Genomic DNA, 288,358 nt, shown 5'->3' with positions numbered 1-288,358 from the left:
TCCACTAAAACTCTAAAGACAACAAGGGTAGACGAAACAGGGGAAAATGGCTTAGCTTTCGATGAACTCCAAATGTGCACACGGCCTAAAGCTCCAGAGAAGACGAGGTACTGCTCCTGCTAAGCTTCACAAGTAGAAATGAATATAACCGGCGACACCCTCTCAGACACACCAGGTATATATACATCCAGGCCAGAGAGCAAATTAGCAAGAGAGAGGTCGCGCTCGGTCCTAAAGACAGCCTCCTATTGTTGCGCTCACGCCCGTACTGACTGGTGTGAGCGTGGTTAGTGGTCCCACTGAGCCATGAACCGACGGGTGACTGGAAGGGCGTGACTAGGGGCCTCGCCAGATCAGACCACGAACACATGGCAGCTTAATCGATTCCGTGGTCCGAGGAGGGAGGTGGCCCAGGTGCTATTCCAGGTCAGACCCCGGTCACAGCTGTTGACCCACACCGGGGAATGTAGGAAAGGGCTGGCACGGCTGATATGCAGACAGATGGGTACTGGCAGGTACGGCTGGTATGCAGACAGGCGGGTACTGACAGGCACGGCTGGTATGCAGACAGGAGGGTACTGGCCGGCACAGCCGGTATGTAGACAGGAGGGTACTCGTAGGCACGGACGGTATGCAGACAGGTGGGTACTGGCAGGCATGGCCGGTATGCAGACAGGTGGGTACTGGCAGGCACGGCCGGTATGCAGACAGGCGGGTACTGGCAAGTAGGAACACAGGCTGGATAGGGATCAGGGATACAGGAACAGAGCCGCAGGTGCGGTGAACAAGTAGAGCAGAACCACAGGTGCGGAAGGACAAGCAGAGCAGCGCGAAACTGCAGGTGCGGAGGACAAGCAGAGCAGAGCGAAACTGCAGGTGCGGAGGTTAAGCAGATCAGAGCGAAACTGCAGGTGCGGAGGACAAGCAGAGCAGAGCGAAACCGCAGGTGCTGAGGACAAGCACAGCAGAGCGAAACCGCAGGTGCGGAGGACAAGCAGAGCAGAGCGAAACCGCAGGTGCGGAGGACAAGCAAAGCAGAGCGAAACCGCAGGTGCGGAGGACAAGCAAAGCAGAGCGAAACCGCAGGTGCGGAGGACAAGCAGAGCAGAGCGAAACCGCAGGTGCGGAGGACAAGCAGAGCAGGGCGAAATCGCATGTGCGGAGGACAAGCAGAGCAGAGCGAAACCGCAGGTGCAGAGGACAAGCAGAGCGAAACCGCATGAGCGGAGGACAAGCAGAGCAGAGCGAAACCGCAGGTGTGGAGGACAAGCGAGGCAGAACAGAGCAGAGCATAACTGCAGAGCAGCAGGTGCAGGCAGACAGGACATGGATCTGTTCACATGGAACAGACTGGGAAACACAGGAAGATAGCTAGAACACAGGAGGTAGATACGGAGGCAGGGAAATGGGAAAAGCAGAACCAGATACACACAAGGTACTTGCAATGAAGTAGCGAGTGGACACAAAACTCACAAACAGAAGTACAGAGACAACAAGTTGGAGTTAGGTGCAGGTTCAGACACTGCAGGAAAAGGAACGGATCGGACATAGAGACAAACATGTAACGGGCTAGGATACAGTTCAGACAGGAGCTGAACCCGGAACAAGATACAGGAACGAGCCTGGGTACTCAGCCCCCAGGGTGGCGGAAACAGACTAGAAGTCACAGATACAGGTAACGGGCCTGGGTACTCAGCCCCCAGGGTGGCGGAAACAGACAAGATACAGGAGAGGACCTGGCATCTCAGTTGCAAGGAATGCACTGAAAGAAAGTGTTGCTCAGGCCCCTCCTACTGGGTGGAGGGGGTTTAAGTATCCAGTGACTCACAGCAATAGGATGGGGACGCATTAGGACTGCGCACACTGTTACTTTAAGAATCAGGAAGTAACAGGGCCGCCACCCTAAGCAATCAGAAACATGCACACAGCAAGTAATGGAGCAAAGTGTGCAGCCTGGACTGATAGGTAAGTTGGCGGTCTTGCATGGTGGGAGATGGTAAGCCATGCCAGCCCGCCGCCAGGGATGTTACAGTACCGCCCCCCCCTTTACGCCCCCTCTTCTTCAAGCCTGCAAGGATTTTCTGCAGAGAATTTGGAGGCCAATTCTTCTCTTCAAGAAGATTACCTCATCTGTCCACTAGAGGGAACGAGGCTGGTCTCACCATCTTGGTGACTAGGATGCTTCCTCCCATAGAGCCATCCTCAGCATGAGATGAAGTGGGTGAAGTACCAGGAACAGCACACAGGAAAGTCTTTCTCCATTTGTTAATATTGGGTAGCATCCCAAAGGATTCACGGGATAACTGGAGATCCTCCACCGGGTTGGAAGGGTGCAGAGACTCGGGGGTAACCACCGCCTTGACATACACTTTGCCAAGCTTACTGGATGAAATTGGCGAAGTAATAGGTACAGGGTGTAGGAAAGTTTCTCTCCATTTGTTAACTGGTAGCACCCCGGAGGATTCAAGAGACAACTGGAGGTCCTCCGTCTGGTTGGAGGGGTACAGAGACTTGGAGGTAGCCACCGCCTTGATGGACTTATTGCCAGATTTATTAGAGATGGAGAAACCTTGCTTTGGGACCATCTTCAGTCTGGTTTCTGAAATGACATGTCTGCGAGGTGGGCCGGTACCTGAAGCCAGATCATTGGTACAATCGTCGAGACTGTGTGGGGACATTGCCTCCGCTTCCCTTCCTTCGGAGACTTCAGCGCACAGTGAGTCAGCGACTAGCAGATCTGGTGAAGAAGAAGACATTGCTGACTGTCCTGAAGATATGGGGACTGGACACCCCTTGTACCTCAGCAGTCCCCCAGGAAACACCATGCAGGATCTCCAGACCTGAGTGGGCACAAGATCTCTCGGCTCTGGATGACCTGTGGGTAAACCAGACAGCACCTGGAATGTGAACTTCTTCATGTGTAATGCTCCAATCTGGAGCTTAATTTGTACAGACATATTTTGACTGTTTCTGAGTAGGGCTCGTCCCTCCACTGACAATGCCCAGACCGGATTCTGGAGTTGTCGGACGGGAATCAGACACCGACTCTTCAAGGCTTTAAGCCCAAAAATTTCAGTTAATCTGAGGCCTTCACTTGCCATGGAGACAGTCATGGTCATCTGTGGAGAGGAAACACTAACGCCAAGGGCAGCCTCTCCTACAGGCCTAATGTGTTGGGACACTCCAACCTTCACTGGACAAAGACCGTCAGGGTGACCCCAACAACCGCAGCGGGTCCGCAATCCGATTTTATGACTGAGTTCCCGCCTCTGCTTCGCCTGACGAACATGGTCAACCTTCATGGATTCTGTGCGGATAGCTGCCTCTACAGGCTGGGGAACAGGAGGTCTTTGGGAGGACAGAACCTGATGTGACGCTTTACCTCTACGCCTTGCACGTCTGGACTGCCTCTTGAGGTTGGGAAGAGAAGTATTCTGCGGAGCATTGTCATCATGTGTGGATTCTGCGTGGGCAGCAGCCTCTTCAGGCTGGGGAACTGGTGGGCTACCTACACGCATTACCCATCGGGACTGCTCCAGGATATTGGGAAGGTAAGCTTTAGCATAAGCTTCAGGGATAGGGTCATCGAAGAAAGGCCACCAGGAAGGCCTGCAGGTCAGAGATGATAGGATCCCATGCTTCCCATTGGGGGTGATCCAATTCAAGGCATCACCCGCTAGGTAGGACATCAGAAATGCTACTTTAACCCGATCGGTGGGAAAATAGTAAGCATAGAATTTGAAATGCAGCATGCATTGCTCCACAAATGCACAGCTTTGTTTTGGATCCCCATTGTACCGTGTGTACAGGTAACGGACCTGGATACTTAGCCCCCAGGGTGGCAGAAACAGACAAGATACAGGACAGGACCTGGCAACTCAGTTGCAAGGAATGCACTGAAAGAAAGTGTTGCTCAGGCACCTCCTACTGGGTGGAGGGGGTTTAAGTATCCAGTGACTCACAGCAATAGGCTGGGGACGCATTTGGACTGTGCACACTGTAACTTTAAGAATCAGGAAGTAACAGGGCCACCGCCCTAAGCAATCAGACAAGAGACATGCACACAGCAAGTAATGGAGCAAAGTGTGCAGCCTGGACTGATAGTTATGTTGGCGGTCTTGCATGACGGGAGATGGTAAGCCATGCCAGCCCGCCGCCAGGGATGTTACACCTATCTAAGCAGTTGTCTGCAATGTCAAATGTGGAGATCTCCTGCAACCCACTGCAGGGCAACTGTCTATCACCTCTGACACACCCGTGACACTGACTTTGATAAGTGACTTTGACATCTGACTTTGATATCGTCAAACATCAGTGTTGATTGATGAGCCTCATAACAGCCTTCGAGAACGAGGAAGGCAGAACCATATTTCAGTACCGATTTTATGAATGCATTTGTGGCACCCCAGGGGTCTGGTTACCACAGTAATAGAAATATTACGTCTGAGAGCAGGTGGGAGGTTTCTCTGGTCAGGAGCCCTAAGCATGCAACACCGCCCGCCCAGACCTGGGAGGGGAGGAATCTGCACTTATAAACTGGGTCTGGGGTGGGATTAGGAGAGAGAGTCCCAGACAGAGACGCAGTCTGGTCTGGAGGACAGCAGACACAGGGAAAGGAAGAACCAGGAGCTCTGTAGGAGGAGGAGTGAGTGCCAGGGGCTGGAAGCCAGATAGCTCGCCCTGGCTGGAGACACTAATACCGGACACGGAGTCCGAAGCTGTGGGGACATCAAGGTCCAGCAGCTGAATCCAACCGGCAGGGGATTCCAGGTCCTCTGGCCATAGAAGCCCGGAGGCACAGTCACAAGCAAGAGACCAGCACCGCCGTCGTGGAGCAGAGGCTAACAGAAGGCCCCAAGTCACCGGCCATACGGGTGAGCACCACACGGTATACTCAGGGACGTGGGCTACTTCTACCCGCATACAGCAAGGTAGCCAGGAAAGAGTGCAGATAGACGGGGAGGCCTACAACTCCACCTGGCCAGGGGAGATCCTACCAGCTCACAGACTGACCAGGCCCCTACTGCTAACCAGTACTCCCGGGAGGGTCTGCCTTATAACACCAGTAAAGACCCTGAACGGCACTGCACGGACTCTGAATTATTCCTGCTGCGCTCGTGCACCATCACTCCCATCATTCACACTAACTGCCCTGAGGCTGTACTCCTCCCGTGGGGAGTCATCCCATTCTTAGCTGCACACACAACACCGGCCTCAGCGGTCTGCCTTGCAGCGGCGGTCCCCACTGACCGCAATCCACGGGTGGCGTAGTCGGACTATCATCATACCAAAAACCCTGACTCTGATTTGACCACCCTGGGCACAGACCGGGTCAGCGCCGCTTCCGGGTTCCCCACAGGCCCAGGGGGCGCGTCAACTTTGGCGTAGTCGGCAGGATTCAAACCAACCAGCCCCAACGGGTATTGCGTGCCTGAAAAAAGACTTTTGCACTTACCTGAGAGAAGTTTCCCGCCGTCCGGAGCCGTTTCCCGCCATCGGACGCCATCTTGGGTCGTTTCCCGCCGTCTTCTGCCGTCTTCCCGCCATCCGCAGCTGCTTCCCGCCATCGGACGCCATCTTCAGGACGCCGCACGGGAAGAAGAGGGGCGTGGACACCGAAAGCGCACGAGATCCGAAGCTCCGCCCCACGCACTGACGCTGCGTAAGGTCCTGGAAGGGAGGAAGAGCGGCGCTGACGTCACAGGAGCGCGACGCAAGGTCCTCGACCCCGACGATCGACTGCGGAGCCGCGGCCTACGGAAGAAGAGCATCGCAAGGTAGGCCACAGTCTACTAGGGGGGAAGGAGGATGTCAAACACCGAGGGGAGCTCCACCGCCACACCGGCCGCCAGCGCAACCGCTGCTGCGGTCATGCCATTCACCATGCCCTATATCCCGGGGGCAACCTGGCTACCCCAGTACTCAGAGGAGTCACATACCCTAAGTGACTTTAGGGAAAGACTGGATAGCCTCTTCCAGGTATACCCCCTCACGGAAGAACAAAAAGTGAGCATCCTGGTGGTCCAGTTAATCGGGGCAGCCCAAAGGGAGGTAAAGTCCTGGCCACTTGGGAGGAAGAGGACTGTCAGAGAAATACTAGCCCGGCTGAAAGACACATTTGATACCCGCACCTCAGCCGAAATAAAGCTCAGATTTTAAGGGTGCAAACAAAGGGCACATGAAAGTATAAGAGACTATGCTCTAAACCTACAAGAGGCCCTGAGAGCCATTAAGCAGGCAGACCCTGACAGCGTGGGGAATGAAGACAAGCTGTTGACCGAACAATTTATTGAGGGTCTACTGTGCAATGCCCACCGAACTCAGTTGCGGGCAATGGCCTTACAGGACCCTGACCTGGACTTTGCACAGTTCAAGGACAGAGCAATCCGGGTGCTCTGAGAACCGGCACCAGGTGGCGCTGTGACCCACAGGCGCCCTGCTATCACTTATCACCAGGACGCGGCGCCCTTGTCTGCAGGGCCTGTGGGAGCTGATGCGCAGGCTTTGAACAATAACCCGGCTACAGACCTGCACCATCAGGTCCAAGAGCTGACTACGAGCGTTGCCGCGCTAACCAGAACTGTGCAGTCTTTACAGGTCTCTTCACCAGAAAAGATCCAGCTGGCATCCGGACCGGAGGACGTCCCGTGGCGCCGACTGAGGAGGACCCCACCAGCCAGAGGAAGACCCAGCGACCGATACAAAGAGGACGGACAACCCATCTGCCGCTGCTGCAATCAACCCGGACATATGGCAAGGTACTGTCATTTAAACGGGCACAACCTGGGGTAGAGGGCCAACCCCCAGGCATAAGATCATCAGGCCCATCGAGCTGGCGTGACAAATACGTAGGGGGACGTCCGGTCTTGCCTGTGGTACTGGATGGCATTCCTATAAGTGCCCTACTAGACACTGGGTCACAGGTGACTACCATCCCGTACGTGCTCTTCAAGCGGTACTGGAATGACTCGGACATAACCCGCTACCCAGATGACGACCTGAGCATTATCGCCAGCAATGGTCAGCCCGTGCCACAGATAGGATTTAAAGAGGTGACCATCAAGGTCGGTAAGGTTGAACTGCCGGCACAAGGACTGATCATTGTGGACACTGATCGTCGCGAGAGTCACCCAAAAATAACCCTAGGTACTAACATAATCGAAAACTGTCTTGCAGAGGTGATTCTTATTTTGCAACAGGTTGCCAAGAACGCCAGTTCCAGCCAGCAGCGTGTCCTCCAAAAAGAGATCCGGGCACTGATGAAACGGCAACAGGTGGAACTATCTGGTGGTGAGATTGGTAGCGTGAGAATGTGTGACCCGTTCCCTATTGCCATGCCCCCGAAAAGTGAGATGATGATTTGGTGCCGGGCAGCTATTGGTCTAAGAGGTAGAGACTACCAAGCAATGGTAAAACCCGTCTACTCAGACAGTAGGCCCACCATTTTGACAGCACGGGGGGTGGTCGATGTACGCCATGGGAGGGTGTCCGTCCGCATCATAAATATCGGGGAGAGAGAAGTATACCTGCCCCGGTATGCCACGCTAGCCAAATTGTTCACCATCAACCAGAACTCTGTACAGGCCGTGGAACCCTTGCCTCCATCTCAACCAGAGGAAGGTAACGGCTCTAAGAAACCAATGGAGGACTGGTGTCAGCAACTGCATTTGGGTACTGACTCCACTCCCTCACACCAAAAACAAGGAGTCTATCGGGTGGTTCAAGAGTACGAGAGAGTGTTTAGTAAACACCCGCTGGACTTCGGGCGAGTGAAGGGGGTAGAACATCACATCCCCACGGGAGACCATCCTCCCATAAAGGAGAGATACCGACCCATACCCCCTGCACACTATCAACACGCCAAGGGGATGCTAAAAGACATGAAAGAGGCTGGGGTAATTAGGGACAGCTGTAGCCCCTGGGCAGCTCCACTAGTCCTAGTGAAAAAGAAAGACAACACCATGAGAATGTGTGTAGACTACAGGAAGGTCAACCGTATCACACACAAAGATGCGCACCCGTTACCAAGGATAGAAGAGTCCTTAGCTGCATTAAAATCTGCTAACTTCTTCTCTACTTTGGATCTCACTAGCGGGTACTGGCAGGTTCCTGTAGCAGAGGCGGACCAGGAGAAGACCGCATTCACCACCCCGATGGGACTCAGTGAATTTAACTGTATGCCGTTCGGGCTCTGCAATGCACCAGGAAACTTCCAACGGTTGATGGAATGCTGTCTGGGACACCGGAACTTCGAGACGGTCCTACTGTACCTGGACGATGTCATCGTCTATTCCAAGACCTATGAGGACCATCTGGAACACCTGGCAGAAGTGTTTGAAGCCCTGGCGAGCTATGGCCTAAAGGTAAAACCCTCAAAGTGTCATCTACTGAAGCCAAAGGTACAGTACCTGGGACACGTGGTGAGAGCTGACGGAGTGGCTCCCGACCCTAAAAAGATCACCGTGATTAAGGACTGGCCAACACCATCCAGCATAAAGGAAGTGCGGCAGTTCCTCGGGTTGGTAGGCTACTACCGAAGATTCATTCCTGGTTTTACCAAGAAGGCAGCTCCTATGCAGGACCTCCTGATACGCCAGTCCAGGAAGGCCAAAAACCAGAAGCCACCCTTCAAATGGGAAAAGCTGGAAGAGGAGTCCTTCCGCCAGCTGAAGATGGCCCTCACGGGGGATGAAATCCTGGCGTACCCTGATTACAGCCAGCCCTTTATCCTCCACACGGACGCAAGCAACATCGGGCTAGGAGCCGTACTGTCACAGATACAGCAGGAGAGAGAGCGGGTAATTGCTTACTCCAGCCGAAAACTGCGACCCACGGAAAGAAACCCTGAGAATTACAGCTCGTTCAAGCTAAAATTCTTGGCAGTGGTGTGGGCGGTAAGCGAACATTTTAAGCATTACCTTGCCTCTTCCAGGTTCACCGTGTACACGGACAACAACCCGTTGACACACCTGGACACTGCAAGACTGGGTGCCCTGGAGCAGAGATGGATGGCCCGCCTGTCCAATTAGGAGTTTACGATCAAATACCGGGCAGGACGCTCCAATACCAACGCGAACGCCCTGTCCAGGATGCCAAACCTACCGGACGGAGGGGAAGATCCAGAAGAACTGGAAGAGGTCGAACTCCCTGCGTTCCACCATCATGGGATTACCCAGTATTCCCACCGTGTGAGGGGCCAGCGATCCGCTACGTTCAACCCCTTACCCCACTACAACTGGGCGGAGACGCAAGACAGTGACCCCGCAGTCCGTCTGGTGAAGGAGATGCTGACCCAGGCTGACGCCCGCCTGGACCCAGATGCTCCGGAAGAGACCAAGCAACTGTGGACGGAGAAAAGCAGACTGTTTCTCTACAAGGAGAAGTTGTGCCGCAGAATGGTCAATTCCCGGACACATGAACTGATCTGGCAGGTTGTGGTGCCGAGACGGGACGCAGCTATGGTGCTGGAGGCCTACCACAATGGGGCAGGGCACTTTGGTTGGAAGAAGCTGGAGTTCCTGCTGCGTGAACGGTTCTACTGGATAGGCATGAGAGGAGCCATTGAGAGATGGTGTAGAGACCGTGGCCCGTGCAATCTAAGAAGGAGGGACCGTGCCAGCCAGAGGACTCCCCTGCAGCCCATCCTCACCAGGCAGCCGCTGGAACTGGTCGCTCTGGACCATGTTAAACTGGCTCCATGCAGAAGCCGGTATGTCTACGCCCTAACCATCATGGATCACTACTCCCGGTTCCTGGTGGTGGTCCCTGTCAAAGACTTGACGGCTCAGACAGCAGCCAGAGCCTTCCAGCTGCACTTCTGCCGCCCACACGGGTACCCGGACCAAGTGCTGACGGACCAAGGACCAGCCTTCGAAGCGGAGGTCTTCCAGGAGTTCTGCAACCTGTATGGCTGCAAGAAGAAAAGAACAACGCCCTATCACCCCCAAACCAATGGACTCTGCGAGAAGATGAACCAGGTGGTGATAGATCTGCTAAAAACATTGCCCCTGCCTCAGTCTGTGGCCTGAGAAACTGCCCGATCTGGTGGACCTGTATAACCACATCCCGGTAGGTTCCACCAACTGTACCCCGGCTTACCTAATGCGAGCAAGACCTGGTAAGCTGCCTGTTGACCTGGATATGGGAGTCCTGACACCCCAGGACACCTCGCCAGAGGCAGACTGGGATACAGAACGGCAGCAGCAGTACTGGAAAGTACAGGAGAGCGTCGAGCGAAGTCTCTGTCAATCAAGAGAAAGGCAGGAGAGGACTTATAACCAATATGCTCCCGCTGTTCCCCCTGGTACCTGGAGAGCAGGTCTTGAAAAGAAAAGCCACAATAAACCAAAGGTGTACGTCATCAGCAAGGATGGAGGAGAGACCACAGCCACTGTCTCCAGAGACCACCGGAAAAAGTGCCCCGAGAAGTTGCAAAGCACGGATGAGGATCAGGAAGACCCTCAACCCATAGAGGAAAAGGAGGAAATGATCAGCACCGTACTCAGAGACTTTCCTCGGTCCTGGACACAAGTAAACAATGCTATCGTGGTGCCCGTCCTCACCTTTCTCCAGCCAGCCTCTCAAGTGCCTACAGAAGACCAGGTAGAGCTGGAAGAGCAGCCGGCCCAGGAGGCAGACGAGTCCACACCAGCAGCGCAGGAGGATCAACCCTCTGCTAGTAGTGAGCCTGCCGTGCCCCTTGTGAGCCAAAGAGTACGCAGACAGCTGCCCAGCTTACCCATAACACCTCCTACACCCTGTAGTCCAGGACCAGTTAGTGAGCTCCGTAGGTCCACTAGAGTCACTAGAGGTCAGATGCCCGCTCGCTGGAGAATGTAAAGTAATGCACTGTAAATTTACCTGTTTCTTGAAAATGTTTACGGTTTTTGTTGTTGCCTGTTATTAATTATGTTTCTCAGTTACCCTGCAGATTTCTATGGACTAACAGGTTATGTACGCTGGATAACCGGAACAATTCTTGTAGATCGTTGCACATTGTGCCTCTTGCGAAGACGGCCGCGGAAGAGAAAACCTGTCTGGCGTGGCCTCCTTGCGGCCCAAAGTAGCTAGCTTCAGCCTTGCAGCCACGCCCAAGGCCAACGCAAGGGGTTTTCTTTGGACAGGTCCCCTACCTCGCTTAAGACTTCACCTTGGGTGACATGGACGCCCTCTTGTTTCACAAACTTCACCTTGGGTGATATGGACACCCGGTTACGGAAACTGCGTGACCACAAAATGTACTTTTTTCATGTTGACTTGTTATTGTTATACCATTGAATTTATGTTTCTTTAAAAATGTGTTTAGTCCCGGAGTACTAAATTTTACTAGGGGGGAATGTGGCACCCCAGGGGTCTGGTTACCACAGTAATAGAAATATTACGTCTGAGAGCAGGTGGGAGGTTTCTCTGGTCAGGAGCCCTAAGCATGCAACACCGCCCGCCCAGACCTGGGAGGAGAGGAATCTGCCCTTATAAACTGGGTCTGGGGCGGGATTAGGAGAGAGAGTCCCAGACAGAGACGCAGTCTGGTCTGGAGGACAGCAGACACAGGGAAAGGAAGAACCAGGAGCTCTGTAGGAGCAGGAGTGAGTGCCAGGGGCTGGAAGCCAGATAGCTCGCCCTGGCAGGAGACACTAATACCGGACACGGAGTCCGAAGCTGTGGGGACATCCAGGTCCAGCAGCAGAATCCAACCGGCAGGAGATTCCATGTCCTCTGGCCATAGAAGCCCGGAGGCACGGTCACAAGCAAGGGACCAGCACCGCCGTCGTGGAGCGGAGGCTAACAGAAGGCCCCAAGTCACCGGCCATATGGGTGAGCACCACACGGTATACTCAGGGACGTGGGCTACTTCTACCCGCATACAGCAAGGTAGCCAGGAAAGAGTGCAGATAGGCGGGGAGGCCTACAACTCCACCTGGCCAGGGGAGATCCTACTTGCTCACAGACTGACCAGGCCCCTACTGCTAACCAGTACTCCCGGGAGGGTCTGCCTTATAACACCAGTAAAGACCCTGAACTGCACTGCACAGACTCTGAGTTATTCCTGCTGTGCTCGTGCACCATCACTCCCATCATTCACACTAACTGCCCTGAGGCTGTACTCCTCCCGTGGGGAGTCATCCCATTCTTAGCTGCACACACAACACCGGCCTCAGCGGTCTGCCTTGCAGCGGCGGTCCCCACTGACCGCAATCCACGGGTGGCGTAGTCGGACTATCATCATACCAATAACCCTGCCTCTGATTTGACCACCCTGGGCACGGACCGGGTCAGCGCCACGAGGACTACAACCCCCAGCATTCATCCTAAAAAGGCCCTCTTCCGGGTTTCCCACAGGCCCAGGGGGCGCGTCAACTTTAAAATAAAAAATTATGCAACTTACTAAGTAGTAAATATTGAAAATCTACTACTGTACAGCTCCTTTGTATATTTATATGTCGCCATGGCTACAGACTACAAACATATGCTTTTTGTAGTCAGATTTAGGTTACTAGACACCAACAGTGTTCATCCTGCTCAGTCTGTGTTGGGTCCCCATAGTTTATAACCTGTCACAAAGCGCATGCCAGGCATATGTGTATATGAACTGAGTATGTGTCCAGCTCCAAATTTTAAAAGATTGGTAAATTCAAGGGGGCTATACAACTTGGATAATGGCCTTCTATTCTAAGGTTCCTGCAAAAATAGAGGATCACATCATATCTTGCATATAAGTGTCACAGAAATCACTTGTGATCTGCAAAACTAGACAAAGTGTTCAGTTCACCTGCAGTGCCTCAGCAGGGCATATGAGGAATTACATTGTGAATATTTATATTCACAGAAAGTAGAGGATGAGTTACTGATCGTTGGGGTTTGTCCCCTTGAACTCTCAGCGATCCCAAGAATAGCCCCAAACTGAATGGAGAAGAGATGTGCATATGCAGAATCCGCTCCATTCATTATTTATGGGACTGCTGAGCACAGCCCTAGATTATTTATCAGTCCCATACGCAATGAATGTAGCTGAGGCCGTGCAAGCATACATATGCTCCATTGAGGATAAAAAAAAACCTACAAAAGACAAAAAATATATCTCATACCCTACCATCATTATATATAAATGTAAAGCAAAGTTGCATAATAAATATAGGGTACTTAGTGAACTATTTTTGATCAAAAAAAGTATACAAGCCGTCCCACCAGCGGCAAGGTGACCCTAAATTGGGACGGTACCTATACTGTCTATATTAAAAACCTTACTGTATATCAAAGTTGAAGTAATGCATATAAAAGGGTAGACAAATAGGACCGGGTCCCAACTCCAGACCACCCAGGCCCGTGGTAAGCTACATATATACTAATCAGCTCAACAAAGGGCATGCCACACCCTTAAATTGCACAGAATGCAAACTAGACAAGAAACCAAGAAATGTGAACTGAGGTCTAAGATGGAACACATGCAAGTAATAGGAGCATGTTCACACTAGCAAAAAGAAGCAAAACCTACAAAAGACAAAAAATATATCTCATACCCTACCATCATTATATATAAATGTAAAGCAAAGTTGCATAATAAATATAGGGTACTTAGTGAACTATTTTTGATCAAAAAAAGTATACAAGCCGTCCCACCAGCGGCAAGGTGACCCTAAATTGGGACGGTACCTATACTGTCTATATTAAAAACCTTACTGTATATCAAAGTTGAAGTAATGCATATAAAAGGGTAGACAAATAGGACCGGGTCCCAACTCCAGACCACCCAGGCCCGTGGTAAGATACATATATACTAATCAGCTCAACAAAGGGGATGCCACACCCTTAAATTGCACAGAATGCAAACTAGACAAGAAACCAAGCAATGTGAACTGAGGTCTAAGATGGAACACATGCAAGTAATAGGAGCATGTTCACACTAGCAAAAAGAAGCAAAACCTACAAAAGACAAAAAATATATCTCATACCCTACCATCATTATATATAAATGTAAAGCAAAGTTGCATAATAAATAAAGGGTACTTAGTGAACTATTTTTGATCAAAAAAAGTATACAAGCCGTCCCACCAGCGGCAAGGTGACCCTAAATTGGGACGGTACCTATACTGTCTATATTAAAAACCTTACTGTATATCAAAGTTGAAGTAATGCATATAAAAGGGTAGACAAATAGGACCGGGTCCCAACTCCAGACCACCCAGGCCCGTGGTAAGCTACATATATACTAATCAGCTCAACAAAGGGGATGCCACACCCTTAAATTGCACAGAATGCAAACTAGACAAGAAACCAAGCAATGTGAACTGAGGTCTAAGATGGAACACATGCAAGTAATAGGAGCATGTTCACACTAGCAAAAAGAAGCAAAACCTACAAAAGACAAAAAATATATCTCATACCCTACCATCATTATATATAAATGTAAAGCAAAGTTGCATAATAAATAAAGGGTACTTAGTGAACTATTTTTGATCAAAAAAAGTATACAAGCCGTCCCACCAGCGGCAAGGTGACCCTAAATTGGGACGGTACCTATACTGTCTATATTAAAAACCTTACTGTATATCAAAGTTGAAGTAATGCATATAAAAGGTTAGACAAATAGGACCGGGTCCCAACTCCAGACCACCCAGGCCCGTGGTAAGCTACATATATACTAATCAGCTCAACAAAGGGGATGCCACACCCTTAAATTGCACAGAATGCAAACAAGACAAAAAACCAAGCAATGTGAACTGAGGTCTAAGATGGTAGACATGCAAGAAATAGGAGCATGTTCACACTAGCAAAAAGAAGCAAAACCTACAAAAGACAAAAAATATATCTCATACCCTACCATCATTATATATAAATGTAAAGCAAAGTTGCATAATAAATATAGGGTACTTAGTGAACTATTTTTGATCAAAAAAAGTATACAAGCCGTCCCACCAGCGGCAAGGTGACCCTAAATTGGGACGGTACCTATACTGTCTATATTAAAAACCTTACTGTTTATCAAAGTTGAAGTAATGCATATAAAAGGGTAGACAAATAGGACCGGGTCCCAACTCCAGACCACCCAGGCCCGTGGTAAGCTACATATATACTAATCAGCCCCCCATAGTTTATAACCTGTCACAAAGCGCATGCCAGGCATATGTGTATATGAACTGAGTATGTGTCCAGCTCCAAATTTTAAAAGATTGGTAAATTCAAGGGGGTTATACAACTTGAATAATGTCCTTCTATTTAAAGGTACCTGCAAAAATAGAGGATCACATCATATCTTGCATATAAGTGTCACAGAAATCACTTGTGATCTGCAAAACTAGACAGAAAGTGTTCAGTTCACCTGCAGTGCCTCTGCAGGGCATATGAGGAATTACATTGTGAATATTTATATTCACAGAAAGTAGAGGATGAGTTACTGATCGTTGGGGTTTGTCCCCTTGAACTCTCAGCGATCCCAAGAATAGCCCCAAACTGAATGGAGAAGAGATGTGCATATGCAGAATCCGCTCCATTCATTATTTATGGGACTGCTGAGCACAGCCCTAGATTATTTATCAGTCCCATACGCAATGAATGTAGCTGAGGCCGTGCAAGCATACATATGCTCCATTGAGGATAAGACTACAGATATGGATTGATTCCAAAAGGTCAGAGACCGAGCAATCAGCTTGACTTTTTCGAGAACTTTTTTGGGGGTATTTGGTGCTGGAGTCAATAATTGGACTCCTCCATTCACTGCAGGTTGGGCACCTGTCAGCAACGACTAGCAAACATTATGTGTACAGTTGAGCCAAAAGGTCACCAACCAAAGTCCTGCGAACCTCCTCCAATCTTCTAGCATCCCAGGCACTTCTTCTGATTGGTAGCTCCAGGACGACACGTGTGGTTTGCTACGCAAAGACAACGTTGCACCAGGTCTGCAATTCAGAGGAGATGCCATTGATTCCCGTAGTTGGGAAGAGTTTCGGAGGGGTCCCATTGGCCATCACAGACTACCAATGTGGCTGCTGGACCAGGGTGAATCTTTATGATCATCTCTAACTATCTGTGCTTGACCCTGCAGTTCTACATGTCGTCATGCCGTAACATACTCACCCTATGGTGCTCACACTCTTCTTGATCATTGCCCTCTTTATCTAATCGGTACACCAATGGAGAATCATGCATTTTGTGGAAAAAGTTTAACAAAGTTTTTTAATTTTTTTTTTTGTGATTGTTGGTATTGGCTGGGGAATCCCTAAGTTTTGTATATGAAAATGTGTACACTCCTTAATAACTACTGTTTGAAAGTCTGGGGCCATTCCTATGGAAAACGTAGTTGTCCCCATCACGAGATAAAAACTGATAAGTGCTCTGGAAATTGGGGCAAAGTATTTTTCCTATGTAAAGAAAACTTGCCATGACCTGTTCGTCTCTTCCTTGCAAGACAATGTGAGATATGGGATAATGCAACAGAGATCTCTCAGGTTGTCGGTCTCCTGTGCAGGTTACAACAAAGGAAATGATTAGTGAATCATGAGCCTGACATGGTCACTTAGGCGAGGAATTCATATTGTTTATTAGAATTGTGAATGACAGCATTTGAGCAAGTAAACCGAAAGTGCCACTTTTCTTGAAGTTCGTAAGAATTTAAAGCAGAAAAACCTGCTGCTATTTACAACGATAACTCCGAAGTATGTGATTTCCATTATGGTTGTAAATAGCAGCAGGTTTACAGTGTCCATTTTAGGACATGATCAGATATCAAAGTCAAACATCAGAATAATGCCAGTTTGAGGCCAAATACCCTGTATGAGAACTGACTTTTTAAACATCTGACTGTCACTCCAGGTGTAAGTGCAACACAGGGGGAAAAGGGAGAGGGAGCCCAGACACTAGGGAAAGGGGGAAGTGGAGACCTCCTAGCCTAGTCTAGCGTCACCCTGTCTCAACTAACGTCCCTATATTGCCTCTTCAGCTATCGCTGATTGTGTGCCTCGCCCTACTTTCTCTGGCGCAAGGCTACAGCTAGGGATGGAAGGAGATGAGCACTAGTCAACCTCCACTAAAACTCTAATGACAACAAGGGTAGATGAAACAGGGGAAAATGGCTTAGCTTTCGATGAACTCCAAATGTGCACACGGCCTAAAGCTCCAGAGAGGATGAGGTACTGCTCCTGCTAAGCTTCAGAAGTAGAAATGAATATAACTGGCGATGCCCTCTCAGACACACCAGGTATATATACACCCAGGCCAGAGAGCAAATTAGCAAGAGAGGTAGTCGCTCGGTCCTAAAGACAGCCTCCTATCTAAGCAGCTGTCTGCAATGCCAAATGTGGAGATCACCTGCAACCCACTGCAGGGCAACTGTCTGTTACCTCTGACACACCCGTGACACTGACTTTGATAAGTGACTTTGACATCTGACTTTTATATGTGACTTTGATATGTGATTTTGACAAGTGACATTGACAAGTGACTTTAACAACTGATAATAATAATAATAATAATAAAGTCACTGTTCACTGCTGGGACTTGAACCCAAAGCTCTATGTCTAGAAGCCATAGCACTTACCATTGAGCTCTACACTCAGTTGAAGAAATCAGTTTTTGGCTATGTGCCCACGATGCAGAAATGCTCCGGATTTTTCCTGAGCGGTGCTGCATCTCCCCTGGCAGAAAAAAAGCATGCGGATTGTACATGCGGATTGTACATGTGGATTGTACATGCGTTTTTCCTGCCAGGGACATGCGGATGTGAAGCGTTCTTCACTTGCATTTCCGCATGCGGATTGACAAGCGCTTTCCAAGCAATTAGCATCACTTGGAAAGTGCTTGACAACTTGGTCACACTATATAAATCCATGCAACTGGCATGGATTTATATAGTGTGATCGTAAAGAATGTTTAAAAATAAAAAAATAAATCTATACTTACCTTCCGATGGCCCCCGCAGTCTTGCTTCCCTCTGTTCTCCCTTGTCGGCAGATCGCGGTACACTGAAGGACCTGCCGACGTCAGCATCGCGTGACCCGTCACATGACTATGACGTCAGCTCAGGTCCTCCAGTCCATCGCGAGCTGCCGGCAAGCGAAGACAAGCACACCGCGGGCCATCAGAAGGTAAGTATAACATTTATTTTTTATTTTATTCTTTTTTTCACAGTTTCTATGGTACCCGGGTCCGGAGGAAAGTCTCCTCTCCTCCACACCTGGGTACCATCCGCACATTGGAACGCATGGAATGCGCATCTACATATACAGTGATGCGTAATCCATGCGTTCTAATGCAAGTTAATGGCGGCGAAAACACAGCGCTTCTGCAAAATAATTGGTAGTGCTGCGGTTTTTTACGCAATGTTAATCCACAGTGGAAATTTCCGCAGCATGTGCACAGCACATGCGAATTATCATTGGGGAACATGGCAGACCTTCTACCAAGCGTTTTTTAAGCGTTTCTGCAGCGCTTTTACTGCTGTGGAAACGCTTAAAAAACTCATCGTGGCACACAGCCTTTCTTGGCTTATGAGATCAACCATGAAAATACTCAGGGTGTCTAAAAGTCATTGTGATTCTGATGTTTGAAGAAAGTCAGATATCAGACTCACATATCAAAGTCACACATCATTTGAATTTGGCTTGGAGGAGATATGTGTGAATGTCCCAATGAGTTTCAGACAGGTTTGCACTGAAAATCACATAACCAAATAGAACACCTAGGTTTCTTCAACTGAGTGTATAGCTCAATGGTAAGTGCTCTGGCTTCTAGACAGAGTTTTGAGTTCAAATCCCAGCAGCGAATAGTGACTTTTTTATTATTATTATCATCATCAGTTGTAAAAGTCACATGTCAGTCACTTGTCAAAGTCACTTATCAAAGATATGTCCCATAAGATAAGTCCCAGCAGTGAACAGTGACTTTATTACTATTATCAGTTGTAAAAGTTACATGTCAAAGTCAGATATCAAAGTCAGATATCAAAGTCGCCTAGCAAAGTCAAATGTCAAAGTCAGCTATCAAAGTCAGTTCTCAGACAGTGTATTTAGCTTCAAACTGGCATTATTCTGATGTTTGACTTTGATATCTGATCATGTCCTAAAATAGACACTAAGTAACAACTTTCTGCCACTATTTGCATGTCAGTTACTTAACATGTAAGGGTATTTTTTTAAGGTTTTGCATGCTAAGGGGTTGGAAACCACAGTAGGATCACAGGTTATAGACTACCTTGGAGCCAAAGATCGGAACTGGGACATGTTCACTATTTTAATGCTGCAAAGGATTTTCTGTACAAAAATGGAAAATCTGCAGAAGTCCTGGTATAATTGAATTTACCCTTAGAATTCCCATATCTCCACTTTGATTCCTACTAATGAGTATACATACATATATTCAGATTTGTTCAATTTTACATTTACAATTCAAATCTTCATGTTTTGTTCGACAATTCTTCTAGAAAACGTGTTAAAATCACCGGCAGAAGTCATTTGTGAAGAGAACTCTTCCCACCGGTTATTCACTGGTTAATTGCTCTTTGGCCTTTCATGAGAATAACATTGAATATTTGGAGATTGTTGATCTGACCAAGCATTTCCTTCAGCAGCTTGAGGAGGTTGACTCTGAAGTCTTACTGGTTTCTCATCATTTGCCATTGACGCTTCATGTAGAGTTGGACTGAATTGATCCATCATCATTGTCGTTGGTTTGACGCAAGTACTTCTCCTGTACTTGTCCACTATTTTTACAATACCATCCACAGTTCGTTCCTTAGATGCTGCAATCCGTGTGGCACAGTCCAGAAATGTAAACTTATTTACCAGTGCCTTTAACATGGCTGGTGGAAGACTTAAATCCTTAACTCCCATCACCAATCGGTATGCCTGCTCGAATTTTCTAGAAAATTCCCATGGGTCATCTTGTGGTGTCACCTTAAGCTCTTCCAATATATCAATTCCAAAATCATCTTCTCCAGTGACCAGGAAAGCAAGGGCTTTAAGACGATCTTGCCCATCACCCCAATGATCATCTCTAGACCAAAACCCAAGTCCACCAGCTGGTCTAGAAACAGGAGATACCAAACGCACAGACATCGTAGATGGCAGCCACAATTTCATCATCAAGCAGGATTCCCATGGACCCAAGTTATGCTGGGAGCACGTATCTTCAAATAAAGACATGTTTGAGAAGGGATCCTTGTTGGGGTCATATTTGGAGAAGTTCGGCAAAAGATGTACAAGTGTACTAGTTGGGTTCTCTCTAGAATGTGTTTCTCTCTCTTGAGGGTAGAGCCTCGGCTGGACAAATGTTGTTGACTTTAACACTTGACTATTGCCTTTACTACCCAAAGTCTCTTTATTATCCAACTCTTCATTATAAACATAAGGCTCATTAAAAGGTTGCTTACCTGTCACCATCTTCGATGGATAACTAGCCATCGATAACAAGTACTCAATCATTTTGCCTCTTCTGTCATAATTGTCCTCCAGGAGTTTCAATTTAGACTTACTGAGCCCACAGCCCTCACATACGTCCTCACTAGATGTTTGATTCACTGAAGGTCTTGAATCTTCTTTTTGAGCTTTGACTTCGTTCTGAAACACGGTCAACATTTTCATGATGTTGGATATACTTTTGCCGTTGGATTTAGGAAAGCATGTTTTATGACCTTCTAGTCTTTCGTTAGCAGCTTCACACTGTTGCCACAGAGAGTCCCAGACTTTATGTAATGGTTGACCTTTAGGCACATTAAAATTTAATTTACTTTCATTTGCATGTTGGTATATGGCATCCATACTCACAGAATGGCTGTTGCTCCGAAAACAAAAACTGAGTGACCCAGGAGAACCTTCTTGATGGCTTCACTGTCTCTTCCACCACAAGCAAAATTGTAAAGTCCTTGCGTCTGATGGAAGTAGAGGGTTCAATTATCTAGGAGTCTTTTCTTTTTTAGAAAAAAATGGAAGAAAACATATAAATCCAAGAGTCACTGTAGAGGCTTTCTTGTAGATAGAGGACACTCAGCTAAGCAAGCCCTGGACAATAAAGTTTGCAGCACAGTAACATCAGATGATATAGCTGGTTGTTTGTGCTTCTAGTGACTAAGAAAGTATTAAACTTCAATCATGACAATTAAAATTCTACAAATGCATAACAACATGTAGCAGAGCCAACGTGACTAGTAGACACAGGCAACTTCTTCTAGAAGGGTGGTCTATGTAGGAAGAAAAAGAATATACAAAGAGTATGAGAAAAATACAAATCTGCTCTACAGCATGTGGTCTTTAGGGCTTCATATATATTAGATAGCTGTGGGCCCAACTTACACATACATATGCAAAATGGATCAGGTGCTGAAATTCAATATGTCCTTCTTTCCCCAATATTATCTGTCAAGAATAGGGTCTACGTATTCGTACATATTAAAGGGACATCTTATTATGATGAAATAGTTGGGTTCAGCAAATGTAAATCTCATGGCTTTTGAGTTATGATAGGTAGATAGAGAGATAGAAAGGATAGACAGAGAGAGAGAGATCAGGTTCTGGCAGTGGCTCTCACAAAAAGAACACCCCGCGAAACGGCTCACCCAAACCCGGCCCACACATAACAGCCCACCTAAACCCGGCCCCCACGAAATAGCCCACCCAAACCCGGCCCCCACGAAATAGCCCACCCAAACCCGGCCCCCACGAAATAGCCCACCCAAACCCGGCCCCCACGAAATAGCCCACCCAAACCCGGCCCCCACGAAATAGCCCACCCAAACCCGGCCCCCACGAAATAGCCCACCCAAACTCGGCCCCCATGAAATAGCCTACCCAAACCCAGCCCCCACGAAATAGCCCATCCAAACCCGGCCCCCAGGAAATAGCCCACTCAATCCCGGCCCCCAAGACATAGCCCCCCCAAATGCGGCCCCAACGAAACAGACTAGCCAAACCCGGCCCCCACGAAATAGCTTAACCAAACCCGGCCCCCACAAAACAGCTTACCCAAACCCAGCTCCCACAAAACAGCTCACCCAAACCCGGCCCCTACAAAACATGCCATCCAAACCCAGCCCTACAAAACAGCCCATCCAAACCTGCCCCCCACAAGACAGCTTACTCAAACCCGGCCCCCACGAAACAGCCCATCAAAACCAGATACCACGATACAGGCCACCTAAGCTCAGTCCCATAAAACAGCCCACTCAAACCAGGCCCATATTAACAGCCCACTCCAACTCAGCCCCACGAAACAGCCCACCCCATTCCTGCCCCGCGAAGAAGCCCACCCAATCCCGGCCCCACGAAACATCTCACCCCATCCCGGCCCCGTGAAACAGCCCACCCAAACCCTACACCACAAAACAGCTCATCCAAAATAGGTCCCTACCCCCCAAAAGGTTCAACCACACCCACACTGACTCAAACACCAACCACAGCAGCCTGACAAAAGCTGAAATCAGTAAATTGGTAGACGTGGAGCCAGCGAGGTATGTCAATGACTGGAGGAACCATATCATCACCTCACAGAAACTGACCATTTACCAAAGTCTGCACAGGCGCAATGGACTGGTCCCATATCTGGAGAAACTCCCGGCCCCCTAAGACCGCTGGATTCTGAGCCGGTACAGACTCCGTGCCCACAGTCTAGTCATCGAATCCAACCAGCACAGACAGACATCCAAGCCCAGGAAGGACATACTGTACCCACATTTTGGCCTGAAGACCCCTGATGTCACTCTGCACCAAATACTGAACAGTGAGTTACACTCACTTCAGGAGACTCTGCAAGCAGAGATCTTGACAACAGTGAGACATTAGAAAGTTGCAGGACTTTTCTTTATACAATTATGGCACTTTAGTGTATAATAAACCAGCAAATATCTATATATAATTTGACGCCGCCTTTAGCAAGCGACTTGTTTGTCTGGTATAGTCAGCCAGCAATTATTATATGAATGGGAATCAGGTGAGTCACACCGGTGATGTGTGAGACATGGCACATGTATGGATAAGCTGGAAGGAACGACAAGGTTAGGAGCGAGCGCACATTGTTAATCAATGTGACCATTTACATTGTAATTCAGAAAACAGTTTATATATACAGAGTTCTAGCCATATTTTTCACATATAGAAACTCATACAATATAAGTCTATGGGTCCATAAAAATCATAGACAACACAAGGATGGCATCAGGGTACAGTCAGTGTGCTGCCCTGGACTGGCCTGTAAGATCTGGAGAAGATCTGTATGGAGGAGGGGGCCAATATCCCTGCTGCAGTGAGTGCAAACCTGGTCAACAACTACAGGAAACGTCTGACCTCTGTAAAGGTTTCTGTACCAAATATTAAGTTTTGTTTTTCTATTGTATAAAATACTTATTTCATGCAATAAAATGCTAATTAATTATGTAAAAATCATACAATGTGATTTTCTGGATTTTACTTTTAGATTCTGTCTCTCACAGGTGAAGTGTATGTGTCACCCTGGCCTGGATGCCACAAGTGTAATTAAAGCTGTGTCTGAGAGCAAGGGGGAGGTTCTCTAGTCAGGGGAACATTAGCATGCAATGCCTCCTGTCTCAGGCCAGTAGGGGGAGCTGGCTGCCCCTATAAAAGCTGGTACTGGGGGCAGGGTTAGTGAGAACTTGATGGCCTGTCTCAGCACTGAGACTTGTCCCAGAGCAGAGCAGGGACAGACAGTTTTGTATTGCACCTAAGAGGAAGTGTGGCAGGAGGAGAGCCACAAGCCAGAGACAAGAGGCGAGGAGAGCCTGTCTTGGCAGATAAAAGACTTACTTTACCAGACTTTGGTGTCTGAGGCTGGAAGGATTCCACATCCCCCAGCGGATAACCAGTTCGCAAGGGACTGTATATTCCTTGGCCTAAGAAGCCTGGAGGCCCTGCCACAACCGAAGGGACCAGTAAAGCCGTACAAGGCTGGGAGCAGAAAGGAACCCACGTCGCAGGCCATAAAGGCGAGAATACACGGAGAGCTCGGAAGCGTGGGCTGTTATCCTATAAGGAGGAGATAGTCAGAAGGAGCGCAGAAAGCATGGTAGGCCTACACCCTCACCCTGACCAGGGCCAATTTCCCCTTTGCTCTCAGACATCCAGGTCCCCTCCTAGCCGGGACTGTTTATGGGTCAGTTTACCTGTTTTAGTAAAGACCCTGGACTGCACTATCGGCACCGGGACTCTCACTACCATCACTCCCACCATCCACCACACCACACTGCCCTGGGGCCGCACTCTTCCCGTGGGGAGTCACACCATCCCAGCTGCATATATCATCAGCCCCAGCGGTCTGCCCTGCAGCGGCGGTTCCTAATGACTGCAAATCCACGGGTGGCGTAGTCGGACATAATCAATAGCACATAACGGACTACCACTGGCCTGACCACCCTGAGCCACGGAACCGGGTTGCCACTACTACCCCCATCGCTCCCTATTGCCCGGATCCGAGTGCCCCACGGCCCAGGGGGCGAATCAGCTTTGGCGTAGTCGGCAGGATTTCGTGCCCGCAACCACCGGGTACTGCGTGCCTGAAAAAGACTTTTGTAACTTACCTGTGGCGAAGTTTCCCGCCGTCCGGAGTCGTTTCCCGCCATCCAGAGCCGATTCCCGCCATCAGACGCCATCTTGGACTGTTTCCCGCCATCTTCTGCCGTCTTCCCGCCATCCGCAGCTGCTTCCCGCCATCGGATGCCATCTTCAGGACGCCGCGCGGGAAGAAGAGGGGCGTGGACGTCAAAACCGCGCGAGATCCGAAGCTCCGCCCCACGCACCGACGCTGCGCAAGGTCCTGGAAGGGAGAGAGAGCAACGCTGACGTCATCAGGACGCGACGCAAGGTCCTCGTCCAGAGCAGCAACAGCGGAGCCGCGGCCTACAGAAGAGGATCGTCGGAAGGTAGGCCACGCTTAACTAGGGGGGAGGAAGATGTCGGACACAGAGGCGCCCACTACCACCAACGCAGCTGCAGCAGCAGTGATGCCCTTTTCCCTGCCCTACATCCCTGGAGCGGCCTGGCTGCCCAAGTACTCAGGGGAGCCCCATGCCCTAACTGACTTTAAGGAAAGGCTGTACAGTTTGTTCCAAGTCTACCCCCTGACAGAGGAACAGAAGGTCAGCATACTAACAGGGCAGTTAACTGGCGCAGCCCAAAGGGAGGTAAAATCATGGCCCACTGAGGAGAAAAGGACTGTGAAGGGTATTCTGGCCCCGCTGCGGGGTACCTTTGACACACGTACCTCCGCTGAGATTAAAATGAGGTTCTATGGATGTAAGCAGCGGGCACAGGACAGCATCAGAGACTATGCCCTAAATTTGCAGGAAGCCTTGAGGGCTATTCAACAAACTGACCCTGGCAGTGTGCAGGAAACGGATAAGCTGCTAACAGAACAATTCATAGAAGGTCTGCTGTCTAGCGCCCACAGGGCCCAACTGCGCCTCATGTTCTTTCAGAACCCCGACCTGACCTTTGCCCAATTTAAGGACAGGGCCATAAGGGTGCTCCGTGAATCCGCAACCAGTGGTGCTATAAACTCCCGGCGCCCTGCTATCACCTACCACCAGGAGGCGGCGCCCTCCTCTATGGACCCCGTGGGGGCTGATGCACAGGCCCTGAACCAAGCCCCGTCGAAAGACCTGCACCACCAAGTCCAGGAGCTGACCAGGAGCGTCGCGGCGTTGACCAGGATCGTCCAGGCGTTGCAAGTGGACCCGTCAAGACCCATCGAGCTGGCTTCAAGTCCGGAGGATGTCCCGTGGCGTCGACAGAGGAGGATCCCGTCGTTCCGAGGGAGGCCCACAGACCGCTACGCAGAGGATGGACAGCCCATTTGCCGTCGATGCAACCAGCCCGGACACATTTCCAGGTACTGTAATTTAAACGGGTCCAACCTGGGGCAGAGGGCCAACCCCCAGGCATAAGATCACCAGGCCCTTACAAATGGCGTAATAAGTACGTTGGGGGGTGCCCGGTTTTACCCGTGGTGCTGGACGGTATCCCCATGAGCGCCTTGCTGGATACTGGGTCGCAAGTAACCACTATCCCTTATGTACTTTTTAAGCAGTATTGGACTGATGCTGATATCACACGGTATCCAGACAGTAACTTGAGCATCATCGCCAGTAATGGCTTACCCGTGCCGCAGATGGGGTTCAAGGAGATGACCATTAAAATTGGTAAAGTTGAACTGCCGGCACAGGGAGTAATTATTGTGGACATTGACCGTCGTGAAAGTCACCCTAAAATAACTGTGGGTACTAATGTAATTGAAAATTGTCTTTCAGAGGTAATTGTAATTCTACAACAGGTGACGGTGAATGCTAGTTCCAGCCAACAGAGAGTCCTCAACAAGGAGATAAAAGCCCTGATGAGACGGCAGCAGGTAGAACTGTCTGGTGGTGAGATCGGTAGCGTAAGAATGAGTGACCCATTCCCCATTTCCATGCCTCCCAAAAGTGAAATGATGATCTGGTGTCGGACTGCAATCGGGTTGAGAGGTAGAGACTACCAAGCCATGGTAGAACCCGTGTACTCAGACAGCAGGCCCACCATTTTGACAGCCCGGGGGGTGGTTGATGTCCGTCATGGGAGGGTGCCCGTCCGCATCCTCAACATTGGGGAGAGGGAAGTACACTTACCCAGGTACGCTACACTCGCCAAACTTTTTTTTGTCGAACACAAAGCTATCAGGGCCGTGGAACCCTTGCCTCCATCTCCACAGGCGGAGGGTAATGGCTCCCAGAAACAAAAAGAGGACTGGTGCCAGAAACTCCATGTGGGTGCTGACTCCACTCCCCTGCACCAAAAACAAGGAGTCTACCGGGTGATAAAGGAGTACGAGAGAGTCTTTAGTAAGCACCCGCTAGACTTCGGCAGAGTAAAGGGGATAGAACACCACATCCCCACAGGGAGCCACCCACCAATAAAAGAGAGATACAGGCCTGTACCCCCTGCACACTACCAGAACGCAAAGGGCATGCTAAGAGAGATGAAAGAAGCTGGGGTCATTAGAGACAGCTGTAGCCCCTGGGCAGCCCCCTTGGTTCTGGTCAAAAAGAAAGACGGCACCATGAGAATGTGCGTGGACTATAGACAAATCAACCGTATCACCCACAAAGACGCATATCCGCTGCCTAGAATAGAGGAGTCTTTAGCCGCACTAAAATCAGCTAACTTCTTTTCTACTTTGGACCTTACTAGCGGGTACTGGCAGGTTCCTGTGGCACAGGCTGACAAGGAGAAGACCGCCTTCACCACCCCGATGGGACTGAGTGAGTTCAACTGTATGCCTTTCGGGCTCTGCAACGCACCAGGGACCTTCCAGCGGCTGATGGAATGCTGTCTAGGGCACCGAAACTTCGAGACGGTCCTCCTTTACCTGGACGACGTGATCGTCTATTCGAAGACCTACGAGGACCATCTCAAGCACCTGGCTGAGGTGTTCGAAGCCCTGGCAGGCTATGGCCTGAAGGTGAAACCATCGAAGTGTCACCTGCTGAAACCAAAGGTCCAGTACCTAGTGCACGTGGTAAGCGCGGAAGCAGTAGCCCCCGAACCTGACAAGGTCATGGCAATCAAGAGCTGGCCAGGCCCCTCGAACATCAAAGAGGTGAGACAGTTTCTCGGGTTGGTAGGCTACTACCGAAGGTTCATCCCCGGGTTCACTAAGATGGCAGTTCCTATGCAGGACCTCCTGATCGGACAGTCTAAGTCCAGAAGTCAAAAGCCACCCTTCAAGTGGGATAAACTGGAAGAGGAGTCCTTCCGCCAGCTAAAGATGGCTCTCACATGGGACGAGATCCTGGCCTACCCTGATTATGGCCAGCCTTTCATTCTCCACACAGACGCCAGTAATGTGGGGCTGGGAGCCGTACTGTCCCAAACCCAACAGGGCAGAGAAAGGGTGATCGCTTACGCCAGCCGGAAGCTGAGGCCCACCGAGAGGAACCCGGAGAATTACAGCTCCTTCAAGCTAGAATTCTTGGCGGTGGTGTGGGCCGTGACGGAACGCTTCAAGCATTACCTGGCCTCCGCAAAGTTCACCGTGTACACGGACAACAACCCGTTGACACACCTGGACAATGCAAGACTGGGTGCCCTAGAACAGCGGTGGATGGCCCGTCTCCCCAACTATGACTTCGTGATCAAGTACCGGGCCGGCAAAACCAATGCCAACGCGGACGCCCTATCAAGGATGCCTCACTTACCTGAAGGTGACGAAGACCCAGAAGAGCTGGAGGAGGTAGAACTCCCCGCGTTTCACCGGTATGGAGCCGCTCAATACTCTCACCGCGTGAAGGAGGAGGATCTAACCACTGTGATGATCAATCCCCTACCTCACTACAGCTGGGCCGAGACCCAAGATAGTGACCCTGCAGTCCGCCTGGTGAAAGATCTGCTGACCCGGGAAGACGCCCGCTTAGATCCAGATGCCCCAGAGGATGCCAAGCAGCTATGGAAGGAGAAGAGCAAGCTGTTCCTCTACGAAGGCAAGTTGTGCAGAAGGATTGTCAACCACCGGACGCACGAGCTGACCTGGCAAGTCGTGGTCCCAAGGCGGGATGCAGCTATGGTCCTGGGAGCTTACCATGACAGAGCGGGGCACTTCGGTTGGAAGAAACTGGAGTTCCTGCTAAGAGGAAGGTTCTTTTGGGTCGGCATGAGAGGAGCTGTAGAAAAATGGTGCAGAGACTGTGGCCCTTGTCACCTGAGGAGGAAGGACCGCACCAGCCAGAAGACACCCTTGAGGCCCATCGTCACCACGCAGCCTCTTGAGCTGGTAGCTCTGGACCACGTCAAATTGGCTCCAAGCCGGTCTGGATACATCTATGCCCTGACAATCGTGGACCACTATTCCCGTTTTCTAGTGGTGGTCCCGGTAAAGGATTTGACAGCCCAAACAGCGGCCAGAGCCTTCCAGCAATACTTCTGCCGTCCACACGGGTATCCGGAACAGGTCCTGACAGACCAGGGTCCAGCGTTTGAAGCTGAAATCTTCCAGGAGTTCTGCAACCTCTATGGCTGTAAGAAGATTCGTACAACGCCTTACCACCCCCAAACTAACGGGATGTGTGAGAAGATGAACAACATAGTCATTGATCTCCTGAAGACGTTGCCCCTGGAGGAACGCAGCCTGTGGCCAGAAAAACTGCCGGACCTGATAGACCTATACAACAATATCCCGGTGAATGCTACAAACTGCACCCCAGCTTACCTGATGCGAGCTAGACCAGGTAAGCTGCCTGTAGACCTGGAGATAGGAGTCCTAATACCTGAGGACACCTCCCCGGATGCGGACTGGGATACGGAAAGGCAACTGCAGTACAAGAAGGTACAGGAGAGTGGGGAGAAGAGCCTGGCCCAGGTGAGAGAGAGGCAAGAAAAACTCTTCAATCAACACGCCCCTGCTGGTCCCCTAGAATCTGGTGAGCAAGTCCTGAAGCGGAAGAGAAGGCTACATAAGTTGGACGACCAGTGGGAAAGGGAACCCTACACCGTACTGCAGTCTGACCACGACAACCCAAAGGTGTGCGTAATCACCAAGGACAGAGGAGAAACCACTAGTGTCATCTCCAGAGACCACCTCAAAAGGTGCCCCGAGCAACTCCGTAGTGCAGAAGGGGATCAGAGTGACCTTGAACCCGCAGAGGACAAGGAAGAAATGATCAGCACCGTTCTCGGAGAGTTCCCTCAGTCCTGGACTCGCATAAATGATGCCATAGTGGTACCCGTCCTGCATTTCCTGCAACCGGCACAGCAACAACCAACACCAGAGCCGGAAGGTGAAGAGGAGCAAGCGGTTCCAGAGGCAGAAGAGCCTGTACCAGCAGCCCAGGAGAGTCAACCCTCTGCTGACAGTGAGCCTGCCATGCCTGCGGTAAGCCAAAGAACCTGCAGACAGCTGCCTGCCCTACCTGTCCACCCAGCTGGTAGCTGTACCCCTAACGCTAGTGGGGAAAGCCAGGTTGGTCCACCACCAGACAGTGGGCTACGTAGATCAACCAGGAGCACAAAGGGACAGATACCCGCTCGCTGGAAAATATAGGGTGCACTAACTGTAAATAACCCTGTTGCCAAATGTTGAAATGTTTGCAAAGTTACATGCTTGTTTGGTAATTCTGTGTTTCAGTTTCTTGCAGTTACCGTAAGGACTCAAAGGTTATGGACTTTTTATAACCGGGACCTTGTATGGACTGCGTTCGGAGCCTAACCCAGGAATGAACTAAGACTGTGAAGGACTTGGGGTAGGACAGACCCCCACGTGGTTAAGGCTCCCCGTTGTGCTGGTGATATGGACACCTGGTCACAGACCACACTGTGACCTTAAGAACTCAATCTGTGCGTCTTTTGTCTATTAATGTTTTATAGTTATGCATATTGTCTTTGTGTATTGTTTAGTCCCGGAGTACTAAATTTCACTAGGGGGGAATGTGTCACCCTGGCCTGGATGCCACAAGTGTAATTAAAGCTGTGTCTGAGAGCAAGGGGGAGGTTCTCTAGTCAGGGGAACATTAGCATGCAATGCCTCCTGTCTCAGGCCAGTAGGGGGAGCTGGCTGCCCCTATAAAAGCTGGTACTGGGGGCAGGGTTAGTGAGAACTTGATGGCCTGTCTCAGCACTGAGACTTGTCCCAGAGCAGAGCAGGGACAGACAGTTTTGTATTGCACCTAAGAGGAAGTGTGGTAGGAGGAGAGCCACAAGCCAGAGACAAGAGGCGAAGAGAGCCTGTCTTGGCAGATAAAAGACTTACTTTACCAGACTTTGGTGTCTGAGGCTGGAAGGATTCCACATCCCCCAGCGGATAACCAGTTTGCAAGGGACTGTATATTCCTTGGCCTAAGAAGCCTGGAGGCCCTGCCACAACCGAAGGGACCAGTAAAGCCGTACAAGGCTGGGAGCAGAAAGGAACCCACGTCGCAGGCCATACAGGCGAGAATACACGGAGAGCTCGGAAGCGTGGGCTGTTATCCTATAAGGAGGAGATAGTCAGAAGGAGCGCAGAAAGCATGGTAGGCCTACACCCTCACCCTGACCAGGGCCAATTTCCTCGTTGCTCTCAGACATCCAGGTCCCCTCCTAGCCGGGACTGTTTATGGGTCAGTTTACCTGTTTTAGTAAAGACCCTGGACTGCAACTTGTTGTCTGTGTGCTCCTTGCTCCTCCAGCACTATCGGCACCGGGACTCTCACTACCATCACTCCCACCATCCACCACACTGCCCTGGGGCCGCACACTTCCCGTGGGGAGTCACACCATCCCAGCTGCATATATCATCAGCCCCAGCGGTCTGCCCTGCAGCGGCGGTTCCTAATGACCGCAAATCCACGGGTGGCGTAGTCGGACATAATCAATAGCACATAATGGACTACCACTGGCCTGACCACCCTGAGCCACGGAACCGGGTTGCCACTACTACCCCCATCGCTCCCTATTGCCCGGATCCGAGTGCCCCACGGCCCAGGGGGCGAGTCATGCACCTACGATAAAAATTACAGATCTCTCCATTCTTTGTAGGTGGAAAAACATGCAAAATCGGCAGTGGATTAAATACTCATTTTCCTTGTAATTTTATGATATATATATATATATTCTATACACACACAGTAATATATGTATATGTGACTTCACTAAATCTGAGTGACTTGGTGATGTTGGAAAACAATTTCATACTCAAATAGGTGAATTTACTTTAATTGAGGCCATGTGGCCCATCTAGAATCAGCAGGAAATGTCTTCCATATGTCCAGGACATAGTTAATTGAAGTATAATATGGAGGGAAGTTAGGGCTTTTCTAAAGCAATTTTATTTGTCGGCATCCCAAATAATTACAATAAAATATTTATTCACATGTAAAGTCACATATCAAAAAAAAAAAAATTAATGCCAAGATGGCAGAAAAAAAAATAGTCCCGAAAGCAAATGAAAAGAGCATTCTTGTCGGAGTCACCTCCAGTAAATGGAGCCAGAACATCACAGCTCTATACCCTGTTCCAATTTACTGCAAATCAAATCCTATTCTCTTTAATAGGAGATGATTTTCAGTAACCTTCAGAGGGCACTTAACAGTGTACGGGAGCTGGAGTATTCTGGCTATAGCTTGAGCTGATCAGTAGGGGGCGCCGGGTGTCGGAACTCCACTAATCTGATATTGAAAACCTATTGTTATACTTACTATAATTTTTTTAAATATCATTAATCATTATAGAGATTGAAACTGTATAACCTTAGGTTATAGAACTATAGTTTTACCAAAAAGCACATAGTGTGACTGTAAAGTTACTAACATAACAAATGTTATCTTTGTGATCTACAATTACAGTCAAGATTGAATTTTCGAGAAGTGCGCAGAAACTGTAAACAGGACCTGCGGAACTCAGTATTCTTAAGAATTCTATGTATAGCCTGCTACAACAACAGGTTTCAACTGCCTTTAACATATGGATATTAAGTATGTTAGCCACACTTTGTATTGCCTATATAAACTTGATCGAAATGTCTTAGCGCCAGACAACCTGATGACCATTCACTTGTCTCCTTGCTAGCAACAAAATAAACCTTGCTAAGAATTCAGATGTCTCCAGTCTTCCATTGATAAAGGGAAAATTCTCCTGACACCTATCCTAAGGATACATAATTGAAGAGAAGAGAAATTGATCTGTAGTGCCTGGCAGCAGTCACTAAACAGCATATGGAGTTTTGATGTTCTGGCTCAAGACACTGGAGGTTACACCGATCTGACATTGTATAGGTCATCAATAGAAAAGTAGTCGAGAACCCCTTTAATTTTTAAGCACGATTGTACCATGTAATTTCATACTGATAAATGTCTTGTATTTTTTGTGTCTTATGGTCTACATTGGATGGGCAAAACCCAACCCAAGATTGAATCTCTTCATAAGGAAGCAACAGCAATAAACTTAGAGGCTAATTTTAAAGTACCCCTCTTTGCTGTCGCCTGTCAGCTGTAAGTGTGGCGCCCTGCTGTGCATTGGTGCCACAGATCCTAGAGGGGTGCATGGACGGATTCCTCCACAAGAGGCCCTCACAGCATACACACACCTCCACCTTCCACCTCAGACCACCAGAGGGAGCCCGTCAGGGATATAAATAGGGAAGGTGGAGCTAGGCAGTCGAGTCTAGAGAACAGTTTCCTCAGGGGACAGAGGTAGTTCCAGTCCCTCTAGAGAGAGTTCAGACTCAGGGAGCTCAGACTAGTGAGCCAACGGCGTGCCGACGCCATAAGAGCGGTGAAGAGTAGCGAGGCCTACTGCCAGTGTGAAGCCTAGTGAGGGCCCCGAGCGGCCGAAGGCAAGTGTAGTAAGCGAGCTACATAGGAGGCAGAGGAGCTTAGCCAGCTCACCCCAAGACCATATACCGGACACCGGGTCCGTGTCTGCAAGGATCTCTAGGACCAGCAGAAACAACCGGAACCCCTGGTGAACTACATGTCCCAGGAACCCCAGAAGCTGACCGTTATCCCAGGGTCAGGAATCACAGCGGCCCAAGAAACAAGGGAGTGTGATCTCCAACAGAAGGCCCTACCACCAGGTCAGCCGGTGCAAGACAGAGACCAAGTTAGGCCTAGCTCCAGGCAGGTCATAAACTTATCAGAAAAAGGCAAGAAACAGGAGGCCCCACACCCACTCACTGGGGAGAGTCCTGAAATGCACCCTTCACCCTACAGTACCCTGGATCGTGCCTGAAACACCACCAGTAAAGGTACTCAAGTGAACTATCGTGAGTGTGCCTATTCTTCTCCTGACCCAGCTGGGTCCCCTCTGTCCTGCATCCATTTTCCTACGCTGCCCTGAGGCCCCGCTCCACCTGTGAGGAGCTGCACCAACTAAGCTGCCTGATCACCGGCCTCAGAGGACTGTAGCAGCACTGGTAATCCTCACCAGACACCACGGGTGGTGTCACGAACTTTTCCTATCCCATACACCTTTCCCTCATTATCCCTTGCTTTCAAGAGTGACCCCCAAAACTATCAGCCAGGCCCGGGCGCCGAGTCATCCCCATCCCCTGGGGGCGTCATCTCTTCCTGGCGTCACAAACAGGATTCCGTGCCCGCTGCAACGACGGAGTGTTGTGCCCGTTGCCACCGGGTACTGTGCGCCTTTAATCAAAAACTGTGTATTTTAACTGTGGCGAAGATTGCCGCCCTTGTTGTGCCGCCGAGCGGGAAGAAGGGCGTAACCACGGGAAACTGAGAGGCGTACCTGCTAAAGCGCGCGAAGCCCCAGACACGCCCCATGCCTCGACGTCAAACCAGGAAGCGCCAGATCCTGGAAGGAGCCCCGTTGAGCGCTCTGACGTAGGACGCAAGCGACGCAAGGTCCTGAAGGAAGACCGTCACCCGCGGAGCTGCGGCCTACCGGAAAAAAGAAAAGAAGGTAGGCCACAGTTCGCTAGGGGGGCGCCAGAATGTCCAAAGAACAGCACAATGCCGGAGTACCGGTTAACCGCCCTGCTGTTCAACCTGCGCTCGGCGCCGAGCAGGCTGAAGCAGCCGCTCCACCAGCAGGGCTTGTAACCCCTGTCATACCCATGGCCCTACCGTACATCCCTGGAGAGAAGTGGCTCCCCAGTACAGCGGCAAACCAGATACCCTGTCTGGATTCAAAAGGAAAATATGCGGTATACTGGACATGTACTCTATGACAGGCAAACAAAGAGCCGCTGTTGTATTGGGACAATTGACTGGTGCTGCAGAGCGAGAAGTAGAAACCTGGTCGGCCGCAGACCAGGAGTCAGTGTCCGCAATCTTTAAAAAGTTACAGACTGTCTTTGAGAATCGTACTGAGACAGACCTCTGGATGAGGTTCTACAACTGCTCTCAGCAACCGGAGGACAGTGTTCGGGACTATGCCTGGCATTTACAAGGGGCCCTGCGAGCTCTGAAACAGGTTAGTCCAACCAGCATCGATAATGAAAATAAAATGCTGAAGGAACAGTTTATCCGGGGACTGAGGTCTCAAGAGGAGAGCAGGACTGTGCGTTGGTGGTCCCTGGATCATCCAGATGCCACCTTTGACACCCTTAAGGACATGGCTATAAAAGGAAGCAACTGCTATCCAATGTTACCAGGGTGGGGCCACCCCAATGCCTGCAGCATCCACCTTTTCCCCGGTGGCTGCTGAAGCCAAGGTGCAAGCAACGTCCCCTAGTGAGCTGGACAGCCTGCGCTCTGAAGTGCGTCAGTTGAGCAAAACCCTGACCACTGTATTGAGTGCCCTGCAGCTGCGGACGGAGCCCGAGGCAGAAGGAAGGATCCTGCTAGCCGACAGCCCTGAGGATGTCCCCTGGATGAGAAGGAGGAGGAGGATAACGCCACCCCCTAGGAGGACCAGCGACCAACGCCGCCCGCCGAGGGACCCTGTCTGCCACCGCTGCCACAAGACAGGTCACGGCGTCCACCGCCGTCCACACTCCCGTACTACGCAGATCGACACATAGCACACGAGGTCAGACCCCTGTCAGATACAGAGAGTAAAGAAGGAAACTGACAGTGTAGATAGTTGCCCCTGGGGCATTATATTGTGTATTTTCATGTATATGTATTTATTAACTTGTGTTTTGCCTTATAATGGACAATCTAAGTGAAATAGACACTTTCCCTTGTTGCCTCTAACTGCCCGTCAGGGTACATACAGAACTTTGTGGCTGAGGACTATGTGCAGCCCAAAAACTTTTGCTGTAAATAATTGCACTCCCTGGAGTGCCCCTTTAGGTGACCTCAGAAGAAAAACCTGTCTGGTGTGACACTAACGGAGGTCCGACTCAGGATCACCATGCCCTGCAGCCACCCCAGGTTCTACGTTGAGGGTTTTGGGCAGGTCCCTCAAGCTACCAAGTACTCTAACCTGTAAGATGGACATCCTGTCGGGGAACCTCACCGGAAGAGACTTGAATTCTGGGGTTGCTTATTGAAATGTTTATATCTATTTATTATTTATAATGTTTTATATGTAACGTTTAAGCCAAGTGCCTCCAATAAAGGGAAGAGTTATTATTGTTGTTATAAAAAGTACTTCAGTCCGGGAGTACTGAGCTTTGCTAGGGGGGAATGTGGCGCCCTGCTGTGCATTGGTGCCACAGATCCTAGAGGGGTGCATGGACGGATTCTGACACAAGAGGCCCTCACAGCATACACACACCTCCACCTTCCACCTTAGACCACCAGAGGGAGCCTGTCAGGGATATAAATAGGGAAGGTGGAGCTAGGCAGTCGAGTCTAGAGAACAGTTTCCTCAGGGGACAGAGGGAGTTTCAGTCCCTCTAGAGAGAGTTCAGACTCAGGGAGCTCAGACTAGTGATCCAACGGCGTGCCGACGCCATAAAAGCGGTGAAGAGTAGCGAGGTCTACTGCCAGTGTGAAGCCTAGTGAGGGCCCCGAGCGGCCGAAGGCAAGTGGAGTAAGCGACCATATACTGGACACTGGGTCCGTGTCTGCAAGGATCTCTAGGACCAGCAGAAACAACCGGAACCCCTGGTGAACTACATCTCCCAGGAACCCCAGAAGCTGACCGTTATCCCAGGGTCAGGAATCACAGCGGCCCAAGAAACAAGGGAGTGTGATCTCCAACAGAAGGCCCTACCACCAGGTCAGCCGGTGCAAGACAGAGACCAAGTTAGGCCTAGCTCCAGGCAGGTCATAAACTTATCAGAAAAAGGCAAGAAACAGGAGGCCCCACACCCACTCACTGGGGAGAGTCCTGAAATGCACCCTTCACCCTACAGTACCCTGGATCGTGCCTGAAACACCACCAGTAAAGGTACTGAAGTGAACTATCGTGAGTGTGCCTATTCTTCTCCTGACCCGGCTGGGTCCCCTCTGTCCTGCATCCCTTTTCCTACGCTGCCTTGAGGCCTCGCTCCACCTGTGGGGAGCCGCACAAACTAAGCTGCCTGACCACCGGCCTCAGAGGACTGTAGCAGCGCTGGTGATCCTCACCAGACACCACGGGTGGCGTCACAAACTTTTCCTATCCCATACACCTTTCCCCCATTATCCCTTGCTTTTAAGAGTGACCCCAGGGTACGGGCCTGGGAGCCGGCCACCGCGACATCCCCCAAAACTAACAGCCAGGCCCGGGCGCCGAGTCGTCCCCATCCCCTGGAAGCGTCATGAGTAGGGCTTCCACAGACCAGCTCAGCCACTTCAACCTATCAGGTCCCAGGGGAACCATGGCCTTCAAACTTTAACCCCCGTACAAAGATTTGGGCTTAAGTATGGGGCCTGGGTTGAGTCCATGGAGTAGCTGCTGGTTGATGAAGTAGGATGGCAGGGAATGGCCAAGTCACCAGGAGGTAGAGATAAGGGAAAAAATAGTGAAGCAGAAGAATAGTTGGAAAACAAGCAGAGGTCAGAAACAGGAATCTATACAACCACATCACAACAGAGGTGTGAACCAGGTAAAGCAGAACTGATAACTGGCAATGGTAGACAGGGATTCAGGATTTCATAGAGTGGCCTGCCCAGGGCTCAAAGTAGATCGTTAATACAAGAACCAAAGATAGAAATTAACCCCCATGCTCCCTGCCTGAACGACACCACGAGTCCCAGAGATTTAAACAAGACTGTTGTGTTGTCATTCCGTGTTGCCCATTATAAAGGTGCAGTTTCGCCCTGCAACAGTAGTGGAAGCAAAAGGGGCAGGTACCAACAAGATGGATGTTACAGTAATGATTGACAATATTTCAAAGACATAACTAGCCATCCCTCTTACCCAGGTCAAATATTCAATTCACTGTCCCAGCATGGTCAAGGTAGTAAAGTGGCTAGTTGGCCCTTCCATTGACACAAAACAACTGGGTACATTTTCCTATTGGAAAAGTTAACCAGATGCCCAAAGCAACCAAGTAGGTTCTAGCTCTCATTTTTAGAAGCCCCTTTTCTAAATAATAAGGGTGCCCAAAAAAGGCCGATTACAGGTTGTTCTTCTGCTAGAATCCCCAGTGATCGGCTGAGAACTGTGAGACCACAGGGGAAATGGAGCATTACATCATGTCCAACTGGTTGTCTGTGAAATGCAGGGTGGGACCTCCAGAGCGAGAGACGCTCTTTGCAGCCACTCACCTGTGTAGATAATAGATGAGTGTCCTGAAGAAAGGAATTGTTCCATTGTTAACTCAGAATACCCCAATTGGATGTTTCAAATTAAGTTTTCTAATCCAGATTTAGGTGTAGGGAATTAATAGTCTCAGTGGTCAGGGACTGAAAAAGTGATTTTCCAATTTGTGGAAGAGATCTCACATCACGGCTCGAAACCCTACAGATTCTCATAAAGAAAGAGCCACAGCATTCTGTATGGATTACCCGAAAATCATGGGTCCTTCCCTTCAGAAATCAACAGGGTCACAAATTTCCAAATTAACTCTTGGTTTGCTTTCTTGACTTATTAGAAGATTACTTTTAGCAGGAGTGTAATTATTTCTGCTCCATAGTAATTTCCGAGAATCTTAAACTTCTCATATTCCAAACAGCAGCCGAACAATTGTGGTTTTCTGGCTCCAGAATTACAATTAGGGGATTATGGAGAGTAGATGTATTTTCTAAACAATTATCCAACTGAAGCTAAGGTTACATAATGAGGAACGTAATGTAAGGTCATAGTAATATCAATGAGAAGTTATAACAGGCAGGTATTATTTCAGACACATTTGTAGAGAAAGACACAAATTATTTACTCCTTGTAAATAATTATCCAGAAAACACTTCTCTTAAAATGAGTTGTCCAGGACTTTCACATTGATGGTCTAACCCTCCAATGTGACCTGACCTGCAGTACCATTGAACGGACACTACATAGTGAATGGAGCTGTGGTGTTCCAGCGCCATTCACTGGTTATTTATGGCTTCTGTGGGACTTGGTAACAGCTGATCGGTGGAGGTACTGCCAGGTGTTGGACCTCCACACCTATTTGGCATTGATGACCTATCCTATGGGCTCGTACAGACGACCATATTTTCGGTCCGAGTGCGATCTGACAAAACATTGGATCACAGTCAGACCAATCTTATTCTATGGGGCTGTGCACATGATTGATTTTTTCCCCTCGGACTGAATCTGTCCGAGGAAAAAAATTGCAGCGAACTTGATTTGCATCCCACTTGGCCATGCAAGTCAATGAGTCCCTGAAAAAAAATATTAGACTGCAATCGGACGACTTCCGAGTATGGTCTGATTTTACAGAATGACAGAATGGAGAAGATGGAGAATTTTTTTTTCCCCATCATCTCCTAATCCAAGAAACTCTGTGACAGCACGGGCTCACCTGAACAGATTACAGTCATATCTCCCGAAACAAACTTCATACACAGAAGAGGCCCGATCCCACCAGTCTCGGTATCCCCTTCAGCCTGAGCTCCAGCAGCTCCCAGTGCCAAACAGAAGTGTTCAACTCCGGGCACAGTTTACACTGAATAGGCTGCAGCTCCCACCCGTTTCTCTGCAGCTCCCACAAACAGAATGCTTAGCTTTCCAAGCTGACCCATGCCTTCTCCATACAGAGAAAGACCCTGGCATGTCTCTCTCAGCTACAGATCACATTTTGGCTGGTCCCTCACCAGCAGTACACTCGACTCTGCTCCATCCAGAAGACTGACACACCTAATGAACACTGGACCCAGATTTAGTAAAAAGCTAGGCAGGTGCATCTAATCAAATCTTGCAGAGCTAGGACTTAATTCTGTCCTACCTGGCTCTGCTACATATCCCCTTCTTCCCATATCTGGGGGCTGGGCACCATCTGCTAACACACAGCGCCTACAGGACTCTGCTTCCTACAGATTATATGCAATGTTCTTCCACCTGCACATCATGCACACAGGCTCTGCCGCCTGCACATCACGCACACAGGTCTAAGAGGGTGGTGCCAAAAAAATGTCTGATTCCTTAGTCAATGTTCCACAGCACTCGCAATCAAATGCTGACATCTGCAGGCTGGACTGGGCAGACAGGATGGAGAGAATGTTCCCCGAGGGAAGAGATTGAAGGGGGCGCTGGGTCAGGTGACCGCTATGGCACAGTTGATAGATATGAAAGACCGGGGTGGCGAAATGGGGTGTAGTTGGCGCCTATATAGGAGGAGAGGATGCGCGCACAGTAGGATGGATTCACAGCCATCACTGCAGTAGAGATTACTGAGAGTGATCTGACCCCAGGGAAGGCTAGACTTCGTAGGTCAAGCACCGAAGATCATACTTCACCGGTCAAGCTGTGAAGTCCATGCTCTGCCAGGCACACCCTGCCATCTAGACTTCGCAGGTCAAGCCCTGAAGATCTGACCCTGTTCAAAGAAAAGAGAAATACCTGTTGTGTTTAAGAGAAGTTCCTGGGGCGTTACTTCCAGCACATACGGTACAGAGGGTGGGACAAAGATGGCAAGGGTGGCAAGTATAGTGTGTATCACATCACTCACTTATCTAAGAATTACGGCCTAGCGTGAAATACAGGTGACCCCCATTAGAGCCAGGATAACAAAACCAAAGACAAAAGTGAAAGTTGAATTGAAATCACATTCGATCTCTTTTCTGTATTCTTATAGGGCTATAACATATTGTATAGATCTAGTTCCTGTTAATCACAGTACCGCATTTATCTGTACGTGTATATACACTGCTCAAAAAAATAAAGGGAACACTTAAACAACAGAATATAACTCCAAGTAAATCAAACTTCTGTGAAATCAAACTGTCCACTTAGGAAGCAACACTGATTGACAATCAATTTCACATGCTGTTGTGCAAATGGAATAGACAATAGATGGAAATTATTGGCAATTATCAAGACACCCTCAATAAAGGAGTGGTTCTGCAGGTGGGGACCACAGACCACATCTCAGTACCAATACTTTCTGGCTGATGTTTTGGTCACTTTTGAATGTTGGCTGTGCTTTCACACTCGTGGTAGCATGAGACGGACTCTACAACACACAGAAGTTGTTCAGGTAGTGCAACTCATCCAGGATGGCACATCAATGCGAGCTGTGGCAAGAAGGTTTGCTGTGTCTGTTAGCTTAGTGTCCAGAGGCTGGAGGCACTACCAGGAGACAGGCCAGTACACCAGGAGACGTGGAAGGTGCCGTAGGAGGGCAACAACTCAGCAGCAGGACCGCTACCTCCGCCTTTGTGCAAGGAGGAACAGGAGAAGTTGACGCGCCCCCAGGGCAATGGGGTACTCAGCAGCCGGGCCTATGGATGCTGGGGGGGTATATGTCACAGTGGCTGGCCCGGTCCGTGGCCCAGGGCGGTCAACCAAAAAGGGGATTGTAACTTGGATAGAAAATAAAAATAAAGTAAATAGTTTGTGACGCCACCTGTGGTACCGGGTAATGTTTACCAGCGCTGCTGCAGACCTCCGGGGTGTGATGGGATGGCAGCTGAGGTGTTTCTGCTCCCCACAGGTGGAGCGGGCCCCCAGGGCAGTGTGGAGTTTGATCGTGGGTGGTGCTGGGATTTGTAGTGCAGGTGGTAGTGGTGGCGCAGTTGAAATAATGGATGGAGGCAGTGTGGTGCAGTCATCCGAGTCTTTACTCACAGTTCTCATGTACGTTCCACTGATACACTGCGCGGGTGCCAGCCTCCCACGTCACGCTGCGTTCACTAGACCGGGGATTCAGCTCTTCCTCAGGTAGGTTAGGAGCACCTGACGGAACCCCGCTTTCTTTATGTTCCTCTCTAGACCAACTTCACGCTGGGTCTTCTTCCTCCTGCCCTGCGCTTCCCCACTCACAGTCCCGCTCGGGTGCTCTGAAGTCCCTCTGGGGAACTTGGAGTTCCCGGACCTGCTTGACCCTCACGGAGACTAAGATGAGGCTGTGGCAACTGCACTATAAAAGCCAGAAGCCTCTGGTTTTTCCAGCCGAGACCTGGAGTAACACGGCTGATTCAGGGCCGGTCCCCTTCTTGCGGCCTGATCCCTCTATCTTCTGACAGATTCGGGGCGTACGGGTGCCGTCCTGCACTTGCCGTACCCCCTGGGATCCCTTTAATAGAACGGAGCCTTCCTCCTCTGCTCCCCTCCTGGGTCTCTAGCACTAGGCCCCACTTGTGGGGCAGAGCTCCTAAAGAGACCCTGCTCCCAGACTGTCTTCACTCTCTCCTCTCATTGACTGCTCTCCTGCCACCCTAAGATGGCTTCCCTTTATATACCTCCTTCTATGGTGCTCCCCTACTCTACTTCCTCCACCCACACCCAATACTGGTGCCCCCTACCTTTGGGTTCCCCCCACTCTAGCCAGGGACAGGCTCAGCACTGTGCACATGCATCTTGCCCTTCCTGCCGGCCTGGAGCAGTGTAGTGTTGGATGCAGGTGTTCAGGTTCCCGGCAGCACTCCCTCCTTACCTGAGAGAAGGGGATACCACACCTCTGGGTGAGGTGCATTACTTCTGTGGTGACTGAACCCTCAGGGGCACCACAGGAGCACTGCCAGAGCCCTGCAAAATGACCTCCAGCAGGCCAAAAATGTGCATGTGTCTGCACAAACGGTTAGAAATCGACTCCATGAGGGTGGTATAAAGGCCCGACGTCCACAGATGGGGATTGTGCTCACAGCCCAACACCGTGCAGGATGCTTGGCATTTGCCACTAGAGATGAGCGGTGTTCGACTCGAACTGTTCGCCAATCTCAAATTCGAGCTGTTTTGGGCGGTGTTCGAGTCGTTAGACGAACTCGAACGATTTGCAAAAAATTCGGCTGTTTGAGGTTATGTTCAATAACTGTGCACCAAAAGCGTATCTGGATTTTTTCACAGTAATACTGTTAATCAATGTTAATAGACAGTTTCAGTGTAGAGTGGGCGGGGGGAGGGGCAGGGGATGGATCTCTGCAGAAATAATGCTGATCTCCATTTTTTTTTTCTTTCCCGCATTTACAGTGGGGAGGTGCAGTCTGTCAGCCTATCAGCAGCACACACACACACAGCAAAGTGCTTTTTTTCACACAAGCAAGGGCATGTGTCATTGGCTGTGTATGTCACATGTCCTTGCCCTATAAGACCCAGCCATTTTCCCCGTCGCCACCATTTTCTCACTGCTGCAGTTGAGTGTTAGACGGCACCGCTGCTGCTGTGGGCGCTATACAGTATAACTGTGTGAATTGCGAGCGAATTTCCAGTTACATAGAGAGATAGGTTTAGGCAGTTCATAGCACTTTTTGCCAGGCAGGTCTGTGCCAGTGCTGTGCAAGTGTTTTTCACAGCATTTGGTGAAATGTAGCTCAGCCAATCCTTTTGGGCCTGTAGCAGTGTCTGTTAGTCATTGGAGTAGCCTATCTGTGTTGCAAGCTACACCACCTGTGTATCTAATACCAATTTTTTACTGCATCTAAGCCAGACAATCCTTTTGGGCCTGTAGCAGTGTCTGGTAGTCAGTGGAATAGCCCATCTGAAGCAAGCTACACCACCTGTGTATTAAATAACAATTTTTTACTGCATCTAACCCAGTAAATCCTTTTGGGCATAGTAGCAGTGTCTCGTAGTCAGTGGAGTAGCCCACTTGTGAAGGAAGCTACACCGCCTGTGTATCTAATTCTAATTTTTTACTGCATCTAACCCAGGAAATCTTTTTGGGCCTAGTAGCAGTGTCTGGTAGTCAGCGGAGTAGCCCACCTGTGAAGGAAGCTACACCGCCTGTTTGTCTAATTCTAATTTTTTACTGCATCTAACCCAGGAAATCTTTTTTGGGCCTAGTAGCAGTGTCTGGTAGTCAGCGGAGTAGCCCACCTGTGAAGGAAGTTACACCGCTTGTGTATCTAATTCTAATTTTTTACTGCATCTAACCCAGGAAATCTTTTTGGGCCTAGTAGCAGTGTCTGGTAGTCAGCGGAGTAGCCCACCTGTGAAGGAAGCTACACCGCCTGTTTGTCTAATTCTAATTTTTACTGCATCTAACCCAGGAAATCTTTTTGGGCCTAGTAGCAGTGTCTGGTAGTCAGTGGAGTAGCCCATCTGAAGCAAGCTACACCACCTGTGTATTAAATAACAATTTTTTACTGCATCTAACCCAGTAAATCCTTTTGGGCATAGTAGCAGTGTCTCGTAGTCAGTGGAGTAGCCCACCTGTGAAGGAAGCTACACCGCCTGTGTATCTAATTCTAATTTTTTACTGCATCTAACCCAGGAAATCTTTTTGGGCCTAGTAGAAGTGTCTGGTAGTCAGCGGAGTAGCCCACCTGTGAAGGAAACTACACCGCCTGTGTATCTAATTCTAATTTTTTACTGCATCTAACCCAGGAAATCTTTTTGGGCCTAGTAGCAGTGTCTGGTAGTCAGCGGAGTAGCCCACCTGTGAAGGAAGTTACACCGCTTGTGTATCTAATTCTAACTTTTTACTGCATCTAACCCAGGAAATCTTTTTGGGCCTAGTAGCAGTGTCTGGTAGTCAGCGGAGTAGCCCACCTGTGAAGGAAGCTACACCGCCTGTTTGTCTAATTCTAATTTTTTACTGCATCTAACCCAGGAAATCTTTTTGGGCCTAGTAGCAGTGTCTGGTAGTCAGTGGAGTAGCCCATCTGAAGCAAGCTACACCACCTGTGTATTAAATAACAATTTTTTACTGCATCTAACCCAGTAAATCCTTTTGGGCATAGTAGCAGTGTCTCGTAGTCAGTGGAGTAGCCCACCTGTGAAGGAAGCTACACCGCCTGTGTATCTAATTCAAATTTTTTACTGCATCTAACCCATGAAATCTTTTGGGCCTAGTAAAAGTGTCTGGTAGTCAGCGGAGTAGCCCACCTGTGAAGGAAGCTACACCGCCTGTGTATCTAATTCTAATTTTTTACTGCATCTAACCCAGGAAATCTTTTTGGGCCTAGTAGAAGTGTCTGGTAGTCAGCGGAGTAGCCCACCTGTGAAGGAAGCTACACCGCCTGTGTATCTAATTCTAATTTTTTACTGCATCTAACCCAGGAAATATTTTTGGGCCTCGTAGCAGTGTCTGGTAGTCAGCGGAGTAGCCCACCTGTGAAGGAATCTACACCGCCTGTGTATCTAATTCTTTTTTTTTACTGCATCTAACCCAGGAAATCTTTTTGGGCCTAGTAGCAGTGTCTGGTAGTCAGCGGAGTAGCCCACCTGTGAAGGAAGTTACACCGCTTGTGTATCTAATTCTAATTTTTTACTGCATCTAACCCAGGAAATCTTTTTGGGCCTAGTAGCAGTGTCTGGTAGTCAGCGGAGTAGCCCACCTGTGAAGGAATCTACACCGCCTGTGTATCTAATTCTATTTTTTTACTGCATCTAACCCAGGAAATCTTTTTGGGCCTAGTAGCAGTGTCTGGTAGTCAGCGGAGTAGACCACCTGTGAGGGAAGCTACACCGCATGTGTGTCTAATTCTAATTTTTTACTGCATCTAACCCAGGAAATCCTTTTGGGCCTAGTAGCAGTGTCTGGTAGTCAGTGGAGTAGCCCATCTGAAGCAAGCTACACCACCTGTGTATCTAATAACAATTTTTTACTGCATCTAACCCAGTAAATCCTTTTGGGCATAGTAGCAGTGTCTTGTAGTCAGCGGAGTAGCCCACCTGTGAAGGAAGCTACACCGCCTGTGTATCTAATTCTAATTTTTTACTGGATCTAACCCAGGAAATATTTTTGGGCCTAGCAGCAGTGTCTGCTAGTCAGCGGAGTAGCCCACCTGTTAAGCAAGCTACACCACCTGTGCTTTGGACACTTAATTTTTTCAAAGGAAATGCTTCGGGCCCCCTGGACACTCAGTCAAGAGCATCGGGGAGGCGCCCCAAGGCAAATGGGCTGGGACTGGTGGTAGCTCGCCTTGCGGCGGACCGCCAAGCTCAATCTTTATAAAAGCTTTTTAACTGCAGCAGCTTTAGTGGACGCTACTGGAGCTGGAATTACCGCAGCTGCTGGCACCAGACTTGCCCTCCATTAGATCCTTGTAAAAGGATTTAAAGTGTACTCATTCAAATTACAGAGCCAATTTAAATTACAGAGCTTAGACCTGCCTCCACCGTGGGGGGTCTCGACCCACCAGCGAACAGGCACCAGTATTGGGAGAGGGGGGCTGGCCGTCAGGGTCCACCGTGGCTCTGGCACAAACCCGGCGACACGGAGGTCGCACGGGCAGGAACGGCCTGGCCGTGTCGGCTTCGCACTCCAGCGTAGTCCCTCTGCCCGCTCGCGCCCGTAACCTCAAAGGGATGCGCAAGCAGCTTTTCTTCCCAGGGCTGTTCCCCGCCCAGCAGGAACGTGGGGGAGCTCAGGTCGGCCTTCCACCATACTCCCTTACCTCCCTCGCCCTCTTTCCTTCTTCCATTCTCCATCTAACCCCTTGGCTCTATGGTGTCCACTCTCCCTCCAGGTCTCTCCTTCTCACAGGTGGACTACTGCGTGTATTCACACGCGGCGAATCTTTTGGGCCCAGGCATAAGAAGTCGTCGAGGTAATGGATAATATGTGCCTCCTTAGAAACGTCCATGACGACCCATTCGAGGAAGCAACTAAACGCCTCAAATAGTGAGCAGGATCTGGAGCACCCCATGGGCAAACAGCGATCTATATAGTATGCTCCTTCCCAGAAGCAACCCAATAGGTGGACACTATTCGGAGGCACAGGTAGTAAGTAACCGGAAAGCAGCATCATTGTCTGTTTTGGCCATTAGGGTGACCCTTCCCAACTTCTTGACCAGCCTGATTGCCTTGTCAAAGGAGGTACAGTATATACTACTGTACTTGGTTCCGCGTCGATGTTGTTGTTTACTGACCTGCCCCTTGGATATGACAGATGATGGATTAGTCCGAATGTATTGGGTTCCGTTTTTGGCACGACTCCCAACGGGGATACCACTACGTCTTGTAAGTAAAGTGTTCTGAATGGAACCGCCATTCTACCTAAAGATATTTCTTTTTTTAATTTTCTTGTCACGACGTCTGGGTGTTGGTAGGCTGATTTTAGATTTTTACTTCAGCCTTTCTTGATTTTAGAAGGGCATGACATGCCTATATCTGTGTCTCCTCCTCCTTTTACTCCTCCACCTCTTTTCTTTTGGCATGACTATATGCACTTGTCACTTTTCCATGTGTTAGTTGTGTCTTCTGAGCAGTTTGTCAGCTTTTGGACACCTTTGAAGGTGTTTTCTATGTGTTTCTATGTGTTTTTGTTTGCCTGCCATTGGTTTTAACGGTGTTCGACGAACCGAACCGAACCCGAACACTACGGGGGTGGCTCAACACTATTTGCCACAGAACACCAGGATTGGCAAAGTCGCCACTGGTGCCCTGTGCTCTTCACAAATGAAAGCAGGTTCACACTGAGCACATGTGACAGACGTGACAGAGTCTGGAGACGCCGTGGAGAGCAACCTGCTGGCTGCAACATCCTTCAGCATGACTGGTTTGGTAGTGGGTCAGTAATGGTGTGGGGTGGCATTTCTTTAGAGGGCCGCACAGCCCTCTATGTGCTTGCCAGAGGTAGCCTGACTGCCATTAGGTACCGAGATGAGATCCTCAGACGCCTTGTGAGACCATATGCTGGTGCGTTGGCCCTGGGTTCCTACTAATGCAGGACAATGCCAGACCTCATGTGGCTGGAGTTCCTGCAAGATGAAGGCATTGAAGCTATGGACTGGCCCACCAGTTCCCCAGAACTGAAAACGATTGGGCACATCTGGGACATCATGTCTCGCTCCATCCACTCACATTGCACCACAGACTGTCAAGGAGTTGGCGGATGCTTTAGTCCAGGCCTGGGAGGAGATCCCACAGGAGACCATCCGCAACCTCATCAGGAGCGTGCCCAGGCGTTGTAGGGAGGTCATACAGGCACGTGGAGGCCACACACAATACTGAGCCTCATTTTGACTTGTTTTAATGACATTACATCAAAGTTGGATCAGTCTGTAGTGTGTTTTTCCATTTTAATTTTGGGGGTGACTCCAAATCCAGGCCTCCATTGGTTAATAAATTTGATTTCCATTGATGATTTTTGTGCGATTTTGTTGTCAGCACATTCAACTTTGTACAGAACAAAGTATTCAATGAGAATATTTCATTAATTCAGATCTAGGATGTGGTATTTGAGTGTTCCCTTTATTTTTTTGAGCAGTGTATTTGTGTCACCCTGACCTGGATGCCACAAGTGTAATTAAAGCTGTGTCTGAGAGCAAGGGGGAGATTCTCTAGTCAGGGGAACATTAGCATGCAATGCCTCCTGTCTCAGGCCAGTAGGGGGAGCTGGCTGCCCCTATAAAAGCTGGTACTGAGGGCAGGGTTAGAGAGAACTTGATGGCCTGTCTCAGCATTGAGACTTGTCCCAGAGCAGAGCAGGGAAAGACAGTTGCACTGCACCTAAGAGGAAGTGTGGCAGGAGGAGAGCCACAAGCCAGAGACAAGAGGCGAAGAGAGCCTGTCTTGGCAGAAAGAGGACTTCATTTACCAGACTTTGGTGTCTGAGGCTGGAAGGATTCCACATCCCCCAGCAGAGAACCAGTCCGCAAGGGACTGTATATTCCTTGGCCTAAGAAGCCTGGAGGCTCTGCCACAACCAAATGGACCAGTAAAGCCGTACAAGGCTGGGAGCAGAAAGGAACCCACGTCACAGGCCATACAGGCGAGAATACACAGAAAGCTCGGAAACGTGGGCTGTTACCCTATAACGAGGAGATAGCCAGAAGGAGCGCAGAAAGCACAGTAGGCCTACACCCTCACCCTGACCAGGGCCAATTTCCCCGTTGCTCTCAGACATCCAGGTCCCCTCCTAGCTGGGACTGTTTATGGGTCAGTTTACCTGTTTCAGTAAAGACCCTGGACTGCAACCTATTGCCTGTGTGCTCCTTCGCGCCTCCAGCACTACCGGTACTGGGACTCTCACCACCATCACTCCCACCATCCACTACACTGCCCTGGGGCCACACTCTTCCCGTGGGGAGTCACACCATCCCAGCTGCACACCTCATCAGCCCCAGCGGTCTGCCTTGCAGCGGCGGTACCTAATGACCGCAAATCCACGGGTGGCGTAGTCGGACATTATCAATAGCACATAACGGACTACCACTGGCCTGACCACCCTGAGCCACGGAACCGGGTTGCCACTACTACTCCCAACGTTTCCCTAATTGCCCGGATCCGAGTGCCCCACGGCCCAGGGGGGCGAGTCATATTTACTTGGGTAGTTTGTTCTCAGAGCTAGTCAAATACAAAGTATTGTTTAAATATTGCTGACTCCTCACACAGGCAATACTGTTTTGGTCCAAACATGTGCAATTTTTTTGCGTTCCACTAAATTGCAAAGCACTAAAACAAACTCAGACATAAATACCTAGCCTTGTTCAGGCGCTAACTAAACAGAACAGACCCTGGCTACTCATACACGGCAGAGCTAGTCCCAGCCCAATCAAACAAAACAGCTATTGTCTATAGAAACCACTAAATACTTATGGTTCTCTGCACACTTCTCAGAGAGGGATTCTGTACTGTCTCTCTTTTCATCTTCAAGACACATCCAGTCTGGTCTGCTTCCCTGAGCTGATTTCTCTAAGATGCATGGGAGAAGGTCATGTGGCCAGATGAGACCAAAATAGAACTTTTTGGTAACAACTCCTCTCGCCGTGTTTGGAGGAAGAAGAAGGATGAGTACAACCCCAAAAACACTGTTTCAACTGTGAAGCATGGTGGGGGAAACATCATACTTTGGGAGGTGGTTTTCTGCAAATGGGACAGTACCACTGCACTGTATTGAAGGGAGGATTGATAGGGTCATGTATTATGAGATTTTGGCCCACGACCTCCTTCCCTCAGTAAGAGCATTGAAGATGGGTCGTGGCTGGGTCCTCCAGCAGGACAATGACCTGAAACACACAGCCAGGGCAACTAATGAGTGGCTTCCCAAGAAGCATTTCAAGGTCCTGAAAGATCTGGGGAAGATCTGTATGGAGGTGTGTGCCAAAATCCCTGCTGCAGTCTATTCAAACATGGTCAAGAACTACAGGAAAAGTCTGATCTTTAAAATATACACACACACGCATACATGCATATACATACAGTACAGACCAAAAGTTTGGACACACCTCATTTAAAGATAGTCACTGGAAATGGTTTTCACTTCACAGGTGTGCCCTGTCAGGTTTAATAAGTGTGATTTCTTGCCTTATAAATGAGGTTGGGACCATCAGTTGTGTCACACAGAGTTCTAGCAGCAGACACATCTCTACAACAACTGTTAAGAGGAGACTTTGTGCAGCAGGCCTTTATGGTAAAATAGCTGCTAGGAAACCACTGCTAAGGACAGGCAACAAGCAGAAGAGACTTGTTTGGGCTAAAGAACACAAGGAATGGACATTAGACCAGTGGAAATCTGTGCTTTGGTCTGATGAGTCCAAATTTGAGATCTTTGGTTCCAACCACCGTGTCTGTGCGCGACGCAGAAAAGGTGAACAGATGGACTCTACATGCCTGGTTCCCACCGTGAAGCATGGAGGAGGAGGTGTGATGGTGTGGGGGTGCTTTGCTGGTGACACTGTTGGGGATTTATTCAAAATTGAAGGCATACTGAACCAGCATGGCTACCACAGCATCTTGCAGCGGAATGCTATTCCATCCGGTTTGCGTTTAGTTGGACCGTCATTTATTTTTCAACAGGACAATGACCCCTAACACACCTCCAGGCTGCGGAAGAGCTATTTGACCAAGAAAGAGAGTGATGGGGTGCTACACCAGATGACCTGGCCTCCACAGTCACCAGACCTGAACCCAATCGAGATGGTTTGGGGTGAGCTGGACCGCAGAGTGAAGGCAAAAGGGCCAACAAGTGCTAAGCATCTCTGGGAACTCCTTCAAGATTGTTGTAAGACCATTTCCAGTGACTACCTCTTGAAGCTCATCAAGAGAATGCAAAGAGTGTGCAAAACAGTCATCAAAGCAAAATGTGGCTACTTTGAAGAACCTAGAATATAAGACATATTTTCAGTTGTTTCACACTTTTTTGTTAAGCATATAATTCCACATGTGTTAATTCATAGTTTTGATGCCTTCAGTGTGAATGTACAATTTTCATAGTCATGAAAATACAGAAAAATCTTTAAATGAGAAGGTGTGTCCAAACTTTTGGTCTGTACTGTATATACAAATAGCTCTTCCGCAGCCTGGAGGTCTGTTAGGGGTCATTGTCCTGTTGAAAAATAAATGATGGTCCAACTACACGCAAACTGGATGGAATAGCATGCCGCTGCAAGATGCTGTGGTAGCCATGCTGGTTCAGTATGCCTTCAATTTTGAATAAATCCCCAACAGTGTCACCAGCAAAGCACCCCCACACCATAACACCTCCTCTTCCATGCTTCACGGTGGGAACCAGGCATGTAGAGTCCATCCGTTCACCTTTTCTGCGTTTCATAAAGACACGGTGGTTGGAACCAAAGATCTCAAATTTGGACTCATCAGACCAAAGCACAGATTTCCACTGGTCTAATGTTCATTCCTTGTGTTCTTTAGCCCAAACAAGTCTCTTCTGCTTGTTGCCTGTCCTTAGCAGTGGTTTCCTAGCAGCTATTTTACCATGAAGGCCAGCTGCACAAAGTCTCCTCTTAACAGTTGTTGTAGAGATGTGTCTGCTGCTAGAACTATGTGTGGCATTGACGTGGTCTCTAATCTGAGCTGATGTTAACCTGCGATTTCTGAGGCTGGTGACTCGGATAAAGTTATCCTCAGAAGCAGAGGTGACTCTTGGTCTTCCTTTCCTTAGGCGGTCCTCATGTGAGCCAGTTTCTTTGTAGCGCTTGATGGTTTTTGCAACTGCACTTGGGGACACTTTCAAAGTTTTCCCAATTTTTCGCACTGACTGATCTTCATTTCTTAAAGTAATGATGGCCACTCGTTTTTTCTTTACTTAGCTCCTTTTTTCTTCCATAATACAAATTCTAACAGTCTATTCAGTAGGACTATCAGCTGTGTATCCACCAGACTTCTGCACAACACAACTGATGGACCCAACCTCATTTATAAGGCAAGAAATCCCACTTATTAGACCTGACAGGGCACACCTGTGAAGTGAAAACCATTTCCGGTGACTACCTCTTGAAGCTCATCAAGAGAAAGCCAAGAGTGAGCAAAGCAGTCATCAAAGCAAAAAGTGGCTACTTTGAAGAACCTAGAATATAAGACATATTTTCAGTTGTTTCACACTTTTTTGTTAAGTATATAATTCTACATGTGTTAATTCATAGTTTTGATGCCTTCCGTGTGAGTGTACAATTTTCAAAGTCATGAAAATACAGAAATATCTTTAAATGAGAAGGTGTGTCCAAACTTTTGATCTGTACTGTATATACACTGCTTAAAAAAATAAAGGGAACACTGAAATAACACATCCTAGATCTGAATTAATGAAATATTCTCATTGAATACTTTGTTCTGTACAAAGTTGAATGTGCTGACAACAAAATCACACAAAAATCATCAATGGAAATCAAATTTATTAACCAATGGAGGCCTGGATTTGGAGTCACCCCCAAAATTAAAGTGGAAAAACACTACAGGCAGATCCACCTTTGATGTAATGTCCTTAAAACAAGTCAAAATGAGGCTCAGTATTGTGTGTGGCCTCCACGTGCCTGTATGACCTCCCTACAATGCCTGGCCATGCTACTGATGAGGTTGCGGATGGTCTCCTGTGGGATCTCCTCCAAGACCTGGACTAAAGCATCCGCCAACTCCTGGACAGTCTGTGGTGCAACGTGACATTGGTGGATGGAGCGGGACATGATGTCCCAGATGTGCTCAATCGGATTCAGGTCTGGGGAATGGGCGGGCCAGTCCATGGCTTCAATGCCTTCATCTTGCAGGAACTGTTGACACACTCCAGCCACATGAGGTCTGGCATTGTCCTGCATTAGGAGGAACCCAGGGCCAACCACACCAGCATATGGTCTCACAAGGGGTCTGAGGATCTCATCTCGATACGTAATGGCAGTCAGGCTACCTCTTGCGAGCACATGGAGGGCTGTGCGGCCCTCCAAAGAAATGCCACCCCACACCATTACTGACCCACTGCCAAACCGGTCATGCTGAAGGATGTTGCAAGCAGAAGATCGCTCTCCATGGCGTCTCCAGACTCTGTCACGTCTGTCACATGTGCTCAGTGTGAACCTGCTTTCATCTGTGAAGAGCACAGGGCGCCAGTGGCAACATTGTCAATCCTGGTGTTCTGTGGCAAATTCCAAGCGTCCTGCACGGTGTTGGGCTGTGAGCACAACCCCCATCTGTGGACGTTGGGCCCATATACCACCCTCATGGAGTCGGTTTCTAACCGTTTGTGCAGACACATGCACATTTGTACCCTGCTGGAGGTCATTTTACAGGGCTCTGGCTTTGCTCCTCCTGTTCCTCCTTGCACAAAGGCGGAGGTAGCGGTCCTGCTGCTGGGTTGTTGCCCTCCTACGGCCCCCTCCACGTCTCCTGGTGTGCTGGCCTGTCTCCTGGTAGTGCCTCCAGCCTCTGGACACTATGCTGACAAACACAGCAAACCTTCTTGCCACAGCTCGCATTGATGTGCCATCCTGAATGAACTGCACTACCTGAGCAACTTCTGTGGGTTGTAGAGTCCGTCTCATGCTACCACGAGTGTGAAAGCACAACCAACATTCAAAAGTGACCAAAACATCAGCCAGAAAGCATTGGTACTGAGATGTGGTCTGTGGTCCCCACCTGCAGAACCACTCCTTTATTGAGTTTGTCTTGATAATTGCCAATAATTTCCATCTATTGTCTATTCCATGTGCACAACAGGATGTGAAATTGATTGTCAATCAATGTTGCTTCCTAAGTGGACAGTTTGATTTCACAGAAGTTTGAATTACTTGGAGTTATATTCTGTTGTTTAAGTGTTCCCTTTATTTTTTTGAGCAGCGTATACTTATTTTTTGATATATATTACATATACAGTGCTGCTCACCGTTATCGGTACCCCTTCATTTTTTCATAGACTGTACAATATCTTCAGAAATAAATGGGAATGTACCAAAGTTATATCCTCAGGATTTTTTAATTAGTGTGATGTAAGGTGTGTGTGTGATATACCTTACCTCTTATGTGCTCACTAACTTGGTATGTCTGTATGCTGACCACTGCGTGACCCTTAACACTTTTCTTTCTTTATGACCAGCCTGTTTTATTTTGCTTATGTTATATCCTGCATCTGGCCCAATTTGTAATTATCTGATAAAGATGGGTCGAAGGCCTCTCCTCTCTGCTTAACACCTGAATGCATTTGCTAATTGCTAGCATGTATATTGTGAGCACTCAGTCTGCTGACGTAGTCTGCCAGTGTGTATCACCAAGTGTGGATCATACAAGTGTGGCATTGAATTAGACCTGAATTGAACCTGAAGGGAACCGAAGGAGACTGGATACCCAGTCAAAGTAAACAATGTTCCTGTTTGTTTTCATTCTCTCCCTTATAGCCCTCAACTTTCTACTAATCTCCCTAATCCCTACACCAAGTAATGAACTCTTCATCTCTCCCTCCATCCTCTCCATTCATCTTATCTCCTCCTCAGAACTATTCCTCAACATACAACCCTTTGTCTCCAAACACAGACAGTCACCTCATGCCATCTCCTCCTCCCACCTGCTAACATTTTCCTTGCTCCTTCTGACTACTGGTGATATCTCTCCAAATTCTAGCCATCCTCAACACATCTCCACAGTCACTTCCACCTCCTATCCACGATCTATCACAAACTCTCGCAACCTCTTGAACCTGATATCCATCCACCCAGCCCCCGCTTGCCCAGTCATACTAACAGGAGCTCTATGGAACGCTCGTTGCGTCTGCAACAAACTTTCCTTCCTCAGCATCACCAAAACCTGGCTCATCTCCTCTTCCCACAATTGCATACAAGATTTCTCCCGTGCATCCCCCCTACTCTGAAACACTCTACCCCAACACATCAGACTCTCACCTACCATGGAAACCTTCAAAAGGAACCTGAAGACCAACCTCTTCAGACAAATAAACAACCTGCAGTAATCCTCGCTCCACCACACTGCTGCACGATCAGCTGTACCCTCACCTACTGTATCCTCAACCATCCCTTGTAGATTGTGAGCCCTCACTGGCAGGGTCCTTTCTCCTCCTGTACCAGTCGCTGACTTATATTCTTCAAGATTATTGTAATTGTTTTTGCTATGTATACACCTTTCACATGTAAAGCGCCATGGAATAAATGGCGCTATAATAATAAATAATAATAATTTGTGGTCCAAAGTAATACAACAATAAAACATTGTTTTTCAACTTCCATGTTGCAATTTCAAAGAAGAAATAGAATAAACGGAATGTGCAGCAATAAAGACGCCCCTAATTAATACTTGGTTGCACACCCTTTGCCATTGCTGACAGCCTCCAATCGTTTCTTGTAGCCATCTATAAGCTTCTTGCACTTCTCAGCTGGAATTTTCTCCCACTCTTCCTTTGCAGTTTGTTCAAGCTCTTGAATGTCTGCAGGGTTCTTTTTCCCAAAGGCAGATTTCAGCTCACCTCAAAGATTTTCTTTGAGATTGAGGTCAGGACTCATTGTTGGCCATTTTAAAACAGTCCATTTTTCTTTTTCAACCATTCCTGTGTACTTTTGGATGCGTGCTTTGGGTCATTGTCTTGCTGGAGGACCCATGATCTTCGACTCAAACCAAGTTTTCTTCACTGGGTAGGGCATTTCGCTCTAAAATCTCTTGACAATTCTCTGATTTCATGATTCCTGTGATGCAGTCAAGGCCTCCAGTACCAGACGCAGCAAAGCAACCCCACAGCATTTTGGATTCTCCACCATGCTTAACTGTTGGTAAGGTGTTCTTTTCCCTATAAGCTTCATTGTGCCATCTATAAACACACTGTTGCTTTGCATTGCCCAAAAGCTCTATTTTTGCTTCATCTGTCCACAGAACATTTTCCCAAAAGGATTGTGGTTTGTCAAAGTACTGTTTGGCAAAGATCAGTCGTTCCTTTATATGTCTTTTCTTTAGCAATGGTTTCTTCCTTGGCCTTCACCCATAAAGCTCTGCTTGGTTTAGTGTGCTGTGAATAGTACTTGTTGAAACCATGACCCCATTATGTTCCAGGTTGGCCTTCAGGTCTTTGGATGTTTGATGTGATATTTTTTCCACCATTCACACCAACCTTCGAAGACATCTGTTGTCAATTTTCCTCTTTCCCCTATGTTCAGGGAGGTTCTTGACAGTTCCATGCTTGTCAAACTTCTTAATAACATTGTGCACTGTTGAAACTGGGATACGAAGGTCTTTGGAGATGGCCTTATACCCTTTGGAAGTCTTCTGTTTGCTAATAATAGCAGTTCTGATATCCTCAGACAGCTCCTTTGTCTTCACCATTGTGACAAAGGAACAGGGCCTAACATGTGGCTTTTTAAAACACTGTAGTCATCATTCATTGGCTAGTTCATGGCACATGGGCACCGAAAATTAATCACAGGTGAATCTCTTTTTGTGATTTACCACAGGTGAGTCAAAATGTGTTTCCATGCTAAATGAATGTAAACGGTGCCAATACCAGTGCACAGCAAGCTTTAGGTTTTTCTATTTTTCCCTCCCATTGTTTTTGGTTTTAAATTATTGTTTATCATTTGCTCTTTTGTGTTTAACACGAATGCTCTATACAAAAAACTGTCATTTGACTCATTTTTTTCAGGAGATATTCCACATTATGTACTTAAACTTCATGGGTGCCAATAATGATGAGCAGGACTGTATTAATGTTTCAGACATACTACATACAAGTGCTTCTCACTAAATTAGAATATCATCAAAAAGTTAATTTATTTCAGTTCTTCAATACAAAAAGTGAAAGTCAAATATTATATACAGTCATTACACACAGAGTGATCTATTTCAAGTGTTTATTTCTGTTAATGTTGATGATTATGGCTTACAGCCAATGAAAACACAAAAGTCATTATCTCAGTGAATTAGAATAATTAACAAAAACACCAGCAAAGACTTCTGATGCGTTTAAAAAGGTCCCTTAGTCTGTTTCAGTAGGCTCCACAATCATGGGGAACACTGCTGACTTGATAGATGTTCAGAGGCAGTCATTGACACACCCCACAAGGAGGGTAAGCCACCTTGTGGGGTGTAAGGTCATTGTTAAAGAAGCTGGCTGTTCACAGTGTGCTGTATCCAAGCATATTAATGGAAAGTTGAGTGGAAGGAAAAAGTGTGGTAGAAAAAGGTGCACAAGCAACCGGGATAACCGCAGCCTTGAAAGGATTGTTAAGAAAAGGGCATTCAAAAATTTGGGGGGAGATTCACAAGGAGTGGACTGCTGCTTGAGTCATTGCTTCAAGAGCCACCACACACAAACGTATCCAGGACATGGGCTACAAGTGTCACATTCCTTGTGTCAAGCCACTCATGACCAATAGACAACGCCAGAAGCGTCTTACCTGGGCCAAGGAGAAAAAGACCTGTACTGTTGCTCAGTGGTCCAAGGTGTTGTTTTCAGATGAAAGTAAATTTTGCATTTCATTTGGAAATCAAGGTCCCAGAGTCTAGAGGAAGAGAGGAGAGGCCACAATCCAAGCTGCTGGAGGTCTAGTGTGAAGTTTCCTCAATCTGATGGTTTGGGGAGCCATGTCATCTGCTGGTGTAGGTCCACTGTGTTTTATCAAGACCAAAGTCAGGAAATTTTAGAGCTTCATGCTTCCCTCTGCCCACAAGCTTTATGGAGATGGAAATGTCATTCTCCAGCAGGACTTGTCCCCTGTCCACACTGCCAAAAGTACCAATACCTGGTTTACACACAACAGTAACACTGTGCTTGATTGGCCAGCAAACTCGCCTGACCTTAACCCCATAGAGAATCTATTATAGAGAATCTATGGGGTATTGTCAAGAGGAAGATGAGAGACACCAGACCCAACAATGCAGACGAGCTGAAGGCTGCTATCAAAGCAACCTGGGCTTCCATAACACCTCAGCAGTGTCACAGGCTGATCGCCTCCATGTCACATTGCCGCATTGATGCAGTAATTGATACAAAAGGAGCCCCGACCAAGTATTGAGGGCATTTACTGAACATACATTTCAGTAGGACAACATTTCAGATTTTAAAAACATTTTTCAAGCTGTTATAAAGTATTCTAATTTACTGAGATAATGAGTTTTGTGTTTTCATTGGCTGTAAGCCATAATCAACATTAACAGAAATAAACACTTGAAATAGATCACTCTGTAATGACTCTATATAATATAGGAGTTTTACTTTTTGTATTGAAGAACTAAAATAAAATAATTTTTTGATGATATTCTAATTTTGTGAGAAGCACCTGTATATAATGGCTAAGTATGTATGTTGAATGGAGCAAAGAGAAAATTGTCTTCCAGACATCTCAGGGACCAGCTAATCTTTCAAGAGAAAAAAATGATCAGACATATTGAAATCCAACAGCCCAATCTTTTTATATACATATATGTTTATGTTTTTTATTAGTAATAATTATTATTTTCAAACAAACACTACCAGACCTGCATTATTGGAAGAAATGTCACAAAACGTTTCCGTTCACTGCACAGGTTCTAACTCACATCCTTCTTTTATAAGTTTTGTGGAGCAGAAAAAAAGACGCAGTGAAGGTTTCCCTCAACCATCTTCAAAGAAGGTTGAAAAAAAAACCCTTAAACATGCCATCAAAGGTAAGAGGAGGGGAGTAGACCACAGAGAGGAAAACCAGATGCTGAGCAATGAGTAGGGGGCTGTGTAGAGGCTGAAGGTGGGAGTAGACATGAGTGAGGGGGACTGGCAGCTTCACAATTGATGCATCATTGTTTGGATCCCTTCCCAGATGTTATTGAGTGGTTCCCTATAGCAAGACCAAGTTTAATACCGTCTTCAGACTTGTCATAAAGCGCCTTCGCCTGGAGACATGACTGCACAACAAGTGAGTATTTGACCTCTGGGTTTAACTTTGTCCTGTGTGCAGATGATAGAAGACAGGTGGACAGGAGTCTTCTCCAACATGAGGTGGTCCTAGGCTTGGAAACCTATGATGGGTGGTACGGATTGAGTCTGGTGTATTTTATTGCATGAGCTTTACTAGACGGTATAAAGGTTGAGGATACCATTTTTCCTCCCGAATTCTAGCCACATTTTATCAGCATGTTCTTGGTGTGATCTCTACTTGTTGTCTTAGGTTTCCTCCAAGCGTTTCACGTAACCTCCTTTGCATTTACTAGCAAACTGAAAGACATTCCCATAAAAGTGACCCATGTCATTTCCACTGGGAAATAGACTGGTGAGAAAATAAGTCTCTCCGGGTTTGTAGGGAGGAAAATGATCTCCTAGGAAGCTTCGCTGTAGTTGATGGAATGTGGAGATTAGAAGAAACCAGTAGTAAGAGGTTGTGCAATCCCACATCAGAGGGGTCCAGTGAGGGAAGCTAAGCTTGTAAAATGCATCCAATCCCACCCACCCCACCCCCCCCCCGTTACATAATTACCACCCCACCCCCGTTACATAATTACCACCCCAATATTACTGGACGCACATTTTGATTTGCACTTTTGTGTTGCACCTCTTCAAGACTTTTTTTTTTCTTTTTTTTCTGTGACTTTAGTGTGAAATAATCTCCACTATTTCCATCATGACACATTCTCATGTAAAACGAGCATAATTTGCTCCATGTTTAGACAGGCAGATTTTCGTCTGGAATTAAGCATTAGAGAAAAACATTAAAATTGATGTCAATGTTAAAAATCAAGAACAGATAATGTGCTCTGCCAGTGATCAATTATGTGCCCGGACTCCTTTAAACACAATTTTTTGCTTTTTTTTCCTGTATTATACTCCAGAGCTGCACTCACTATTCTGCTGTTGGAGCCACTGTGTACCTACATTACATTACTGATCCTGTACTGATCCTGAGTTACATCCTGTATTATACTCCAGAGCTGCACACACTATTCTGCTGGTGCAGTCACTGTGTACATACATTACATTACTGATCCTGGGTTACATCCTGTATTATACTCCAGAGCTGCACTCACTATTCTGCTGGTGCAGTCACTGTGTACATACATTACATTACTGATCCTGGGTTACATCCTGTATTATACTCCAGAGCTGCACTCACTATTCTGCTGGTGCAGTCACTGTGTACATACATTACATTACTGATCCTGGGTTACATCCTGTATTATACTCCAGAGCTGCACTCACTATTCTGCTGGTGCAGTCACTGTGTACATACATTAAATTACTGATCCTGGGTTACATCCTGTATTATACTCCAGAGCTGCACTCACTATTCTGCTGTTGGAGCCACTGTACCTACATTACATTACTGATCCTGTACTGATCCTGAGTTACATCCTGTATTATACTCCAGAGCTGCACACACTATTCTGCTGGTGCAGTCACTGTGTACATACATTACATTACTGATCCTGAGTTACATCCTGTATTATACTCCAGAGCTGCACTCACTATTCTGCTGGTGCAGTCACTGTGTACATACATTACATTACTGATCCTGAGTTACATCCTGTATTATACTCCAGAGCTGCACTCACTATTCTACTGGTGCAGTCACTGTGTACATACATTACATTACTGATCCTGAGTTACATCCTGTATTATACTCCAGAGCTGCACACACTATTCTGCTGGTGCAGTCACTGTGTACATACATTACATTACTGATCCTGAGTTACATGCTGTATTATACTCCAGAGCTGCACTCACTATTCTGCTGGTGCAGTCACTGTGTACATACATTACATTACTGATCCTGTACTGATCCTGAGTTACATCCTGTATTATGCTCCAGAGCTGCACTCACTATTCTGCTGGTGCAGTCACTGTGTACATACATTACATTACTGATCCTGAGTTACATCCTGTATTATACTCCAGAGCTGCTCTCACTATTCTACTGGTGGAGTCACTGTGTATGACGCGCCCCCTGGGCCGGTGTTGTGCTGCTGTGCAGGGAAACCCGGAACCGGGCCTGTTGTAGAATGCTGGGGGTTGTAGTCTCCGTGTGGCGGTGACCCGGTCCGTGCCCAGGGTGGTCAAACCAGTGGCAGTCTATTTGTATTGGAATAAGTGTCCGACTACGCCACCCGTGGATTGCGGTCAGTGGGGACCGCCGCTGCGCTGCAGACCGCTGAGGCTGATGTTGTTTGCGCAGCCGAGTATGGGATGACCCCCCACGGGAGAAGTATTGCCTCAGGGCAGCTAATGTGGAAGATGATGGGAGTGATGGTGCGAGGGTCCCAGTGCTAATGGTGCAGGAGCGGCAAGGAATCACAGAGACGTGAGGTGCAGTTCAGGGTCTTTACTGATGGTACAAGGCAGACCCTCCCGGGAGTACTGGCTAGTATAAGGGGCCTGGTCAGTCTGCGAGCAAGCAGGAGTTCCCCTGGCCAGGTGGAGTTGTAGGCCTCCCCGTTTATCTGCACTCTTCCTGGCTACCTTGCTGTCAGCGGTTACAAGTAGCCCACGTCCCTGAGTATACCGTGTAGTGCTCACCCGTTTGGCTGGTGACTTGGGGCCTTCTGTTAGCCTCCGCTCCTGGATGGCGGTGCTGGTCCCTTCTTTGTGACTGAGCCTCCGGGCTTCTATGGCCAGAGGACCTGGAATCCCCTGCCGGCTGGTTTCTGCTGCTGGGTGTATATCAGTCCCCACAGCCTCGGACTCCTGTGTCCGGTTTTAGTGTCCTCAGCCAGGGCGAGCTATATCTCTGCTCACAGCCCCTGGCCTTCTGCCTCTGCTCCTACAGAGCTCCTGTTCTTGCTTTCCCTCTCCAGGCTCTGACTCTGTCTGCTCTAATCCCGCCCCAGACCCAGTTTAAAAGGGCAGATTCCTCCCCTCCCAGGTCTGGGCGGACCGTGTTGCATGTTTAGGGATCCTGACCAGAGAAACCTCCCACTTGCTCTCAGACATAATATCACTATTACTGTGGCAACCAGACCCCTGGGGTGTCACATTCCCCCCTAGTAAATTTTAGTACTCCGGGACTAAACACATTTTTTTAAAGAAACATAAATACAAGGTATAACAATAACAAGACAACATATTTACAAGAAGCTTTAGTCTGTAGAGGTCACGGCGCTTCCGTGACCGGGTGTCCATATCACCCAACAAGGCGAAGTCTTGGCACAGAATAGGGGACCTGTCCAAAGCAAACCCCTTGCGTTGTCCTTGGGCGTGGCTGCAAGGGTAGACTAACTACTTTGGGCCGCAAGGAGGCCACGCCAGACAGGTTTTCTCTTCCGCTGCCGTCTTCACAAGAGGCACCAAGGTGCAACTATCTACAAAACTGTTCCGGTTATCCAGTGTCCATAACCTGTTAGTCCAAATAAATCTGCAGGGTAACTGAGAAACATAATTAGTAACAGGCAACAAACATAAACCATAAACATTTTTCAATAAACAGTCAACTTTACAGTGCATTGGTTTAGATTCTCCAGCGAGCGGGCATCTGACCTCTAGTGACTCTAGTGGACCTACGGAGCTCACTAACTGGTTCTGCACTACAGGGTGTAGGAGGTGTTATGGGCAAGCTGGGCAGCTTTCTGTGCACTCTTTGGCTCACTAGGGGCACGGCAGGCTCACTAATAGCAGAGGGTTGATCCTCCTGTACTGCTGGTGTGGACTCTTCTGCCTCTTGGGCCGGCTGCTCTTCCAGCTCTACCAGTTCCTCTGTAGGCACTTGCGGGGCTGGCTGGAGAAAGGTGAGGATGGGTACTACGACAGCGCCGTTTACTTGTGTCCAAGTCCGGGGGAAGTCTCCGAGTACGGTACTGATCATTTCTTCCCTTTCCTCTGCGGGTTGAGGGTTTTCTTGATCTTCTTCCGGGCTTTGCAGCTGCTCGGGACACTTCTTCAGGTGGTCTCTGGAGACAATGGCTGTGGTTTCTCCTCCATCCTTACTGATTACGCAGATTTTTGGGTTCTCATGGCTTGATGGCAGTACGGTGTACGGGTCCTTCTCCCACTGGTCGTCCAACTTGTGGAGCCGCCTCTTCCTCTTCAAGACCTGCTCTCCAGGTACCAGGGGAACAGCGGGAGCATACTGGTTATAAGCCTTCTCTTGCCTTTCTCTAGCTTGAGACAGACTTCGCTCGACGCTCTCCTGTACTTTCCGATACTGCTGCTGCCGTTCTGTATCCCAGTCTGCCTCTGGCGAGGTGTCCTCAGGCGTCAGGACTCCCATATCCAGGTCAATAGGCAGCTTACCAGGTCTTGCTCTCATTAGGTAAGCCGGGGTACAGTTGGTGGAACCTACAGGGATGTGGTTATACAGGTCCACCAGATCGGGCAGTTTCTCAGGCCACAGACTGCGTTCTTCCAGGGGCAATGTTTTCAGCAGATCTATCACTACCTGGTTCATCTTCTCGCAGAGTCCATTGGTTTGAGGGTGATAGGGCGTTGTTCTTATCTTCTTGCAGCCATACAGGTTGCAGAACTCCTGGAAGACCTCCGCTTCAAAGGCTGGTCCTTGGTCTGTCAGCACTTGGTCCGGGTACCCGTGTGGACGGCAGAAGTGCTGCTGGAAGGCTCTAGCTGCTGTTTGAGCCGTTAAGTCCTTGACCGGGACCACCACCAGGAACCGGGAGTAATGATCCACGATTGTGAGGGCGTAGACATACCCAGATCTGCTTGGAGACAGTTTCACATGGTCCAGGGCTACCAGTTCCAGTGGCTGTCTGGTGATGATGGGCTGCAGGGGAGTCTTCTGGCTGGCACGGTCTTTTCTTCTCAGGTGGCACGGGCCACAGTCTCTGCACCACCTCTCGATGGCTCCTCTCATGCCTACCCAGTAGAACCGTTCACGCAACAAGAACTCTAGCTTCTTCCATCCGAAGTGTCCTGATCCGTTGTGGTATGCCTCCAGAACCATAGCCGCGTCTCGTCTTGGGACCACTACCTGCCAGGTCAACTCATGTGTTCGAGAGTTAACCATTCTCCGGCACAGCTTCTCCCTGTAGAGGAACAGCTTACTTTTCTCCTTCCACAGTCGCTTGGTCTCCTCCGGAGCGTCTGGGTCAAGACTGGCATCGGCCTGGGTCAGCATTTCCTTCACCAAATGGACTGCGGGATCACTGTCTTGCGTCTCCGCCCAGTTGTAGTGGGGCAAGGGATTGAACGTCACGGAGCGCCTGTCCTTCACACGGTGGGAATACAGGGTAATCCCATGACGGTGGAACGCAGGGAGCTCAACTTCTTCCAGATCTTCTGGATCTTCCCCTACGTCCGGTAAGTTCGGCATTCTAGACAGGGCATCCATGTTGGCATTTGAGCGTCCTGCCCGGTATTTGATGGTGAATTCAAAATTGGACAGGCGGGCCATCCATCTCTGTTCCAGGGCACCGAGCCTTGCAGTGTCCAGGTGTGTCAACGGGTTGTTATCCGTGTACACGGTGAATTTGGAGGAGGCAAGGTAATGCTTGAAACGTTCGGTCACTGCCCACACTACTGCCAGGAACTCCAGCTTGAATGAGCTATAATTCTCAGGGTTCCTCTCCGTGGGCCGTAGCTTTCGGCTGGCGTAAGCGATTACCCGTTCTTTCCCTTGCTGGATCTGGGACAGTACGGCTCCTAGCCCGATGTTGCTTGCGTCCGTGTGGAGGATAAAGGGCTGGCTGTAGTCTGGATATGCCAGGATTTCATCCCCCGTGAGGGCCATCTTCAGCTGGCAAAAGGACTCCTCTTCCAGCTTTTCCCACCTGAAGGGCGGCTTCTGGTTTTTGGCTTTCCGAGATTGACCTATCAGGAGGTCCTGCATAGGGGCTGCCATTTTGGTGAAACCAGGAATGAATCTTCGGTAGTAGCCTACCAACCCGAGGAACTGCCGCACTTCCTTTATGCTGGAGGGTCTTGGCCAGTCCTTAATCACGGTGATCTTATCAGGGTCAGGAGCCACTCCGTCAGCACTCACCACGTGTCCCAGGTATTGCACCTTTGGTTTCAGGAGGTGACACTTGGAGGGTTTCACCTTTAGGCCGTAGTTTGCCAGAGCTTCGAACACTTCTGCCAGGTGTTTCAGGTGGTCCTCGTAGGTCTTGGAATAGACGATGACATCGTCCAGGTATAACAGGACCGTCTCGAAGTTCCGGTGTCCCAGACAGCATTCCATCAACCGTTGGAAGGTTCCTGGTGCGTTGCAGAGCCCGAACGCCATGCAGTTAAATTCACTGAGACCCATCGGGGTGGTGAATGCGGTCTTCTCCCGGTCCGCCTCTGCTACAGGAACCTGCCAGTACCCGCTAGTGAGATCCAAAGTAGAGAAGAAGTTAGCAGATTTTAATGCAGCTAAGGACTCTACTATCCTTGGTAATGGGTACGCATCTTTGTGTGTGATACGGTTGACCTTCCTGTAGTCTACACACATTCTCATAGTGTTGTCTTTCTTTTTCACTAAGACTAGTGGAGCTGCCCAGGGGCTACAGCTGTCCCTGATTACCCCAGCCTCCTTCATGTCTCTAAGCATCCCCTTGGCGTGTTGGTAGTGTGCCGGGGGTACGGGTCGGTATCTCTCCTTTATGGGAGGATGGTCTCCCGTGGGGATGTGGTGTTCTACCCCCTTTACTCGCCCGAAGTCTAGCGGGTGTTTACTAAACACTCTCTCGTACTCTCGAACCACCCGATAGACTCCCTGTTTCTGGTGTGAGGGAGTGGAGTCAGTACCTAAATGCAGTTGCTGACACCAGTCCTCCATTGGTTTCTTAGAGCCGTTACCTTCCTCTGGTTGAGATGGAGGCAAGGGTTCCACGGCCTGTACAGAGTTCTGGTTTATGGTGAACAATTTGGCTAGCGTGGCATACCGGGGCAGGTGTACTTCTCTCTCCCCGATATTTATGATGCGAACGGGCACCCTCCCATGGCGTACATCGACCACCCCCCGTGCTGTCAAAATGGTGGGCCTACTGTCTGAGTAGACGGGTTCTACCATTGCTTGGTAGTCTCTACCTCTTAGACCAATAGCTGCCCGGCACCAAATCATCATCTCACTTTTTGGGGGCATGGCAATAGGGAAAGGGTCACACATTCTCACGCTACCTATCTCACCACCAGATAGTTCCACCTGTTGCCGCTTCATCAGTGCCCGGATCTCTTTTTGGAGCACACGCTGCTGGCCGGAACTGGCGTTCTTGGCAACCTGCTGTAAAATGAGAATCACCTCTGCAAGACAATTTTCAATCACATTAGTTCCCAAGGTTATTCTAGGGTGACTCTCATGACGGTCTATGTCCACTATTATCAGTCCTTGTGCCGCCAGTTCGACTTTACCGATCTTAATGGTCACCTTTTTGAATCCCACCTGCGGCACGGGCTGACCATTGCTGGCGATGATACTCAGGTCGTCATCTGGGTAGCGGGTTATGTCCGAGTCATTCCAGTACTATTTAAAGAGCACGTACGGGATGGTGGTCACCTGTGACCCAGTGTCTAGTAGGGCACTCATAGGAATGCCATCCAGTACCACAGGCAAGATTGGACGTCCCCCTACGTATTTATCACGCCAGTTTGATGGGCCTGATGGTCTTATGCCTGGGGGTTGGCCCTCTACCCCAGGTTGTGCCCGTTTAAATGACAGTACCTTGCCACATGTCCGGGTTGATTGCAGCGGCGGCAGATGGGTCGTCCGTCCTCGTTGTATCTGTCGCTGAGTCTTCCTCTTGCCGGTGGGGTCCTCCTCAGTCGGCGCCACGGGACGTCCTCCGGTCCGGATGCCAGCTGGATCTTTCCTGGAGAAGAGACCTGTAAAGACTGCACAGTTCTGGTTAGCGCGGCAACGCTCTTAGTCAGCTCTTGGACCTGATGGTGCAGGTCTGTAGCCGGGTCACTGTTTAAAGCCTGCGCATCAGCTCCCACAGGCCCTGCAGACAAGGGCGCCGTCTCCTGGTGGTAAGTGATAGCAGGGCGCCTGTGGGTCACAGCGCCACCTGGTGCCGGTTCTCGGAGCACCCGGATGGCTCTGTCCTTGAACTGTGCAAAGTCCAGGTCAGGGTCCTGTAAGGCCATTGCCCGCAACTGGGTTCGGTGGGCATTGCATAGTAGACCCTCAATAAATTGTTCAGTCAACAGCTTATCTTCATTTCCCACGCTGTCAGGGTCTGCCTGCTTAATGGCTCTCAGGGCCTCTTGTAGGTTTAGAGCATAGTCTCTTATACTCTCATGTGCCCGTTGTTTGCACCCATAAAATCTTAGTTTTATTTCGGCTGAGGTGCGGGTGTCAAATGTGTCTTTCAGCCGGGTTAGTATGTCTCTGACAGTCCTCTTCCTCCCAAGTGGCCAGGACTTTACCTCCCTTTGGGCTGCCCCGATTAATTGGGCCACCAGGATGCTCACTTTTTGCTCTTCTGTGAGGGGGTACACCTGGAAGAGGCTATCCAGTCTTTCTCTAAAGTCATTTAGAGTATGTGACTCCCCTGACTACTGGGGTAGCCAGGTTGCCCCCGGGATATAGGGCATGGTGAATGGCATGACTGCTGCAGCGGTTGCGCTGGCGGTGGCTGTGGCAGTGGAGCTCCCCTCGGTATCCGGCATCCTCCTCCCCCCTAGTGGACCGTGGCCTACCTTGCGATGCTCTTCTTCCGTAGGCCGCGGCTCCGCAGTCGATCGTCGGGGTTGAGGACCTGGCGTCGCGCTCCGATGACGTCAGCGTCGCTCTTCCTCCCTTCCAGGACCTTGCGCAGCGTCAGAGCGTGGGGCGGAGCTTCGGATCTCGCGCGCTTTCGGCGTCCACGCCCCTCTTCTTCCCGTGCGGCGTCCCGAAGATGGCGTCCGAAGGCGGGAAGCAGCTGCGGATGGCGGGAAGAAGGCAGAAGACGGCGGGAAACGGTCCAAGATGGCGTCTGATGGCGGGAATCAGCTCCGGATGGCGGGAAACGACTCCGGATGGCGGGAAACTTCACCACAGGTAAGTATAAAAGTCTCTTTTTCAGGCACGCAGTACCCGGTGGTTGCGGGCACGAAATCCTGCCGACTACGCCAAAGTTGACGCTGTGTTGTGCTGCTGTGCAGGGAAACCCGGAACCGGGCCTGTTGTAGAATGCTGGGTGTTTTAGTCTCCGTGTGGCAGTGACCCGGTCCGTGCCCAGGGTGGTGAAACCAGTGGCAGTCTATTTGTATTGTAATAAGTGTCCGACTACGCCACCCGTGGATTGCGGTCAGTGGAGACCGCCGCTGCGCTGCAGACCGCTGAGGCTGATGTTGTTTGCGCAGCCGAGTATGGGATGACCCCCCACGGGAGAAGTATTGCCTCAGGGCAGCTAATGTGGAAGATGATGGGAGTGATGGTGCGAGGGTCCCATTGCTAATGGTGCAGGAGCGGCAAGGAATCACAGAGACGTGAGGTGCAGTTCAGGGTCTTTACTGATGGTACAAGGCAGACCCTCCCGGGAGTACTGGCTAGTATAAGGGGCCTGGTCAGTCTGCGAGCAAGCAGGAGTTCCCCTGGCCAGGTGGAGTTGTAGGCCTCCCCGTTTATCTGCACTCTTCCTGGCTACCTTGCTGTCAGCGGTTACAAGTAGCCCACGTCCCTGAGTATACCGTGTGGTGCTCACCCGTTTGGCTGGTGACTTGGGGCCTTCTGTTAGCCTCCGCTCCTGGATGGCGGTGCTGGTCCCTTCTTTGTGACTGAGCCTCCGGGCTTCTATGGCCAGAGGACCTGGAATCCCCTGCCGGCTGGTTTCTGCTGCTGGGTGTATATCAGCCCCACAGCCTCGGACTCCTGTGTCCGGTTTTAGTGTCCTCAGCCAGGGCGAGCTATATCTCTGCTCACAGCCCCTGGCCTTCTGCCTCTGCTCCTACAGAGCTCCTGTTCTTGCTTTCCCTCTCCAGGCTCTGACTCTGTCTGCTCTAATCCCGCCCCAGACCCAGTTTAAAAGGGCAGATTCCTCCCCTCCCAGGTCTGGGCGGACCGTGTTGCATGTTTAGGGATCCTCACCAGAGAAACCTCCCACTTGCTCTCAAACATAATATCTCTATTACTGTGGCAACCAGACCCCTGGGGTGTCACATGTACATACATTACATTACTGATCCTGAGTTACATCCTGTATTATACTCCAGAGCTGCACTAACTATTCTGCTGGTGCAGTCACTGTGTACATACATTACTGATCCTGAGTTACATCCTGCATTATACTCCAGAGCTGCACTCACTATTCTGCTGGTGCAGTCACTGTGTACATACATTACTGATCCTGAGTTACATCCTGCATTATACTCCAGAGCTGCACTCACTATTCTGCTGGTGCAGTCACTGTGTACATACATTACATTACTGATCCTGAGTCACATCCTGTATTATACTCCAGAGCTGCACTCACTATTCTACTGGTGCAGTCACTGTGTAAATACATTACATTACTGATCCTGAGTTACATCCTGTGTTACATCCTGTATTATACTCCAGAGCTGCACTCACAATTCTGCTGGTGCAGTCACTGTGTACATACATTACTGATCCTGAGTTACATACTGTATTATACTCCAGAGCTGCACTCACTATTCTGCTGGTGCAGTCACTGTGTACAAACATTACATTACTGATCCTGAGTTACATCCTGTATTATACTCCAGAGCTGCACTCACTATTCTGCTGGTGCAGTCACTGTGTACATACATTACATTACTGATCCTGAGTTACATCCTGTATTATACTCCAGAGCTGCACTCACTATTCTGCTGGTGCAGTCACTGTGTAAATACATTACATTACTGATCCTTAGTTACATCCTGTGTTACATCCTGTATTATACTCCAGAGCTGCACTCACTATTCTGCTGGTGCAGTCACTGTGTACATACATTACATTACTGATCCTGAGTTACATCCTGTGTTGCATCCTGTATTATACTCCAGAGCTGCACTCACTATCCTGCTGGTGCAGTCACTGTGTACATACATTACATTACTGATCCTGAGTTACATCCTGTATTATACTTCAGAGCTGCACTCACTATTCTGCTGATGCACTGTGTACATACAGTACAGACCAAAAGTTTGGACACACCTTCCCATTTAAAGATTTTTCTGTATTTTCATGACTATGAAAATTGTACATTCACACTGAAGGCATCAAAACTATGAATTAACACATGTGGAATTATATACTTAACAAAAAAGTGTGATACAACTGAAAATATGTCTTATATTCTAGGTTCTTCAAGGTAGCCACCTTTTGCTTTGATGACTGCTTTGCACACTCTTGACATTCTCTTGATGAGCTTCAAGAGGTACTCACCGGAAATGGTTTTCACTTCACAGGTGTGCCCTGTAAGGTTTAATAAGTGGGATTTCTTGCCTTATAAATGGGATTGGGACCATCAGCTGTGTTGTGCAGAAGTCAGGTGGATACACAGCTGATAGTCCTACTGAATAGACTGTTAGAATTTGTATTATGGCAAGAAAAAAGCAGCTCAGTAAAGAAAAACGAGTGGCCATCATTACTTTAAGAAATGAAGGTCAGTCAGTCCGAAAAATTGGGCAAACTTGGAAAGTGTCCCCAAGTGCAGTTACAAACACTATCAAGTGCTACAAAGAAACTGGCTCACATGAGGAAAGGAAGACCAAGAGTCAACTCCGCTTCTGAGGATAAGTTTATCTGAGTCACCAGCCTCAGAAATCGCAGGTTAACAGCAGCTTAGATTAGAGACCAGGTCAATGCCACACAGAGTTCTAGTAGCAGACACATCTCTTCCACAACTGTTAAGAGGATACTTTGTGCATCAGGCCTTCATGGTAAAATAGCTGCTAGGAAACCACTGCTAAGGACAGGCAACAAGCAGAAGAGACTTGTTTGGGCTAAAGAACACAAGGAATGGACATTAGACCAGTGGAAATCTGTACTTTGGTCTGATGAATCCAAATTTGAGATCTTTGGTTCCAACCACCGTGTCTTTGTGCGACACAGAAAAGGTGAACAGATGGACTCTACATGCCTGGTTCCCACCGTGAAGCATGGGGGAGGAGGTGTGATGGTGTGGGGGTACTTTGCTGGTGACACTGTTGGGGATTTATTCAAAATTGAAGGCATACTGAACCAGCATGGCTACCACAGCATCTTGCAGCGGCATGCTATTCCATCCGGTTTGCGTTTAGTTGGACCATCATTTATTTTTCAACAGGACAATGACCTCAAGCACACCTCCAGGCTGTGTAAGGGCTATTTGACCAAGAGGGAGAGTGATGGGGTGCTACGCCAGATAACCTGGCCTCCACAGTCACCAGACCTGAACCATATCGAGATGGTTTGGGGTGAGCTGGACCGCAGAGTGAAGGCAAAAGGGCCAACAAGTGCTAAGCATCTCTGGGAACTCCTTCAAGATTGTTGGAAGACCATTTCCGGTGACTACCTCTTGAAGCTCATCAAGAGAATGCCAAGAGTGTGCAAAGCAGTCATCAAAGCAAAGGGTGGCTACTTTGAAGAACCTAGAATATAAGACATATTTTCAGTTGTTTCACACTTTTTTTTAAGTATATAATTCCACATGTGTTAATTCATAGTTTTGATGCCTTCAGTGTGAATGTACAATTTTCATAGTCATGAAAATACAGAAAAATCTTTAAATGAGAAGGTGTGTCCAAACTTTTGGTCTGTACTGTATATTACGTTACTGATCCTGTACTGATCCTTAGTTACATCCTCTATTATACTCCAGAGCTGCACTCACTATTCTGCTGGTGCAGTCACTGTGTACATACATTACTGATCTTGAGTTACATCCTTCATTATACTCCAGAGCTGCACTAACTATTCTGCTGGTGCAGTCACTGTGTACATACATTAAATTACTTATCCTGAGTTTCATCCTGTATTATACTCCAGAGCTGCACTCACTATTCTGCTGGTGCAGTCACTGTGTACATACATTACATTACTAATCCTGTACTGATCCTGAGTTACATCCTGTATTATACTCCAGAGATGCACTCACTATTCTGCTGGTGCAGTCACTGTGTACATACATTACATTACTGATCCTGTACTGATTCTGAGTTACATCCTGTATTATACTCCAGAGCTGCACTCACTATTCTGCTGGTGCAGTCACTGTGTACATACATTACATTACTGATCCTGTACTGATCCGGAGTTACATCCTGTATTATACTCCAGAGCTGCACTCACTATTCTGCTGGTGCAGTCACTGTGTACATACATTACATTACTGATCCTGTACTGATCCTGAGTTACATCCTGTATTATACTCCAGAGCTGCACTCACTATTCTGCTGGTGCAGTCACTGTGCACATACATTACATTACTGATCCTGTACTGATCCTGAGTTACATCCTGTATTATACTCCAGAGCTGCACTCACTATTCTGCTGGTGCAGTCACTGTGTACATACATTACATTACTGATCCTGTACTGATCCTGAGTTACATCCTGTATTATTCTCCAGAGCTGCACTCACTATTCTGCTGGTGCAGTCACTGTGTACATACATTACATTACTGATCCTGTACTGATCCTGAGTTACATCCTGTATTATACTCCAGAGCTGCACTCACTATTCTGCTGGTGCAGTCACTGTGTACATACATTACATTACTGATCCTGTACTGATCCTCAGTTATATGCTGTATTATTCTCCAGAGCTGCACTCACTATTCTTCTGCTGCAGTCACTGTGTCCATACATTACATTACTGATCCTGAGTTACATCCTGTATTATACTCCAGAGCTGCACTCACTATTCTGCTGGTGCAGTCACTGTGCACATACATTACATTACTGATCCTGCACTGATCCTGAATTACATCCTGTATTGCACTCCAGAGCTGCAGTCACTATTCTGCTGGTGCAGTCACTGTGTACATACATTACATTACTGATCCTGTACTGATCCTGAGTTACATCCTGTATTATTCTCCAGAGCTGCACTCACTATTCTGCTGGTGCAGTCACTGTGTACATACATTACATTACTGATCCTGAGTTACCTCCTGTATTATACTCCAGAGCTGCACTCACTATTCTGCTGGTGCAGTCACTGTGTACATATATTACATTACTGATCCTGAGTTACATCCTGTATTATACTCCAGAGCTGCACTCACTATTCTGCTGGTGCAGTCACTGTGTACATACATTACATTACTTATCCTGTACTGATCCTGAGTTACATCCTGTACTATACTCCAGAGCTGCATTCACTATTCTGCTGGTGCAGTCACTGTGTACATACATTACATTACTGATCCTGAGTTACATCCTGTATTATTCTCCAGAGCTGCACTCACTATTCTGCTGGTGCAGTCACTGTGTACATACATTACATTACTGATCCTGTACTGATCCTGAGTTACATCCTGTATTATACTCCAGAGCTGCACTCACTATTCTGCTGGTGCAGTCACTGTGCACATACATTACATTACTGATCCTGTACTGATCCTGAGTTACATCCTGTATTATTCTCCAGAGCTGCACTCACTATTCTGCTTGTGCAGTCACTGTGTACATACATTACATTACTGATCCTGTACTGATCCTGAGTTACATCCTGTATTATACTCCAGAGCTGCACTCACTATTCTGCTGGTGCAGTCACTGTGTACATACATTACATTACTGATCCTGTACTGATCATCAGTTATATCCTGTATTATTCTCCAGAGCAGCACTCACTATTCTTCTGGTGCAGTCACTGTGTACATACATTACTGATCCTGAGTTACATCCTGTATTATACTCCAGAGCTGCACTCACTATTCTGCTGGTGCAGTCACTGTGTACATACATTACATTACTGATCCTGTACTGATCCTGAGTTACATCCTGTATTATACTCCAGAGCTGCACTCACTATTCTGCTGGTGCAGTCACTGTGTACATACATTACATTACTGATCCTGTACTGATCCGGAGTTACATCCTGTATTATACTCCAGAGCTGCACTCACTATTCTGCTGGTGCAGTCACTGTGTACATACATTACATTACTGATCCTGTACTGATACTGAGTTACATCCTGTATTATTCTCCAGAGCTGCACTCACTATTCTGCTGGTGCAGTCACTGTGTACATACATTACATTACTGATCCTGTACTGATCCTGAGTTACATCCTGTATTATACTCCAGAGCTGCACTCACTATTCTGCTGGTGCAGTCACTGTGTACATACATTACATTACTGATCCTGTACTGATCCTGAGTTACCTCCTGTATTATACTCCAGAGCTGCACTCACTATTCTGCTGGTGCAGTCACTGTGTACATACATTACATTACTGATCCTGAGTTACATCCTGTATTATACTCCAGAGCTGCACTCACTATTCTGCTGGTGCAGTCACTGTGTACATACATTACATTACTTATCCTGTACTGATCCTGAGTTACATCCTGTACTATACTCCAGAGCTGCATTCACTATTCTGCTGGTGCAGTCACTGTGTACATACATTACATTACTGATCCTGAGTTACATCCTGTATTATTCTCCAGAGCTGCACTCACTATTCTGCTGGTGCAGTCACTGTGTACATACATTACATTACTGATCCTGTACTGATCCTGAGTTACATCCTGTATTATACTCCAGAGCTGCACTCACTATTCTGCTGGTGCAGTCACTGTGCACATACATTACATTACTGATCCTGTACTGATCCTGAGTTACATCCTGTATTATTCTCCAGAGCTGCACTCACTATTCTGCTTGTGCAGTCACTGTGTACATACATTACATTACTGATCCTGTACTGATCCTGAGTTACATCCTGTATTATACTCCAGAGCTGCACTCACTATTCTGCTGGTGCAGTCACTGTGTACATACATTACATTACTGATCCTGTACTGATCATCAGTTATATCCTGTATTATTCTCCAGAGCAGCACTCACTATTCTTCTGGTGCAGTCACTGTGTACATACATTACTGATCCTGAGTTACATCCTGTATTATACTCCAGAGCTGCACTCACTATTCTGCTGGTGCAGTCACTGTGTACATACATTACATTACTGATCCTGTACTGATCCTGAGTTACATCCTGTATTATACTCCAGAGCTGCACTCACTATTCTGCTGGTGCAGTCACTGTGTACATACATTACATTACTGATCCTGTACTGATCCGGAGTTACATCCTGTATTATACTCCAGAGCTGCACTCACTATTCTGCTGGTGCAGTCACTGTGTACATACATTACATTACTGATCCTGTACTGATCCTGAGTTACATCCTGTATTATACTCCAGAGCTGCACTCACTATTCTGCTGGTGCAGTCACTGTGCACATACATTACATTACTGATCCTGTACTGATCCTGAGTTACATCCTGTATTATACTCCAGAGCTGCACTCACTATTCTGCTGGTGTAGTCACTGTGTACATACATTACATTACTGATCCTGTACTGATCCTGAGTTACATCCTGTATTATTCTCCAGAGCTGCACTCACTATTCTGCTGGTGCAGTCACTGTGTACATACATTACATTACTGATCCTGTACTGATCCTGAGTTACATCCTGTATTATACTCCAGAGCTGCACTCACTATTCTGCTGGTGCAGTCACTGTGTACATACATTACATTACTGATCCTGAGTTACATCCTGTATTATACTCCAGAGTTGCACTCACTATTCTGCTGGTGCAGTCACTGTGTACATACATTACATTACTGATCCTGTACTGATCCTCAGTTATATGCTGTATTATTCTCCAGAGCTGCACTCACTATTCTTCTGCTGCAGTCACTGTGTCCATACATTACATTACTGATCCTGAGTTACATCCTGTATTATACTCCAGAGCTGCACTCACTATTCTGCTGGTGCAGTCACTGTGCACATACATTACATTACTGATCCTGCACTGATCCTGAGTTACATCCTGTATTATACTCCAGAGCTGCACTCACTATTCTGCTGGTGCAGTCACTGTGTACATACATTACATTACTGATCCTGTACTGATCCTGAGTTACATCCTGTATTATTCTCCAGAGCTGCACTCACTATTCTGCTGGTGCAGTCACTGTGTACATACATTACATTACTGATCCTGAGTTACCTCCTGTATTATACTCCAGAGCTGCACTCACTATTCTGCTGGTGCAGTCACTGTGTACATACATTACATTACTGATCCTGAGTTACATCCTGTATCATACTCCAGAGCTGCACTCACTATTCTGCTGGTGCAGTCACTGTGTACATACATTACATTACTTATCCTGTACTGATCCTGAGTTACATCCTGTACTATACTCCAGAGCTGCACTCACTATTCTGCTGGTGCAGTCACTGTGTACATACATTACATTACTGATCCTGAGTTACATCCTGTATTATTCTCCAGAGCTGCACTCACTATTCTGCTGGTGCAGTCACTGTGTACATACATTACATTACTGATCCTGTACTGATCCTGAGTTACATCCTGTATTATACTCCAGAGCTGCACTCACTATTCTGCTGGTGCAGTCACTGTGCACATACATTACATTACTGATCCTGTACTGATCCTGAGTTACATCCTGTATTATTCTCCAGAGCTGCACTCACTATTCTGCTTGTGCAGTCACTGTGTACATACATTACATTACTGATCCTGTACTGATCCTGAGTTACATCCTGTATTATTCTCCAGAGCTGCACTCACTATTCTGCTTGTGCAGTCACTGTGTACATACATTACATTACTGATCCTGTACTGATCCTGAGTTACATCCTGTATCATACTCCAGAGCTGCACTCACTATTCTGCTGGTGCAGTCACTGTGTACATACATTACATTACTTATCCTGTACTGATCCTGAGTTACATCCTGTACTATACTCCAGAGCTGCACTCACTATTCTGCTGGTGCAGTCACTGTGTACATACATTACATTACTGATCCTGAGTTACATCCTGTATTATTCTCCAGAGCTGCACTCACTATTCTGCTGGTGCAGTCACTGTGTACATACATTACATTACTGATCCTGTACTGATCCTGAGTTACATCCTGTATTATACTCCAGAGCTGCACTCACTATTCTGCTGGTGCAGTCACTGTGCACATACATTACATTACTGATCCTGTACTGATCCTGAGTTACATCCTGTATTATTCTCCAGAGCTGCACTCACTATTCTGCTTGTGCAGTCACTGTGTACATACATTACATTACTGATCCTGTACTGATCCTGAGTTACATCCTGTATTATACTCCAGAGCTGCACTCACTATTCTGCTGGTGCAGTCACTGTGTACATACATTACATTACTGATCCTGTACTGATCATCAGTTATATCCTGTATTATTCTCCAGAGCAGCACTCACTATTCTTCTGGTGCAGTCACTGTGTACATACATTACATTACTGATCCTGAGTTACATCCTGTATTATACTCCAGAGCTGCACTCACTATTCTGCTGGTGCAGTCACTGTGTACATACATTACATTACTGATCCTGAGTTACATCCTGTATTATTCTCCAGAGCTGCACTCACTATTCTGCTGGTGCAGTCACTGTGTACATACATTACATTACTGATCCTGAGTTACATCTTGTATTATACTCCAGAGCTGCACTCACTATTCCGCTGGTGCAGTCACTGTGTACATACATTACATTACTGATCCTGAGTTACATCCTGTATTATACTCCAGAGCTGCACTCACTATTCTGCTGGTGCAGTCACTGTGTACATACATTACATTACTGATCCTGAGTTACAGCCTGTATTATTCTCCAGAGCTGCATTCACTATTTAGCATTTTTTATTGGAAAATATTCCTGTTCACCTTCTCATGCTCATTTGGCTCATTATGCATGTATCTTGAATGGAGGAAAGTGAAACATTTTCTTCCAGATACCCCTGGAGCAACCTTATCTTCCAAGAGAACAAAAGAATCAGGCATATTGAAGTCCAACAGCCCAATCTTTTTGCCAGAACACCTGTAAGGGGAGAGTCGGGATACCTTGACGCACACGAGATTGTCAGCTGGTCCTGCCATATTCAGTTTGACCAACATTGACCCATACTTGTCATTACTTTTGGAAAAAATGGGGGTGCACCCGAACTTTCAAAAGAGTTGGCACATTTTTCCATGGCGCGGCTGTAGAAGAGGCGTGGCAGGAGCGTGGCTCTGGGGATAAAAATTCTGCTGTCCCCTCTTTAATCTGTGATCACCTTTAGATTTTCTTGCATCACATTACAATGCAGTGAGAATATTTCCCAGAAAACAAATCACAAGAATTATGCTTTGTGCAGATATTTAGCAAACAAGAAGTGCTGGCAGATTGTAGTTGTGAAGCCAGCAGAATTTTGATTGCAGCTCTGAATTATAATGCAAACTATACAAGATAAACACATTACATTTACAGAACAAGACTAGTTTTACACGGATGTTAAATGCAACTAGCATCCATACCATACACACCATACACCCAGAACCTTCTGCTACACCATACTCATCTTAGATCACCATAGGGCTGTATGAGGGTCCAAATTTGGGTTATTGGAGCCACGATACTTCTGGGTGTAGCGTCCACGATATGGGCCCAAAATGCTTCTGTGTGAAAAATTAACTTTTTTTTGGGTCGATCAATGCTTTTTAAAAGTTATACATTTTCCATTAAAGGCATGTACCGCAGAGGGGGTCTGGTACTAAGGGGTGTAAACTATGTGGTGGCCCTAATGGGCCATCAGTGTGGGTAGACTCCATCTTCGTCTCTCAAGTAAACAATGTATTGGTGAAGGTTTTGGAAAGTTTTTGTCTCTGTTATTTGTGTAGGAAAAATTGTAGTCTTGCGTGCGCACTGCACTTTGTTCTCAAATATGGACAAGAGCCAAAATTATTTGGGGGCTTTTTAAAAATTCTTTTTGGTATATGCATTAGCTTAAAATACTTTATCCAACGTCATCTAGAATCTTAGTTCCTACATTGAAAGGGCTATGAAACCATTCAGGGCTACTTTCACACGGTGTTTGATCACATACGTCAAAAGGTGCCCACAGGTTCCCCATTGGCCAATTGGAGAGCAAAAAAGTGCACGTCCAAACTCAAGAACTTCCTTCAATGTCATCTTCTTCTGGCATGTTCTTAAAATAAATCCCAATAACTTTTATGGATACAAGAGCATCGCCTTTAATAGGCAGGTTGTACAATCCATAGTATTATTATTTCATGGTTAAAAGCACATTTATCAATGCGGGGGTCTTTAAGGGTCTGAAGAGAAGATACTTTTTCTGCTCCATCCTGCTGAGAGGTGCAGTCCTTCCCAGCTTGTCGAATGTTACCTATGTGTCATAAATCATCGAACAGTCAACTCTTGTCAACCATTGAATTCTGTTCTAAAACTCCGCATTTTTTCACCAAATTTTTGACCACAAATCCCGGACCAATCACATGTTTCGTGACTAGTGTTGAGCGATACCTTCCGATATCAGGAAATATCGTATCGGATTGGATCGGGCCGATACCCAAAAAGTATCGGATATCGCCAATTCCGATACCGGAAACCAATGCAAGTCAATGGGACACAAATATCGGAATGAAAATAAACCCTTTCTTTCCTTGTAGGTTAATTCTACATGAAGGAAAACAACTAAGAATAATGTAGAATGTATTACGCGAAAAGCCGGCAATTCATCAGCGGCATACACCGGTACCCGACAATTTACAACAGAAAGAATAGAGCATCACACATAGATTAGATAGATAGAAACATGTCAGTCACATATATATGAAGTACAGTGACAGTGTTGCTTACTGTACTTGTCATTTAGTGTAAAGGATTTATAAAAAAAAAAATATTAGTGTTTTCGTGCACCGTCTCTTTAAAAAAGCCGGCCGGCAATTCAGCAGCGGTACCCGACAATTTACAACAGAAATAATAGAGCATCACACATAGATTAGATAGATAGAAACATGTCAGTCACATATATATGAAGTACAGTGACAGTGTTGATTACTGTACTTGTCATTTAGTGTTAAAATAAAGGATTTATTTTAAAAAAAATTGGCGTAGGGTTCCCCGTAATTTTAGGCTCTAGCGGAGGTTAAGCAGACGGCTGGGGCAGATGTTTGAAGCCTGGTAAGGGGGTAATACCCACGGAGCTTCCCAGGCTACTAATATCAGTCCCCAGCGGAATACCTAGCCTTTACTAGCTATTAAAATGGGGGACCCCCTCAAAAAAATGACGTGGGGTCCCCCCTAATTTAATAGCTAGCAAAGGCTAGGCAGACAGCTGGGGGCTGATATTAATAGCCCAGGAAGGGTGCCATGAATATTGGCCCCCTCCCAGGCTAGAAACACCAGCCGTCAGCCGCCCCAGAAATGGCGCATCCATAGGATGTGCCAATTCTGGCACTTAGCCTCGCTCTTCCCACTGCCCTGTAGCGGTGGCAGTGGGGTAATAGGGCTGGGGTTGATGTCAGCTTATAATGCCAGCTGACATCAAGCCCAGGTTAGTAATGGAGAGGCGTCTATAAGACACCCCCATTGCTAACCCCATAGTCAAAGTTAAAAAAAAACACAAACACCCAGAATAAAGTCCTTTAATTGAAATAAACACACAATTCTTTATTGTTCTAAATTAAACCATACTTACCGTCACGCCCATTCCAGATGAAGCCAACGATCTCCTGCAATAAAAGAAAAATAATAAAGCAACCTCATCCTTACCTTTCCATGGTTCCCACGACAGCTCCAGCTCTGCTACATCGAGATGACAGGCTGGACCGCAGCAGAACGCTGCCATCCAGCCTGTCATCCCGCAGACACTGAGAAGCGTAGGCATGCTTGCGCTCCTCAGTGTCTCGCTGTGACGGCATAAAGATGAGCCGAGGTCATGTCCAATGAACTCAGCTCACCTCATGCACGTCACTGACAGCGTGGGAAAATTCTTCTGCACTCAGCGCTTCAGCGTGAGAATTTTCCCACGCTGTCAGTGACGTGCATGAGGTGAGTTCATGTCCAATGAACTCAGCTGACCTCATGCACGTCACTGACAGCGTGGGAGAATTCTCACGCTGAAGCGCTGAGTGCAGGAGAATTTTCCCACGCTGTCAGTGACGTGCATGAGGTGAGCCGAGTTCATTGGACATGACCTCGGCTCATCTTTATGCCATCACAGCGAGACACTGAGGAGCGCAAGCATGCCTGCGCTTCTCAGTGTCTGCGGGATGACAGGCTGGATGGCAGCGTTCTGCTGCGATCCAGCCTGTCATCTTGATGTAGCAGAGCTGAAGCTGTCCTGGGAACCATGGAAAGGTAAGGATGAGGTTGCTTTATTATTTTTCTTTTATTGCAGGAGATCGTTGGCTTCAGCTGGAATGGGCGTGATGGTAAGTATGGTTTAATTTAGAACAATAAAGAATTGTGTGTTTATTTCAATTAAAGGACTTTTTTCTGGGTGTTGTGTTTTTTTTAAATACTTTACTAGAAATTCATGGTGGTCATGTCTAATATTGGCGTGACCCCATGAATTTCGGGATTAGGGCCAGCTGATAATGCCAAGCTGGCCCTAACCCCTTTATTACCCAGTGAGCCACAGCACCAGGGCCCTGGATGAGTTGGGTATAGCGCCAGAAGATGGCGCTTCTATGAACGCGCCATTTTCCGGAGTGGCTGCAGGCTGCAATTTGCAGCGCGGGTGGCCCAGAAGGCTTGGGCCTCCCAGCGCTGCGAATTCCAGCCCCCAGCTGCCTAGTTGTACCTGGCTGGACACAAAAACAGGGCGAAGCCCCACGTCAATTTTTTTTTAATTATTTCATGAAATAATAATAAAAAAAGGGCTTCCCTATATTGTTGTGTCCGGCCAGGTACAAATAGGCAGCTGGGAGTTGGGGGCAGCCCGCTCCTGGATTCTGTATCTGGCTGGCATACAAAAATATGGCAAAGCCCACGTCAAAATTTTTTGGGAAAAATTAATTAAAAAATAAATAATAATTCAGGGACTGCATCTTTATTAACTCCTCAAGTGTCATTTAGTGTTAAAATAAAGGATTTATTAAAAATAAAATTGGCGTGGGATCCCCCATAATTTTAGGCTCTAGCGGAGGTTAAGCAGACAGCTGGGGCAGATGTTTGAGGCCTGGGAAGGGGGTAATACCCAAGGAGCTTCCCAGGCTACTAATATCAGCCCCCAGCTGAATACCTACCCTTTACTAGCTGTTAAAATGGTAGACCCCCCCAAAAAATGACGTGGGGTCCCCCCTATTTTAATAGCTAGCAAAGGCTAGGCAGACAGCTGGGGACTGATATTAATAGCCCAGGAAGGGTGCCATGAATATTGGCCCCCTCCCAGGCTAGAAACACCAGCCGTCAACCGCCCCAGAAATGGCGCATCCATAGGATGCGCCAATTCTGGCACTTAGCCTCGCTCTTCCACGCTGCCCTGGTGCGGTGGCAGGGGGTAATAGTGGTGGGGTTCATGTTAGCGCCAGCTGCCATGAAGCCCAGGTTAGTAATGATGGGCGTCTATAAGACACCCCCATTACTAACCTACAAAGTGTTAAAAAGAAAAAAACACACTACACCCAGAAAAAAAAATTTTATTTGAAATAAAACACACCATTTTATTTAATTCTTAGTTTACTAAAAAAAAAATAGTTACCTGTCCACGTTCCTGCGCTGATCTCCCATGCACAGCTGTCACATTTGGAGATGTGACAGCTGTCATGGCTGCTGTAAGCTCACACTGCCGGGAACACGTCCGCTCCCGGCAGCGGGAGCCACTGACTGAGGTCACCGGAGTGCATTCAGGCAGCGCAACTCCGGAGATCCCCTTTACGGCACTGCTGTACCGTGGGAATTTCTCACGGTACAGCGGGGCCGTAAAACAGCTAACCGGAGCAGCGCTGCCTGAACTCCAGCGAACCCGCTTATGCAATGACGGGGCTGCTTTACGGCCCCGTCATTCTAGCGGCGGCAGCGGTTCAGAGCGGTCACATTCTATGTGGCTGCTCTAAACTGGAGATCATCGTGGGACACTCGTGGACTACTACGGAGGGGTAAGGATAAGGTTGTGGCTTATTATTTTATATTTTATTACAGGAGATCGATGGCTTCGGGGAATTAGGTGTCTAGGTGAGTATAGGTGTAGTTTTTTATTTTTTACTTTATTTTAGGTGGCGATTGGCGGGGACAGGTAATGTATAAACTAATTTATTGTAGGTAACCACTGGCCACCAATGACATGTATTTAAAATTTATTGGGGACCATGGGGCAGTTTAAATAGCAGGATCAGGCTGATGGGAAATACTGCTCCCATCGAGCTGATCCTGCTGGCACGAGTGGACGGGGCACAGACATAGGCCGATGGGAGTAGTAGTGTCACATCGGCCTATGTTTGCCTGCACGCACACACCCGCACACATCGCACAGACACCGCACACACCCGCAGACATCGCACAGACACCGCGCACACCCGCAGACATCGCACAGACACCGCGCACACCCGCAGACATCGCACAGACACCGCGCACACCCGCACACATCGCACAGACACCCACACACACTAATCATGACGGGTCTGGGAGGTGAGGCTGACCTGTGCGACCGTGGGAAAGTTCATGTGAGTTCATGCAATGCAGTCAAGCATGAACTCACATGAACCCTCCGAGGGCACCGCGGCTACTTCAAATGAACAGCTGATCGGCATCACCTGATACCTCAGCTGTTCATTTGAAATAACCGGCGGGAAAGCGCAGCACAGAACGAGAAAGCCGGCGGTGAAGTCTTTTCACTGCCGGCTTCCCCGCCCGGGTCCTTCGCTCCCCGCTCCTTGGTGCTGCGCTCTCCCCCCGGTCCTAACTTACGATCGGGATGGGAGGTGGCGAGGGGAGCGGAGGATCGGGGTGGGAGGCTGCGGGGAAGCAGTATGGGGCTGTGTGATTGTTTAAAAGCTGGCGGCTTTTTACCGCCCGCCGGCTTTTAAACAATCAGGAGAATTCTCTCACGCTGGGATGGCATTCTGATGACAGGCTGGATCGCAGCTGAGCGCTGCCATCCAGCTTGTCATCCTTCAGAGACACTGCAGAGCGCAGGCATTATGGGAACTTCCGATTCCGGTAATCGATATTGTAAAAGTATCGGAATTAAGTATCGGAATTCCGATACCGCGAATATCGGCCAATACCCGATATTTCAGTATGGGAATGCTCAACACTATAATCGTGACCTTAAATTTTTTTTCCCCATTTTCACAGTTGGATAGATGGATATTGTTGGATAGTGCTTGTAAAAACAAGCACTTTTGCGTTTTACTGCTTATTAAAATTTGCAGCCGTTCTTGAGATATTAACACTTTTGTTTTGAGTTTGTTGCCTAGGAGACCGACTACCGCTGCTGTGGTCGGTCTCCAAGACAACGAGCTGTACATAAAAGAAAAGTGAATATTTCAAAAACAGCTGAGAATTTTAACAAGCAGTAAATGGCAAAAGTGCTTGTATTTACGAGCCCTATCCAACAATACCCATTTATGAAAATGGGTATAACGGTATTATAAATGGATATGATGGGGTTAGTTTGGCTCATGATTGTGACTATAATACAGACAAAGAAATATGGCCACTATACCCGCGTGAATATGATAGATGATAAATATATGATCACTGGGAATTTAAAAAACTGGAGTCTCAATTTTCCTGCGCAAATTGTGGTAGTAGTGAGCATGTGCAACAGTGAATGGTGAGTGGCTGCACATGCTCACTACCATTATTCACAAAGGAGACCCCTATTTGTGACTTATGAGGGATGGACCATCAATGATCATACAGTTATATCCTATCCTGTGGATTGGTGATATATGTTGTCAGTAGGACGACCCCTTGGCTGTGTATCATTGGGGTGACTTGTATAGACAGGTGGACCACTGTGACTCATAACGCTTCAGCCAGACCCTTACAGCTCCATCCCATAAAGATTACCATTCAAATAAAAACAAGGGCCAGTTCTTCTTTTAGACAATTTTGAAAAATGATTCAGATTCGGCCACATTTGTATTGATCTTGTACTGATGAATGAGAGAACCTTTCCCCGAGCAATGGGGTAGGAGAATGACCATTGTGAAGACACAGAAGTGCAGGCCCCCTATCTGGGAAACTTCAGTGAATTAGGCCATTGTCTCCTATAATGACCCTGCTGGTAGTCACTTCTCTTTGAATGATCCAGGATTCGAATAAAGGAACGGACATCCCACTAGCTCAGAGTTATGTCTGCCCGATGCTGCCCGCCCTAATCCTTTCATTACTCCAGAGATTTTTATGAAGCCTCTCCCATAAGTCACTCATTAATTTCTAAGATCTTGAAGAATTTACCTTCTGCGATTCGAGGAGGTCCAGGAACGAGCAGACAACACGGGCATCAAATGACAAGTCATCGATTTTGTTACAGAGAGCCTTGTTAGCACAGGATTACATTAAAAAAACTGTTGGGTGGAATGGCACGTTTCCCGCCCCCATCACGTTCCCTTTTTCTGATCGCAGGCAAACAGCATTTATTAATAGTGTTTTAAAACACTTGAATGTGCCAGTCCGTAAAAATAGCAAAAATTGTGCCAAATTATCAAATTGGAACTATGAGCCATAATTACAGTACAAAATCTCTTCCTATGGCACCTCATGTCTGAAGGTGGAGGACCTGTACGCCAAATTTTAGATCAACGATGGTGCACATCTATCAAATTGGTATGCAGTAGACACTTTTTTTATGTTTACTTTTTTGCTCCAATTCTTCTAAATGACTGCCATGGTTCAAAAACTTTGCGCAAAATCAAAAATTCTCCTTGTGCCTTTCTAGAGCAAAAATTTGCTAGAATGTTGCATATGCAAATTGTCTCTTCAGAGAGAAAAGGACTAGAACTCTAGTGCTACCTATTTGAAGCAGCGATCCTAAAAGTCAATATCGACTCTTTAACGAGCCTTGCAATATGACTTAGGATAAAAGCCAAATCAGAAACTCAATTTTCAGACACGGTGATTCGGGATATTGCTCCTCGTCAGTACAAAGTATGAGATCTGCTTTGGCTCAGTGAGAGGCTTTGGACTGGGTCTAAGGGGTAACGTTTCTCCTTGTGGAGAGTGACAAGTCAAGCCTGGCATGTCAGAGTGAGAGACTTATAAACCATGAAATGCTCCTCTGGGAAATTAAATATAACTATATATTTAATTTCCCAGAGGAGCATTTCATGACTTATAAGTCTCATCATTCTGACATGCCAGGCTTGGCTTGGTGCTCTCCGCAAGGAGAAAAGTTACCCCTTAGACCATAGAATGTCGCAAAAATTTCAGGCATACATAAAAGGTTTAAGGGGCAATATTTCTCCTTGCAGAGAGTGCCAAGCCAGTGTAAGGAGATTTATAGGCCATGTAATGCTCCACTGGGAATTTAAATATGGAAATAGTCTCTTCAGAAGGAAGAGGACTTGATCTCTGGCACCAACTATCAGATGTAGTAATCTGAAAAGTTAATATAGACCCTTTAACGAGCCTTACCACATGACTTAGGATAAGAAGCCAAACCAAAATCTCTGTTTGCAGGCACGGGTTTCGGGGTGTTGCTCCATCTCAGTGCAAAGCAGAAGGTTTTATTTGGTTAGGTGAGAAGCATCTGACTGGGGGTAAAAAGGGTCTTGTGGCCTACAAGTCTACTTACACCAGTTTGGCACTCTCTGCCAGAAGAAAAGTTCCTCCCTTAGACCAAAAGTCAGACACCTCTCACCTAGCCAAATTAAACCTCCTGCTTCGCACTGTAGAGGAGCAACACCCTGAAACACGTGTCGGCAAATGGAGTTTACAGTTTGCCTTCTTATCCTAAGTCATGGGGATTGCTCTTTAAAGTGTGAATATTGGCTTTTAAGATTGTTACATCCAATAAGCAGCGCCAGAGTTCAAGTCCTCTTCCTTACGAAGAGGTTATTTGCAGGTGAACATAAATTCACTCGAGGTGGTTTGATTCATAAGAAAATACTATAATAGTGCCCTACTAACCTCCTCTTTCCCTCTATGGCTGCTGTGGCCTCATCAGGCGCTAAGTCACCAAGTACAAACTTTGCAGAACTCCCAAACTTTGACTCCTCAGTTGCAAGGTGGTCGGGTCACGTTGGGCGTAGTAATTTCCAAAATTGGAGATCACTGCTGTATGGTTTGGACCCTGCTGCTTGGACAATAACCAATATACACTATGTCAACTGCCATATTGGATATATATGATGCTGCTTTTTACGTCTATATTGAGGATTCCAAAATCACCAATAAATCGCTGCGTTTCTATGTTTTTGCAGATGCAAATGACTTACCCGGTCACGGTGCAACCTCAAGTGGTGCAGGTATACACCAATTCCACCCCATTTGCCAGTCAGTGGTCTTCTGATGTCATGGAATGTTGTAAGGATATTGGAGTCTGTAAGTACGACCATTCTTCAACCTACGTTATATATAAAAAAAAATCAGCCCTAATTGATAAAGACTAAAATGATTTTACAATGTAGATTAGTGGCAATAATTCATTTATGGCCCTATAAAACTTGATTCCGAGCTGGTTTACAACATCTGCTCAGCTAGGAGCCATTCATTCAGCGTGGTTCCAAAATAATGATTGAGACATCTGTCATTTTTCTTGGGTCTGAAAGAAACTTACTAAATGATGTGAAACGTCCTGATTATGGGCTCCTTCAGACTCTCCCTTGACGGATGATGTTTAGGGTCAGAGGGATCGGGTAGTTGGAATTTCAACAATCCGATCCTTTTGGTTTTAGAGGAGATAAGTTGCTACGTGACGAGTTTGGCGCTGGCTTTCTCCCCATTGAAAACACATGAACACTTGGTTGGGCTGAACGCTCATGGTAGGGGTTGAGAGAGGTAGCCTTCTGCCACATGAATATTCGTGACTTGTGTTTATCCAACTTTTGGCTACCTGGTGGCATCTGACAGTAATTCTCGGACCAATTTAATGCAGTGAAAAACAGTTTAATTGTATAGAGGTCGCACATGGCCAATACTGGATTCTATGGAGGCAAAATCATCTACACCTTGCAACCTGTAACCAAAAATCCATCTACCTTGGATTTTCTCCAGTCTCATCATAGCTGGTCACTAGTCACAATGCAACCCCATCAGAAGATGCAAAGCTACATTCCAATCTTCATATCATGCTGCCCATTTCCAGGTAGTCCTAGCCCTATGAATCTGAGTGCACAAAGCCTCCTTATGTTGATGGGTGGGATATATCATGGTGGGCACTATCTGAGCTGTTAGATCAAAACCATTGCAATGAAGGTGAGTCAGGTTTTTTTTGTGTCCTCCAGGTCTATGTGGAACATTTTGCCCTCTCATCTTGGCTTGCAAAGTGGCCTCGGATTTTGGAGAGTGCTGTTGTCTGCCCCTGGTAGGGGGCACTATGCTTGCCATACGTACCGGTATGAGAGAACGGTATCACATCCCGGTGAGCATCCTACTATTATAGTTCTCTTCCTTCTATTGTATCTTGCAACTTCCATTTTATGTTTGTATTACAGCTTTTAGAACTTTCACCTTGTCCCCGACATGTTGGTATTACAAACTGGGCAGTGCAGTTGCGTACAATGCCGGAGGATATCATGCATGTATAAGGGGGTGGTGCGCAGAAAATGTCCTTAGTCAATGGTCCACAGCACTCGCAATCAAATGACGCCATCTACTGGCTGGACTGGACAATCAGGAACTGAAGGATGGAGAGAGCATTCCCAGAGGGAAGAGATTGAAGGGGGCGCTGGGTCAGGTGACAGCTGTGGCGCAGTTGTTAAATATAAAAGGCTGGGATAGTTGAAGTGGGAGGGCAGTTGTCATCCATTTATGATACGGAGAGGACACGTGAGCAGCGGGATGGAATAATGGTCATCACAGCAGTAGAGATTACTGAGAGCAATCGTACCCCAGGGAAGGCCAGATTTAGTAGGTCAAGTCTAGAAGACCAGACTTCAGTGGTCAAGTCTCGAAGACCAGATTTTGCCATTCAAAGCCTACAGTCCAGACTTCGCAGGTCAAGGTCTGGCCTTGACCAAAGAAAAGAGGAGCGCCTGTCATTTTTAGGAGAAGTTCCTGGGCCGTTACTTCTAGCGCAGATGAACAGTACAGAGGGTGGGACAGGGTCGTGCTTTAGACACAAAGATGGCCAGGGTGACAAGTATAGTGTGTATCACATCACCCACATCTCTAAGACTTATGGCCTAGCGGGAAATGCCGGTGAGGTGATCCCCATTAGGACCATTGTAACTAAACCAAAGACACTTAAAATGGAACATTGAATAGATATCGCAGTTAATCTCATTGCAGTGTTCTGACAGGGTTAGAACATATTGTATAGATCTTGTTAATTACAGTGCCGCATTTATCTGTACGTGTATATATTTACTTGAGTAGCCATTGTCTGCGCTGTTGTATCCAAGCACCTGTTTACTTATGGATCCTAATATATAGAATAGAACCCATGCACAATATTCCCTGAGCATATCATGGCTGTCGTAAGACCTGTACCATCCAATTTGCAATAGAACCCATGCAAGATGTTTCCGGACATTGAACGGGTGATTTATCAGCGCTACTGCACACTGTCCAATGGCGAATGGGTTGGAAGATGTAAGTGAAAGCAATGCATGTAAATACTGCACCTCTACAGATATACATGTCACGTAGAGTTGGTGGAAAATTTATTTGCACATCCCATTCCGTTGGCCAAATGTGTTTTTTTTTCCCTGAGGAAGAAGTGTATTATGCTTCGAAACGCGTCAAAAAAAACTGCATGTCTATTTAACCTTCTGAAATTGGCGTCTTCAATAATCAGTCCACCAATTTTTCCTGGTCTGCATCCCATCGGCCATGTCATTGCTCTGTGGAAGCAGAACAGGAGCAGGAGAATGTCATCCATGGCTCTTCTTCTGATTAGCCAGTCTGGCACAACGCACAATTGACGACCGGTTAATGAATTAAAGAGCCACGGATGCTGCCATTCCTCCAGCTCTTTCCACCTTCTTCTAACAGTTTGGTAAAACCGAGCAGGACTCAAATGACATACAAGTGCTGTCTGATTTTTGAATGGACCCATAGGCACTAGGATTAATATCGGACACGTCTGTACGATTTTTCACAAACCACTCGGTCTGCAAAAAAAATCCTGGACATGTGAAGACCCCTACAGACTGTACTAACTACCTGCTCTACCTGTGAAAAACACAGATAGTACTTATATAAAAAAAATGATAGCTGAATGAGCTCCACGGACCCGCTTTATCAGTTACATTTTTTTCCACAAAAATTACTTTTTTCCTTTATTTGGCCTTGTGTTATTTGTTTTTTTTTTTGTTGAAAATTTTCCAAAATGACGCACGTGAACATTTTGCAAAACCAAAAATGCTCTATATTTTTGTCCTTTACGTGTTTTTGGAGCATAAAGTTGCATGTTCTGCTAAAATGTTGCAAATAAACCAAGCGCACGTAAAATTATTATTCCAGAGGGGGAACTGGAGAACATTTGAGACAAAAAATTTTTGCAACTTTTTAAAAAAAAAAAAAATCATAATTGATGAATTGGCCTTAAATATCTGGGAAACAAACCTCGCCCACATCGATAAACATAAAAATAAACAAACGAACATATATTGGAGACTTAAAAAAAAAATTTGAGAAGAATTTGGCACATATCAAAAATAGTCTAAAACCATTAAAAATAGACAAAAATAGGTGCAAACGCAATAAATAATCAGGTGATTAGGGTTCATTCAGACGTCTATTTTTCACGTAAAAGTTTTTCGTTTTTCACGTACCATTAAAGCCTATAGGACTCCATGTTTTATTGCAGACCGAGTGTCCGTACAAAAACCCCAGAAAAACGAAGATGTGAATGTTGCTGTTCGATTGGATAGGAGAGCCTTGGAATTTTTTCTTAGCATACTAGAATACAGATACCACATTGATGGCAAAAATGGACACATGGACTAAAAATGGATAAAAGTTGGATCCAGCGCATTGATGAAAAATGGTTTGATTTTTTTTCTCATTGAAAAATAATAAAAAAAAAATCTGAATGAGGCCTATGGGCTCCTTCACAGGTCAGTTTTTCACGTTTGAGTGCTATCCATGTTTTTCGAGTTGTGAAAAAAATCTTTAAATGAGTTGTGTCCACACTTTTGGTCTGTACTATACAGTACAGAACAAAAGTTTGGACACACCATCTCATTTAAAGATTTTTCTGTATATTCATAACTATGAAAATTGTACATTCACACTGAAGGCATCAAACCTATGAATTAACACATGTGGAATTATATACTTAACAAAAAAGTGTGAAACAACTGAAAATATGTCTTATATTCTAGGTTCTTCAAAGTAGCCACCTTTTGCTTTGATGACTGCTTTGCACACTCTTGACATTCTCTTGATGAGCTTCAAGAGGTAGTCACCGGAAATGGTTTTCACTTCACAGGTGTGCCCTGTCAGGTTTAGTAAGTGGGATTTCTTGCCTTATAAATGGGGTTGGGACCATCAGTTGTGTTGTGCAGAAGTCTGGTGGATACACAGCTGATAGTCCTACTGAATACACTGTTAGAATTTGTATTATGGCAAGAAAAAAGAACCTAAGTAAAGAAAAATGAGTGGCCATCATTACTTTAAGAAATGAAGGTCAGTCAGAGCGAAAAATTGGGAAAACTTTGAAAGCGTCCCCAAGTGCAGTTGCAAAAACCATCAAGCGCTAAAAAGAAACTGACTCACATGAGGACTGCCCCAGGAAAGGAAGACCAAGAGTCACCTCTGCTTCTGAGGATAAGTTTATCCGAGTCACCAGCCTCAGAAATCGCAGGTTAACAGCAGCTCAGATTAGAGACCAGGTCAATGCCACACAGAGTTCTAGCAGCAGACACATCTCTTCAACAACTGTTAAGAGGAGACTTTGTGCAGCAGGCCTTCATGGTAAAATAGCTGCTAGGAAACCACTGCTAAGGACAGGCAACAAGCAGAAGAGACTTGTTTGGGCTAAAGTACACAAGGAATGGACATTAGACCAGTGGAAATCTGTGCTTTGGTCTGATGAGTCCAAATTTGAGATCTTTGGTTCCAACCACCGTGTCTTTGTGCGACGCAGAAAAGGTGAACGGATGGACTCTACATACCTGGTTCCCACCGGGAAGCATGGAGGAGGAGGTGTGATGGTGTGCGGGTGCTTTGCTGGTGACACTGTAGTGGATTTATTCAAAATTGAAGGCATACTCAACCAGCATGGCTACCGCAGCATCTTGCAGCGGAATGCTATTCCATCCAGTTTACGTTTAGTTGGACCATCATTTATTTTTCAACGGGACAATGACCCCAAACACACCTCCAGGCTGTGTAAGGGCTATTTGACCAAGAAGGGGAGTGATGGGGTGCTATGCCAGATGACCTGGCCTCCACGGTCACAAGACCTGAACCAAATCGAGATGGTTTGGGGTGAGCTGGACTGCAGAGTGAAGGCAAAAGGGCCAACAAGTGCCAAGCATCTCTGGGAACTCCTTCAAGATTGTTGGAAGACCATTTCAGGTGACTACCTCTTGAAGCTCATCAAGAGAATGCCAAGAGTGTGCAAAGCAGTCATAAAAGCAAAAGGTGGCTACTTTGAAGAACCTAGAATATAAGACATATTTTCAGTTGTTTCACACTTTTTTGTTAAGTATATAATTCCACATGTGTTAATTCATAGTTTTTATGCCTTCAGTTTGAATGTACAATTTTCATAGTCATGAAAATACAGAAAAATCTTTAAACGAGAAGGTGTGTCCAAACTTTTGATCTGTACTGTATATATATATATATATATATATATATATATATATATATAATTAGAATTTTGATTATTTTTTTTTTTTATTATTTTTTTTTTTCAATGGCCTTCTGTATTGGAAAACGCAGTCTATACACCAAATATAGAGCTCAGGCACAGTGTGCACATAGCATGCATGGCAATTCGTGGTCAAATTACCTGGACTTTTGCCACAAAGAACTGGAGGACTAAGGGTATAGTCACATTTTTGGGGGGATTTTTGCAATATATAGTAGCAGAAATGACAGCATAGTTGCCAAATATTTCTTGATCTCTTGTGCAGAAGGGGGGCAGAGTTTTATGTAAATCCTGCACAAAAGTAAGCGTTCTGGAGGGCATCTGTGACATGCAGAAGTAGTGCTGTTGCTTCAAAAGTATCCAGCAACTACTATAAGTAATACAAGCACAGGAGACAGGAAGTGTTGTGCTCCAGAAGCATCCAGCAACTAGAGGGGTTAACACAGTCACAGGAGACAGGGAGTGTTTAGCAGAGCCCCAGGGGGATCTTGGGGAAGTTGTTTGTCTGGCTACAGCTGAAGAGAAAGGTGGTGTGTGATCTGTATATCACAGACAGAAGGCAAGGGAACAGAATTCAGATCAGGAGAGAAACTAAACACAGGTCAGATAAACTCCCTGAACTAACAGTGCAGAGTATTATTGGGCAGAAGGGTAAGGACTGGAATAAATTGTGTCACAGGGATATTCTCCCTCATCAAACCCTCCCTCCCTCCATCTCCATGCAGGATAAAGAATGCTGTGTACTATTAAGTCCTTGTGAAGAAAAAGCCTGTGGTTGTGTATGCATAGAAGTGTGCTGCTAAGACGTCTAATCTGTGCTGAATTATGCTACTGAAGAGACTGACGTTACTGTGCCTGCTTTATTAACCTGTACTGTAATGAAGATTGTGGCTGTAATATCCCTGAATTGCACTGGCCGTGCTTCAGATTAAATTCCACTGTTAAACTGTTAAAAAAGACTCTTATCAGATGTGTCTGGTCAGCAATTGAATCTATCATGTAACTGAAAGAAGCTGCAACCTATGATCACCCTGAGTGAAGGTTGCCCCAGGATTCCAATGAATTCATTAAACTCATCTTGCTCTATCTGAACCTAGCGGCGTGCGTGTAACACACCATTATCAGAGGGTGCACCCAGCAGGGCTTGAGGATTAAACATCCCTAGAAAGTCTAGTCCTCTATGGCAGCTGGTCTTCATTTATGATGCCTCTTACACTTACTAGGGACCTCCTGGGTTGGAGGGGGCGAAGTTTATGTAAACCCCACCCAAAAGAGGGTCTGTGGCATCCCTAAGCGAGGGTGGGACTTAAGTATCAGAGGAAATGTTAGGAACTATATTAGACAGGCCAATTCTACCCCGATAACGAGGGTATAACATTTGAAAGCAGCCATCGTGACTATCGCAGAAAAAATACGTCCTCGTGGTATGTCCACCATATTTTTATGCAAACTCTGACCCCTCGCCTCTTGTTTTACAGGGCACTATCTGCAATGACTGCGTGTGTCTCACATGTTGTGCCCCCTGCACGCTATGTCAGATGGCTCGTGAGCTGAAGGAAAGAAAGTGAAGAGATGGCGGCCGGGACTAGATGATACATAGAGTAGATATCGTCATATAAAAAGGCCAAAGCCTCCTTGAGCTTCTCAGAAGGACTGATCCCAATGGAAAAGGGGTTTTCAACAGATTCACAAACCCCGGCCTCCCCTTTAAACAGCTCAGAGCATGTTGCTTTAATAGATGAGTCAAGATAAGAATACGGACTGTGATGTCTGGACCAGCCGCGGGTCTCCTGACATAATCCCAACACCCTCATATATGCCTATGAGACTGTTGAGTAGGGTCAGGAGATTCATGGCCGGACGAGGCACCATATTTAATGGATGTCCGAATTTGGCCTTATGTGTACGCTTAGCTTAGTGCTTTCAATCTTTCCTTAGTCTTTATGTATCAAAGTCAATTTAATCAGACTTTAGTCTGTAGACTGTTCCATAAGGCGCCATGTAGCCTTTGTGTATATTTTTCGAACGAATAGTGTCGTTACCCATAGCAACCAATCAGAGTTTAGCTTTCATTTTCTATACAGCAGTGAAAAAATGAAAGCTGAACTCTGATTGGTTGCTATATAAACACCCTTCTTGCCCCTAGCAACCAACCAGATATTATTTTTTCAGCCTGAAGCTGGAATCTGATCGGTTGCTAAGGGCAACACCTCCACTTCCTGTCTGAATTTGTATATATTACGCACAGTAGGGGGAACCCTTCATTTTATTATATATCACGGTTTTCATATTTGTTCTTTTTATGATAAATCACTTTGGCAATAAACATATATTACTTTTTTTTATGAGTCTCTTTTCTTTGTGACTAAGGTTATGGTATGTTGTGATTCAGTGGCCAAAAATTACTACTGATATTAGGCCTTTAACTTGCCCGCCGGTGATGATGTGTCAAAAATGTGCAGCCAATCACTGAGCTCCGAGATCTTGAGGCATCAAAATTATTGTGGTAACAAGATGGCCGCCATTATCATTCTACTACGATTACCTCCAGAGGCTAAACAAATGTGATTTACTAATCAAAGTTATTTAGGAATTTATTCATAATGATATTTTCTTTCTTTTAATATTTTTTTTCCTATTCCCCGAGAACACCTTTAAGGCATCATCCAGAAGGCTATAATGTGCGACATTGACTGCCCATCTTGGTCTAAAGTCCAAATTTGGTAGAAATTAATTTTTTTTTCATCTTCTAGGACAAAAAAATATATATTTTAAGTAATCTGGAATCTAATACCCTGAACATTTCACATCATGTCTACACAAGTCGTCTTGTTATCGGCACACTGTAGTGTAGATCCGGAGCCTTTGACCCTCCGACTAATGATTTAGGTGATTGTTTGAGCTTGCCTCTTCCCGCTTCACCAACCAACCCGCTAATCCTGAGAGTGATGACTTTTAAAGTAAAATTCCTAGCAAACCATTCATCACGTTCTACAGAGCGCACTCAGACTTGTTTGCTAGAATAGCTTCAGGGGAAAGGTAGTGCTGAAGACCTGCCGAACGCAACACTCAGCTTTCTCCGATGGTCCCATTGAGAATGAATACGCGCTATGATTGACCTCCACTCAATTCACACGTTGTTCTTCTTATAAATCATACATGTCAAACTCTGACCCGTGGGGTGGTTTTATTTGGCCCACGACACCAGAACCACCACCCCCATGTGAGGCCACTATTATGTATGGAGGACTATGTGGGGCCCATTATATTGTATGGAGGACTATGTGAGGCCATTATTCTGTATGAAGGACTATGTGGGGCCACTATTATGTATGGAGGACTATGTGGGGTCCATTATACTGTCTGGAGGACTATGTGGGGCCATTATACTGTATGGAGGACTATGTGGGGCCATTATACTGTATGGAGGACTATGTGGGGCCATTATACTGAATGGAGGACTATGTGGGGCCCATTATACTGTCTGGAGGACTATGTGGGGCCATTATACTGTATGGAGGACTATGTGGGGCCATTATACTGAATGGAGGACTATGTGGGGCCCATTATACTGAATGGAGGACTATGTGGGGCCATTATACTGAATGGAGGACTATGTGGGGCCATTATACTGAATGGAGGACTATGTGGGGTCCATTATACTGTCTGGAGGACTATGTGGGGCCATTATACTGTATGGAGGACTATGTGGGGCCATTATACTGAATGGAGGACTATGTGGGGCCCATTATACTGAATGGAGGACTATGTTGGGTCCATTATACTGTATGGAGGACTATGTGGGGCCCATTATTCTGTATGGAAGACTATGTGGGGCTCATTATACTGTATGGAGGACTATGTGGGTTCCATTATTCTGTATGGAGGACTATGTGGGTTCCATTATTCTGTATGGAGGACTATGTGGGGGCCATTATACTGTATGGAGGACTATGTGGGTTCCATTATTCTGTATGGAGGACTATGTGGGTTCCATTATTCTGCATGGAGGACTATGTGGGTTCCATTATTCTGTATGGAGGACTATGTGGGGGCCATTATACTGTATGGAGGACTATGTGGGGACACTATTCTGTATGGAGGACTATGCGGGTTCCATTATTCTGTATGGAGGACTATGTGGGGCCATTATACTGAATGGAGGACTATGTGGGGCCCATTATACTGAATGGAGGACTATGTGGGGCCATTATACTGAATGGAGGACTATGTGGGGCCATTATACTGAATGGAGGACTATGTGGGGTCCATTATACTGTCTGGAGGACTATGTGGGGCCATTATACTGTATGGAGGACTATGTGGGGCCATTATACTGAATGGAGGACTATGTGGGCCCCATTATACTGAATGGAGGACTATGTTGGGTCCATTATACTGTATGGAGGACTATGTGGGGCCCATTATTCTGTATGGAAGACTATGTGGGGCTCATTATACTGTATGGAGGACTATGTGGGTTCCATTATTCTGTATGGAGGACTATGTGGGTTCCATTATTCTGTATGGAGGACTATGTGGGGGCCATTATACTGTATGGAGGACTATGTGGGTTCCATTATACTGTATGGAGGACTATATGGGGACACTATTCTGTATGGAGGACTATGTGGGTTCCATTATTCTGTATGGAGGACTATGTGGGGCCCATTATTCTGTATGGAGGACTATGTGGGGGCCATTATACTGTATGGAGGACTATATGGGGACACTATTCTGTATGGAGGACTATGTGGGTTCCATTATTCTGTATAGAGGACTATGTGGGGCCCATTATTCTGTATGGAGGACTATGTGGGGGCCATTATACTGTATGGAGGACTATATGGGGACACTATTCTGTATGGAGGACTATGTGGGTTCCATTATTCTGTATGGAGGACTATGTGGGGTCCATTATACTGTATGGAGGACTATGTGGGTTCCATTATTCTGTATGGAGGACTATGTGGGTTCCATTATTCTGTATGGAGGACTATGTGGGGGCCATTATACTGTATGGAGGACTATATAGGGACACTATTCTGTATGGAGGACTATGTGGGTTCCATTATTCTGTATGGAGGACTATGTGGGGGCCATTATACTGTATGGAGGACTATATGGGGACACTATTCTGTATGGAGGACTATGTGGGGCCCATTATACTGTATGGAGGACTATGTGGGGCCCATTATTCTGTATGGAGGACTATGTGGGGCCCATTATTCTGTATGGAGGACTATGTGGTGCCCATTATACTGTATGGAGGACTATGTAGGGCCCATTATTCTGTATGGAGAACTATGTGGGGCCCATTATACTGTATGGAGGACTATGTGGTGGCCATTATACTGTATGGAGGACTATGTGGGGCCCATTATACTGTATGGAGGACTATGTAGGGCCATTATTCTGTATGGAGGACTATGTGGGGCCACTATTCTGTATGGAGGACTTTGTGGGGCTCATTATACTGTATACTGATTGACCCGCGACTTTGTTCAACTTTTTAATTTTGGCCCTCTGTGTGTTTGAGTTTGACATCCCTGCTATAAATAGTGGATAAATTCCAAACTTGAGAACACCCCCCTTAAAGAGGTTGTCCACTACTTTTTCATTGACCTATCCTTAGGTTGTACAGTACACAGCCGCGGCCACTATCAGAAGATGGAGCAGCACCGCAATCGAGCAGTTCTGGTCAGCTGATCGGTGGGGGTGTCAAGTGCCGGACCCTGGCCAATCAGACATTGATGACTTATCCTAAGGATAGGTCATCATGAAAAAATAGTGGACAACCTGTTTAAGGCTAAGCTCATCTGTCGTTCACCTAAGTTCATCCCGCACTGTTAAAGAGAAAATATCAAAAAATGGCAAATTGTTTAAATCAGCTTTTTTTTTTTTATGCAACTTTATGATTTTTATTAAAAAACAAAAATAGTAATCTTGCAATTTTTCACATTAGTCACTGGGGGTTTTCGGCTCATACGTTGTCTTTTCCGGAAGAATTTTCAGCAGGCTCCTTATCAGCAGAGGCAGGATTACAATGACTCATGACAGCGATGTCACAGCTCACCTTCAGGATAAGTACACACAACTGTTGTCTCTTCCTCCTATAAAAACAGTCCAATTTTTCTGATCATGGTGGGATCCATTTTTCTTGGAGGTGGAGAGAAAAAAAAAGTTTCTCTATTATCTATCAGTTCAAAAAAAAATCGGACTGCAGTCGGATGTCATCCAAGTGCGGTCCAATGCTTTCCCTGGACTTATTGACTTGCATTGCTAATTTTGATCCGACACTGATTAAAATCGGACATGACACTCATATTTTGGTTGTCCGAGGTAAAAATTGGACATGTGTACAGCCCCATAAAAATAACATGAGTACGAGTGCTATTCGTGAAAACCAAGGATAGCCCTCGTCTGACATAATCGGTCGTGTGTACAAGCCCTCACAATGACTTTTGCACATGCTCATTAGATGCACAATATAGGTCTGTCTATTGCTGCTAATGTGCATGTGCATTTCCTGAAACAGGAAAATAGAATCTAAATAAAAGCCCCGGTGGCCAGTGTGGGAATTGCAAGATTTATACTTTGTATTTTTTATACAGATTTGTTTTTATTTTTAAAAAAAAAAATACATTTATCACAAAAATGTAATTAAACAATAGGTCATTTTATGATGATTGCTTTTGTATAAGGTGATATCACCAAACTTGGGTTATTAATTCTCATTTCACTGGTTGACTTGAAGAACACAAGCAGCGAATTTTATCCATACAGGCGGAAGAAGTGCTGCTGGCAGCGTGCACATAATTAGATACATCACAGTACATTACTGAGGTCACGGATGTCAGCTCCGCCATGTATAATGCATGCGCTTCCATTAGCCGGCAGTCAGTAATATCCACTGTGACTTCACTTTCATCTCATTAATGCACTGGTTATTGCTGTATACTATATATTCTATGTTATAAAATACATTGAAGAGACGACAATGTAACATGGAAGCACTAGGACCGCAGCAGCTTCCAGGAAACAGTGGTCTGGGCAGCTGGGAAAGCAAACTCAGTGGGTCAGCCATTTTTTTTTTTTAATACCACAATGTAATATGTCTCCAGTGGATATATTTGTAAGTATGAAAAAAAAGAAATCCTTAAAAAGTGACCGACGTTTTAATTTTTAGCTTACAAATTAATATTAGACATAAAAACAAGCAACTTTGTTAACAGAGAAATTTGCTTCTTTCTCCTTCTGGACTGATATTTCACTCTCAGTTCATGGGTAAAATCTGTTTTCAGTGAAGACAGATTTCCCCATTACTGAGATAGGAGAAGACAGTTGGTGCTCCTAAAGTTCTATGGAGAGGGGAGGAGTTACAAGCAGACACAACACATACATTCTGCTGCACGTTCTCCATAGAACTTTATGAGCACCAACTGTTATCTCCTTTCTCATGAATGGAAAATTCTTTATTCACTGAATACACATTTCAAGTGAGAATCTTGAGAATGAAAGATCAGTCCAGGAGGAGAAGGATGGTAGAAAAACTTTAGGGGAACTAAAGCGCACAAGACCATCAGGTGATCCCATTTTGGGTGCTGAGGAAAGTAAAGGAAGGTGCTCATCTGCGCAGGTTGTATGAACACCGGAAAATATCAGCTGCTGCTGCCTCGTGGCTGAGGGATCATCTCCTCCAGGATAGTCGACCAATTTGGACGATATCCGGCTGCGCTGCTGTAATGAAGAATCCTTAGGACCAAGAGGAGGTGAATGGTTTTTATTTTCATAACGTTGTACTAGCGTACTTTTCAAGTGAAAAAAACAATTGCATAGTTGCAGTGGAGTAACTAGAGTCCGATGGAACCTGGGGCAAAATTTGGACCTAGGGCCCCCCCCCCCCACACACACACACACACCCACACACCTCCACCCCCACATGTTGATCAGATGTATAGGCTCTTGTAGTGTTCTAAATCCTATAAGGACATAAGAGTTGCCCCCCTCCCCCATTATGTAGTAATGTCCCTCATCCTGGTCCCATCCTGGTATACATATATATACACTGCTCAAAAAAATAAAGTGAACACTTAAACAACAGAATATAACTCCAAGTAATTCAAACTTCTGTGAAATCAAACTGTCCACTTAGGAAGCAACACTGATTGACAATCAATTTCACATGCTGTTGTGCAAATGGAGTAGACAATAGATGGAAATTATTGGAAATTATCAAGACACCCTCAATAAAGGAGTGGTTCTGCAGGTGGGGACCACAGACCACATCTCAGTACCAATGCTTTCTGGCTGATGTTTTGGTGACTTTTGAATGTTGGTTGTGCTTTCACACTCGTGGTAGCATGAGACAGACTCTACAACCCACAGAAGTTGCTCAGGTAGTGCAGCTCATCCAGGATGGCACATCAATGCGAGCTGTGGCAAGAAGGTTTGCTGTGTCTGTCAGCCTAGTATCCAGAGGCTGGAGGCGCTATCAGGAGACAGGCCAGTACACCAGGAGACATGGAGGGGGCCGTAGGACGGCAACAACCCAGCAGCAGAACCGCTACCTCCACCTTTGTGGAAGGAGGAACAGGAGGAGCACTGCCAGAGCCCTGCAAAATGACCTCCAGCAGGCCACAAATGTGCATGTGTCTGCACAAACGGTTAGAAACCGACTCCATGAGGGTGGTATGAGGGCCCGCCGTCCACAGATGGGGGTTGTGCTCACAGCCCAACACCGTGCAGGATGCTTGGAATTTGTCGCAAAACACCAGGATTGGCAAAGTCCAAATTTTGTCAGCACGTTCAACTTTGTACAGAACAAAGTATTCAATGAGAATATTTCATTCATTCAGATATATATACACTGCTCAAAAAACTAAAGAGAAGACTGAAATAACACATCCTAGATCTGAATGAATGAAATATTCTCATTGAATACTTTGTTCTGTACAAAACTGAATGTGCTGACAACAAATTCACACAAAAATCATCAATGGAAATCAAATTTATTAACCAATGGAGGCCTGGATTTGGAGTCACCCCCAAAATGAAAGTGGAAAAACACACTACAGGCTGATCCAACTTTGATGTAATGTCCTTAAAACAAGTCAAAATGAGGCTCAGTATTGTGTGTGGCCTCCACGTGCCTGTATGACCTCCCTACAATGCCTGGGCATGCTCCTGATGAGGTTGCGGATGGTCTCCTGTGGGATCTCCTCCCAGACCTGGACTAAAGCATCCGCCAACTCCTGGACAGTCTGTGGTGCAACGTGACGTTGGTGGATGGAGCGAGACATGATGTCCCAGATGTGCTCAATCGGATTCAGGTCTGGGGAACGGGCGGGCCAGTCCATAGCTTCAATGCCTTCATCTTGCAGGAACTGCTGACACACTCCAGCCACATGAGGTCTGGCATTGTCCTGCATTAGGAGGAACCCAGGGCCAACCGCACCAGCATATAGTCTCACAAGGGGTCTGAGGATCTTATCTCAGTACCTATTGGCAGTCAGGCTACCTCTGGCGAGCACATGGGAGGGCTGTGCGGCCCTCCAATGAAATGCCACCCCACACCATTACTGACCCACTGCCAAACCGCTCATGCTGAAGGATGTTGCAGGCAGCTGATCGCTCTCCACGGCGTCTCCAGACTGTCACGTCTGTCACATGTGCTCAGTGTGAACCTGCTTTCATCTGTGAAGAGCACAGGGCAGCAGTGGCGACTTTGCCAATCCTGGTGTTCTGTGGCAAATGGCAAGTGCCCTGCACGGTGCTGGGCTGTGAGCACAACCCCCATCTGTGGACGTCGGGCCCTCATACCACCCTCATGGAGTCGGTTTCTAACCATTTGTGCAGACACATGCACATTTGTGGCCTGCTGGATGTCATTTTGCAGGACTCTGGCAGTGCTCCTCCTGTTCCTCCTTGCACAAAGGCGGAGGTAGCGGTCCTGCTGCTGGGTTGTTGCCCTCCTACGGCCCCCTCCACATCTCCTGGTGTACTGGCCTGTCTCCTGGTAGCGCCTCCAGCCTCTGGACACTACGCTGACAGACACAGCAAACCTTCTTACCACAGCTCGCATTGATGTGCCATCCTGGATGAGCTGCACTACCTGAGCAACTTCTGTGGGTTGTAGAGTCCGTCTCATGCTACCACGAGTGTGAAAGCACAACCAACATTCAAAAGTGACCAAAACATCAGCCAGAAAGCATTGGTACTGAGATGTGGTCTGTGGTCTCCACCTGCTGAACCACTCCTTTATTGAGGGTGTCTTGATAATTGCCAATAATTTCCATCTATTGTCTATTCCATTTGCACAACAGCATGTGAAATTGATTGTCAATCAGTGTCGCTTCCTAAGTGGACAGTTTGATTTCACAGAACTTTGATTTATTTGGAGTTATAGTCTGTTGTTTAAGTGTTCCCTTTATTTTTTTGAGCAGTGTATATCCCCTATCCTGGTATATGTCCCTTATCCTGGGCCCCATGCTGGTATATCTCCCCATTCTGCCGCTGTTCTTTAATGCATAGAAAAAAAAATAAACCATTATACTCACCTTCCCTCTGCTCCCCCTACGCGCAGCGTCTTCTTCTGCGACGGGAGCACATTACGTCACTGCCATGCGCCGTGCACGCCGATGTCAGCTGCTGGTCTCTGATTGGCCGGCAGCGTTTATTGCAGCGCACGGACCCCTGCGCCGTAATACACTTTAGCTAAATGTGTGTCCAAGGGCTCCTCACCCATACGGGCCCGGTCACGGTCGCTACCTCTGCGACTGCGATTGTTGCACCACTGCATAGTAGTGTTCAAGGGCAGCGGGCTTAAAAAGGCTGAAACTGAAGAAAATGCCTAGGAGAAAATTTGAAAAAAAAGGAGGAGTAGAGGGAGGGTGAGCGGAAGGAGAGGACATTGAGAAGTTGACTAACAATAGGATGGCAAAGGAGATGGAAAAAAAATTCTAATGAGGAAAAAAGAAAAGAAAGACAAGAGGGTGATAGGAAAGAAATAAAATCAGCAGAGATCTTTTTTTCCTATTTTCAGCTCATTTCGCTGCTGATTTTATTTGTTTCTTTCCTATCGCCCTCTTGCCTCGCTTTTCGTTTTTCCTCATTATTTTTTTTCTATCTCCTTTGCCATCCTATTATTAGTCTACTTCTCAATGTCTTCTCCTTCCTCTCCTCCTCATTCCACTCCTCCCTCTTTTTCAATTTTTCTTGTAGGCGTTTTCCTCAGTCTCAGTCACACCTACAGCCGTTCTAAACCCGCTGCCCTTGAACACTACTATGTAATTGGTTTTTCACTTGAAAAAGATGCCGGTCCAGCAGTGAAACTCGATGTGGAAATAAAAGCCATTCACTCATCTTGGTCATAAGGATTCTTCATTACAGCAGCGCAGCCGGATGTCGTAGTATCGTTCCAAATTACTTATGAGGGCAAAGAAGCAGATCTCCCTGATAAGATCTAATACACAGCTTCTTGTTTGCACTTGTACTATTGATTTATGATAAAGAAAAAAATTAAAATGACGTGTTACTATTACATACAGGCAGAGCTACTGTGCACACTAGAAGAAGAAGCAAAGAGACCTGTAGGGGAACAGTGCCGAGGAGCAGCACAGAGGAGCAGCAAACAGGAACAGCAAAGAGGGGCAGCAAAGAGGGGCAGCAAAGTGGGGCAGCACGGAAGAGCAGCATGAAGGAGCAGCACGGAGGAGCAGCATGGAGGAGCAGAACAGAGGAGCAGCAAAGAGGAGTAGCACAGAAGAGCAGCACAGAGGAGCAGCAAAGAGGAGCAGCACAGAGGAACAGCACAGAGGAGCAGCACAGAGGAGCAGCACAGAATGGCAGCACATTGGAGCAGCACATTGGAGCAGCACAGGGGAGCAGCACTGAGGAGCATCACTGAGGGGCAGCACTGAGGAGAAGCACAGAGGGGCAGCACTGAGGGGAAGCACAAAGGAACAGCACAGAGGGGTAGCAGTGAGGAGCAGCACTGAGGGGTGGCATAGAGAAGCACAGAGGGGCAGCACAGAGGGACAGCACAAAGGGAAAGCACAGAGAGGCAGCATGGAGGGGAAGCACAGAGAGACAGCTCAGAGGGAAAGCACAGAGAGGCAGCACAAAGAGAAAGCAAAGAGGGGCAGCACAGAGGGGTGGCACAGAGGATCAGCACTAAGGGGTAGCACAGAAGGAGAGCACTGAGGAGCAGCACAGATGGAGCAGTACAGAGGAGCAATACAGATGAGCAGCACTGAGGAGTAGCACAGAACTACAGAGGGGCAACACAGAGGAAAAGCACAGAGTGGCAGTACAGAATGAAAACAGAGGAGCAGCACAGATGGAGCAGAACAGAGGAGCATTACAGACGAGCAGCACTGAGGGGCAGCACAGAGAAACGGCACAGAGGGAAAGCACAGAGAGGCAGCACAGAGGGAAAACAGAGAGGGGCAGCACAAAGGAACAGCACAGAGCGAAAGCGTAGAGGGGCAGCACAGAGGGGTGGTACAGAGGATCAGCACTAAGGGGCAGCACAGAGGGAAAGCACTGAGTAGCAGCACAGATGGATAAGTACAGAGGAGCAATACAGAGGAGCAGCACTGAGGAGCAGCATAGGAGAAGCACAGAGGGGCAACACAGAGGGAAAACAGAGGCGCAGCACAGATGGAGCAGAACAGAGGAGCAATACAGACGAGCAGCACTGAGTGGCAGCACAGAGGAGAAGCACCATCGAAACAGCGCAGCAGGAAAGTGTAGAGGGGCAGCGCAGAGGAGCAGCACAGAGGGAAAACAGAGGAGCAGCACAGATGGAGTAGTACAGAGGAGTAATATGGAGGAGCAACACTGAGGGGCAGCACAGAAGAGAAGCACAGAGGAACAGCACAGTGGGAATGCATAGAGGGGCAGCACAGAGGAGCAGTACAAAGGGAAAACATAGAGGTACAGCATAGAGGGACAGCACTGAGGCGCAGCACAGAGAGAAAGCACTGAGGAGCAGCAAAGAGGGGCAGCACAGAGGGGCAGCACAGAGGGGCAGGACAGAGGGGCAAGACAGAGGGGCAGCACAGAGGGACAGCACAATGGAGCAGTACAGAGAGGCAGAACAGAGGAGGACTAGAGTTGCAGCACAGTGGAGCAACACAGAGAATCAGCAGTGAGGGGCAGCACAGAGGGAAAGCACTGAGGAGCAGCACAGATGAAGAACTACTGAAGAGCAATACAGAGGAGCAATATAGATGAGCTGCACTGAGGGGCAGCACAGAGGGAAAACAGAGAGGGGCAGAGCAGAGGAGTAGCACAGAGGGCGGCACAGAGTAGCAGCACAGAGAGAAAGCATAGAGGGACAGCAAGAGGAGCAGCACAGAGAAAAAGCATCACTGAGGGGCAGCACAGAGGGAAAGCGTGGAGGGGCAGCACAGAAAATCAGCATTGAGGAGCAGCATCGGCTCTAAAGATGAATATTTCCCTTTATTACTTTTTAAGCCACACTGGGCCGGTTTGAAAAAAAAAAAAAACAGCCCCTTTAATTTTTTTAAAAGACTGTTTATTGAAAACTAAGTAACGGCAGGTGTCCGCCTTAAAAATGAACTTCCTAATGTCACTAAAAAATAGAAAAATATGTCAATATCACAGGAAGAAACAAAATTCGCCATGACCACTTCGCCAACTTCAAATTTAGAAATGTTTGTCCAATCTCACCCTAGTTAGTGGCACTATATAATGTCCTTTTATTTGCTGTCATTAGTGATGACCCCCCATCCAATCGATATACCCCATCCTCCACCGCCTGCCCGGGAGTACTTTAGCTGATGATCTAAACCCCCATGGGAGCGTGCATGCTCGCTTACAGACTCACACGAGCCGTACATTACAGATGCAGACTGATGAGCAAATCTGTGCAGTATAGTGTGTAAAGGAGAACAGCACCATTAAAATAGAAAGTAAAAAACTAAAATGTTTACAGACTGTGTCCCCTACATGCCTCATTTCACAATTTTAGATGTGTAATTGGTATTATGTCTCACCTGGTGAGGTGAGTCCTCAAAGCCCCTCTACCTGAATACTCAGGCAGTGTCATGCCACCTAAGGGTATGTGGATAGGCTCAGGATTTGTAGCAGAAAATTCTGCGTTTGTTGTGTTTTTTACATACACATTTGTCGGGGATTTTTCCCTATTGAAGTCTGCAGCAAAAATGCTGAAAAAAATTGACATCCTGCAGGGAAAAAATAAGCAAGGTGTTCATGAGACTTCAGGAATCTCATTCACTTTGCTGATCCGGGTCTGTGACAAAACTGCGCAAAAAAAATTGCAACAAAAATGCAACATGTGAACATACCAAAAGACAGGTTTGAAGGCTCTTAGAGTTGCATTTGCAGTGATGGTGCAGTGTAGCGGCAGGAATATGCACTACCTGAATACTCAGGTGGTGTCCGGTTAACTAATCCCGGTTTAAGGTAGGTGATGTAATAGAAAAGCATTGGGTTGCCATTGCAACCTGAAGCACAGGAGAGGAGATGGGATGGGATGGCTGTGCTTGGCATAGGAACTTGGTCTAGTGAATACCAATTGGATGCCGGTGCTCCACCTGAAGTGTTGACTTTGGCAGGCTTTGGTGGCATGCAGAGATTTGTTACAGCCCCTTTTCCTGGGAACCTGGAAAGGTGGCAAGTATGGTTTTGGTAATACATAGGAGTGTAACTACAGAGGTACATATGCAGTAGTCACACCCAGGATGTTGTACCTCAGTGACCTAACGATCCCTCTACTGTAGTAATCTAATCCAGGTGAGGGACCATTTTTCTGGAGACTCAATGTTGACTCAATAATACTACTATGAATGGAACTTTATATTTAAACAGCAGGATGGGACCCGCCTTGCGGTTCGCTATGCCTTTTTACGGCACTGTCATATGGAAAGTAGAACAACCGGTTTCCTTCTTTATCATCCAGATGCATGGAGCACCTGTCCCTAAGAACTGAACGGAGACTGCACCAACTAGATACGCGGTCTCTTTTCATACATTTTGCTTTGTTCCGACATCATTCTTCAGTCTTTTCATGTCGGGAAACGCCTGAGAGACAGTCGAAAAGTTGAGAACGAGCTGATATAACTCTTCCATGATTATTCTTAATAGTCTCATAAATATGAGCATTTTTTTTGTGAATGGTATAGGCATTTTTGCTGGGTGCAAAAACGGCATAGACATTGAAATTTTTCGCAATTTTTCAGCTGGATAATGCCAATAGAAAATATTACAAAGATCGGTTCAATAAAACATCTATTGACACCACTTCTACTATCTCAAGAGCTGCAACAAGTGATTTCTTCTACTAGAGATAACGTTGCACACAGTGATACTTGTTATCTCTGTTTGCCGAACACCCGCCAAGAGGAGAGGATTGTAAAGGAAGCAGGTTTCACACTCTCATAGGAAGATAAGCTCCACTTGTAAATGTAACTTTTTGCAGTTTTTCTGCATTTTTAGCATTTTTGGTTTTATTTTTGTTTCTTTTTGCTATGTTTTTGTACCAAGATGTCTGTTACCATTTTTTTTACATGACTTATCATGTGAATCAAAAATTGTCTGGTTCCAAGATTCCTATAAGGGTCGTGTGATTTGTCTTGTCCAAAACCCCTAAAAAAGGATCATCACCCAAAAAGCGCAAAACAAACAAAAAATAGAGGTCTATTGGAGAAATATTTTGGATTTTGGAGATGGGAATATCCCTTTAAAGAGGAAGTGTCAACTGTCATATTGTTTTACCTGGTGTAAATGTCGCTGTTTTCCTGAATCCGGCGTTGTTTTTCTTTTGTTCCTGTGCCTCTCCTTTCCTGAGATATGACCTCCTCTTACCTGTAAGTAAATCTAGTCTTGCTATCCAACTAGGCGTGGTCTACAACTCGTCTCTATGAGAATTTTCCTGAAGACCACACCCAGTTGACTAAAAAAGATTTTCATACAGGGAGGAGGAGGCCATATCCCAGGAAAGGAGAGGAGCAGAAACAAGAGAAAAACATCACCGGATTCAGGAGAACAGCGGCATTTGTGATAACACACAGTGGTGGTTGTAATAAATCACGACTCTGCTCCCCTCCCTGTTTGTCAGTGAGATCAGTGAAGAGAGCAGGGCTGCATGTCATTATATGTCTCACACAGACATTGTTTGGAGGCGTGTTCTTTTTTCTCCCCCTGGCTGACGTATCCTGCTCATGATTGGTCAACATCATACAGGGGGAAATAGTACACGCCCCCAGAGAAGAATCTCTGGTAACGCCCACTTGAAAGGGAAATTAGAATCTAAATTTTATAAGCCAATATCTCAACAACAGAGATGAGAAATAAAGAAATAAAAAAGACGTTTTACTCAGCTGTCCAGCCGTTAGTCCATGATGTGGCCATATAACATGCTCAAACTGGTGATAAGTCGTCTTTAGAGGCGTTGTTACTTAAATCCCTTTAAGAATATATTTTTGTATATGTGCATATATATATATATATACAGTACAGACCAAAAGTTTGGACACACCTTCTCATTTAAAGATTTTTCTGTATTTTCATGACTTTGAAAATTGTAGATTCACACTGAAGGCATCAAAACTATGACTTAACACATGTGGAATTATATACTTAACAAAAAAGTGTGAGACAACTGAAAATATGTCTTATATTCTAGGTTCTTCAAAGTAGCCACCTTTTGCTTTGATGACTGTTTGCACACTCTTGGCATTCTCTTGATGACCTTCAAGTGGTAGTCACCGGAAATGGTCTTCCAACAATCTTGAAGCAGTTCCCAGAGATGCTTAGCACTTGTTGGCCCTTTTGCCTTCACTCTGCGGTCCAGCTCACCCCAAACCATCTTGATTGAGTTCAGGTCTGGTGACTGTGGAGGCCAGGTCATCTGGCGTAGCACCCCATCACTCTCCTTCTTGGTCAAATAGCCCTTACACAGCCTGGCGGTGTGTTTGAGGTCATTGTCCTGTTGAAAAATAAATGATGGTCCAACTAAACGCAAACCGGATGGAATAGCATGCCGCTGCCAGATGCTGTGGTAGCCATGCTGGTTCAGTATGCCTTCAATTTTGAACAAATCACCAACAGTGTCACCAGCAAAGCACCCCCACACCATCACACCTCCTCCTTCATGCTTCACGGTGGGAACCAGGCATGTAGAGTCCATCCGTTCACCTTTTCTGCGTTGCACAAAGACACGGTGGTTGGAACCAAAGATCTCAAATTTGGACTCATCAGACCAAAGCACAGATTTCCACTGGTCTAATGTCCATTCCTTGTGTTCTTTAGCCCAAACAAGTCTCTTCTGCTTGTTGCCTGTCCTTAGCAGTGGTTTCCTAGCAGCTATTTTACCATGAAGGCCTGCTGCACAAAGTCTCCTCTTAACAGTTGTTGAAGAGATGTGTCTGCTGCTAGAACTCTGTGTGGCATTGACCTGGTCTCTAATCTGAGCTGCTGTTAACCTGCGATTTCTGAGGCTGGTGACTCGGATAAACTTATCCTCAGAAGCAGAGGTGACTCTTGGTCTTCCTTTCCAGGGGCGGTCCTCATGGGAGCCAGTTTCTTTGTAGCGCTTGATGGTTTTTGCAACTGCACTTGGGGACACATTTAAAGTTTGCCCAATTTTTCGGACTGACTGACCTTCATTTCTTAAAGTAATGATGGCCACTAGTTTATCCTTACTTAGCTGCTTTTTTCTTGCCATAATACAAGTTCTAACAGTCTATTCAGTAGGACTATCAGCTGTGTATCCACCAGACTTCTGCACAACACAACTGATGGTCCCAACCCTATTTATAAGGCAGGAAATCCCACTTATTAAACCTGACAGGGCACACCTTTGAAGTGAAAACCATTTCCGGTGACTACCTCTGGAAGCTCATCAAGAGAATGCCAAGAGTGTGCAAAGCAGTCATCAAAGCAAAGGGTGGCTACTTTGAAGAACCTAGAATATAAGACATATTTTCAGTTGTTTCACACTTTTTTGTTAAGTATATAATTCCACATGTGTTAATTCATAGTTTTGATGCCTTCAGTGTGAATGTACAATTTTCAAAGTCATGAAAATACAGAAAAATCTTTAAATGAGAAGGTGTGTCCAAACTTTTGGTCTGTACTGTATATATATATATATATATATATATATATATATATATATATATATAGTATATAGAATTTTTATATATAGATTTTTTATATCATTTTTTTATTTTTATATAATTTTAGATTTTTTTATTCACACAATAATTCAACGAGTGTTCAGATATTTAAGCTATTGATTTAAGGTTTTGTATTGTCCTTGATTGCATTGTGATTCTATAAGTATATATACAGTACAGACCAAAAATTTGGACACAACTTCTCATTTAAAGATTTTTCTGTATTTTCATGACTTTGAAAATTGTACATTCACACTGAAGGCATCAAAACTATGAATTAACACATGTGGAATTATATACTTAACAAAAAAGTGTGAAACAACTGAAAATATGTCTTATATTCTAGGTTCTTCACAGTAGCCGCCTTCTGCTTTGATGACTGCTTTGCACACTCTTGGCATTCTCTTGATGAGCTTCAAGAGGTAGTCACCGGAAATGGTTTTCACTTCACAGGTGTGCCCTGTCAGGTTTAATAAGTGGGATTTCTTGCCTTATAAATGGGGTTGGGACCATCAGTTGTGTTGTGCAGAAGTCTGGTGGATAAACAGCTGATAGTCCTACTGAATAGACTGTTAGAATTTGTATTATGGCAAGAAAAAAGCAGCTAAGTAAAGAAAAATGAGTGGCCATCATTACTTTAAGAAATGAAGGTCAGTCAGTCCGAAAAATTGGGAAAACTTTGAAAGTGTCCCCAAGTGCAGTTGCAAAAACCATCAAGCGCTACAAAGAAACTGGCTCACATGAGGACCGCCCCAGGAAAGGAAGACCAAGAGTCACCTCTGCTTCTGAGGATAAGTTTATCCGAGTCACTAGCCTCAGAAATCGCAGGTTAACAGCAGCTCAGATTAGAGACCAGGTCAATGCCACACAGAGTTCTAGCAGCAGACACATCTCTACAACAACTGTTTAGAGGAGACTGTGTGCAGCAGGCCTTCATGGTAAAATAGCTGCTAGGAAACAACTGCTAAGGACAGGCAACAAGCAGAAGAGACTGGTTTGGGCTAAAGCACACAAGGAATGGACATTAGACCAGTGGAAATCTGTGCTTTGGTCTGATGAGTCCAAATTTGAGATGTTTAGTTCCAACCACTGTGTCTTTGTGCGATGCAGAAAAGGTGAACGGATGGACTCTACATGCCTGGTTCCCACCGTGAAGCATGGAGGAGGAGGTGTGAGGGTGTGAGGGTACTTTGCTGGTGACACTGTTGGGAATTTATTCAAAATTGAAGGCATACTGAACCAGCATGGCTACCACAGCATCTTGCAGCGGCATGCTATTCCATCCGGTTTGCGTTTAGTTGGACCATCATTTATTTTTCAACAGGACAATGACCCCAAACACTCCTCCAGGCTGTGTAAGGGCTATTTGACCAAGTAGGAGAGTGATGGGGTGCTACGCCAGATGACCTGGCCTCCACAATCACCAGACCTGAACCCAATCGAAATGGTTTGGGGTGAGCTGGACCGCAGAGTGAAGGCAAAAGGGCCAACAAGTGCTAAGCATCTCTGGGAACTCCTTCAAGATTGTTGGAAGACCATTTCTAGTGACTACTTCTTGAAGCTCATCAAGAGAATGCCAAAAGTGTGCAAAGCAGTCATCAAAGCAAAAGGTGGCTACTTTGAAGAACCTAGAATATAAGACATATTTTCAGTTGTTCCACACTTTTTTGTTAAGTATATAATTCCACACGTGTTAATTCATAGTTTTGATGCCTTCAGTGTGAATGTACAATTTTGATAGTCAAGAAAATACAGAAAATCTTTTAATGAGAAGGTGTGTCCAAACTTTTGGTCTGTACTGTATATATATATATATATATATATATATATATATATATATATATGTATATATATATACATATATATATATATATACATATATATATATATATATATATATATAATGTACACACATCTATATAAAGATAGATTAATGAAAGGCCATGAAATACGTGTTGTTTTTTTGGCTTTCTTTCCCCCTTGAAAGCTGCTGTGTGTGCATTCATCCTTATTTTTGTGCTGTTCTGCATCACAGAGATTCCTGCTGGCTGATATTTCAGACAACAGTGATCCCTGCAGGCCAAAAAGGAAATAACTGCATACATGAAAATAACAGCAAAAATGAGCATTTTACATTGTTTTGCAATTGAATATTACAATTTATAACTTGAGCTTTTTATTTTTCTAATTGGGTTTTTTTTTCAGAACTTTCTAAAATTGCATCAGACAGGATATAGTTGGACAAGTAGCAGATATGAGTTTGCAGAAAATCATGCAGAAATATTTAAATAAATAAGAATAGTATACAAAGTGCATTTTAAGAGTTTTTTATGTGGATTTTTTTTTTGTTTGTTTTCTGCTTTTTGGTCAGAGTCCAGATTTTTTAGGGCTGTTTCATCAAATGCAACTTTTTAAAACGTGGCAAAATTTGTCACAACTTCACTCCAGTTTCACCTTTGTGTATTTTTGACTATGACAACATTTTTGAGCACATTTTGCAGCCTTTGGCTCCTAAGGCTGCGTTCCCACAATAAATTTTGGTGAGTTTTTTTTACGCTGCTTTTTTTTTCGAAAAAATACAAGTGACCTATTTTACTTAACAAGTGCAGAAAATCTGCAACATGAAAAATGTTGCCTAAAACAGTTCAAGTCGGGAATTAAAGCCCATTTTTGACTTTGTGAGAAATTCATGAATTTTGGTTGCCAAAAATGGCAACTAATACCCCAAGAAAAAAAACGGAAAGTGACTTTAAAAAAATGCAACTGATGAATTGGGGCATTAGATGACACAGAAAAAAAAGTCTAATTAAGAATGACAGGTGTGGGGCTAATTAGCATTGATTATAGAAGCTTATGAGGAGGAGCCGCATCAGCTCAGGGAGGGAGAGGGTCACACAGAGCGATGAGGGGTAAGTACACAGGGGAGGAGTGCTGGGTATGAGGGATGCCCAGAATTATGCTGGGAGAATTTCTGGCCTTGATTTGCACATTTTGCAGTAAAAACTTCTCTTTTCTTGACTGAGACGTGCAAATTGCATCATAATTTATGCTGCTGTTCACATGTCTGTGCTTTTCTGGCAGCACGGATGAAAAGTGCTAAAACAAGTCTATGGGTCTGTGAAAAATCATGTAGTGCACATGGATGTCAATACTGTGATGTCTGGATACAGAGGTGCAAAGGATAGAAGCTTTGTAACTTATTTATCTGTATATATAATTAAAAAAAAAAATAATAAAAAAAAATTCATTTTAGAGGTCTTTTTGCTGCCATTATACATTAAAAAAATAATTATGCGTTTTTTAATGTATAATGGCAGCAAAAAAGACTTCTAAAATGTTGTTCACACTTTATATATATATATATATATATATATATATATATATATATATATAAATATAATATAATATAATATAATATAATATAATATAATATAATATAATATAATATAATATAATATAATATAATATAATATAATATAATATAATATAATATAATATAATATAATATAATATACTTTATTTTAACCAGATTTGAAATTTTGTTTTCTTTTTTGTTTAGCAGATGGGAGCTGACGACCAGATAAAAATGCAGGGGCCTGCGTTGCAGATTCCGTCGGCTGTGCCATCTGCCATTCGTAGCCCGCTCCCAGTGACTGTGCCCACACAAATGGCTAAATATGCGTCCACCATACCAGTAGATCTCCCTGTGACGCCAGGTACGTCCTCGGCACTGTAATGTAGATGCTGCCGTGCTTCCTACGTGCCACTTGGTGCTGGCACAAGGCTCGTCATCTCCTCTGAGGCTTCTGGTTGCTCATACAGCAGGGATACTACATTAGGTGAATGTTAAAGGGATTTTGCAGGGGGTCCGTATCAGTCCAGCAGTGATTGGTAACAATCTGTTGTGATGCTAGCGTATACAGGACCTACCTGTTGAGGTCAGTGATTGCGTGTTAGTGGCCACTACAGTCAACCAGTAGGAATCATCCTAGCAGAGCATTTCAAGGTGTCGGGAATCCACCAGGGAATCGTGCAGACATCCCTCCTCTGCCACTAGTTTGTCACAAACCAGCAGTCCGGCGCCTCCAATCCTCAGAACATTACGCGAGTGATGGATGAGGCCGCAGCTGCTTTCTTACTATCATTATACATTGGGCCAATAAATTATTAATTTGGGGCTGATGAGCAGGCCGCTCAGTGATCTAAGTAAAGGTGTTGCGTTTGTCACGGCACAGAAGATGTCTCCCATAACTATAGGACCTACACCTGTCACAATATCAATGTTCATAACTGGACTTCTGGTCTTCAGAGGGATGATAATCAGACACCGAAGTTTTCTGGAGGTGATAAATTTGTCACCTCTGGTATACACTAAGTTCAGACTTTGTGTCTGCTTTCCAGCAGATAACCTACTTTAATTACCTGTTCACAGCAGAAAATCATAGAAAAGTATTTTTTTCAAAGCCTGGACAACCCCTTTTTTAAAGAAATGCCGTCATTACATTATCTCATTTTATGCATGCACTCAAAAATCCTGTACTAAATTTTTTTTTTTTTTGTAAATGCACTCTTTTCAGTTGTCACCCAGCCGCAACCACAGGCTCCACCCCAAATTGTCCTAAATCTGCAGACTGGTGCACAAATGGTCAATCCAATGCCTTATGGACCTTGCGGAGGACCCATGACATTAGGACCCATATCTTGGAGTACTGGACTCTTTCAGTGTTTCGAAGACATTCCAATCTGTGAGTCTTGCCACTGCACGCAAACTACTTCTGAACATTGTGGTGATTGTTTGATCTCCTTCCTCCTTGTTCCAGGTATCTTGGGCTCTCTCTGCCCCTTCTTCCTCCCTTGCTACTTGTCAGCACTATTTGGTGAGATGTGCTGCTTTGGCATGCTGCCGGGGGCCATGTTTGCACTGAGAACCGGTGTCCGTGAACGCTATAAGATCCCGGTGAGTTTTCTCCAATGGGTCGGGATGGATCAGTTTTGACTGGACTGAGGCATAAATTATATCTATATCTCCATTTGTTCCTGAGATGTGACCTTCTCTTCTATGCATAGAACTCTAGTCTTATTAAAAAAGTGGGTGTGGTATTCAGTTACTTGTGGGAGTGTTCTTTGACCATACCAACTTGATTAACAAGACTAGACTTGTCTAAAGAAAGAGGAGGCCATATCTCAGGAACAAAGGAGAAACTATTCCAGATTCAGGAAAACAGCAGCAATTATATAGGGTAATAAAATTATATATTTATGGCAAGAGACAGGTCCCCTTCAAAAGGGGGTTATTCAACAAAAGTTGGCTGAATCTGCGGTGGTCATAGGTCTTTGTTTAACCTCCTACTTCTGAAGATCACCAATTGGATAACCCTTCTGGAAGGGTTGTCCAGGTCGAAGACACTGCCTTATTTTTAGGATTAGCCATCAATTTCAGATCAGTGACGGTCTGCCACCCGACACCCCAAGGTCCCATGGCCTTCAGATGTGGAGCGCCAGCTCTGTACATGACACATCATTCAGGCAGTGACAGTGGCAGTTCTTGGATTCTGTAGCTCAGGTCCCAGTAGATGACACGAATGGGACCAATGGTCTTGTTGACCTAGACAGCTCTTTAAAGGAGATGGGGGTGGGGACTCTTAGACTGCTGAGGCCCCCAGGGCTTTAAAGAGTGACCACCGCTCCATTCACACAGCAATCAAGTTTACTCTTAAAGGGACCATTGGAGATGGCCAAGTGCTGCATGTGGCTGGTCTTCGACACTCCCATTACAATGAATGCAGCTGCAGTGCTCATGATGGACCTCCACTTGTTAATACAGAACCCTTCAGACCCCCAGTGAGGGTCTGAGGTTCAGACTTGAGAATACCCCTTACTCATCCATTTGGTGTTAAAATCTTGCATTCACTTGCTCCTTCTTGTTTCTGCAGGGAAGCCTTCTAAACGACTACTGCGCCATCTGCGGCTGCCTGGTGTGTGCGCTCTGTCAGATAGCGCGAGAAATAAAAGGACGAGAGTGGCACAGCTCCAGGCTGCCCCAGCCTGACATCCACTTCCATCTTAACCGCAATCGGCGGTGATGGTGCCCCTCGCTTTCCATACAGTCTTTAACTTTTATATTTATTCCTAACTTAATAAACTTATTTATTTACTGGTATTTGTTTTTTTTTTCTCAGTACATTTAGTAAAATGAGTATCATTAAAAAAAACTGGAACTCTCCCCTCCAAAAAAACAAAAAAAACCTCTGAAGTGTCTGACAGGGAAGAAAAGAAAACTGATGGCCCTTGAAAGAAGGGAGGGGAAAAAATGGAAGGTGCAAATGACTGCCGTACTTAACCCCCTCCAGTCATTTTTTATTTTTTGAGAATATATATATTTTATTTTCTCTATTTTATTAAATTAACATTTTTTTTTTGCGGTGGGGAAAAGGGGGGCAGACGTCTTGGTCCCTTTTTAACGGGTCTTGAGCTTAGTCATTCCATTGCTCACACATCATACTATGACACTCTTGTATGGTGGTGGTATATAACATATATATACTCCTTTTGAGATGGGGGGGTATATGGTTGAGTATCAGAGGATGGGGGGAATACTACTTCAGTGGTCCCCAACGGGTTGTAATTATAATGGTGCAAGGGTTACAATCCCACCTTACCGTAGGGGGCCTAAAAGGTTCCTTTGACCCCACATGAAAAGACATGCAATAATTGAGGGGGGCCCCACTGGTGCTCTTGCACTGGGGCCCACAACTGGTCCACTGGTTCTCATATAGTAAAATTTTGGCGCATAATTTGGGACTAAATAACCAGAAAATATCCTAAAAACTGCAATAGTGTTAATAGGGAATGGAGGCGTCACAGAACACGACTCTCCCCCTCTCCTGACGGCTGTCTCATGTTAGAAAAAAAGAGAGACGAGTTGATTTCTGCTTCTAAGTATAGATCCAGCCAATCACAGCAGCTCAGCGACGCTGTCATTGGCTGAATGTTCAGTCTCGCAGCGCTTTGATAGGCTGAAGTTAGCTCAGGGCGTGGTTTCCTAAACAAATAGGACTACACTTCCCTGTTGGCATTGCAGCGTGACGTCATCACGTTTGCCTTCGTGGCATTAGTTGCTATGGCAGCAGCACTCGTTTTGTTTTCTATTTTTCCGGCCAGTGCCAGATCACTTCCGGTCTCGGAGGGGAGAGGAGGTAGGTGGTCGAGGAGCGCTGACAGTTACTGTAGCTGGCTGGGACTTGTAGTGCGGGGTATGTGAGACTTAAGCAAAGCCTGATGTCTGTGTCCAGTCCCCTCTATGATCAGCTGATGCTTTGCTACAATGTATCAGTGGCGTCTAATGGAAACCAGACTTTCTATTCACTGACAGCAAGCAGAGATCTTGGGGCCTGATAAATTAACCTTTACTCTGCGGCTTTCATTAAAAAAAAATAATCAAATTTTAATTTTTGCATGTGGCTAAAAAATTATTATATATTTATAATATTTTTTTATGGCTTTTTAATTTATAGGTGGTTTGTGTGTTTTTTTTTTTTTTGTTTTTTTTCCATGGTTCCCACTTTTACATTTTCTTAATTTATCCTGACTATTGAGTGTGTACGTTGGAGTGGAAGGGGTTAAAATATTTTGGGAAGTTATTCAGCTTCTCACATCGGAGATGCTGATTTGACGCTACAGATCTCTATGATGTCATCGGAGATCTGTAGCCCACTAGACGTGTCGCACACTGTGATGTCACACAGATGGGGCAGTGCAGGGTTAAACTTCCAGGCTCGCTGCTGTGCGCCGCCCCCCTAACTCAGGATGCCCGGGCAGTGACTACATCCTGGAACATAGACGGGCGATAAACATCACTGGTAACTACTATGTAAGGCAGCGCCCCCCACAGCCTGTAACCGCCACCATCAGAAACCCCCAGACCTTTACGTATTCCCCTAACTCTTCAGACATTTCATTAGGTCCTAAATAACCAGACCCCCTTTTTTAGCTTTTTGTTTAGTTTTTCAATATTTTTAGTTTTTTATCTTTTTCTAACTTTTGTACAATCTTTTTTGACTTTTTAAGAATTTTATATAATTAAAACAGTCACCAATTTTGTTCCTCTCGTTGATACAAATAGTAACGAACGAACAGGACAGCAACAAGGAATCTTAAGGTTGCCATAGACAATGTTTTATTTATTTTTTTCTGTATATTTTAAATACATTGTGTATTCATATTTTTCACTTATTTGTTTATTTAATTGCGTTTACTGTTTTAATGGAAAAAAGAACTTTAAACGTTTACAAGTCAATTGCACTCCCCTCCCCCCGATCATAAACTACTTCTGGGAAGCTTTTTTTTTTTTTATATAACTTATATGAAATTTTTATTTTATATATAATATAAATAATTTGATATAATTTTTTTTTACACCAGGTTAAAAAATAAAAAAAAATAAAAATCTAATATAAAATTCTTATTTTGGAGTATGTGTATAAATATATACAATTTTTATATCTAAAAATATTTCCCAGACGTCATTTATGATAAGGGGGGAAAAAAAAGTAAAGTAAACAGCCCCCAGTCAATACCGGAGGTGATCTGTTGAGATCCATTCGTTCTGCCATACTACGTCATTGCTGAGTCTAATAGATGCCATTGCCGCTGTGTGTCACTCATTAACCGCTATATAGACAGCAAAACAGTTTTTAAACCACTTCCTTCTTCTTGGGGTCCCCAGTGGTCTTTGACAAAGTGGTCCACCTGACCTGTCCTTCTGAATTGAGAAGATGAATCTTAAAGGAATTTATCTGTATTTTTTTAGTACAGGCTCGCCTTTCTTAAAGGATCCTCTCTGTGCCATGTTCTGTTTCTTTCTCTACCTTCTCACAGGCTTTTACTATTCTGACTGACAAGAGGCACTAACCATGGCAGGGAAGAGTGGGGATGTGTTAAATGGAGGCGCAGAAGAGGGGCCCGCTGGTCTTATTAACAAGTAGGAACTATGATGAATGTATTGTCGTGTATAAGAATATAACTACTAGAATACTGCTCCTATATATAAGAATATAACTACTAGAATACTGCCCCCTATGTAGAAGAATATAACTACTAGAATACTGCCCCCTATGTAGAAGAATATAACTACTATAATACTGCTCCTATGTACAAGAATATCTAATATATATAATTGTCTTATCCGTCTGTCTGTCCAGGAAATCCCACGTCGCTGATTGGTCAGGCCGCGGCCAATCAGCGAGGCGTGATTTCAGAACTAGATGGCGGCCGTTAGCGGCTCACCCTCAGACGCTCGCTCCCACGCTCACCCTCACACGCTCCCACGCTCACCCTCACCCGCTCCCACGCTCACCCTCACATTCTCACCCTCACACGCTCATCTTGTGCTAGCCGGTCATCTCCCTCACACGCTCACCCTGTGCTAGCCGGTCATTTCCCAGCTGCTCGTAGCAGAAGTACCCCGACCGGCGGCCTCGCTCCCCGGTCCTCCAAAATTCATTAGGGGCCCCGGGGGGGATACATTTGGCAGTTAATTTAAAGTAGTGCACAACCCATTTAAACACTGCTTCGCTGATTAGTCGCGCCCGGTCGGACGCATACATATTCTAGAATACCCGATGCGTTAGAATCGGGCCACCATCTAGTAACTACTATAATACTGCCCCCTATGTACAAGAATATAACTGCTATACTACTGCTCCTATGTACAAGAATATAACTACTATAATACTGCCCCCTATGTACAAGAATATAACTGCTATACTACTGCTCCTATGTACAAGAATATAGCAACTATAATACTGCTTCTATGTACAAGAATATAACTACTATAATACTGCCCCCTATGTACAAGAATATAACTGCTATACTACTGCTCCTATGTACAAGAATATAGCAACTATAATACTGCTTCTATGTACAAGAATATAACTACTATAATGCTGCTCCTATGTACAAGAATATAACTACTATAATACTGCCCCTATGTACAAGAATATAACTACTATAATACTGCCCCCTATGTATAAGGGTGGGGGGTTTCTTTTGCCGACAGTTATCTCACAGCAAGACATTGGATTGTGAGGAGTAAAGTGAAATGTTCAACCTGTTGGAACAGAAATTAACCAATAATAGTGATATAATATTTTATATATTTCCCAGTTTGATTGCAAAATGAAAGTCTGGTAAGGAGAAAATTGAGGAAGAAATTATTTTTCCTTCCTCTCCTTATATTGCAGTGACTCTCACTCTTACACCTGGAATATTTCATTTTGGTAAATGAGAACAGAATTATGGCGGATTTTGCAGAATCTCATATTTTAGCTAACGAGTAGTTGACGGTGGCTTTACCCTTCTTCCTTCACTCATTAGTCTCCCACTTTCTTGATCCACAGGATTTTTCCCAAGATGATAACTCAAGCGACAGCCAAGGACTGGTTTGACCGGCGCCGGTCTCACATCCGCCCATGGAACAACTTTGTAGATCAGAGACGCTTCTCTCGGCCACAGAACTTTGGAGATCTTTGTAAGCGAGTGACACGAAACGTGGACCATTTCCAGAGCAACTACATCTTCGTCTTTCTGGGGCTCATTATGTACTGCATGTGAGTACCGGTGTTATACTCCAGAGCTGCCTGGTCAGGTCACCACGTTTGTAGCCCGTTCTGCTGGATTAAAGCCTGGTGAACCTCCACCAACCTGCCGATTTCCCCGGTGCGTTCTAATCTCCGATGTCCCACCGAGAATTCTAATCAGAAGAGATTTCGGCAGTAGCAGGAGGTCAACTGGACTCTGGTCCGACAGTCATGGACTACAGACCGGACCAGTGAACCAGGGTCCTGCAAATAGCTCTTATGGCAAATTCCTTGGTCATGTACCCACCTTGTTCCCGTTGACTTGTATTGTGTAGTGATTCCCGATCACTAGGTTGTATCATCACTTTATGATTAGTAGGAATCCCAGCTCTGGGACTTCCTCCAATCCCAAGTGATTAAATATTCTTGTCTACGCCAAAATGATCTGAATGAAAACTTGACTAACACCCCAATAATTATAATCTTTGTCACAGTATCACCAGCCCCATGCTGCTTATCGCCATCGCCGTCTTCTTTGGTGCCTGTTACATCATTTACCTGAAGACCCTGCAGTCCAAGATGGTCCTGTTTGGTAAGTTATGAGATGGCATTGCTGACACGATCTGTACCCGACTGAGGAATAGAAAATGTCTCCCTGTGCCCAGAGGAAGCGAGCCTGTTGGTTCACATGTCTTAGGTCTCTATAGACGGTGCCTTTCGCTGTCTCGTCTCCTGCTCCCTTTCGCTGTCTCGTCTCCTGCTCCCTTTCGCTGTCTCGTCTCCTGCTCCCTTTCGCTGTCTCGTCTCCTGCTCCCTTTCGCTGTCTCGTCTCCTGCTCCCTTTCGCCGTCTCGTCTCCTGCTCCCTTTCGCCGTCTCGTCTCCTGCTCCCTTTCGCCGTCTCGTCTCCTGCTCCCTTTCGCCGTCTCGTCTCCTGCTCCCTTTCGCCGTCTCGTCTCCTGCTCCCTTTCGCCGTCTCGTCTCCTGCTCCCTTTCGCCGTCTCGTCTCCTGCTCCCTTTCGCCGTCTCGTCTCCTGCTCCCTTTCGCCGTCTCGTCTCCTGCTCCCTTTCGCCGTCTCGTCTCCTGCTCCCTTTCGCCGTCTCGTCTCCTGCTCCCTTTCGCCGTCTCGTCTCCTGCTCCCTTTCGCCGTCTCGTCTCCTGCTCCCTTTCGCCGTCTCGTCTCCTGCTCCCTTTCGCCGTCTCGTCTCCTGCTCCCTTTCGCCGTCTCGTCTCCTGCTCCCTTTCGCCGTCTCGTCTCCTGCTCCCTTTCGCCGTCTCGTCTCCTGCTCCCTTTCGCCGTCTCGTCTCCTGCTCCCTTTCGCCGTCTCGTCTCCTGCTCCCTTTCGCCGTCTCGTCTCCTGCTCCCTTTCGCCGTCTCGTCTCCTGCTCCCTTTCGCCGTCTCGTCTCCTGCTCCCTTTCGCCGTCTCGTCTCCTGCTCCCTTTCGCCGTCTCGTCTCCTGCTCCCTTTCGCCGTCTCGTCTCCTGCTCCCTTTCGCCGTCTCGTCTCCTGCTCCCTTTCGCCGTCTCGTCTCCTGCTCCCTTTCGCCGTCTCGTCTCCTGCTCCCTTTCGCCGTCTCGTCTCCTGCTCCCTTTCGCCGTCTCGTCTCCTGCTCCCTTTCGCCGTCTCGTCTCCTGCTCCCTTTCGCCGTCTCGTCTCCTGCTCCCTTTCGCCGTCTCGTCTCCTGCTCCCTTTCGCCGTCTCGTCTCCTGCTCCCTTTCGCCGTCTCGTCTCCTGCTCCCTTTCGCCGTCTCGTCTCCTGCTCCCTTTCGCCGTCTCGTCTCCTGCTCCCTTTCGCCGTCTCGTCTCCTGCTCCCTTTCGCCGTCTCGTCTCCTGCTCCCTTTCGCCGTCTCGTCTCCTGCTCCCTTTCGCCGTCTCGTCTCCTGCTCCCTTTCGCCGTCTCGTCTCCTGCTCCCTTTCGCCGTCTCGTCTCCTGCTCCCTTTCGCCGTCTCGTCTCCTGCTCCCTTTCGCCGTCTCGTCTCCTGCTCCCTTTCGCCGTCTCGTCTCCTGCTCCCTTTCGCCGTCTCGTCTCCTGCTCCCTTTCGCCGTCTCGTCTCCTGCTCCCTTTCGCCGTCTCGTCTCCTGCTCCCTTTCGCCGTCTCGTCTCCTGCTCCCTTTCGCCGTCTCGTCTCCTGCTCCCTTTCGCCGTCTCGTCTCCTGCTCCCTTTCGCCGTCTCGTCTCCTGCTCCCTTTCGCCGTCTCGTCTCCTGCTCCCTTTCGCCGTCTCGTCTCCTGCTCCCTTTCGCCGTCTCGTCTCCTGCTCCCTTTCGCCGTCTCGTCTCCTGCTCCCTTTCGCCGTCTCGTCTCCTGCTCCCTTTCGCCGTCTCGTCTCCTGCTCCCTTTCGCCGTCTCGTCTCCTGCTCCCTTTCGCCGTCTCGTCTCCTGCTCCCTTTCGCCGTCTCGTCTCCTGCTCCCTTTCGCCGTCTCGTCTCCTGCTCCCTTTCGCCGTCTCGTCTCCTGCTCCCTTTCGCCGTCTCGTCTCCTGCTCCCTTTCGCCGTCTCGTCTCCTGCTCCCTTTCGCCGTCTCGTCTCCTGCTCCCTTTCGCCGTCTCGTCTCCTGCTCCCTTTCGCCGTCTCGTCTCCTGCTCCCTTTCGCCGTCTCGTCTCCTGCTCCCTTTCGCCGTCTCGTCTCCTGCTCCCTTTCGCCGTCTCGTCTCCTGCTCCCTTTCGCCGTCTCGTCTCCTGCTCCCTTTCGCCGTCTCGTCTCCTGCTCCCTTTCGCCGTCTCGTCTCCTGCTCCCTTTCGCCGTCTCGTCTCCTGCTCCCTTTCGCCGTCTCGTCTCCTGCTCCCTTTCGCCGTCTCGTCTCCTGCTCCCTTTCGCCGTCTCGTCTCCTGCTCCCTTTCGCCGTCTCGTCTCCTGCTCCCTTTCGCCGTCTCGTCTCCTGCTCCCTTTCGCCGTCTCGTCTCCTGCTCCCTTTCGCCGTCTCGTCTCCTGCTCCCTTTCGCCGTCTCGTCTCCTGCTCCCTTTCGCCGTCTCGTCTCCTGCTCCCTTTCGCCGTCTCGTCTCCTGCTCCCTTTCGCCGTCTCGTCTCCTGCTCCCTTTCGCCGTCTCGTCTCCTGCTCCCTTTCGCCGTCTCGTCTCCTGCTCCCTTTCGCCGTCTCGTCTCCTGCTCCCTTTCGCCGTCTCGTCTCCTGCTCCCTTTCGCCGTCTCGTCTCCTGCTCCCTTTCGCCGTCTCGTCTCCTGCTCCCTTTCGCCGTCTCGTCTCCTGCTCCCTTTCGCCGTCTCGTCTCGTGCTCCCTTTCGCCGTCTCCACAGCCAGCTATGTGTATAAGGTGCAGAGGTTCTACAGCAGGAAAAAGATTATAATATTCCTATTGCATTTAGGTTTCCATAGACTTTAAATCTGAAACTTTTCAAAGTGGCAATGCAAAGACAAGGGATAGGAATGTACTCATGGCAGATACTGGATTGGAGAGGGAGAGGGGATCACAAACCCTTCTGCATCAGTGTTTTATCAGCGCAAGAGAGGTGAGATTTGTTCAGTCCAGGGATGGAGCGGTGCTCATACATGAGCGCTAGTGAAGACAACAGCACCTGGACACCTAGACCTTGCATCTAGTATGTAATATTGGGAGGGACACTGCAGACTGAATCCAGATTTACCTGCCCTTCCCACAGGTCATTAACGGGATTGTCCAGTAAGGATACACACAGCTTTTTCATCTGTTGCAACGCAAATGTAACGTGCTGCAGAATATATCCTAGCTATATAAAGACTGAGATGTAGCTGATTGCTAATGTAACATATATAAGCAGGGGGATAACACACTACCTTCTTATTACAGGTCGAGAAGTCAGTACGGCTCATCAGTATGGCCTGGCAGGCGCCGTCTCCTTCCCATTTTTCTGGCTCGCCGGAGCAGGAGCAGCAGTATTTTGGGTTCTAGGTAAGAAATGTGACCACATTTTGCCGCAGGATGACCAACTCGTCACTGACGCTTGCAAGATCTTTCATGTTGATTCTCATGGTGAATAAAACTAACTTTTATTTGCGGATTGCATGTCTGATTTGTCTACAGTACAAGTTTAATAAAACTGCAAAAAAAGCTTCATGTGGACATAGCCTTGAGCTGTCAGAGGATGATGGGAGTTGTAGTCTTGCCACTGGTTGCAGGGCACTGCCCTAGAGACTGAGTTTGGGGAAGACACAATTCTATTACTGTCTGTATATAAAACCATACGCTTGTATAAACTTCTCTATATGGTAAAGAAATCAATGTGTTACTCCGCTCTGCGGCATCTCTCCCTATTACATTGTGCTGCTTTCATCTCCAGAACTCTCATCCTCTCCTTTTTTCTCCCTAGGTGCCACCCTCGTAGTCATCGGCTCCCATGCCTCCTTCCATGAGATCGAAGGGGATTTAGAGGAGCTGCAGATGGAACCAGTGTAGCGCTTCTTTGCCCTGTGGTGCCATCACATGGAAGCACTACGACCCGTCAGACTGTACTCATTGGAAACGGAGTAGCGCTTCTTTGCCCTGTGGTGCCATCACATGGAAGCACTGATAAGACCCGTCGGACTGTACTCTTTGTCATGTTCTCTATCCCTCTTTAATAATCCTTCATCTGTGAGCACTTTTGCAGCAACCTTTGCACAATGTCCTATAGGTTGGTGACTGTCGGCCAGTGACCCCTTTTCTAGAAGATCTGCCAATCTAATAAAGGGTCCTGCTTACTGCAGGGTGGGGTGGGCTGATTAGACCAGGTAAGAATAATAAAACTGGGATAAGAAGCGACAGCTGCGTGTCTTTATTGATAGGCTAGAGCCGGAGCTTCTTGTGTCTGTGTATGAGGTTTTCTGCCTCTTCTCTCTTTGTGATATGTAACCGTATACTGTAATAAACTTATAATTAACTCCTCGCTTCTGACAATTACTGGACGTCCTCCCCAGCAAGATGGAGACGTAGCCACATGTCGTCATCATCCCCCATCTAAACAAGGCTGCCATAAAATATCGCGGTGGAAAAAAACATTTGGCTGTCAGGTTGGAGCGTGATGTAACCTATTTAAAGGGATTGTCCATTTTGCATATCATTTTTTTTTGTAAATGTGTTCTAAGCCCGAAAATTGACAACTTAATACATCTCTATTAGAAACTCTGCACCTTTTTAACACTTTCTGCAACGTCTCCCATCATTGAAAATGTCAACAAATGGAAGGGTACATCCATCAACCTCCTAGAGCGCAACACGTTACATCTGCACTGGTATAAGGACATCCAAGACCTGCACCAATCTAGATGATTGCATCTGCACCCACTTCCAGGACAGAGCGCCATTGGGGACATGGTTTAAGAAAATGTCCAAAAAAAAAGCACTTCATAAGTTGTTTAAAGGAGTTGTTTGTCTTTGAAGTGGTATAAAGAAGGCGCCATGATGTAAGGGCAGAGAGTCTGATTCCAATGATGTGTCACTTACTAGGCAGTGTGTTGTTTTATTAAAATCAGTGTTTTATCAGCAGGAGATTATCACTGCAAGACTAGGCGTCTTGTGCCTCCTGGTCCAACCACGCCCCAACAGTGATTGGCAGCTTTTTGTCAGTGTACACAGAAAGTGGCCAATCGGTGGTGTGGGCTGAGTTATACAGGGCTCAGCATTCCTAGATCTGAAGAAGAGAATACCGACTATCACAACTGCTGCACCCAGTAAACTAAGTGATATATGACTGGAAGCAACATGGCCAATGTCCCACACTTTGTGGTGCCACGTTACCAGATATTAATATTTGGGGTTTTAGTGACAGGTGTAGGTTCTATAGCTATGGAAGACGTGTTCGGCATCGTGGAGCAGCGCCGAACACTATGTCCGTAAGATCAGGGATCTCATAATTTTTGGTGCCTGAACCCACATCTCATTTAGTGGCACCATCTGACGTCACCAGGGGAGGTAGGGGATTCTCAATGGACAGTTGCTGGTGAATGGTAAAATCGGACGTGTATATACTACATGTTCACTGTGAAAGTGCCCAATAACGACTACTATTACTACTAGGCAAGTTGTCTCGTCCATCAATCTTCAGTCAATTGGTGGCAGCGATGGGTGATCTTCCTGACTGCATAAAATGGTCATCTTAACAGGATGCGTGAGAAGTAATTAATCGTTACGCTACTACTAGCTCAACCCAGAGCTGGATGCACAGCTACACAGTTCACAACTGCAGTATAATGTCCTTCATGCTGCTACTAGCTCAACCCAGAGCTGGATGCACAGCTACACAGTTCACAACTGCAGTATAATGTCCTTCATGCTACTACTAGCTCAACCCAGAGCTGGATGCACAGTTACACAGCTCACAACTGCAGTATAATGTCCTTCATGTTGTTACTTTTGTCTCACACCAGAGTTGAAATCACAACTATACTGTTCACAATTTCTGTATAATGTCCTTCATGCTACTACTAGCTCAACCCAGAGCTGGATGCACAGCTACACAGTTCACAACTGCAGTATAATGTCCTTCATGCTACTACTAGCTCAACCCAGAGCTGGATGCACAGTTACACAGTTCACAACTGCTGTATAATGTCCTTCATGCTGCTACTAGCTCAACCCAGAGCTGGATGCACAGCTACACAGTTCACAACTGCAGTATAATGTCCTTCATGCTGCTACTAGCTCAACCCAGAGCTGGATGCACAGCTACACAGTTCACAACTGCAGTATAATGTCCTTCATGCTACTACTAGCTCAACCCAGAGCTGGATGCACAGCTACACTGTTCACAACTGCAGTATAATGTCCTTCATGCTACTACTAGCTCAACCCAGAGCTGGATGCACAGCTACACAGTTCACAACTGCAGTATAATGTCCTTCATGCTGCTACTAGCTCAACCCAGAGCTGGATGCACAGCTACACAGTTCACAACTGCAGTATAATGTCCTTCATGCTACTACTAGCTCAACCCAGAGCTGGATGCACAGTTACACAGCTCACAACTGCAGTATAATGTCCTTCATGTTGTTACTTTTGTCTCACACCAGAGTTGAAATCACAACTATACTGTTCACAATTTCTGTATAATGTCCTTCATGCTACTACTAGCTCAACCCAGAGCTGGATGCACAGCTACACAGTTCACAACTGCAGTATAATGTCCTTCATGCTACTACTAGCTCAACCCAGAGCTGGATGCACAGTTACACAGTTCACAACTGCTGTATAATGTCCTTCATGCTGCTACTAGCTCAACCCAGAGCTGGATGCACAGCTACACAGTTCACAACTGCAGTATAATGTCCTTCATGCTGCTACTAGCTCAACCCAGAGCTGGATGCACAGCTACACAGTTCACAACTGCAGTATAATGTCCTTCATGCTACTACTAGCTCAACCTAGAGCTGGATGCACAGCTACACTGTTCACAACTGCAGTATAATGTCCTTCATGCTACTACTAGCTCAACCCAGAGCTGGATGCACAGCTACACAGTTCACAACTGCAGTATAATGTCCTTCATGCTGCTACTAGCTCAACCCAGAGCTGGATGCACAGCTACACAGCTCACAACTGCAGTATAATGTCCTTCTTGCTACTACTTCTATCTCAACCCAGAGCTGGATGCACAGCTACACTGTTCACAACTGCAGTATAATGTCCTTCATGCTGCTACTAGCTCAACCCAGAGCTGGATGCACAGCTACACTGTTCACAACTGCTGTATAATGTCCTTCATGCTGCTACTAGCTCAACCCAGAGCTGGATGCACAGCTACACTGTTCACAACTGCAGTATAATGTTCTTCGTGCTGCTACTTCTATCTCACCCCAGAGCTGGATGCAAAGCTACACTGTTCACAACTGCTTTATAATGTTCTTCATGCTGCTACTTCTATCTCACCCCAGAGCTGGATTCATGACTACACTGCTCATAACTGCAGTATAATGTCCTTCATGCTGCTACTTCTGAACATGTGTTGCATCTAGACAGGAGAGCAGGAATCCGTTGCGTCTGTGTGCTGTGTATAGGAGACATCATAGTAGCGAATTTCCTCTGAATCTTAGATACCACTTAAAATTAGAGCCTGAGGAGAAAAATGATGTATACAAAGTGATATAAATTCCAGAAATAGCATGTACACACACGACTGCCTCTTCTGAACAGTCATCTGGAAATTACAGGAACACCTGAAATGTGTTTAACAACAGCGCCACTCTTATCCATAGACTGTGTCTGGTATTGCGGCTCGTGAACACGAGTTCCTTTTTATTTTGCAATCCAAGATGCTTCACCCTTCTCCGTTTTGCATGTCTTTGCTTCTGCAGTATAAAAAATCAGTCCGTTTGCAGTTTTTTGGGGTATTTTTTATTATTATTTATTTTTGTAAATCACAGAAAATGGCAGGAAAAACACAAGATAAAAAAAAAAAAATATTCTTTGACAACCTGACAAAAACTAATGCAAGAGGGGGGGTGGAGACACATAACAGACACAAGACGCAAACAAGCCTCCACCTATCGGGATTCACCGGGGTCCCTCTTATTGCCTACGATGCTCTAGCTTTGTCAATTTTTTTTTCCTATCCCTCCGCTATGTTGCTATACTTTCTCCGTTACTATTATCTCCATCCTGGATATATTGTCTGTTCCGCTTTTACTTGTATAACTTTGTGATGTCTACTTATTCCAAATCTGCCCTCTCCACCCCCACCGCTCCACTTTTCTGCAGACGTTGGCATATTACACATGAAGAATAGGGACATATACTGTATCTCGCACACCCTTTAAATACAAGACGTCAGGACATCCACTCGTCATTCCCTCCTAATACACAGACATCAGGACGTGTACCTATCGCCCCCTTCTAATAAACACACAGACACCTGGACACGTACCTCTCACCCCCTCCTAATACACAGGATGGATACATGTACCGCTCACTCTCGTATAGACGGAGTACATCAGATATGGAGGAATAGTAGGTGGGTGGTTGAGTGAAGGGGGTTATTATTACACATATAAGACTTCTATATGAGAGATGCTCATCTGGTCCCTCCGGAAGTCTAAGGGGGTTAACAGGGACCTATTAATGCCCCTTAAAACCCTACGGCTGTTCACCGGACACATTGTTCATGAGAAGTCATTTGACCACTACTGGTGCCCTCGAAAATCCCCGAAAATTAACCCCAAAGCTGATAAAACAGCACGTTACTAGTAATTCCGAAGAGCCGTGGTCATAGCCTTTGGCAGCATAGAGGTTAATACGAAGAGAGTACTATTGCAGCCCTCCTCCCACCCCAGTAAATTTGACATCTCTCCACCTTCTCTTCTCAAAGCTTTCTTTTTTACACTCCTCCTTCAATACTAAAATTGCCAGCAGTGAAGGGGGTTAGCATTCATAGTCATGGCCTTTTTCCTCTTCCCTTTCCATCCCTTCACCTCTTTCACTTTTTTCTCATGGTCTTTTTCCTCTACCCTTTCCATCCCTTCACCTATTTTGCTTTTTTCCCTGTGGCCTTTTTCCTCTATCCTTTTGATCCCTTCACCTCTTGCACTTTTTTCCCCATGGTCTTTTTCCTCTATCCTTTCGATCCCTTCACCTCTTTCACTTTTTTCCCCATGGTCTTTTTCCTCTACCCATTCCATCCCTTCACCTATTTTACTTTTTTCCCCATGGCCTTTTTCCTCTACTCTTTCCATCCCCTCACCTCTTTCACATTTTTCCCCATGGTCTTTTTCCTCTACCCTTTCCATCCCCTCACCTCTTTCACATTTTTCCCCATAACCTTTTTCCTCTACCCTTTCCATCCCTTCACCTATTTTACTTTTTTCCCCATGGCCTTTTTCCTTTGCCCTTTCCATCCCTTCACCTCTTTCCCTTTTTTTTCCCATGGCCTTTTTCCCCTAACCTTTTAATTCCTTCACCTCTTTCACTTTTTCCCCATAGCGTTTTTCCTCTACCCTTTTGATCCCTTCACCTCTTTCACTTTTTTCTGTTACCATCCTCTCTCTCCCCCTCCTTGATAATATAACATTAAAAGTAAATCATATAAAGGAAAAAAAGAAGAAAAAAAAAAAGAAAAAACTGGTTCTATTTATATTTATATATAATATATATATATATTTATAATTTTACAGAAAAAAAGGGGGGGAGAGAAATGAGTCGAAAAAAAGAACCAAAGTGGAATCTGGAACAGAAGGCTGGGAGGTGGGTTCACAGCGAACGTTGCGTTTCTTGAAATCCTGTAGTGGTGGTGGTTGCTGTTTTTGTCGGAGTTCTTTTTTGTTTTGTTTTTATCTTGTTTTTGTTTTTTTTTGTTTCTTTGTTGGGGGGGATTAGGGGTGGGGAGTGGAGAGGGGGGAAAGGGGATTCAGAGATTGGAGAGGGTCCAGGTCTGGGAGATGTGTCTCTGGGAATTTAATAATAGGACTCTTTTTCTACCCAACCTGTAAAGAAATGAAAAATAATGACAAGTTAGTGTATTAAAGGCCTTAAAGGGAACAAGTCATTTGATTACAGCTGTCCAAACCCGCCAGCAGGGTGAATCAGAGCCTGGTGGCACAATTGCAAAGAGGTATGTTTTTCTCCGAAATTCTTCATGTGTATACACAAAACCCTGACTCTGCACTTACCTCCTGGGTGTCTCCTAAGGATAAGTTTTCGGATCTCATCATATATAAAGATGAGGAAGCTGTATGGGAAGGCACAGAACCACCAGCTGGGCCTGCGCGAAGAGAGAAAGAAAAGATGCTTCAGCTTATTGGATCTCCTTTCTGCTTCAGCTTCTGATATTAGTCTTAGACCTATTTGGTTGACAGAAGGTAAAGGTGTTTGTAAAAGCTGAAGACAGGTGCCTATGGGACCCTATAGTAAAATTTTATTTCGGTGGGACTGGCCGATCATGTGTATAGAGCGTCCCAACTTTGGCGTGATGGCAGGTTTCAGGGAAAAGAAGGATTGGGCATTTTGGACTATCCACCTCCAGAGATGTCTGACAGCAGCTATTCCCCTCTCGTCATACAAAATGCATGCATGCTCAGCCAAACCAAGGGGGAAATTGGAGGAATAGCTGTCCCCTGTGTCTTTTGGGATGTCTAACGTTCATCTTCCTTACTTCAATGGGTACATTCTCAGTGCGATGTCCATCCCAGGGCAATAAGACAAGAATGCTGCGAGAGCGGTTTCCTCGAATAGACCAAAGATGAGGATCTTATTCCTGCATTGGAAAGAATTCAACAGATTATAATGGTGATTTAAGGAGTCTTCATCTTTATAGGGGAGTAACCAGGCTCTCGTTCTGTACAACTGCCACCATGCACCAGTCACTTTCCCTGCTGCTGAACCATTCTCTTCCTTATCTCTGTTCAACACCCTTCCCGTGCTCTTCTTCTTTACTAACGATCCAAGATTAACCTCCTCTGCCATCTTAACATCCCACGACTTTTCTCGTGCTGCACCAGTTCTCTCGAATGCGCTACCTAAATTTAAAACCAACATCCTCCTGTCGTCTTTTACGTTTCCTCCACCATACACTCCCTCTGATACACTTCTGGCTGGTGACTGCGAGTGGTGACTGGGTAGTATATATTCTGGAGGAACAGAAAAGGACCCTAAAGTCTAAAGGGACTGGCAGAATTGTCCTACTTTTGGGCGGGCTTTGCATAAACCCACCGCTTGGCAAGTATAGAGTCCATTCAATTGGGCGCTTGGAAATGGATCAGTGATCAGTGTAAGCTTTACCTTTGCAAGTGCCACCTTTTAAGACTCTCCTGTGGTGGCACCTGGAATATTTTTGTCTAAGTCACTTACTTCATGCCTTGTTGGAACACGGAATTTCTTCTGGTTTTGCAGATGATGACATCGGCCCACTGTACGACCACGATGCTGACGAAAAAGGCTGTGTGACATGTGAACTCCACGATCTTACGCTGCTCATATGTCTGAAGAAAGAGGAGATGATGGTCAGTAGGTCAGAGATGGTGGAGCCTGTGCCAGCCTGGGATCTCTTTGGTAGGTCACATTTCAGGATAGATGCAGATCCCACCCCAGAAATGAGGGGTCGTCCATCCAGTCATGTGATCTAACAATGGTGGGATGTGGTCGAGGACAACACCGTTCTACAGATAGGTGAAGGTTTCGAGAGGTGGGACCCACATCTATCAGACATCTCTATATGCTATAAATGTCTAAGACATTTTTTTACCACTCACCCATTGTTGGCCATAACTGTCTTCCAAGTCGTTAACACTTCTGTCATCCCAATTTAACCGAATGCCAACTAAGTGTGATGGCAAGAAACCGTTCTCTGCCAGAATGACAAAGTAGGAGAAGAAGCCACCAAGAGCCTGGATCATACCTGAAAGGAGAAGTAGGAAGAGAAACATCACAATCCTGGAGAGTGGACTTATTTTTCACGTCATTCCTATATCTTTCTCTTCTTTGTTAGGACAAGTTCATTTACCCCTTCCCAACACAACCAATTTTCATTTTGACCCTGTTTATTTCCTTCTTTTCTTCCAAGAGACGTAACTTTTTCACTTTCCGTCGACATAACCACACAAGAGCTTTTTAATATTTTTTTCGCGGGATGAGTGTTCGTTTTGAATGACAACAGTCATTTACCATATAACGTACTGGAAAAAACTGTGAAATTTGAAAATTAAATGCAATTCTGCCATTGATTTTGGGGATATTTTGTTTCTATGGTGCTCATTGTGCTGTAAGAATTGACCTGGCAACATCAATCAATAGGTCAATTCCATTATGGCCATACCAGACTTGTATAGTTTTTTTCTTTATTGCAGTAGAGAAAAAAAAAATCTGAATTTTTTTTTTAAATATTGGTTTGTGTCACCATTTTTCAGCTTTATTTCCATCAAAAGGGATGTGTTAGGGCTTCCTTTTTGCGAGGCGAGTTGTCGTTTTCATTGATATCATATTGCACTGTGTATGTTGTTTTGATAGCTTTTTATTGAATTTTTTTTGGGTGAGATGTGTCGACCAAAACGTGGCAATTTTGCTATTTCGATTTTTATTTTTGTTTAGCTTGTAGGTTAAATATATCTATATTTTGATAGATGAGACTTTTACAGATGATACTGAATATTTTTTTGATGTTCTTGATTTTTAGAAGGGCAAAAGTAAGTGATTTGAATTTTTATGTTTTTTTATTTTTTTTTTATATTCTTCAAAACATTTTTTCCAATTTTTTTTTTATTATTATACGATAACGCATTGGAGTTTCCTCTCTCTGTCCACACTAAAATCATCACTGATTGAGATGCTACAGCTGTTAAATGAATGACCAGGATCAGAGTTTTCTCTAATCTCAGTGGTTAGTGGGGGAGTGTGGCCTTTTTCTTCGAGGGTCTACCATCCCAGAGACTTACCAATTTGCCCATATGCCATGCTGATCAATCGTTCATTCACCAGTTTGTCTGTCCGGGGATTTCTTGGCTGCCTCTTCATAATGTCACTCTCTGCTGCTTCATAGGCCAAGGAGATGGCGGGGACCTAGAGAATAGGTTTTTTTTAATGAAATTTTAGGCATAATAATTTCTGACTTGACCTGTTAGTCATTTCTTCGTAACCCTACAGACTCCTCAGACTCGTTACTTACCATGTCAGTGCCCAAGTCAATGCACAGGATGGTGATGGTGCCCAAAGGCAGAGGGATGTTGGCCATAATAAAGAGCAAGAAGGGGGTGATCTCAGGAATGTTACTAGTCAATGTGTAGGCAATTGACTTCTTCAGGTTATCAAAGATGAGGCGACCTGCGTAGAGAAGATCTCATTTGTAAGGTTGTATCTACGAGCATGACTTCCATGTTCTAAGCTCCGTACGCCGCGACCCTATCCCATCTTACCTTCCTCCACGCCGGTGACAATAGAAGCGAAGTTATCATCCAGCAGGATCATATCAGCTGCTTGCTTGGACACATCAGAACCTGCGATTCCCATGGCCACCCCAATATCAGCTTTCTTCAGAGCGGGGGAGTCATTTACACCATCACCGGTGACAGCCACAATGGCACCCTATGAGAAGAGCAGAGATGAGCTAAGACTAAGTGTATAGATAATGAGGTCCTGTAATGGGTCATTGATGGGCCCTAGGTCATATGTTATGTTACTGTGATGTAGACCCCTTTATCATATATAAGGGTCTACATACATAGAGAACTAGAGCAAAAATCTTAGCGAACTAGAAAAGAGCAATTCGATTCACTTTGTCCTGCTGCGGTCTTTAGCTTGGGATTCTGGTCGCTTACTAGGCCCTACGACGTCATGAATTTATTTGAGGCTTAGTCCATAAGTCTCAGGCGACATCAGCACATGCGTCGTGCCATGATGCCGTGGGCCAAGCGTGTTGTCTATATTTAGGCATCTTCTCATGGCTTCTTAAGGTGACCAGGTTTTCAGTGATGTCCTCACCTGGCGCTGGCAGCCTTCCACAATGATGAGTTTCTGTTGTGGGGACGTGCGTGCAAAGACAATCTCTGTATGGTTCTGCAGGATCTCGTCTATCTGTTCAGTGCTCATGTCTTTCAGGTCTGTACCGTGGATAACACAGGCCTTGGCATCCCTGTCGACACAAAGTACAAATTACATATAGAAGACTGGGACATGAAGACAACTAGTAGGTTTCGTTCCTTCCTAAGGATTCTATCGTTAGACTCCTTCGTCCAAAACTTGAGAATTCAGACTTGACTGGAGCTAAACTGTTGTTTGCAGGATCATCACAGTGATTTAAAGTGGTATTCTTAAGTAGGAAAGTTTCTGATCGCTGGGGGTTCGACTGCATGAACCCCCACTGATCCCAAGGACCGAGGCTCTGAAGAGCCCCAAGTGAATGGAGTGGTGGCTGATCATGTGCATTCATTCTTAATGGGAGCACCAGAGATATAAGAGCACAGCACTAGGTTGGTCTTCAGCACTCCCATAAGACTGACCACCGCTCCATCAACACGGGCCTCTTCAGAGCCCCAGTTCTCAGGATCGGTGGGGTCCCAGTGGTCAGACGGTCACCATAATGATCGAGAAGTTGTTAGATAGGAGATACCTTTCAAACATAAGAATATCCCTTTGAGACCCCATAATCAATAGACTAACTATATTAGCGGGCTCAGGTGTATGGGGAGGCTTCCTGACTCTCGCCCCACAGATGTAGGGGTAGATAAGGATCCGGTATGTCCAATTTTAAACTGCCGATCCTTTTGTTCTCGGCGAATTAAGAGGAGTCTGTCAGCGGCTCTCTCGTAGAGTCGGGAGAGAGACGAATGATGGGCGAAATCACCATTCAGCCAACAGCTATCTATTGTGTATGGGGGCTCCTTAGTTTAAAGACCCAGCAGCAGTGTAGAATTAAGCTTCCTAGGTCTATAATTCTCCTTGTAAGACATTATCCACATGTTGCCATGCCCCGTTGGTCCCTGTCTTGGTGTTTAGCTTTACCTGGGATTAACCTGGGAGACTGGGATGTTGAGTCTGGCTGCAATGTCTTCCACGGTCTCGTTACCCTCTGAGATGATGCCTACACCCTTGGCAATAGCTTTGGCTGTGATTGGATGATCACCAGTCACCATGATTACCTAGAGCAAGACATAAGGATGATAAAACAAATGTGTTAGAGAGCAAACCACATAAAAGTCATCTTCTGATACGTCGTTGGGTCCTGAGCCAAGGTCCGAGTGTCTCCACAGACTATAGTTTTGACCAAATACCTTTGTCAATGCTTAAAAAGTGGAAATCACAGACACAAGTTCCTAAATAAAGAGCCCTTCAGATCAATAAGGAGAAAACACTGAAACAGTAGAATTGATGCGAATCAATTCGCAAGAGCGGGGCCATCGGTCGCAATTTATGGCCATTGAACGGGAGCCCTGCGAACCGCCTTTTATTTGATAGCATCTGAGGTTCTACATTTTTCCAGGAAGATCCCACAAGGAGAACCAGAGCAGCACAGTCAGACGTTTCCAGCAATGGAAACTTCAGAGTGATGCCTAAAGAAGTGGCCTCTAATTTGGACTCTCCAGCTGGGAGTTGGAGTTTCCCAATACCTGGAGAGCCACTAGTTGTGCATTTTGCTTCTTTGCCTAATTGTGTGATCAGTTTTTAATCTATTTCCTTTTTTACCCCCTCACCTTGATTCCTGCACTCCTGCATTTGCCCACAGCGTCGGGTACAGCTGCTCTGGGTGGGTCAATCATGGACATGAGTCCCACAAAGCAAAGGTTCTCGGTACTGAAGTTAAGATCTTCGGTATCAAAAGCAAAGCCCTTGGGATGCAGTTCTTCTGGGAAATAGTAATGGCAGAATCCTGGAGAGAGATATACACAGAGAAGTAGATCACTACATAGGAATACTACGCAGGGTACGAGACGCGTTGTCATCAGGATCTTTAAGCAGCACAGCCTCGGGCTTCAGGCAATTATGTCTCATCTTAGACAGTGTTTTATGGCTTTCTCTCCCTATCTCTATGCTAGAGCTGTGACGTCCTCTCACTTGCCAGATTCACTCAAAAAACAGCAGCTGCGTTCCCTGCCTCTGCTTTTATACTGGCTCTGATATCCCCACATGATTGGCTTTGCTATATCATGTGATGTGGCTGCTGCATTCCCTGCCTCTGTTTTTATATTGGCTGTGATAGCCGCTCCTTATTGGATTTGTTATACCATGTTATCTGGCTGCTGCATTCCCTGCCTCTGTTTTTATACTGCCTCTAATAGCCCCTCCTGATTGGCTTTGCTATTTCATTTTATGTAGCTGCTGCATTCCCTGTCTCTGCTTTTATATTGGCTCTGATAGCCCCTCCTGATTGCCTTTGCTATTTTATGTGATGTGATAGTTGCAAGGCATTATAGGGAAGCCCTTTTCTGTATGATGCAATCACAAATTGTTCAAGTTCACCATGTCTTGCGATTTTCCTAATATTTGACCCAAATTTGATTAGATTTGATATCTGTACCCTGCCCTTATTTTTTTCTTAATACATACCCAATACTCTCTCTCCGAGTCCTCCCAGCTCCAAGTATGCATTCTGGAAAGCCTCTTTCAGCTCCTCATCCAGTGGTTGCTCTTTGCCCTGGATTAAGATGGTGGAGCAGACATCCAGGATTCTCTCGGGGGCTCCCTTCATGACGAGCAAGAAGCGGTTATCATTGGGGTCTTCAGTCTCATGGATGGACAGCTATGGAGCAAGAAGGAAATAAAGAAGCTTAGGGTAGAGCGCCACCTTATTATTCTTGGCGATTGTAATATAATAGCAACAAGTGGGCATCAGGACCTGGAATCATGTGGTCTGTACAATGTTATGTAGGTGTCACATCCACATGATGCTAGGGCCCGAGGTCTCCAGCAGAACATCGCCCCATCACACGGCCACCGCCAACTCATCTTCCTCTCATAGTACCATCTCTTCCCTGGGTACGTGATGGAATCCTTACTCATCAGGTCAGGCACCTTCAGCCATTGCTCCATATGGTCCAGTTCTGGTCCAATTTTTTTTTTTTATTTAAAAACTTAAATGCATGTATTTGGGGCTAAAAATAATTTTTGCAATCGGGCTTCATTAAAAATGTTGCACCGTTTTACTTTTATGCCCTCTTTGTTTCCCTGCATATGCAACCTTGATGCGACCTGTGGTCATAAATCAGTTGAGAGGAGCTAAGAAAAGACAGATAAAAGAATGACAAACTTTTTTTTTATAGCGGGCTGACTGACAGATTCTCAGTTAACTCATTCTGCAGCCAGTAATAGCCAGTGCAACGCAGAGAAGGCAAACGGTGCAACATTATAAAAGAAATACAATTGCAAAAATGATTGTTAGCCCCAATTATATGCAATTAATGATGAAAAAAAACCTTAAATGTTATGAGTTAACGGTGTATGCTTAGTATCCTGACACTAGCAGCTGCCAGGAGTCACTTCTTCAAGGGCGTACATATGTTTTACACCTTCACATTATGTAAATCCTTCTTTGCTTAATGTAAAAATTAGCTGATTAATATTATAATAAATATATATAAAAAAATTCTATAATTTCTAAATTATATAATTCTGACTGCCTGATGCCATCACTAGAGGGAGCTAGCTGCATACAGATTTAAGTGTAGTGAGCTCCCTCTAGTGGTAGCTGCAGATAGTGTTGCAACAACCAGGGAAAACAGTTTAGTACTGGGCCCACATTGAACAAACCCGTCAGCGTAATGATAATTTTTGTTCTCTGTGATCTCGGCCACTTCTCATTTACAATATTTAGTGTTTTGGTAAATGTGCAATAAGCAGAGAGTCAACGTTGGGGTATGTGCACACTAGATTTATGGCACGTGCCTTCTATTCTGCGTCCTGCCGATGAACGGAGATTAGGGTAATGTGGGCACGCGATGTACCAGGCCGGAGAGGTAGAGTTAAAAAGCTTTTATGTTATTATGAAATGAATGTTAAGAAGGATCAGGATGGGATCCTACAGCAGCTGGGACTAATCTCTAGAGAGAGGATGACAACGGTGGTAAAGGAGGGTGAAGGATGCACGCGGAGAACGTGGCGCTGAACTATGAGACCACCGGAAGCTGTCTTAAAGGGGAACTCTAGTCTAAATTATCTTCTGATAGGTCATAGAAACATTTAAGAAGGTCCCATTGTTGAAGTCTGTGATCTCGGACCACCACTGATTCCCATTATGATTAGTATATATAGAAAAATGAAATGAGTTGTAAAAAATTGGTTACCCACAAAAATTTGGCCTCGACCTATCCGCTGGTTGCGTTTTGAACCTCAGCTGCAATACCACACACAACCTGTGGACAGATGTGGCGCTGTTTTTAAAAGATGTTTTTTCTAATCCAGGACAACCCCTCAATAGGTCATTTCATTGTGGGAAACAACGGTGGTCTGAGTTTTAAAAATTATTGTGTGTTAACACCCCACCACCCTCCCAAAAAATAAATCACTCCAAAGAGCCATCAGACAAACTTGTTCTCCACTGCCTGTTGTCAAGTGTAATCTATCTCTAGCAGCAGAGACTCCGAAGATGATTAGAGGAAGTGCAAGTGAGTCTCTGTCTCTGTACACGAAGTAGTGGCGGGGTTTTGGTCCTCTTCAGGAGATTTGGGGGTCTTTTTTCTCGCTACAGGAAGTTGGAGCAGGGATTTGTCTCTCTAGAGGAAGTGGGGGCAGGTCTTAGTCTCTGCAGGAAGTGGGGGTGGAACTTTGTCACTTTACAGGAAGTGGAAGAGAGTGTTTGTTTCTCTACAGGAAGTGGAGGCAGGTCTTTAGGTCTCCACAGGAAGAAGGAGCCTGGTCTTTGTCTCTCTATAGGAAGTAGGGGTAGCTCTTTGTCTCTCTTCTGGAAATAGGGGCACGGCTTTGTCTCTCAACAGGAAGTGGGAGCAAGTGTTTCTCCACAGGAAGTGGGGGCGGCTCTTTCTGTCTCTTCAGGAAGTGGAGACAGTTTTTTTTATCTCTCTACAGGAAGTGTGGGTGGCCCGTTGGCTCTCTAGAGAAAGTTGGGGGTAGGTCTTTGTCTCTCTACAGGAAGTGGGGGCAGCCAGGGGCAAACATGAAAGATTATGGGGCCCACAGCATGAGTTCTATTTGGGCCCACCCCCTCCCCAGCCCCCCCAAAAAAAAAAACAAACCGGTAATATTCAGTGGAGTCACAGAAGAGTATATCTCACCACTTTGCAGCCCTTACAAATACACGTTCCAGCTATATGGCCCTCCATACAGTATTATGGGCACCACATAGTCCTCCATACAATATAATGGGCCCACATAGTCCTCCATAAAGAATAATGGGCCCCACATAGTCCTCCATACAGTATAATGGGCCCCACATATTCCTCTATACAGTATAATGGCCCCACATAGTCCTGCATACAATATAATGGGCCCACATAGTCCTCCATAAAGAATAATGGGCCCCACATAGTCCTCCATACAGTATTATGGGCACCAGACAGTCCTCTATACAGTATTGTGGCAACCACATAGTCCTCCATACAGTATAATGGGCCCCACATAGTCCTCAAAACAGTATTATGGGCACCACATAGTCCTCCAAACAGTATTATGGCCCCCACATAGTCCTCCATACAGTATAATAGGCCCTACATAGTCCTCAAAACAGTATTATGGGCACCACATAGTCCTCCAAACAGTATTATGGGCACCACATAGTCCTCCATACAGTATAATGGCCCCTTATATTGCCCCATCTATCTATATAATTGTCTTATCCCGTCTGTCTGTCTTTCTGTCTGTCTGTCTGTCTGTCTGTCTGTCCTGGAAATCCCGGGTCGCTGATTGGTCCGGCCGCGGCCAATCAGCGACACGGCATTTCAGAAAAACATGGCGGCCATTAGCGGCTCATGTGTGGCACGGAAGTCATCGGCGATGCAGCCGGGAGATGCAGCCGGCTGCTTGCAGCATAAGTCCCCCAACCGCAGGCGCCGCTGACCTACATGCGGCTATCGTCGGAAGATCAGCGGCTACGGCCGCTTATCTCCCGAGGACAAGTGTGACGCCCCTCCCCTCCTCTCCCCTCCCCTCCTTTCCCCTCCTCTCCCCTCCTCTCCTCTCCCCTCCCCTCCCGTCCCTCCCCCCGCTCGATCAGGACCCCGGCACCCGGCATCATACTTACCCCTCCCCTCCTCTACCCTCCCCTCTCCTCTCCTCCCGTCCCTCCCCCCGCTCGATCAGGACCCCGGCACCCGGCGTCATACTTAGCCCTCCCCGTGCCTGCGCAGCAGCTCCTGTGTCTTCCGCTGCAGCTCTGTGACGTCTCAGGTCAGAGGGCGCGGTGACGTCTTTATGTAGCACCCTGAGGATTCGGCTGCTACAGGGGTATTGCACCTCAACCCAGAGGTGTGATATTCCACTCCCGGGTAAGGATGGAGTGTGGAACTGAGCTCGGTAGGCTGCATGCACTACACACATCCCATTTCCGAGGAGCAGACCGACGGTACTCCCACTTAGAAATGTGCAGGTACGACCGAGTCTGTTCCTGGCTGGAGTGGGAGGGGGGTGGAACATCCCAAGTAGTGTAGGGGCAGATAGGGGGAGCAGCCTGGGTAAAGATAGGAGCTCATTGGGTGCTGGTCGCCTGAGCTCACACATAGAGGGTGTATATAAGGTGGGCACCATCAAAGATCAGGGTCAGTCTGTGAGTCTTTGCAGAGAAGTCAGAGGAGGAAGAGGAGCAGAGCAGTCCCAGAGAGAGAGAGAGAGGAGAAAGAAGGAAAGACCCAGAGAGGGGACAAAGAGAGGACTCTGAGAGCCCAAATTCAAGCTACGGGTGAAGAGTCGGCATCAGGGTACCGGAACCCAAGCTGGTGGGGGCAAAAACACACCCCAGCCAGAGACCGGAGGCCGTGGGCAGCGTCTGCCACGGCCACCCACCACATTCACCACGAAGGCATACCACGTGGAGGGTCAGGGAACCCAAGGCCAAGGGTCACCCAACAGAAGGCCCGAGGGAGCTGGACCTGGGTGGATCACTAGTGGGGACGGCCAGAGAAAGGACAGAAGGAGAGCTCAGGGTCACGCTCCGGACTCGCTTGGGGGTTGGCTGGATCCAGGACCTGGTGGACGCAGCACGGCTCGGGAGGTCACTTGAAGCTGGAGTGACCGGAACATCAGCAGTGAGTAAATACCCTAAACTGCACAACCCGACTCTGTCTTCATTTAACACCTATGCTGCACCACCACAACCCCCATCCTCTGCACCTGACCCCCTGAGGCTATACCCCACCCGTTGGGGGTTATACCACCAAAAGCTGCACCTACACCATCAGCCTCAGCGGACCCTGCTGCAGCGGCGGCCATAGTGACCGCAATACAACGGGTGGCGTAGTCGACAATAAAGAACTTTATAACATCTGTAGGACTGCCACATACAACTGAGTTTGACACCCTGGGCACGGACCGGGTCACAGCCACTCGGAAGACTACAACTCCCATCTGATCCGGCTCCGGATATTCCCCCTAAAGAATATGGCCCAGGGGGCGCGTCATTTACACCGCGCTCTCTCCTGACCGGTCACAGCGCACAGCGTGAAGATGCCGGCTACGCTGGAGTCCAGAGAAGCAGTGAGGTGAGTATTGGATTTTTATTTTTTTTTGTATGGGGCCATAGGGGACCTGCATGGGGCACTATGGGGGGATGGGACATCCTGCATGGGGTATTATATAGGGGGGATGTGACAGCCTGCATGGGGCATTATATGGGGGGAGAGGTGACATCCTGCATGGGCCATTATATGGGGGGAGAGGTGACATCCTACATGGGGCATTATATGGGGGAGAGGTGACATCCTGCATGGGGTATTATATAGGGGGGATGTGACATCCTGCATGGGACACTATAGTGGGATGTGACTTCCTGCATGGGGCATTATATAGGGGAGATGTGACATCCTGCATGGGGTATTATATACGGGGGATGTGACATCCTGCATGGGGTATTATATGCATGAGGTATTATATACGGGGGATGTGACTTCCTGCATGGGGCATTATAAAGGAGGGTCGGGAGACATATGCTAGAATACCCAATGCGTTAGAATCAGGCCACCATCTAGTACAATATAATGGGCCCCATATATTGCTCCATACCGTATAATGGGCCCCATATATTGCCCGATACAGTATGATGGGCCCCCTATATTCCCTCATACAATATGATGGGCCTCCTATGTTCCCCCATACAATATGATGGGCCCCTTATACTGCCCCATACAGTATAATGGGCCACATGTATTGCTCCATACAGTATAATGGCCTCCATATATTGCTCCATACAGAATAATGGGCACCATATATTGCCCCATACAGTATAATGGGCCCCATATAATGCTCCATACAGAAAAAGATAATCAAATACTCACCTCTCCCCGTTCCTCCACTGCTCCGGTCTCCTCAGTGTCTTCTGACCCTCTGCACTGCTCAGCACAGAGGGCGCGCTGTAGTGACATCATCGCGCCCTTTGCGCTGAGACGTCACAGAGCTCAGGCGCAGAGGGCGAATGATGTGAGAGGGAGCGTCAGTTGACGCTCCCTCTCCTATCATTGTTTTCAACTGTATCGGCATCCAGGATGCTGAAACAGTTTAAAGTACTATAGGGGGGTGAGAGCTAGTGCCGTCACCGAGCCTCCCCGACTCACGGGCCCCATAGCGACAGCATGTTCTGCTGGCATTGATGGTACGCCACTGGGGCTGCTCTTTGCTTCTCTTCAAGAAGCAGGAACAAGTGTTTCTTACTGTACAGGAAGTAGGGGGTGCTTTGTGTCTCTTCAAGAAGTAGGGCAAGTCTTTATCTCTCTACAGGAAGTAGGGGTGACTCTTTGCCTCTCGACAGGAAGTGAGGGCATCTCTTTGTCTCGCTACAGGAAGTGGGAGCGGCTTTTTGTCTATCTACAGGAAGTAGAGGCAACTCTTTGTCTCTCTTAAGAAGTAGGGGCAGGTCTTTGTCTCTCAACAGGAAGTATAGGTGGCTCATTGCCTCTCAACAGGAAGTGGGGCAGCTTTTTATCTCTCTAAAGAAAGTGGGAGCGGCTATTTGTCTCTCTACAGGAAGTGGGATGGGGTTTGTTTTTTATAGGAAGAGGGGGCAGGTGTCTGTCTCTCTACAGGAAGTGGGGGTGAGTGTTTGCTTTGCTACGGGAAGTTGGAGCAGGTTTCTTTAAGTCGCTACAGGAAGTAGGGGGTAGGTCTTTGTCTATCTACAGGAAGTGGGGGCAGCCTGAGCATCCGCTGGGATCATTAGAAATCTACTGGGAATGTCAATTTGATTCCCGCCCTGAGGAGCAGCATTGCCTTCTGAAAACATTTTTTAACAAATGACCAAATTTAGCTTCACTGTTTTGGGCTATTGGGGGATGTAGAATTAGTTGGGTTCTCATAGATCATCAGTCACTTACCTGATATTTATTTGTGGAGTTGAAAGGAATCTCTGCCACTTTCTTGTTCTTCTCCCTCATTGCCTTGACTGAACCACAAGACAACTCAATGCACTTCAAGAGAGCAGATTCAGAGGCGTCTCCGGCCACGTCCCTCTGCGAAGGAGACACAAGTGAGGTTATGGGCCAAAGCCGACTTGAGTATTGTCAGACAGTGAGAACATATGCAAAAGACGAGCATCCACACAATGATATGTAGCTCCGGCCGAGGTCACGCACCTTCAGGATGGGAATGTTGTCATTTCCAGCTTTGAAGACAGCACGGTTGCACAGGGCGGCAATGCGAGCCAAGGCAACCCAGGTGGGAGAACTCTTGTCAAATGAAGCACCTAAGGGAAGATACACGGGAGAAGAAGGAGTGGGTGAGATGATGGTGAGAAGATTATACAGGGTAAAACATTTCTTTCTGCTTTATGCATGGCTCCTATACCTGACTGGTCCTCTGTGGTGTCGGCCTCATGAATCTGGTTGTCGAACCACATATGTGCCACAGTCATCCGGTTTTGGGTGAGGGTTCCGGTCTTGTCGGAGCAGATGGTGGATGTAGATCCCAGAGTTTCCACAGCTTCCAGGTTCTTCACCAGGCAGTTCTTTCGAGCCATACGCTTGGCGGTCAGAGTTAGACATACCTGCCGAGGCAAAACCGTAAGGTGAGGTTTTATAACACATGCATGTACATCTGATTCATGGAAGTCCGATCACTGGGAACCCAACCAACGCACGGCTGCTATGGCCTCTTCCTTCTCCGAAACATCGGCACTCTATTCAGAAGGCTAAGGTGTTATGAAGGCTGTTTCGGAAACAGATAGAGTTGTAGCATCTTACTGAGAGATATGTTTTGGACTTTAGTGGAGTCCATACCAGGCCAAAATATCACCCATCAAACACAACCAAGTCATATATTTCTATTCTGTAGCAGAAATTCAACTGTTATCTTCGGATTTCTGGCACAGATACTCTTGGAAATACACGTTGGATTCGCCATGGGCTAATGTAGTGCTACCCAAGCAGAGCTCCCCTACAAAACATCATGTCTTGCTATAATTAGGAGGTCTCTACTACTTACAGTGACCGTGGCCAGGAGTCCCTCTGGTACGTTAGCCACAATAATTCCAATAAGGAAGATGACAGCCTCCAGCCACGAGTATCCCAAAATAAGGGAGAGAATGAAGAAGGTGATTCCAAGGAACACGGCCACGCCAGTGATCAGATGGATAAAGTGCTCAATTTCCTTGGCAATTGGGGTCTTCCCAGATTCCAGACCAGAAGCCAATGTGGCGATGCGACCCATCACTGTCCTGTCTCCTGTGGCAATGACAACTCCGCGGGCTGTACCTGTAAGTGCATCCATTACACTGACAATGAGTTTTGATTCCTTCTATTTTTATTTTCATATGATTCTGTATTACATCCTTTTTTTTTTACAATGAGGGCAACCTATACCACATTTCCAAAGCAAAGTCGACCACGATGATGCTACTAAAATTGGCCGGAGAAATAATTATAGAGGAACTGTGCATTACTCTGGCGTTGTGTCTTCATCGGTGCTCCTGGTGTTATTGTCTGCAGTGCTGATGTCATGTTGACAGCGCCGCAGACAATTACTGAGCTCTGTGGTTCTGCCCGAGCTGACGCGACACTAATGTGACACTAATGTGACGTCAGCATTGTAGACAATAACAGACACTGAGAACAGCGGTGGAGTCTCAGCCAGCGATGGACAAAGACAAACTGCAGCTAAAGGACAAGAGTTTTCTGGTTATCTTGTAGGTCGATAACTCAACTTTTTCCTAATGCTGGGCTCTCATGTTGTGTCCACCCCTAGCCTTTCTTAATGACATACACCATTATTTGGGGGGAGAAAAGTAATATTACCTTCTACGCAGTTGGTGGAGAAGAAAGTGACGTTACGTGTCTCCAAGGGGTTATCATGAGTGCAATCGGGTGACCGGGTCTGGGGCTCAGATTCCCCCGTCAGGGAAGAGTTATCTACCTGAAAGAGGTGGAAGGATAAAAAGAAATGGAATGAATAAGAAGGAGAAGAAATACGTACACAGTAAAAAAAAAATATATATATATTTTGGAAAGGGGATCGGAGACAACCAATTTCTTGAGTCTAATGAGAGGTTAATACAGAACATTTAAGAACTTTCTGTCCGGATCTACTTCTAAAGTAGTCCTGTAAATTATACGTTGTAGGCTTGAAAGATGTTGAGTAATGGACTGCACATAAAAGCCTTGAAAGAAGATGATGTTGGATTTGGCAATAGGCACCGATTCGGCAATGTGGTCTATAGAGGAACGAACGTATCCGATTTGGAAGCAAATCACCAGGAAGCGATGAAATGCTCTACGGAGATGATTGATGCCTCCAGGACATGTTATTACTGACGATCATTGTGAATAGTAACTCACTTTGCAACCATGGGCAGAGATGATCCTCAGATCAGCCGGTACTCTGTCTCCACCTTTGATCTCTACCAGGTCACCAACCACAACTTCCTCGGCATTCAGCTGCATCTTTTCACCTTCTCGGATAACTAAAGCTTGCTAGGAGAACGGATGAAAATAACCAATAAGTGCGAGAAGTAGGGGACGGATTTACGAGATTTGGAAGGTAGGAAATATAGGTCACCCTACGTAGGTAGGAATGGAGGCAGGATGATGCCATACAAGACAACTATATGTACCTGGGGCACCATGTTCTTGAAGGACTCCATGATCTTTGAGCTCTTGGCCTCTTGGTAGTAGGAGAAGCAGCCAGTGATGATCACCACTGCAGCCAAAACGATACCTAGGTACAGCTAAATGAAGGACACAAACACCAACAGTCAGGAAAGAAGTCCTCATTACTACTGATATTGAAGCACCTTAAAGGGCATGATCACCTTATGTGCCACCACCCTCCATCTCGGACATATCAATGTTACAATTATAGATATATCAGAACTGCTCACATTGTCACCCGTGGGATCATCCTCCGTAGCCGCTTGGATCCCGTATGCCAGAAAGCAGAGAATAGCTCCAATCCACAGCAGGATGGAGAATCCACCGAAGAGCTGACGACAAAACTTGATCCACTCGGGTGTGGTAGGTGGGGGAGTGAGTGCGTTGGGACCATCCCTGGCCAGGATCTCAGCCGCTTTACTGAGTGTCAACCCCTGGAGGAACAAAAAGTAAACATTTTTTGGGCTTTTCAGCCATGTCTTGGTAGCATCGTATTTTAGCATGACCATTGTGACCTACCGACCTGTACACAGTCTGTGTTGTATTTCCGACACACTTCTTCCACCGACATTTTGTGCTCCGTCTGAAAACATTAAGAAAGTTTATGAAGGGCAGTAAGGGGGCACACAACTGAGAAGTACTCAGTCTGTTCCTACATGATGACGATGCTATGAAAAATGAGATCTCTATATACTGCACCTTGGGGAAGGAATGATATGGATGAAGGGGCAAAGAAATGAGTCTGGGGCCAAATTCTGGTCTTATTATTGCCCTGAACTCTACGTCCTGCACTAATATTACTGTAGTGTCTGCAACTCACCATGGCCACTTCTTTCTTGAGATCATCCATTTCTTTCTTTGTAGCCTTACCCTTCTGAGGGGATTCTTCTTCTTTGTTGTCCTGTGTGGTGGCCACACGGTAACTATCCGACCGGCCGTACTGCAAGAGAAGGAAAAGGAAGGGTGTTCAGAAACCCAATGATGCAAGAAACGTCTTATGATACATGTACAATGTCTGGATATCAAGAACAGAAAGATTATTTTTTACGTTCTAAAGCGATTCTATGAACATAAGTCACTCAGTAAAGAGTATCATTTCCAGTCTATGATCATTTCCAGGACGCCTATATTATCCGTAGCAATGCCACTGATTTCCGATCAATAGCTTTTATTGACAGAGAAACCTATTTCGAGCATATGGAAGAGAAATCCCATGAGGGCAGAGAAAGGACGGACCAACAGATCATGATATCATCGGACCCAACAAAAGTCAATCACATGACTTGGTGACGCCATGAAACTTTTATGGGGTATGTTTCTCAAAAATACATAAATAAATAAAACATAATAAAATAAAAAAAATAAATAAACATATTAAAATAAAAAAATATACAACTTTTTTAATTTTATAAATAAATAAAAATTACAATGTATATATATAGATACATATATCTATATATAAATATTTTACATATTATTGTCATTTTTAAATGACAATAAAATATAAAATAAACAAAAATGACAATTATATATATATTATTGTAATTATTATTTATTTATAAAATAAAAGAAGTTAAACATATTAAAATAAAAAAATATATACAGTATATTTATTTTTCTGTTTTACTTTTTTCATTTTATAAATAAGAATGACAATAATATATATTTATATATAATAAATCACTAAAATAAAAAAATATAAAAAAAGAAAGCAATAAATCATAAATAAAAATGACATATATATATTTGTCATTTTTATTTATGATTTATTGCTTTATTTTATATATTCTTTTATGCTCCATTTTATTTATTATATATAAATATATTATTGTCATTTTTATTTAGAAAATAAAAAAAGCAAAACATAGTAAAAAAAACTATATATATTTATATATATATATATATATATATATTTTATTCGAATATGTTTTACTTTTTTAATTTTATAAATAAATAAAATGACAATAATGTATAGAGAGAGAGAGAGAGAGAGAGAGAGAGAGAGAGAGAGAGAGAGAGAGAGAGAGATACTGATTTGCTTATTGGATCTCTAGGAAAACCCTCTGTAATACATATAGTACCTCTGGAGATGGAGTCTGTATAAGGCCCATGCTGGATCTGCAGGTTTCTGAGTGCACACGGCGGGCACCAGATACTATATGCATCAGTACGAGGGGGGAGCTGTGGTCTCATCATTCTGTTCTATGATACATTTATGTATTACATGGAAGCGTGTATGACAGGAAACCATTAACCATAGAAATGTCGCTTACCTGAAGCAATTTGCATGTAAACAGGATGTCGGTACTGAGTACAACAACAAAACACTATGCAAGAAATGACCGTAAAGTACAAAATATCCAGAAACAATCTATACAGGGTGCAGAGGTAGCAGCAGTCACACTTAGGCTCTACTGTCTGAAGGCTCCCAAAGATCTCCAGCCCACGTACGTAGACATCATACATACCTGCCCCACATCATACATACCTGCCCCACATTTTCAGACCAAATTCTGGTAAATTCGGGGCATCCTTGAACTAAAAGGGGCATTGTCTGATATAAACTCCACCCAAAAATAGGCATTTTGGGGGTTGGGTTGTGGGTGTTCCCGTGTGGGGTTGGAGGGCAGGACTAAAATACTAACAAAAATTTTTGCAGGTTTTCGGTTTTTATAAACCCCACCCAAAAATAGGCATTTTGGGGGCTGGGTTGTGGGTGTTCCCGTGTGGGGTTGGAGGGTGTAACATACCTGGCGGCGTCCTTGCATGGTGGTCCATCTCCCACTGTGCAAGAGCGCGCACTTGATCTCCAGTCCAGAATGTCTCTCTGGCTTCCCTCCATGCTGTCTGTTTGTGTCTGTTTCTGCTGCTTAAGGGCGGCGCCCGATCACTTCCTGCTTTTTGTACCTGCTGTGGGTCACACCCCTTGTGCGTCCTCAGCCTATTGATGTCTGTCACCTGGTATATAACCCAGCTGCTCCAATCAATCCCTGCCTGAGCATAGTGTTTCATTCAGTGTGTGCTTGCACTCTGAAGGTGCCAGGTCCCGTTCTTTGTCTCTTGCCTTGCGGTATCAGTTCCCGTGTCTGAACTGAGTCCTGTCTATGTCTCCTGCCTTGCGGTATCAGTTCCCGTGTCTGAGCTGAGTCCTGTCTATGTCTCCTGCCTTGCGGTATCAGTTCCCGTGTCTGAACTGAGTCCTGTCTATGTCTCCTGCCTTGCGGTATCAGTTCCTGTGTCTGAACTGAGTCCTGTCTATGTCTCCTGCCTTGCGGTATCAGTTCCTGTGTCTGAACTGAGTCCTGTCTGTGTTCTCTTGTCTGCCTATCCTGGAGGCTGTATTTCCAGGCCTGTCTGAACACGCTCCTAACCTGTTCCTCCCGCCTTCTAGGGGCCGATTACCTAGACCTGTTCCTGTATCTTGTCTGTCCTGTCTGAACACGCTCCTAGCCTGTTCCTCCCGCCTTCTAGGGGCCGATTACCTAGACCTGTTCCTGTATCTTGTCTGTCCTGTCTGAACACGCTCCTTGCCTGTTCGTCCCGCCTCTCTGGGGGCCGTATTCCCAGACCCGCTCCTGTATCCCGCTGCAGTGTCGGTCTCCTCCGTACACTCAGTTTCAGTCTGAACTCTTTCCTATCCTTTACCTGTTTTGCCTCTATGTCCGTTCCCTTCCTTTTTCTGCAGAGTCTGAACTCGTACCTAACTCCTGCTTGTTGTCTCTGTACTCCCGTTTGTGAGTTTGTGGTCCACTCGCTACTTCACTGCAAGTATCCTGTGGGTATCTGGCTCTGCCTTTCTCTTCCTGTCTGTTCCGTGTGAACAGAGCCCTGTCCCCCCTGCTCTGCCTTGCTTACCGCTCCGGCGGTTCTAGCCTGCTCCTACTCCTTTGCTCACCGCTCCGGCGGTTCTAGCCTGCTCTGACTCCTTTGCTCACCGCTCCGGCGGTTCTAGCCTGCTCTGACTCCTTTGCTCACCGCTCCGGCGGTTCTAGCCTGCTCTGACTCCTTTGCTCACCGCTCCGGCGGTTCTAGCCTGCTCTGACTCCTTTGCTCACCGCTCCGGCGGTTCTAGCCTGCTCTGACTCCTTTGCTCACCGCTCCGGCGGTTCTAGCCTGCTCTGACTCCTTTGCTCGCTGCTCCGGCAGCCTTGCTCCGCTCGGACCCTTTTGCTCGCTGCTCCGGCAGTCTCGCTCCGCTCTTATCCTTTTGCTCACTGCTCCGGCAGTCTTGCTCCACTCTTGCTCACCGCTCCAGGCGGCCTCGTCCTGCTTTACTCTTGCTCACTGCTCCGGCAGTCTCGCTCAGCTCTGACCCTTTGTTCACCGCTCCTGGCGGCCTTGTCCTGCTCTACTCTTGCTCACCGCTCCAGGCGGCCTTGTCCTGCCCTGTTCTCGCTCACCTCTCTGGGCGGCCTCACTCTGCTGTGTTTGTCCGCCACATCTGTGGTTCTGTTCCTGAGTCCCAGTGTGTACTGGGTCCTATCCCGCCAGTGTCCCTACCTGCTAGTGCCTCCCTGTCTGCACTCTAGCTGTGCTTGCCTGTACCCCTCTGCCTGTATTGTTCCTGAGTCCCAGTGTGTACTGGGTCCTATCCCGCCTGTGTTCCTACCTGCTAGTGCCTCCCTGTCTGCACTCTAGCTGTGCTTGCCTGTACTCCCCTGCCTGCATACCCGCCTGCCTGCATACCAGTCGTGCCTGCCTATACCCACCAGTCTGTGTGCCAGCCTACCAGTCTGTTCCTGTATTCCCCTGTGTGGGTCAACAGCCGTGTCCGGGGTCTGTCCTGGAGTAGCACCTGGTCCCTCTGCTCGGTTCCTCCTTGGTGCACTGGCGTCGTATGCCGTCGTGCGACCCTGGTCGGATCGGGTGAATACCTAGTTACGCCCCTCCAGGCATTCACTCTCCGGCACGGTCCAGTGGAATCACTACAATCACACGCACACGCCGCTCAGCCCGGGCGTGTGCATTACAGAGGGCAGGACTAAAATACTAACAAAAATTTTTGCAGGTTTTCGGTTTTTATAAACCCCACCCAAAAATAGGCATTTTGGGGGCTGGGTTGTGGGTGTTCCCGTGTGGGGTTGGAGGGCAGGACTAAAATACTAACAAAAATTTTTGCAGGTTTTCAGTTTTTAAAAAAGTTTTGGGAAGTTGCAAAATTGTGGTTGTTCTTTTATGGAGAAATAAACATTTCTTGCTGGTTTCCTTCTCCTTTTTGGTGTTTTTTTTATATCACTAAAGTCAATCAGGAAAACTATGAAGCATGTAAAGTATACTATGATCACTGTTTTTCCGTGATGACAGTTCAAGGAACAAAGCCACATGTTTTTGTGCCAGTGAGCCCATTTTGGATAACGCAACCTACACATATTTTGGAGAAAAGTTGGGTGACCCAAACTTTTAGGGTGCTTGATTTTGATGTAGTTTTTGAAGTGTTAAGAGCAGATTGTAGCTCTGATCCCAGCAGTTTAACCCCCTTAGATGCTGCTGTCATTTGTGATAGTAACATTTAAAAGGTCGGAAGTTCCAATCCGACTAGGGAAACCAATAGAAAATGTAACAAAAAAATAACAAAGAAAAATAAAGAAAAATATATAAAAGTTCATTTTCCAAAAACCTAAATAAAATCTACATAATAAAAAATATATATATTGGGTATCACTGGGTGAATAACTCTCTCAACCATTAAAATGTTTTAATATTTATCCTATAAGAAGAACAAAAATAAATTGTTTTGGTCACTTTGCTTCCCAAAAAAATAGAATAAAATGAGATTAGAAACCCGAAAATGATAGTGATAAAAACTACAGCTGGTTGAAAGCAGAATACCTGGCATGTTGCCAGTATTGCCAACTGGCACAATATTTTCATGTCGTTCCTCGACAGATTGTCACTGTCACCCCTGTGTATAAAGGCAGGACTAAAATTCCCACTTATGCTCTTTAGTCTCCACCATGTAGAGAAAGAAACTATGGACCAAAATTCCTCCGTGTGCAATTTTGTAGAGTTACGTCGTTAGTTTCCAAATGTTAAAAAATATACAGTAGATGTGACGTGTCCTCTATAATTTCACCCCAAAAAAACAGGATCGAGCCTTCACTGCTTTTTACAATATGACCAAAATGCGCAAACCTGCAATACTTCTGATGACCACCAGATGGCAATTTAAAAGATTGATAACAGACAAATTATAGTCAGAAGTATCCAGTTTTTGCTCTTTTTTCATTCCCGCTGCTCCTCTGTGTATTCCGCTGTTTGTTTTTTTTAAACCCGCCATACGGTTCCAGAGATATGAGCCTTTTTATGTTCACAGGATCCTCAGGGGCGTGTCTTTAGGATGTTTTGCGTATTGAGTCACGCCCCCTTGATAAAGATCATAAAAATATAGCACTAAATAAAAAGGCCCATATCTATAGAACCGTATGGCAGATTTAAAAAAAATCAAAAATGAAAAACTCGGGTGAGAAGTGGGAATAAAATAAGAGCAAAAAGTAGACATTTTGGACTCTTTAAAGGAGAACATGATCCACATTGTAAAGCTCACTGCAAGGACTGAGGAGGTGATACCGCACATTACGCAGTACTTCTTTCTTTTAGGGATGATGGGCATCCATAGATAAATGATCGTTTATATTGTATGGTCCTACAGGGAGCAGCCATCCATCTTTTTAAGTCATCTTCTTCTGTGTCGTAAAATGAGATAAGCATGGCCTCCATGACCTCACATTTTCACTCCATTATCCCCTCTCCCGCACCTGTCTCCCGTGGGAAAGGGGTGAATAAGTGATTCACAAAGAAGGAGGATTTTAAGTGGTGTGCTCATTTTTATTTCGTCCTAGCCCACCCACTATATGCCAATGCATTCGCCCCCCAAAATATCAGAAAGGCCTGAAAGAAAACATAGGCCCTAAAAGAACAGCTATGGGCAACCAAGCTCATAGCAACCAATCACAATTCAGCTTTCATTTCCTAAACAGCTCTGGTGAAATGAAAGCTGCGCTGTGATTGGTTGCTATTGGCAATAAAGACAGTTTTACTGCTAGATAATGCTGCCATATTGTTGTAGATAAGGCCTGAAGGAAACCATGTCTTTGTTGCTCATAGCAACCAATCAAAGCTCAGCTTTTATTTCTTAAACCGCTCTGGTGAAATGAAAGCTGCGCTGTGATTGGTTGCTATGGGCAATAAAGACGGTTTTACTGCAAGACAATACTGCCATATTGTTCTACATAATACAGAATATTCTAAGATTAAAGAGGTATTCCCATCGCCAAGATCCAATATGTAGTAGGTGTAATAATAATAATATTAGCAAATACTTCCAATTTAAAATGTAGTATAGTTCTTCTGATTCGCTATGCCGCTTACCCCAAGTGCAGTGCATTGCAGTAACTTAGTTATCCATGGTTACAATTACTAACTGTCGGTATATGAGTGGTTGTAACCATGGATACCTAACCTACTGCAATGCCCTGCACACGGGGTAAGCGACTTAGCTAATCAGAAGAACTATACTACATTTCTAATGGGAAGTATTTGCTAATATTATTTTTATTTTACCTACTACATATTGGGATAGGATCTTGGAAATGGGAATACCTCTTTACATGTTTCTGCTCGGCTGGCATGACCTTTTTTTTCTTTTTTTTTACACAATGCCCTTTTTATGCCACCTACGTAGGTGCCCTCATACTAGGCAGGGCTGAACTGGTTATTGCTCATGAACGAGCGAAAAACAGGAGGCGATGAAATGAAAATCCTAAAATGGCGCTGGAAGAAAATCCCAGCTACGGACGGATGGGCAGCAGAGACGCAGTCGTCTCTTCCCCCCTCCGCATCTCCCTTCATGCCTCTGCCCAGCTAATAGCCATCTTGCTATGCTCTGCCGACACACCAATTATCCTCCCTCGCCCCCTATCTGTCTATTCGGGCTGACAGCAATCTCCATCCGCCGACTAACCCTATAATCTCTATTTCCTTAACCCTTCGCAGTACACGCGAGGCATATAGGGCGCCGTTCGCCTGAATTTTCGATATCCCCCTTAGTTGAGTGCGCGGTGTCGTCTCGTCCCCTCTGCCGCTGCTCGGTGCCCACATGATGGAGGATAACCTTGGTCCTTATAATCCATTCGTGACCTTATCTCTGCAGCACTGCGGGAAAGTCAGCGCCGGCGACAAAATCCACAGAACGGGAAAGCCCTGTGGCTCGGCGCCAACACTGCAGCAATTTGCTGAGTCCTCCGCGCGTTCAGAACGAGGAGACCCCGCAAAAATCTGTTTTTTTCACCTCCTTTAAATGACCCGAATTATTAGATTATGACATTTATATTAGCATTGCTATATATAATATGTTTGTACTATATAAAAAATATTTTTTACTAATATTATATCTATTATTATTTGTTAATACTATTACTATTATATATAAATATATATTATATATATATAAATTATATATTATAATATACATATAAATTATATATTATAATAAATATATATATAAATTATATATTATAATATATATATTTAAAATATATATACAATATATTATATTAAATAAATTATATATATCATATATATATATAGATATAAAAGTAATATTAATAAATAATAGATATAAAATAAAATATTAGTATAAAATATTTTTCATATAGTACAAATATAATAAATAATATATTATTATATATAGCAGAAAATGGGAAGGAATTCCCATAACTGCAAGGGGTCGCCAGTATTTCTAAGATATTGGCCACCATTTTAAATAGGTTGCTCACTTTTGGGCACAATTTAATAAAAATAACAGATGCTCATCTCCCGCGCCATCCCAGCTCTAGCGAAGTCGGCAGGTCTTATGTGACATGGTTATGCCACGTGAGCTCTGCAACCAATCAGCGGCCGTTATGGGGCTAATTTTTTTGGCTTATCCGCTGATTGGCTGCAGGGTTCACAACGCAGACCCGTCGGAACCATGGCGGTGCTGAGTATCTGTTATTTTTATTTATTTTTATTTTTACAAAGGGAGCTACTATTTTTTTTAAAAAGGGATCGTCCAGGTGGGGGACAACCCCTTTAAGTGCATGTAATTGGTGCTAAAATTAATTTTTGTAATTAGGTTTTATTAAAAAAAATTACAGCATTCGCTTTCTATAGCCTCTGTGTTGCACTACCTTTCCCTGGCTGCAGAATGAGGTTATTGAGAACCTATCAGTGAGCTCCTTAAGACGATTTGAGGAGCATTTGTAAGTCCTAAATCTGTCTTTTTCTGAGCTTCTCCCAGTTTATTTATGACCACAAACAACTTAAAAGCATGCGCAGCTCAGTGTCTATGCTGGATGCCAGGCTGAATGGTCGCAACGTGCAACCATTCAGCAAGATATCTAGATATAGCAGAGCTAGACTCGTCGTGGGACAAATGGATTATGTTCTCGTCGGACAGGTGAGGAATATGGTGGTTTACTATTTTTTGTCTTTTACAGGGGACATGGGCTTCAGTGGATTATCTTCTCGTCGGACAGGTGAGGAATATGGTGGTTTATTATTTTTCCTTTTCCATAATAAATGGGTAAAAGATGGACGGGCAGTGTTTATTTCAATAAAGGAATCTGTGTCATTATTTCAAATAAAGGACTTTATTCTGGGTGTTTTTTATTTACAATATGACTAAGAGGTTAGTAATGAGGGCATCTTATAGAGGTTTCTCCAATACTAACCCATGGGCTTGATGTCAGCTGCCAATACAAGCTGACATCAACCCCAATACTATTACTCCACTTGCCAACACATCAGGACCAAGTGGGAAGAGCAGAGGCTAAGCGCCAGAATTGGTGCATCTTATGGATGCACCATTTCTGGGGCGGCTAAGAGCAGATGTTTTTAGTCTGGTAAGGGGCCAATATCTATGGGCCCTTCTTAGCCTATTAATATCAACTTGCAGCTGTCTGCCTAGCCTTTACTGGTTATTGATTATTGGGGGGGACCCCACGTCATTTTTTGGGTGGGGGTCCCCCATTTTAGTAACCATTAAAGACTAAGTATATAGTTGTGAGCTGATATTAATAGCCTGGGAAGCTCCATGGGTATTACCCCCTTCCAAGGCTATAAACATCAGTCACCGGTTGTCAGCTTTCCCTCAGCTGGTTATTAAAATTTTGGGGACCCCACGCCATTTTTTTCTTTAATTTAGTTATTAATTAAATACATGTACAGTAAGCTGCACACGCAAAGGAATGATTATATATCTCACTCACATATTTCTATATATCCCATATCTATCTATTATGCGCATGTCATTCGGATGGTAGGGGAGAAAAATTGCATGACACTCATCTGACTTTTCAGGAACAACATCGGACCGATTTTTTTAACGGTGATGGGTATGAGCACTTATAGGCACTATCACTGCAGTCTTTATTGACCAGAGAAGTAACATGAAATATAGGGATGTAGCAGAGCCGAGTTTGTCATCTGATGCTATTCATGGTTATGTCACAATCAGTACTTTTCCATAGCACTTCTGCCCAGGGAAAGGCGTAAAACCTGCTGAGCAATCAGGATAAAGTGATCACACATGCAGATATGTCTGAAGCATCCTCCATGTCATCATCACGCAGCTGCAGTCTGGGGCCCTCTAGTGTTCTCCTAAGAGCGGTGGCAAAGCATTCAGTCACAAAGGGGTTAAGTGTAAATCCCAGATAATACGACGCAGCGGAGCCTCGATCAGGGAGTCCAGCGTGGGATTTACTCATTTCTACTGATGTTTAATAATCAAGTCTCTTTAGGAATCAGCTGCCCTCATAGAGAAGAAATGGCAGCAATAATCTGTGATAACGGCTCAGCAAAACCAAAGGCTCCAAATAATTCACAAGTCTGTTTTCTGCAGACTCTCTCCTTTTTTTTCCATCATTCATCACATGATAAATGGACCCTTCTACATACCACACCATCTGCGCAGGAATTATACTGCACCATCCACGCAGGTATTATACTACATACTGCACCATCCGCGCAGGTATTATGCTATATACTGCACCATCCATGCAGGTATTATGCTATATACTGCACCATCCGTGCAGGTATTATGCTATATACTGCACCATAGACATAGGTATAATACTGCACCATACACCCTGTTACAATACTATATAATTCACCAGACACCTTGGTATTATACTATATAACGCACCATAAACCAGGTATTATACTATATACTGCTGTGATGCTAGTCACTACTCATGGACTTGCCGTGAGGCAGGATAGTCAAGAGGCCAGCATCAGTACCAAGAGGGCTCGTAATAGACAAAGGGAAAAGAGAAATGCCAGTCAGGCCACAATCCGAGGTCAGAGTATCAGGAAAGTAGCGGATCAAGACAAAGGGGTAGGTCAAAAGGATGGCCAAAAAGGTAAATGCAAGGTCAGCAACGGAGATCAGAATACAACTCAGAGCACAGAGCAGACACACACACACCACTTGAGCAAAGCTAAAATTGGCAAAGATCTGACCATTGTCAGAATACTAAATAGCCCTATAATCACCCAGAATACATGACACCTTCAGGAGATCCCACAGACCCAGCCGGATAGGACGGCTGAACTGTCAATCACAATACTCACACCTCAGCCTCAGATTGGGCAGTTGAGCTGTCACTCACAATCCTGACAGCCATTCTTCAATCCCATTGGGTGGTAGAGCTGTAATTGACAGCGTCCATGGGACACAGTGAGTGGTGAAATCGTGACCAGTACTCCCTCTTCTAGGGGAGCCACCAGACCCCTAGGCTTCCTACGAAACCTACGATGGAAGGCCCTGACCAAACGATCGGCCTTCACGTCTCAAGCTGGCAACCAGGATCCCTCCTCCGGTCCATATCCCTTCCAATTGATGAGATACTGGGGGGGAATTACAGACTTTCCGAGAATCAACAATCTTTTGTACCTTGTACTCTAAACTGTCATTGACAGAAACTGGAGGAGGAGGGGATGAGGGAGACAAGGGAAGGGAAAAACTCCTTTAGCAGTGATCTATTGGAACACATTCGGGATGCGAAAAGACGGAGGGAGTTTTAATCTAAAGGCCACGGGATTAGCTACCTCCAAAATCTCTTATGGGGCAATAAACTACCTTTACGTTCCTATACGTCATAGGTCATAAAGGGGTTAATCATGGATGGCCACCAAAACAGCTGTGTAGCTGTGACCTCAAGATGACCACTCAAGACAGAATCATGAAACTCCTGCAACAAACGTAATCTTAGATACACAGGCAAAAATAATTTGGACCCTGGAGAAGCGGAAGGAGCCAACAACTGGACTATACAGATCTCCTCTTCCAACTCTGAGAATACTATAGAAACCACAATAACCTGAGGAAGAATGGAGGATGGAGGTTCTGGGAGAGAAATTGACTCAAGGCTATGTGATAAAGCGACAACCCTCATAATATTGAACCCCGGCCTGAACGTGATAGCAAAATTTAATCTAGAAAAAAATAAGGACCTTTTGGCTTGTCTTGGGGTTAAACGTTTAGTAGATTCAATATGGGTTACATTTTTATGATTCGTCACCACAGTGACCTGATGAATAGCTCCCTTCAAAAAAAGTCTCCATTCTTCAAAAGCTAACTTAACAGTGAGCAGCTCACGATTCCCAACATCATAATTTTTTTCAGCAGACGAAAATCTCCTAGAGAAAATTGCACATGGTCGCAAGTTGGTCAGAGTTTTAGAACCTTGAGATGATACAGACCCTACCACGACCTCTGAAGCATCCACCTCTACGATGAATGGTTTCTAGAGACCGGATTGGATTAAAACTGGAGCAGACATGAAACACTTTTTCAATTTATTAAAAGCCCTGGTAGCATCCGAAGACCAAATCTTAAGATTTGCCTCCTTACGTGTGAGATCAGTCAGAGGTTTAACAATCTGCAAAAAAAACCTAATAAATTTTCTATAGTAATTGGCGAATTCTAGAAATATTGCAATGCTTTAAGGTTGCGAGGTTGAACCCAATCAATTATGGCCTACACCTTTCCAGAATTCATCTTAAACCCTTCATAAAATACAATGAACCCCAGGAATAATATTTCTTGATCAAAAAAAAGTACATTTCTCCAATTTAGCAAACAGAGAATTTTTCATGAGCTTATGCAGGACAAAACGAACATGTTAATAGTGCGAATTCAGATCAGGCGAAAATATTAGCATGTCATCAGGGTATACCACAGTAAACCTTCCAATAATATCAGAAAAAATGTAATTCATAAAGTTTTCTGAAAGACAGCAGGTGCATTGGATAAGTCAAGAGACATGAAAGATTTTCAAATAGACCTTCAGAAGTTAAAAACGTCCTTTTCCACTTTTCCACCCTTACGAATGCGCATCAACCCCTCTAAGATCAAGTGTAGAAAACCATTTTGCCCCAGTAAACTGATTATATAGGCCGGGGATGAGTGGAAGAGGGCAAGTATTCTTAACCGTAATTTTGTTTTATTCATGGTAATCCAGGCAATGATGAAGACCCCTATGTTTCTTTTTAACAAAGAAAAACCACTCAGCTACAGGTGAGGAGGAAGAACGGATATGATCCTTCTGTAAATTTTTGTTTACATATTCTTTCATGGTGGTCCGTTCAGGCCCAGACAAATTATACAGGGGAGTTTTAGGTAATTTGGCATTAGGGATATAATAGCACAAACATAAGGACGATGGGGAGGTAGTATCTCTGCTTTTTCCAAGAACACATCTCCGAAGTCATTCAGGTACTCCGGAAGACCCTCCAGACTAGTGGAGAAAATTTGTACAGAACTAATACATCTCTTATGATAATCGGGGCTCCACTTAACAACATCCTTCCGGCACCAATCGATAACGGGATTGTGAATACGCAGCCATGGAAACCCCAATGCCAACCCAACAGGTAAATTGTCCAACACATACCAGGAGATGGACTCATAATGAAGTGTTCCCACTCTTAGGGTGAATTCCACCGTTACCAGCTGGACAAAGATCTGTAGTCAATGGCGATAATTTGAATGGGTCTCTCTAATCTAACCATCCCTAAACCTAATTTACGAACCAGTCCTGAATCAATGAAATTGGCTGCAGACCCACAGTCAATGAAGGCAAATGCAGATAACCACAGGTTCTGGAAACATAATTCCATGTTTAACAGCATTTTATAGTAAAATGGTACCTGGAAGTCTGGGTAACCTCCTCAACAATCACCCAAACATAGGCATTTCCCGACGGCTTGCTTGTTTGAGGGCATATTGTGCAGTCCCGAAGAATGCCCAGCACAACCACACTAAAAGCAGAGTCCGACCTTGCGCTGAAGTCTCCTCTCATCAACCCGAGAGCTGGCAGCTCCAACTTCCATCGGTTCCGCCTCAGGTAAGTGGACAGGTTTGGGAGGAATGACCGAACCCCCCCCCATCGCTCATCACGCCTCTCCCAAATCCTGTGATCCAACTGAATAGCCTGGGTCATGGCCTCCTTCAAGAAACAAGGTGGAGTATGGAGAACCAAAACATCCTTGAAAGTATCTTAGAGGCCTATGTGGAACTGGCATCTGAGAGTTGCATCATTCCACAGCACTTCCGTGGACCACTGCAAACACTCGGTACAGTAGTCCTCCGTGCTGTGGCCCCTCTGTGTCAGAGTCATTATATTTGCCTTCGCGACCTAAATCCTGTCAAGTTCGTCATAGATTAACCCTAACACGTCAAAAAAGGCGTTAACCAAAGACCATTCTGGAGCTTTTGGGGACAAAGAGAATGCACAAGTCTGGGCACCCCCTCGTCGTAGTAACATAATTATTCCCACCCACTGGGACTCATACCCTGAAGACAGGGGTCACATGGTAAAAAATAACCTACAGCTCTCCCTGAACACCCTAAACTGATCTTTCTCCCCTGAAAATTTATCAGGGACAACAATTACTGGTTTGGGAGAGACCAACTGTACATCAGAAGGTACAGCCGTTATAGCTACTGCCGGCAGAAGAGGCTTCTGTCCGAGGTCAGAGAATCAGGAAGGTAACGGATCAAGACAAAGGGGTGAGTCTAACAGATGGTCAAAGGTAAATCCAAGGTCGGCAGCGGAGATCAGAATACAACTCAGAGCACAGAACAAGAACAACAACCACTTGAGCAAAGGCACGGTTGACAAAGATCTCACAATTGTCAGAGTTCTAAATAACCCTGTAATCACCCAGAATGGATGATACCTGGAGGAGATCCCTCAGACCCAGCCAGATAGGACAGCTGAGGTGTCAATCACAATACTTACACATAAGCCTCAGATTGGGCGGCAGAGCTGTCACTCACAATCCTGATACCTCAGCCATCCCTGGATCCCATAGATCGGTAGAGCTGTCATTCACAGCGTCCCTAGGACACGAGTGGTGGAATCGTGACAACTGAATCATATACACTGGCGTTATACTATATACTGCACCATACACAGAAGTATTATACTATATACAGCACCATAAATGTCATGCAAGGTGTAGGAAAGACTAAGTGCAACACAAAGGGAAGAGGGAAACGGAGCCCACACTCTAGGAAAAGGGGGTGGTGGAGATCTCCTAGGCTGATCTAGTGTCACCCTGTCTCCACTAATGTCCCTATATTGGTTCTTCACCAATTGCCACACACGTACCTCTCCCTGTCTTTCCCTGGCATTAGACTCAGGCTAGGGAAGGGAGGGTATGAGCACTAGTCAATCCCCACTGAACACTAAAGACAACAAGGGGGGGACAAAAAAATGGAAAATCGCTTAGCTTTAGTCGACTCCAGACAAATGTGCACATGTCCTCTAGCACCGGAGAGGAAGAATTACTGCTCTTGCTCAAGCCTTCACAAGGAGTAATGAATATCGCCGGCACCTCCCTCTGGCACACAGCAGGTATTTATACACCCAGGCCAGGGTGTTAATTAGCCAGAGGAAGGTAGCCACTGGGTCCCAGAGGTATAGCTTCTAAGTTGTCTGTAATGCCAAACGAAGAGATCTCCTGCAACCAACTGCAGGGTGACGATCTCTCACTTCTGACACACCCGTGACAAAACACAGATATTAAGCTATATTCTGCACCATATACACAGGTATTATACTATATACTGCACCATATACACAGGTATTATACTATATATTGCACCTTACACAGGTATTATACTATTTACTGCACCATACACAGGTATTATACTATTTACTGCACCATACACAGGTATTATACTATATACTGCACCATACACAGGTATTATACTATATACTGCATGTCATTTGCAAAGAGAGCTGACTTAGTTAACTGGGTTAATTAATATGCGAGAGCTCTTGTAGGACAAAGAGCTGTACAATTGACAGGTAATTGAGACTTGGACAGCCATAGAGACATGTGTTGACGTATAGACACAATTTAACATATGGACCAGGTGACTGAACGAAGATGTGTATTGCATATAGATAAAGAGTACAAAAATAGAATATATAGGAAACATATTGTAAGGGTATGCGCCCACGATGCAGATTTGAAGCAGAAATTTCCTGAGCATTTCTGCATCTCCTTGGCAGAAAAACCGCATGTGGATTTTACATGCGTTTTTTCAGAGTTTTTACATGCGTTTATGCATGCGTTTTTGTTCAAGCGTTTTTCCAAGCGATTTTGAGCATCACTTGGAAAAGGGCTTGACAAGTTGGTCACACAATATAAATCCATGCAACTGGCATGGATTTACATTGTGTGACCAACTTAGAGGAAATTTCTACTATCAAATGCTGCATCTAAAGTTAAAAAAAAGAATCAAAAAGTAAAAAGAAATAAAAAACCTTATATTCACCTCTCCGACAGCCCCCGGTCTCCTCCCGGCAGCGTTCTCTCTCCTCGGCGTCCCGTGGTGTACTGGCAGGACCTGCAGTGACGTCATTTAGTCAGCTGATGGTCATGCGACCATCACCTGACCGCTGACGTCAGCTGTCGTGTGACCATCAGCTGACTAAATGACGTCACCGCAGGTCCTGCCAGTACACCACGGGACGCCGAGGAGAGAGGACGCGGCCGGGAGGAGACCGGGGGCCGCCGGAGAGTTGAGTATGAATAATTTTTTTTATTTTTTACTTTATAATTCTCTTTTTACTTGCAGGTACGATGGTACCCCGGACGGATGAGAGTCTCCTCTTTTCCAGACCCAGGTACCATTCATGTATTGAACCGCATAACATCCGCATGTATACATTTATACATGCGGATGTTATGCGGCTCAATGCAAGTCAATGGGCGCGATTTCACTGCAAAATCGCGCCCAAATTGGTTTTGCTGCAGATTTTTCGGCAATGATAATCCGCAGCGGAAATTTCCGCAGCATGTGCACAGCACATGCGGATTATCATTGGGATACATCCCAGACCTCTTAACAAGGGATTTTAATGCATTTCCGCAGTGGAAATGCCGCAGAGGAAACGCATTAAATCAACATCGTGGGCACTCAGCCTTAAGGATCAAAGAAAATCTATCACACTCATTAGAATAGCATTGTCCTTCAAATTTGCACATTCCTTTCATCCCCAGGCAGCTGATGGACACAGAGGCACCGAAAGAAAATATGGAATAGGGGAATTTCTATAAATCCGATTGGGATGAGACATAAATTTTTAGCAGCAGGAATAATTGGGAACAATATGCATATTTTTTCATATCTGTGAGCCTTGCCGATGAGCCATAAATCAACAGTAAAAAGATAACTGACGGCAGCTGGGTCATGTTTGATCTCTAAGGAAAGATAAAATCCCAATAAAAAATATGGCGTCAACCTCCAACTTCTGCCATCATCTGGCGAGGAGCTATCGCATAAGTTAGGGATTTCATAAAATCATGAAGGGTTGAGACCAGCCCACAACCCTGACCACATGAGGTCATCACAGGGAAGTGTGTGGGTGGGACACAGGTGACTGATAAAAGATCAAGCCAAATTATGATCTGTGTTCATGCTGAGAGATACATATCCGTGTATGTATGCAGGGACACATGAAACGGCCAATTGAAGCGCTCTCCTTCGGTTAAACTGAATCGTTTCTGCGATCAGTATAGTAAGTTCTTCTGTTAATCCCTTTTATTTTCTGTGACTGTATATGCTGCATTGTTTTATTTCCTTTGTAAAATCTTTTGAATATTTTTCATAAACACTGCCTCCCTTTGGATTAAATATAAAATTTAATAGTTCTGTTTCTTTTGTTCTGTAATCGTGCCGCAACCAAAACCATATACGCTACCTGAAACGGCGTCCAATCGGCTGGAAAAATGGATTGGTGGTTGCAACTAATAATCTTTCTGGGGTTATCGTGGACTTAGCAGTGATCGTACGGTGGTATATACACATATTCCATACGTTGGAATCCGGAGGTGTATATACCATACGCTTACTGTTATCTTTCCGATAACTAATTAGTGGGAACAGCCTGCGGTTCCCTCAGTTGATCGTCGACCATTTGTGTAATTGTCCGCATGATAGGGGGCAGCAGAGAGCTGTTCACTCCAAAGATCACAGGGGGTAGTTTCTGTGATATTTGGGATCATATATCCTTCACACTGCACCATACACAGGTATTATACTATATACTGCACCATACAAAGGTATTATACTATAATTGCCAGATTCCCTTTAAGTTCAGACTTCAAATTATGAATATTGTTTTTTTTATAGATATGACAAATATGAGAGACAGATTTTCGACGTTGTGACGAAGTGGAGAACGTAACGCATTGTCTTACATCGCTGGGCGGTCGTGGCAGCATCTCCAAATTAATATTGGTCAGATGGATGACAATATCAATGGCATGTTTCCTATCTATAGAAAAGATAAAATCGTGATAGGAAATATAGCATTAATATCTCCCGCCTGGGACCTCCAGGGGCAAAGATATTGTGAAAGTTGAGATCTCATAATTTTCTAAAGACCTAACCACATCCCATGACCAGCCCTGTATGAGTCACCGAAGGGGTGGTATGTGGGCGTGACTTGTGTTGATAAGAGCAAATACTGAACTATGATCAGGTTCAGTCCCGGAAGGCACAGTACGCCGTGCTTCTGTCCATGTCCCCAAAAAAGAAGTGCTTCCCTCCACTACAATCTGCATCATTTCCATGACACAGGCATAGTACATTTCTTCTGTTTATCTTTTTTATTATATGTAATTGTCTCTACTGTATTGTTTTGTTCCCATTTTGTATCATATTTGTATATTTTAATAAACGCTGCCTACTTTTCGGATTTAATATATAAAATGTAATAGCTTTGCTCCTCTTGCTCTATAAACCCCACTCCTGAAGCAATACAATATCTGTAATGGGTGTCCAATGGGCCTGTATAAACAATTGTTGGTGGTTGTTGGTGGTTATGGGTGGCACGGTGGTGCAGTGGTTAGCACTGCAGCCTTGCAGCGCTGGGGTCCTGGGCTCAAATCCCACCATGGACAACATCTACAAGGAGTTTGTATGTTCTCCCCATGTTTGCGTGGGTTTCCTCCAGGTTCTCCAGTTTCCTCCCACACTCCAAAGACATACTGATAGGGAATCTAGATTGTGAGCCCCGATGGGGACAGCGATGATAATGTATGTAAAGCACTGTGGAATATGTTAGCGCTATATAAAAAATAAAGATTATTATTATTAGCTAGATCCTTTTGTTATTTTGGTGCTTGGCAGTGACTGTAATGGGATATATACACTACCATTCAAAAGTTTGGGGTCATTTAGAAATTTCTTTATTTTTTAAAGAAAAGCACATTTTTTTCAATGAAGCTAACATTAAATGAATCAGAAATACACTCTATACATTGCTAATGTGGTAATTGACTATTCTAGCTGAAAACGTCTTGTTTTTATTGCAGTATCTACATAGGTGTATAGAGGCCCATTTCCAACAACCACCACTCCAGTGTTTTAATGGTACATTGTGTTTGCTAACTGTGTAAGAAGGCTAATGGATGTTTAGAAAACCCTAGAAAACCTTTGAGCTAGTTGAGAATCTGGAGCATTATATTTGTTTGTTCTATGAAACTTTCAAAATGGCCAGAAAAAGAGAACTTTCATGTGAAACTCGACAATCTATTCTTCTTCTTAGAAATGAAAGCTATTCCATGCGAGGAATTGCCAAGAAACTGAAGATTTCCTACAACGGTGTGTACTACTCCCTTCAGAGGAGAGAACAAACAGGCTCTAACCAGAGTAGAAAGAGAAGTGGGATGCCCCGCTGCACAACTAAGCAACAAGACAAGTACATTAGAGTCTCTAGTTTGAGAAATCGACGCCTCACAGCTCCTCAACTGGCAGCTTCATTAAATAGTACACGCAAAATGCCAGTGTCAACATCTACAGTGAAGAGGCGACTCCGGGATGCTGGTCTTCAGGGCAAAGTGGCAAAAAAAAGCCATATCTGATCTGAGACTGGCTAATAAAAGGAAAAGATTAATATAGGCAAAAGAACACAGACATTGGACAGAGGAAGAGTGGAAAAAAGTTTTATGGACAGACGAATCAAAGTTTGAGGTGTTTGGATCACACAGAAGAACATATGTGAGACAAAGAACAACTGAAAAAATGCTGGAAGAGTGCTTGACGCCATCTGTCAAGCATGGTGGAGGTAATGTGATGGTTTGGGGTTGCTTTGGTGCTGGTAAAGCGGGAGATTTGTACAAGGTAAATGGGATTTTGAATAAGGAAGGTTATCACTCCATTTTGCAACGCCATGCCATACCCTGTGGACAGCACTTGATTGGAGCCAATTTCATCATACAACAGGACAATGACCCAAAGCACACCTCCAAATTATGCATGAACTATTTAGGGAAGAAGCAGGCAGCTGGTATTCTATCTGTAATGGAGTGACCAGCGCAGTCACCAGATCTCAACCCCATTGAGCTGTTGTGGGAGCAGCTTGACCGTATGGTAAGCAAAAAGTGCCCATCAAGCCAATCCAACTTGTGGGAGGGGCTTCAGGAAGTATGGGGTGAAATTTCTCAAGATTACCTCAGCAAATTAACAGCTAGAATGCCAAAGGTCTGCAATGATGGAATTGCGGCAAAGGGAGCATTCTTTGACGAAAGCAAAGTTTGAAGGAGAAATGTATTCTTTCAAATAAAAATCATTATTTCTAACCTTGTCAATGTCTGGACTAGATTTTTTATTCATTTTGCAACTCATTTGATAAATAAAAGTATGAGTTTTCATAGAAAACCCCAAATTGTCTGGGTGACTCCAAACTTTTGAACGGAAGTGTATATATGTATTCTATGCGTTGGAATTGGATGTGTAAATACTATAAGTTCACTGGGAATTCCCCAATAACTGAACTAGAAGTGAAAACAGCCACGGCCTTGTCCATCACTCGTCAGTGAATTGTGTAATTGTCCTGACGATTAGAGGCGGCCGACTGTGTTCCCTTGACAAATTGGTGATGCTGGTGAGATCTGTGTGATTTACCGGCTGTTCCCCTGACAAAATGGTGGCAGTGGTGGGATATAGAGTATTACTGATCTGGTTTGAGCAATCATTCCTGTCACTAAAAACTTGCACAGTCCCTGCAAGGATTCTGTGCAGTTTTGAGGATTTAAATCTAGGACAATACTGTACGTGTAGCAGTTACACCCCTTCCCCCTCTCTTGTTTTTCTGTCCTTTCTTTTGTTTGGCAATCATGGGTGCAGTTGGGGAGGCCTGGTACAACCAGCAGAAGAAAGGGGCTCTTGCTGCCATCTGTGAGATCATACATATTGACTCAACTGGCAAACACAGGCAGCACATTATCGCTGAGCTGTTGCAATGGGACGGGGAACAAGTCCGTCACCCAAGCCCTAATGAAGGTGTGACGCCCTGCGGCTGCAGACTGTCACAGAACTCCTGGGTGTTGCACAGATGGATTCTCCCCAGTGGCCTCAATACATGCAAACACCTCCACCCAAGTCCACTAGATGGAGCCCTGTCAGGTATATATATACTGGGGGGTGGAGTTCAGGAAGTCAGTGGGAAGCAGTGAGTGTGACACGATTCTGCAGCACCAGACAAGCTGAAGTCTGTGTGGCTGAAAGCCAGGCTAGGCCCAAGCTGCAGGCTAGTCTGGCCAGTGAGAGCCTGGAGTGGGCTAGAAGGCAAAGAGAAGAGAAGAGCCAAGAGGGACAGAGGAACCACAGAGGGTTCGTCCCCTGATGCAAGCCGGGCACCGAGCCCGAGCCTATTGGGATCTCTATGCCCAGTAGGGAATCCGGCATACTGAGGAGGATTTCATATCCCTCAGTACACCCGTGAATACCGCACATTCAGAGGACTAGGTACCACGAAGGCCCCAGCGTCCAGGGATCGTGGTAACCACTGCGAAAGCCCTCGCCGCCAAGCAAGACGGGTGAGAGAAACATCTAGGGAGCTAGACCCTGTTCCAGGCAGGTCAGAAGCTCCAGGGAGAGAGGCAGGAAGATACAGGCAAGGAGGCCTTACACCCGCTCACTGGGGAGCAAGACCAGAAGTGCACACCACCTACAAGTACCCCGGACCGTACCTGACTACCATCATCAGTAAAGGTATTGAAGCGAACCCCTGTGTGCATGTCTGTTCTTCCTCTGACCCGGCTGGGTCCCCTCTCTCCTGCATCCCTTCACACCATCCCTGCCCCGGGGGGCCCGCTCCACCTGTGGGAAGCAGAAACACCTCAGCTGCCATCTCATCACCCCCCGGAGGTCTGCAGCAGCGCTGGTAATCCTTACCAGGTACCACAGGTAGCGTCACGAACTGTTTATTTATTTTATCCAAGTTCCAATCCCCTTTTTCAAGAGTGACCCCAGGGTACGGGCCCGGGAGCCGACCACCGCGACATCCCCCAAACCAGGTAAAGGCCCGGGTACCGAGTCATCCCCATCCCCTGGGCGCGTCATACTCTTCCTGCCGTCACGAACAGAATTTCGTGCCCGTTGCAACAAACAGGATTTCGTGCCCGTTGCCACCGGCTACTGTGCGCCTTAAAAGACTGTAACACTTACTGTGGTGAAGATTTCCCGCCATTTTTCTGTTGCCTCGTGGGAAGAAGAGGGGCGTAACCGCGCGAAGTCCAGGCCCCGCCTCACGCACTGACGCAGCGTCAGGTCCTGGAAGGAGACCGCCGTGCCAGGAAGCGCACGCCCTGACGTCAGACGCAAGGGGACGCCAGGTCCTGCACCGGGAACTGCTAGTCGAGTAGTTCTCCTCTTCCCTTCTGGGGGACCACAGCCGGCTCTACAAGCAGGAAGGTAGGCCGCAGTTAACTAGGGGGGCGCAACGATGGCGGATGATCAGCAGAACGCCGCAGCCCTCGACAACGCCCCTGCAGGAGTAACTGCACCCGGCGCTGTTCAGGCAGGAGCAGTCGACGCACCAGCAGGAGCTGTGGCACGGATGGTGCCCATGGCTCTACAGCATGCCCTAAATGTTCAGAGGGTGAGGGAACTGTTGGAACAAGACACCCTGACTGAACGGGAGGATGACCAGGACGGGTCACCTACCTCCCATCCCCGGGCGCATCCCAGGAGGGTGCGCCCTTGAGCTACTAGTTCCCCGGTAGCTCTCATGTTAAGTATAAGTTAACCTGACTTGGAATCCATGAAATATGAGCGGTCTCACCATTGTACATAGTTTGAGGTGCCCCCTGGTGGTTTTCACAAGACCACCACCAATAAAACCTGCTTGGCGTGGCCGACCCAGTGGTCCTACATCAGTCCTGCAGCCCGCCCATGACCTTCGTTGGGGGTTTGGAGCAGGTCCCCCACAAGCCAGCTTACCCGGATGAGAGGGACACACCCGAGGAGGGATCTCATCAAAACTGACCGTTGCAGAAAGTAAAGTTGTGTTGCTGCTAATGTGCGTGTGCTCAATTGTTCTAAAAGTATTTTATATATATTTAAAAGAAAGAAAATATTTTTTTTTGCTACAAGTAAAGTATAAATAATGTTTATTAAACCTGTTATTGCAACGTTCAAGCTACGTGCCTCCCATAAAGGGAAGAAAAGTTGTTGTAATGTTTAAAAATATGTTATCCTTGTGTTACCTGTTATACAAAAATTTGTTTCAGTCCGGGAGTACTGACTTTTACTTGGGGAGAATGTGACGCCCTGCGGCTGTAGGCTGTCACAGAACTCCTGGGTGTTGCACAGATGGATTCTCCCCAGTGACCTCAATACATGCAGACACCTTCACCCAAGTCCACTAGATGGAGCCCTGTCAGGTATATATATACTGGGGGAGTGGAGTTCAGGAAGTCAGTCAGTGGGAAGCAGTGAGTGTGACACGATGCTGCAGCTCCAGACAAGCTGAAGTCTGTGTGGCTGAAAACCAGGCTAGGCCCAAGCTGCGGGCTAGTCTGGCCAGTAAGAGCCTAGAGTGGGCTAGAAGGCAAGGAGAAGAGAAGAGCCATGAGGGACAGAGGAACCACAGAGGGTTCGTCTGCTGATGCAAGCCGGGCACCGGGCCCGAGCCTATTGGGATCTCTATGCCCAGTAGGGAATCCAGCAGACTGAGGAGGATTTCATATCCCTCAGTACACCCGTGAATACCACACATTCAGAGTACTAGGTACCACGAAGGCCCCAGCGTCCAGGGATCGTGGTAACCACTGCGAAAGCCCTCGCCGCCAAGCAAGACGGGTGAGAGAAACATCAAGGGAGCTAGACCCTGTTCCAGGGAGGTCAGAAGCTCCAGGGAGAGAGGCAGGAAGATACAGGCAAGGAGGCCTTACACCCGCTCACTGGGGAGCAAGGCCAGAAGTGCACACCACCTACAAGTACCCCGGACCGTACCTGACTACCATCTGCAGTAAAGGTACTGAAACTAGCCCCGGTGTGTGTGTCTGTTCTTCCTCTGACCCGGCTGGATCCCCTCTCTCCTGCATCCCTTCACACCATACCTGCCCTTGGGGGCAGGCTCCGCCTGTGGGGAGCAGAAACACCTCACCTGCCATCTCATCACCCCCCAGAGGTCTGCAGCAGCGCTTGTAATCCTTACTAGGTACCACAGGTGGCGTCACGAACTGTTTATTTATTTTATCCAAGTTCCAATCCCCTTTTTCAAGAGTGACCCCAGGGTACGGGCCCGGGAGCCGACCACCGCGACATCCCCCAAGCCAGGTAAAGGCCCGGGTACCGAGTCATCCCCATCCCCTGGGCGCGTCAAAGGGGAAGCAAGCCATGGACGGCGCTGCTGCAGAGGTCCCACCTATGGATACAAGCCACATGCACAACCAGGGTAGCGTAGATCCCCACCTGCAGATGGCCCTACTGCAACTTGATGCAGACAATGACTAGAGACAACTGAAACTGTTTCAGCAAAACCAAGAGTGAGATAGCAACAGGCTGACAGAGACCACTAGCTGGCATTTGTCCGACTCCAGAAGTAGCAATCTACCCCACTGAACAGTGAGTCCAGTAATCGCTCTACCTTTAAACCCTGTCCCAAGCATTTTTCTGTCATGGAAAAGGAAGCTGATCTTGACACATTTTTCAGGGGATTTGAAAAGGCCTGCAGACAGTACAGTTTGACTGATGACCAGTGGACTCAATACTTAACTGCAGGGCTACGAGGCAAAGCTCTGTTGGTGTTCAACGCTCTACCTCAAGAACAAGAGATTATGAGGCCATCAAGCAGACCCTGATAAGGAAAAATCAGATAACCCCCTAAAGTGTACCAAAAAAAGTTCCGGAACCTTCAACGCGAACCTCACGACAGCTGTGGTGATGTAGTGGATGGGCTCAGAACTAACTTAAGCCCCCGTCTCACATAGCGATATCGCTAGCGATATCGCTGCTGAGTCACGGTTTTGGTGACTCACCAGCGACCTCACCAGCGATGTCGCTGTGTGTGACACTTTGCAACGATCAGGCCCCTGCTGTGAGGTCGCTGATCGTTGCAAAGTGTCCTGGACCATTTTTTGGTCGTTGGCCTCCCGCTGGCCAGCACACATCGCTGTGTGTGACCAGCGGGACCAACGATCTGGCTGGTAACTATGGTAAACATCGGGTTACTAGGGGCACGCGCGCACTTAGTAACCCGCTGTTTACCATGGATACCACTCTGCTACGGTGCACGGAGGCTCCCGCGCACCGTAGCAGAGTGGTATCCATGGTAAACAGCGGGTTACTAGGGGCACACGTGCACTTAGTAACCCGATGTTTACCATAGTTACCAGCCTGCTCCTGCTTGCAGCAGGCTGGTAACGGGAGCAGGACATCGTGGAACGATTCTTTCCACGATATCGCTGCTCCCCTGATCGCTGGTGAGCCTGCCTGTTTGACAGCTCACCAGCGATGTATTAGCGATGCAGCAACGATCCCTGACAGGTCGTATCGTTGTCGGGATCGCTGCTGCATCGCTTAGTGTGACGGGGCCCTTAGAGCAGTGGGTCCAGGGACTATCAGTTACCACCCTGGTTGAAGGACCTGATGGTGAAGGACCAGTTTCTGCATCTTTACCTTCTGGAGGTGCGACAGTTCGTGATGGACTAAAGCAGCACAGATTTCAGATACCTTTGAGGTTAACCATACACCTGAGGTGCGGAAGTCAAGAGGAAAAGTAGTAAGTCGACAACCAATTTCCCTGCCAGCCAGTCCTCGGGTTGGTCTCACCCCATCTTCCAGCACCCAGCCTGCATGTTATTCTCGCGGGTGCTTTACCTGTAACTGACCTGTACATATTAGTACCACCTGTACCGAGAGGCAGAAAAAGAACCCCACGTCCAAGGCCAGGGGCCTAATGCAGCTGGTTTTCTTATGGATGGAGCGGTTGAGAGGGCCTGTGACAGCTTGCAGTCAGCTACTGTGGGCCACATCGTTAATGTGGGGCTCAAGGACAACAGTGCAGAAAGAACCCTCATCCGCCCTCAATAACCTATCCCTGGGAAGACTGTGACTGTCACTGGGATTAGGCGTTGTTCTAGGTATGATTGCAAATCATAAGAAGTCTCATAATTAACCAATAGCTTGCAATCTAACAAGTTACCTTTACATGTCCCCTATGCAGCTGACCCCCTCCTTTGGAGAAGGCAATTAAGGAAAATCCTAATGGCTAGCAGATGTGAGGCTAATCTTCCCTTGAATGCACAAGAATGTGGAAAATGGCAGGTTTACGACCGGTAGAGATAAGAGCAATAGCTAAAAAGAAAACGTAAAATCCTTTGTCTACCTTATAGAAATTATGAAGTGAGGTTTTATTAACTGCGTCGACATGATAGATAGAATAGTCTAAAAACTATGATCAGTGTCAGTCATGGGAGACACAATGGGCTGTGGTTCTGTATTGTTACCCCCCCAAAAACAAAGCGCTCACCTCTATAAGAGACAGAGACAACTCTGTGACATCAGGGTTAGTACAGCTCTTCTGTTTATCCTTTTAATTTGACGTAAATGTGTGTAGTGTACTGTTTTGTCCATTTTGTAACATTTTTGTAACATCTTTGTATATTTTTATAAACACAGCCTACTTTTTGGGTTAAATATATAAAAATGTAATAGCTTCGTTCCTCTTGCACTATAATTCACATCCCTAAAGCAATAAATTATCTGTAACAGGTGTCCAACTGACCTGTATAAACGATTGGTGGTAGCAGCTAGTTCATTTTGTTATTGTGGTGTTGGCAGTGACAGTACTAGGGTATATTCTGTATATGTATTCCATGAGTTGGAATTGGACGTGTATATACCATACGCTCACTGTGAGCTCCCCAATAATCGGCCTGGTAGTAGAAGCAGCTGCGGCCTCGTCCATCACTCGTCAGTCAATTGCATAGTTGACCTGACGATTGGAGGTGGCAGAGTGTTGCTCCTTGACATATTGGTACCAGCAGGGAGATCTGCTTGATTCCCCCTGTTTGTTACTTGACTGGTGGCAGTAGTGGGATCTGCGTGATCTTCCGGGCTGTTCTTCTTGACATATACTATATACTGCACCAGACACACAGGTGCTATTCAGTACTGCACCATACTCCAGGTATTAAACTACATAATGCACCATACACACAGGTATCATACTACATACTGCACCATACACACAGGTATTATATAGTGCACCATATAATCAAGTATTATACTATTTAATTCACCATACACACAGGTATTATACTATATGTCACCCCCATATTGAGGATTGAAACATGGCTCATCATGAATTGAAGAAAAGAGCTCATACTCTACGACGCTCCATATGATCATTATTCAGCTGGGACCCACAAACTGTGAACAGGTAATTAAAAGTGGGTTATCTGATGGATCACAGACACAAAGTCCAGGTACAGCTTGCAGAAAAATTTGGGAGGTGACAGATTTATGGCCTGTGGAGATGCCTAATGGCCCTTGCCTCCCTATGTGCAGAGAACTGCAAACAGACTGCTTTGTTCCTGGATTCCAGTTATGAATATTGGGGGTTTTTTTGTGAACGGTGAAGGTCCTACAGTTATGGCAGACATATTTTCGTCATTTTGATGAAATGGCAAACGTCATGCATTAACTTATATCACTGAGCAGTCCCTGCATCAATCCCAAATTAAAATCTGACAGATGGATGACGATATATATGCCATGTTTCCTATCTATGGAAAGCTAAAATCATAATAGGAACATTAATACCTCCCACCTGGGACCTCGAGGGGCGAAAATATCCTGAAAGTTGGAGATCCCTTAATTTTTGGGACCCTAGCCACATCCCATGACCAGCCCCCAATTGACCTTACCAAGGAGATGTATGTGGGTGTGTTTTTTATCCAATGAAAGCCGATTTTGAATTATTGTTTTTGTCAGTCCAAAAAGACCCAGTTTGCTGTGGTTCTGTACCAATTCCCTAAAGGGAGTGCTTCCCTCCACTACGATCTGCGCCATTTCCTTAACATAGGTTTAGTACTTTTCTTCTGTTGTCCCTTTTTATTTCTTGTAATTGTATATGCTGTATGTTTGTTCCCATTTTGTAACATCTTTGTATCTTTTTATAAACACTGCCTACTTTTTGGATTAAACATATAAAATTTAATAGCTTCATTCCTCTTGCTCTATAAATCACATCTCTGAAGCAATACACCACCTGGCCTGTTGGCCTGTATAAACAATAGGTGGTGACCGCTAGTTCATTTTGTTATTGTGGAGTTTGGCATTGACCGTATCGGGGTATACACATATTCCATGCATTGGAATCGGAAGTGTATATACTATACGTTAACTGTGAGCTCCCCAATAACCGGACTATTACGGAAAGCACCGGTGGCCTCATCCATCACTCGCTGTCAATTGCTTAATTGTCCTAGCGAATGGAGGCAGCGGAGTGTTGGTTCGTGACAGGTTGGTACCAGCCGGGAAATCTGTGTGATCTTGTTCGGTAATCCTCAACAAATTGGTGGCAGTGCTCGGATATCTGCGTGCTTTCCCGACTGTTTCCTTGACACTATATAATGCACCATACATGTGGGTATTACACTACATACTGCAGCACACACACAGGTATTATACTATATACTGCACCATACACACAGGTATTATACTATATACTGCACCATACACATAGATATTATACTATATACTGCACCATACACACAGGTATTATACTATATACTGCACCATACACACAGGTATTATACTATATACTGCACCATACACAAATATTATACTATATACTGCACCATACACACAGGTATTATACTATATACTGCACCATACACACAGGTATTATACTATATACCACACCATACACACAGGTATTATACTATATACTGCACCATACACACAGGTATTATACTATATACTGCACCATACACATAGATATTATACTATATACTGCACCATACACACAGGTATTATACTATATACTGCACCATACACACAGGTATTATACTATATACCGCACCATACACACAGGAATTATACTATATACCGCACCATACACACAGGTATTATACTATATACCGCACCATACACACAGGTATTATACTATATACCACACCATACACACAGGTATTATACTATATACCGCACCATATACACAGGTATTATACTATATACCGCACCATATACACAGGTATTATACTATATACTGCACCATACACAGGTATTATACTATATACTGCACCATACACAGGTATTATACTATATACCGCACCATACACACAGGTATTATACTATATACTGCACCATACACAGGTATTATATTATATACTGCACCATACACACAGGTATTATACTATATACTGCACCATACACACAGGTATTATACTATATACCGCACCATACACACAGGAATTATACTATATACCGCACCATACACACAGGTATTATACTATATACCGCACCATACACACAGGTATTATACTATATACCACACCATACACACAGGTATTATACTATATACCGCACCATATACACAGGTATTATACTATATACCGCACCATATACACAGGTATTATACTATATACTGCACCATACACAGGTATTATACTATATACTGCACCATACACAGGTATTATACTATATACCGCACCATACACACAGGTATTATACTATATACTGCACCATACACAGGTATTATACTATATACCGCACCATACACACAGGTATTATACTATATACTGCACCATATACACAGGTATTATACTATATACCGCACCATACACACAGGTATTATACTATATACTGCACCATACACAGGTATTATACTATATACTGCACCATACACACAGGTATTATACTATATACTGCACCATACACAGGTATTATACTATATACCGCACCATACACACAGGTATTATACTATATTCTGCACCATACACAGGTATTATATTATATACTGCACCATACACACAGGTATTATACTATATACTGCACCATACACACAGGTATTATACTATATACTGCACCATACACACAGGTATTATACTATATACTGTACCATACACACAGGTATTATACTATATACTGCACCATACATACAGATATTATACTATATACTGCACCATACACAGGTATTATATTATATACTGCACCATACACACAGGTATTATACTATATACTGCACCATACACACAGGTATTATACTATATACTGCACCAAACACACAGGTATTATACTATATACTGCACCATACACAGGTATTATATTATATACTGCACCATACACACAGGTATTATACTATATACTGCACCATACACACAGGTATTATACTATATACTGCACCAAACACACAGGTATTATACTATATACTGCACCATACACACAGGTATTATACTATATACTGCACCATACACACAGGTATTATACTATATACTGCACCAAACACACAGGTATTATACTATATACTGCACCATACACACAGGTATTATACTATATACTGTACCATACACACAGGTATTATACTATATACTGCACCATACATACAGATATTATACTATATACTGCACCATACACAGGTATTATATTATATACTGCACCATACACACAGGTATTATACTATATACTGCACCATACATACAGGTATTATACTATATACTGCACCAAACACACAGGTATTATACTATATACTGCACCATACACAGGTATTATATTATATACTGCACCATACACACAGGTATTATACTATATACTGCACCATACACACAGGTATTATACTATATACTGCACCAAACACACAGGTATTATACTATATACTGCACCATACACACAGGTATTATACTATATACTGCACCATACACAGGTATTATACTATATACCGCACCATACACACAGGTATTATACTATATACTGCACCATATACACAGGTATTATACTATATACTGCACCATACACAGGTATTATACTATATACCGCACCATACACGCAGGTATTATACTATATACTGCACCATACACAGGTATTATATTATATACTGCACCATACACACAGGTATTATACTATATACTGCACCATACACACAGGTATTATACTATATACTGCACCAAACACACAGGTATTATACTATATACTGCACCATACACACAGGTATTATACTATATACTGTACCATACACACAGGTATTATACTATATACTGCACCATACACACAGGTATTATACTATATACTTCACCATACACACAGGTATTATACTATATACTGTACCATACACACAGGTATTATACTATATACTGCACCATACACACAGGTATTATACTATATACTTCACCATACACACAGGTATTATACTATATACTGTACCATACACACCGGTATTATACTATATACTTCACCATACACACAGGTATTATACTATATACTGTACCATACACACAGGTATTATACTATATACTGCACCATACACACAGGTATTATACTATATACTGCACCATACACACAGGTATTATACTATATACTTCATACACACAGGTATTATACTATATACTGCACCATACACAGGTATTATACTATATACCGCACCATACACAGGTATTATACTATGTACTGCACCACACACAGGTATTATACTATATACTTCACCATACACACAGGTATTATACTATATACCGCACCATACACACAGGTATTATACCATATACTGCATCATACACAGGTATTATACTATATACTGTACCATACACACAGGTATTATACTATATACTGCACCATACACACAGGTATTATACTATATACTGCACCATACACACAGGTATTATACTATATACTGTACCATACACACAGGTATTATACTATATACTGCACCATACACAGGTATTATACTATATACTTGTCACGCTCCAACAAGGAGCCAGATGACGCACGACGAGACGAATGGGAAGGAAAGCACTGCCATTATTGAAAGATTAGCGGGACACCTCGGAAACTTGTCCTGCGCAACCCTGAGCTCCTTGATGTCCTAAACGAGTTCTTCCACCCCGTGTGGTGATCATGTTCCTATCCCTGTCTTGCCCTAAGCACAACCCTGACTAGTGCCTGGGGCAGCAGGAACACTAGTCCTGCTCTATAATAAAGACACAAAGGGAAACAGTCAAGGGTAACAACAAGCAGCAATCACTCAACTAGCACCCAGAGTATGGAATGGTGTATAAAGGGAAAGGAAGGGTGAGGCAAACCAAAGAGGGGGATAAGGAAAAGGAAGGAACCAGACAAACTTCCAAACAACAATCTCTGAAGACGACCATTAAACGACTTCTCGTTCCACGGCTCCCAGCTCCAAACCAATTCCAAGATATAGCAAGCTATCACTGACAACTACCCAAGCTAAGAGGTGAGTACTTATACCAGAGCGGAGTGGAGAAAATCAGAAATAGCTGAGATAACTCAGGATGGAAAGATTTAGCAGACAAGCAGCTGTGTTTAACTCTTGCAACAAGCAAACAAGGGAAATCTGCACAGCTAACCAGAAAGCAAAGCAGATCCAACCAGTGCAAGTGCAAATAGAGGAGACCACTCTCTGTCGGGCTACCCCCATGACAGTAACCCCCTCCTAAGAGGGGACTCTGGACCCTCAGTGCCAGGTTTATCTGAATGTGAGGCATGAAAGGACCGAACCAATATGGTCACATGAACATCAGACGCTGGTATCCACATTCTGTCCTCTGGACCGTTACCCGTCCAATGCACCAAATACTGAAATGATGCGGTACATATTGGGAATCAATAATCTTGGCTGTGTGAAACTCTAGATTCTCATTAACAACAACTAGGCAAGGGGGCGGCAGAGGTGGTTCTGAGGATCCAATATATTTTTTGAGAATTAATCGGTGAAACACATTATGCATTAAGTAGGTGGTAAGGCAAGGCAAAACGCTACTGAGTTGATGACAGAGACTATCTTATATGGACCGATGAACTTGGGTTCCAGTTTCCAAGAAGGAACTTTCAATTTAATGTTCTTAGTAGACAACCACACAAAATCATCAACACACAGGCCGGGACAAGCCAAGCGTCTCCGATCAGCCATACTCTTATATTTGAAACCCATCATCCTCAAATTATTAAGAAGCCCCCGTCACACACAGGCAATAGACGAGGAAAAACGTTCCTCACCAGTAACTCCTGAAGAATGATTTTCTTTACAGGAAACCATATGTGTCGAAGAACAGGGACTTACCTGTAGATTCATGATGACGGTTACTCACTGCAAACTCAGCTAAAGGTAAATAAGAAACCCAATCCTCCTGATTTTCGGAAATAAAACATCTCAGATTTGTCCGTTCAGTCTGTCCATTAGACTGTAGATGAAAGGCAGACGAAAATGAGAAATGAATCCCTAAAAGAGTGCAAAATGTCTTCCAAAATTTTGATTAAAATTGGGTTCCCCCGATCATAAACAATATCAGAAGGGAGCCCATGAAGTTTCACAATCACATTAACTAGTGCCAAGGTTTTAGCATTTGGAAGTGCGGTAGCTCAATAAAATGAGCCATTTAGCTAAATCTATCCACAACCACTAAGGTTAAGTGCCCACGATGCAGAAATGCTGCAGATTTTTTCCGCATCTCCCTGGCAGGAAAAACGCATGCGTATATTACATGCATTTTTCCTGCCAGGTAGAAGCGTTTGTCAAGCGTTCTTCACATGCATTTCCGCATGCGGGTTATCAAGCGCTTTTCCAAGCCATTTTAGCATCACCTGGAAAAGTGCTTGACAACTTGGTCATACTATATAAATCCATGCAACCGGCATGGATTTATATAGTGTGACCAAGTTAATAGTTAAAAAAAAGAATAAAAATGGTAAAAAATAAAAAATAAACATTATACTCACCTTTCGATGTCCCCCGGTCTCCTGTACGATGCGTCCGGTCTCTTATAAGGCTCGCCGTGGTGTAAAAGGACCTTTCATGACGTCATTTAGTCATGTGACAGGTCACGAGACCGCCGACATCACATGACTAAATGACATCATGGAAGGTCCTTTTACACCATCACGAGCTGCCGGGGAACTAGTACGCATCATACAGGAGACCGGGGGCCATCTGAAGGTGAGTATAATGTTTATTTTTTATTTTAAATTATTTTTTTTACAGGTACTATGGTACCCGGGTCTGGATGATAGTCTCCTCTTCTCCAGACCCGGGTACCATCCGCACATTGAATCGCTTAATATCCGCATGTGCACATGTAGTCATGCGGATATTAAGCGATTCAATGCAAGTCAATGGCGGCAATTACGCTGCATGTCCGCAAAATTAATGGACATGCTGCGTATTTTTCCGCAATGATAATCCGCTGCAGAAATTTCCGCAGCATGTGCACAGCACATGCGGATTATCACTGGGGACCATGGGGCACGTATTACCAAGCGTTTTTTAAGCGTTTTCGCTGCGGAAATTCCACTGCAAAAATGCTTGAAAAACACATAGTGGGCATGCAGCCTAATACTACCATTTTACCTGCGGAATGAGCAGGTCAGTGATAAAATCCACAGACAGGTGAGTCCATGGTCTACAAGGCCAAAGGTTTCAGAACCCCGTATGGACAAGTATGAGGGTGGTTTTGAACGCGCGCAAGTATTGCAAGACGAGACATAATTTCAAACATCCTGGTGCAACCTTGACCAACAAAAATGAGAGAGTAGATCAGTGGTAGTTTTACTACCAGGAAGTCCAGCAAGAACCGAATCATGATGTTCACTTAATATTCTAAGTCGAAGGTTCAAAGGAACATACAGTTCGCTTGGAGGACAAGTGGCAGGGACGTCCCCCTGTGCTTCTACGACCTCTTTCTCCGGGTCGGAACATATTGCAGAAAGGACGACTCCTTTCTGCAAAATGGGAACCGACTCGCCACCACTACCTTCCTCCAGAAAACAATGGACCAATGCATCAGCTTTGACGTTTTTAACCCCCAGACGATACGTCACAAAAAAGTTGAACCTGGTGAAAAACAAAGATCACCTTGCTTGTGTAGGAGTAAGCTCTTCAGCAGATTCCAAATACAGTACATTTTTATGATCAGTGATGACCATGACTGGATGTACTAACCCTTCCAAAAAATGATGGTATTCGTCGAAATCCAACTTTATTGCCAAAATTTCCCTATTGCCGATATCATAATCCCTTTTGGCGGGTGACAATTTTTTTAGAGAAAAGGGCACACGGACGCCATTTACTTGTGGGACGAACCCTGTGACAATACAGTCCCTACCCCTACCTTCAATTAATCTACCTCCACAATGAACGGTTGGGTAACGTCAGGCTATATGAGGGCCAGAGCAGAAGCAAAACTTTTCTTTAAAGAAGTAAATGCTTCACGGGCCAGATTGGACTATCTATAAAAGTCTGCCCCTTTCCTAATCATATTCGTTAGTAATTTAGCCACTACTGAAAAGTTCTTTATGAACCTGCGGTAATACTTAGCAAAACCAAGAAACCGATGTAAAGCCTTCAAATTTTCAGGAAGATCCCAATCAAGAACCGCTGGGACTTTCGCAAGATCTACTGTATATGAAAACCAGTGGATGATAATTGATACCCCAGAAATGGAATCTCCTGAACGGCAAACATACATTTTTCTGACTTGACATAGAGTTTGTTATCCCTAAGTACCTGTAATGCCATCCTCACATGGACTTGGTGTGACTCTAGAATAGGTGAATAGATTAATATGTCATACAAACAGACTAAAACAAATCTACCCGCCAGATGTCGGAAAATATAATTTACAAAATGTTGAAAAACGGCGGGGGCATTGGTCATCCCAAATGGCATGACAAGGTTTTCATAATATCCCTCTGAGGTATTGAAGGCTGTCTTTCACTCATCCCCTTCCCTATTATGGATAAGATTGTAGGCCCCCCTAAGATCCAGTTTGGCAAACCACAAGATGGTTTGGCAAACCATCCCAACAATCGAATTAAAGAAATTTGGGATGAGAGAGAGAGGGTATGGATCCTAAACGGTGATCCGATTAAGTTTGCGGAAGTCCAAGCAGGGACGCAGCCACCATCTTTTTTCTTAACCACATGAGATGAGGAGGGTCTAATATGCCCTTTAACAAGGCTCTCTGTAATATAATCTTTCATGGCCTACCTCTCAGGACCTGAAATGTGATATAGCCTGCTCTTTGGCAACTTGGCCCCTGGAATTAAATTGATTGAGCAATCATAAGGGCAGTGAGGTGGCTGTTCCTGACACCCTTGTTAAGAAAAAACATCCTAGAAATCAGACAAATATTCTGGCAAGGACGTGGTACATACCATGGATATGCATGTGCTCATTAAGTTATTTAGACAGTAATTGCTCCAACTCACTACCTCTTGTGCTTGCCAGTTCACCATTGGATTGTGTAAAATCAGCCAAAGAAGACCTAGATCCACCAGGTAGGGCAGACGCTCTAACACATAACACTTGATGGATTCAGTGTGTATAGCCCCTACCTGAAGATGTAAATTCTGAACGACCTATGAGAAATGCCCCTGACTCAGGGGTGCAAAATCTCTAGAGATTATGGGAATAGGCTTAATCAATTTATGAGGAGTTAGGTGTTACACGCACGCTGCCTAAGTTCAGATAGGGGCAATGCCGGTTACATGAATTCGTTGGAATCCTGGGGGAACCGCTACTCAGGGCGACCATAGACCATGTGCTGCAGCTTCTCTCAGGCACACGATAGATTCAGTTGTTGACCAGACACATCTGACAGGAGTCTTCATAAATGGTAGAACAGTAACATTTAATGAGGCACGGGCAGTGCAATGCAAATGTCTCTTTGAGCAACAGGCTCGAGTAATAACAGTACAGTCTCCTTTGCAGCACAGCAGTACACAGTCTATTATCCGATAGCACAGTACAGCACAGTTTGAATGCATACACAATCACGGGCTTAATGGTACACAACATTATTTATCCTGCATGGAGAAGGAGGGGGGAAGGGTGTGATGAGGGAGATGATCTCTATGACAGGCTTCCTTCCAGTCCTTATCTTTCTGGCTGATAATACTCCACACTGTTAGCTCAGGGAGTCTAACTGACCTTTGAATAGCTTCCCTCCTGATCTGAATTCTGTTCCCTTGCCTTCTGTGAGATACAGATCATAAGCCACATTTCTCGGCTTGGCCAGACAGTAAACAACTTCCCCACAATCCCTCTGGGGGTCTGGTAAAACACTCCCCTTCTCCTGTGACTGTGTTAACCCCTCTAGTTGCTGGATGCTTCAGGAGCACAAAACTTCCTGTCTCCTGTGCTTGTGTTACTTCTAATAGTTGCAGGTACCTACAAAATGCACCTTTCGACCGCAAAAAAACAAATTTCCATTTTGCGCCGAATCACTGGTAAAAGGTCAAGACGAATTATGATCTGTGTTCCTGCACAAACATACATATCAGTGTATGCACGATCCCTTTCACTGGACGTTTCCAATAGAAATGGTCTCCTTCGCTAAACGGAGTCATCTCTTTGACCAGCATAGTAAATTTCTTTTGTTAATCCTGTTTATTTTATGTAATTGTATATGCTGTATTGTTTGGTCCTCTTTATAATATCTTTTGCATATTTTTTATAAACCCTGCCTATCGTTCTGGATTAAATATAAAATGAAATAGTTCTGTTCCTTTTGTTCGGTAAACTACACTTTTGAAAGCCATATGCTACCGAAACCCAGTTGTCCAATGGGCCTGTATAAACTATTGGTGGTGGCAGCGAGTAGTTCTTGGGTTATTGTGGAATTAACAGTGACCGTACCGGGGTATATATTTTTTCCAAGCGTTGGATTTGGAGGGTAAATACCATAGGCTCACTGTTAATTTCCCAATAACCGGCCTATTAGGGGAAACAGCCTGCAGCCTCCTCCATTAATCGTCGGTGTCAAGAATATCACAGCCCGGGAAGGTCACACAGAACCACCCACTGTGATCTTTGTGTGGAACAGCTCTCTGCTGCCCCCTATCGTCCGGACAATTACACGATTGGCCGACGAGTAATGGAGGAAGGCACAGGCTGTTTCCACTAATAGGCCGGTTATCGGAAAATTAACAGTGAGCGTATGGTATATACACCTCCGGATTCCAACACCTGTAATATATGTATATACCTCCGATATGGTCACTGCGAATTCCATGATAACCCAAGACTATTCGCTGCCACCACCAGTCGTTTAATACACAGGCTGACTGGAGACCTGGTGGGTAGTGTATACCTTTGAGGCATGGTTTACAAAACAAAAGGAACAGAACTATTACATTTTATATTTAATCCAAAATGAGGCAGTGTTTATGAAAAATATACAAAAGATTTTACAAAGGGGACAAAACAATACAGCATATACAGTTACAGAAAATAAAAGGGATTAACAAAAGAAATTTACTACACCGAATGCACAGACAATTCAGTTTAGCCGAAGGAAAGCGCTTTGCTTGGGACCGTTCAGTGAATGGGATTCATGCAAACAGCAGTGTATATCTATCTACAGGAACACTGATGATTGTGACGGGGTGTGAGACGGAGCAGGCAGAGACAGCAGGCTGATGAAAAATCCAACAATCTTTGTTTGGACTGGGAGAATATAACACCAAACGTAGCTATGGTTCCTTAGAGTCTTCAAGGTGGCCACACAAAAAGGGACAAATCCGTGGGCGCCACCTGGTAATTTGACGCCAAGGAAAATACAACAGTCCTTAGACTAAGTCCTCAAATCCAGCAGGGTGGCAAGACATCACAATCCCACGTGGCAACTGATCTTCAATCTTCCATATAACAGGACCTGGCTTCAGCAGCAGATCCTCTCCATTCACAGGACACAGCATCAACTAACAAACCAAACATGAGGCTTATTGTTCTCCTTCTCTTGGGATCAGCCCTCCGGTTGGGCAGAGATACCCACACCCCACCCCCTTAAACATTTACTACAGGTAACTCAAAGAATGAAGAATCTTCTACAACTCCAGTTCCAGCGGGTCTGCAGACCTGTGTATTTTAAGGGAAGCCCCCTGCAGAGAGGAACAAAGACACATATGCCCTCACGAGATGCAGGACAGAAAATGCTAATGTGGGCCTGATTACAGTATGGTCCATGAAAACAGACTGGGGGGTGCACTCTGTCACAATGATAATTTGGATTTATATTTTATTAGCACTTGAGTTCCACTCACACACCCCCGTGATGATTTAAGCATTTTATGAAATCCCCAACTTATGAGATAACTTCACTCCTGATGATCGCAGAAGTTTGAGATCACTGCCAACTTTTTATTGGGATTTTTTTGTTACCTTGAGACCAAACATGACATGGCTGTTGTCTGTTATCTGGCTACTATTGATTTGTGGTTTATAGGCATGGGTTATAGTTATGAAAAATTATGCGTCTTCTTCTCCGATTCGCACTGATGCTAAAAATGTACGTCCCATCACTATTGGATTTATACAAACTTCGATATTCAATTTTTTTTTTCAGAAACATTAAGTGTGGGCTGATTTATTTTAACATTTGCCCAGCAGGAAACCACAGTGTTACTTGAATCCAACATGCATCTCCTGTGGACAAAAAAGCTTCCACTGCTCTGTTTATACATAAACACATGTACTATTTTGTTGCCCAACTCTCTGAAAAGACTTCTCCTGTTTCAGTTACCTGTCTATTGTAAAGCTCAATCTTTCTTACAAAATACATCTATTTTCATTGCTCTGGGATTCAAAAGGACCTCCTGCATTTTAATTAGGAGTTGTCACTTCCATTTTACATAAAGGCAGCTGAGATTTTAGCTCTTGTCTCTTTACTGGAAATTTTTAATATTTTCTATGACAGTCGGTCAATCGCATAATTATCAGGATGATAGGGGCAGCAGAGAACTGTTCTTGACAAAAAGATAACAGCATGGTGGGTTAAAAATGAAAAATGGTGGGCAATAAAAATGAAAAAAGCATATACAGAATGGGAGGAATAGAGCTAAGCAACAGTACATGGTGGGCAATAAAAATGAAAAAAGCATATACAGAATGGGAGGAATAGAGCTAAGCAACAGTACATGTGAAAAAGACTTAGGTATACTAATAGATCATAGACTGAACATGAGTCAACAGTGTGATGCAGCAGCAAAAAAGGCAAATACAATTCTGGGATGTATTAACAGAAGCATACAGTCTAGATCACGTGAAGTCATTATCGGTCTTTACTCCTCTTTGGTCAGACCTCATCTGGAATACTGTGTACAGTTTTGGGCACCACATTTTAAAAAAGACATAGACAAACTGGAGCAAGTTCAGAGAAGAGCGACCAGAATGGTGACTGGTCTGCAAACCATGTCCTATGAGGAACGGTTGCAGGATTTGGGAATGTTTAGCTTGCAAAAAAGAAGACTGAGAGGAGACTTAATAGCTGTCTACAAATATGTCAAGGGCTGTCACATTGTAGAAGGATCATCTTTATTCTCATTTGCACAAGGAAAGACTAGAAGCAATGGGATGAAACTAAATGGGAGGAGACACAGATTAGATATTAGAAAAAACTTTTTGACAGTTAGGGTGATTAATGAGTGGAACAGGCTGCCACGAGAGGTGGTGAGTTCCCCTTCAATGGACGTCTTCAAACAGAGGCTGGACAGACATCTGTCTGAGATGATCTAGTGAATCCTGCTTTGAGCAGGGGGTTGGACCAGATGACCCAGGAGTTCCCTTCCAACTCTACCATTCTATGATTCTATGATTCTAAGCATGACCCCCCCCAGGCTGTGATCTTTTACAATTGTTGGCAGCTGTGGGATCTGCATGGTCTTTCCAGTATCATCCTTGACAATTGTTGGCAGTGGTGGAATCTGTGTGGTCTCTGCAGTGTCGTCTTTGACACTCTCCCAGAAAGACCCTGACAAAAATGACTACGGAGGGCGGGATCATTCCACCTGGCGTCCATGGACCATCTGCAGAACTCAGAGCAGAACTCCACTGCTGGCCAGTCTCCCTGCTGAAGCTGACGTAGTTTGGATTCAGCCAGAGTGATGCAGTTGGGATCGTCATAGATGAGCTCCAGAACACTAAAAAATTTTTCAACCGTCCAGAGCGACTGAGGACTGGATGGGAAGGAAAAAAAACAGGTTTGGAGGTCCCTCTGAAGAAGGAAGATGACTATCTCCACCCGTACCGAGGAGTGCGGTCGAAGTCTAAGGTACATGTCATAGAAAACATTAAGATCCATAACCCACTCCAGTGAGGGGGCATTCACCCCCTCCTCTCACACAGAATTTCCAGTAGAAGGACAGAAGCTTACACTCCTTGAAGTTGAATTACACAGTTTAACATATGGTAATCAAGAAAATTAAGTATAGCTAAGAAGTGACAAACCTAATTAAAATCCCATTTGAAGCAGAGGACCCCTGCAGTACAGAGAAGCAGGAAATCTAACACCTATTGTCCCCTTCACTGGAAATGGGACATCTACAACTAGACAGTTGGGAATCGGTGGAAAGTTATGAATATTGGGTTTTTTATAGATCTGATATTGATGGGACATACTGTGATCATCAGGAAGAAGATATTGTTAATGTTGGGAATTTCATAAAATCCTGAAGGGCTGAGAACATCCCACAATTCGGCCCATGTGAGGGGAGGTGTGTGGGTGTAACTTAGGTGCTGATAAAATGTCAAGGCGAATTATGATCTGGGCTCCTGCAGAGAGATATATATCAGTGTACGTACTATCTCGTTCACTGGACGTTTCTAATCGAAGTGCTCTCCTTCGCTAGCTGAGCCATCTCTGTGACCAGGAAGCAAGTTTCTCTGTTAATCCTGTTTATTTATGTAATTGCATATGCTGTATTGTTTTGTCCCCTTTCAAAAATCTTTTGCATATTTTTATAAACACTGCCTATCGTTCTGGATTAAATATAAAATGTAATAGTTCTGTTCCTTTTCCTCTGTAAACTACACTCCTAAAGCCATACGCTACCAGAAATCAGGCGTCCAGAAATCGGCCTGTATGGTGGTGGCAGTGAGTAGTTCTTGGGTTATCGTTGAGTTGGCAATGACCGTACTGGGGTATATTTATTCCATGCTTTGGAATCGGAGGTGTATATACCATACGCTCACTGTTAGTTTCCCAATAACCAGCCCATTAACAGCCTGCGGCCTCCTAGATTAATCGGTCAATTGCCTAATTGTCCGGATGAAAGGGGGCAGCAGAGGGCTGTTTGTGACAAAAAGTCAACAGCGAGTTGATCTGCGTGACCTCCTAGGCTGTGACCTTTGACAGTGTACAGTTTACAGGCTTCCCTAAAAACCACAAAATTGTCGCGACCTCCAAAGAACCTATCCGTCAAAGCAAAATTTGGCTCAGACGGGAATTGCCAAGGAGCAGGGGCCGCTGAACCCGGGGTTTGTGGCGGGCACTGCAATATCACAGAATGCAGGTCTGCCACCTCCCGTGACAGATTGTGCAGCTGCTCTGCCAGAGCAACAACAATGTCCATAATTGACCCAAATAAGGTGTGGCGAGAGATAATGCCACTCTTCAACAAGGAGCAAGATGGTGCATGGCGAACCAGGTAGGAAAGGTAGCATTACCACTAAGGAAAGATTAGAAGGCCACCCTAAATGGGTTCTTTAACCCGCGCGGTGCACGCGTTCCTATCCCTGTCTTGCCCTAAGCACGGCCCTGGCTAGTACATGGTTCAACAGGAACACTTATCCTCCTCTCAGAAAAAAGACACAAATGGAAATGCGCACCCAGACTATGAAATGGCATATAAGGGGAAAGGAAGGGTGAGGTAAACCAAAAGGGAGATAAAGAAAAGGAAGACACCAGACAAACTTCCAAACAGCAATCTCCAGAGATGACTCCTAAACGACTTCTCTTTCCAAAGCTTAAAGTTCCAAACCAATCCCAAGATATAGCAAGCTATCACTGACAACTGCCCTAGCTAAGAGGTGAGTACTTATACCAGAGTAGAGTGGAGAAAATAAGGACACCTGAGATAACCCAGGGGGAGAGCTTTAGAAGACAAGCAGGAGAGTTTATCCCTTGCGACAAACGAACAAGGGAAATCTGCATAGCTAACTGGAAAGCAAAGCAGATCCAGCCACTGCAAGTGCATTTGTAGCCAAACGCTGAGATCTTCAGCCCCCTGAAATAGAGGAAACTACTCTCTGTACACAGGTATTATACTATATATTGCACCATACACAGGTATTATACTATATACTGCATCATACACAGGTATTATACTACCAGCAGCCCGAGTTCCGAAACAAATACGTTTCGGAAGCAAGAAAAGTGTGCTCTACATAATAAAAACTAACTCAAATTACTCATGTCTATTCACTTTCAGCCTTTTTACACGATAAAAAGTTGTCATAATTAATAAATGGCATTACGGAAAACAAAAATTAACTTTAGAAGATTACAGAGACGTTCGCCAATTCAAAAAGTGAATTGCCCAGGGCAGATGGCATAGAAATCTCGCTGTATACCTTATCATCTCCAGCTGATCCTGTGAAAATCTCCGCCTCAAGAACATTTGTATTCAATGATGTTACAACTAATCGTGTACCATTGCAGAGTCCTCGTTTTGTATTCAAATTTCTAAACAACATAATAATGCTGTCCACCTTAAGTCTAACGCAATGACTTGGCATGCCTGATGGGGATAAGCTATTTAAAAATTCAATAGGATTCAATAGGAGACATCGCTCCAACATCAGCTGATGTTTTTCTTGGACTCTTTTTGTATTAAGATATACTGCATAATATATGGGTATTGTACTATATACTACACCACACACACAGTTATTATACTATATATGTGAGCCCTCGTGGGCAGGGTCCTCTCTCTTCCTGTACAAGTCGGTGACTTGTTTTTGTTCAAACTATTGTACTTGTTTTCTGCTACGTATACCCCTTTTTCACATGTAAAGCGCCATGGAATTAATGGCGCTATAATAATAAATAAAAATAATATTAGTGATGAGTGAGTATGTTCTTATAACCCTTTCGGCGAGCACCCGAGCATGCTCGCCGAGTATCTTCAGCGTGCTCGGGTGTTATGTTTCAGTCACGCTGTGCTCATGATTTGCGACTGTTTGACAGCTTTAATACATGTGAGGAATGCCTAAGAAACAGGCATTCTTCTCAAGTATTAAAGCTGTCAAACAGTCGTAAATCATGACCATGGAGTGACTGAAACATAACAATCGAAGATACTCGGAAAACACCTGAGCATGTTCTCGAGTAACGAGCATGCTCACTCATCACTAAATAATATACTTCACCATATACAAGTATTATACTATATAGTGATCCATACACAGGTATTATACTATATACAGCACCATACATAGGTATTATACTATATACTGCACCATACACAGGTATTATACTGTACCATACACAGGTATTATACTATATACTGCCCATACACAAGTATTGTACTATATACTGTATAATACACACAGGTATTATACTATGGCAAGGATTTATTCACCAATATCACACTTATCCACAGTATCAAAGTCCGGAAAGGTCAGGAAAACCACCCGCTGTGATCTTTAGAGTGAACAGCTCTCTACTACCCACTATCGTCCGTACAATTACACAATTGGCAAACGAATAATGGAGGAGGCCTCAGGCTGTTTGTACTAACAGGCCAGTTATCGAGAAACTAAAAGTGAGCATATGGTATATACACCTCCGGATTCAAACGCATGGAATATGTGTATATACCGCCATACGATCACTGCTAACTCCACTATAACCCCAGACTACTCGCTGCCACCACCAATCATTTATACAGGCTGATTGGATGCCTGATAGGTAACGTATGGCTTCGAGGCGCAGTTACAGAACAAAAGGAACATAACTATTACATTTTATATTTAATCCAAAAGGAGCTAGTGTTTATGAAAAATGTACAAAAGATTTTACAAAGGGGACAAAACAATGCAGCAAGTACGGTTACAGAAAATAAGAAGGATTAACAAGAGAACTTACTACACCAATTGCAGAGACGATTCAGTTTAGCCAAAGGAGAGCACTTCGATTGGCAGTTCAGTGAACGGGATTCCTGCATGCACAATATGTATCTCTCTACAAAAACGCAGATCATAATTTGGCTTGATCTTTTATCAGCCCCTGAGTCCCACCCACACACCCTGCCCATGATGACCTCACGTGGGCAGGATTGTGGTCTGTTTTCAGTCCTTCAGGATTGTGAATATTTGAAGTTGTGGGTTGTAAATAATCACCTAGGCAGATTAACGATGCAAAAATATTTCAATCCTTCCATCCACGGTAATACATCAATTCCAGGTTAATGGCCAAAATACAATTGTCTCAGTCCACAAGATACCCTCCTCGGGATGGTAGTTCCACTGCCTTTGTGCCAGGCGATACCCACTGTCTCCCAACTTTTGGTTGGCCCATAGATTTCGCATCTCCAGCCAGTATAGTCTGTAGTCACAGTCCACACTCCTCCAGATGACAGAAAACTATAGAAGCACAGGTATCCAGTAGCAATAGTCCTTAAGAAAATTTAAATCCAAACGACAGATCCCCCAACTGTAGCACATTTATCCAGTCCAGTTGGTAACTGATCTCCAAAACTCCATAGGCCATTCATCCATCCATGGTTCCAGGATCTCAGCCTCAATCCTATCCCCCTCTATGTCAATCCACCAACTCCACACTAAACATGTGGCTTCTTTTCCTCCCTCCCTGGGACCAGCTTCCTGAGTGGGCAGAAGTGTTCACACCCTCCCCCTTAAACATTTGCTTTTAGCTGAAAGAATGAAGAATATTCCAGCAACCCATCACTGGTGACTGCATGTGAGACCCCCTGTGGTGATGGCTCTGCTAGGTCCACCATCCCCATCCACATAATAAGACTAATGGCTGTTAGAACAATGACTTGAGGCTCCTGAGATACTAACGAGATTAAAAGAGTGATGGCTTTCCTTGATTACCAATCTTGGGTGTGGCCTTATGTATGCAAGGTCTAGCCAGCATGTCTTCCTCTACTTACTGTTACTGAATGGAAGCATTGATTCCTGAGGCTGAACTGATAAGCAAACAAATCGCTAATAAAACATAACAGGTAAATCACTAATAAAACACAATAATAAGACTGACGGAACCGGGCTCCGTGCTGGAAAAAGTCTGCATCCCTTAGAGCTGCGGACTCCGCTCTATGTGCATTGGTTCAATAGTGTTTAGAACAAGGCCAGCTCCTCAAAAAGATTTTATGAAATCCCAACTTATGTGATAACGCCTCACCGGATGATCGCAGAAGTTCGAGATTGATGCCAAATTTTTTAATCAGGATTTTATCTTTTCTTAGAGACCAAACATGGCATAGCTGTTAGTTATCTGGTCACTGTGGATTTGCGACTCATTGGCAGGGGTTATACTTATGAGAAAATATGTATCTTCTTCCCCTATTAGCCCCAATGCTGAACAATTTATACACATTCCAATATTCTATATTTTCTTTCAGAGACATACTGTCTCCTTTGCCTGCTCTAATGAAAGGAATGTATATGCAGGGTGACAACAGCCATTTCTAAAGAGTGTGAGGTATCTGCTTGAATCGTCTCCAAAACTTAAAAGGCCTTTTCCTGTCTAAACTATTTGTCCAATCTGTGCTTTTTGTCTATGCACAATATACATCCTTGTTCAGTCACCTGTCCCATATGTTAAACTGTGTAATTCACATCTAAGAGACTAGAATGTCAGCTCTTGCATGTTAATTAAGCTGGTTCACTATTCAATTTCCTACTTGTATTAGTCTATTGTACAATGTTACATCTAAGAGCCTCAGCTCAGATTGCAAATGACAGAGGGGAGAAGGGAGGGGGAGAAGGACTGTGGTTGAAGAGATTTTCTTATTCTCTATGACATACTATATACTGCACCATACACACAGGTATTATACTGCACCATACACACAGGTATTATGCTATGTACTGCACCATACACACACAGGTATTATACTATATACTTCAAAATACACACAGGTATTATAGTATATACAATACTGCACCATACATATTATTATTATTTATTATAATAGCTCCATTTATTCCACGCTTTACATGTGAAAAAGGGGTATATATAGCAAACAACAAGGACAATAATTTGAACAAAAATGAGTCACCGACTTGTACAGGAGGACAGAGGACTCTGCCAGCGAGGGCTCACAATCTACAAGGGATGGGTGAGGATACAGTAGGTGAGGGCAGCAGTATGGTGGAGCGAGGGTTACCGCAGGTTGTACGCTTGTTGGAAGAGGTAGGTCTTCAGATTCCTTTTGAAGGTTTCCATGGTAGGCAAGAGTCTGATATGTTGGGGTAGAGAGTTCCAGAGTAGGGGGGATGTACGAGAGAAATCTTGCATGCGATTGTGGGAAGAGGATATAAATAGGTAGTAGAGAAGGAGATCTTGTGAGGATCAGAGGTTGCGTGCAGATAAGTACTGGAAGACTAGGTCACAGATGTATGGCGGAGACAGGTTGTGGATGGCTTTGTATGCCAAAGTTAGGGTCTTGAACTCTAGTCTCTGGGCAATGGGGAGCCAGTGAAGGGATTGACAGAGGGGAGAGGCCAGGGAATAGTGGGGTGACAGAGTTTAGGATAAATTGGAGGGGTGCTAGAGTGTTAGAAGGAACGCCACAGAGCAGGAGGTTGCAGTAGTCGAGGCGGGAGATGATGAAGGCATGCACTAGTGTTTTTGCTGATTCGTGGTTGAGGAATGTGTGGATCTGGGAAGTATTTTTGAGTTGGAGTCGGCAGGAAGTGGAAAGGGCTTGGATATGAGGTTTGAAGGAGAGATTAAAGTCCACGGTTACCCTGAGGCAGCGAGCTTGTGGGGCTGGGGAGAGTGGGCAGCCATTGACTTTGATGGATAGGTCAGTTGGGGGGGTTGAATGAGATGGTGGAAAGATGATGAATTCAGTTTTATCCATGTTAAGTTTTAGAAATCTAGCAGAGAAGAAAGCTGAAATAGCAGACAGACAATGTGGGATTTTGGTTAGTAAGGAGGTGATATCGGGTCCAGAGAGGTAGATCTGTTTGTCATCAGCATAGAGGTGATACTGAAAGCCGTGAGACTCTATGAGCTGTTCGAGACCGAAGGTGTAGATTGAGAAGAGCAGAGGGCCTAGAACTGAGCCTTGAGGGACACAGACACATAGGGGGCGAGGTGAGAAGGTGGTGTGTGAGTGGGAGACACTGAATGTTCGGTCTGTTAGGTATGAGGAGATCCAAGATAGGGCCAAGTCTGTGATGCCAAGAGATGAGAGAGACTGCAGTAAGAGGGAATGGTCAACTGTGTCAAAAGCAGATGACAGGTCCAGGAGGAGGAGGACAGAGTAGTGTCAATTGGATTTGGCGGTTAGTAGGTTGTTGGTGAATTTAGTCAGTGCAGTTTCAGATGGAATGGTGCAGTCGGAAGCCAGATTGTAAGCGGTCAAAGAGGAGCTGGAGGAGTGGTGGGAGGACAGTTCAAGATGGACGTTTTGTTCCAATAGTTTTGAGGCATAGGGGAGAAGTGATATGGGGCGATAGCCAGGCAGAGAGGATGGGTCAAGGGAGGGCTTGTGGAGGATAGGTGTGATTGAAGCATGTTTGAAGGATGAGGGGAAGACACCAGTTGTTAATGACAGGTTGAAGAGGTGGCTTAGAGTTGGGATGAAGACTGCGGTAAGGTTTGGGATGAGGTGGGACGGGATTGCGTCAAGTTCACAGGTGGTGAGATGCGACTTGGAGAGTAAAGAGGAAAGTTGATCTTCTGTGATGGCTGAGAAGCAGGATTTGGAGGAGAGTTGAGTAGTTGAGTAGTTATGAGTAGAGTCTGTGGGGACTTTAGGCAAATGTTTTGCCTTATGTTGTCTATTTTCTGCTTGAAGAATGAGGCAAAGTCTTCAGCTGAGATGAGAGGAGAGGGAGGGGGAGCTGGGAGATGGAGGAGAGAATTGAAAGTACTGAATAGCTGTTTAGGGTTGTGAGACAGGGAGATTATAAGGAATGAGAAGTAGGTTTGATTTTCTGCAGTGAGTATGGACTTAAAAGTAGTGAGGGACTGTTTGAATGCAATGAAGTGCTCGTTGGAGTGAGATCTTTTCCATCTCCGTTCAGCAACTCTGGAAGCCTGTCTCAGTTCTTTAGTCAGGCTGGTGTGCCAGGGTTTCCTGTTTATTTTGCGAGCTTTGGTATGTGCGAGGGGGGCAACCAATTCAAGAGCTGCAGCTGTTGTGGTGTTATATAGAGCGGCAGCAGCATCTGCATTGTGTAAGGAAATTATGTCTGTAAGAGGGAGAAGGGATTCAGAGAGTGAGTGTAGGTCAAGGTGTTTGAGATTTCTGCGAGGATCTGCAAGCTTGTGGAGTGGAGATTATACACCTGGAGAGGAGAGGGAAGAGAATGTGAGTAAGTTGTGGTCAGAAAGAGGGAGAGGTGAGTTAGAGAGGTTGGATAGGGAACATAGGCAGGTCAAGATGAGGTCCAGTGTGTGGCCATCTTTGTGAGTGGCTGCGGAAGACTATTGAGCAAGGCTGAAGGTGGAAGTGAGAGATAGAAGCTTAGAGACAACTGAGTGGGAAGTGTCAATGGGGATGTTGAAGTCGCCCATGATTATAGTGGGGATGACAGCGGAAAGGAAGTGAAGTAGCCAGGTGGTGAAGTGGTCTAGGAAGGTGGTGGCTGGCCCTGGGGGGCAGTAAATGACAGCTAGCTGGAGATTGGAGGGGGAGTAGATGCGCACACAGTGCACCTCAAAGGAAGGGAGAGTAACGGAGAGTGGCTGTGGAATTGGGGAGAAGGAGCAGTTATCTGACAGGAGAAAACCATCTCCTCTGCGATGCTTGCTGCTGGAGCAGGGGTGTGTGGAAAAGGTGGAATCCGCTGTATGAAAGTGCAGCTGAATAGACTGAGCCAGATTTCGGTGATGGCAAGGAAGGAAAGTTTGTTAGTAATGAAAAGATCATGGATGTAGGAACGTTTGTTGCAGACAGCCTGAGCGTTCCATAGATCTCCTGCTAGTGTGACTGGGGAAGCGGGGGCTGGGCAGATAGATATAAGGTTAGAAAGGCTGAGGAAATTTGTGATAGATCAAGGATGCGAGGTAGAAGTGACTGTAGGGATGTGGTGAGGAGGACAAGGATTTGGGGAGATGTCGCCGGCAATGAGGAGGAGCATAGAAAGTGTTAGCAGGTGGCAACAGGAGAGGGCATGAGGTGACTGTCTGTGTTTGGAGACACAGGATTGAATGTTGAGGAACATTTCTGAGAAGGAGATGAGATGGATGGGGAGGATGGAGGGAAAGATGACCAGTTCCTTACTAGGTGTAGGGATTAGGGGTGTTAGTAGGAAGTGAAGGACTATAGGGGGGAGAGTGAAAACAAACAGAAACATTGTTTACTGTGACTAAGTATCTAGTTACCTTCAGTTCCCTTCTGGTTCAATTCTGGTATAATTCAAAGCTGTACACTTCTATGTTACATAGGGCAGACTGACATCTTGCAGACGTAGTAATCACAATATATTTGCTACAGAATGCATGCAGCTGTGAAACAGAGGGGAGTGGTCTCTGTTCATCTATATCAGATAATTAAGACTAAGCCAGATGCAGGATATTCAAGCCAGAGTAAACAAGAAGGTCATAAATAAGGGTGGGGGTAGAGCAGTGATTAGGTGAAAGACATACCAAAAGACTACAGCCAGCAGAGGTAGGGGATATGACAGCATGAGGAAAGCTGGGTGACATACTTCTTCAGAGCTGTGCACTTCTATGTTACACTTGTATGGTACACTGGGCAGACTGACGTCTTGAAGACGTAGAGCTCACAATATATTTCCTACAGAATGCATGCAGGTGGTATACATAGGTATTATACTACAGGTGCCTCTCACTAAATTAGAATATCATCAAAAAGTTAATTTATTTCAGTTCTTCAATACAAAAAGTGAAACTCATTGTCAAGGAAATATTAAGAAAATATTAACAATTTCTCCCAAATCCATTTTCCCTCTCACCCCTCCCTTATTCACCATTTGTCACAAGAGAAGAGCTGACAATCTAAAGGGCGATCTCCTATGCAAATTAACACACACAGCAGTAGTGACTCAAGCATATGCTGGCCCAAGAGAGGTGCTACCAACCCCATTTAAAATGCGAGAGTGTTTTCCTCTAACACAGACCTGCAACAATTTACCTCCAGCTGAGGAAGCTTGACTCTTGAGCTTCAAAAGGAAATCATAGTCAAGCCGGCACCGATACGGAATATGGAATATCTCAATTTCCATACGTCCGATAATAATGGGACCTATATTTTTAGTGGTAGGGTCAGCCAAGGAGCAATATGCTTATTCCATTGCTGTGAGCCCCTCTGGGGAACAGTAATTCATATACTGATGCGAACTCTATAGTAAGTTTCCTCTGTAATTTTAAGTAACTGTCTATTCTGTACTGTAAATGTCCATTTGTAAAATCTTAGCATATTTTTCCTAAACACTGCCTCCCTTTTGGATTAAATATAAAATTTAATAGCTATGTTTCTTTTGCTCTGTAATCGTTCCCTCCCCCAAAGCCATGAACGCTACCAGAAAGCAGGCGTCCGGCCAGGCCTGTATTATAGTTCAAACACGGCTGGTGGTGGCAACGAATAATATTAATTGGGCTATTGTGAAGCCGGCAGTAACCATACGGGGTGTGTACACATATTTCACATATTCGGAAGTGTGTGCCATACGCTTTCTGCTCGCTTGCCGATAGCTAAGTAATGAGTAATCGGGATCGTGTGCTCGATAATCCCTGCTCAATCCTGTGAATAATTGACAGAGTGACGGCAGCGGCGAAATATTTTGTGATCTCCCCGGTGTCGTCCCTGTGCGTCCCTGACAAATTGTCATTACAAACAGAGTGATCTATTTCGATTTTTTTTTTCTGTTAATGTTGATGATTATGGCTTACAGCCAATGAAAACACAAAAGTCATTATCTCAGTTCATTAGCATAATTAACAAAAACACATGCAAAGGCTTCCTAAGCATTTAAAAAGGTCCCTTACTCTGTTTCAGTAGGCTTCACAATCATGGGGAAGACTGCTGATTTGACAGATGTCCAGAACGCAGTCATTGACACACACCACAAGGAGGGTAAGCCACAAAAGGGCAATGCTAAAGAAGCTGGCTGTTCACAGTGTGTTGTATCCAAGCATATTAATGGAAAGTTGAGTGGAAGGAAAAAGTGTGGTAGAAAAAGGTGCACAAGCAACCGGGATAACCGCAGCCTTGAAAGGATAGTTAAGAAAAGGTCATTCAAAAATTTGGGGGAGATTCACAAGGAGTGGACTGCTGCTGGAGTTATTGCTTCAAGAGCCACCACACACAGACGTATCCAGGACATGGGCTACAAGTGTCGCATTCCTTGTGTCAAGCCACTCATGGCCAATAGACAACGCCAGAAGCGTCTTACCTGGGCCAAGGAGAAGAAGACCTGGACTGTTGCTCAGTGGTCGAAGGTGTTGTTTTCAGATGAAAGTAAATTTTGCATTTCATTTAGAAATCCAGGTCCCAGAGTCTGGAGGAAGAGTGGAGAGGCCACAATCCAAGCTGCTGGAGGTCTAGTGTGAAGTTTCCTCAATCTGATGGTTTGGGGAGCCTTGTCATCTGCTGGTGTAGGTCCACTGTGTTTTATCAAGACCCAAGTCAGCACAGCCATCTACCAGGAAATTTTAGAGCCCTTCATGCTTCCCTCTGCCGACAAGCTTTTTGGAGATGGAAATGTCATTCTCCAGCAGGACTTGGCACCTGTCCACACCGCCAAAAGTACCAATACCTGGTTTACACACAACAGTATCACTGTGCTTGATTGGCCAGCAAACTCGTCTGACCTTAACCACATAGAGAATCTATTATAGAAAATCTATGGGGTATTGTCAGGAGGAAGATGAGAGACACCAGACCCAACAATGCAGACGAGCTGAAGGCTGCTATCAAAGCCACCTGAGCTCCATAACACCTCAGCAGTGCCACAGGCTGATCACCTCCATGCCACATTGCCGCATTGATGCAGTAACTGATGCAAAAGGAGCCCCGACCAAGTATTGACTGCATTTACTGAACATACATTTCAGTAGGACAACATTTTGGATTTTAAAACTATTTTTCAAGCTGTTGTTATAAAGTATTCTAATTTACTGAGATAATGACTTTTGTGTTTTCATTGGCTGTAAGCCATAATCATCAGCATTAACAGAAATAAACATTTGAAATAGATCACTCTGTTTGTAATGACTCTATATTATATATATACTGCACCATACACTCAAGTATTCTACTATATACCGCACCATACACCCAGGTATTGTACTATATACTGCACCATACACACAGGAATTATACTATATACTGCACCATACACAGGTATTATACTATATACTGCACCATACACACAGGTATTATACTATATACTACACCATACACACAGGTATTATACTATATACTGCACCATACACACAGGTATTATACTATATACTGCACCATACACACAGATATTATACTATATACTACACCATACACACAGGTATTATACTATATACTGCACCATACACACAGGTATTATACTATATACTGCACCATACACACAGGTATTATACTATATACTACACCATACACACAGGTATTATACTATATACTACACCATACACACAGGTATTATACTATATACTGCACCATACACAGGTATTATACTATATACTGCACCATACACACAGGTATTATACTATATACTACACCATACACACAGGTATTATACTATATACTGCACCATACACACAGGTATTATACTATATACTACACCATACACACAGGTATTATACTATATACTGCTCCATACACACAGGTATTATACTATATACTGCACCATACACACAGGTATTATACTATATACTGGACTATACACACAGGTATTATACTATATACTGCACCACACACACAGATATTATACTATATACTGCACCATACACACAGGTATTATACTATATACTGTACCACACACACAGGTATTATACTATATACTTCACCATACACAGGTATTTTACTGTATACTGCACCATACACAGGTATTATACTATATACTGCACCATACACACAGATATTATACTATATACTGCACCATACACAGGTATTATACTATATACTGCACCGTACACACAGATATTATACTATATACTGCACCATACACAGGTATTATACTATATACTGAACCATACACACAGGTATTATACTATATACTGTACCACACACACAGGTATTATACTATATACTGCACCATACACAGGTATTTTACTGTATACTGCACCATACACACAGGTATTATACTATATACTGCACTATACACAGGTGGTATACTATATACTGCACCATACACATAGGTATTATACTATATACTGCACCATACACAGGTATTATACTATATACTGCACCATACACACAGATATTATACTATATACTGCACCATATACAGGTATTATACTATATACTGCTCCATACACACAGGTATTATACTATATACTGCACCATACACACAGGTATTATACTATATACTGCACCATACACAGGTATTTTACTATATACTGCACCATACACATAGGTATTATACTATATACTGCACCATACACAGGTATTATACTATATACTGCACCATACACAGGTATTATACTATATACTGCACCATACACATAGGTATTATACTATATACTGCACCATACACACAGATATTATACTATATACTGCACAATACACATAGGTATTATACTATATACTGCACCATACACAGGTATTATACTATATACTGCACCATACACAGGTATTATACTATATACTGCACTATACACAGGTATTATACTATATACTGCACCATACACATAGGTATTATACTATATACTGCACCATACACAGGTATTATACTATATACTGCACCATACACACAGATATTATACTATATACTGCACCATATACAGGTATTATACTATATACTGCTCCATACACACAGGTATTATACTATATACTGCACCATACACACAGGTATTATACTATATACTGCACCATACACAGGTATTTTACTATATACTGCACCATACACATAGGTATTATACTATATACTGCACCATACACAGGTATTATACTATATACTGGACCATACACAGGTATTATACTATATACTGCACCATACACATAGGTATTATACTATATACTGCACCATACACACAGATATTATACTATATACTGCACCATACACATAGGTATTATACTATATACTGCACCATACACAGGTATTATACTATATACTGCACCATACACAGGTATTATACTATATACTGCACTATACACAGGTATTATACTATATACTGCACCATACACATAGGTATTATACTATATACTGCACCATACACAGGTATTATACTATATACTGCACCATACACACAGATATTATACTATATACTGCACCATATACAGGTATTATACTATATACTGCTCCATACACACAGGTATTATACTATATACTGCACCATACACACAGGTATTATACTATATACTGCACCTGTGCTGTGCTATGATCTCCCCTACATCTGCCTCTTGCATTCACTTGGTATATTCTTCAACTACTATTTCATCCTTTTTCTCTGCTAGATTTCTAAAACTTAACATGGATAAAACAGAATTCATCATCTTTTCACCATTTCATTCAACCCCTTTATCTGACCTATCTATCAACGTCAATGGCTGTCTACTCTCCCCAGCCCCGCAAGCTTGCTGCCTTGGGGTAATCCTGCACTGTAATCTCTCCTTCAAACTATATATCCAAGCCCTTTCCTCTTCCTGTCCACTCCAACTCAAAAATATCTCCTGGATCCGCACATTCCTCAACTAATAATCTGCAAAAACACTAGTGTATGCCCTCATCATCTCCCGCCTCGACTACTGCAACCTCCTGCTCTGTGGCCTCCCCTCTAACACTCTAGCACCCCTCCAATTTATCCAAAACTCTGCTGCCTGACTAATCCACCTGTCCCCCTGCTACTCCCCGGCCTCTCCCCTCTGTCAAACCCTTCAAGGGCTCCCCATTGCCCAGAGACTCCAGTTCAAAACCCTAACCTTGGCATACAAAGCCATCCACAACCTGTCTCCTCCATACATCTGTGACCTAATCTCCCGGTACTTACCCGCACGCAACCTTTGATCCTCACAAGATCTCCTTCTCTACTCTCCTCTTATCTCCTCTTCCCACAATCCCATACAAGATTTCTCTTGTGCATCCCCCCTACTCTGGAACTCTCTACCCCAACATATCAGGCTCTCACTTACCGTGGAAACCTTCAAAAGGAACCTGAAGACCTACCTCTTCCGACAAGCCCACAACTTGCAGTAACGATCACTCCACCATACCGCTGCACGAACAGCTCTACCCTCACCTACTGTATCCTCGCCCATCCCTTGTAGACTGTGAGCCCTCGCGGGCAGGGTCCTCTCCTCTCCCAGTCGCTGTCATGTTTTATTCAAGATTATTGTAATTGCTTTTGCTATGAATACCCCTTTTTCACATGTAAAGCGCCATGGAATAAATAGCGCTATAATAATAATATATACTGCACCATACACACAGGTATTATACTATATGTCATAGAAAATATTAAAAATCTCTCTCTCCCTCCAAACCCCTCTTCCCCCCTCCCCTATACAACTTGTCAAAAGAGAAGAGCTAGCAATCTAAACAAACTGCTTCTATGCAAATGGCAGTGCACACAAGAAGTGGCTAACTCAATTATCCAGGCTAATTACCATACAAAATGGAGCTCCTGGCAAAAGAGACATGTGTGAGAAATAGACACCTTAGAACATATGGGCCAGAGACTGAAGCAGTTGTGTATGTGAATAAATGGTAACGAGTATGCCACTTGAGAGCGATAGTAAACATCTCGTTAAGGCTTCAAAGGGAATCTATCTCACTCCTTACAATAGCCAGGACATTCCCAGCTGCACATTAGGCAGACGTTTAGGCACCGAAATGAAGTATGGAATATCGGAAGTTCTATAATTCCGATTGTGAAGGGACACATAATTTTAGCAGAGGGGCTAACTAAGAAACAGTACGCATATTTTTCCGTATCTATGAGCCCCGCCGATGAGCTGTAGCGCAAGAGGGCAAACATAACAGACAGAAGTCATGTCATGTTTGGTCTCTAAAGAAAGGTTAAATCTCAATAAAGAATATGGCATCACTTGCTAACTTCTGCGAACATCGAGAGAGGAGATATCACTGAATTTAGAGATTTAATAAAACCATGAAGGGGGGAGACCAGCCCACGTGAGGTCATCACAGGGGAGTGTGTGGGCAGGGCCCACTTTGGCATAAAATATCAAGCCAAATATCGATCTATGCTCATGCTGGAAATAAATATTTGTGCAAGCAGGGGTCACGTTCTATAACAGTCCATTGGAATGCTCCCCTCCAGCTAAACTGCATAGTTTCTGCGATCGGTATAGTAAGTTTCTTCTATTAATCCCTTTAATTTTGTGTAACTGTATATGCAGTATTGTTTTGTTCCCCTTTGTAAAATATTTTGTATATTTTTTTCAGAAACACTGCCTCCCTTTGGATTAAATATAAAATTTAATAGTTTTGTTTCTTATATTCTGTAATTGTTCCTCCCGCGAAGCCACAAGCTACCTATAAGGCGTCCAATAAGGCGCCTGTATTTAAAACTGATTGGTAGTGGCAGCGAATAATCTTTCTGGGTTATCGTGAAGCTAGCAGTGATCGTACGAGGGTGTATACATATATTCCAAGCGTTGGAAGGAGGTGTGTATGCCAGGCGCTCACTGTTATCTTTCCAATAACTAATAAGTGAGAACAGCCTGTGGTCCCCTCTGTTGATCGTTGGCCAATCGCGCATTTATCCGGACAATAGGGGACAGCATAGAGCTGTTCGCTCCAGAGATCACAGTGGGTGGTCTCTGTGAGTGATCAGGATCGTGTGTGAATCCCTGACACTATATAATGCACCACACCCCAGTATTATACTAAAAACTGTACCATACACACTGGTATTATACTATATACTGCACCAGACACACAGGTATTATACTATATACTGCACTATACAGAGGTAATATACAGTATACTGCATCATACACACAGGTATTATACTATATACTGCACTATACACAGGTATTATACCCTATACTGCACCATACACACAGGTATTATACTATATACTGCACTATACACAGGTATTATACTGTATACTGCACCATACACACAGGTATTATACTATATACAGCACGATACACAGGTATTATACTATATACTGCACCATACACACAGGTATTATACTATATACTGCACCACACACACAGGTATAAAAAATCCAGCTGAAGATGGATGCTTATTCTATAAGCAGGAGTCCTGTTCGATAACGGTCCATTGAAGCACCTCCCCTCCAGCGAAACTAAATCGTCTCTGCAAAATGTCTAGTAAGTTTCTTTTGTTAATCCGTTTTTATTTTGTGTAACTGTATATTCTGTATTGTATTGTCCATCTTTGTAAAATCTTAATATATTTTTCATAAACACTGACTCCTTTTTGGATTAAATATAAAATTTAATAGTTCTGTTTCTTCTGTTTTGTAATCGTTCCTCCCCCAAAGCCATATACTCTACCATAAAGCAGGCGTCCGAACAGACCTGCATTATATTTTAAAACAGATCGGCGGTGACAGCGAATAATCTTAATTGGGCTATCGTGAAGCTGGTAGTGATCATACGGGGGCATATACACATATTCCATGCTTTGGAATTCAGAGGTCTGTACGCCACACGCTCACTGCTCGCTTGCCGATAACTAAGTAGTGAGTAATTGAGATTGTGCGTGTGCCGAAACCCTGACAAACTTGAAAAAGTGACAGCAGCGGTGGGATATTTTATGGTCCTGCTGGTGTCGTCCCTGACATACAAGTATTATACGATACACTGCACCATACACACATATTATACTATATACTGCACCATACACAGGTATTATACTATATACTGCTGCATACACACAGGTATTATACTATATACTGCACCATACACAGGTAGTATACTATATACTGTTTCATACACACAGGTATTATACTATATACTGCTGCATACACACAGGGATTATACTATATACTGCACTATACACAGGAATTGTACTGTATACTGTATCATACTCACAGATATTATCCTATATACTGCACCATACCCAGGTATTATACTATATACTGTACCATACACACAGGTATTATACTATATACTGCACCATACACAGGTATTATACTACGGTATATACTGCACCACTGTCAGGAAAACTTGCCGGCCGGTGGGTGCAGCTCTCTGGCGCCCCCTTGCCTCTCAGGTCAGTCAAGGTACTGCACCTAGAGAAAGTAGTGCCAGGAAGCTGCTACCAGCGGGGGAAAACACGGTGGTGTGTTGTCCCTTACACGTCACCAATCCGTGACGCCACAATACAGGCACAACTCTCCAGCGCCCCCTCGCCTCTCAGGTCAGTCAAGGTACTGCACCTAGAGCGAGTGGTCGCCGGAGACGCCGTCCTGTAGCCCACTGGGTATTTGAGGCCCTCTGCAGTGAGGGCAGTATATATATATTTCCCTGGCTGCGCCAGTAATATATATCCACATCTCCGACCGTCACTGCAAGCCTTCCTCACATCCCCCAGATGGTATGCTGCCACCAGTTCTGGTTTGATACAGCCCGGTATTAATGGACTTGTATCGGGTCAGGAACCAACCCGGTAGCGTTTATGGCTTCGGGGAGGAGAACGATTACAGAACAAAAGAAACAGAACTATTAAATTTTATATTTAATCCAAAAGGGAGGCAGTGTTTAGGAAAAATATATACATAAAGATGTTACAAAGGGGGCATTAAAATACATAAACAGTTACATAAAATAAACAGGGTAAAGAGTGAAAATTACTTACACTACACGATCGCAGAGACGACTCAATATAGTGGGAGGGGGGTTCTCCAGATTGCTGTTATTGAACAGGACCCTTTGCGTATAATTCGCATTCCCCCCAGCAATGAGTGCCCCTGTCTTCTCCATAGACTCTTTTATGCCTAAGGGAGATCTGGCCACACGCCCCTTGTGGTGACATCATGTGGGCCGGTCTCCAGCCTGTACATTTTTATTAGAAAATGCTAGCTTCTGCGATAACTCATCGTTCGTTGATCGCAGAAGCTCGCAAACTACGCCATATTTTCCCTCACGATTTTATCTTTCTTTTGATATCACGCATCCCACAGCTGCAGTCTACTGTTCGGGTGTTTTTGCGCTGCAGCTCCCTGATTGTGGTTACAGCCGTGGAAAAATACCTGCATATTCTGGGGCTGATTTGGTCACTACCCATTTGGGTCTCGTTATTGTCGGACCTATGGAACTCATATTATTTCATAACTAATATCGGAGTCAGTGAGTCTGCAAATTCCCCTTTGAAGCTCGGGGAAGACCCTTCACAGTTACACACAAATTAGGGAAGCCTGCATTTTAAGTACCTCCTGCGTCTTTCAGGGACAAAAGGCCTGCTTCCTAACGAAGTTTTCACACTTCTTCCCTGGCCGTGTGTGAATAACTATTTATCAGTCGTGCGTTAATTGGGGCTTTTGTGCTGAACAGAAAGGGAATAAGGGAGGGGGTGAACATCTGTGTCACGCAGGTGGAAGGACATTTCCCTGATATTAATATTTTCTAATATTCCTGACAGCCACACACAGGTATTATACTATATACTGCACCAAACACAGGTATTATACTATATACTGTACCATACACAGGTATTATGGTATATTCGGCACCATACACAGCTATTATACTATATACTGCTGCATACACACAGGGATTATACTATATACTGCACCATACACACAGGTATTATACTGTATACTGTATCATACTCACAGGTATTATCCTATATACTGCACCATACCCAGGTATTATACTATATACTACACCATACACATAGGCATTATACTATATACCTCACCATACCCAGGTATTATACTACGGTATATACTGCACCACACACAGGTATTATACTATATACTCCACCAAACACAGGTAACATACTATATACTGCACCATATACACAGGTATTATACCATATACTGCACGATACACACAGGTATTATACTATATATTCCACCATACACAGGTATTATACTATATACTGCACCATATACAGGTATTATACTATATACGGCACTATACACAAGTATTATACTGTATACTGCATCATACTCACAGGTATTATCTTATATACTGCACCATACACAGGTATTATACTATATACCGTACCATACACAGGTATTATACTACATACTGCACCATACACACAGGTATTATACTATATACTGCAGCATATACAGGTATTATACTATATACTGCACCACACACACAGGTATTATACTATATACTGCACCATACACAGGTATTATACTATATAGTGCACCACACACAGGTATTATACTATATACTGCACCATACACAGGTATTATACTATATACTGCACCATACACAGGTATTATACTATCTACTGCACCATACACAGGTATTATACAATATACTGCACCATACTCACAGGTATTATACTACATACTGCACCATACACAGGTATTATACTATATACTTCACCATACACACAGGTATTATACTATCTACTGCACAATATACAGGTATTATACTATATACTGCACCATACACAGGTATTATACTATATAGTGCACCACATACAGGCATTATACTATATACTTCACCATACACACAGGTATTATACTATACTGCACCACACACAGGCGTTATACTATATACTGCAACATACACACAGGTATTATACCATATACTGCAACATACACGCAGATATTATACTATATACTGCACCATACACACAGATATTAAACTATATACTGCACCATACACATGTATTATACTATATACTGCACCATACACAAATATTATACTATATACTGCACCATACACACAGATATTATACTATATACTGCACCATACACAAATATTATACTATATACTGCACCATACACACAGATATTAAACTATATACTGCACCATACACATGTATTATACTATATACTGCACCATACACAAATATTATACTATATACTGCACCATACACACAGATATTATACTATATACTGCACCATACACAAATATTATACTATATACTGCACCATACACACAGATATTATACTATATACTGCACCATACACACAGGTATTATACTATATACTGCACCATACACAGGTATTATACTATATACTGCACCATACACAAATATTATACTATATACTGCACCATACACACAGATATTATACTATATACTGCACCATACACACAGGTATTATACTATATACTGCACCATACACACAGGTATTATACTATATACTGCACCATACACAGGTATACTATATACTGCACCATACACACAGGTATTATACAATATACTGCACCATACACACAGGTATTATACTATATACTGCACCATACACACAGGTATTATACTATATACTGCACCACACACACAGGTATTATACTATACACTGCACTACACACAGGTATTATACTATATACTAAACTGTACACACAGGTATTATACTATATAATGCACCATATACACAAGTATTATACTATATACTGCACCATACACAGGTATTATACTATATACTGCACCAAACACACAGGTATTATACTATATACTGCACCATACACACAGGTATTATAATATATACTGCACCATACATACAGATATTATACTATATACTCTACCACGCACAGGTATTATACTATATACTGCACCATGCACAGGTATTATACTATATACTGCACCATACAAACAGGTATTATACTATATACTGCACCATACACAGGTATTATACTATATACTGCACCAAACACACAGGTATTATACTATATACTGCACCAAACACACAGGTATTATACTATATACTGCACCAAACACACAGGTATTATACTATATACTGCACCATACATACAGATATTATACTATATACAGCACTACGCACAGGTATTAAACTATATACTGCACCATGCACAGGTATTATACTATATACTGCACCATACATACAGGTATTATACTATATACTGCACCATACACAAGTATTATACTATATACTGCACCATACACCGGTATTATACTATATACTGCACCATACACACAGGTATTATACTAAATACTGCACCATACACAGGTATTATACTATATACTGCACCATACACACAGGTATTATACGATATACTGCACCATACTCAAAGGTATTATATTATATATTGCACCATACACAGGTATTATACTATATACTGCACCATACACAGGTATTATACTATATACTGCACCATACACACAGGTATTATGGTATATTTGGCACCATACACAGGTATTATACTATATACTGCTGCATACACACAGGGATTATACTATATACTGCACCATACACACAGGTATTATACTGTATACTGTATCATACTCACAGGTATTATCCTATATACTGCACCATACACATAGGCATTATACTATATACCTCACCATACTCAGGTATTATACTATGGTATATACTGCACCACACACAGGTATTATACTATATACTCCACCAACCACAGGTAACATACTATATACTGCACCATATACACAGGTATTATACCATATACTGCACGATACACACAGGTATTATACTATATATTCCACCATACACAGGTATTATACTATTTACTGCACCATACATACAGGTATTATACTATATACTGCACCATACACACAGGTATTATACTATATACTGCATCACACACAGGTATTATACTATATACAGCACCATACACAGGTATTATACTATATATTCCACCATACACAGGTATTATACTATTTACTGCACCATACATACAGGTATTATACTATATACTGCATCACACACAGGTATTATACTATATACTGCATCACACACAGGTATTATACTATATACTGCACCATACACAGGTATTATACTACATACTGCACCATACATACAGGTATTATACTATATACTGCACCATACACACAGGTATTATACTATATACTGCATCACACACAGGTATTATACTATATACTGCACCATACATACAGGTATTATACTATATACTGCACCATACACACAGGTATTATACTATATACTGCATCACACACAGGTATTATACTATATACTGCATCACACACAGGTATTATACTATTTAGTGCACCATACATACAGGTATTATACTATATACTGCACCATACACACAGGTATTATACTATATACTGCATCACACACAGGTATTATACTATATACTGCATCACACACAGGTATTATACTATATACTGCATCACACACAGGTATTATATTATATACTGCACCATACACACAGGTATTATACTATATACTGCACCATACACACAGGTATTATACTATATACTGTACCATACACACAGGTATTATACTATATACTGCACCATACACACAGGTATTATACTATATACTGCACCATATACAGGTATTATACTATATACTGCACTATACTCAGGTATTACACTGTATACTGCATCATACTCACAGGTATTATACTATATAGTGCATCACACACAGGTATTATACTATATACTGCACCATATGCAGGTATTATACTACATACTGCACCATACACACAGGTATTATACTATATGCTGCACCATATACAGGTATTATACTATATACTGCACTATACTCAGGTATTACACTGTATACTGCATCATACTCACAGGTATTATACTATATACTGCATCACACACAGGTATTATACTATATACTGCACCATATGCAGGTATTATACTATATACTGCACCACACTCACAGGTATTATACTATATACTGACCATATACAGGTATTATACTATATACTGCACCATACATACAGGTATTATACTATATACTGCACCATATACAGGTATTATACTGTATACTGCACTATACACAGGTATTATACTGTATACTGCATCATACTCACAGGTATTATACTATATACTGCACTATACACACAGGTATTATACTATATGCAGCACCATATACAGGTATTATACTATATACTGCACCATACTCACAGGTATTATACTATATACTGCACCATATACAGGTATTATACTATATACTGCACTATACACACAGGTATTATACAATATACTGCACCATATACAGGTATTATACTATATACTGCACCACACTCACAGGTATTATACTATATACTGCACCATATACAGGTATTATACTGTATACTGCACTATACACAGGTATTATACTGTATACTGCATCATACTCACAGGTATTATACTATATACTGCACTATACACACAGGTATTATACTATATACTGCACCATATACAGGTATTATACTATATACTGCACCATACTCACAGGTATTATACTATATACTGACCATATACAGGTATTATACTATATACTGCACCATACATACAGGTATTATACTATATACTGCACCATATACAGGTATTATACTGTATACTGCACTATACACAGGTATTATACTGTATACTGCATCATACTCACAGGTATTATACTATATACTGCACTATACACACAGGTATTATGCTATATGCTGCACCATATACAGGTATTATACTATATACTGCACCATACTCACAGGTATTATACTATATACTGCACCATATACAGGTATTATACTATATACTGCACTATACACACAGGTATTATACAATATACTGCACCATATACAGGTATTATACTATATACTGCACCACACTCACAGGTATTATACTATATACTGCACCATATACAGGTATTATACTGTATACTGCACTATACACAGGTATTATACTGTATACTGCATCATACTCACAGGTATTATACTATATACTGCACCATATACAGGTATTATACTATATACTGCACCATACTCACAGGTATTATACTATATACTGCACCATATACAGGTATTATACTATATACTGCACTATACACAGCTATTATACTACATACTGCACCATACACACAGGTATTATACTATATACTGCACCATATACAGGTATTATACTGTATACTGTACCACACACACAGGTATTATACTATATAGTGCACCACACACAGGCATTATAATATATACTGCACCATACACAGGTATTATACTATATACTGCACCATACACAGGTATTATACTATCTACTGCACCATACACAGGTATTATACAATATACTGCACCATACTCACAGGTAGTATACTACATACTGCACCATACACAGGTATTATACTATATACTTCACCATACATACAGGTATTATACTATACTGCACCACACACAGGTATTAAACTACATACTGCACCATGCACAGGTATTATACTATATACTGCAACATACACGCAGATATTATACTATATACTGCACCATACACACAGGTATTATACAATATACTGCACCATACACACAGATATTAAACTATATACTGCAACATACACAGGTATTATACTATATACTGCACCATACACAAATATTATACTATATACTGCACCATACACACAGATATTATACTATATACTGCACCATATACACAGGTATTATACTATATAGTGCATCACACACAGGCATTATACTATATACTGCACCATACACAGGTATTATACTATATACTGCACCATACACAGGTATTATACTATATACTGCACCATACACACAGGTATTATACTATATACTGCACCATACACACAGGTATTATACTACATACTGCACCACACACACAGGTATTATACTATACACTGCACTACACACACAGGTATTATACTATATACTAAACTGTACACACAGGTATTATACTATATAATGCACCATATACACAAGTATTATACTATATACTGCACCATACACAGGTATTATAATATATACTGCACCAAACACACAGGTATTATAATATATACTGCACCATACATACAGATATTATACTATATACTCTACCACGCACAGGTATTATACTATATACTGCAACATGCACAGGTATTATATTATATACTGCACCATACAAACAGGTATTATACTATATACTGCACCATACACACAGGTATTATACTATATACTGTACCATACACACAGGTATTATACTATATACTGCACCATACACACAGGTATTATACTATATACTGCACCATACACTTAGGTATTATACTATATACTGCACCAAACACACAGGTATTATAATATATACTGCACCATGCATACAGATATTATACTATATACTGCACCATACATACAGATATTATACTATATACAACACTACGCACAGGTATTAAACTATATACTGCACCATGCACAAGTATTATACTATATACTGCACCATACATACAGGTATTATACTATATACTGCACCATACACAAGTATTATACTATATACTGCACCATACACCGGTATTATACTACATACTGCACCATACACACAGGTATTATACTATATACTGCAACATACACACAGGTATTATACGATATACTTCACCATACTCAAAGGTATTATATTATATACCGCACCACACACAGGTATTATACTATATACTGCAACATACACACAGGTATTATACTATATACTGCACCATACACAGGTATTATACTATATACTGCACCATACACAGGTATTATACTATATACTGCACCGTACACACAGGTATTATACGATATACTGCATCATATTCACAGGTATTATACTATATACTGCACCATACACAGGTATTATACTATATACTGCACCATACACACAGGTATTATACTATATACTGCACTATACACACAGGTATTATACTATATACTGTACCATACATACAGATATTATACTATATACTGCACCATATACAGGTATTATACTATATACTGCACCAAACACACAGGTATTATACTATATACTGCACTATACACACAGGTATTATACTATATACTGCACCATACACACAGGTATTATACTATATACTTTACTATACACACAGGTATTATACTATATACTGCACCATACACACAGGTATTATACTATATACTGCACCATACACACAGGTATTATATTATATACTGCACCATACACACAGGTATTATACTATATACTGCACCATACACACAGATATTATACTTTATACTGCACCATACACAGGTATTATACTATATACTGCAACATACGCAAATATTATACTATATACTGCACCATACACAGGTATTATACTATACTGCACCACACATAGGTATTATACTATATACTGCACCACACACAGGTATTATACTACATACTGCACCATGCACAGGTATTATACCATATACTGCACCATACACACAGATATTATACTATATACTGCACCATACACACAGGTATTATACTATATACTGCACCATATACACAGGTATTATACTATATACTGCACCATACACACAGATATTATACTATATAGTGCACCACACACAGGCATTATACTATATACTGCACCATACACAGGTATTATACTATATACTGCAACATGCACAGGTATTATACAATATACTGCACCATACGCACAGGTATTATACAATATACTGCACCATACACACAGGTATTATACAATATACTGCACCATACACACAGGTATTATACTATATACTGCACCATACACACAGGTATTATACTACATACTGCACTACACACATGTATTATACTATATACTGCACCATACACAGGTATTATACTATATACTGCACCATACACAGGTATTATACTATATAGTGCACCACACACAGGCATTATACTATATACTGCACCACACACAGGCATTATACTATATACTGCACCATACGCACAGGTATTATACAATATACTGCACCATACACACAGGTATTATACAATATACTGCACCATACACACAGGTATTATACTATATACTGCACCATACACACAGGTATTATACTACATACTGCACTACACACAGGTATTATACTATATAATGCACCATATACAGGTATTATACTATATACTGCACCATACACACAGGTATTATACTATATACCGCACCATATACACACAGGTATTATACTATATACTGCACCATATACAGGTATTATACTATATACTGCACCATACACACAGGTATTATACTATATACTGCACCATACACAGGTATTATACTATATACTGCACCATACACACAGGTATTATACTATATACTGCACTATACACACAGGTATTATACTATATACTGCACCATACACACAGATATTATGCTATATACTGCACCATACACAGGTATTATACTATATACTGCAACATACGCAAATATTATACTATATACTGCACCATACTCACAGGTATTATACTATATACTTCACCATACATACAGGTATTATACTATACTGCACCACACATAGGTATTATACTATATACTGCACCACACACAGGTATTATACTACGTACTGCACCATGCACAGGTATTATACCATATACTGCACCATACACACAGATATTATACTATATACTGCACCATACACAGGTATTATACTATATACTGCACCATACACACAGATATTATACTATATAGTGCACCACACACAGGCATTATACTATATACTGCACCATACACAGGTATTATACTATATACTGCACCATACACACAGGTATTATACTATCTACTGCACAATACACAGATATTATACAATATACTGCACCATACACACAGGTATTATACAATATACTGCACCATACACACAGGTATTATACTATATACTGCCCCATACACACAGGTATTATACTATATACTGCACCATACACACAGGTATTATACTACATACTGCACCACACACACAGGTATTATACTATATACTGCACTATACACACAGGTATTATACTATATACTGCACCATACACACAGGTATTATACTATATACTGCACCACACACAGGTATTATACTATATACTGCACTACACACACAGATATTATACTATATACTGCACCATATACAGGTATTATACTATATACTGCAACATACTCACAGGTATTATACTATATACTGCACCACACTCACAGGTATTATACTATATACTGCACCACACTCACAGGTATTATACTATATACTGCACCATATACAGGTATTATACTATATACTGCACCATACATACAGGTATTATACTATATACTGCACCATATACAGGTATTATACTGTATACTGCACTATACACAGGTATTATACTGTATACTGCATCATACTCACAGGTATTATACTATATACTGCACTAAACACACAGGTGTTATACTATATACTGCACCATATACAGGTATTATACTATATACTGCACCATACTCACAGGTATTATACTATATACTGCACCATATACAGGTATTATACTATATACTGCACTATACACAGCTATTATACTATTTACTGCACCATACTCACAGGTATTATACTATATACCGTACCATACACAGGTATTATACTACATACTGCACCATACACACAGGTATTATAGTATATACTGCACCATATACAGGTATTATACGATATACTGCACCATACTCACAGGTATTATACTATATACTGCACCATACACACAGGTATTATACTATATACTGCACCATATACAGGTATTATACTATATACTGCACCACACTCACAGGTATTATACTATATACTGCACCATATACAGGTATTATACTATATACTGCACCATACATACAGGTATTATACCATATACTGCACCATATATAGGTATTATACTGTATACTGCACTATACACAGGTATTATACTGTATACTGCATCATACTCACAGGTATTATACTATATACTGCACCATATACAGGTATTATACTATATACTGCACCATACTCACAGGTATTATACTATATACTGCACCATATACAGGTATTATACTATATATTGCACTATACACAGCTATTATACTATATACTGCACCATACTCACAGGTATTATACTATATACCGTACCATACACGGGTATTATACTACATACTGCACCATATACACAGGTATTATACTATATACTGTACCACACACACAGGTATTATACTATATACTGCACCATACACAGGTATTATACTATATAGTGCACCACACACAGGCATTATAATATATACTGCACCATACACAGGTATTATACTATATACTGCACCATACACAGGCATTATAATATATACTGCACCATACACAGGTATTATACTATATACTGCACCATACATACAGGTATTATACTATATACTGCACCATATATAGGTATTATACTGTATACTGCACTATACACAGGTATTATACTGTATACTGCATCATACTCACAGGTATTATACTATATACTGCACTATACACACAGGTATTATACTATATACTGCACCATATACAGGTATTATACTATATACTGCACCATACTCACAGGTATTATACTATATACTGCACCATATACAGGTATTATACTATATATTGCACTATACACAGCTATTATACTATATACTGCACCATACTCACAGGTATTATACTATATACCGTAGCATACACGGGTATTATACTACATACTGCACCATACACACAGGTATTATACTATATACTGCACCATATACAGGTATTATACTATATACTGTACCACACACACAGGTATTATACTATATACTGCACCATACACAGGTATTATACTATATAGTGCACCACACACAGGCATTATAATATATACTGCACCATACACAGGTATTATATTATATACTGCACCATACACAGGTATTATACTATCTACTGCACCATACAGAGGTATTATACAATATACTGCACCATACTCACAGGTATTATACTACATACTGCACCATACACAGGTATTATACTATATACTTCACCATACATACAGGTATTATACTATACTGCACCATACACAGGTATTATACTACATACTGCACCATGCACAGGTATTATACTATATACTGCAACATACACGCAGATATTATACTATATACTGCACCATACACACAGGTATTATACAATATACTGCACCATACACACAGATATTAAACTATATACTGCACCATACAAAGGTATTATACTATATACTGTACCATACACAAATATTATACTATATACTGCACCATACACACAGATATTATACTATATACTGCAACATACACGCAGATATTATACTATATACTGCACCATACACACAGGTATTATACAATATACTGCACCATACACACAGATATTAAACTATATACTGCACCATACAAAGGTATTATACTATATACTGCACCATACACAAATATTATACTATATACTGCACCATACACACAGATATTATACTATATACTGCACCATATACACAGGTATTATACTATATAGTGCATCACACACAGGCATTATACTATATACTGCACCATACACAGGTATTATACTATATACTGCACCATACACAGGTATTATACTATATACTGCACCATACACACAGGTATTATACAATATACTGCACCATACACACAGGTATTATACTATATACTGCACCATACACACAGGTATTATACTACATACTGCACCACACACACAGGTATTATACTATATATTAAACTGTACACACAGGTATTATACTATATAATGCACCATATACACAAGTATTATACTATATACTGCACCATACACACAGGTATTATAATATATACTGCACCATACATACAGATATTATACTATATACTCTACCACGCACAGGTATTATACTATATACTGCACCATGCACAGGTATTATATTATATACTGCACCATACAAACAGGTATTATACTATATACTGCACCATACACAGGTATTATACTATATACTGCACCAAACACACAGGTATTATACTATATACTGCACCATACACACAGGTATTATACTATATACTGCACCAAACACACAGGTATTATGCTATATACTGCACCAAACACACAGGTATTGTACTATATACTGCACCATACATACAGATATTATACTATATACAGCACTACGCACAGGTATTAAACTATATACTGCACCATGCACAGGTATTATACTATATACTGCACCATACATACAGGTATTATACTATATACTGCACCATACACAAGTATTATACTATATACTTCACCATACACACAGTTATTATACTATATACTGCACTATACACAGGTATTATACTATATACTGCACCATACACAGGTATTATACTATATACTGCACCATACACCGGTATTATACTATATACTGCACCATACACACAGGTATTATACTATATACTGCAACATACACACAGGTATTATACGATATACTGCACCATACTCAAAGGTATTATATTATATACCGCACCATACACAGGTATTATACTATATACTGCAACATACACACAGGTATTATACTATATACTGCACCATACACAGGTATTATACTATATACTGCACCATAAACAGGTATTATACTATATACTGCACCGTACACACAGGTATTATACGATATACTGCATCATACTCACAGGTATTATACTATATACTGCACTATACACAGGTATTATACTATATACTGCACCATACACAGGTATTATACTATATACTTCACCATACATACAGGTATTATACTATACTGCACCACACATAGGTATTATACTATATACTGCACCACACACAGGTATTATACTACATACTGCACCATGCACAGGTATTATACCATATACTGCACCATACACACAGATATTATACTATATACTGCACCATACACACAGGTATTATACTATATACTGCACCATACACACAGGTATTATACTATATACTGCACCATACACACAGATATTATACTATATAGTGCACCACACACAGGCATTATACTATATACTGCACCATACACAGGTATTATACTATATACTGCAACATGCACAGGTATTATACAATATACTGCACCATACGCACAGGTATTATACAATATACTGCACCATACACACAGGTATAATACAATATACTGCACCATACACACAGGTATTATACTATATACTGCACCATACACACAGGTATTATACTACATACTGCACTACACACATGTATTATACTATATACTGCACCAAACACACAGGTATTATACTATATACTGCACCATACACAGGTATTATACTATATACTGCACCATACACACAGATATTATACTATATAGTGCACCATACACAGGCATTATACTATATACTGCACCATACACAGGTATTATACTATCTACTGCACAATACACACAGGTATTATATTATATACTGCACCATACGCACAGGTATTATACAATATACTGCACAATACACACAGGTATTATACAATATACTGCACCATACGCACAGGTATTATACAATATACTGCACCATACGCACAGGTATTATACAATATACTGCACAATACACACAGGTATTATACAATATACTGCACCATACACACAGGTATTATACTATATACTGCACCATACACACAGGTATTATACTATATACAGCACTATACACACAGATATTATACTATATACTGCACCATACACACAGGTATTATACTACATACTGCACTGCACACAGGTATTATACTATATACTGTACCATATACAGGTATTATACTATATAGTGCACCACACACACAGGTATTATACTATATACTGCACCATACACACATGTATTATACTATATACTGCACCATACACACAGGTATTATACTATATACTGTACCATACACAGGTTTTATACTATATACTGCACCATACACACAGGTATTATACTATATACTGCACTATACACACAGATATTATACTATATACTGCACCATACACACAGATATTATACTATATACTGCACCATACACAGGTATTATACTATATACTGCAACATACGCAAATATTATACTATATACTGCACCATACTCACAGGTATTATACTACATACTGCACCATACACAGGTATTATACTATATACTTCACCATACATACAGGTATTATACTATACTGCACCACACATAGGTATTATACTATATACTGCACCACACACAGGTATTATACTACATACTGCACCATGCACAGGTATTATACCATATACTGCACCATACACACAGATATTATACTATATACTGCACCATACACAGGTATTATACTATATACTGCACCATACACACAGATATTATACTATATAGTGCACCACACACAGGCATTATACTATATATTGCACCATACACAGGTATTATACTATATACTGCACCATACACACAGGTATTATACAATATACTGCACCATACACACAGGTATTATACTATATACTGCACAATACACACAGGTATTATACTATATACTGCACCATACACACAGGTATTATACTACATACTGCACCACACACACAGGTATTATACTATATACTGCACTATACACACAGGTATTATACTATATACTGCACCATACACACAGGTATTATACTATATACTGCACCATACACACAGGTATTATACTATATACTGCACCATACACACAGGTATTATACTATATACTGCACCATACACACAGGTATTATACTATATACTGCACTATACACACAGACATTATACTATATGCTGCACCATACACAGGTATTATACTATATACTGCACCATACACACAGGTATTATACTATCTACTGCACAATACACAGATATTATACAATATACTGCACCATACACACAGGTATTATACAATATACTGCACCATACACACAGGTATTATACTATATACTGCACCATACACACAGGTATTATACTATATACTGCACCATACACACAGGTATTATACTATATACTGCACCAAACACACAGGTATTATACTATATACTGCACTATACACACAGGTATTATACTATATACTGCACCATACACACAGGTATTATACTATATACTAAACTGTACACACAGGTATTATACTATATACCGCACCATACACACAGGTATTATACTATATACTAAACTGTACACACAGGTATTATACTATATAGTGCACCATACACACAGGTATTATACTATATACTGCACCATACACACAGGTATTATACTATATACTAAACTGTACACACAGGTATTATACTATATACCGCACCATACACACAGGTATTATACTATATACTAAACTGTACACACAGGTATTATACTATATACTGCACTATACACACAGGTATTATACTATATAATGCACCATACACACAGGTATTATACTATATACTGCACCATACACACAGGTATTATACTATATACTGCACCATACACAGATATTATACTATATACTGTACCATACACACAGGTATTATACTATATACTGTACCATACACACAGGTATTATACTATATACTGCACCATATACACAGGTATTATACTATATACTGCACCATACACAGATATTATACTATACACTGTACCACACACACAGGTATTATACTATATACTGCACCATACACAGGTATTATACTATATACTGCACCATACACAGATATTATACTATAGACTGCACCATACACACAGGTATTATACTATATACTGCACCATACACACAGGTATTATACTATATACTGCACCATACACTTAGGTATTATACTATATACTGCACCAAACACACAGGTATTAAACAATATACTGCACCAAACACACAGGTATTATACTATATACTGCACTATACATACAGATATTATACTATATACAGCACTACGCACAGGTATTATACTATATACTGCACCATGCACAGGTATTATACTATATACTGCACCATACATACAGGTATTATACTATATACTGCACCATACACAAGTATTATACTATATACTGCACCATACACCGGTATTATATTATATACTGCACCATACACCGGTATTATACTATATACTGCACCATACACACAGGTATTATACTATATACTGCACCATACACACAGGTATTATACTATATACTGTACCATACACACAGGTATTATACTATATACTGTACCATACACACAGGTATTATACTATATACTGCACCATATACACAGGTATTATACTATATACTGCACCATACACAGATATTATACTATATACTGCACCATGCCCAGGTATTATATTATATACTGCACCATACAAACAGGTATTATACTATATACTGCACCATACACAGGTATTATACTATATACTGCACCAAACACACAGGTATTATACTATATACTGTACCATACACACAGGTATTATACTATATACTGCACCATACACACAGGTATTATACTATATACTGCACCATACACACAGGTATTATACTATATACTGCACCATACACATAGGTATTATACTATATACTGCACCAAACACACAGGTATTATACTATATACTGCACCAAACACACAGGTATTATACTATATACTGCACCATACATACAGATATTATACTATATACAGCACTACGCACAGGTATTAAACTATATACTGCACCATGCACAGGTATTATACTATATACTGCACCATACACAGGTATTATACTATATACTGCACCATACACAAGTATTATACTATATACCGCACCATACACACAGGTATTATACTATATACTGCACCATACATACAGATATTATGCTATATACAGCACTACACACAGGTATTAAACTATATACTGCACCATGCACAGGTATTATACTATATACTGCACCATACATACAGGTATTATACTATATACTGCACCATACACACAGGTATTATACTATATACTGCACCATGCACAGGTATTATACTATATACTGCACCATACATACAGGTATTATACTATATACTGCACCATACACAAGTATTATACTATATACTGCACCATACACCGGTATTATACTATATACTGCACCATACACACAGGTATTATACTATATACTGCAACATACACACAGGTATTATACGATATACTGCACCATACATACAGATATTATACTATATACTGCACCATACACACAGGTATTATACTATATACTGCTCCATACACACAGGTATTATACTATATACTGCACTATACACAGGTATTATACTATATACTGCACCATACACACAGGTATTACGCTATATACTGCACTATACACACAGGTATTCTACTATATACTGCACCATACACACAGATATTCTACTTTATACTGCACCATACACAGGTATTATACTATATACTGCAACATACGCAAATATTATACTATATACTGCACCATACACAGGTATTATACTATATACTTCACCATACATACAGGTATTATACTATACTGCACCACACATAGGTATTATACTATATACTGCACCACACACAGGTATTATACTACATACTGCACCATGCACAGGTATTATACCATATACTGCACCATACACACAGATATTATACTATATACTGCACCATACACACAGGTATTATACTATATACTGCACCATACACACAGGTATTATACTATATACTGCACCATACACACAGATATTATACTATATAGTGCACCACAAACAGGCATTATACTATATACTGCACCATACACAGGTATTATAATATATACTGCAACATGCACAGGTATTATACAATATACTGCACCATACGCACAGGTATTATACAACATACTGCACCATACACACAGGTATTATACAATATACTGCACCATACACACAGGTATTATACTATATACTGCACCATACTCACAGGTATTATACTACATACTGCACTACACACATGTATTATACTATATACTGCACCATACACCGGTATTATACTATATACTGCACCATACACACAGATATTATACTATATAGTGGACCACACACAGGCATTATACTATATACTGCACTATACACAGGTATTATACTATCTACTGCACAATACACAGGTATTATACAATATACTGCACCATACGCACAGGTATTATACAATATACTGCACCATACGCACAGGTATTATACAATATACTGCACCATACACACAGATATTATACAATATACTGCACCATACACACAGGTATTATACTATATACTGCACCATACACACAGGTATTATACTATATACTGCACTATACACACAGATATTATACTATATACTGCACCATACACACAGGTATTATACTACATACTGCACTACACACAGGTATTATACTATATACTGCACCATATACAGGTATTATACTATATACTGCACCATACACACAGGTATTATACTATATACTGCACCATACACAGGTATTATACTATATACTGCACCATACACACAGGTATTATACTATATACTGCACTATACACACAGGTATTATACTATATACTGCACCATACACACAGATATTATACTATATACTGCACCATACACAGGTATTATACTATATACTGCAACATACGCAAATATTATGCTATATACTGCACCATACTCACAGGTATTATACTATATACTTCACCATACATACAGGTATTATTCTATATACTTCACCATACACACAGGTATTATACTATATACTGCACCATACACAGGTATTACACTACATACTGCACCACACATAGGTATTATACTATATACTGCACCACACACAGGTATTATACTACATACTGCACCATGCACAGGTATTATACCATATACTGCACCATACACACAGATATTATACTATATACTGCACCATACACACAGATATTATACTATATAGTGCACCACACACAGGAATTATACTATATACTGCACCATACACAGGTATTATACTATATACTGCAACATACACACAGGTATTATACTATCTACTGCACAATACACAGATATTATACAATATACTGCACCATACACACAGGTATTATACTACATACTGCACCATACACACAGATATTATACTATATACTGCTCCACACACACAGGTATTATACTATATACTGCACCATGCACACAGATATTATACTATATACTGCACCATACACAAATATTATACTATATACTGCACCATACCCACAGATATTATACTATATACTGCACCATACACAGGTATTATACTATATACTGCACCATACACAGGTATTATACTATATACTTCACCATACATACAGGTATTATACTATACTGCACCACACACAGGTATTATACTATATACTGCACCACACACAGGTATTATACTATATACTGCAGAACACACAGGTATTATACTATATACTGTACCATACACACAGGTATTATACTAAATACTGCACCATACACAGGTATTATACTATATACTGCACCATATACAGGTTATATACTATATACTGTACCATACACAGGTATTATACTATATACTGCACCGTAGACACTGGTATTATACTATATACTGCACCACACACAGGTATTATACTACATACTGCACCATACACAGGTATTATACTATATGCTGCACCATACACAGGTATTATACTATATACTGTACCATACACACAGGTATTATACTATATACTGCACCATATACACAGGTATTATACTATATACTGCACCATACACAGATATTATACTATATACTGCACCATACACACAGGTATTATACTATATACTGCACCATACACACAGGTATTATACTATATACTGCACCATACTCACAGGTATTATACTATATACTGTACCATACACACAGGTATTATACTATATACTGTACCATACACACAGGTATTATACTATATACTGCACCATATACACAGGTATTATACTATATACTGCACCATACACAGATATTATACTATAGACTGCACCATACACACAGGTATTATACTATATACTGCACCATACACACAGGTATTATACTATATACTGTACCATACACACAGGTATTATACTATATACTGCACCATATACACAGGTATTATACTATATACTGCACCATACACAGATATTATACTATAGACTGCACCATACACACAGGTATTATACTATATACTGCACCATACACACAGGTATTATACTATATACTGCACCATACACACAGGTATTATACTTTATACTGCACCATACACACAGGTATTATACTATATACTGCACCATACACACAGGTATTATACTATATACTGCACCAAACACACAGGTATTAAACAATATACTGCACCAAACACACAGGTATTATACTATATACTGCACTATACATACAGATATTATACTATATACAGCACTACGCACAGGTATTATACTATATACTGCACCATGCACAGGTATTATACTATATACTGCACCATACATACAGGTATTATACTATATACTGCACTATACACAAGTATTATACTATATACTGCACCATACACCGGTATTATACTATATACTGCACCATACACCGGTATTATACTATATACTGCACCATACACACAGGTATTATACTATATACTGTACCATACACACAGGTATTATACTATATACTGTACCATACACACAGGTATTATACTATATACTGCACCATATACACAGGTATTATACTATATACTGCACCATACACAGATATTATACTATATACTGCACCATGCCCAGGTATTATATTATATACTGCACCATACAAACAGGTATTATACTATATACTGTACCATACACAGGTATTATACTATATACTGCACCAAACACACAGGTATTATACTATATACTGTACCATACACACAGGTATTATACTATATACTGCACCATACACACAGGTATTATACTATATACTGCACCATACACACAGGTATTATACTATATACTGCACCATACACATAGGTATTATACTATATACTGCACCAAACACACAGGTATTATACTATATACTGCACCAAACACACAGGTATTATACTATATACTGCACCATACATACAGATATTATACTATATACAGCACTACGCACAGGTATTAAACTATATACTGCACCATGCACAGGTATTATACTATATACTGCACCATACATACAGGTATTATACTATATACTGCACCATACACAAGTATTATACTATATACCGCACCATACACACAGGTATTATACTATATACTGCACCATACACAGGTATTATACTATATACTGCACCATACATACAGGTATTAAACTATATACTGCACCATGCACAGGTATTATACTATATACTGCACCATACATACAGGTATTATACTAAATACTGCACCATACACACAGGTATTATACTATATACTGCACCATGCACAGGTATTATACTATATACTGCACCATACATACAGGTATTATACTATATACTGCACCATACACAAGTATTATACTATATACTGCACCATACACCGGTATTATACTATATACTGCACCATACACACAGGTATTATACTATATACTGCAACATACACACAGGTATTATACGATATACTGCACCATACATACAGATATTATACTATATACTGCACCATACACACAGGTATTATACTATATACTGCTCCATACACACAGGTATTATACTATATACTGCACTATACACAGGTATTATACTATATACTGCACCATACACACAGGTATTACGCTATATACTGCACTATACACACAGGTATTCTACTATATACTGCACCATACACACAGATATTCTACTTTATACTGCACCATACACAGGTATTATACTATATACTGCAACATACGCAAATATTATACTATATACTGCACCATACACAGGTATTATACTATATACTTCACCATACATACAGGTATTATACTATACTGCACCACACATAGGTATTATACTATATACTGCACCACACACAGGTATTATACTACATACTGCACCATGCACAGGTATTATACCATACACTGCACCATACACACAGATATTATACTATATACTGCACCATACACACAGGTATTATACTATATACTGCACCATACACAGGTATTATACTATATACTGCACCATACACACAGATATTATACTATATAGTGCACCACACACAGGCATTATACTATATACTGCACCATACACAGGTATTATACTATATACTGCAACATACACACAGGTATTATACTATCTACTGCACAATACACAGATATTATACAATATACTGCACCATACACACAGGTATTATACTACATACTGCACCATACACACAGATATTATACTATATACTGCTCCACACACACAGGTATTATACTATATACTGCACCATGCACACAGATATTATACTATATACTGCACCATACACAAATATTATACTATATACTGCACCATACCCACAGATATTATACTATATACTGCACCATACACACAGGTATTATACTATATACTTCACCATACACAGGTATTATACTATATACTTCACCATACATACAGGTATTATACTATACTGCACCACACACAGGTATTATACTATATACTGCACCACACACAGGTATTATACTATATACTGCACCACACACAGGTATTATACTATATACTGTACCATACATACAGGTATTATACTAAATACTGCACCATACACAGGTATTATACTATATACTGCACCATATACAGGTTATATACTATATACTGTACCATACACAGGTATTATACTATATACTGCACCGTAGACACTGGTATTATACTATATACTGCACCACACACAGGTATTATACTACATACTGCACCATACACAGGTATTATACTATATGCTGCACCATACACAGGTATTATACTATATACTGCACCATACACACAGGTATTATACTATATACTGCACCATACACACAGGTATTATACTATATACTGCACCATATACACAGGTATTATACTATATACTGCACCATACACAGATATTATACTATATACTGCACCATACACACAGGTATTATACTATATACTGCACCATACACACAGGTATTATACTATATACTGCACCATACTCACAGGTATTATACTATATACTGTACCATACACACAGGTATTATACTATATACTGTACCATACACATAGGTATTATACTATATACTGCACCATATACACAGGTATTATACTATATACTGCACCATACACAGATATTATAATATACACTGTACCACACACACAGGTATTATACTATATACTGCACCATACACAGGTATTATACTATATACTGCACCATACACAGATATTATACTATAGACTGCACCATACACACAGGTATTATACTATATACTGCACCATACACACAGGTATTATACTATATACTGCACCATACACTTAGGTATTATACTATATACTGCACCAAACACACAGGTATTAAACAATATACTGCACCAAACACACAGGTATTATACTATATACTGCACTATACATACAGATATTATACTATATACAGCACTACGCACAGGTATTATACTATATACTGCACCATGCACAGGTATTATACTATATACTGCACCATACATACAGGTATTATACTATATACTGCACCATACACAAGTATTATACTATATACTGCACCATACACCGGTATTATACTATATACTGCACCATACACCGGTATTATACTATATACTGCACCATACACACAGGTATTATACTATATACTGCACCATACACAAAGGTATTATACTATATACTGTACCATACACACAGGTATTATACTATATACTGTACCATACACACAGGTATTATACTATATACTGCACCATATACACAGGTATTATACTATATACTGCACCATACACAGATATTATACTATATACTGCACCATGCCCAGGTATTATATTATATACTGCACCATACAAACAGGTATTATACTATATACTGCACCATACACAGGTATTATACTATATACTGCACCAAACACACAGGTATTATACTATATACTGTACCATACACACAGGTATTATACTATATACTGCACCATACACACAGGTATTATACTATATACTGCACCATACACACAGGTATTATACTATATACTGCACCATACACATAGGTATTATACTATATACTGCACCAAACACACAGGTATTATACTATATACTGCACCAAACACACAGGTATTATACTATATACTGCACCATACATACAGATATTATACTATATACAGCACTACGCACAGGTATTAAACTATATACTGCACCATGCACAGGTATTATACTATATACTGCACCATACATACAGGTATTATACTATATACTGCACCATACACAAGTATTATACTATATACCGCACCATACACACAGGTATTATACTATATACTGCACCATACATACAGATATTATACTATATACAGCACTACACACAGGTATTAAACTATATACTGCACCATGCACAGGTATTATACTATATACTGCACCATACATACAGGTATTATACTATATACTGCACCATACACACAGGTATTATACTATATACTGCACCATGCACAGGTATTATACTATATACTGCACCATACATACAGGTATTATACTATATACTGCACCATACATACAGGTATTATACTATATACTGCACCATACACCGGTATTATACTATATACTGCACCATACACACAGGTATTATACTATATACTGCAACATACACACAGGTATTATACGATATACTGCACCATACATACAGATATTATACTATATACTGCACCATACACACAGGTATTATACTATATACTGCTCCATACACACAGGTATTATACTATATACTGCACTATACACAGGTATTATACTATATACTGCACCATACACACAGGTATTACGCTATATACTGCACTATACACACAGGTATTCTACTATATACTGCACCATACACACAGATATTCTACTTTATACTGCACCATACACAGGTATTATACTATATACTGCACCATACACAGGTATTATACTATATACTTCACCATACATACAGGTATTATACTATACTGCACCACACATAGGTATTATACTATATACTGCACCACACACAGGTATTATACTACATACTGCACCATGCACAGGTATTATACCATATACTGCACCATACACACAGATATTATACTATATACTGCACCATACACACAGGTATTATACTATATACTGCACCATACACACAGATATTATACTATATAGTGCACCACAAACAGGCATTATACTATATACTGCACCATACACAGGTATTATAATATATACTGCAACATGCACAGGTATTATACAATATACTGCACCATACGCACAGGTATTATACAATATACTGCACCATACACACAGGTATTATACAATATACTGCACCATACACACAGGTATTATACTACATACTGCACTACACACATGTATTATACTATATACTGCACCATACACCGGTATTATACTATATACTGCACCATACACACAGATATTATACTATACAGTGGACCACACACAGGCATTATACTATATACTGCACTATACACAGGTATTATACTATCTACTGCACAATACACAGGTATTATACAATATACTGCACCATACGCACAGGTATTATACAATATACTGCACCATACGCACAGGTATTATACAATATACTGCACCATACACACAGATATTATACAATATACTGCACCATACACACAGGTATTATACTATATACTGCACCATACATACAGGTATTATACTATATACTGCACTATACACACAGATATTATACTATATACTGCACCATACACACAGGTATTATACCACATACTGCACTACACACAGGTATTATACTATATACTGCACCATATACAGGTATTATACTATATACTGCACCATACACACAGGTATTATACTATATACTGCACCATATACAGGTATTATACTATATACTGCACCATACACACAGGTATTATACTATATACTGCACTATACACACAGGTATTATACTATATACTGCACGATACACACAGATATTATACTATATACTGTACCATACACAGGTATTATACTATATACTGCAACATACGCAAATATTATACTATATACTGCACCATACTCACAGGTATTATACTACATACTGCACCATACACAGGTATTATACTATATACTGCACCATACATACAGGTATTATACTATATACTTCACCATACACACAGGTATTATACTATATACTGCACCATACACAGGTATTACACTACATACTGCACCACACATAGGTATTATACTATATACTGCACCACACACAGGTATTATACTACATACTGCACCATACACACAGGTATTATACTATATACTGCACTATACACACAGGTATTATACTATATACTGCACGATACACACAGATATTATACTATATACTGCACCATACACAGGTATTATACTATATACTGCAACATACGCAAATATTATACTATATACTGCACCATACTCACAGGTATTATACTACATACTGCACCATACACAGGTATTATACTATATACTTCACCATACATACAGGTATTATACTATATACTTCACCATACACACAGGTATTATACTATATACTGCACCATACACAGGTATTACACTACATACTGCACCACACATAGGTATTATACTATATACTGCACCACACACAGGTATTATACTACATACTGCACCATGCACAGGTATTATACCATATACTGCACCATACACCGGTATTATACTATATACTGCACCATACACACAGATATTATACTATATACTGCACCATACACAGGTATTATACTATATACTGCACCATACACACAGATATTATACTATATAGTGCACCACACACAGGCATTATACTATATACTGCACCATACACAGGTATTATACTATATACTGCAACATACACAGATATTATTCAATATACTGCACCATACACACAGGTATTATACTACATACTGCACCATACACACAGATATTATACTATATACTGCTCCACACACACAGGTATTATACTATATACTGCACCATGCACACAGATATTATACTATATACTGCACCATACTCACAGGTATTATACTACATACTGCACCATACACAGGTATTATACTATATACTTCACCATACATACAGGTATTATACTATATACTTCACCATACACACAGGTATTATACTATATACTGCACCATACACAGGTATTACACTACATACTGCACCACACATAGGTATTATACTATATACTGCACCACACACAGGTATTATACTACATACTGCACCATGCACAGGTATTATACCATATACTGCACCATACACACAGATATTATACTATATACTGCACCATACACAGGTATTATACTATATACTGCACCATACACACAGATATTATACTATATAGTGCACCACACACAGGCATTATACTATATACTGCACCATACACAGGTATTATACTATCTACTGCACAATACACAGATATTATACAATATACTGCACCATACACACAGGTATTATACTACATACTGCACCATACACACAGATATTATACTATATACTGCTCCACACACACAGGTATTATACTATATACTGCACCATACACACAGATATTATACTATATACTGCACCATGCACACAGATATTATACTATATACTGCACCATACACAAATATTATACTATATACTGCACCATACCCACAGATATTATACTATATACTGCACCATACACAGGTATTATACTATATACTGCACCATACACAGGTATTATACTACATACTGCACCATACACACAGGTATTATACTATATACTGCACCATACACACAGGTATTATACTATATACTGCACCATACACACAGATATTATACTATATACTGCACCATGCACACAGATATTATACTATATACTGCACCATACACAAATATTATACTATATACTGCACCATACCCACAGATATTATACTATATACTGCACCATACACAGGTATTATACTATATACTGCACCATACACAGGTATTATACTATATACTTCACCATACATACAGGTATTATACTATACTGCACCACACACAGGTATTATACTATATACTGCACCACACACAGGTATTATACTATATACTGCACCACACACAGGTATTATACTATATACTGTACCATACACACAGGTATTATACTAAATACTGCACCATACACAGGTATTATACTATATACTGCACCATATACAGGTTATATACTATATACTGTACCATACACAGGTATTATACTATATACTGCACCGTAGACACTGGTATTATACTATATACTGCACCACACACAGGTATTATACTATATACTGTACCATACACACAGGTATTATACTAAATACTGCACCATGCACAGGTATTATACTATATACTGCACCATATACAGGTTATATACTATATACTGTACCATACACAGGTATTATACTATATACTGCACCGTAGACACTGGTATTATACTATATACTGCACCACACACAGGTATTATAATACATACTGCACCATACACAGGTATTATACTATATGCTGGACCATACACAGGTATTATACTATATACTGTACCATACACAGGTATTATACTATATACTGCACCATACACAGGTATTATACTATATACTGGACTATACACACAGGTATTATACTATATGCTGCACCATACACACAGATATTATACTATATACTGCACCATACACACAGGTATTATACTATATACTGCACCATACACACAGGTATTATACTATATACTGCACCATACACAGGTATTATACTATATACTGCACCATACACACAGGTATTATACTATATACTGCACCATACACACAGGTATTATACTATACACTGCACCACACACAGGTATTATACTATATACTGCACCATACACACAGATATTATACTATATAGTGCACCACACACAGGCATTATACTATATACTGCACCATACACACAGGTATTATACTATATACTGTACCATACACAGGTATTATACTATATACTGCACTATGTACACAAGCATTATACTATATACTGCACCAAACACACAGGTATTATACTATATACTGCAACATACACAAAGGTATTATACTATATACTGCACCACACACAGGTATTATACTATATACTGCACCATACACACAGGTATTATACTATATACTGCACCATACACACAGGTATTATACTATATACTTTACCATACACAAAGGTATTATACTATATACTGAACTGTACACACAGGTATTATACTATATACTGCACTATGTACACAAGCATTATACTATATACTGCACCAAACACACAGGTATTATACTATATACTGCAACATACACAAAGGTATTATACTATATACTGCACCACACACAGGTAATATACTATATACTGAACTGTACCATACACAGGTATTATACTATATACTGCACTATATACACAAGCACTATACTATATACCGCACCATACACACAGGTATTATACTATATACTGCAACATACACAAAGGTATTATACTATATACTGCACCATACACACAGATATTATACTATATTCTGCACCATACACACAGGCATTATACTATATACTGCACCATACACACAGGTATTATACTATATACTGCACCATACACAAGTATTATACTATATACTGCAACATACACAAAGGTATTATACTATATACTGCACCATACACACAGATATTATACTATATACTGCAACATACGCAAAGGTATTATACTATATACTGCACCATACACACAGATATTATACTATATTCTGCACCATACACAGGCATTATACTATATACTGTACCATACACACAGATATTATACTATATTCTGCACCATACACACAGGCATTATACTATATACTGCACCATACACACAGATATTATACTATATTCTGCACCATACACACAGGCATTATACTATATACTGCACCATACACACAGGTATTATACTATATACTGCAACATACACAAAGGTATTATACTATATACTGCACCATACACACAGATATTATACTATATTCTGCACCATACACATAGGCATTATACTATATACTGCACCATACACAGGTATTATATTATATACTGCACCATACATACAGGTATTATACTATATACTGCACCATACACAGGTATTATACTATATACTGCACCATACACCGGTATTATACTATATACTGCACCATACACCGGTATTATTCTATATACTGCACCATACACACAGGTATTATACTATATTCTGCACCATACACAAGTATTATACTATATACTGCACCATACACCGGTATTATACTATATACTGCACCATACACACAGGTATTATACTATATACTGCACCATACACCGGTATTATACTATATACTGCACCATACACACAGGTATTATACTATATACTGCACCATACACACAGATATTATACTATATTCTGCACCATACACAAGTATTATACTATATACTGCACCATACACCGGTATTATACTATATACTGCACCATACACACAGGTATTATACTATATACTGCACAATACACAGGTATTATACTATATACTGCACCATACACACAGGTATTATACTATATACTGCAACATACACACAGGTATTATACTATATACTGCAACATACACAAAGGTATTATACTATATACTGCACCATACACACAGATATTATACTATATTCTGCACCATACACATAGGCATTATACTATATACTGCACTATACACACAGGCATTATACTATATTCTGCACCATACACACAGGTATTATACTATATACTGCAACATACACACAGGTATTATACTATATACTGCAACATACACAAAGGTATTATACTATATACTGCACCATACACACAGATATTATACTATATTCTGCACTATACACACAGGCATTATACTATATTCTGCACCATACACACAGGTATTATACTATATACTGCACCATACACACAGATATTATACTATATTCTGCACCATACACATAGGCATTATACTATATACTGCACTATACACACAGGCATTATACTATATTCTGCACCATACACACAGGCATTATACTATATACTGCACCATACACACAGATATTATACTATATTCTGCACCATACACACAGGCATTATACTATATACTGCACCATACACACAGATATTATACTATATTCTGCACCATACACACAGGCATTATACTATATACTGCACCATACACACAGATATTATACTATATTCTGCACCATACACACAGGCATTATTCTATATACTGCACCATACACACAGATATTATACTATATTCTGCACCATACACACAGGCATTATACTATATACTGCACCATACACACAGATATTATACTATATTCTGCACCATACACACAGGCATTATTCTATATACTGCACCATACACACAGGTATTATACTATATTCTGCACCATACACAAGTATTATACTATATACTGCACCATACACCGGTATTATACTATATACTGCACCATACACACAGGTATTATACTATATACTGCACCATACACCGGTATTATACTATATACTGCACCATACACACAGGTATTATACTATATACTGCACCATACACACAGATATTATACTATATTCTGCACCATACACAAGTATTATACTATATACTGCACCATACACCGGTATTATACTATATACTGCACCATACACACAGGTATTATACTATATACTGCACAATACACAGGTATTATACTATATACTGCACCATACACACAGGTATTATACTATATACTGCAACATACACACAGGTATTATACTATATACTGCAACATACACAAAGGTATTATACTATATACTGCACCATACACACAGATATTATACTATATTCTGCACCATACACATAGGCATTATACTATATACTGCACTATACACACAGGCATTATACTATATTCTGCACCATACACACAGGCATTATACTATATACTGCACCATACACACAGATATTATACTATATTCTGCACCATACACACAGGCATTATACTATATACTGCACCATACACACAGATATTATACTATATTCTGCACCATACACACAGGCATTATACTATATACTGCACCATACACACAGGTATTATACTATATACTGCAACATACACAAAGGTATTATACTATATACTGCACCATACACCCAGATAATATACTATATTCTGCACCATACACATAGGCATTATACTATATACTGCACCATACACACAGATATTATACTATATTCTGCACCATACACACAGGCATTATACTATATTCTGCACCATACACACAGGCATTATACTATATACTGCACCATACACACAGGTATTATACTATATACTGCAACATACACAAAGGTATTATACTATATACTGCACCATACACCCAGATAATATACTATATTCTGCACCATACACATAGGCATTATACTATATACTGCACCATACACACAGATATTATACTATATTCTGCACCATACACACAGATATTATACTATATTCTGCACCATACACACAGGCATTATACTATATACTGCACCATGCACAGGTATTATACTATATACTTCACCATACACAGGTATTATACTATATACTGCACCATACACTTAGGTATTATACTATATACTGCACCATACACACAGATATTATACTATATAGTGCCCAACACACAGGTATTATACTATATACTGCACCATACACACAGGTATTATACTATATACTGCACCATACTCAAAGGTATTATATTATATATTGCACCATACACAGGTATTATACTATATACTGCACCATACACAGGTATTATACTATATACTGCACCATACACAGTTATTATACTATATACTGCACCAAACACACAGGTATTATACTATATACTGCACCATACACACAGGTATTATACTATATACTACACCATACACACAGGTATTATACTATATACTGCACTATACACAGGTATTATACTATATACTGCACCATACACAGGTATTATACGATATACTGCACCATACTCACAGGTATTATACTATATACTGCACCATACACAGGTATTATACTATATACTGCAGCATAAACAGGAATTATACTATACTGCACCACACACAAGTATTATACTATATACTGCACCACACACAGGTATTATATTACATACTGTACCACACACACAGGTATTATACTATATACTGCACCATACACAGGTATTATACTATATACTGCACCATACATACAGGTATTATACTATACTGCACCACAGACAAGTATTATACTATATACTGCACCACACACAGGTATTATATTATATACTGTACCACACACACAGGTATTATACTACATACTGTACTATGCACAGGTATTATACTATATACTGCACCATACACACAGGCATTATACTATATACTGCACCATACATACAGATATTATACTATATACAGCACTACGCACAGGTATTATACTATATACTGCACCATACACACAGGCATTATACTATATTCTGTACAGCACACACAGGTATTATACTATATACTGCACCACACACAGGTATTATATTATATACTGTACCACACACACAGGTATTATACTATATACTGCACCATACATACAGATATTATACTATATACTGCACCATACACACAGGTATTATACAATATACTGCACCATACACACAGGTATTATACTATATACTGCACCATGCACAGGTATTATACTATATACTGCACCATACACACAGGCATTATACTATATTCTGTACAACACACACAGGTATTATACTGTTTACTGCACCTTACACACAGGTATTATACTATATACTGTACCATACACACAGGTATTATACTATATACTGCACCATACACACAGGTATTAAACTACATACTTCACCATACACAGGTATTATACTATATACTGCACCATACATACAGATATTATACTATATACAGCACTACGCATAGGTATTATACTATATACTGCACCATGCACAGGTATTATACTATATACTGCACCATACACACAGCCGTTATACTATATTCTGTACAACACACACAGGTATTATACTGTATACTGCAACACACACACAGGTATTATACTATATACTGCACCATACACAGGTATTTTACTGTATACTGCAACACACACACAGGTATTATACTATATACTGCACCATACACAGGTATTATACTATATACTGCAACACACACACAGGTATTATGCTACATACTGCACCATACACACAGGTATTATACTATATACTGCACCATACACACAGGTATTATACTATATACTGCACCATACACAGGTATTTTACTATATACTGCACCATATACAGGTATTATACTATATACTGCCCTATACACACAGGTATTATACGATATACTGCACCATATACACATATTATACTCTATACTGCACCATACACAGGTATTATACTGTATACTGCACCATATACAGGTATTATACTATATACTGCACTATACACACAGGTATTATACGATATACTGCACCATATACAGGTATTATACTATATACTGCACCATAAACACAGATGTTATACTATATACTGCACCATGCACACAGGTATTATACTATATACTACACCATACACACAGGTATTATACTATATACTGCACCACACACACAGGTATTATACTATATACTACACCATACACACAGGTATTATACTATATACTGCACCATATACACAGGTATTATACTATATACTGCACCATATACACAGGTATTATACTATACCATACACACAGGTATTATACTATATACTGCACCATACACATAGGCATTATACTATATACTGCACCATACACACAGGTATTATACTATATACTGCACCATACACACAGGTATTATACTATATACTGCACCATATACACAGGTATTATACTATATGCTGCAACACACACACAGGTATTATACTATATACTGCACCATACACACAGGTATTATACTATATACTGCACCATATACACAGGTATTATACTATATGCTGCAACACACACACAGGTATTATACTATACCATACACACAGGTATTATACTATATACTGCACCATACACATAGGCATTATACTATATACTGCACCATACACACAGGTATTATACTATATACTGCACCATACACACAGGTATTATACTATATACTGCACCATATACACAGGTATTATACTATATGCTGCAACACACACACAGGTATTATACTATATACTGCACCATACACACAGGTATTATACTATATACTGCACCATACACATAGGCATTATACTATACACTGCACCATACACCCAGATATTATACTATATACTGCACCATACACACAGGTATTATACTATATACTGCACCATACACACAGGTATTATACTATACACTGCACCACACACACAGGCATTATACTATGTACTGCACCATACACACAGGTATTATACTATATACTGCGCCATACACACAGATATTATACTATATACTGCACCATACACACAGGTATTATACTATATACTGCACCATACAAACAGGTATTATACTATATACTGCACCATACACACAGGTATTATACTATATACTGCACCATACACACAGGTATTATACTATATACTGCACCAAACACACAGGTATTATACTATACACTGCACCACACACAGGTATTATACTATATACTGCACCATATGCGCAAGTATTATACTATATACTGTACCATACACACAGGTATTATACTATATACTGCACCAAACACACAGGTATTATACTATGCACTGCACCACACACAGGTATTATACTATATACTGCACCATATGCGCAAGTATTATACTATATACTGAACCATACACACAGGTATAATACTATATACTGTACCATACGCAGGTATTATACTATATACTGCACCATACTCAGGTATTATATTATATACTGAACCATTCACACAGGTATTATACTATATACTGCACCATACGCAGGTAATATACTATATACTGCACCATACACACAGATATTATACTATATACTGCACCATACACACGTATTATACTATATACTGCACCATACACAGGTATTATACTATATACTGAACTGTACACACAGGTATTATACTATATACTGCACCATACACACAGGTATTATACTCTATAGTGCACCACACACACAGGTATTATACTATAGACTGCAACATGCACACAGGAATTATACTATATACTGCACCATACACACAGGTATTATACTATATACTGCACCATATACAGGTATTATACTATATACTGCACCATACACACAGGTATTATACTATATACTGTACCACACATACAGGTATTATACTATATACTGCACCATACACAGGTATTTTACTGTATACTGCAACACACACACAGGTATTATACTATATACTGCACCATACACACAGATATTATACTATATACTGCACCACACACAGGTATTATACTATATACTGCACCATGCACAGGTATTATACTATATACTGCACCACACACAGGTATTATACTATATACTGCACCATGCACAGGTATTATACTATATACTGCACCATACACACAGATATTATACTATATACTGCACCACACATAGGTATTATACGATATACTGCACCATGCACAGGTATTATACTATATACTGCACCATGCACAGGTATTACACTATAGACTGCACCATACACACAGGTATTATACGATATACTGCACCATACACGCATTTATTATACTATATACTGCACAATACACACAGGTATTATACTATATACTGCACAATACACACAGGTATTATACGATATACTGCACCATACACGCATTTATTATACTATATACTGCACAATACACACAGGTATTATACTATATACTGCACCATACACAGGTATTATATTATATTCTGCACCATACACAGGTAATATACTATATGTGAGGATCTGGCCTCGTTCTAAAGACTATCATACTTTTTCCAGCACAGAGCACTGGTGCCATCGATCTTATTGTTGTGTTTTATTCGTGATTTCTTGCTGTGTTTTTTTGTTCTGCTTGCTCATCAGTATGTGCACTAATTTCACTTTTAAAGTGTCCAGCATTCCAGTTATCTACTTAGTATCTTAGGAGCCTCTAACCATTGTGGAAACAGTGACTAGGCCCTTTGTGTGATTGTTTAAAGTAGATATGGCAGAGCCGTCACCACAGGGAATCTCACATGCAGACCCAGGTGATTGGTTCGACCTGAGAAAAGTACCTCCACTAATGGACACTTAGCTTTGGGCAGAGGGTGAGAGAAATTCTGCCCATTCAGGGGGCTGATCCCAGTGAAGGAGAAAAGAAGCCACATGTTTAGTGGGGAGTTGGTGGAATGATGTTGAAGGGGTAGGATCTAATTTGAGGACCTGGACCATGGATGGGTCGATGGCATATGGAGTCTTGGAGATCATTACTGACTGGGCTGGATGAACTTGCTACAGTTGTGGGATATGTCTTTGGAATTTAAACTTTCTTAAAGGACTGTTGCTACTGGATACCTGGGTTTCCATCTTTTTATCTGTCATCTGGAGGATCGTGGACTGTGGCTACATACTATATACTGGCTGGAGGACTGACACAACTGTATTTTGGCCATTTACCTGCGGTTGTTGTATTACCTTGGATGTGAGGAATGAAATATTGTTGCATCATTAACCTACCTAGGTGATTATTAAAAACCCATAACCTCAGATCTTCACAGGTGGTGGCAGCTTGTGGGATCACCTGTCTCTGGACAGCATACCAGGGAAAGTTACTGACAGTTGACTTGGCAGAAGAGATGGTAGACTCCATCTACAAAAGGCTCAAGAAGGCAGAGCTGAGAGCCCTTTGCTCTGAGAGAGAACTAGAGTGGTTGCCGGAGGACAATTGGGCAACGCTTGGACGATTGGGACCGTGAACAACCACATGAGGAGGTCAGTTCAGACGTGGATGAGAAACAACAGCCCAGGGCTGTCATCCAGAATGATGGAGGATCGACCGACTGAGCTGAGGCGGATTATGGACAAGCTAGGAGAGCGGGCCGCAGAGATAGAGTGGGTGGCAGTGTTAAGCAAATATCTGGGTGTGCATATAGCGGTACTCTCACCCGCCCCAGCGCAGAGGACAGTGGATAACAGGAGAGAGGCCCGCATCTTTAAGGTACCGAGATATACCACAGTTCAATGAGGGAACCTCGGATATTGATGAACCTCTGCCTGCTGCATGAGTTATCAGTCAGTGACTGGCCCAGATTTTTGAGCGTTGGCCTGACCGGAAAAGCAAAAGAAGCTTTTAATAACTTGTCTTCTGGGGATCAGAGATGTTACTACACCATTCGCAGTGCATTACTAGAGAGATATGCTGTCACGCCTGAAACCTACCGGAGGAAGCTTTGAGAGACTGACAAGCCCACTGCACACACGCATCGGGGGTTTGCCATCACTCTACATACGGCATGCACTCGGTTGATAGAAGGATTGAGGGTTCGGGAAGCAGAACATGTCTTGGATATATTCATGCTGGAACAATTTATGTCCAATTTCCCAGGTGAATTAAAAGAAGGAGTGACGGATAGAAAACCACTCAGCCTTGATGAGGTTGCAAGATTGTCTGATGATTGGTCTGCTAATCAACCAGGGCTACGTGGAAGTACAGCCCCAACAAGTCGGGAACAGGAGCTTACAGAGAGGCCAGTGAGACCCATGGACCGACCAGAGGAGGAACTGCGGCGATTTCGTACTTCACAAAGAGGGGAAGGTTTCCCAAGTACGGCCTGTGTTGGGGCGAGGAGGGCTAAGCTGCCATAACTGTGGACGCGTGGTGCACTTTGCTAGGAAATGTCAGGAATGTTCTAGCTCACATCATCTGCGTCCCCAACTGAGAAGATCTGAGGTTGTGGGTTGTAAATAATCACCTAGGCAGATTAACGATGCAACAATATTTTATTCCTCACATCCATTGTAATACAGCAATTTCAGGTAAATGGGCAAAATACAGTTCTCTCAATCCTCAAGTTCCCAACCTGGGATCAGTAGTTCCACTGACTTAGTATCAGGCCACACTCACTGTCTTCCAACTTTTGGTTGGCCCACAGGTTTTTGTATTTCCATTCAGTATAATCTGTAGCCACAGTCCACATTCCTCCAGACAACAGATAAAACAATGGAAGCACAGGTATCCAGTAGCTGTATTACTTTAAGAAAGTTTAAATCCAAACGACATCTCCACAACAGTAGCACGTTCATCCAGATTAGTCGGTAACTGATCTCTAGCACTCCGTAAGCCATCCAACCATCGGCTCCACGTCCACATCCACAGATCCTCTCTCTTCCTTCTCCAAACTCCACACTAAACATGTGGCTTCTTTTTTCCTTCACTGGGATCCTCCATCGGATCTTCTTTCAACACTCACAAAATGAGCCTAGATGCTTTTTGAACAATGGTTCGAGTCTCCTGAGATACTAATGAGATTACACTTTACAAGTAAAATTAGTGTACATAAATTGACAAGCAAGCAGAACATTAATAAAACACAGCAAGCAAATCTCTAATAAAACACAATAATAATATTGATGGCACAGGTGCTCCGTACTGGAAAAGTATCATAGTCTTTAATAAGTGGGCAGCTCCTCACACCAACCAGTGAACACTGAGCTACAATGGGGCTGGAATACTGAGGGAGAGAGGATCCCACTACCCTGACCAGAAGAAGAAGAGGCATATGTGGTACAAGGACAAGTGTCCCGGACTAGATGGGACACCTCAGAGTCCATTAACCAGCATCCGCAGTCGGTCTGGGTAGGGTGCATGAAGGCTGTGGGGCTCCGTGACTCCGGAGCCTCAGTCACATAGATCAAAGAACATTTAGTACCGGACCAATGTATTGTTTCCGGCAGCCATATGTTAGTCAACATAGCCGGAGGAGAATCTTTGAACATTCGAAGGGCCGACTACATTTAGACTGGGGTCACAGTCATGGAATGGTGGATGTAGGAGTAGTGCGGCATCTACCAGTAGATGTGTTGCTGGGAAACAATTTGGGAGCAGGATTGGTGTGCCACTGGGCCAATGTCGTAACCCGAAGCCAAGGACCGATACACACAGAGTCAGCCGAGAGGGGAAGTAGCAATCTCAAAATGCAGACGACTAACCCCCCACCAGCGGTGAGAAATACACAAAATGCAATGACTGTTACCAGGATGGAATGTGACCTGAGTGAGGTAAATGACATCAGCGAGGATGCCCAGTGATGTCTTGACACTGGTTCTACCATCACCGTGGTCAGTCCAGATATTGTCCCCTCTGAACACTATTTACCTGACCGCCAAGTGACCATCCCCCTAGCTGGGGGTCAGCACTCTGGGGATGGTCGCAATGTATACAAGTTTGGTTATCATCAGGTATGTGTGGAGTTTCCCAGGACAAACTGGGTATCAGTGGGAGGATTTGGAAGACCCCAAGGGAGGAAAAGACCCCTGTCCCAGCACACTAAATACAGAGTCCTCGTCTCAGGGCTTCCCCCATCGGGGAGTTGGCAGGATTTGAAAGATCATATGAGAGAAGATGGAGATGTCTACTATGCTGATGCACACCAGAGGGGAATGGGGACTGTGGAGTTTATAAGCAAGGACGACATGTAATATGCTTTGAGGAAACTGGATGATTCAAAGGTTCATTCTCATAAAGGTGAAACCTCTTACATTTGAGTCCATGCTGAAAAAGTGGGGGAGGAATGTGAGGATCTGGCCTTGTTCTAAAGACTATCATACTTTTCCAGCATGGAGCACCGGTGCCATCGATCTTATTGTTGTGTTTTATTAGTGATTTCTTGCTGTGTTTTATTGTTCTGCTTGCTCGTCAGTAGGTGCACTAATTTCACTGGTAAAGTGTACAGCATTCCAGTAATCTCATTAGTATCTCAGGAGCCTCTAACCTTTGTTCAAACAGCGGCAAGGTCCATTGTGTGAGTGTTGAAAGTAGATCCAGCGGAGCCGTCAGCACAGGGAGTCTCACATGTAGACCCAGGTGATGGTTTTGACCTTAGAAAAATACCTCCACTAATGCACACTTAGCTTTGGGAAGGGGGGGTGAGTGCAGTTCTGCCCATTCAGGGGGCTGATCCCAGTGAAGAGGAAAAGAAGCCACATGTTTAGTGGGGAGTTGGTGGAATAATGCCGAAGGGGTAGGATCTAATCTGAGGACCTGGACCATGGATGGATCGATGCCATATGGAATCTTGGAGATCAGTACTGACTGGGCTGGATGAACGTGCTACAGTTGTGGGATATGTCTTTGGGATTTAAACTTTCTTAAAGGACTGTTGCTACTGAATATCTATGCTTCTGTAGCACCCCGAGGACTCGGCTGCTACAGGGGTATTGCACCTCGAACCAGAGGTGTGGTATTCCACTCCCGGGTAAGGATGGAGTGTGGAACTGAGCTCAGTTAGCTGCATGCACTACACTCACCCCATTTCCGGGGGACAGATCAACGGTACTCCCACCAGATAGATGTGCAGGTACGACAGCGTCTGTCCCCGGCTGGAGTGGGGAGGGGGGAGGAACATCCTAGTGGTGTAGGAGCAGACAGGGGAGGGACTCTGGGCATAGGTAGGAGCCCATTGGGTGCTAGTCACCTGGGCTCGGGTGTCAGAGGGAGTATATAAGGTGGGCACCATCTTAGGACAGGGTCCTGTTCAGAGGAGAGTCTGTGCAGAGAGGAGCTCAGCCAGAGAGGGCTGACAGGGAGCTGTGGCTCCGTCTGGGCCCAGCTCCAGAGCCAGGCCGAAGCAGAGAGAGAGAGAAGGAAAAAGGAGGAAGAAGAGAGACGCAAGGAAGGGCCCAGAGACGAAAGCATAGAGGGAACCCTGAGATCCCACAAGAGAACAGAAACGGGTGAAGGGTTGGCAGAACAGGGTACCGGATCCCAAACTGGTGGAGGCCAATTATCCTCAGCCAGGAACCGGAGGTCGTGGACAAGTTTTGGCGCGACCCCTCGCCATATCCACCAGGAAGGCATACCACGTATAGGGTCAGGGAAGCCGGGAAAGGTTTCACCACCAGAAGGCCCGAGGGAGCTGGACAAAGGTGGATCCCTGGTGGGGACGGCCAGTAGGAAGGAAGAGAGGGGAGCTCAGGACCACGCTCTGGAACTGCCTGGGAGTTGGCCGAGTCCCGCACCTGGTGGACGCAGCACGGCTCGGGTGGTCACTCTTGGCCGAAGTGATCTGAACACCAACTGTGAGTAAAGCTGTGAAAACTGCAATGCACGTCTCTGAGCTTCCTTGTCACACCACTACCACCATCATCATTTCCTGCTTCACCAGCTGCCCTGAGGCTATACCTCTCCCGTTGGGGGTTATACCATCCACGCTGCACAACCACATCACCGGCCTCAGCGGTCTGCCCTGCAGCGGCGGCTTCATAGCCGCATTCAACGGGTGGCGTAGTCGGACACTAATACCATCAAATCAATAGCGCCACTTAGTTTGACACCCTGGGCACGGACCGGGTCACCGCCACGAGGACTACTACCCCTATCGGATCCGGCTCCGGGTATTCCCCGCGTGCGCAACGCTACACAACATGGCCCAGGGGGCGCGTCAACTTTGGCGTAGTCGGCAGGATTACGTGCCCGCAACCACCGGGTACTGCGTGCCTGAAGAAAAGTTCATATATACCTCAAAAAGAAGTCTCCCGCCAATTCCAGAGGGTTCCCGCCATCGGACGCCATCTGGGGTCGTTTCCCGCCGTTTGCCCGCCATCTGCAGTCTTTGCCCGCCATCCACGAAGTTTCCCGCCATAAGGAGACGATTCCCGCCATCTTGGACAGTTTCCCGCCCTGGCAGAGCGGACGCCATTGTGGGCGTGCCAGAGGGTGGCAAGAGACCACCTCCCATCGTGGGCGCGGTCCCAGAAGAGCGCCAAAAGCGGAGACCGCCCCCACCAGCCGAGACTACCACCATGGAAATGTCCATCAAAGTGGGGGGTCTGCCCCTGAAACTGACTGTCACCAAGTTGCCCCGGGACCACTCCCAAGGGGGGCGGATAGAGAACAAAACAGAGAGGATGGGTGCGGCCTGGAGGAATCTGGACACATCGCACCCGGAGATGGAGGAAGAGTCGAGCAGCACTGACCCTGTGGTCCGGAACCTGTTGCAGGCTGCCACCCCAGAAGGCCTGGTGGAGATCCTGGCACAGCTCTCCAGAGATCGGGAGCGTGCACAGACCACGCTGGAAGCCTTGGCCCGGAAGATGGCCCGAGTACAGCAGGAAGCACTGGCCGAATGGAGGAGGGAGATGGCCCAGCAGGCTGGAACCCGCCAGCAGAGGACGCCACCCGCAACGTGGAGCATGTCTGCCCCTGAGGATGGTGCAGGAGGGACGAAGGCCGGAGACGACGCTGCGGAGGGAGCCGCAGGGATGGAAGCAGGTAATGGGGACGTCATCACCCCGAGCCCAGTAGCAGTAAGCCTGCCCCAGCTCCCCGTCGCAGAGCCCGAAGTCACCCTCATTGCGCCCGTTGCCACACCGCCACTGCTCCCAACTAGGCCTCAAGTGGCCGGAGCCGCGGTCACGCCCCCTTCCGCGCCACGCCCCTTGACCCTGAGCGCAGCAAAAGAGGAAGTGCCACCGGCCTGGTCGCAAGGCCGAGTGCCTCCGGGCGCCGCGGTCTCCACAGCGCCCCTTACCTCCACTGTGCCACCGGCCTGGTCGCAAGGCCTGGTGCATCTGGGCGCCGTTACCCCTCCAGCGCCCTCTTCCCCAAAGGTGCCATACCTGGACCCAAAAAGGATGCCTCCGGCCTGGACACAAGACCGAGTACCTCCGGGCGCCGCTGCCCCCACAGAACCATCAACCTCCACAGTACTGCCCCTGGGCGAAGATCTCTTCGCGCAGCATACTAGCCCGGACGGGCTGCCCTTCGTGTGGCCACCGGAGTACATCAACCCCCGACTCCGGAGGGAACGGCCCCTGTGTGAGCCTCTAATCCCAGCTCCGGCGCCCGCTAAAATTGTCCCGCTCCCGTTGAAGGAGGCCCAATTTGCATGGGACCCCACCGGTGAAAACCTCATGGGGTTCACCCAAGAGACCCGGGCGGCCGCAGCCCAGCGGGAGGAGTGCTGCCGCCAGCAGCTAGAGGTCTTCGGGAGAGAACGACGGGAGAGGCGGATCCGCGAGGAACGGCTGCAGGTCCAAAGCGCGGAGCAGAAACGCCGAGCCCGACGAAACCCCCGTGCGGCCCACGGTCCCCGCGCCACCGGGACCGTAATAAAGTTTCAGCTGGAGCATGGCTGGGGCTTTATCCGGGATCACCGAACCCTCGGCGACGTCTTTGTCACCCGCAGGGATGTCGAGAGCCACCTGCCGGAGGGACATCGCGGACGTGACCTCTACCCGGGTGATGAGGTCACCTTCACCCGGCATCAGTGTGCCAAAGGACCATACGCCCTTCACATGCACCGGTTGACGGAGGAGGAGATACAATATGAGGAAAGCCAAGAGGACCCGGACGGGTCTGAAGACTACCCTCAGGTGGAAACAAGGAGAGGACACCGCTACTGAAGGGAAGTAGCATAAACAAAGAACTGTATATAGTTACCCGTAAGGGTACTTGACATGTTGCTAATTGAAGAGTGGTCCCCGTTGGGACTAGTGTGGAACTGTTTAAAGGGACTGTATCCTGTGTGCCCCTAATCCCTTACCAGGCTGAGGACTGTGAGCAGCCATTCCCCTATTCCCACTGGCTGAGGACTGTGAGCAGCCATTCCCCTATTCCCACTGGCCGAGGACTGAGAGCGGCCATACCCTGTAAATAGTTGCGCTTCTTAAGGCGCCCCCTACTGGTTTTATAGAAGAACTGTTTTTTTTCTACTAGTGACTGTTGCACTTTACCTGGTCACAAGTTGCACCGTGGCCAGAAGATCAAAAATGTGTTTTATATGAGAATGTTTTATATGAAAAAGTTTTATGTGATGCTAAGAGAGTTAATGGTATTGTCTGATAATGTTTTCGTAATGTTTAATACCCGTAAAGTTAAAAGCGAAAAGTACCTCCCATAAAGGGATGAGTTGTCAGTTGATATATCTTATATGTGAGTGTACACTTTAAAAATTTTTGTATGTTTTAATTTGCTTTTGCTCTATTCCAGCCCGAGGACGTGCTGTGATTTACCAGGGGGGAATGTAGCACCCCGAGGACTCGGCTGCTACAGGGGTATTGCACCTCGAACCAGAGGTGTGGTATTCCACTCCCGGGTAAGGATGGAGTGTGGAACTGAGCTCAGTTAGCTGCATGCACTACACTCACCCCATTTCCGGGGGACAGATCAACGGTACTCCCACCAGATAGATGTGCAGGTACGACAGCGTCTGTCCCCGGCTGGAGTGGGGAGGGGGGAGGAACATCCTAGTGGTGTAGGAGCAGACAGGGGAGGGACTCTGGGCATAGGTAGGAGCCCATTGGGTGCTAGTCACCTGGGCTCGGGTGTCAGAGGGAGTATATAAGGTGGGCACCATCTTAGGACAGGGTCCTGTTCAGAGGAGAGTCTGTGCAGAGAGGAGCTCAGCCAGAGAGGGCTGACAGGGAGCTGTGGCTCCGTCTGGGCCCAGCTCCAGAGCCAGGCCGAAGCAGAGAGAGAGAGAGAAGGAAAAAGGAGGAAGAAGAGAGACACAAGGAAGGGCCCAGAGACGAAAGCATAGAGGGAACCCTGAGATCCCACGAGAGAACAGAAACGGGTGAAGGGTTGGCAGAACAGGGTACCGGATCCCAAACTGGTGGAGGCCAATTATCCTCAGCCAGGAACCGGAGGTCGTGGACAAGTTTTGGCGCGACCCCTCGCCATATCCACCAGGAAGGCATACCACGTATAGGGTCAGGGAAGCCGGGAAAGGTTTCACCACCAGAAGGCCCGAGGGAGCTGGACAAAGGTGGATCCCTGGTGGGGACGGCCAGTAGGAAGGAAGAGAGGGGAGCTCAGGACCACGCTCTGGAACTGCCTGGGAGTTGGCCGAGTCCCGCACCTGGTGGAAGCAGCACGGCTCGGGTGGTCACTCTTGGCCGAAGTGATCTGAACACCAACTGTGAGTAAAGCTGTGAAAACTGCAATGCACGTCTCTGAGCTTCCTTGTCACACCACTACCACCATCATCATTTCCTGCTTCACCAGCTGCCCTGAGGCTATACCTCTCCCGTTGGGGGTTATACCATCCACGCTGCACAACCACATCACCGGCCTCAGCGGTCTGCCCTGCAGCGGCGGCTTCATAGCCGCATTCAACGGGTGGCGTAGTCGGACACTAATACCATCAAATCAATAGCGCCACTTAGTTTGACACCCTGGGCACGGACCGGGTCACCGCCACGAGGACTACTACCCCTATCGGATCCGGCTCCGGGTATTCCCCGCGTGCGCAACGCTACACAACATGGCCCAGGGGGCGCGTCAACTTTGGCGTAGTCGGCAGGATTACGTGTCCGCAACCACCGGGTACTGCGTGCCTGAAGAAAAGTTCATATATACCTCAAAAAGAAGTCTCCCGCCAATTCCAGAGGGTTCCCGCCATCGGACGCCATCTGGGGTCGTTTCCCGCCGTTTGCCCGCCATCTGCAGTCTTTGCCCACCATCCACGAAGTTTCCCGCCATAAGGAGACGATTCCCGCCATCTTGGACAGTGACCCCGCCCTGGCAGAGCGGACGCCATTGTGGGCGTGCCAGAGGGTGGCAAGAGACCACCTCCCATCGTGGGCGCGGTCCCAGAAGAGCGCCAAAAGCGGAGACCGCCCCCACCAGCCGAGACTACCACCATGGAAATGTCCATCAAAGTGGGGGGTCTGCCCCTGAAACTGACTGTCACCAAGTTGCCCCGGGACCACTCCCAAGGGGGGCGGATAGAGAACAAAACAGAGAGGATGGGTGCGGCCTGGAGGAATCTGGACACATCGCACCCGGAGATGGAGGAAGAGTCGAGCAGCACTGACCCTGTGGTCCGGAACCTGTTGCAGGCTGCCACCCCAGAAGGCCTGGTGGAGATCCTGGCACAGCTCCCCAGAGATCGGGAGCGTGCACAGACCGCGCTGGAAGCCTTGGCCCGGAAGATGGCCCGAGTACAGCAGGAAGCACTGGCCGAATGGAGGAGGGAGATGGCCCAGCAGGCTGGAACCCGCCAGCAGAGGACGCCACCCGCAACGTGGAGCATGTCTGCCCCTGAGGATGGTGCAGGAGGGACGAAGGCCGGAGACGACACCGCGGAGGGAGCCGCAGGGATGGAAGCAGGTAATGGGGACGTCATCACCCCGAGCCCAGTAGCCGTAAGCCTGCCCCAGCTCCCCGTCGCAGAGCCCGAAGTCACCCTCATTGCGCCCGTTGCCGCACCGCCACTGCTCCCAACTAGGCCTCAAGCGGCCGGAGCCGCGGTCACGCCCCCTTCCGCGCCACGCCCCTTGACCCTGAGCGCGGCAAAAGAGGAAGTGCCACCGGCCTGGTCGCAAGGCCGAGTGCCTCCGGGCGCCGCGGTCTCCACAGCGCCCCTTACCTCCACTGTGCCACCGGCCTGGTCGCAAGGCCTGGTGCATCCGGGCGCCGTTACCCCTCCAGCACCCTCTTCCCCAAAGGTGCCATACCTGGACCCAAAAAGGATGCCTCCGGCCTGGACACAAGGCCGAGTACCTCCGGGCGCCGCTGCCCCCACAGAACCATCAACCTCCACAGTACTGCCCCTGGGCGAAGATCTCTTCGCGCAGCATACTAGCCCGGACGGGCTGCCCTTCGTGTGGCCACCGGAGTACATCAACCCCCGACTCCGGAGGGAACGGCCCCTGTGTGAGCCTCCAATCCCGGCTCCGGCGCCCGCTAAAATTGTCCCGCTCCCGTTGGAGGAGGCCCAATTTGCATGGGACCCCACCGGTGAAAACCTCATGGGGTTCACCCAAGAGACCCGGGTGGCCGCAGCCCAGCGGGAGGAGTGCTGCCGTCAGCAGCTAGAGGTCTTCGGGAGAGAATGACGGGAGAGGCGGATCCGCGAGGAATGGCTGCAGGTCCAAAGCGCGGAGCAGAAACGCCGAGCCCGACGAAACCCCCGTGCGGCCCATGGTCCCCGCGCCACCGGGACCGTAATAACGTTTCAGCTGGAGCATGGCTGGGGCTTTATCCGGGATCACCGAACCCCCGGCGACGTCTTTGTCACCCGCAGGGATGTCGAGAGCCACCTGCCGGAGGGACATCGCGGACGTGACCTCTACCCGGGTGATGAGGTCACCTTCACCCGGCATCAGTGTGCCAAAGGACCATACGCCCTTCACGTGCACCGGTTGACGGAGGAGGAGATACAATATGAGGAAAGACAAGAGGACCCGGACGGGTCTGAAGACTACCCTCAGGAGGAAACAAGGAGAGGACACCGCTACTGAAGGGAAGTAGCATAAACAAAGAACTGTATATAGTTACCCGTAAGGGTACTTGACATGTTGCTAATTGAAGAGTGGTCCCCGTTGGGACTAGTGTGGAACTGTTTAAAGGGACTGTATCCTGTGTGCCCCTAATCCCTTACCAGGCTGAGGACTGTGAGCAGCCATTCCCCTATTCCCACTGGCTGAGGACTGTGAGCAGCCATTCCCCTATTCCCACTGGCCGAGGACTGAGAGCGGCCATACCCTGTAAATAGTTGCGCTTCTTAAGGCGCCCCCTACTGGTTTTATAGAAGAACTGTTTTTTTTCTACTAGTGACTGTTGCACTTTACCTGGTCACAAGTTGCACCGTGGCCAGAAGATCAAAAATGTGTTTTATATGAGAATGTTTTATATGAAAAAGTTTTATGTGATGCTAAGAGAGTTAATGGTATTGTCTGATAATGTTTTCGTAATGTTTAATACCCGTAAAGTTAAAAGCGAAAAGTACCTCCCATAAAGGGATGAGTTGTCAGTTGATATATCTTATATGTGAGTGTACACTTTAAAATTTTTTGTATGTTTTAATTTGCTTTTGCTCTATTCCAGCCCGAGGACGTGCTGTGATTTACCAGGGGGGAATGTAGCACCCCGAGGACTCGGCTGCTACAGGGGTATTGCACCTCGAACCAGAGGTGTGGTATTCCACTCCCGGGTAAGGATGGAGTGTGGAACTGAGCTCAGTTAGCTGCATGCACTACACTCACCCCATTTCCGGGGGACAGATCAACGGTACTCCCACCAGATAGATGTGCAGGTACAACAGCGTCTGTCCCCGGCTGGAGTGGGGAGGGGGGAGGAACATCCTAGTGGTGTAGGAGCAGACAGGGGAGGGACTCTGGGCATAGGTAGGAGCCCATTGGGTGCTAGTCACCTGGGCTCGGGTGTCAGAGGGAGTATATAAGGTGGGCACCATCTTAGGACAGGGTCCTGTTCAGAGGAGAGTCTGTGCAGAGAGGAGCTCAGCCAGAGAGGGCTGACAGGGAGCTGTGGCTCCGTCTGGGCCCAGCTCCAGAGCCAGGCCGAAGCAGAGAGAGAGAAAAGGAAAAAGGAGGAAGAAGAGAGACGCAAGGAAGGGCCCAGAGACGAAAGCATAGAGGGAACCCTGAGATCCCACGAGAGAACAGAAACGGGTGAAGGGTTGGCAGAACAGGGTACCGGATTCCAAACTGGTGGAGGCCAATTATCCTCAGCCAGGAACCGGAGGTCGTGGACAAGTTTTGGCGCGACCCCTCGCCATATCCACCAGGAAGGCATACCACGTATAGGGTCAGGGAAGCCGGGAAAGGTTTCACCACCAGAAGGCCCGAGGGAGCTGGACAAAGGTGGATCCCTGGTGGGGACGGCCAGTAGGAAGGAAGAGAGGGGAGCTCAGGACCACGCTCTGGAACTGCCTGGGAGTTGGCCGAGTCCCGCACCTGGTGGACGCAGCACGGCTCGGGTGGTCACTCTTGGCCGAAGTGATCTGAACACCAACTGTGAGTAAAGCTGTGAAAACTGCAATGCACGTCTCTGAGCTTCCTTGTCACACCACTACCACCATCATCATTTCCTGCTTCACCAGCTGCCCTGAGGCTATACCTCTCCCGTTGGGGGTTATACCATCCACGCTGCACAACCACATCACCGGCCTCAGCGGTCTGCCCTGCAGCGGCGGCTTCATAGCCGCATTCAACGGGTGGCGTAGTCGGACACTAATACCATCAAATCAATAGCGCCACTTAGTTTGACACCCTGGGCACGGACCGGGTCACCGCCACGAGGACTACTACCCCTATCGGATCCGGCTCCGGGTATTCCCCGCGTGCGCAACGCTACACAACATGGCCCAGGGGGCGCGTCACTTCCATATTTTTATCTGTCATCTGGAGGATCGTGGACCGTGGTTACAGACTATACTGGCTGGAGATATGAAATCTGTGGGCCAACCAAAAGTTGGGAGACAGTGAGTATTGCCTGATACAAAGTCAGTGGAACTACTGGTCCCAGGTTGGGAACTTAAGGACTGAGACAACTGTATTTTGGCCATTTACCTGGAGTTCTTGTATTACCATGGATGCGAAGAATAAAATATTGTTGCATCGTTAACCTGCCTAGGTGATTATTTACAACCCACAACCTCAGATTTTCACACTATATACCGCAAGAAAGAGTTTCCAGTTTGTCAGGGAGCGCTTCCAGGTGATTTATTACTTACTCCAAATCTTTCAGGAATAATCCAGTTTATTTTTATACAAACAACGCGTTTCGGCTATACATAAAATAAGGCTTCATCAGGTAAAATCATAATTGTCTTTTAAAGATGCATTTATATAGAATAAAAAGAGGAGGAGGAACTAATCCAACCCCTCGATCAATTTTCATCAATTAAAAACACATGTGCACTTCTAGAAAGTATTAAGCAGTTAATTAAAAGTGAACTCTATATTGATTTAGAAAGGGAAAAAAAAAAAACATCTACTATATAATCGGCTTATCCCGTCTTTCTGTCCGTCCAGGAAATCCCGCGTCGCTGACTGGTCCTGCCGCGGCCAATCAGCGACGCGGGATTTCAGAACAAGATGGCGGCCGTTAGCGGCTCATCTGCCGCACAGAGGCGAGCGGCGATGCAGCCGGGATATGACCGGCAAGGGAGCTTGTTTTACCTGTTTTTGAGCTGCAGGCCAGCAGATCCAGACAACTACTCCACTCCCTAAAGACAGGGTTACATGCTGGATAACAAGACACCACAAAGGTGAGAGCAATTTTTAATTCTAATTCGATATTACTAAAATACTACACTTAGATCTGCGCCCCCCTTTCTTTTCTCCTTTTTTCTTTTTTTATTCATCCACACTATATACTGCATCATACACAGGTATTATACTATATACTGCACAATATACAGATATTATACTATATACTGCACCATACACACAGGTATTATACTATATACTGCACCATACACAGGTATTATACTATATACTGAACCATACACAGGTATTATACTATATAGTGCACCACACACAGGCATTATACTATATACTTCACCATACACACAGGTATTATACTATACTGCACCACATACAGGCGTTATACTATATACTGCACCATACACAGGTATTATACTATATACTGCACCATACACACAGATATTATTCTAAATACTGCACCATACACACAGGTATTATACTATATACTGCACCATACACACAGGTATTATACTATATACTGCACCATACACAGGTATTATACTATATACTGCACCATACACACAGATATTATTCTAAATACTGCACCATACACAGGTATTATACTATATACTGAACCATACACAGTGTATTATACTATATACTGCACCATACACACAGATATTATTCTAAATACTGCACCATACACAGGTATTATACTATATACTGAACCATACACAGTGTATTATACTATATACTGCACCATACACAGGTATTATACTATATACTGCACCATACACAGGTATTATACTATATACTGCACCATACACACAGATATTATTCTAAATACTGCACCATACACAGGTATTATACTATATACTGAACCATACACAGTGTATTATACTATATACTGAACCATACACAGGTATTATACTATATACTGCACCATACACAGGTATTATACTATATACTGCACAATATACAGATATTATACTATATACTGCACCATACACACAGGTATTATACTATATACTGCACCATACACAGGTATTATACTATATACTGCACCATACACACAGATATTATTCTAAATACTGCACCATACACAGGTATTATACTATATACTGAACCATACACAGTGTATTATACTATATACTGCATGTCATAAAAATATTAAGAAAATATTAAGGATTTCTCTCTCCCCTTGAAACCCCTCACTCCCCCTCCCCTATACTATTTGTCACCAGGCCAAGAGCTGGCAACTACGGATCTGTGTGTATGCCAATTAGCACACACAGAAGTGGTTAGTAGGCAAATGCTAGCACAAAGGGGGCTACTAACCCAATTAAAGTTCTATACCTCCGATAATAATGGGACCCATATTTTTAGTGGCAGGGCCAGCTAAGGAACAATATGCATAATTTTCCATAGCTGTATGCCCCTCCAGAGGGCGGTAATGCAAAAGTACAAAATAACAAACCATAGCTATGTCATGTGTGGTCTCTAAAGAACTGCAAATTCATTATGGAAAATATGGAATCGCTTTCGGGCTTCTGCGATCAACCAGCGAGAAGTTATCGCAGAAACCAGATATTTTTAATAAAAAGTATGAAGGCGGAAGTCCAACCCACATGATGTCATCACAAGAGAGTGTGTGGGCTGGTCCCCCCTTCGGCATAAAAGGCCCGACCGAAGAAAGGTCAGCACTCATGTTGGAAATACATATCTATGTGTAGCACGGGTCACGTTCACTGAACGGTCATAGGCGCGCTTCCCTCCAGCTATACTGAGTAGTCTCTGCGATCTTTAAAGTAAGTTTCTTTTGTTAACCCCTTTTATTTCGTGTAATGTAAAGGTCTCCATTTGTAAAATATTTGTGTATTTTTCATAAGCACTGCCTCCCTTTTGGATTCAATATAAAATGTAATAGTTCGGTTTCTTTTGTTCTGTAATTGTTCCCTCCCCCGAAGCCATACGCTACCAGAAAGCAGGCGTCCGATCAGGCCTGTATTGTATTTTAAAAGCTGATTGGTGGTGGCAGCGAATAATAATAAGTGGGTTATTGTGAATCTGACAGTGACCGTACTGGGGCGTATACACATATTCCATTGTTGGAATCCGGATGTTTGTACGCCATACGCTCACTCCATACTTGCCGATACCTACGTACTGAATAATCGGGATCGTGTGCGCGCGAATCCCTGCTTAATTCTGACAGAGTGACGTAAGCGGTGAAATATTGTGTGATCTCCCTGGTGTTGTCACTGTTGTTCCCTGACAAAGCACCATACACAGGTATTATACTATATACTGCACCATACACACTGGTGTCATAGTATATACTGCACCATACACACTGGTATTATAGTATAAACTGCAACATACACAAAGGTATTATACTATATACCGCAACGCACACACAGGTATGATACTATATACTGCACCATACAAAGGTATTATACTATACACTGTACCATACACACAGGTATTATACTATATACTGCACCATACACAGGTATTATACTATATACTGCACAATACATGCAGGTATTATACTATATACTGCACCATATACAGGTATTATACTATATACTGCACCATACACAGCTATCATACTATACACTGTACCATACACAGCTATTATACTATACACTGTACCATACACACAGGTATTATACTATATACTGCACCATACACAGGTATTATACTATATACTGCACCATACACGCAGGTATTATACTATATACTGCACCATATACAGGTATTATACTATATACTGCACTATACACACAGGTATTATACTATATACTGCATCACACACAGGTATTATACTATATACTGCACCATACATAGGTATTATAATATATACTGCACCATATACACAGGTATTATACTATATACTGCACCATATACACAGGTATTATACTACATACTGCACCATACACACAGGTATTATACTATATACTGCACCATACACACAGGTATTATACTATATACTGCACCATACACACAGGTATTATACTATACACTGCACCATACACACAGGTATTAAACTACATACTGCACCATACACACAGGTATTATACTATATACTGCACCATATACAGGTATTATACTATATACTGAACCATACACGCAGGTATTATACTATATACTGCACCATATACAGGTATTATACTATATACTGAACCATACACACAGGTATTATACAATATACCACACCATATACACAGCTAATATACTATATATTGCACCATACACACAGGTATTATACTATATACTGTACCATACCATGGTATTATACTATATACTGCACCATATACACAGGTATTATACTATATACTGCACCATACACAAGTATTATACTATATACTGCACTATACACACAGGTATTATACTATATACTGCACCACACAAAGGTATTGTACTATATACTGCACCATATACACAGGTATTAAACTATAGACTGCACCATACACAGGTATTATACTATATACTGCACCATACCATGGTATTATACTATATACTGCACCATATACACAGGTATTAAACTATATACTGCACCATATACAGGTATTATACTATATACTGCACCATACACAAGTATTATACTATATACTGCACTATACACACAGGTATTATACTATATACTGCACCACACACAGGTATTGTACTATATACTGCACCATAAACATAGGTATTAAACTATAGACTGCATCATATACAGGTATTATACTGCATACTGCACCATACACAAGTATTATACTATATACTGCACTATACACACAGGTATTATACTATATACTGTACCATACACACAGGTATTGTACTATATACTGCACCATACACAGGTATTATACTATATACTGCACCTTACAAACAGGTATTATACTATATACTGCACCATACACCCAGGTATTATACAATATACCACACCATATACAAAGGTATTATACTATATACTGCACCATACACACAGGTATTATACTATATACTGCACCATACACAGGTATTATACTATATACTGCACCATACACACAGATATTATACTATATACTGCACCATACACACAGGTATTATACTATATACTGCACCATACACACAGGTATTATACTATATACTGCACCATACACAGGTATTATACTATATACTGCACCATACACACAGATATTATTCTAAATACTGCACCATACACAGGTATTATACTATATACTGAACCATACACAGTGTATTATACTATATACTGCACCATACACACAGATATTATTCTAAATACTGCACCATACACAGGTATTATACTATATACTGAACCATACACAGTGTATTATACTATATACTGCACCATACACAGGTATTATACTATATACTGCACCATACACAGGTATTATACTATATACTGCACCATACACACAGATATTATTCTAAATACTGCACCATACACAGGTATTATACTATATACTGAACCATACACAGTGTATTATACTATATACTGAACCATACACAGGTATTATACTATATACTGCACCATACACAGGTATTATACTATATGCTGCACAATATACAGATATTATACTATATACTGCACCATACACACAGGTATTATACTATATACTGCACCATACACAGGTATTATACTATATACTGCACCATACACACAGATATTATTCTAAATACTGCACCATACACAGGTATTATACTATATACTGAACCATACACACAGATATTATTCTAAATACTGCACCATACACAGTGTATTATACTATATACTGCATGTCATAAAAATATTAAGAAAATATTAAGGATTTCTCTCTCCCCTTGAAACCCCTCACTCCCCCTCCCCTATACTATTTGTCACCAGGCCAAGAGCTGGCAACTACGGATCTGTGTGTATGCCAATTAGCACACACAGAAGTGGTTAGTAGGCAAATGCTAGCACAAAGGGGGCTACTAACCCAATTAAAGTTCTATACCTCCGATAATAATGGGACCCATATTTTTAGTGGCAGGGCCAGCTAAGGAACAATATGCATAATTTTCCATAGCTGTATGCCCCTCCAGAGGGCGGTAATGCAAAAGTACAAAATAACAAACCATAGCTATGTCATGTGTGGTCTCTAAAGAACTGCAAATTCATTATGGAAAATATGGAATCGCTTTCGGGCTTCTGCGATCAACCAGCGAGAAGTTATCGCAGAAACCAGATATTTTTAATAAAAAGTATGAAGGCGGAAGTCCAACCCACATGATGTCATCACAAGAGAGTGTGTGGGCTGGTCCCCCCTTCGGCATAAAAGGCCCGACCGAAGAAAGGTCAGCACTCATGTTGGAAATACATATCTATGTGTAGCACGGGTCACGTTCACTGAACGGTCATAGGCGCGCTTCCCTCCAGCTATACTGAGTAGTCTCTGCGATCTTTAAAGTAAGTTTCTTTTGTTAACCCCTTTTATTTCGTGTAATGTAAAGGTCTCCATTTGTAAAATATTTGTGTATTTTTCATAAGCACTGCCTCCCTTTTGGATTCAATATAAAATGTAATAGTTCGGTTTCTTTTGTTCTGTAATTGTTCCCTCCCACGAAGCCATACGCTACCAGAAAGCAGGCGTCCGATCAGGCCTGTATTGTATTTTAAAAGCTGATTGGTGGTGGCAGCGAATAATAATAAGTGGGTTATTGTGAATCTGACAGTGACCGTACTGGGGCGTATACACATATTCCATTGTTGGAATCCGGATGTTTGTACGCCATACGCTCACTCCATACTTGCCGATACCTACGTACTGAATAATCGGGATCGTGTGCGCGCGAATCCCTGCTTAATTCTGACAGAGTGACGTAAGCGGTGAAATATTGTGTGATCTCCCTGGTGTTGTCACTGTTGTTCCCTGACAAAGCACCATACACAGGTATTATACTATATACTGCACCATACACACTGGTATTATAGTATAAACTGCAACATACACAAAGGTATTATACTATATACCGCAACGCACACACAGGTATGATACTATATACTGCACCATACAAAGGTATTATACTATACACTGTACCATACACACAGGTATTATACTATATACTGCACCATACACAGGTATTATACTATATACTGCACAATACATGCAGGTATTATACTATATACTGCACCATATACAGGTATTATACTATATACTGTACCATACACAGCTATTATACTATACACTGTACCATACACAGCTATTATACTATACACTGTACCATACACACAGGTATTACACTATATACTGCACCATACACAGGTATTATACTATATACTGCACCATACACGCAGGTATTATACTATATACTGCACCATATACAGGTATTATACTATATACTGCACTATACACACAGGTATTATACTATATACTGCATCACACACAGGTATTATACTATATACTGCACCATACATAGGTATTATAATATATACTGCACCATATACACAGGTATTATACTATATACTGCACCATATACACAGGTATTATACTACATACTGCACCATACACACAGGTATTATACTATATACTGCACCATACACACAGGTATTATACTATATACTGCACCATACACACAGGTATTATACTATACACTGCACCATACACACAGGTATTAAACTACATACTGCACCATACACACAGGTATTATACTATATACTGCACCATATACAGGTATTATACTATATACTGAACCATACACGCAGGTATTATACTATATACTGCACCATATACAGGTATTATACTATATACTGAACCATACACACAGGTATTATACAATATACCACACCATATACACAGCTAATATACTATATATTGCACCATACACACAGGTATTATACTATATACTGTACCATACCATGGTATTATACTATATACTGCACCATATACACAGGTATTAAACTATATACTGCACCATATACAGGTATTATACTATATACTGCACCATACACAAGTATTATACTATATACTGCACTATACACACAGGTATTATACTATATACTGCACCACACACAGGTATTGTACTATATACTGCACCATATACACAGGTATTAAACTATAGACTGCACCATACACAGGTATTATACTATATACTGCACCATACCATGGTATTATACTATATACTGCACCATATACACAGGTATTAAACTATATACTGCACCATATACAGGTATTATACTATATACTGCACCATACACAAGTATTATACTATATACTGCACTATACACACAGGTATTATACTATATACTGCACCACACACAGGTATTGTACTATATACTGCACCATAAACATAGGTATTAAACTATAGACTGCATCATATACAGGTATTATACTACATACTGCACCATACACAAGTATTATACTATATACTGCACTATACACACAGGTATTATACTATATACTGTACCATACACACAGGTATTGTACTATATACTGCACCATACACAGGTATTATACTATATACTGCACCTTACAAACAGGTATTATACTATATACTGCACCATACACCCAGGTATTATACAATATACCACACGATATACAAAGGTATTATACTATATACTGCACCATACACACAGGTATTATACTACGGTATATACTGCACCATACACAGGTATTATACTATATACTGCACCATACACACAGATATTATACTATATACTGCACCATACACACAGGTATTATACTATATACTGCACCATACACACAGGTATTATACTATATACCGCACCATACACACAGGAATTATACTATATACCGCACCATACACACAGGTATTATACTATATACTGCACCATACACACAGATATTATACTATATACTGCACCATACACACAGGTATTATACTATATACTGCACCATACACACAGATATTATACTATATACTGCACCATACACACAGATATTATACTATATACTGCACCATACACACAGGTATTATACTATATACCGCACCATACACAGGTATTATACTATATACTGCACCATACACACAGATATTATACCATATACTGCACCATACACAGGTATTATACTATATACTGCACCATACACAGGTATTAGACTATATACTGCACCACACACAGGTATTATACTATATACTTGACTATACACGCAGGTATTATACGATATTCTGCACCATACATACAGGTATTATACTATATACTACACCATACACACAGGAATTATACTATATACTACACAATATACAGGTATTATACTATATATTGCACCATGCACACAGGTATTATACCATATACTGCACCATATACACAGGTATTATGCTATATACTGCACCAAACACACAGGTATTATACTATATACCGCACCATACACACAGATATTATACTATATACTGCACCATACACAGGTATTATACTATATACTGCACCATACACAGGTATTATACTATATACTGCACCATACACAGGTATTATACTATATGCTGTACCATACACAGGTATTATACTATATGCTGTACCATACACAGGTATTATACTATATACTGCACCATACACACAGGTATTATACTATATACTGTATCATACACACAGATATTATACTATATACTGCACCATATACAGGTATTATACTATAAACTGCACCATACACACAGGTATTATACTATATACTGGACTATACACACAGGTATTATACTATATACTGCACCATACACACAGGAATTATACTATATACTACACAATATACAGGTATTATACTATATATTGCACCATGCACACAGGTATTATACCATATACTGCACCATATACACAGGTATTATACTATATACTGCACCATACACAGGTATTATACTATATACCGCACCATACACACAGATATTATACTATATACTGCACCATACACAGGTATTATACAATATACTGCACCATACACAGGTATTATACTATATACTGCACCATACACAGGTATTATACTATATGCTGTACCATACACAGGTATTATACTATATACTGCACCATACACAGGTATTATACTATATACTGTATCATACACACAGATATTATACTATATACTGCACCATATAGAGGTATTATACTATAAACTGCTCCATACACACAGGTATTATACTATATACTGCACCATACACACAGGAATTATACTATATACTGCACCATACACACAGGTATTATACTATATACCGCACCATACACACAGATATTATGCTATATACTGCACCATACACAGGTATTATACTATATACTGCGCCATACACAGGTATTATACTATATACTGCAGCATACACAGGTATTATACTATATGCTGTACCATACACAGGTATTATACTATATACTGCACCATACACAGGTATTATACTATATACTGTATCATACACACAGATATTATACTATATACTGCACCATACACAGGTATTATACTATATACTGCACCAAACACACAGGTATTATACCATATACTGCACCATACACAGGCATTATACTATAAACTGCACCATACACACAGGTATTATACTATATACTGGACTATACACACAGGTATTATACTATATACTGCACCATACACACAGGTATTATACTATATACTGCACCATACACAGGTATTATACTATATACTGCACCATACACACAGGTATTATACTATATACTGGACTATACACACAGGTATTATACTATATACTACACAATATACAGGTATTATACTATATATTGCACAATGCACACAGGTATTATACCATATACTGCACCATATACACAGGTATTATACTATATACTGCACCATACACACAGGTATTATACTATATACCGCACCATACACACAGATATTATGCTATATACTGCACCATACACAGGTATTATACTATATACTGCACCATACACAGGTATTATACTATATACTGCACCATACACAGGTATTATACTATATGCTGTACCATACACAGGTATTATACTATATACTGCACCATACACAGGTATTATACTATATACTGTATCATACACACAGATATTATACTATATACTGCACCATACACAGGTATTATACTATATACTGCACCAAACACACAGGTATTATACCATATACTGCACCATACACAGGTATTATACCATATACTGCACCATACACAGGCATTATACTATATACTGGACTATACACACAGGTATTATACTATATACTGCACCATACACACAGGTATTATACTATATACTGGACTATACACACAGGTATTATACTATATACTGCACCATACACACAGGCATTATACTATATACTGCACCATACACACAGGTATTATACTATATACTGGACTATACACACAGGTATTATACTATATACTGCACCATACACACAGGCATTATACTATATACTGCACCATACACACAGGTATTATACTATATACTGGACTATACACACAGGTATTATACTATATACTGCACCATACACAGGTATTATAATATATACTGCACCATACTCACAGGTGTTATACTATATACTGCACCATACACACAGGTATTATACTATATACTGGACTATACACACAGGTATTATACTATATACTGCACCACACACACAGGTATTATACTATATACTACACCATACACACAGGTATTATACTATATACTGTACCATACACACAGGTATTATACTATATACCGCACCATATACACACAGGTATTATACTATATACTGAACTGTACACACAGGTATTATACTATATACTGCACCATACACAGGTATTATACTATATACTGCACCATACACACAGGTATTATACTATGTACTGCACCATATACAGGTATTATACTATATACTGCACCATACACACAGGTATTATACTATATACTGAACCATACACAGGTATTATACTATATACTGCACCACACACAGGTATTATACTATATACTTGACTATACACGCAGGTATTATACTATATTCTGCACCATACACACAGGAATTATACTATATGCTGCACCACACACAGGTATTATACTATATACTGCACCATAGACACAGGAATTATACCATATACTGCACCACACACAGGTATTATACTATATACTACACAATATACAGGTATTATACTATATACTGCACCAAAAACAGGTATTATACTATATATTGCACCATACACAGGTATTATACTATATACTGCACCTCACACAGGTATTATACTATATACATCACCTTGTACAGGTATTATACTATATACTGCACCGTACACACAGGTATTATACTATATACTGCACCATACACAGGTATTATACTATATACTGCACCAATACAGGTATTATACTATATATTGCACCATACACAGGTATTATACTATATACTGCACCACACACAGGTATTATACTATATACTGCACCTTATACAGGTATTATACTATATAATGCAACGTACACACAGGTATTATACTATATACTGCACCGTACACGCAGGTATTATACTATATACTGCACCATACACAGGTATTATACTATATACTGCACCATATACAGGTATTATACTATATACTGCACCATATACAGGTATTGTACTATATACTGCACCATATACAGGTATTATACTATATACTGCACCATTTACAGGTATTGTACTATATACTGCACCATACACACAGGTATTATACTATATACTGCCCCATACATACAGGTATTATACTATTCACTGCACCACACACAGGTATTATACTACATACTGCATCATACACACAGGTATTATACTATATACTGGACCATACACGGGTATTATACTATATACTGCATGTCATAGAACTATTAAGAAAATATTAAGGATTTCTCTCTCCCCCTGAAACCACTCACTCCCCCTCCCCTACTATATTTGTCACCATGCCAAGAGCTGGCAACTACGGAGCTCTCTGTATGCCAGTTAGCACACACAGAAGTGGCTTGTAGGCAAATGCTAGCACAAAGGGAGCTACTAACTCAATTAAGGTCCTATACCTCCGATAATAATGGGACCCTTATTTTTAGTGGTAGGGTCAGCTAAGGAACAATATGCATAATTTTCCATAGCTGTATGCCCTTCCGGAGAGCGGTAATACAAAAGTACAAAATAACAGATCACAGATATGTCATGTGTGGTTTCTAAAGAAAAGCTAATTCATAATGGAAAATATGGTATCGCTTTTGGGCTTCTGCGATCAACCAGCGAGGAGTTATTGCAGAAGCAAGATATTTTTAATAAAAATATGAAGGCTGCAGCACAATCCACATGATGTCATCACAGGGTAGTGTGTGGGCAGGTCCCTCATTTGGCATAAAAGGCCCGACCGAAGATTGGTCAGCAATCATATTGGAAGTACATATTTATGTATAGCATGGGTCACGTTCGCTTAACAGTCATAGGAGCGCTTCCGTCCATCTATACTGAGTCGTCTCTGCGATCTTTATAGTAAGTTTCATTTGTTAACCACTTTTATTTCGTGTAACTGTATTTTCTGTACTGTAAAGGTCTCCATTTGTAAAATATTTGTGTATTTTTCATAAACACTGCCTCCCTTTTGGATTAAATATAAAATGTAATAGTTCTGTTTCTTTTGTTCTGTAATTGTTCCCTCCCCCGAAGCCATACGCTAACAGAAAGCAGGCGTCCGATCAGGCCTGTATTGTATTTTAAAAGCTGGTCGGTGGTGGCAGCGAATAATAATAAGTGAGATATCGTGAAGCTGGCAGTGACCGTAATGGGGTGTACACACATATTCCATGTGTTGGAATCTGGAAGTGTGTACGCCATACGCTCACTGCACGCTTGACGATACCTATATGCACAGGTATTATACTATATACTGCACCATACACAGATGTTATATTATATACTGCACCATACACACAGGTATTAAACTATATACTGCACCATGCGCAGGTATTATACTATATAGTGCACAGGTAATATTCTATATACTACACAATACACACAGATATTATACTATATACTGCACAGTACACACAGGTATTATACTATATACTGCATCATACACAGGTATTATACTATATACTGAACCATACACACAGCTATTATACTATATACTGCACCATACACACAGGTATTATACTATATACTGTACCATAAACAGGTATTATACTATATTCTGCACCATACACAGGTATTATACTATATACTGCACCATACACAGGTATTATACTATATACTGAACCATACACACAGGTATTATACTATATAATGCACCATACTCAAGTATTATACTATATACTGCACCATACACAGGTATTATACTATATACTGAACCATACACACAGGTATTATACTATATACTGCACCATACACACATGTATTATACTATATACTGCAACATACACACAGGTATTATACTATATACTGTGTCATAAACACAGGTATTATACTATATACTGCAGCATACACACAGGTATTATACTATATACTGCACCATACACACACAGGTATTATACTATACACTGCACCATACACACAGGTATTATACCATATACTGCACCATACACACAGGTATTATACCATATACTGCACCATACACACAGGTATTATACCATATACTGCACCATACACAGGTATTATATTATATACTGCACTATACACACAGGTATTATACTATATACTGCACCATACACACAGGTATTATACTATATACTGCACCATACACACAGGTATTATACTATATACTGCACCATACACACAGATATTATACTATATACTGCACCATACACAGGTATTATACTATATACTGCACCATACACAGGTATTATACTATACAATCACTGTCCTCCTTCCTGACGTGACTTCTATGTCTCATGTACGGTATCCACCTTTGATCTTTCTATATCCCATACACACCATTATGTCCCCCCTATCTGTGTGTAGTGGGGGATTATCCGCGCTCACATCTCGGCCATATGTCACTGCGCCCAGCCCCCATCCTGTCTCTCTGTAGGGACCATGCGCAGTAGAAGGCGAAGCCTTACATAAAGCACCGACATCCCGGCAGGCACAGATGGGTCACCTTCTCCTCTTCATCCTCATCTGTCCCCTGGTATCTGCACCATTTATATCTATTTTTTATTATGTCCCATATCTCAGTCTTATGTGAGCTCCTCTCCCGTGTGCTACGTTAGTGGATGGAGAAGTGAAACCGTTGCAGGAACATGACCTTGATCAATGACATCAGGAGCCAACAAGCCACCAATTTCCAAAAATTCAGTCCATGTAGGAAATAAATGCAAATGGCACAAATATGAAGGTCAGAATACAACGCAGATGACCCTGCGCTGCCCAGACAAGTAGCAGCATAGAGATTTTGAGGGGTTAAATGCATTGATCTATCCTCCATCATAATCCATCTTTTAGGTTTCTTGCATCCATGAAGCCTGCAGGTCTTATCTTTGCAGTAAACCACAGGCCACTGCCTTCCCAAAGGTCATTATTAGCATTCCAAAGGGGGCAGCCACCATGGGCGACCCCTCATTGACTATTGACCGATAGATACAGTTCAGCCCAGACAACCGCCTGCACGGGGGGATCTCATCGATCTTGGGATCATTATGAGGCCTTTTACATAACCTTGAAAAAAAAACACACAATTCTTCCTCCAGGATGATGTACAGATGGCATGACATGGGCCGGTGAGGAGCAATGCCAGGGAGATTACCCTCCACCACCGTGGCTCCTATCCCACCCTCTGACCTTCAAGTGCCCTTCTTCCATTCTACCAGATGACAACTTGGGGCTCCTCCATCTTTCCAAACCACGTGAGCCCATCGGCAATTCCACATTCCAGAATTCCAACTTTAACCCTTTCACCACACAAAAAGACAATTTTTCTACAAACCTGCCTCCATCTCATCTCATGAGTCAGAAGATGTGATTTTTCCAGCTCCTTATTCACCCTCCTATTTCGGAAACCATTGTGTCCTCCTGTCTAACTCTCCCACCACCACCCCCATCTTTCGCGTCTCCTTCTCTCTGCTATCTCCACCATATTCTCTCCTCTCTATGGCAAATGACCTCATCTAATTTCCCAAGGCTTTTCTTTCCCTCTATCTCGTTGAGTGCCGACAGACGTACAGACACCGCATTGCGCTGTGCACACAATTATCCACGGTGCTGGTGGTGCCCGGAATTAACCCTTCAGCTGCTAAACGTGACATCACTTGGGTGACAGCTTAAAAAGATCTGTATGAAGATCTGGCATGTACTGTAGGCAGGGGTCATACAAAGGGGAATCCACTATAAGAGGTGTTTAGGATATCTAGGGTGCCTATGAGGATCCATTCTGGGTTGTGCACAGATCAAAGGAAACTGTTCAGTGCCATGGATGCATCCAGGTGAGATGTTCAGGACCATGGAGAGATTTTAAAGATCTTTTCATACCCATGGATCATTCAAAAAAGCAGTTCAGGACTATGATCTTTTCAGACACATTGATTAGTCAAAGAAGCAGTTCAGAAACATGGACTGCCCAAGGAGATCTGACCAAGAGCATGGATTCCTCCAGGTGATCTGATTAGGATCATGGACTGTTCCAGGAGATCTGATCAGTATCATGGACACTTCCACGAAATCTGATTAGGTACTGGGCACGTCTACAATATGAGATCAGGACCATGGACAGCACCAGGAAATCTGACCAGGTCCATGGAAACCTCCAGTAGATCTGATCAGGACCATAAACATTTCCAGGTAATCTGAGCAGTACCACTGACACCTCCAGGTGATCTGACCAGGACCATGGGCAGGAAGTTGATCTGATCAGGACCATGGATACATTCATGTGATCTGATCAGGACTATGGACACCTCCAGGTGACAACCAGGACCATGGACAGCAAGAAGATCTGATCAGGACCATGGACAACTCCAGGAAATCTGATTAGGACCATAGACAGCTCTAGTAGAGATGATTACATCATGGACAGCCCCAAGAGATCTGATCAGGATCATAGAAAGCTACAAGAAATCTGAATAGGACCATAGACAGTTCTAGTAGGTCTGATCATGACCATGGCTATTCCAAGAGATCTTATTTGGACTATGGACAGCCAGGTGATCTGATCAGGACCACGGACAGCTCCTAGTGATCTGATCAAGACAATGGACAGCACAAAGTAGTCTGACCAGGACCATGGACAGTTCCAAAAGTGTTCACCAGGACCATGTACAGTTCCAGGTGATTTGAACAGGACCATGAACAGCCAGGTGATCTGGCAAGGACTATAGACAGCCCCTGGAGATCTAATCAAGACCATGGACAGCCCCAGGAGATCTGATCAGGACCATGAACAGTTCCAGGACATCTGATCAAGACCATGGACAGTTCCAGGAGATCTGATCAGGTCCATGGACAGTTCTAGGAGATCTAACCAGGACCATTCACACCTCCATGTGATCGGACCAAGACCATGGGCAGCTTCAGGAGATCTGATCAGGACCATGAACAGCCCCGGGAAATCTGATCAGGACCATGAACAGTTCCAGGACAGCTGATCAAGACCATAGACAGTTCCAGGAGATCTGATCAGGACCATGGACAGTTCCAGGACATCTGATCAGCTCCATGGACAGGTCTAGGAGATATGATCAGGATCATGGACAGCACCAGGAGATCGACCAGGACCATTCACACCTCCATGTGATCTGACCAAGACCATGGGCAGCTTCAGGAGATCAGATCAGGACTATGGACAGCCCCAGGAGATCTGATCAGGACCATGGACAGCCCCAGGGGTTCTGATCAGGACCATGGACAGCCCCAGGAGATCTGATCAGCACCATGGACAGCTCCAGGAGATCTGATCAGCACCATGGACAGCTCCAGGAGATCTGATCAGCACCATGGACAGCTCCAGGAGATCTGACCAGGACCATAGACAGATCTTTGCATAGACACTGACAGCTGAGCACAATGAAGCAATGCAATCTGGGATCGTCTCCCCAGCAGATCTACACGTAATCACAGACAGGATCGCGATCTATACTCACCCCCATGGCTGTGTCTCAGGCAGGGATCTGATGTGGCCGGAAACCTCCGTAGGGGAAGGGGGGACAGAGACCTGAGCCCCAGAGAGGAGGGAAGGAGACAGAGAAAAGAAAGAGGGGAAGAGAGGAGGAGAGGTGGCGGCGGCGGCGGAGGATGCGGCGCTCAGCTCTGTGCTCGGAGGCTGCGCTCACGTCCCTCCCTCTGCCGCTCTGCTCCCCCCTCTCACACAGTTGGTCCCTCATATGCTGCAGTCACATAAGCCACACCCCTAGGAGGCTCTCAGCCAATCCCAGCCCGGGATCCGTCCTCCCCACTTGTCACCCTGATGCTCCCTCCCCTTTTATTGCAGCTGTTACATTCTTGAAGGTGAGTGCAAGTATGAAAGTGAGTGTGAGTGAGTGTGTGAGTGTGCGTCTGAGTGTGTGGGGGAACGAGGGGCTGCAGGGGCCACTCTGTGCAGAACTGCTGGTGTGAATGTCTGAGATGTGCTCAGGGCTGACACTAAGTCTATCCACAGATAATAAGTATTTCTATGTGAGATCCAGAGGTGTGAAACTACTGATCTATGACACTACTGATCTATGACACTATTGATCTATGACACTACTGATCTATGACACTACTGATGTGTGACACTACTGATCTATGACACTACTGATCTATGACACTACTGATGTGTGACACTACTGATCTATGACACTACTGGTGTGTGACACTACTGATGTGTGACACTACTGATGTGTGACACTACTGATGTGTGACACTACTGATCTATGACACTACTGATGTGTGACACTACTGATCTATGACACTATTGATCTATGACACTACTGATCTATGACACTACTGATCTATGACACTACTGATCTGTGACACTACTGATGTGTGACACTACTGATCTATGACACTACTGATCTATGACACTACTGATGTGTGACACTACTGATCTATGACACTACTGGTGTGTGACACTACTGATGTGTGACACTACTGATGTGTGACACTACTGATCTATGACACTACTGGTGTGTGACACTACTGATGTGTGACACTACTGATCTATGACACTACTGATCTATGACACTACTGATCTGTGACACTACTGATGTGTGACACTACTGATCTATGACACTACTGATCTATGACACTACTGATGTGTGACACTACTGATCTATGACACTACTGGTGTGTGACACTACTGATGTGTGACACTACTGATCTATGACACTACTGATGTGTGACACTACTGATCTATGACACTACTGATCTATGACACTACTGATGTGTGACACTACTGATCTATGACACTACTGGTGTGTGACACTACTGATGTGTGACACTACTGATCTATGACACTACTGATGTGTGACACTACTGATCTATGACACTACTGATCTATGACACTACTGATGTGTAACACTACTGATCTATGACACTACTGATCTATGACATTACTGATGTGTGACACTACTGATCTATGACACTGCTGATGTGTGTCACTGCTGATCTATGACACTACTGATCTATGACACTACTGATCTATGACACTACTGATGTGTGACACTACTGATATGTGACACTACTGATCTATGACACTACTGATGTGTGACACTACTGATGTGTGACACTACTGATCTATGACACTACTGGTGTGTGACACTACTGATATGTGACACTACTGATCTATGACACTACTGATCTATGACACTACTGATGTGTAACACTACTGATCTATGACACTCCTGATCCGTGACACTACTGAAATGTGACACTACTGATCTATGACACTACTGATGTGTGACACTACTGATCTATGACACTACTGATCTATGACACTACTGATGTGTGACACTACTGATGTGTGACACTACTGATCTATGACACTACTGGTGTGTGACACTACTGATATGTGACACTACTGATCTATGACACTACTGATCTATGACACTACTGATGTGTGACACTACTGATCTATGACACTACTGATCTATGACACTACTGATGTGTGACACTACTGATCTATGACACTACTGGTGTGTGACACAACTGATGTGTGACACTACTGATCTATGACACTACTGATGTGTGACACTACTGATCTATGACACTATTGATCTATGACACTACTGATCTATGACACTACTGATCTATGACACTACTGATCTGTGACACTACTGATGTGTGACACTACTGATCTATGACACTACTGATCTATGACACTACTGATGTGTGACACTACTGATCTATGACACTACTGGTGTGTGACACTACTGATGTGTGACACTACTGATCTATGACACTACTGATGTGTGACACTACTGATCTATGACACTACTGATCTATGACACTACTGATGTGTAACACTACTGATCTATGACACTACTGATCTATGACATTACTGATGTGTGACACTACTGATCTATGACACTGCTGATGTGTGTCACTGCTGATCTATGACACTACTGATCTATGACACTACTGATCTATGACACTACTGATGTGTGACACTACTGATATGTGACACTACTGATCTATGACACTACTGATGTGTGACACTACTGATGTGTGACACTACTGATCTATGACACTACTGGTGTGTGACACTACTGATATGTGACACTACTGATCTATGACACTACTGGTGTGTGACACTACTGATATGTGACACTACTGATCTATGACACTACTGATCTATGACACTACTGATGTGTAACACTACTGATCTATGACACTCCTGATCCGTGACACTACTGAAATGTGACACTACTGATCTATGACACTACTGATGTGTGACACTACTGATCTATGACACTACTGATCTATGACACTACTGATGTGTGACACTACTGATGTGTGACACTACTGATCTATGACACTACTGGTGTGTGACACTACTGATATGTGACACTACTGATCTATGACACTACTGATCTATGACACTACTGATGTGTAACACTACTGATCTATGACACTACTGGTGTGTGACACTACTGATGTGTGACACTACTGATCTATGACACTACTGATGTGTGACACTAATGATCTATGACACTACTGATCTATGACATTACTGATGTGTGACACTACTGATCTATGACACTGCTGATGTGTGTCACTGCTGATCTATGACACTACTGATCTATGACACTACTGATCTATGACACTACTGATGTGTGACACTACTGATATGTGACACTACTGATCTATGACACTACTGATGTGTGACACTACTGATGTGTGACACTACTGATCTATGACACTCCTGATCCGTGACACTACTGAAATGTGACACTACTGATCTATGACACTACTGATCTGTGACACTACTGATCTATGACACTACTGATCTATGACACTACTGATGTGTGACACTACTGATGTGTGACACTACTGATCTATGACACTACTGGTGTGTGACACTACTGATATGTGACACTACTGATCTATGACACTACTGATGTGTGACACCACAGATCTATGACACTACTGGTGTGTGACACTACTGATATGTGACACTACTGATCTATGACACTACTGATCTATGACACTACTGATGTGTGACACTACTGATGTGTGACACTACTGATCTATGACACTACTGGTGTGTGACACTACTGATATGTGACACTACTGATCTATGACACTACTGATCTATGACACTACTAATCTATAACACTACTGATATGTGACACTACTGATATGTGACACTACTGATCTATGACACTACTGATGTGTGACACTACTGATCTATGACACTACTGATCTATGACACTACTGATGTGTGACACTACTGATCTATAACACTACTGATCTATGACACTACTGATGTGTGACACTACTGATCTATGACACTACTGATCTATGACACTACTGATGTGTGACACTACTGATCTATGACACTACTGATGTGTGACACTACTGATCTATGACACTACTGATCTATGACACTACTGGTGTGTGACACTACTGATCTATAACACTACTGATCTATGACACTACTGATGTGTGACACTACTGATCTATGACACTACTGGTGTGTGACACTACTGATCTATAACACTACTGATCTATGACACTACTGATCTATGACACTACTGGTGTGTGACACTACTGATGTGTGACACTACTGATCTATGACACTACTGGTGTGTGACACTACTGATTTATAACACTACTGATCTATGACACTACTGATGTGTGACACTACAGATCTATGACACTACTGATATGTGACACTACTGATCTATGACACTACTGATGTGTGACACTACTGATCTATGACACTACTGATCTATGACACTACTGGTGTGTGACACTACTGATCTATAACACTACTGATCTATGACACTACTGATCTATGACACTACTGGTGTGTGACACTACTGATGTGTGACACTACTGATATATGACACTACTGATCTATAACACTACTGATCAATGACACTACTGATCTATAACACTACTGATCTATAACACTACTGATCTATGACACTACTGATATGTGACACTACTGATCTATGACACTACTGATGTGTGACACTACTGATCTATGACATTACTGATCTATGACACTACTGATGTGTGACACTACTGATGTGTGACACTACTGATCTATAAAACTACTGATCTATGACACTACTGATGTGTGACACTACTGATCTATGACACTTCTGGTGTGTGACACTACTGATATGTGACACTACTGATCTATGACACTACTGATGTGTGACACTACTGATCTATAATACTACTGATCTATGACACTACTGATCTATAACACTACTGATCTATGACACTACTGATCTATGACACTACTGGTGTGTGACACTACTGATGTGTGACACTACTGATCTATGACACTGCTGATGTGTGTCACTGCTGATCTATGACACTACTGATCTATGACACTACTGATCTATGACACTAGTGATGTGTGACACTACTGATATGTGACACTACTGATCTATGACACTACTGATGTGTGACACTACTGATGTGTGACACTACTGATCTATGACACTCCTGATCTGTGACACTACTGAAATGTGACACTACTGATTTATGACACTACTGATGTGTGACACTACTGATCTATGACACTACTGATCTATGACACTACTGATGTGTGACACTACTGATGTGTGACACTACTGATCTATGACACTACTGGTGTGTGACACTACTGATATGTGACACTACTGATCTATGACACTACTGATGTGTGACACCACAGATCTATGACACTACTGGTGTGTGACACTACTGATATGTGACACTACTGATCTATGACACTACTGATCTATGACACTACTGATGTGTGACACTACTGATGTGTGACACTACTGATCTATGACACTACTGGTGTGTGACACTACTGATATGTGACACTACTGATCTATGACACTACTGATCTATGACACTACTAATCTATAACACTACTGATATGTGACACTACTGATATGTGACACTACTGATCTATGACACTACTGATGTGTGACACTACTGATCTATGACACTACTGATCTATGACACTACTGATCTATGACACTACTGATGTGTGACACTACTGATCTATAACACTACTGATCTATGACACTACTGATGTGTGACACTACTGATCTATGACACTACTGATCTATGACACTACTGATGTGTGACACTACTGATCTATGACACTACTGATGTGTGACACTACTGATCTATGACACTACTGATCTATGACACTACTGGTGTATGACACTACTGATCTATAACACTACTGATCTATGACACTACTGATGTGTGACACTACTGATCTATGACACTACTGGTGTGTGACACTACTGATCTATAACACTACTGATCTATGACACTACTGATCTATGACACTACTGGTGTGTGACACTACTGATGTGTGACACTACTGATCTATGACACTACTGGTGTGTGACACTACTGATTTATAACACTACTGATCTATGACACTACTGATGTGTGACACTACAGATCTATGACACTACTGGTGTGTGACACTACTGATCTATAACACTACTGATCTATGACACTACTGATTTATGACACTACTGGTGTGTGACACTACTGATGTGTGACACTACTGATATATGACACTACTGATCTATAACACTACTGATCAATGACACTACTGATCTATAACACTACTGATCTATAACACTACTGATCTATGACACTACTGATATGTGACACTACTGATCTATGACACTACTGATATGTGACACTACTGATCTATGACATTACTGATCTATGACACTACTGATGTGTGACACTACTGATGTGTGACACTACTGATCTATAAAACTACTGATCTATGACACTACTGAAGTGTGACACTACTGATCTATGACACTACTGGTGTGTGACACTACTGATATGTGACACTACTGATCTATGACACTACTGATGTGTGACACTACTGATCTATAATACTACTGATCTATGACACTACTGATCTATAACACTACTGATCTATGACACTACTGATCTATGACACTACTGGTGTGTGACACTACTGATGTGTGACACTACTGATCTATGACACTACTGATGTGTGACACTACTGATCTATAACACTACTGATCTATGACACTACTGATCTATGACACTACCGGTGTGTGACACTACTGGTGTGTGACACTACTGATTTGTGACACTACTGATCTATAACACTACTGATCTATGACACTACTGATCTATAACACTACTGATCTATGACACTACTGATATGTGACACTACTGATCTATGACACTACTGATGTGTGACACTACTGATCTATGACACTACTGATCTATGACACTACTGATGTGTGACACTACTGATGTGTGACACTACTGATCTATAACACTACTGATCTATGACACTACTGATCTATGACACTACTGGTGTGTGACACTACTGATGTGTGACACTACTGATATGTGACACTACTGATCTATGACACTACTGATGTGTGACACTACTGATGTGTGACACTACTGATATGTGACACTACTGATCTATGACACTACTGATGTGTGACACTACTGATGTAAGACACTACTGATGTGTGACACTACTGATGTGTGACACTACTGATCTATGATACTACTGATGTGTGACACTGCTGATGTAAGACACTACTGATGTGAGACACTACTGATCAATGACACTACTGATCTATGACACTACTGATCTATGACACTACTGATGTGAGACACTACTGATCAATGACACTACTGAGCTATGACACTACTGATCAATGACACTACTGATCTATGACACTACTGATCAATGACACTACTGATCTATGACACTACTGATGTGTGACAGTACTGATCTATGACACTACTGATCTAAGACACTACTGATGTGTGACACTACTGATCTATGACACTACTGGTGTGTGACACTACTGATGTGTGACACTACTGATCCATGACACTACTGATCTATGACACTACTGATCTGTGACACTACTGATCTATGACACTACTGATCTAAGACACTACTGATGTGTGACACTACTGATCTATGACACTACTGGTGTGTGACACTACTGATGTGTGACACTACTGATCTATGACACTACTGATGTGTGACACTACTGATCTATGACACTACTGATCTATGACACTACTGATGTGTGACACTACTGATCTATAACACTACTGATCTATGACACTACTGATGTGTGACACTACTGATGTGTGACACTACTGATCTATGACACTGCTGATGTGTGACACTACTGATATGTGACACTACTGATCTATGACACTACTGATGTGTGACACTACTGATCTATAACACTACTGATCTATGACACTACTGATCTATGACACTACTGGTGTGTGACACTACTGATGTGTGACACTACTGATATGTGACACTACTGATCTATAACACTACTGATCTATGACACTACTGATCTATAACACTACTGATCTATAACACTACTGATCTATGACACTACTGATATGTGACACTACTGATCTATGACACTACTGATGTGTGACACTACTGATCTATGACACTACTGATGTGTGACACTACTGATGTGTGACACTACTGATCTATAACACTACTGATCTATGACACTACTGATGTGTGACATTACTGATCTATGACACTACTGGTGTGTGACACTACTGATCTATGACACTACTGATGTGTGACACTACTGATCTATAACACTACTGATCTATGACACTACTGATCTATAACACTACTGATCTATGACACTACTGGTGTGTGACACTACTGATGTGTGACACTACTGATATGTGACACTACTGATCTATGACACTACTGATGTGTGACACTACTGATATGTGACACTCCTGATCTATGACACTACTGATGTGTGACACTACTGATGTAAGACACTACTGATGTGTGACACTACTGATGTGTGACACTACTGATATGTGACACTACTGATGTGTGACACTACTGATGTAAGACACTACTGATGTGTGACACTACTGATGTGTGACACTACTGATCTATGACACTACTGATGTGTGACACTGCTGATGTAAGACACTACTGATGTGAGACACTACTGATCAATGACACTACTGATCTATGACACTACTGATCTATGACACTACTGATGTGAGACACTACTGATCAATGACACTACTGAGCTATGACACTACTGATCAATGACACTTCTGATCTATGACACTACTGATCAATGACACTACTGATCTATGACACTACTGATGTGTGACACTACTGATCTAAGACACTACTGATGTGTGACACTACTGATCTATGACACTACTGGTGTGTGACACTACTGATGTGTGACACTACTGATCTATGACACTACTGATCTATGACACTACTGATGTGTGACACTACTGATCTATGACACTACTGATGTGTGACACTACTGATCTATAACACTACTGATCTATGACACTACTGATGTGTGACACTACTGATGTGTGACACTACTGATCTATGACACTGCTGATGTGTGACACTACTGATATGTGACACTACTGATCTATGACACTACTGAAGTGTGACACTACTGATCTATGACACTACTGATGTGTGACACTACTGATCTATGACACTACTGATCTAAGACACTACTGATGTGTGACACTACTGATCTATGACACTACTGATGTGTGACACTACTGATCTATAACACTACTGATCTATGACACTACTGATGTGTGACACTACTGATGTGTGACACTACTGATCTATGACACTACTGATGTGTGACACTACTGATATGTGACACTACTGATCTATGACACTACTGGTGTGTGACACTACTGATGTGTGACACTACTGATATGTGACACTACTGATCTATAACACTACTCATCTATGACACTACTGATCTATAACACTACTGATCTATGACACTACTGATATGTGACACTACTGATCTATGACACTACTGATGTGTGACACTACTGATCTATGACACTACTGATCTATGACACTACTGATGTGTGACACTACTGATCTATAACACTACTGATCTATGACACTACTGATGTGTGACACTACTGATCTATGACACTACTGGTGTGTGACACTACTGATATGTGACACTACTGATCTATGACACTACTGATGTGTGACACTACTGATCTATAACACTACTGATCTATGACACTACTGATCTATAACACTACTGATCTATGACACTACTGATCTATGACACTACTGGTGTGTGACACTACTGATGTGTGACACTACTTATATGTGACACTACTGATCTATGACACTACTGATGTGTGACACTACTGATGTGTGACACTACTGATATGTGACACTACTGATCTATGACACTACTGATGTGTGACACTACTGATGTAAGACACTACTGATGTGTGACACTACTGATCTATGACACTACTGATGTGTGACACTACTGATGTGTGACACTACTGATATGTGACACTACTGATCTATGACACTACTGATGTGTGACACTACTGATGTAAGACACTACTGATGTGTGACACTACTGATGTGTGACACTACTGATGTGTGACACTGCTGATGTGTGACACTGCTGATGTAAGACACTACTGATGTGTGACACTACTGATCTATGACACTACTGATCTATGACACTACTGATGTGAGACACTACTGATCAATGACACTACTGAGCTATGACACTACTGATCAATGACACTACTGATCTATGACACTACTGATCAATGACACTACTGATCTATGACACTACTGATGTGTGACACTACTGATCTATGACACTACTGATCTAAGACACTACTGATGTGTGACACTACTGATCTATGACACTACTGGTGTGTGACACTACTGATGTGTGACACTACTGATCTATGACACTACTGATCTATGGAACTACTGATCTGTGACACGACTGATATGTGACACTACTGATCTATGACACTACTGATGTGTGACACTACTGATGTAAGACACTACTGATGTGTGACACTACTGATGTGTG

The 288,358-nt window shown here is 43.7% G+C and overlaps 4 protein-coding genes across 6 annotated transcripts; 2 read left to right on the top strand and 2 right to left on the bottom strand.

Annotated features, from left to right (window-relative positions):
• Positions 1-18,786: 18,786 nt before the first annotated feature.
• LOC141173071 (posterior protein-like) lies at positions 18,787-21,013 on the bottom strand. Its single transcript, XM_073657707.1, has one exon. The coding sequence runs from the start codon at positions 20,745-20,747 to the stop codon at positions 19,479-19,481; it is 1,269 nt and encodes a 422-aa protein (XP_073513808.1). The 5' UTR covers positions 20,748-21,013; the 3' UTR covers positions 18,787-19,478.
• Positions 21,014-58,705: 37,692 nt separating this feature from the next.
• Positions 58,706-95,040, top strand: LOC141173070 (cornifelin homolog B-like). The gene is made up of 4 exons (XM_073657706.1): positions 58,706-58,865; positions 87,199-87,319; positions 88,222-88,358; positions 94,241-95,040. The coding sequence occupies exons 1-4, from the start codon at positions 58,851-58,853 to the stop codon at positions 94,328-94,330; spliced, it is 363 nt and encodes a 120-aa protein (XP_073513807.1). The 5' UTR covers positions 58,706-58,850; the 3' UTR covers positions 94,331-95,040.
• Positions 95,041-117,996: 22,956 nt separating this feature from the next.
• RABAC1 (Rab acceptor 1) lies at positions 117,997-126,371 on the top strand. 3 transcript variants are annotated; one of them, XM_073655891.1, is made up of 6 exons: positions 117,997-118,128; positions 119,810-119,912; positions 121,330-121,539; positions 122,004-122,101; positions 125,297-125,398; positions 125,817-126,371. In XM_073655891.1, the coding sequence occupies exons 2-6, from the start codon at positions 119,845-119,847 to the stop codon at positions 125,900-125,902; spliced, it is 564 nt and encodes a 187-aa protein (XP_073511992.1). In that variant the 5' UTR covers positions 117,997-118,128; positions 119,810-119,844; the 3' UTR covers positions 125,903-126,371. The 3 variants fall into 3 exon arrangements, with proteins under 3 accessions (XP_073511992.1, XP_073511994.1, XP_073511993.1); XM_073655892.1 differs by having other exon boundaries at positions 118,088-118,185; XM_073655893.1 differs by lacking the exon at positions 119,810-119,912 and having other exon boundaries at positions 118,005-118,128.
• A 3,420-nt stretch (positions 126,372-129,791) lies between these two features.
• On the bottom strand, positions 129,792-278,125 carry ATP1A3 (ATPase Na+/K+ transporting subunit alpha 3). Its single transcript, XM_073655890.1, has 23 exons — positions 277,889-278,125; positions 148,952-149,071; positions 148,655-148,714; positions 148,362-148,565; positions 148,095-148,208; positions 147,820-147,954; positions 147,280-147,397; positions 146,471-146,739; positions 145,835-146,033; positions 145,624-145,733; positions 145,366-145,500; positions 138,443-138,635; positions 137,590-137,765; positions 136,901-137,037; positions 135,881-136,031; positions 135,316-135,484; positions 135,069-135,223; positions 134,839-134,962; positions 133,660-133,805; positions 133,259-133,389; positions 132,564-132,665; positions 132,082-132,173; positions 129,792-131,895 (listed from the first exon to the last, which is right to left on the bottom strand). Exons 1-23 carry the CDS (start codon positions 277,892-277,894, stop codon positions 131,867-131,869), a joined length of 3,075 nt encoding a protein of 1,024 aa, XP_073511991.1. The 5' UTR covers positions 277,895-278,125; the 3' UTR covers positions 129,792-131,866.
• Between the last annotated feature and the right edge of the window lie 10,233 nt (positions 278,126-288,358).

This window comes from Phyllobates terribilis, unplaced genomic scaffold (assembly GCF_046119375.1).
Source record: "Phyllobates terribilis strain yellow unplaced genomic scaffold, ASM4611937v1 Scaffold_12__6_contigs__length_324123572, whole genome shotgun sequence".
NCBI classification, from domain to species: Eukaryota; Metazoa; Chordata; class Amphibia; order Anura; family Dendrobatidae; genus Phyllobates; species Phyllobates terribilis.
Note: the sequence above shows the minus strand (reverse complement) of the source record. Positions and strands in the feature narration are given on the sequence as shown.

Coding starts and splice junctions, on each gene's coding strand:
- LOC141173071 (XM_073657707.1), bottom strand. CDS start 20,747: ATGGATGCCATATACCAACATGCAAATGAAAGTAAATTAAATTTTAAT.
- LOC141173070 (XM_073657706.1), top strand. Junction 87,320..88,221: donor TTGTAAGGATATTGGAGTCT/GTAAGTACGACC, acceptor TGTGTCCTCCAG/GTCTATGTGGAACATTTTGC. Junction 88,359..94,240: donor GAGAACGGTATCACATCCCG/GTGAGCATCCTA, acceptor CTTGTTTTACAG/GGCACTATCTGCAATGACTG.
- RABAC1 (XM_073655891.1), top strand. CDS start 119,845: ATGGCAGGGAAGAGTGGGGATGTGTTAAATGGAGGCGCAGAAGAGGGG. Junction 119,913..121,329: donor CCCGCTGGTCTTATTAACAA/GTAGGAACTATG, acceptor CTTGATCCACAG/GATTTTTCCCAAGATGATAA. Junction 121,540..122,003: donor GGGCTCATTATGTACTGCAT/GTGAGTACCGGT, acceptor TCTTTGTCACAG/TATCACCAGCCCCATGCTGC.
- ATP1A3 (XM_073655890.1), bottom strand. Junction 147,398..147,819: donor TCTCTGCCCATGGTTGCAAA/GTGAGTTACTAT, acceptor CACCTCTTTCAG/GTAGATAACTCTTCCCTGAC. Junction 138,636..145,365: donor ACTCCACAAATAAATATCAG/GTAAGTGACTGA, acceptor CTTGCTCCATAG/CTGTCCATCCATGAGACTGA.